The sequence below is a fragment of the Vigna unguiculata genome, chromosome 1, assembly GCF_004118075.2.
Source record: "Vigna unguiculata cultivar IT97K-499-35 chromosome 1, ASM411807v1, whole genome shotgun sequence".
NCBI lineage: Eukaryota > Viridiplantae > Streptophyta > Magnoliopsida > Fabales > Fabaceae > Vigna > Vigna unguiculata.
The window spans coordinates 36,983,572-37,258,875 of record NC_040279.1 but is presented as its reverse complement, the minus strand read 5'-3'; the positions used below and the strand labels follow the sequence as shown (position 1 = coordinate 37,258,875).

Below are 275,304 nucleotides of genomic sequence, written 5' to 3'. Positions count from 1 at the left end.
GGAAATATTATCATGCTTATAAAATATATAAATAATCTTATTATGGTAATATTATATATATATATATATATATATATTTGTTTTATATATATATATATATATATATATATATATATATATATATATAATTTTTGTGGGTGTTGTTTATATTTTATTTGATGAATTTATATTAGGATTAAAAATGTTTTTTTCTTGGTTTTATTAAAAATTAAATCAATAATTTTTTAATTATTTTTATTAATAATTAAATTCAAATAAATTTTGTAAATAGTTTAAATTTAAGAAAAATAAGACACTTAATACTTTAAAATATTATAAGTCTTTAATCATTACTTTGTGAATCATTAGAATAGATGTTATTATTTTAATTCAATTTTTTATGATATTTATTTTGGATAATATTTTATATATTATCTAAAATAAATATGTAAAATATATAGATATTTATAAAGAGAAAATTTGAGACTTTAATATATAACAAAAATATTATGAATAAATTTTTAAAAATATAATAAAAATAAATTAAAAAATTCAAGTGAGTGTTTTTTTTTTTTAAATAATAATATAAATATAGATAAAAATAATAGTTAAAGATAAGTTATTAGTGATAATGATAATCAAACTCACGATAATGATCAATAATTTTAATAATTTAATAAATTTTAATTAAAAAGTCTTATTCTTAAGATTTTTTAAGTCTTCCAAATTTTTGAATCGTTTATATAGAAGAGAAAAAGAGGAAAAAAAAATATTTTGTAGAGAATTTTACTGCCTTCTCACTTTATTTATTGTTAGATCGAATCGTTTATGTAAAAGAGAAAAAGAGAGAAAATAAAAATATTTTGTAGGACATTTTACTGTCTAATTTATAAACGACCATTTTCACTTTATTTATTTTTGGATCGAGTTGAAATTTTGTTGTAGAGAATTTCACTGTCTAATTTATAAACGACCATTTTCACTTTATTTATTGTTGGATCAAGTTGAAATTTTGACAATTTGTTGCTTTTTATTTTTTTCATTTGTCAATTTGAGATTTAAGATTAAAGATATCAATTCGCATAATAATTATTTTTCTTGGATTCTTTTAATATTTAAAAGTATTATTATTTTGATTAATTGATTTGATTTAACATTGTCAATTTGAGATTTAAGATTAAAGATATCAATTCGCATAATAACTATTTTTTTGGATTTTTTTAATATTTAAAAGTATTATTTATTTTAATGTATTGATTTGATTTAAATATTTCTGTGTGTTTTGATTTGATTATTCTATACCTTTATTTGATCGTGTACATGTGAGTTTGTACTTATCACATTGACATGTTTATTCTTAAAAGTTACAAATCGGATTAATCCCACTTGTTTTGCACCAATCAGCCTCTGATGTGCAGAAAACGGACCCATTAGTCCGCAATATGAAAATAGGTTTAAGTTAACCCTTTCCGCAGCATGACAGACCGACCCATTTTCATTTTATTTTTCTATCCATTTTGAAATTTTTTTCTGGACAACTTCTTTCCGCACCTCACAATGTATTCCACCTGCACCTCCATGGGGACAGGGAAACGATAACTCTACCCTTAATGAAAAAGTAAATAAAAATCTAAATTTTATTCTTTCCCGCTTCATATTCATCTTCTCCATAAGTGGCGCATACCTTTTAAGGATCCCATTTTTCACACATTTAGTAACATACCTCAATTGAGGAAAATTAAATATTAAAAAGCTTGTGATAAAATCATGAATGCACTCAGATTTAATCTGCCAACTGTTTTTCTCAATTTACTACTCTTTCATGCCATTAGCATGAGAGGACGAGAACATAGTCAAAATGTGCATTGCGGTAGTGGTGCAAACGTTGTTCACGGCGGTGTGGTTTCACTAGTTTCTTTGGCATGTTATATTCATGAAAGAAAATGAGTTTTTGAAAACTTCACAAACTTTTTTATAAATAGATTAAAGTAGATTAATATTTTATTTTTAATGAAAATGAAATAATAAAAATATTATTATTTTTATCTTATTTAATAGTTTGTCAAATTTTGTTAAATTTTGTTTATTAATGTATTATTTTTCATTCCTAAATACAAAATTTATATTAGATTTTATATTATACAATCTGAAAAATGCAATTAAGAACTAAAACATAAATGAAAAACTACTTGAAAATGCAATGGATGGACACAGTTACTATAAATCATCATGAAAGAGCACCACTCTTTACTAATCACTTCTACAAACTTCAAAAAGAACATATTTATTTTCTTAACAAATTGTGTCATGGACCCGTTCAATTTGACCTTCATACTTACTTAACGCGTTGAATGAGTGTAATTAACGTGAGTTAATGAGTTGAGATATTTGTTTCGGTCTAACTTTTTTTAAGTCATATCAGTTGTTGAACTTGACTCATTTTCTCATCTTAGTTTCTTTTATGTTAAAAATATTGGTGTTTTCTTTTTAAAATTATTATTGTCAATTTTATTTTATTGTTATTACTTATAAATACTTACAAGAGTTTATAAGGATTATTTTCACTACATATTTTAATATTTTTTAGTATTATTATTGTTTCTATCAAAGTTTATATTAATCTAATTTCATTACTTTGTTATCTTCTTGCTTGATATATGACATATTAAAAAACTATATATATATATATATATATGCTATAAGAATAAAATAAAATTACAAGAAAATATACTTGATAACAGTATATAGTAAATAAATAAATATTATGTCATTCTCTCAAGTTATCGACGTGAAAACTGTGTGCATCAACTTGCGGGTAGAAAAATTTAGTGCTTTGTATTTTCTTTATTTATTAATAGAAGCAAGAACAAGTGAGAATTAATTATGATCCAATTCCGACTACTTTGACTTATAAACAGTGTCAAAATTACATCAAAACAAATTCACCAAAAAACTGAACTTCACACATATTGATACTTTACCAATGACTAATGAATCATGCAGCTTAAATGATTGCCACGCAACTTGGTAATGTCTGGTATTCGTAAGATATACACGACACAGAGATTGTGTTTTATATGCTTTTGTTGCAAGATTTGATGATGAGAGGATGGCGTAGAAGATAAAGCACCGACAACAGGTGCGGTCACGATACAGTATAAACATTCTTATCATATCATCACTATCGACAAATCAAACCCATTCTTTTCACACATTTTACTCTTTTGAGAGCTCTTCAACCTTGTATCTTCTCAAAGTATCAAACCTCAATTTCCCAACTCAAAATCATGTCTATTTCATTGCATTTGCGTTCTTTCTTCTCCATTATTCTCTTCTTTTCATCCAGTGTTAACGTTCTAGCTATCACCCAACAAGCAAAAGACTTGGTCCCATGCACAATGTGCGCCGAGTGCGAGAACCCATGTCAACCCCTGCCACCTCCACCGCCACCGCCACCAGTGGTAGAGTGCCCTCCACCACCTCCACCGGCACCTCCGCTTCCACCGGCGATTGTTGAATGTCCACCACCACCAAAGACAGCATGTCCAGATAATTGTGAAATACCAGAAGGACCACCCGCAGTTTACTTTCCACCAGGAACACCATATCAATACTATGTTCCAGGTAATGTCCAGAATAGCGGTGGAAAGATGAAGCCATATCAGGGGATACTCTTCTCCAATTATCTGACTTCTTATTCTCTCTATTTCACCAACTTCATTTATGTGGCTAGTTCTTGTCTTCCTTATTACTTCGTTAATGCTTAGTTTACTGTGGTTGAGCAATTCATTGTCTCCCTTATCAGTTTTTTTACTGGGTTAACTCTGGTACACTCAGATTTGTATTACAAAAATTAATGCTAATAGAGAAAAAATGATCAACTCATGGTGGTAGGTGTGCGCAGAAGAAACCACTTTTAAGCAGAAGAAAAGAATGAAAACAAACAAAATAAAATCTCAGCACTGGCTCAGTTCCGCTATTCTCATTCAGTGTTGCCAAGATAATAAGGTGATTGATAATCGGTAATATGTGCTTGCAAACACATCAACATATCAAAATCTAATTGTTCCCAATAAGAATTAAACACATTTTAGATATTCATTTCAATATAATTTTTGCGTAAAATACTTGATTGTTGATACTTAAAAATACTATATAAATATATTTTATTTGAATTTCAGTATCATGTATGGTTAAAATTCTGGAGTTAAAAGAGTATTAATTTTAAAAAGTGTACTTATAACAAATTTTAAAAAAATAGTGTCAATACAATATTTTATGAAATTTAGAGATATAACATCCCCTGGCCCACCCCATTGTTATGTCAGGTCTGCAGTCCAATCCACCTCAACCCCTCACCTCAAGTGTCCCCCACTTTGTAAGACAGGCAGGTTGTTGTTATCGAATTTCCAACCTGACCTTTAACACCTTAGCAAACCAAAAGATGCTATCAGTTGCACTTCTAGTTTGTCAGACCTTATATATCCCGTTTACATCCCTATATATATCAAACTATATCTCGAAGTGAGTATTAGTGTATTTATCCTGTGCGCCTGTATTTTTTTTTTCTTTTTCTAAAACTGAAAACTTATATTTATATTTTTTTAACATTGTTTTAAGCATATTCACATGGCACCACTTAATTGGATTAATATTTTATTTTTAAATAATTTAGTATAGTTTGAAAAGAGGAGAAAAAAGTTTAGTGAAGAGTTTGTCAAAATTTGTTAACAAAAATTTCGTCAAAATATCAAAATTCTATTTATAATATCAAAATCCTATTTATAATGTGGGAGATTTTTTTAATTTTTGAAAAACAAATTATTCTAAAAACTAAATTAAAACATTAAAATTAATATAACATTTTAAATCTTATTTTTATTTTTAGACTCAAGAAACTACATTGATTTAAATGACTTTGGCATAACTATAAAAAATAAAAAAAAAATAACATACCATTCACATCCTGACTTTTTTTTAGTAAAATTTGGAGATAAAACAAATGTAAAATAAGTGTTAAATTAAAAAAAAATATTGGACTACTTTTTTAATAAAAAGTTTGAATTATGCTAACCTCTTTTGGTGTCATACTCGTTTTTTAATATTTTTAATCCAATTTAACAATATTGTGCATTTGTCTCTTATAACATCCTCCAGCCCATCCCAGTGCCATGTCAGGTGTGCATTTGTCTCTTATAACATCCTTTGGCCCATCCCAGTGCCATGTCAGGTATGCAGTCCAATACATCCTTTAACACCCTGGCAAACCAGAAGATGCTACCAGTTGCCTGCCTTGTGGGTAGTAACTTTTTTGTACTCTACCTGTTGAATAAACATTTGTCCCGTACTCTCGTATCCATATCAGTTGGGTATTTGTTTTGCGAGTGTCCGTATAATTTTTTAATATCCACATGTATCCGCGAATATTTATAAAAAATAAAAAAATATATTTAATAACATATTTTAATCGTAAATTCAAATAAAATATAATACATAACATTTATAAATTTTAAACAAAGTCCAAATAACCGATTTAAATAGTGTTAAATGACCTGCCCCACAAATCACTTGGCTCGCGGGCTGGCCTGGTTTTTTTTTAATTCTTATGATAAAACTTTCAATGTTTAAAAATTGAAAACCTTTAAGAAATTCACAAAATTAAGTAAAAACTTTGGGAAATTGGATGATAAATTGATAATTCAACATTTTCATCATATTCATATTTATACTATAAGATATACAATGTATTCTTTACATTTTAGCACATTAAAAAATATATAATATTTGAGAAAAGTATAGAGGTTTTGTGAGGAAGGGGAATAGAAGAAGATGACGGTAAATTTGACTTTTTACCTTGTTTATGTGGGTGCAATAAAAAAATATGGAGGTGTAGAAAGAAATTCCTTATACCAGACAAAAGACGAGCCAACTAGTCCTGACCCACTCGTTTGTTATTTTTTTTAAAATTAAAAAATAATTTAAAAGATTAAGTTTTTTTATATTATATTTAAGAGCATGTAAATATATAATAATATTGTCATTTGAATCATTAATATTTACAAATTAAGTTTATTAATAGTTATAATAGAATTATTTAACATGTAAATATAATAATTATTTTAATTTATTTCAATTAAAAATATTAAATAATCAGTTCAAAGTTTAAAAAATATTTATATAATTAAATAAGTTTTTAATATTTATGTAAATTTGTGTAAATAAACAAATTTTGAAAACTAATAAAATTTTAAATAATAAAAAAAAGGCAATCAAACAATTCTCCAACCCATCCTATAATAGGGTGGTACAACTTTTGGTTATTTTTTTTGTGGTGGATTAGTTCGGTTTGACCCATGTTTGACCAATTAAGTCAAAATGGGTTGAATTAATTTGTTTAGTCATCAAAATTATTTAAGAGACAAAAGTTCAGACATAATGATGAATTATTTATTATATCATGAATGATTTGGTAATTTTTTGTGATAAATAAAAGTTCAAAGAAGAAAATTTCGTCTTATAAATATTAGGAGTATAAAGTAAGTGTCAAGCACATAAATTTCATCTTGAACTTAATTGACCAAATCATCTTGAAAGTATATATATGTCCTAAATCCTATCCAAATTAAGGATATGTTTGAACCAATTTTTCATGTATATTTAGAAAAAAAATCACTTTTTGTATAAGCTAAAATCACCTTACACGCATAATAAAAAAAATATAGAAGGATTATAAGAAGGAGTTTCTATGAATTAATTAGCAGTAATTTATGAAAAAAAAAATCAATTTTAATTGTAAAAATAAGCATTAATCTTCTCAATTTTCATTTTTAAAAATGTTTATGAAAATACTTGTTGAAACTTACTCTAACTAGAAAATAAAGTTATATAAGACCTTTTAGTTAACTTTTGTAGTATAGTGGTGTTTTGCTATTAATTAGCAAGACCATTTAAACACCATAGTCAACGTCAATTTCAACTCATTTAATCACCGCAACTGCTGGAACCGCAACTGTTGAAAGTAAATGTAACAAATACAACAGAAAACACAATTTTCTTTAATCTTCAATAAAAAAAACATATATTTTAAAAAATAATATAATCTTTATGGATGGTTTATAATTTTATGAAACGTTAATTTTGTTTTTATCTCTAGTAAATGTTAAAATATATGTATTTTGTTAATCAATAGTGACAGTAACATTTTGAAAATCATTTTAACAAATTTATACATTTATAATATTATATTTCAAAAATTTAGGAAATCAAAATGAATTAATTACTTTATTGGTCTATATAATTATGTTAAAAATGTCTTGCAATAAAGATAAAATAAACTATAATTGAAATTTTTGTCCGTAAAGAATAATAATAATTATTATTATTATTGTAAATTAATGCTTAGTACTTTAGGAAGTACAACTAAATTACACAATATTCTCAAATATGCATACAACGACTTTTACATGTATTAATTTATAAAACTAGTAAGCCTTTTACAGACAATAGTTATAACCATCGAATTCAATAATAAGTAGAAATAAATTTTGTTGATTGATAAGGACAGAGTTTATGTTATGTGTCCATTAACAACTAATATGAAAAGGTGTATTTTTTTACATTGTTCTTTTAGGCAGTTTTCCTTGTGATCAAACAAACAAAAAAAATGTACATAATATATTTTCATCTTATACTAATAAAATTAAATATAATTAATAATCCGTGTAAATATATATTCATCTTAGATCAATATTAAAATATAATCATACACTATTTAATCTTAAGTCCAATACTAAATTTTAACTTAATCATCCCATTATAAAAAAGTTATTTGACTGCATGCTACCGGTAGTTTAATACCGAACTAACATTTCTGGTCAAATAGTTAGGACAAAGTAGAATTACAAGAATAATTCACATATTACTACACTAATAAAGGTTAGAGTATTATTGGACCTTTAGTAAGCTTTCTAAAAGGAAAAAAACTCATTCAAGGTACTATAAATAAGATAGGTAAGTAAAACATTTAATGATTTTAGAAAAATGATAATCAGTGCCCTTAATTAGTGTCTAATAATATTGATTAAGAAATAATTAATGTATATTGATATCATTATTTTTACATTAAAAGTTGAAATAATTAAGTATGTTAATTAAAATAGTATAAATGCATATAATAGATTATTTAAAGACAAAAATACCTTTTTAATTTTTAGAAAATATATAAAATAAGTGCTTTGAAATTTTTAAAATCTAAACTCAAATTGATACTTTAGTTATTTATTTTTTTGTAATTTTAGATGTTTCATACAATTTTTCATTTTTTTATGATTTTTTTAAACTTTCTTATGATTAATTATATTTAATTTTTAACAACATTAAAATATAATTATTTTATTATTTTTTAACTTTTATTGGTGAGCATTAAATAAAATATTAAACACATATTTGCAACACTTATATTTTTGTCTTTTAATCAAAATAAAATTGCATTAATGGTTATTAAGTGAAATTTTATTTAATATCACACTTAATTATATATTTTTATATGATTCAGTATATATTAATTATTTCTAATCAGTACTATTAGACACTCGTTAACAAGACCATACTTTTAAACCATTTACATATGTTATGGATGAGACCGAATATATTTATTTGTGCGTCACAACCTTTCGGATATGTCCAACTGGATAGTGTTACATATGGGGAGTTGTATGGTTAAGAGTGTATTTCGCATTAGATGTATTTTTTTTTTCTTAAAAATTTAAATGTTTAAATTACAACAGAAAACAAATTAAAAATATTAAAATAATAAAAATTGTAACCTAGTGAACAAGAGTAGCATTATGCAAAGGAAGGTGTGATAAGAGAAGACGATTGATAACGTTGCTAGAAAAACCTTCATAAGGTGGTGGTGGGGTAACACCACGGGAATAGCTTTCATAAAGTGCTGTTACAAAACCAGTTTCCATGAAAGAAGAACTTTGGAGAAGAAAATCAAGTTTTCAAAAAGAGAACGATGCAGAAACTCAACTTGTAATTCTAACTAATAATCTTTTATAACTGATATAGAAAGTAATAAGGTAGTAAAATTTAATTTAATTTTATAATATCTATTTATGAGGTGAATTTGTATTTTTAAAACACTCATTTATTCTGAGATATATAATAGTTAAAAATTTGATTTATTTATTTTTATAATTTAATTTTATCTTTAATAAATGAGATTAAAAAAATATTATATAAGTTGAAGAACTAAGAAATGTATAGGTGGTAAATCGTGTTTTTGCATTGTCGTTTACTCACAATCAGTACTACTAGTATAAAAAATAAAAAACAAAAAATTAGAGAGAGACATTTATTGGAAAGTGGTTAATTTGGTTTACAGATACGATGTAATTAATAAAGGCAGAATAAGTTACATGCAGTTACCCCATATGAAACGCAACTGGGTGCAAATTAATTGATACTTCCACATGCATGCCGACCGCATTTATACACTTATACCTACATTATGCGCAAACCATTAATTCATTTTGAGGTGCCTTCTCACTTTTCTTCCCAACCTCTATTTAATTCAAAACTCAACGTATTTTAATTAGCAGAGAAGGATTTTTAAAACAATTTTACAATATATTTTAAATCGTTTATTCCAAATGCAAAATTGACACTAAAAAAAGCTCATGAAAAAATGGGAGAAAATATGGAAATGTCGTCTCCTCAACCACCAGCCGAAAGACGGAGGAACATATTAACGATAACCCTTCATAAGTCAACTTTAAGCTACCCCACACTCTATCTCTGTTTTACTCTTTCTCAAAATCAATGCATCATATCTTCATTCCAGAATCTGCAAACCAACGCGTTTAACAACATTAAATAAAAAATACCCATCATCATGTCATAAATATGCAATATTATTTACTATTCTTAATACCTATCATCACATTAAGGATTATACATCTTGATATGATCAATAAAATTATGAATTTGAATTTTCTGTGTTGTTCGTGTGTTATTCAAAATAAATGGATGGATATATTATTTTTCTGTTTATTTAATTAATTGCCTTTGTTCAGCTTTCCGAAAGAAAGAAAGAAAAAGAACATGGGATGCATACTGAAATTATATCTTCCCTAGGCAGACAGCTGCAAGTAGGTATACTTGATTTAATATTCACTACTACGCAAACGACTACTCTTTCTCTATACTTATTCATGGAATCTATTGTCACATTGATACACACAATATTTTTAGAACACTAGGTTGGAACCATCATAAGTATGCATTAACTTCAAGTATATAGCTAGGAACTAATAATAATAATAACAATCATCATTATTAAATGTTACGTGACGTAAACATTATACTAGATAGCTTTTCTTACGAACTACTGAAATTAGTAGAATGAAGAAGTGCATATAGTTTTGTGCAAGATCATGGATTTGTGATCCTAGTAGTGAAAAGAATAAACATATCGATCTAATAAGAATATAAAATAAGTGTCCATTAAGAATAATTAATATGTTTTAAATTTTACAAAAATATAATTAAATATAATATTAAATAAATTTTGACTTAATCATCATAAATAAAATTCTAATTTATTTAAAGGACAAAAATATCTATAAATGATATACAACTTTAATTAATAATTTATTTGATTGATGTACACCTGTAAGAAATTTAAAAAAAATAATAAAATAACTATTTTAATATTGTCAAACATTAAAATATAATTAGACCTAAAAAAATAATTTGAAAGAGTAACAAAAGATACTGTGAAGAAAGGAAGAATTTTCACATGAAAGTGTAATATTTTCATCAAAGTTTAAAAAAGACTATAAATTTCAAAGATTAAAGACGGTACCTTTTAAACATTTTAAGTTTCAATCGATACTCTTCAAATATTATAGAGATATATATTTTTTCATACATTCTAATAAAGACTTTAGAAATCTCAAAATGTTTAGTTTGTGTCGAGATATTATTTAACCATTCTAAAATATACTTTTGTTTTTATAAAATCTTTTATATAAATTTATATTATTTGAATCAATCAAATTAATTATTTTCGTTTTCAAATGTAAAAATAATAAAATAATAAATTATTAATTATAGCTTAATCATTGTGCTAAACACGTATTAAAATTCTCTTATAAATAAATCGGAACATCTAATGGATATTTTTCTTTGTCATGGTACTATTTTAGGGCGAACAGCCACAAAAAATAAAAAGCAGCGATGTATTACATCACTTTTAGATTTTAAAAACTGCAAAATAATTGAAGGGTAAATGTTGGTTTACTTATCCATGTTACATGATTTATTTCTTATTGAAGTACACATTTTTCTTCCCTCCTTTTATTCTATATTTGTAGCGAATATATAAAGAGAAGCAACATGTGGCGAAGTTCATTGCTTCCCCTTTCTTACTTAACTGCTACTTCTTTCTCTTCTGGTTTTGAGTTAGAGGAAGAGGATAAGAATATGGAAGGTATCTCAGGGGGGTTGAAGAAGTACTGGAGGAGAAGCATAAGGGGATACCAGAGATTGCATGGGTTGGAAGGGCGTGAGAGAGAAACGGTTCAGCTTGGAGAGAAGCGAAGAAGAAGGAGATGGCGCATAAAGATCAATCCCAAGATGAAAATCCGCAAAATCTCTTCCCCGAAGAAGTTGGTGCTGTGGGTCAGAGACGCCTACATGAGGATGATGCTGGGTCTCGCGAGCTCCACCGCTGCCTCTGCCGTCGGCTACGGCGGCGGCGGCTCCACCTCCGCCAACGGTGTCTTCGATAGGGGCCCACCGCCGAAGGAGTACGACCAGAAGATGATCGTTCATATGTACAAGACATTGATTATGGCACAGGGACAGTTGCTGCCCCGAGATCCAACACCCAACCGTCTCACCACAATGGTTACCACCATCTTATGATTTCTTTTTAATTACAACAACAACATGTTTTATCTTTATTTCGTTTTTAAGGATTTGTATGGAAATACTATAATTGGAAAAACAAAATCTACTTTTACAGTTCCTTTTTTTTCATAAAATATGTTAACGAAAAAAAGAAAAAAACCTATATTTTTATAATTGAGATAAATATATATCAAAATTAAAAAAAAAAAAAAAAAATATATATATATATATATATATATATATATATATATATATATATATATATTCTCTTAAAAGCTTAGCTGGATTCCAATCCTTGTTTTGTTTTTCCTGGGTTTTTGGTTGTAATATTTTAATAAAATTGCACCAATTACCCAGGTTGTTCCTTCTTTCCCGATTAGATCTGGCTTGGTTGCTTTGAATAATTACAGCAAAATGGACATTACAATTGAGTATCTGATTGAATAATCGGGTGTAGTCGAATTATGATCGAAGAATGATTCTTTGTCCAAAAAAAACTTTTTACATTTATCTGAGATTATCTTTCACTATTTTTTATTTTGATTTTTTTTTATAAATACAAAAGTTTACTTTTATTAGAACTGGGAAGTGATAAATCATTTGAAAAGAAAAAAAAATGGCGACATCAAATAAGGTTGATACCCATGTCTGTGCATGAAACGTGACAATATAATCTTATTACATTTTTTTATCATAACTAAAATTTCTTTCTCTGTATTAATTACACTAAAAAGTAGGGGTGGGCAAAGTTAAGCGTATTGTACTAAACTATGAATTAACTATACTAAATTAAACTAAAATAATTGAATCAATTATAACAAAATCTAAACTGAACTATTATACAGTTCAGTTTAAGAAAACTGAATTTCTACGGATTAAGTTCAGTTAACTGTGGGATAATTGAAACTGCTGTCCAACTTGCTCTGTTGTTACAAAATACATTTCATTTACATAGATGTGTGCTTCTGTAAAGTTCCATTGTACACAATTTTCTCGATGTATGATTTGTCGGTGGAAGTTGAATAGAAGTGTAGCGTCTGTCAGGTGATAAATCAAAGATCAAATATTTAGTTTTTAAACTTTATTAATTATTCAGGTTAGGATTAGCTCAAGGCTGAAATTATAACAGAATGCATTTTGTAGTATTTATCTTATACTGTCATGACTAACCTCTAACCAACACGGTTTATCTTATACTATTTTGACATCAAAGAAGTTTTTATTAAAGTATTTCTTTTAAAAAAGTAATAAATTCTCTTAACCATCTCTTCTACAGTATGCTAATTTAATTATATTTGTTTTAGGAGACTTAACTTGTATTTTATATTTAACATAACAAATATTTGTTTAAATTAATTTATTAAAGTAATATGTGTAAGGTTTAAAATGAATAATTTTTAGTTGAATAAACCACAAGATAAAATTTGTCTAATTATGCAAAATAAATAAAAAATCAAATATTATTTCAAAAATTTAACAAAATAATGAAAAACACATTGAAATGGTTAAAAAATAGTACAGTTCATAGAACAGTTCAGTTTATAACGGTTCAATTCAGTTCAGTACAATTCAATTCAATTTAGTTTGTTAGAAAAAAAATAGTTCAGTTCAGTTCATTTGAATTGTTTCTCAGTTCAGTGCAGTTCAGGTGAACTATTTTGTAGTTCAGTGCAGTTCAATACAATTTGATCAGCCCTACTAAAAAGTATGCTTCGAAAAAAATATTTTATTTTAAAATTTAAAAGCACTAGATAAAGAGGAAAGTAATTATTGAAAAACTCACCATTATAAAAGAGGAGAGAGTAATATAGTATAACATGTTGATAAGTGTAAAAGAACAATTTACGCTTCTAAATTCATTTACACAGTAAATTAGTGTAAAAGAACAATGTTTCAAGACATCAGTATTTTTTTCTTTTTATATAGATGATATTGATTCATCCAAGGAAATAAAACTAAACTAACTTTTATAAGAATCAGTCCAGTTTGGTTATTGTGTTAAACATTTTAAAAACACAACAAATATAACTATATAAAATTAATTACATATTTTATAATTCAGTTATCATTATTTAAAAAAAAAAATTAACACTTCATTTTGTGTGCGTAGATTTTACTATCAATTTTTAATAATATTTTCATATTTTATAGAATCTTAAAGTATAACGTTTTATATCATATTTTTAATAAAACAATGTCATTTTCTTATTATTATTATGTAGAATGGTATACTATAATAAAAAATGTTTGAAAACAGAATGTACAAATGTCTAAACATAAAAGTTAATGTCAAACTGTGTGTAAAAATGCCGATTGAAAGAAAAAATATAAATTAATAAAAGAGTGTTGCGTGGCAAAATCTAGAACTAAGCAAAAGTTAAGAAAGAAACTATTTTGTCAAAAGTGATGACAAAAGTAAATAAATAAAATAGGAGATTAATAGATATCCAATATGAATTTATTTTCAGTAATAAAAAATTATATTATTACATGCATGATTGTACTATACTTACGTAATACGTAAGGCATTTTTTTTTATTTACTCAAAAAATTACAATATAATTTAGTTAATCGTAATTTCATGAAAGGTAGAGCATTTTTCATGTTTTAATATGGTTGATTTAGACTATAAATTTTATTTACTCAAAAAATTAAAATATAAATTAGTTAATAGTTAGTAATTTTATGAAATGTGGAGTGTTTTTTATGTTTTAATATGGTTGATTTAGACTATAAATTTACAAATCAGATACCAGTCAAATTTGAAATATAATTTTTCGTGTAATATTATAAATCAGTGAGTTGATATGCTGTTGTTGCTATAAATCAAAATCAAAATTTTCCGATTACTTTGCTATAATAGGATACTGAGCCCATTTAGAGAAGAAAGTTCAAGGAGAGATATACATTGGCCCTTTAACAGGTCCAATTAAGCTTATTAAAATTCTACGGCCCATGACAATTCCAAAGGAAACCCAGATCCAATGTTGAGAAATCGAACAAAATATAGTAAGAGATGGGTTTGATTTATTACCTCCGTAATTGGATGGTATACTTTAGTAAATAAAAGGAGAGATAGGCTATTTAAATGATTAAAAATAAAAAAAAGGTATATTAAAAAATAAAGTCTGTTTTTGGATCTATTATTTTACCCAATAAAAAAAATTGAATGAAAAAAATGGTTTTTGTTCTTAAATTTATTGTATTTAGTTATGTGTTTGAATTTTGGCATAAGCGTGGAAAAGACGGGTTTGAAAATAGTATAGGCGGGGAGTGGGGAGAATATAAAAAGACAAGGAGAAGAAATGTTATTTGCATACCCAGTTTTACCCATTAAAGAAGGTGTTGTAAATGAGAATGATAAGAGTGTTGTTTGTGGAAGGGTTGGAGTAGTGAAGTGCAGTGCATTTGAGTGGTGGAAAAGTGGAAAGTGGAAACCGCAATCGCCAAGCTGGAAAGAAAAGACACATTTTCCGCACCACTCCCTCTCCCTCCCTTATCGCCTCCTTTCTCTTCCACATTACCATTACCACTCACACTCACACATGGCCTCAACAACACAACCAGAGGAAGATTAGAAAGCGCCACCGTGCGCACGTTACCACTGCTTCACATGGATTATTCTTCTCCCCCGATTCGCTTCCCTCGCACGCCATCCCTACACTCATCCACACTCTAAGCACAACCTGAACCCTAGCGGAGGAGGGGGCAAAAACCAAAAAAACCAAAAGAAAAAAGAAAAACATGTTTGGGATTACGAGATTCTCGGGGTTTTTCTCCGCCGCAATGTTCGTCATTCTTCTTATCATTCTCTCGCCCTCTTTCCAATCCGAAGCAATTCGATCCTCCCACCGATTTTCCTTCCGGAAAGCCCTTCCCTTCCGTAATGCACACGAATGCGCCGGGGTTTCCGCCCAAACAAAAGTGTGCGACCCTTCTTTAGTCCACGTCGCCATAACTCTCGACGTCGAATATCTCCGCGGTTCAATCGCCGCCGTGCACTCCATCCTCCGCCACGCCCTCTGTCCGGAGAACGTCTTCTTTCATTTCCTCGTCTCCGACACGAATCTTCAAACCCTAGTGGAGTCCACCTTCCCGCACTTGAAGTTCAACGTCTATTACTTCGATCCCAACACCGTCTCCCACTTGATCTCTTCCTCCGTGCGCCAAGCGCTGGAGCAGCCACTCAATTACGCCAGGAACTACCTCGCGGACCTTCTCGAGAGTTGCGTTGAGCGAGTTATCTACCTGGATTCCGATCTGGTGGTGGTGGACGATGTGGCCAAGCTTTGGAGCGCGAGTCTGGGCTCACGCGCCATCGGCGCGCCGGAGTACTGCCACGCGAACTTCACGAAGTACTTCACGGCGGGGTTCTGGTCGGAGCCGAGTTTGGCGGGGACGTTCGCGCAGCGGAGGGCGTGTTACTTCAACACGGGGGTGATGGTGATGGATCTGGTGAAGTGGAGGAAGGAGGGGTACACGAGAAAAATCGAGAGGTGGATGGAGATTCAGAAGAGTGATCGGATCTACGAGCTGGGCTCGTTGCCGCCGTTTTTACTGGTGTTTGCGGGACATGTGGCGCCCATTGAGCACCGATGGAACCAGCACGGTTTGGGCGGGGATAACGTGAAGGGTAGTTGTCGTGGGTTGCACCCTGGTCCGGTGAGCTTGTTGCATTGGTCCGGTAGTGGAAAACCCTGGCTCCGGTTACATTCCAAACGTCCTTGTCCTCTCGACTCTCTGTGGGCTCCCTTTGACTTGTACGCACCCTCTCCATTTTAACTAAATTGTTACTGCCTGGTACATACATATTACACTCAATTTCTTGCTCCTCTGCCATCATTTGTCTAGTTAGATGTTATTATTATTCCTGTATTTCTTCTGTAGATGCATTTTCTGGCATTTGTATTCTATTATTTTTCTGTCATTCCTCACTTGAAAATAAAAGTAAATGAAAGAAAGAAAAGGTAGATCTTTCGATTCCTTCTTGTGTATAAAGTGTTGTACTGTTAATTTGTTAGTAATTGGTGACAATTTGGTCCCAAGTGTGAACTGAAAATTGTTGTGAGGATTATTTATTCATGAATCTATACCAATGGAGTTGAGTATATAGAGCTGGTATCCATAAGAATTTTTATTCTGTATTGTATTCAGTATTTGACCGTCAGAATTTGAACAAGATGGTCTCGCAAAGAAAATACATTCAAGAGTAAAAACAAGAAAAGCTTTGAATCCATTAATAGTTATGATATATATGAGCTTGAATTAGTCTTATTAGGCTACAAATATGTCATAGATATCATCGTATTATATTATTTTTAAGATCTTCTAATATTTTTTTATCTTTTTATTCAACTTTAATATAAATATAACCCTTTTAAGAAAAATAATTTTGTATTCTTATCATTTAACATCTTATTCAAGATTCACCTTCATAAATTTAAGATATTTTCATATGATATCATCATATTCTACGACTCTTACATTTGATACGTTTAATCTTGAAGTAATATATAGGTAGATTATTGAACTAAAGAAGTATAAAATTAAGGTATATCTTAAATAAAAATATTAACTGTTTTTATTTTGTAAATGTTATTTATTAGTACTACTGTTCTTGCTGGGGTCTCCCAGGATGTTGAATGAGTAGTTGGTTGTGGACATTCAATTTATTGTGGGTCTAAATGACCTCTCCTGGATTCGATAATCTAAGGTTAGAGTGGTTTGCATTTTATCCTGTTAAATTTTTTGTGTTGGGGGAGAGGGAGTGTTTGCTGCTGCTGGTGCTTAGGTGCTAAAATAGAAGTTGATGGCTAAATGTGGCATCCAATATGGCCGGCAGCGGTGCTAAATTAGGCGGTCGAACAAACCAAGGAGAGGCTCTCTGTATTTGGATTGTGTTGGCAGCTAGTATAAGGGAACATGCTTCGGTGGCAGTGGCGGAACATTTTTAGCTATCTTTCAACTTTTGCGTTCTTTTCCCATTGCGTGTCACTCTCGCTTTGTCCTTTGCACCGCATGCATAGCTGGCAATTCTCTGTCTTCTGTGTTCTTTTCCACCATTGGATTTATGCTTCCCACATTTTTCTAACCTACAACTAATGAAACAAAAACTGGGTCCTACTCCTATTCCTCAATCCAGACATTGTTCGATGCTTTCATTTATTAATAAAAAATATATATATAAGTTTGTATTGTGATAGCTAGGAATGGAACAAATTAAGTTACATTGTTACATCTTCTGCTACTATTGGATGAGGGGTCCAGGTGTCATTGTTGCTGTTAAGTGTTTCCGCACTGTCACTGAGATGTTTTGGGGTCCAATTAATCTTAATGTCCACATGTGCCCCCTTTTTTCTAACAGTTTTTTGTTGTTGTGAAAACTGGAAAAGGGGCCATTTCCCAAAGTACTTGCAGTCGCTAAAGTTTTTAGGAATTTAGCATTTAGAAATTATCTGTTGCAAATTTTTCTTGCCGTAAGTCTTAAGCTTTAGAAGTTAAACTTTTGAAGGTTTTTATTGGTCCGTTTTATGATAAATTAAAAAATTTTAGCTACGTGGGTTGTCTTTCAGCATTGCTAGCTGTTGCTATATAATAATTGGGTATTAAATTAAAGTGGGGGAATAAAGTCTCTAGTTTTGCGTTGAGGTTAGGATAATGTACTATTCTACTAATAAAGGGTTAGGACATGTCTATTGATGGAGCTAAAGCTACAGGCGAAAGGCGAAAGATCAGTTTTCTTTTTAGTTGACATTATTATATTCACAAATTGCAAACACTAGTTTTTGGTTTCATATCTACGTGTTTTGGCGGATATGAGATATGGAGATAAACATAGGAGGGAGCACTAGATGAGGCCAAACACAGGACACTTAATCGCACTGACCAGTGTGGTTGTAATAGTTTATTCTGTTGACATGGGGTTAAGCCACAGTGGTTCTCAACAAATTTTCAGAGGGTAAAGCTAGATCCATTCAGATGAATTTTATTAGTGCAGATATTTTTATTTATTTATTTTAGAAGGGTTGAAGGTAAACGAAAGTAGCTTGTTGCGGGGGAAACTGGAAGAGGTCTTTCACCGAGTGAAGACGTAGAATTTTGATGTATTTGAGTAAGTAAATGGATGTAAACTTTATTTTAAACTCAATTTTATAAATTGAGTTAGACTTTAAAGTTCTTGGAAGAGGTCTTGTTTTCCTTGGTCATTGTTGAGCAGTCATATCGTAGTGCGATATTCGTATGGCTAAATGACAACGCAGTTTGTCACTGAAGATGAACATTTTGTTTTCGGCCAATGACAAACAGGTCTTTTGTCCTAATTAGGTGTCAAAAAGGCTACATCAATCATGGCACACTAAGCACGAAATGAAATTTTTTACTTATACAAATTCTCATTTGGTAAGCTGTCGGTGTAACGTCTTTCTTATCAGAGCGAGCTTTGGGTAAATTTCCCAACTCGTCCAATTTCTTTTAAGATTTATCAAAATGAATATTTAAAAAAAAAATTACTAATGTGACACGACCTTGTAACTTACACATAATTTAGTTTACTTTTTTATTTACAATGAAATCGTGTTGGGATGATAGATTTTAGTTCTGCGACATGATTTTACTTACAAGTGAAATCATGCAAACACATACTCACTTCACAGGGTGGAAATAAAAATTAAACAGTGAAATTGTGTTGTACAAGTATAATTTGTTCACATTTATAATTTTTAAATATTTTTTTTGTTAAATTTCAAAATAACACTAATTTAGTAAATTTACAGAGTTTTTTTATCAAAATTATAGTTTTTTCAAACCATATATTATTCTCCCTCAAATTTCTTGATTAAAATTTTCATTTTAAAGGGAATTTTTATCTTCTTTTAAGACAGGATTGCACCTTAAATGATAAATATGGTTAAATGTTTAAATTTTATTATATTTATTTATATTTTATCACAATCGTAGAATTTGTTTGGCAAAACATGTCTGGAATTTGACAGTGTTAATATGTAAATACTAATATTCAGTGGTACTATAAATTATGTAATCATGCTACTAATTTATGTAACGACTGCATTGTCGCTTTCTCAAGAGTATTTAAAATAACTTATCTTTAAAAAATATAATTAATTACAATAGAATTATACATATAAAATGTATCACGACAATTAAAAAAAATCAAATAACATGTCTAATTATGTGATTTTACAACTTAAACTAACAAGTTTCGATAATTAGCTAAATTTTAAACTATCATCTCTTTCGCAAGCATTGTATGTTGCAACTTAAAAGACATTTTATCTTTGACACTCATTAATTCGTAAAAACATGTGATTGCATTAATTACAGTAGGAAATTGTATTTATCTTGATTATTTGACACACAACAATAAAATCAAATTTATAAGTACAGTTATTGAAATAATGTGAACATACATTTAGATGAAGAGGAGAGAGACCATCTCAATCATTTGAGATGTTGAACAGTAAAATTTAAGGCTACAACATATGAAGTTAGTAACTTCATTTCTCATCTGACCTACAGAATATTGAGGGTAGGACACACATAATCAGAAACTAAAACTCAAATGAAATCTACTACATAAATCTACCTCTCAGGTAAACTTCATCGTCTGCTAAAACTCAAGGAAATTTGAAGTTCATATAATCTTCTGTAACCCCTGAAGGAGGGTTTATGTATACCCAGAGCAAAGAAATAATGATGGAGAGTAATCCAGACCAAACATAAATGATGGTAGGAATCTTTCCTCTTCTTCCCATGAGGCCCTTTGCAAAAGGATAAAGATGGCACAACACCCATAAACTGAAAAACACCCCTCCTACTAGTCTGCTCCATTGTGGAAAGGGACTGTACATGGTTCTAGCTACCCCTACAGCAATAGCAATGGCGTTCACCATCATAATAGTAATGGGAGGGATCATTAGAAAGCTCCACTTCACCTCATAGAGGTCAGCAAACTCATCATCTTCATTTTCTGGAGTGGCTGATTTTGAAGTTAAAGTGAATGATATCTCCACTCCTGCTATCACCTTCAATAACCCTTGTAAAACAGCAGCAACGTGAGCACTTGTTCCACCAATTAGCCAGAATTGTTCATTTCTCCACCAATCATGTAGAGTGATTCCTGACCATTTGATTTCCAGCAGTGCAAGCAAACACAGTGTAATTGTGATCCCCAGCAAGAATACTAGAAAAGTTACACTGAGAGATTGGACTATAAATTGACCAGAAAATAGAGACATTGCAGGTAGAAAGCAATACAGTATCAAAAACATTGAGGTGAAAGGGTACATTCCTACATTTAAATATGCCACCCTCTGCAGGAACTTCATTCTAGGACTTGCTAATAATGCATTGTTAGCTGAAAAGAAGATTTCAACGGAACCTGTAGCCCATCGAAGCACTTGATGGAGCCTGTCTGTTAAATTGATGGGAGCTGATCCTCTAAAAGCATCCCTTTTGGTTACACAGTACACTGATCTCCACCCTCTATTGTGCATTCTGTAACCAGTTACCACATCTTCTGTGACTGAACCATATATCCACCCCACTCGTTTGCCCCATTCAGTTTTATCTTCATAGAAACAAGATATGACAGTTATTGCCTCAGCAACAGTGGCCGCATCCAATGGTTCACGAGGCACAGCAAGAGAACCTACTGGCCTTCCATGTGTTCCCTTTCCTTGCAAATCTTGAAGCAGTCTTCCCTGGTATTCCGCCACAGGAATGGATGCAGCTAGAGAAGTAGAATTACCAAATCTTTTGGGAAGAAGCAAGGACTCTATGTCTGCATCATCATCATTGTGATCACAATTTATTGGCACAGAAACTTCATCCTCTTCCTTTTTTGAGACCTTTGGCCTTCTCAGAAACAGCTTAATTTTCTTCTTGCCAAACCACCCACGATGTTCTGTGGCTCTAGGAGGACTAAATCCATACAGAGCCGTTCTTCTGAATATGCAGCCTGTTCCCACGTACATGGGGCCTTGTAAACCATCAAGAGCTCTCATGCTCACATCAAAGAACACAGTGTTGTGATTTGCATATCTGTCACTGGGGTCAATGCCCTCAAACCTTTGAGGAAACTGAACGTAGCATATCCTATCACCACCCCTATCAAGCATAAAGCACATACCTTCTCTTAAAGCCAAGGAGTTGTAGATGTAATGATCACAATCAAGATTCAGAATGAATGGCCCATTGGACATGATGGCACTGGTGCGAACAAGGGCATTCATTGCCCCTGCTTTCTTGTTGTGGTCATATGCTGGCCTCTTTTCGCGAGACACGTAAACAAGCAAGGGCAACCTAATATCAACATCTGTTGTATCAATCAAGTTATCTCCCTCAGCTCCTGCACCAAACTCCGGTTCTGCGTTTGGTGGAGCTAACATTGCCTACACAAATACCAGAAAAAATTCAGTATCCAGGTTTAATTATGTTTTTGTCCACAAAAATGTCAAGATTGTAATAAGCTCTCGACTAAAATTTAGTCTCTGGACTAAGTTCTGGTGCATAAAAATGTTAACAAAATTTGTCAAGAGTTTTACTATAAATATCTACAGAAATTTTATTCGTTTGATTGTGTGTAACTAAAAACTTGTATAATGATTTTAATAAACACATGAGCTAAAAATATGAATTTTGGATGTCTAAAAACCTGAATTATGCCAGCATGGTCCCCCCTTGAATGGTCTTGTTCAGCTGATGCCCAAGTTCCTGGCCAATGAGAACCATCGGACATCCACGTAGCTTTAGGAACCTTAACGGGTTCGGAGGCATTGGCATCTGTTTCCATCTGTTTCTTCTTGACTCGTAGCTCCTCATGAGCATTGTAAGCATTGGATCTTCTCCTAATGGACTCTGGCAAGGAGTTTATCCTCACTTTGAACTCATCATATTCCCTCTTCACCCTTTTCCTCTCTCTCACAAAGTCCAACCGGACCTTATTCTTGAGAAAATCACGTTTCTGCCCAAAATAAGCTTCAGGATTTCGGGGTTCTATATTGTGCTTCCGACAGAAAGGAACCCAAATTCTAGCAAAACTAGCAGTCTCAGCAAGAGCTTCAAATGTCAACAAAGCTCCACCATCATCAGACAAGTAACAGGCAACCTTCTCCACTGGATAATCAACTGCAAGGATGGAGAGAATGGTGTTGGCAGTGACAAGAGGAGGCTCCTTTTCAGGGTCTGCCGTGGAAACAAACACATCAATTCCTGGTAGATCAGATCTTCCTTTTGGATTGCGCAGGTTTGGAGACTCAAACTGTTCTTTCAGAACAGATAGATCAGTGACTCTGTTCACAGGACAGAGCTTAGGAAGCTGATCAAGAATCCATGAAAATGCAAACCATAGCTCGCAAGTTATAGACATTGCCCACAGCCAAATCGCTTCATGGTTTGGGTGTCTTATCCTCCATGTAAGAAATAAACCCAAAGCAACAAGACGCAGAAGAATAAGCATCCTGAAGTCATTAGAAACTAATTAATTCATCAACCAGAATAGGCAAGTACAGAAATAGTTATAAGTTGCCATAATTTAAAAACTGAAAGTGTCCTATAGATAGTAGATATACAAAACAATGACTTTTCCCTTTTATTGTTAATGCAGGAAAGAACAACCAAAACATAATATGCTATGGTTAGCATATAAATAAACTAGGTCTCTTGAACATGTTTTCAGAGTCTGATTCCAGAGCCCACGTGTATGTGAAATAATCAAGACATTAAGTAGCATGTTGCGAAGAAAGAATGCAGAAAAGAAAGTGTGAAAAAAGATTTAGAATTGAAGTGACTGACCTATAAGGACTGAGAATAGCAGCTGAAACTCCAACCTTGCGGGTCAAGGGTCTTCTCGCTTTCTTTCCAAAATCCGGAGGGGGTTCAAACCCGTTAGCACCGTAACCATCTTTAGGCCACACAGCGTTTCCATAGCCATATGTCCCCTTCGTTTCAAACAGCCATCGTGTGTGGTCTAATTCCGGAGGATGATTCTGCGCTTTGAAGGACTTCACAAGAGAAAACCTCTTGTCCAACTTGACCTCCGCCATGGAAGGCAGTGGCAGAGGCTGATCCTCACCCTCAGACCCCACTCCCTCTTCATCATCTTCATCATCACTCGCGTACTTATAAGGCAATTTGCACCCAGGACACTTTCCTCCGCCATTGTTCCCTCCACACTCTAAGTAACACTCCCTGCAGATCTTGAACCCGCACTCGCATGGATCACACAAGCTTCCTTTCATTGGTTCTTCGTTGCAGCCCTTCATTCCGCAAACCGAAGTGGATTTCCGCAGCGCTTCGACTTCCACGGAGGAATGGCTGCGCGTCACGGAGTTGTAGCCTCCGGTGAAGATCGTTCCGGAGATGAAACTCGTGCTTCCTTTTCCGTCTTCCGAGGTTGTCAGGGGCTTGCGGTCCGGCGTCGGGGGAATGTGAACAGTGTACGTCACGTACTCGGAGTTCATTTCTTCGATGCCACCGCTTTTGGAAGCGCCGGTGCCGGAAAGTCTCCTACCTCCGCCGGAAGCTCGGAGAGGAGAAGTGGGGTTGTTGGTGGAGACTGAGGCGCGAGGAACGGGACTGGTTAGTCCCATGCTTCTGCGCCTACCTCCGGACGACACCGTTATGGTGACCGGAGAGGAAGAAGGGGACGACGCCGTTTTGACCATGTTGCTAAAATGAGAAGGCGTGAGGGGTTAAAGAAAGAAAAGTGAGAGAAGGGAAATTCTCAATGGCCTCATCAACATAAGCGTGTTAAGATTGTGAAATTTGAAATTGGAGGAAGAAGCAGGTGTAGTAGAAGTAGCGAACAAAGGTGCAACGGTCGATTTGAGACACTTAAATGCAACGGTCGATAAATCGTGACCGCTGAATTATTTCATGCTGGAGTTGATAGATCTGGACCACTTATTTACTTAATTTTTGAAGTTACTTTCGTTTTATAGTTTCCAACAGAGATCTGTTCCGTTTGAGGGTTCTCGTTAGATGGAGCCAGAAATTTTTAAAATTTTATTACAACGTTTTTATCAAATAAAAGAATACCATTGTAATTAAAATACTTGAAACGCGTTACATTTTTTTTTATACTTTAGTGAGTAAATATTATAATTGTTTTTTGTATTTTATTAATTCTACAGATGGCTATTTAAACAATTTCAAATTTTATTTAACTTTTAATATATTTCTCGTTTCCACGTATTCTCGTGTCTATTTTGACAAAGATTTTTCTTTCACTTTCTTACATCTGCCTCAATACGGTTAAACACAACTAATTCGATTTTCGTAAAATAAATATTTAAAACACTACAGCATGCGAAGAAACTATTTAAAATAGAATGATCAAGTTAGTATAACAATTTTTTAGTTTTATAATATCATATCATTTAATACAAAAATGACATTATATTATTTATCCAACAATAATACAAAAATATATGTATACTTTCTCATACATTAAAGTTATATATAATATAATTTTGTACTTGCACCAAATAAACTAACTATTTGTGATTATCATGTTATATGGACGTCCACAAGAGTTTAAACCTTATTTTCACTTCATTTTTAATTTCTATATTATATTTCTGATTTTTAGGTTCGTAATTCATATTATTACCCTATAGAGATCATGTTATTGTGCTAGTGTCATAGTATAACTATAAAGGATAAAGGATGATACATAATCATTTTTTTTAAATACGTATTTAATGTCAATAATTTTCCTTATATTATAAAAGTTTTCTTTATCCTTTTTCTTATTATATCATGACTTATAATATCAATTTTTTTTACACTAAGTGTCATTTGAATGTTATTTAGTATTTGAGGTGTTGATCTTTACTCTTTTTGTTGTTTTTTAAAAGAATGAAATAGCAAAATATAGTAAAAAACTGATAGCATATTCGGATTAATCAAATAGTGACATGAAAAGAAAAATTGTTTCGACAAGGCATTTCAACCTTTTTAGTTCCCACCAATATTTACACTTTTATCACTAGACGATTAAAGAAAATAAAAAATAAATAAATAATTTGATGTGCCCGCCTACTTGCAATAAAATAAAGTACTATAAAATTTATATTTAGGAAATTCTAATTAATAAATTATAGAAAAGCTCAATAATACAGTAATAATAATATGCTAAGTTAAACACACTTGAATGAATTACATTTACGTTCTAAGTATTTTAATAAAGATAATTTTGCTAAAAAAACTATTTTCCACAATAATAAATGTAAAGCATAAAAGAAAATTAATATTAGCTTAAACCCAAGTTACTATCTCCCGATTGCATTTGATTTCTAGTTGAAATATTTGAATTTCACAGACATTTAGTACAAAAATTATTCGAATTTAGCTAACATTTCATAAAATCTGAGTTTCGACTTTTAACCCATAAAATATTCAACTCCTACAAATAAAAATAATATTTACTCATAAGGCCTTATCACTATACAATTTTGAATTTTTCTCCCTCGCGGAGTATAAAACACTGACAGAAAGTAAGCATTAAGCTTGTAAAGAGATGAACAGAAAAAGAAAAAGAAAAGTTAACTTACATGTTTGATGACTTTTAGACGTATACAAGTTGTTGGTCTGACGTACCTTCCAGCACGATTGTGTCTTTCTAGAACTACTTTCCTTTTTTTCTAAAGAAAATTGGCCGTTGGGAGATGAATTACTATCTATGTTTACACGATGCTATGCTCTACAATGTCATACCAACTTGCCTCTCAATAAGGAGCCAAAATTGTAAGCTCAAGCACTTTAAGAACAAATTCTCATACCTGAAGCGCATTTTCATAGTTATCTTTAAACAGAATGCAATTTGATTCACATCGAACGGAAGAATTAACATGCTGCTGGCCGCTAAAGTGGTCTGTTATATTACTAGAAGAGGATCTCTTTGAGTATCAAGAGAACTAGCATGATAAAGCACATTATAACAAGTGATGTTGCACACATAATCATCCCTCCTTTTTTCTGTGTTCTCTCTGCCTGCAATACATAGGTATTATGTTTGAAATGACGATAACAGGCTAAACAGCAGCAAAAAAGATTCCGAAAGAAAGGTTGAGTAAAGTCTACTCAAGTGACCAATAGCATGAGAGAAAACAGAACCTTCTGCAACTGCTTAAGGCCCTCTTCAACGGACGTCGAAACACTCTGAATGTTGTAGTCAATTCTATCCACAATTGTTCCCTGCATGAATACCAGCTTCATGAGTCACCTTTTATTCTATAAATCCATTTTATACAGTGGTGGAGCATTCACCTGGTCTATCACTAGGACAGAGAGATCCTTCATGATTTGAGCAAGTTCATGGACTGATTTAACAACCTACAGCAAATTTTACTTAGTTAGACAAGGTACACATAGTGATTAGTCTTCAAGCAACACACCGAATGCATTCAAATTACCTGTTCAATCTCTCTCTCCCTTTCCACTGAGAACTGCTCACTTTTCTTTAGCTTTGTCATCTGCTCTTCACTAAAACCCTGGAGTTAATCAAATAACCAATATCATTATCTCTTACTTTGGAAGGATAGAAAGTTGTTTGGAGAGACAAATTTCATCAAAAGTAAAACGAGCCTCATGGATCACACAATTCCTTTCAGATGAAACATCATTTCACATTCAAATAAATGGTAAATATATATGTTCATAAATTCAAGAAATGATGAAGTCCTTCTCCACACACCTACACCCCTTTTCACAACTAACAGGTTGAAAGCTAAAAGGCATGGAACAAAATACTAGCCAACCAAATCTTGTGTTGTACACATATCCATGGACATCGCATAAACACATTGAATATTATTGGTTTCATCTTTACAGGTTTTAATTCTATTTTTAAAATATTTTTTTGCCAATATAAATTGGACACTGCAATAATTGGATAAATTTAGCATATTATTATGCTTACAATGAATGATGCTCATTTTTAAAATGAGTTCTCTCACGATCAAGGAGTTTTAATATGTGCTAATTTTAGATTAAATTTAATACCTTATATTATAGCCATGTTGTGTCTTACGATTTTTAAAATATGAGGCATATTCATGTCAATGGCATATAGTATTCATGTTACATGTCTTATTCATAATTCATGCTTTCTAAATTGAAAGAAGATAAGAGATCACTGCATATGGGCATAAATCTTGCAGTTTTATCAATATAATTTTGCATCAATAATTGCGAGGAAAGAAAATAAATCACCAATAATCACTTGGTAAGTAAAAATAAATGCATCCTACAGTGTTAGAATATATGAAATATATCAATAATAATTTTTTAATCTTAAGAGTAAGTATCTTACAGTTAATTTAATATTTCCTTATCATCGTAATGATGGGTTTTATATCTCCTTTACTATCTCACATTTTCTTTTTTATTAACTAGGGGTTCAGGATTTGGTACAAATACAAGTGGTTCATCCTTTGTAACATAACCATTACACTAATACACACTGCAAATAGTTTTTATTTTCTCCTTCTCCCTCAGTACCTACATCTCTTACAATTGCTTACTGACAGCATAAAGTAACTTAAAAAATATGGCCCTGCAAGATAAATTAGTTGCCAAAAGGAACACACATACCACATCACTGAACTCATCATCATGTGATCCAAATTGACTCCCGTTAAAGTTCATCTCCAAGTCAACCCCGTCAAAACCCTGCATGATTTACACACAAATATAGACATTAGTGAAGCAGCATAAACACTAATACAAAAAATAACACTGCAGTCCCACTGATGCAGACACAGCAGAATCAGGATAGTGTGACCATAAGTTCAAGCATTTGAATGTCAATAGAGCTAACAATAGTTGGAAAAAAAAAACGATAAGTCTAGAAAAGTAGATTGATGAGTTATCAAACAGAATTAGACCAACCAAAATGGTGGCATATAAAGATTTTTGGGGTAAAATAAGCTACACGTAAAAAGTTGCAACCTCTTTTTGCTGTTGCAGACGTTTCAAATATGTTGACTGCTTTCGCCGAAGATCCATTGATAGGTTCTGAAGGTCTATAGCAAGGGAACGCTGCCAAAAGTAGATACAAAAGAACCAGTTATACTAATCTCAAGATAAAAGCAAAACTGACATCTTATAAATTGCCTATAAATTTTGTAGCAACCAAGAACGAAGTAAATTTTTGTCTATTTACAAACCACTTCTCACCAAAGAACCATTTTCAAAATAAATAGTGTCAAATCATTGTGATGAAACTAATAGTATATTTGGATTAGGGATTAAGAGGGAAAGAGAAGGAAGGGAAGCGTTTGATTAGCCATTCTCTTGCGGGGGTAACCTAAAAGGAGGGAAGGAAATGAAGATTTTTCACAAACCCTTCCTTACTTTTCTGTGGTGAAAAAGTATATTAAGTCAAAGGAAAATTTTACACGAACACTCTTAAGCTTTCCTACACCTATGAAACACCTACTAAGCAAAAATATTTTTAATTTTGTGGTTGATTCTTCACAAATTATTTTATACTAAAATAAAAACAGTATATCATTGGTGTTGGATGGATGTTCACTAAAAGATGGGGTGTTTGTCTATCATCACCCTAATACTTTTATTTTAAGTATCCCCTGTTTCCTTTACCTGGTGAATTGATAACATTCAAACATGATTAGGGTGTCACCCTACATTTTCCCTTCTTTTAACTCTCTTACACACCCAACAACAAAATTCAATGAGGATAGGACGTAACTTCACATACAGTACTACATCAAAAGCAAGGAGAAACAAGAAAAATATCCGAATAGGCTTTCAAACGATGGGGGAGAGTAAGGCAAAATAAGGCCTCATGATCATAGTCAAATAGAAGATAAACTCTATGCAATAGCTTATATATCTTTGGGAAAGTCACCAGAGTCCTGAACTGACTGAGACCAAGCAGAGCTTGGGTTATCTACTTATCCACTAACTAACTCTCTTTATTGCACCCAAAACAAATAATTGCGCAAGAACCTATATCGACCTTAAGAACAGTAAGTCAATAACGGGCAACCCCAGTAAAGAAAAAGCTAAAGAGAGAACAAATTAGTTTGCACGGCATATGATAGACCATAGTACATAATACTTTTACTGCAAAATTACCTTACCTGTACATTTTTTCTAACATTAGAATCCTCAGAAGATCCGCTAGCAGCAGAAAGTCTCTTCAGCCTCACTTCAGACTTTCTAAGAAGAGATGTAATTTCCTGGGTTAGAGTCTCAATAAGACGCTGATCCTCTTTGCCATCCCCAAAGGAAGGCAACAAAGCCTTCGAATGAGCTTTAGTTAACTCAGAAATTTTAACCCGAGCACGTTGTATAGCCGTAGCTATTTCTTCAGAATCATCCACCCAAGACGGTGGCAACCCCACAGTAACCGCATCCCTAACATTTTAAAGGTGTTATTAACTATCAAGTCCAACTACTTTCAACACCTAGTTTAAGGCACTTACCCATAGGGTATCGCTATTATGCATGTGAATATGTGAAATTAAAACACGGAAAGACTCTTGCAGAAACGAAATGGAGTGTGAATTGGTGAAAAAGTAAAACCTAGAGGTGGACGGATCCTCGGTGCTTAAAGGAGCATAGGATGATCGATTGGAAGGAAGAAGTGAAACCATTTCAATGACGGGACCGGTGGAAGAAGCGGATGCGGCAGCAGAGGAGGAGAGAGGAGCACGCACGCTCTTCACGGCGTCTCTGTGCTTCCTAAACTCCACAGTTCGATTTCTCGTCGCCATTGAATCAAATTTCAAGTAACCACTCTCTCTGTCTCTCTGCTTTCCCTGGAAAACCACCAGCAACAAAAATCGTACCAGTTTTCTTGGATTAGGAATCAAAAACAAGGGCCATATCTGTAAATTACTCTAATCCGTACATACCTTACTCCAGAAGAAATGAGCTTCCGAGCTTTATTGTTCGACCATGTTTGACATCGGAAGAATGTAATTTTTTTTTTTTAAATGTTTTTTTGTATGAAAATGTCCGCGTGAGTTTATGGACGAAAGAAATGTTTGTTATGGCGTGAGAAGGGAAAATTTCGGGATTATATTATATTTTGATAAATTTTTTTATAAATTTTGACCAAATTATTTTGAAGTTATATTAGATTTTTCTTTTTTCTTAAGTAACATCATTTTTTTTTCATTTAATAAGATGCTCGCTTTCTTTCATGCTCTCAAGTCGATATCGTCAAAAGTTTTGTAAAAAAAAAAATCAATAAAAAGAAAACATTTTTGTCTATACTTTCTTAAACCTTCCTTTTCCCTTTTCTTTCCTAATATGGGAAGATTAACTATTTCTCTACCCGTTAAAATGTTTTGCTTTTCCTCTGTATATTCAAACATTTCAAATAATTACATTTTGAGATATGGGTTTACCTTTTCTTCTTCTTTCGAACCAAAATTTCTTAAGAAGCATTGCCTTTAATCTTCAACAGATAATCGTACATTGTCTAGGAATAAAATCTGTAAATAATTTTTCTTATACAAATCAGAATCATAAGAAAAAATTGTTAGTACTGAATAAAATAGTCGTATTCAGATTGTTTTAATCTTCAGCTAGATTTTTGTGGTGATTTATTACCTCCCAACAAAATTCTAACAATTTTATATCTTCAATTATTTTTCTTCTAATGTTAGTAACAATAGAAATCAAAGCTTAACTTTTCTTGTATAGAGAATACAAAATAGATTGAGAAAAGCAATGGAATCTAGAGGGTATAATTTAACCTGCATCCAAAAGATGGAGAGGCTACATATTTACATTTATGTTACAAGTATAAATTATTACAGGTAAGGATTGGAATTTATATACTTTTATCCGTAAAAAACATAGTTTAGGGATGAATAGTCATATTTATTATTAATTATACTAAGTGTGTAATTTTATAATGGTGTGCGTATTTATTTAATGCAATTTTTAAGAAATCTTTTACTTTTTAAAATATTTTTTATGTAAAAGTAAAAATATATTTATTCATTACTTAAATTTAAGGAAGTAAGATCGATGGTGACCAATCAGTTGATGTATATTATTGATGTCATGTAAAATCATAAAATTATAAAATCATATATTATAAAATTATAATTTATAAAAATTTTAAATAGTAAGTTAAATGTAGCTACAATGTAACAAGATGACATAACAAGATAATAATTATGTTAACCACTTGATAACTATGTCATTTCGTTAATAGACAAATTTAATACTAGGGACTCAATTGAAAAAAATGAAAGAAATATAATTTACACTTGTATTTCGGTTTATCTGCTTACTTACATAGCAGTGATAGTATGATATATTTGGACTTTCAGTATGTTGACAACTTTTATGCTGATAGGATGAAGTGATCAAAAAACTTTTTTTATTTCTTTGCATAATATCATTACAATCACCTAGATCTTTTTGACATTTTAAATACTCTCATTTATGTTATATCAAGTGGGGTTAGTGTTCTTGAGATCATCTCAGGTTGAGTAACCAATATCATACATGCCAACAAAAACATTTAGGTCAAAGTCAGTAAAAGTCAACTATAATCAACATATGTTAAGACATAAAACATAATAGCATAACATTAAGTAAATTAGTCACACCAATAAATTAAAAGTCCACACACCTAATATAGATTAGGACAATGATACTATAATTACCATTTTTTTAATCTCATCATTTATTTTTTGATGTGACTTAGTGTGAGTTATTGATTAATATATCATTACTTTTTCTTTTAAAGGAATCAATGACCCACATTAAGTCATGTTAGGAATAAAAGATGAAAGTCAATAAATAAAAATTAAAGTATAATTTTTCTATAAATTAATATAGACCGTACAAAATAATTAATGACGTATTCATTATTATTATAGCATTTATTATCATCTTTTTAGGCACATCCTCCGAGACTTAGACATATTTGACCATGAAAATATCTCAAAAGAGTATGAAAATAATAACTTATTGTGAAGTCTCTGGTGTGATCTTGATCTTGGTTTTATATAAACAACTTTAACTATGACTTATATCTGAACTCTCATTTATACTTAAGTTATGAAAGAATATTTATGAAAATATGGGAAAGTAATAGAAATATATTTTTGTTATTCTTACTTCCTTATCACAAATATTCCTACAAATGTGATGTGATATGTGAAAATACAATATATCATTCCATACAAACATTCTTCCTCATCCATTGATGCCTATTATTACTATTATTATTGATACTCTCACAATAAATTTGAATGGGTTTCGGCCTATCAGGGAGGCTGCATTAATATGTGGTGGTGGTGCAGAGGGTGATGGAGGGCGTTTGGGTAAATTTGAAATAACCAGAATTCGTGTAGGTTAAGGATCCCAATCCCAACGCAACAACCACGCACAATCCGAAGCCGAAAGTCCCTAGTATTTTCCTCGTCCTATTTCCCTTGACAGTAACATTATATATAAATATAAATATACTACACACCACTCCCATCCTACACCGGCACCCACAAGAAAACACAACAACGATTCCTCAGATAACTTTACCGTGTAGCGGAAATACCCTTTTATTTTTTCCTCCGTGCCTGTACTTACTACTTAGCGCAAGTCAATGGAAGACGAGAATTTCAGTTTTGGCCGCTCTACTGCCTCCAGAAGCTATCAATCCAGGCTCAAGTCACACTTCGGTGATTTCTTATTTCAAACCTCGTTTTGTTCAATCCAGTCTCGTGGATACTGTTTTTGTTGGGTTTGGTTTTTGTGGGGCGTCTTGTTCTGGCTAAATGTTTAACCTTTTTGTTTGTTCGTTGAAACAGAGCTTTTCATCGATTTTGATGAGGTCAATGGGGATGAGGATTTTAGGTCGGCTTATCCATGCCCTTTTTGCGCAGATGATTTTGATCTTCTTGAGCTATGTTGCCATATTGACTTGGACCATCCAGCAGAAGCCAAGTCTGCGGTATTTTGTTTATCTTTTTCACCTTAATTTATTCCCCTTTTCGGTATTTTTTTTTAGCTTTACATAAGAACTTTTTCCATACGCTTTACCTTGTTGTTGATGCTTCTTTATTGCTGCCTGGCTATGATTAATATACTTAGTTGGTATGTTTTTATAGAGATATATCACAGTTCATTGTTAGCCTCATAGTTTTGAAACTATCTCATTCAGATTGGTTGGTTTGGTGCTTTGCAACAAAGTTCCTTCGTAGTTATTAACTTTGTAATTGATTTATTGAACAACAAATTCACAAAGAACTAAAGAAGCTAGTATTGGTAGTTTCATTTGAAATATGTTAATTGTATCCAACAAATTACATATATTTTTATTGACAAATTTGCCTTGTGATTATCATCGGCCATGTTTATGATGCTTATGATTTAGGTCAATAGCTTCCTTGTCATCATTGCGGACAACATACATGAAATTTTCCTTTTTCAAATTGAGACAGCTTTTCAAATTGACCTTTGCATTTCTGCATTCTATTGCCTCTGAAAATATCCATTATTACTTCTAGTTCAATAGCATGTTTTGGAGCTAACCATTGATGTGATTTTGTAAAGTGAAACCTTTTTATGATGTTCTTATTGGCTTTTTATATATCTTGCATCTATGCAGAAGCCCTTAAAGATGTGGTTCCTGGCAAGATCTTAGCTTGTAGAACCTGAAGTGGTTACTCCACATGAATTCAATTTAGATCTTTTCCACATCTAGAATGAGCTCCCATGTAAAGTTGATAATGTTACTTTATTGTCGGTTGATTTAAGAATGACTAGGCAAACACACAAACACACACCCCGGTTGAACTTTAGGGAGATTGCAAGTAACCACTGTGAACTTTTAAATCAATCAATTGTGCAACTCCTCTTCACCCTCAAACTATGATAAGTAATCCAGATTGTCAAACAATTCCTAGTAATCATTAGATCACTAACGTGATTTTCATTGAATGATAGTTTCTTTAATTGTCAAACTCTTCCTCTTTAATATAAAAACGTTTAAGTGATTTATAATGTTTTCATTTCAAGTGGCTATGAGGGATCTTACAAACGTGTTAGACAGACTATGCATGATTGTCACGTAATTTACAAAACTTGTAAGAAAGGAGTATAAAATTATCTGTTGTAGTATTTATCCAAATTTTAGGTTCAGTTGGCGGATTTAGAAGTTTATACTGGCTACTTGCAATAGCCTTAAAATTCAGATGTGTGTATATACTATTTTCTTAGACAATTGATGTATTTCTCAATTTCCTTGCAATATCTATGTTTGTGCTTTTTGAATTGCACTCAGCTATCTCTATCCTGTTTGCTCATGCAGATTTGTCCCGTGTGTACCGTGTGGATTGGGTCAAATGTCGTTGATCATATAGCAGCACAACATGGAAACTTGTTTAAGATATCCTTTCTGATCTGATTGATAGGAATGGTTTTATTTATTGATAAATAGTTTTAGTTTGTTACCCTTTTGTCTCCTTGTTACCAAAGTCTCTGTCCTTTATTCAACCATGTACTTCCTTTACTGGAGATTACAGCCAGCTGAAATCAAAATGGTACAAAGATGAATCCTACCCAGATCTTTCCTTTTCAAGAAAGGGTAAACCAGATTTTTCTGCTGGGTTATCTAACGGGATGTCTACCTCCAACACATCAAGTGATCCATGGCTATCTTTTCTATATGGTGCATCTGCTGTTGATGAATGCGAAAATGTGCTGCCAGATTCTTCAAGTGAAATAAGCGTTGAAGAAGTGCACTCAAATGATAAAGTGTTAGAAAGGTATGATGAAGTATCACTCTATCAACTATTTGTCATTTCGCATTTTTCATCTACTGTCAAACATCAACTACAAAATCACAAATTTATTTTTGATCCATCATTATAGAATTTGTAAATGAAAAAAAGGTCAGTTTTGAGACAAAAAAAAATGGTAAAATCTTATTTTTAGATGGTCAACAGTGCCAAAAAACTTGATCCGTTGAAGCAATAATCTTTCGCAGAACACCTTTCACTTTGTGAAGCAATAATCTATAAATATTCAAAACAGGCACACCACCTGAACTCATTGGAAGCATACCCTACAACAGTTGGATATGGTTGTTCTTTTCAAGTAACTTTTAGATTAATGCAATTAAAGCTGTAGGGAGCAATTTAAGTGTTCTTTGTTGGGACCACATCGTTCTACATCTAGTATAGGTAGGTACATTGAGGCAAATGATGATTCGAACCAAAAACTCAGCTGCATATGCAAGTTCCCAAAAAAACGCTGTTTTTCTTGTTTCTTTCTACACTTCGTTGATGTTAGGGCCTCAGGGAAATGGTTATTTTTGTTACTTGTACCTTTTATTAAGACATTCACTATCTTCTTGTTGACTTGCTCTTGTTTGACGTTGTACCTATTTATTAGATATTTAGTTTTGCATAACAACTTTCATCTTTCTCTTAAATGTGTACCTAATATTTTAATTATTGCAGGGATGTTCAGCCATATTTATCTGACAAAGACCAAATAGAGATAGCACAGCGCAGTAAATTTGTACAGGGACTTTTGGTGTCTACTATCCTTGATTCTGACTTCTGATTGACACAGTTAAGGACATCAGTTGCTAGTTTCAATTCAATGGGTAAAAAAAATGAAATATATAGTAGTTTCAATCTTGAAAATTATTCTTAGTTATAGGACCAATGTTTTTTCTGTGGTATGGCACTGAGATAGGCCTAGTATAGAGAAGCTATATGTAGGAATTAAATGTCATGTATATTCGAGACAATGCCATTATTGGTTTATAACAATTGCGTACGAACTTGTATTCTCAGAATTTGTGTTTCGTTGTAATAACAGATTTAGTAGCTTTATGCCTTATTCTTGCTATTTGCCATAACTAAATTATGTGATAAAAGCGTGCCAATAATGATGAGTTGTTTGAATATGCAATTTGCTTAATCTGTTGACAAGGCCTTGCGAGTTGTATAGCAATAGCGCCTATTATACTCCGATAATGCTTAACTCTAGTTTGATTATTTTTGTGGAAAATTAGAAAGATAAAAATAATATTATACCGTCTTCCTGTATTTTTCTAGTTTGAAAAACGGGAAAATTTATTAGAGTACTCTTTTCCAATTCCATCACCCAAAAAAGAATTATATACAACAAATTGTAAAAATAACATTTCCACAAATATAAAATGACGGGTCCATGTATGTAGAATGAAGTAGCGAGTAACGTTACAAGGACCAGTGTTCAAAAAGGGCTTCGAACTAAAATATGAGACCTTAGTCAAAACTAGAACTGTCATTATGCTACCTCTGATAAACTGGAATAACAGTTGTGATGATAAACTTTCACAGAAGGGATTATGTTAGGGATCATATGCCAGAACATGTGAGAAATGTCAGTAAAGGGCACAAAAGGATTTGGGTTGATAAACCTTGTTTTGTGGCAAGGAGGGCAGGAACTAGGAAGGACAAGGAAAGAGTAAGCAAGGCAAAGATAAACAGAAGAGAAAGGTAGTGATGAGGTGATAATCATTGAATGAGTTCAGCAGCAGGAGCTGCAGACCCTCAAAGCTCTGAAGTTGTGGAAAGTTTTTGAAACACTTTCCTCTCACATAACCTGAGCATTGCTAGGTATAAATGCATTTTGTGCAGTCATTAACTAAATATGATGAATATACAAATTAATTTAGCGTTCCAAAATGCTAATTCTATTATCAAAATGATTAGTAGCACTAGTTTGCTTAGAATCCTCCCAAAAAAAATCTAATCAGCTCTACTTCTTAAAGAATATGGACCAAAATCAATAGCAAGTGAAAAATGAAGGGAGGCGTAGGATACACCTATGTGCGAAGTTTCCTAATCAACCATTTTTTTCTAAGCTTAGCATCCAATGCAAGAAATGTTTTAGCTTTTCTTTCATCCTCCAAGAAATCACAAGCATCCAAAACCAGGTCATCATCCATATCAGGCAATGCTTGCACTGCTTCTATGACGTTCTCTATTGATATTGAGGTATCATTATTTTTTGCAGACACTGTTGAAACTACAGCAGCCATCTCATGGAGTGCAGCAGCCATGCCTTGTTCATCATTCCTTGATCTTTTAGGACTGGTAGAATTAGAACATATCTCTAATTGGCGCTTCTGTTTCTGACCTATATAAGGTAACTCATTGACACCACTAAATTGTTCTTCGTTAGAATTGGGTGTAACTGAAGACTGAACAGTGTTAGATGTTGAAGAGCACTCAATCTTAAAATCATTTGCATTTTGATGCTTATCTGGAGGCAAAGGATATTCTTTTTCATCAAAACTTGGATCATATATGACACGCAAATCTTTATAGTATGGCAAAGGTCGAGTCATATATTGTCGTGCATCCGGATGAACCTGCATAGACACGTCAAAAGTTTTAAAACCTTGTAAAATAAGATGATTAATATATCATAAGTATTGAAATTTCCTAAGGCATGCTAGGTAAAAATGAGAATGGGAAGGCTGATATATATGAAATGCAAGCATTGCATGGCTTTAAGTACATGGAATAAAGGAAAATGAAGTGAGGAGCGTTTGTTTTTACTTTGAATCTAGAAAAATAAAATGAACGTAGCAGCCCTCAGTTTAGCAAAGAGTTTCTACCCTTCTTGATAGTTCATCTCAAGACAGTCCACATTCTAGAATGAACAAATTTATTCAGCTTGTATTAGCTCACAAGTTTTGCCAATGAGGATAGTATATTAATGTAAAAAAATTTACGATCTAAATCATCTCTTGAAAGTTTGCATGAAAGAAATAAACACCTATTAAGAAATGTGGGACCAAAGTCTAATTTAACCTCCATCAAATTATATAACTTGGTCATATCTTTAGTGGAAGGATCTCTAACATCTACTTTCACATAATTTAAGGGTTGTAAAGCCACCTTAATTGCAATCATCCTAGCCTGCTTTAACATGTCAGGTTTGTGACCCGTATCTCAAAAAGGGCTACCTACAAAGGGGCCGACCAAAATGGCTGAGTAAAGCATCACAAAGTGCAGCCACTAAGGCGTTGGTCTCAATGAATTGAAATCTCACATTAATTAAAGACATGACCAACTTAGCTTAGACAACTCTTTCTTGGTTTTATGGGATTGAGTTTGGTATTGAAACCAAATGTTAAGAGTAATCAAGAGATTTCCCTATTTTCTCTTTTCCTTATTCCTGGCTATTATATACGGAGCAGTGAAGAAGGACAAATTTCGGCAGGAGGAAAAATAAATATTTTTATTGATCTATTGTTCATATATCATAACAAATTATCACAAAATGAAAATTAAAACCTTCCTACACCTATCTGCTTTACACCTTTACCACCAGAAACACCCTTGAGCTTCGCATAATTTATGAAATATGCAGATTTTTCCCTTTTAACTTGCAAAGGAAGAGTGGGAGTCTATTACTAAATTCATTATAGGAGACCAAGGGAAAAAAAATGAGTAGATACAACTATTTTCAGGAAAATAAATTACTTCCAACAATAAAAAACAAGACTTCACTCAAAACCATTTTTAGAAGCATTCACCCCAAACTCTTTAAATCATCGTAAAAGGGAACTCGGGTGAAGACAGACAACTCTCATTGGTAATATAACAAATTATACTTCTAAGTGTGTGTCCAAAGAGGTTCGATTTCCCAGCAGACTCAAGTGATACGCACCTTAATATAATCTTGCCAGACACAATCATCGGCAATAACCATCTGGCGTGTTTCATCCCAGGCAAAGCCATCCAGCCGAAGGAGGCTTTTAATTAAATTATATTGCCTTCTCAGAGTTTTGTACCTATTCTTAAGAATCTCCAAACTATACTCAAAACCAAATTTTTCATTGAATGATAAGATTATCTCCATCCATGCTTGTTTGCTGAAAACCCCATCAAATTGATTCCCTTTTTGCACATGAGCAAGCATCAAGTTAATGAAGTAACGATCCATTGGTAGCTGCCAATAAGTCCGGGTCCGGGTACGAGAAGAGGTTGTTGTTTCCTTCGACACTCTTTGTTCACAATCATCAGTTGCTTTATCCAAGGTAGAGATTCCAAGGTCTTCATCAGCTCTGACATCAAGAAGCAGTTCATCAGCATCCTCACCTATATCCTCTGATACATGAGGAACAATTGCTCCCTTTTGTCCTGAATTAGATAACTCTTCTGGTGCTGCATCGTCTGGAAATTCACATTCATTAGATGTTGAAACATAAATTGGACCTCCTAAGCATCAAGCATGACATATACAAATTAGTGCCTAACAAGGGCTACCTTTTGCTTCCATATGTCCATAAATAGTGCACAAGTCTTTGAAATTGGGTATACTTTTTTTTACTCTACGAGTTAGCGCATTCACATCTACCTGCATTATAATTAGGCAGAAAATAAACTATTGAACTCCTTCAGTAGAGTTGAAAAGATTTAAAATAATTTGATACTTTGAAAAAATCATCCCAAACCTGATCATCAACAATGACCATATTTCGCTTTTCGTCCCAGCTAAACCCTGGTTGGCCAAGAAGGTTCTTAATACTCCTGTACAGATTCCTTAACGTTTTGTGGCGGTTCTTAAGAACATCTTTTTCGTACTGAAAATTGAACTTGGCATTGAACATTGAAGACATATGCTTCCACGCCTTCTTGCTAAACATATGATCCTCAACTTCACGGCCTTGACTAACCTGCTCTAACATGAGATCGATGAAATAACCATCCATCTCGGGTGTCCAAATTGTTCTTAGGCGTTCAGTGTCGTTTCCCAGAGTCATTTCTACAATGTAACACGAGATTACTAGTATCACTAACAAGGTTGATGAGTAGTTCAGACAGAACCATAACCAGTGCACATACATTGTTCAAGACATGCATAATTGTAATCTTCAAGAGATATAAGCACAGTTGATAATCAAGTAATAATAATAATTTATTATTTATTGTTTGAAAACAGAAGACTAATGGAAGTTTAAAAGTATAAAAGTGCAAGAGACCTAAGACTCTGGTAAAAAACATGCTATGATGAATCTGAAGAAGAAGAAGAGAACAGCATCTATCACAATTCTCCCAAGACAACAAGAACACAGATCGTGCCAATTTTGTATCTATGAAGAGTGTTGAGATTAACAATTAACTATGGGATAACAAAAGGAACACCTTGTGCAGAGTTTGAACTTTGCTTTGGCAGGGATAGTGATTTCCCGGACAAGGTTGCATCTGCTCGGGGGATACGATTGTACCTTGACCTTATTAGGGTTATCATTTAATCTAAATATAATATTACTTCAAAAATATAATATTTTTTATTTATATACGTAGAGTGTCCATTTTTTTTCTTATGATGACAAAATGATTGAAGTAAAAAAAATATTATTAAAGTATAAAGAATGTTTCTTACAAATAATATAGAATTAAATTTTTGATATGATTAACAGATAAAATAGTGAGAAATTATGTACACAACCAAAAAATAATAATCTTTGTTTAAAGGTTATAAATATTACAATGTGCAGATAAATTTGTATACCTGTTTTAAAAAAAAAATTATACTTCAATCATGTTTTAGAAAATGTTCGATAATAAATAATCTTAATTACAACTATCATGATTATAAAATATTTACAATCTTTTCTTAATATATCAATTTTATAAAATATTAACACCTTATGTCACATTTTTAAATTGTAGTTAGTATTTTTATAAAATTCATTTGTGTATTAAAATTTAGACTTTAATTTGATTGTTTACGAAACTACATCATTTTCTTCATATGAATTTACTACTATTTTATAATAGGCATACCTATGATAAACATATATATGTTTTAAAAAAATTCTTATTAAGATCATTCTGATGAATAATATACTTTTAAATATAATGTTAAATCATTTCATATTTACTAATATTAAAATTCGCATAGCAGACAACAGTATAGTTAGAAAATAAATGTTAAAATAATGTCTTTAATTTATTTAAAATTATTAAAGTTGTAGGAGAAGATAATATTAAAAAATAATTTTGAAATAATATTGAGTCTTTAAAATAATATCATTTACACTCTCTAAGGAATATATATATATATATATATATATATATATATATATATATATATATATATATATATATAAATGTTAAATATCTATGTTTCCATTTTTTCTTTATAATAAAAAATAATTATTAGAATAAAAATTCTAAAATTTATATTAAAATTATAAACAAATGTATTCAGCACAAAGAATAACTATAAAAATAAATCAGTTTTCATAACTTTTTTTCAACAATAAAAATAGTAAAATAAATAAGGGGGTTATGTATCATTTTTTATATGTTGCTTGAATTAAATAATGATTGATGTACAACTTATATGAAATTTTTTAAGTAAATTAAAAATATTGTAAAAGATTAACAAGTTTTTAAAATGTCTTTAAACCTGTTTGAAACTCTTAAATTTTGATAGCAACATGATGGGGTTAGAAATTTAAATATTTATATTTTAAATTTAATTTTGTTGAATTGGTTGTAAATATAAAATAAAAATATTTAAAAATTCAAATCTACTTAATCAGTTGCAAATATAAAATAACTAAATAAGTATTTATTGATATCTTACACGGTTAGAAATCTATTCTAACAGTAAGATTAACTGAATTTATTATGATGTCATATAAGGTCTTATTCTATTATCATTTTTTCTAAAGTTATACATGTAAATTTAGATATTTGATAATAATTTAAAAAAATCAGAAAGTGTTTAGTACTAGTATGGTGTTTAGATTAAAAAGATATTTAATCTATAAGATTTGAAGTTGTTCACAAAAACCTCTAATAGTATCAACTTAACATAATGTCCAGGTAATCATGGTGGTTGTTGAATTAAATTTCATGCATTTTAGTGAGAATCCTTCTATTATTTTTAACTTGCTTAAGTGATCTAACTTTGTTTAAGTCAGAATTATTTTTCTTTTTTAATAAAATAAAAAAAAATGTAAAATCATAACTAAAAAGATCAAACAAAATACTTATTAAAAATTGGATAAAATAACAATAACTGAAATAATGTGTTTAAATAAATATGAAAAAATATGTTAATATTTATATGCATAACAATATATAATTAATTAATTTCATTAGCACGTAGACATAATATATTAGATTTAATCATTAAATAAGGTCATATAATTGATTATTCTAAAGTAAAGGATACTTTCTTACATTTAATATAATCAACTAAATGTGCAACGAATATTCATTATATTATAGTGCTTAATACAAAGAGGGATTACATACCCAAATCACATCATCACATCAGTGTTTATATTATGAATAAAGCCACTAACTTCCGCTTTAAGCAAAATTCCCAAATTTTCCATCAAATCAATTCTAATTCTTTATTTTTTATATCTAACTAAAGAAAGATAGGTTGACTTAATGACATGTGCCTGATATAACACGTTAGTTTGACCCTAAAAATCAAGTTTTTTTAATATCAGACATCAAATATTAAATAAAACTACACTGTTAATAAAAAGTCCACCAATATGTTTTTCAAAATCTTCACATTAATCATTTTAAGAGATTCTACAACTTTAATTCAATTTCTTACCAGTCATGATAATGACATCCACCAATGAATGTGATTAATCTCTTGATCAATGGATTTGAAAAAATATATGACAGAACTATTTTTTTTAACAAAAATATTAATAAGTTACACACTAAATGTATTTTAAAAATTGTAATTATATGACAATATTTTTAATATATATATATATATATATATATATATATTAACAAATGTTAATTAAAATATATTTTAAAAGATACCCATCATGAACATATATTTTGTTATTTCTACTATACTTAAAAAAATACATATCACTGTGTATACATACACGTAGGTATAATGTATGTGATCCTATCTAACGCCCCATTATTTTTTTTTAATTTCAGTAAAAGTATGGGTGCTTAGTAGTATTTAATATTATTTCTTACTAGAAACAATATTAAATATTTATTAATATGATTTTTAATCTTAGAATAGCGCCCCATTTATTCATTGTAGATGAAGAAAAATGAAAAAAAAATATAAAGTATAGTGGAGAGTCGAAAAAGAAAAAATAATAAAGCAGATATACAGTCAAAGAAAAGTTAAAACACAATTAATAATATTATTATGAAATAAACGGAGGAGAATATTACTGTAAATCATAAATTGTTTTTTATATTTTATTTATAAATGAATAAATATTCTAATAAGAGGAGAGAATTTCTGGTAAGTAGTTAAACTTTCCTTTCTTCGTAGAATTAATCAGGTTATTTGATTAACTATAACCACAATAAATAAACTTTGGAATACTATAGAGGACCCACTAAAGTGAATGTGAGTGAGAGAGAGATGTATTTGTTGTTTGGTTTGGTATTGTGGTAGAGGAAGGATTTACACGCACCATATACAACGAGCCGTTTTTGACTCGTGTTCTTGGATCTGATCCAAACCCTAATCTAATCCCAAAACTTTAGTATCGAATAATCAAACGAAAGACTGTGTCTTTCTCCTGTGCCCTAACTCTCAGGCCATGCGACTACCCTGTTCCTCCGCCACCGCCCTCTCCAGAGAGGATTCCTTTTTTATTTTCGCCACTTTCTCCCTCGATTTCGCCGCCCATGTCTGCCGACGCCCACGCCGCTAATCATATCAATCCCAAGGGCCTCCTCTGCAATGCCGCCGCCGGTGCTTCGGCTGGTATACCTCAATTATATTCTTCTTATCGCGGTTTCTTTCTCCAATTTTCCATTTTTCTGAATTCGATTTCTAATTGTTTCATTTCGTGTGCGTAATTTGGTGCAGGGGTTATTGCTGCTACATTTGTGTGTCCTTTAGATGTCATCAAAACTAGGTTTCAGGTTCATGGTGTCCCGCAACTCACCAATGGAAGTGTTAGAGGTATATCCGCAAGCCTTTCTCCTGCCCCTTTTTTATCTATTCGATTTTTTTTTTAACTCTGGTATATAAATGAGATAACGAGGAAGGTTTGACTGTCCTGTATACAGCCTGTCATTCAAAAAGAGTTGTTGCTATTGTTTTTAGATTTCAGTTTGTTAATAGTATTATATGAAGGATGAATCGACTGTGGGAAAATTTTCCCATTGGTTGAACTACTGAAACTTAATATTGCGACTTTAGCTTATGAGTGTTGCTTGCCCGCAGGCAGCATAATAGTTGCTAGCTTGGAGCAAATTTTTAGGAAGGAGGGGTTACGTGGAATGTATCGAGGGCTTGCGCCCACTGTGCTGGCTTTACTTCCAAATTGGGCGGTGAGTCGTTTCTCCATGTCTGTATTATTTTTTATTTATGGAGTAAACAACAAATAGAATCTTGACAGATTCATTACCTTTCATGTCCAAAATTTGTAATTCTAAATTATAGCCATCGATTTGGTAACTGAAAATACTATAGTAATTAATGCCTACCCTGCTCCTGTGGAAGGTTGACATGAACGAAGGATCATGTTTTATCTCTGAAAAACCTGGGGTATGAAGTCATTCATGAGAAACATTAATACTTACTGAATTGAGTTTTAAAATTGGCATTTCATGGTTGCTGTTAGATTTGATTTTGATTTGACATAATTTTTTTTTACATTGGAGTGGAGTACAACATCATTGTGCCCTTGACCTCATATCAATCAACCTCCATTTTTATGGCTTGTTCAGGGTGATGACTTACAGGGCTTCATACTGCTATGCAAATGAGAGCTAGTGTGTCAAAATTATAATTTTATTGGGAAAGGAATTGAATATACAATCATAGAAGACAAAAAAAAACTTATAATGAGGAAAACCAAAGTGAAGGTGAACAGATCATATCAAAACAATAAAACATCTTCCGCTTTCATTCAAAGAAACTCCTTCGAATGCTTCATTATCATAATACCATGTGGACGCAAGTATTCATATTGCATTGTTTTTAAAATAAATAAAGTTCACAAAGGCACTCAGATAAATTATAGAATGACCCATACATGTAGAACACAGAGATGGGGACTGAATAGTGAACTTTAATTCTCAAATAAAGGTGAAACTAATTGACCAGGTACCTAGTGATTCTTGACAGCTGACACAAAATGGCCCTGAGAATTGCTATAAACCACCCTAATATGACTACTGTCAAAGCAAAGTTAGTTAGTTTTTTAATGATTCATTTTAGTGTTCTGGTAGAAATTTTTAGTATGTTCACAACTTTTTAGTTGCAGAAAACTGATGGTGTTCTAATTGTATCTATTTATGAACCTGCAGGTTTATTTTAGTACATATGAGCATCTTAAGAGCCTTCTCCAAGCTGATGGTTAGTCCATTAGTTATTATTTTCTGTCTATCCAAATAAGGGATTGTTGGAAGCATTATTCTTTTTGTCATAATTAATCCACTTATTAACCTTTATTTTTATGTTGTCAACTTTCTAGTCAACCCGCTTCCCCATTATTTAGATTCTGAATTATAATAGCTATGTTAATGTATGCAGATGAAAGCCATCATCTTTCAATTGGATCTAATATGATAGCTGCTTCTGGTGCTGGAGCTGCAACTACCATGTTCACAAATCCCCTCTGGGTTGTCAAGACTAGACTCCAAGTGTGTTTCTTCATTTCAACCTAAATTTAGTCATTTCACATAAAATTGGCGTAATGCAGAGTGATACATGTAATTAGAAATTTGTTGGAGAGTACAAAGCTCATTTGATTGTCTTATTTGTCGTTGTTATCATGGAATTTGATATTTCAGTTTTTTTCTTTTTTTCCATTATTCCGGACTTTTATGGTAATTAACAGAGAGGGAAATAAATTAGGCATTGCTTTCCTTTCTGGATGACCTATGTGCAAGGTGAGATCATGGTTCATGACACAACCCCTACCTCATGGATTGGGAACATATTGAACTCAGAAAACAGCTACTTACAATGTTTTTTCTGTGGGGAAATAGTGCTATCCTTTTAGGAGAAAGGGTTTATGAATATTACTAAAAGCATTGCATTGCCATTCCTCATTAGTACGATGAACATAAACTTCGTCTTACACAAAACCATTGAGCCAATAGAACTACTTATTATCAATTAATTTTGTGTATTCTGTACTATAAGTTTGCGGTTCTTTTTATGCAGACCCAAGGAATGAGATCTGGTGTTGTGCCATATAGGGGCACACTATCTGCATTAAGGAGAATTGCACATGAGGAGGGCATTCGGGGCCTGTACAGGTTGGTGTTGTTTAACACAAATGTAGCATGATGGTCAACGCATTTGGAAAAATAATGAATAATGTAACGACTTTTTTTTTCCTTCAACAGTGGACTTGTACCTGCTCTGGCTGGTATCAGTCATGTTGCCATTCAATTTCCTACATACGAGACGATAAAATTTTATCTGGCAAATAAAGGTGATTTCATGTCTACAGCTTTCTGTGAACTCTCGAAACTTTCGGCAGTTAATTAATGTTTAACTAATTTGTATCAGATAACACAGCAATGGATAAACTTGGTGCACGTGATGTTGCAATTGCATCATCCGTTTCCAAAATTTTTGCATCCACATTGACTTATCCTCACGAGGTATGTTTCTGAATGATTGAGGTAGTTTAGTTCAGGTTATTTGTCCCCATAGGGTACTCGTACCGTACGTACCTTTGGTCTTGTGAGATGAGTCAGCTCGCCCACCGTCTATGGAAAAATGATTTAGAATCTATTATGGGTGTTTAATAAATCTTCCAAGAATAATATTATGTTGGACTATTTCTTGAATAGTTTAAGCTCACACTTCTTTTGTTGCCAAATTTGAAAGTACAAGCCCTAGTTGAATTGGGATGGAATTTTTTGTTTTGCTTTTGCATTTCTGTTCTTTGGGCAGATAAACATTAGAAAGTTTTGTATTTTGTTTGCAGGTCGTACGTTCCAGACTGCAAGAACAAGGGCATCATTCAGAGAAACGGTACTCTGGTGTGATAGATTGTATTAGAAAGGTTTTTCAACAAGAAGGTGTATCGGGTTTTTACCGAGGTTGTGCCACCAACCTTCTAAGGACAACGCCAGCTGCTGTAATCACATTCACCAGCTTTGAAATGATACACCGATTTCTTGTTTCTCTTTTTCCCTCTGATCCACGACCTCAGATTTTGTGACAATTGATCTATAGGAGGTCATCTGTCTTCTGTAGCAGTTAGATTACGAAGCATAAGCTTAGTCCAGCTGAGTAACCTATCTCTTGGCGATGCAGATATCATTCTTTGTGACTTAGTTGTTTATGTATGATAGAGCCCCCATATTTTCCAATCACGATTGAGCCCGGTTTCCCTTTTCAAACTTGTGCAAAGTCTTTGTAGGGAGACTGAGAAAGAATTATAATTTTGAGTGATGACGACGATAAAGATGATAAAGTGGAACTTATTTTATTTTTAAACAGTTGAATAATATCCTATAGCACGATCTTTTGCCTCATTTCTGGTGGATCTGGATTTTCTTTACTTAATGAGAATCATGCAATCAGCGAATCAAAATTGCTGGATGGAAGACATGAGAAATACATTTAAGATCCATTGGGTATTTATTTAACAATTTCGTTTCCTTTACTGGTCCAGTTCATGATTAATATAATTTTTTATTATTAGTGATAAACCTACTAGGTGATAGCATATACTGTTCAATAATCATAATTCCATAAATTATGAGCCAATTGATGTGAGAACAACTTAATATCTTAATTATTTATGCAAAATAGTGTAAAGACATTTTAGTAAAAAAAATATGCAGTTATTTTTTATTTTAAACAAGTTAAACAAAAATTGTCTGACAGACCTTATATCGGACAAATATATTATTTTTTACTCACTTTAAAAATAATAAATATATAATAATTTTAAATGAAGGATTGAAAGTAAAATATGTATTCTTATTTTTCAATGAAACTAATTTTAATTTTAAATACAATAACTTAATATATAAATTATATTTTATGTACATGTTTTAATAAATATTTTTTGATATTCTTAGTATAATATGACCTAATTTCATTGAAGTTACAAATGTTTTAATAGGATCTGACTAATTTGATGGAGTTTTGATATAATAGATCCAGCAAAGTCCATTTTGCATATCCAAACATGCAATAAATGGTTAAGCTTGGTTGAATGCAGATTGCCGTATTAATTAATAACAGCGTATGAATGTGATTAGAAAAATTAGTTAAGTTAGTTCACAATTAAAATATTAGTAGGAAGTGAAAATCCTGAGTTAATGAATGGCTAATACGTTAGCTGATTAAAATAATGTTTGGTAAAACTGACTAGTACATTAAATTATCTTTAAGTGTAAAATGATATAAGGAAACACAAAAAGAAATAATTGTAAAAAATTTAAGATTTTTTAAGCTTAAATAGTATTTTAAAAATGAAATTGAAACGCTGCAAATTATAAAATAATTTCTTTGATATGATAAAATTAACTCTTTTCATCAAATCAAACGAGTCTGTTTTGTAAGTAAATAAGTTTACCTACAACTTTCTCTCACATGCTCTATGGGATAACTTTCGGTTGAATATTGAAATTTATTTTTATGCGTTTATTATTATTATTATTATTATTAAATAACTACATTTAAACTTATATGGATAGACACCTTTATTACTCACCTTTTTATAAGAACTTACATGCTTAGGCCTAAGCTTATAATAATTTATATTTAATTAACATACAAAAAAGAAGGCTATATAATGATAATATAAAATAGTTTTATTATTGATTCTAATCTTTTGTGTATCGTAAATTTATTAAGTTTATAGTGACTATAGTAAAATACTTAATTATTAGGAAAGTAATATAAATGAAAGAAAGGGAATAGAAATTGAAATAATAGTTTAGTTTGTTGGCATACTAGATAAGATAGGAAAAAGAAAAAAAAATCATTAATGATGAATCATCCAAAATAAAGAAAGAATATAATAACTTTATATTTATATGTGATCTAATTAGGGAAAACATATTGATAAACCCTCTTCTTCTTTTTCTCTTACCAAGTTGAAAAGAAAATATTCAACCAATTTCTTTTAGGTGTACTAACTTTTTTTTTTGGAAAAAAGAATAAAGAAAATGCAAAACAGAAAAAAAAAGTTGATAAAAAATGGTAAGGGAAAAAATCGAATATTAAGTTGTTGGGAGAAAGAGAATGTTACATGAGGAATAGGAAAAAAAATTAAAAAAAAAAATTGTAAGATTTTTAATTTGCATTATGTCTCAAGAATTTTTGTGATTAATTGATTAAATTCAATATACATAATCAACCATTGAAGTTCAACAATTCACTTAGTTAGATATTACAATTATAAGTTAAGTAAATTTTACACTTCATGAACTTAAAATCCTTTGATAGGAGGATTGTTTTTATAACAACATTTAATACAAAATGAATAAGGAATAAACAATTGAATTGCATTCTTCAAATAAAAATATTCATATCCAATGCTTTTAAAACAATAAATATAATATACCAAAGTTTCAATAGTAGATATATAACTAAAATGACAACTTAAGTTTTTTTAGCAACTAGTAACACACGTGTTAAAAGTTTTATATTAAGTAAAAGTTAAAAAAAAATGACTACTATATAAGTTAAAAGATTCATAAACCTAGTTTCTTAAAATTTTCAGTTAAAAGTAATATCTTGATAGTCTATATAAACTTTAGGTATAATTAGCACCCCAACTTATTTAACTATATTTCTCTTCAGAAAAATAATTTTATTCTCTTAAAAGAAAAGGAATAGCCATATGGTAGGAAGTGAAATTAGGGTTTGAGTGAAATAATGTTATTAAAGAAAGAATATGCAGATTGATTGTGAGAGGTTTTAGGCAAAGCTAAGTTGTCAAAATCAAAGGACCAAACAAAAACACGTCTCCATCACATTCCTAATTCCTTGCGAAGCATGCTATCTTTTCCACTCTTTAAAAGGGGGAACATGTGTTTAACTTTTCATCACATAACAAATACCTTTTCGGATTTACCCTTTGTTTATCACAATAATTTCAATTAACTTATGCAAATTCAGGTAATCATGATCCATAATTAGACAACTCAGTGCTCAATATAAACCACGTTACTATAACTTAGCATCAAGATTCAACACTAAGCATGCATTAGCCTCCACTCCTTCGGATCCAAACTTTGTTATCAAATAACTTTTTATATGATTATAATTTTCAGTAATATTCCAACCAAATTGCTATTACAATAATCAATTATTACACGATGTTAAAAGTTTCACTTCGACTAGAGATAAAACAAATTCATAATATATAAATGAGTGTAATCCTCACCTTACAAGTCGGTTTTGTGAGATTGAGTTAGGTTTAAAGTCCACTTCTAATAAGATATCAGAGTTAAGTTAGAGCTTATCCTAGCGAACCTTTTTAGACATTCTGTTCCATCTGATATCGGACCGCTAACGAATCACCTATGAGAGTACCTCGACATTATATATATATATATATATATATATATATATAAAAGATAGTAATTTGTGAAAAATAATATTTTTATTTACTTTTTTTTTTATTTTCTTACAGTCGTAGTATAAACCTATCATATTTTGTTATGTGTAATTTTAAGTCACATCAAACCTGCCGAAATCTCACGTAAATATAAAAAAGTCATTGGAGTTATTAAAAATAAATGTCTTTAAATTGGCGATGGAAGATGGGTCAACCATTTAAAAAAAATCTCAGTAAATGAAATTCTACACTTCTTCTTCTGAACAAAATAAATACTATATATATATATATATATATATATCCTTAACAACTAAATCCTAAAATCTTGATCAAAGTGATGGCCACAATCTGTAACAACAATCATCACTCTAAACTCATGAAATAACTTATTGAAAACTTTCAATACTTTCTAATAATAATTGCTCAGTATTTTTCAATTCCTAAACATATCTCCTCTTTTTTAATTTCTCAATCATGAAAGGATGTGAAGCATCTGGCCTTATAAATACGAGAGAAAAAGAGACACTAAAAAGTCACATTTAATATATTTTTCACAAAAAACAGTAAATATTTACACTGCATAAATATATAATTAAATTTATACAAGCATGGTAACCTAGGGAAAAAGAAATTGATATAAGTTATGAAATGGGGACCTTCTTCTGTGAACCATAATGTATTTGAATTTTGACCATTATTATTCCATTAATTAAAAATTAAATGTGCAACGAACCCTTTTCATTCCCCTCGCAGAGTTTTAACTCACCTACTCTACCTGCACATTTTGGTAACGCATCAACACCTTTCACTACCAAATCAAAGAATAATGAAAGTAATGGTTAGCCTTAGCTTTCGTTTATAAAATATCATTATATGCCAAATTTTCTTCACTTTTTTTCTCTACACTACTTTCAGTTATGATCACTTCGATGAATGCCATAACTTCAAAAGCAAAAAAATGAGTCTCTTCATCTTTTTTTACCTTCTGGGATTTTTTCACCAAACTCCAAGTTATCCTCCAAAAAGCCACTATTATATTTTGGGGTCACATAGATGTTAGGATTAAGGAGGGATATCCCTGGAGAGATATAACACCAATGAGACCTGAGCCAAATCATATAAGGCACTGAAACCACTCTCAACCCAAAACCTTAAGACAATAAGTTTATGGATCTTTATTCTTATATAGTGTTCTACTTTCTCAGTTCTGATCAATGTGGAACTTAGACTCACGTTTCGATTCCTAACAATTGGTACACACGAGTACTCATTTTCTGCCCTTTTCTGTACGGTCGTTATTTTTAACGGGACACGCTTTACCTGGAACCCTTACCTTTCCTAGTGTAGTAGGCATACACATTGTATGCTGAACCACGTTAAATCTGTCTATTTATCTCTCTTTTATTCTTTTCTTTATTGCCTTGTTCCTAACAATAAATTGAAGGCAAAAATTTAGTTACTCTTCCGACATTTTATAGGTATTGTCTGCTTTGGGGGCAGCCTGAAGTTATTCTTAACGGGACACGCTTTACCTGGAACCCTTACCTTTCCTAGTGTAGTAGGCATACACATTGTATGCTGAACCACGTTAAATCTGTCTATTTATCTCTCTTTTATTCTTTTCTTTATTACCTTGTTCCTAACAATAAATTGAAGGCAAAAATTTAGTTACTCTTCCGACATTTTATAGGTATTGTCTGCTTTGGGGGCAGCCTGAAGTTTGGTCACAGTTTTATTCTTAAAAAGTATCTTGAAGGGTGAAAGGAAATAAAAATATTTAAATTACGTTTGACCTCGATTTATAAGGGATGTGAGACTATCAAATATTTAAATTATGTTTGATCTCGATTTATAAAGGATGTGAGACTATCAAATGTACGAGAATAATTACATCGGAAGAAAATAAAGAATTAATATGTACATGTGAGTAAACTCATTTAATTGGATTTTTATTAGTGATAATAAGAACAAAATTTGAATTTGAATTTGAATCTGAATTCATAGACTTTTTTTTATTGAAAAAAAATTATAATTTATCGAATTCTCCTTGGAATTATCGTGACATTCAAGCAGAGTTTTCTTTCAATTTGAAAATTTTTAAATAAATACAAAACGCCAACCGGATTGTAATAATGTTGACACATTTGTCCGATCTTTCGAACGTTTTAATTTTTAAACAAATATCCTAGTCACTGTCATCATCAATTAGCAACTATTTTTGACATACACGTTTGTTTTCATTTTACAGTAAACAAATTCAAATGTTTACTGATTTCTAAAGAAAAAAGATTAATTTAGATATGCGTACATTAAAAGTGCATCAAAATTTGAGTTGGGAGAAAATATAATTAGTAAAAAAAATTTGTATTTGTTTTGAAAAAATGAAGATGCATGTGCATCCAATGTATGATGTGGTTGGCCATCTTGAGAAATTCATATGATATTTTGCAGCGGAATGTGATGTGAAGTTCAGAAAGAGAATTCATATGATATAGTGGGCTCACTTAACATGTGAAAGTCATAAAGAAAAAGGCAATAACATGCAAACTTTACCCTTTCAATAATAACTGCACTTGACAACTTTTCTTATGTTTATTAGTGTTTCAAAATTATAATACAAAACTAAACACCTTTAATTAGGAAACAAGAGTGATCATTATTCAACCATTCTGCAGGTCCCATATGTGTATGTTATTCTCTAATTCTGCTTTCAATTCCCAAAAGAAAGAAAAAGAGGTAAAGTTTCACATTCATTTAATGTTGCTTATTATAAACATAATTTCATACTCTTTTAAATGGATAAAGAAAATTAACATAATTTTTTAAAATTTTTATTTACGTTAACAATTTATTTTAAGAAAAAGTGTAATTTAACTAAATTATTTATGATCAGTATACATGCGCTTATAATGTCAATGGAATGGGCAATAAATATACAGTAATTTGGGCAGTTTAGTCCGGGTTGACTCGGTAGCATGTTGCCAATTGGAGTTTGCCACGTGGAGAAATAGGATGGCTTACTTGAGTTAATTTGCCGTCCGATCATTTTTGTTGAATGACCGGTGACTGTAGGTAAAGTGGGTCCCTTTTAAGACGCGCTCGTGGGCCTTCCCAAACCTAATGCTATGGTTCCGAACCAGGGATTTGAATTTTTCGAACGTTAAGTATGCTTCTCACTTCTTCTTTTTAATTCACAACTATGCCCTTCTCTTTATTTTATTTCTTGGGTAGCCAGTCATCTCATTCTCATTCCTCTCAAATATTTTGCTTTCGGTGATATTTCAAAGAATTGTATTATCCTTGCACTCAAACGAAGGGGAAAGCAGAACTTGTGACTGTGTTAACACTCTAAGTTTACCCTCACCACATACTAGAGAGGTGAAAAAAAATCAATAATGAATAATATATCTTACTATAAATTTGCTTTTTCATTAAAAATATTTATAAATCTTTTATCTTAGATGAATGATTAGATGGTTACTAATATTTATTTGATTTCTATTAGTTCATAATCCAATTTTCTTTATTTTATCTATTATACTCTAATTGTTTTCTCATGAGTAATGTGTAAAAAGATGCGGATTCTTTTTTCCCACTCAAATATACATTAATTATATGACATTTACAATATTTTCTTCTCCACCCGACATTTGTGAGAAAACACGAAGGAAAGAAAGAAAGAAATGTTAGCTAAAACTTTGTATTTATTTATATATATCCTTACTTTACTCCTATAATAGACATAATATCATCTATTAATACATTCGACTTATTCACAAGCCATAACTTATGTAAGAGAGACATGATATGGATACAGATAATTCAACTTTTATAGTCTAAAAAGTGTGAGACATATGAATATAATATGTACATTTGATCATCGTATCGTGAAATATTTAAATTACTAATCAATATTTGTACAGTATGGCTTACTGCCGGACCATCGGTCAGGTGAACCCTCATTTATGAAGACAACCGATAGGACGCACAACTCATCGGTCGGGCGGCCACACCAAAACCTGGATCAATAATTAGGTTTAAAACGCAATTGGGCCATTATTAAGAAACCCTAATCACATGCCCAAACCAAAACTATAAATAGAAGCCCAAGGTAGGTTGGTAAGCACCTTCAATTCGCATTTTATTATAACATTTACTGCTACCTACCGATCAGTCTTAAACTCACTTAAGCATCGCAGCCTTTTAGACAGGTACCCCGATCACCCGACCAACCGAACGGGAGTAGAGCCGAGCTACGGAGGGAAATGTAACTATGGGCGGATCCGAGAAGAGCTTGACTGGACGACCGAGCAGCAAGAGAAAGAACTGTATAAGCTCGTTAAGGAGGACGTCAGACAAGAGGAGAAAAAAGGTAATTTAAGTGTTGATTGTAGGTGCTTGGTCTCTACATCCAAACAATATCTATGTGCTCAAAATTATCTATAAAATTAAAAAATTAATCAAATATAATAGTGTAAGCATATTATTGTTAGGTCTATAGAGGAGATCGAGTCCAGTCACATAAAACATTGACATCACTCTCAACCCAAAACCTTAAGACAATAAAAAAAAATTCATCTATCTAATATTCAAAAAATAGAAATAAAAATATATAATCATTATAGAGACTTATGCAATAAATTTATATATTTGTAAGTTTTAAAAAATCATTATATTTATTTTTATTAATATTATATTAAAATAAGGTCAAAATTATTTTATAGAAAAAAGAAATTAAATTAGTCTCTTCACTCATACATATTGTACAACTCATCGTACTAGAGTGTTGATGTATGATACGTTTCAGATACAACTCATAGGTCATAAGCATAGCCAATGTGATTGATTTATATATTTAGATTAGAGAAAAAACTGAAATATTATGCAAATAATCATAATCTTATTTATGTAAAATTAACATAAAAATAATTGTAAAATAAATAGTTACTATATAAATAATAAGCAGTAATAATTACAATAATATTAATAAACAATAAAACAATTTTTTTATATATATAATGTTAATAATAATAACTTTTTAATTTAATAATTAATAAAAATTAATTTGTAACTACAGAGACATTTTGATCATTTAATAAATATACCATTTAACAAATTTTTACTAAATTTATTACATCTATCTCATTTTATTTTTCTTCACCTTCCATCTTTTGTTTTCTTTTTTTCTTCTTCTTTTATTTTCTATTCTCTCGTTCCTACTACCTTAAATCATTCTAAAAATGAAAGAAAGAAAATGAATTAACCGAAGACTTAAAAAATTATAGAAAAAATAGACAAAATAATTAGTAAGTTGGAAATATAGCTAAAATAATGTTCATTTCATGAACAAAAGTCAAGTGACTGAATATTTAGATAAAAATAAATAAAAAATTATAAACAACTAATGAAATATTTTTCTTAATAGTACTTAATTAAAAGTATCTGAATTTACATGACACTTAATGCTTAATTAAAATTAATTTCTATAAAACAATTAAAGTATTTTGTGTTAAAATATATTTTTAATAAATTTTTAAAAAATTAAAATAACAACAATAATAAGAATTATATATATATATATATATATATATATATATATATATATATATATATATATATATATATATATATATATATATATATATACACACACACACCCACACTTTGATTAGAATTTAAACAACAAAGAATTGATGCATTTCAAAATAAAAAAAATGGGCTACATAACAAATATACAATAAAAAACTATCTATCTAATCATTTTAGTATAAGAAAGAATTTTATATTTTAATAGTTAACCTATAATTATTAAAATGTATTATAAATATTTATTTTTTTATTAATAAATATTCTTGAAATTACTCAACCCCGTATATTAACTTAATAACAATTAAATTTATTGAGTGGTTAAATAAAAAATAAAAAAATAATTTAATTCATCCCGATCTAAAAACTGATACCTATGTAGTTTTTACTAATACTTTGATTATATATATAGATGAAAAGGGCACAGAGAATTGATGTATAGTTGTTACATTGTGTTTCACTATTTCCATTTTAATTTGAAGTCTGCGAAGATAATTGTTCCCCAACAACCATTGCACTAACAGAAAGAGAAATTCTACCAAATTATATTCATTTACAAGTTACTAATACATTCATATTATAATATATTATGTCAAACTTATCAATCTTTGCTTTCAAACTTTTTTACTTCTAAACTTAACTGCACCAAACACACTTCACTCACTTACTATTACGAATCTTTTCGCTAACTTGTTCTTTAATTAATCTCTCAGAACAAAATCCTCATATATATTTGAACAAATTATTTTTACAAAAAATAACAAAAAGATAAATAAATTAAACTTATATATAAATATAAAACACTTTCTCTTTTATAAATCTTTATGGGGAAATTTATTTAAAGCTATTTTAATCTTTATTATTACTAGAAAAGCAATGTTTATAATTTCATATTTCAATCACTGGGGATTACTGATGAATAACATACATTATGAAATGCACAATTCTAAAAGGAATTACTATGAAGAACAATTTATACATACAAAATACAAATCCTTTTGCAGAATTTATATTTGTTGGACAGCCTAATAATTAGTAAATATTTTTAATTCTAAAGATGAACAACTTTCGGCTAATAGTTTTTATTTTTTAACTAAAAATAACTTTTTCAATGTTTTAAGTTTTATAAAACACATCCTTGACCCAACAAACAAACCCAACCACTCCCATCCTCTAACACGGTTTTTTAGCAGCTACATATTTTTTGAACCCTAAAGGAGCGTTTTTATTCCTTTAAGTTAGGCAATAGATGGCATTTCACTTTTCTTTTCTCCATTATTCTATTTCTGCTTTACTTCATTACTCATTCCTGCATTATGTAGAACCATAGAATAAGAAAAAAATGATTAGTTTTAATTTTTAACAACTTAATCTTTGATAATTTTATCTTTTGATTTGAATTGACATTTTTAAATATTTTCTATTTTTTTTCGGTATATTTAATAAACTTCACGTTATTTAAAAATTAAGATCAAATATAATTTAAATATATCTTTTTTTCTTCTTATTTTTAATACGTTTTTTAAAATTAAAATCGTAACAAAACAAAAATAGATAATATCTCAAAAATAAAGTAATTATTCCTGACAATTCTCATAATTCCCTTAACTCTTAAATTATACACCTCGATTTGTTTAAGAATAAAAAGGTTACATCTGACAACCAATACAACAAGATTGGGTCATGCCCCAAACCCATTCTTTATGCCTGCAACAACGTTTATGTCTTTCCTTTTGTACGTAATCCTGAAGCTCGAAACTTGGAATCAAAGACAACAAAATAATTAGGGATGGCAAGTATTCATGAGACCAAGTCGGTTTTTGATAAAGTTGGTGGTGAGAATGAGGACAAGTTCATGAGTCTCAATGAAACAGGAAAAAGAAAAAAAAAAAAAAAAAGCTTATGATAATAATGACCCTAAATCAAAGTATCATTATTAACAGCAAATGGTTGGTCTGGGCACTTGATAATATTACCAAAATTAAAGCATCATGTAAATCATTGACATTTTTCATGTAACCAAAGTTAAGTATTACTTTAATTGGTTAAACAACATCACCAAGATTGCATTGGGTTTACTTTTGAGAAATTATCATTGGTCTCTTTCCCTTGGTATTTGTTTCTTCACTGCAACAGTACAGAAGCATCAGAAAATAAATGAGGGAGTGATTAATCTGGAAGTTGAAGCAAATGTGTGCAGAGAAGATCTAGCTGCCACATTCTTTTTCCGTTGGATCCTAAAATCCAACCATAATATCCCTTTTAGGCACACTAGTATCCAACATAAATCACCACCGATCTACACTCAACACATCTTTTCAAGACAAACAAAATCTAAACCATTCACTTTTTCTTTATAAATTTTATTTTTTATACGGAAAAGTTACAATTTTAAGATCCTAAATTTGCTAAACTTAAGTTTTGGACACTAATATAAATTATAACTATTTTTTTTACTTTTTTGACATAACTTAATATGAATTATTGATTAATTTTTTTTTAAACAATCAATAGTTTACATTAAATTATGTAAGAGAATAAAAAATAATAGTGAAAAATTAAGAATGAAAATATAATTTTCTAATGTAAAATAGTTACTATATTCTTTTGACCATTATGAAATACTTAAAAAGTCTACCAATTAACTACACAATTGTCTATTCCGGGTGTACATCAAGGCTTAACTAATGTAAGGTTATTTTCACTTATTAAGTGGTCTTAAATTCGAATCGTGGATATATAACTGTCTTTAATTATTTAAAGAAAAAAATTGTCATCTGTAAAAGACGTTTTGTTTCTAATCAAGAGTACAACTAAAATAAGGAATTAAAATCGGAATAACTATAATCACTAACTATAAATGCACAGTTAAAACAAGATTCTTGCAAAACTCAAAATAAATATTAGAATTGGAACTATTATCACTAAACGTCAACGAGCGGTTTAGAAAAAGCTTTAAATTACCATATTTAGGATGCCAGTTTAATAATTTCTTAAGTTTAAAATTTCATTTTGATATTTTAAGCCATGATATTAAGTCGACGTTTAGTTAATTTTTTAAGTTAAACATTAAAAAAAAATGTATTTTTGTTATAAAAAAAAGGAGGAGTGAGAAGTTCACGCGCTTAGAAGCGAAGTGAGGGTTGGGAAAAAACAGAAATGTTAATTTTAGTGATATAAAGTTTGAAAGAGTGAGGTATGGGAGTAGGTTCGGAGTTGAGGTGCGGGGTAATGAGAAAGGGAAGAGGAAAGAGTAGAGAGTATAAAGGGCATTTGAATACAGAAATGGTGATGCTATACTTTGTATCTGCAAGAGGCAGAAGAAAAAGAAAAGAGAAGAAAAGCGAAAGGTAAATATAATGGAACTAACATGGAAACATATGTCAACAACACTCAATGAAATAGCATCATCAACAAGCACCATATCAGAGACAAAACGATCACACGCTTTTAAATCCTTGTTCTTTTCTTTCGTTCTTTCTTCCTTCTTCTTGTTTCTCACATCACATTCTTTTTCTTTTTCTTTTTTCTGTTCTGTTCTTTTCTTTCTCTCTTCAATTCCAATCCAGCTTTCTCCTCCTCCTCCACCCGATGGATCGGATTGTGCAATGTAGATGACCTTCTTGGTCAGTGGCCGGGGACATCAACATCATTGTTAACAACACTCTCTCGTGTTCATGTTATGGCGGCAGAGGAGGCGTTGTTCTTTTCTGTGGCATCAGTGGTGGAGGACGTGCTTCAGCAGCACGGTCCTCGCCTCAAAGATCTTGATTTGGAATCCAGGAAAGCAGAAGAAGCTGGTACTTTCCCGTTATTTTTTCTGGGCTTCCTTCAAAATTCAGTTTTGGATTTGCTTATAACTCTGATATTAATAGTAACGAGTGAAAGTTAATCTTTTAATGTGAAAGTTTGTTTTTTTTGTATGATGATTTACTTTCAAATTGTTTGAAAGAAAAAGTATCTGAATTTTGTTTCAAATTATCAATCACCAAATACCCTGAAACGGAAAGTTCTTTACCGTGCAGCATCAAGAAGATATGAGGCAGCGGGGTGGTTGAGAAAAATGGTTGGAGTAGTTGCGGCTAAAGATTTACCAGCAGAGCCCTCTGAGGAAGAGTTTAGACTTGGTTTGAGAAGTGGGATTATTCTCTGTAACGTTATTAATAAAGTTCAATCCGGAGCTGTTCCCAAGGTGGGTTAGATCATTGTTTAGTTTGATTTTCTAATGTTCCGGTAAGTGTTTGTTTACATTGTATTCTTATTTTAAGGTTGTGGAGAGTCCTGTTGATTCTGCATCGATCCCTGATGGGGCACCATTAACGGCATATCAGTATTTTGAGAACGTGAGGAATTTCCTGGTGGCTGTCCAAGAAATTGGACTTCCTACCTTTGAGGCATCTGATCTGGAACAAGTATGTGAATACAAGTTATCGATTCTATCATGGTTAATTCAATTGTTAATGACACAAGTTTTTTTGTTCTGTATTGAATTATTTGTTATCTTAGGGAGGAAAATCGTCTAGGATTGTCAATAGCGTGTTGGCCCTGAAGTCCTATTGTGAATGGAAAATGAGCGGGGCAAATGGCGTGTGGAAATTTGGTGGAAATCTCAAACCCACTGTGTCTGCCAAATCTTTTGTTAGGAAAAACTCAGACCCATTTACTAATTCCTTGTCAAGAACTTCATCGATCAATGATAAACATCTCACAGTTCTTAGTTCTGACGTAGACTCTGACAAAATGGTAGGTACACTTGGTTTTTGGTAGTAACTGCTCTGGATTTGTCTAGTTGAACCGAAAGAATAACCAACCGATTTTTTTTTTTTTTTTTTTTTTATATTTCTGTAATTGCAGTCTGGTTCCCATTCTTTGAGTTCGCTTGTTCGTGCGATTCTATCGGATAAGAAGCCAGAAGAAGTTCCATCGGTAAGATAGCAAGTAGCTCTACATGTTTCACAGCTAAATTTCATCACAACTTTACTAGCTAAGTTGTGTCTTATTGAAAATAAGTCCATATTAAGATAAAATGCTTTATAGAAAATTATAACATTCTTGTGAAACAATATCACATTCACATTACTGTTACTTACTACACATCTGCTGCTTCAGTTTGTTTTAGTCATTCATAATACTAAGAGCAAGAGTGCCTTTAAAGCTAGTTTTTAATATTTTTCTTGTCCATGGAACAGTTGGTTGAATCTGTTTTGAGTAAGGTTGTAGAGGAGTTTGAACAACGCATTGCAACCCAAGGTGAAAAGGTATGATAATTTTACCTACTGGTTCTTACTTAATTTGACTTTGTTGACAAGCTGTTCTTGATTTTCTTCACTATCTTGTAACTTCCCAGGCAAAAGTAACTTCGATTGATCCTGTTTCTCAGAGCAATGGGTCTGTTGTGGCAGATAAAAAGGTAACATGGCTAGTGTTTGACATATTCCAGGACCTTCATGATACTTGAAAATGCTATAATTCTTATAACCACATATTTTTCGATTAGGGGGAGAAGAAGATTCATGTGGTAACGAAAAAAGAAGATGGCATTCATAAAAGTCAAGTTAATGCTATGGTATCAAAAAAAGAGGATCGCAATCATAAAAATCTATTTGCTGATGAGGAATCGCAAAGGCAACTTCTGAAGCAAAAAATGCTCTTTGATCAGCAGCAAAGAGAAATTCAAGTAGAGAATCAGTGATGATACTTATCATGTTTAATCTTTGCAATTTCTTAATACAGTAGTTAATATCTCATTTATTGTGTTATTGTAGGAGCTAAGACATACTCTTCACACCACAAAATCTGGTATGCAGTTCATGCAAATGAAATTTCGTGAGGAGTTCTCCAATCTTGGTAAGGATAGTGATTAATTCATTTTAAGCTTCTACTATTTTTCTCCTACTTCCTTTGTTTGCCTTGTGATTGGTGGATGAAACACGACATCTTATTTAACTTATTTGTTTTCCTTTCTAGGGATGCACGTTCATGGCTTAGCTCACGCTGCTTCTGGATATCACAGAGTTCTTGAAGAAAATCGCAAGCTATACAATCAAGTCCAGGATCTTAAGGGTATAAAGATTACTGCTTTCTTGTTGCTTTTAGTCTTCGTTTTTATGACTTTGTGATTTTTTAACCCCGGAATTGAATTAATACGAGTAAATCTGTTTCATCAGGGAGTATTAGGGTTTACTGTCGAGTAAGACCATTCTTTCCTGGGCAATCAAATCATTTGAGCGCAGTGGAAAATATAGATGATGGAACTCTCACAGTTAATATTCCTTCAAAAAATGGGAAGGGACGCAGGTCCTTCAACTTCAACAAAATCTTTGGACCATCTGCAACCCAAGGTTGGTTTTTTCTTTTTGCTTTCAATTATCTACAAGATTTCTATTGTTTAGTATGATCATAAATTTCTCTTTTGTTTCAGCTGAGGTCTTCTTAGACATGCAGCCACTCGTTAGATCTGTTCTTGATGGCTATAATGTTTGCATATTTGCATATGGTCAAACAGGATCAGGAAAAACTTACACTATGGTAGGATCCACATCCATTTGGAATTTTCTCTAGAAAGAAAAAAAAAATTAATGATCTTTTACTGATTTATGCTTTTAACCTGTAGACTGGACCAAAAGAAATCACAGAGAAAAGCCAAGGTGTAAATTACAGAGCTCTAAGCGATTTGTTTCTTATAGCGGATCAAAGAAAGGACACTTTCCAATACGACGTTTCTGTTCAAATGATTGAGATTTACAATGAACAAGTCAGGGATCTTTTGGTCACTGATGGAACAAACAAAAGATATCCTTTACCAGTATATTTGATTCTCTTTCGTTTTGTACACAATTATGAAGTGCTATCTGTTTTGTTTTTGTATGATCTCAGAAATTACAGTACATTGCGTTGATTGCTGCTCTTAACAAATGAAAACAAGTTTTAAATGATATGCAGTATCAACTATTGATACCATTCTAGAACATACATGCCATTGATTTCTTTGCTGCCCTTAACTGTTAATACATTGGAGATTCGAAGTAGTTCTCAGAAAGGACTCAGCGTTCCAGATGCAAGCCTTGTCCCTGTATCATCAACTATTGATGTGATTGAACTAATGAACCTTGGTCAAAGGAACCGTGCAGTTGGAGCAACAGCTCTTAATGACCGCAGTAGCCGATCTCATAGGTATGGTGTATCCTACTCACCTTTTTGTCATGTTATGTCTTGGACACAGCTAACAATTGTATTATTTCAAATATCAACGTGGCAGTTGCTTGACTGTTCATGTTCAAGGAAGAGATTTGACAACTGGAGCTATCCTTCGTGGATGCATGCATTTGGTTGACTTAGCAGGAAGTGAGAGGGTGGATAAATCCGAGGCCACAGGAGATAGACTGAAAGAGGCACAGCATATTAACAAATCTCTTTCAGCTCTGGGTGATGTCATTGCTTCCCTCGCTCAGAAAAACTCACATGTACCTTACAGAAACAGTAAACTCACACAACTACTCCAAGATTCACTTGGTAAGGTTTAAGAAGTTGGTTTGCCAGCCATATATTTTTTTTCTGTTCCTTAGAAACACAATTCGTTTGAATTCTGTCTGATAGTGTTGGTTGGATTGTTTCAGGAGGACAGGCAAAGACACTAATGTTTGTTCACATAAGTCCAGAGAGTGATGCTATTGGAGAAACAATTAGTACCTTAAAATTTGCTGAAAGAGTTGCCACAGTTGAACTTGGTGCTGCTAGAGTAAACAAAGATAGTTCAGATGTTAAAGAGCTCAAAGAACAGGTTGATGGTCAAATCTAAATTTTGTAGTTCTCTTCGTAACAATCGTTTTCAGTCCAATCAAATCTAAAAAACTACTGAATTACGTTTCAGATTGCAAGCCTTAAGGCAGCACTAGCAAGAAAGGAAGGAGAATCAGAACATTCTTTATGCAGCAGCTCCGAAAAATACAGGACAAAGGGTATTGAGCTTTCACCTTACCAAGTTCCTGACACTGGGGATCAGCTTGGATGCCGGCGACCAATGGTGGAGGTTGGCAATATAGAGGTATGCATAATTTTACTGATTATCATGGCATTGGAAAACTAACATGACTTCATAGCATTGACTAGATCATGCAAAATTTTATTGGTTACTGTTCCATGTTAAACTGAGATGGAATTTGATTACTTCATGCTGCAGGTTCAAAGTAATACTACAGTGAGGCACAAAACTCAGAGCTTTGACTTTGATGAGATATCAGCAAATTCACCACCGTGGCCTCCGGTGAACAATAGTCTTGGACAAAACTATGGGAGGATGACAAAGAATCTGGTTCTGGAGAATGGGTTGATAAGGTCATGGTCAACAACAAGCAAGATGTAAACAAAACTGAGAACCTCTTGGGGTGTTGGCAAACAAGCAATGGGAACTTATCTGAGGCCTTTTATCAGAAATATCTTAAAGATTCTCCCAAAATGTACTCAGAACAATCTTACAACATGTTCATAGGAGGCAACCAGTTTAACATTGCGGGTTCAGATGACACGGATGAGCTTGATGCTGCCACCAGTGATTCCTCGGAACCTGACTTGCTTTGGCAATTTAATCATTCCAAACTTAGCAGCATGACCAGTGGAATTGGATCAAAGACTACAAGATCTATCTCTAAGTCAGCGAAAAGCCCCGAGTTGAGGTAATGCAAAAGTGATATGGTAGTATAACATAGCCTATTTCAGATTATTTTTATTTGTACTGTTTGGTGATAATAGTATATTTTGAATTTTGCAGTAAGAATGGTGTTCATTCTTCTCCTTTGGGTCCTTCACCGTCATTGAAACAGTCAAATGGCGTCCCACATCGAACAGGAAGGCAACCGGCTCCAGTTGACGTGAAACGTAGAAGTGGGAGTAGAAAATAAACAATGTGTTATTCAGAAGGTATAAAGAGTGATTGTTCATATTTTTTATTTTTTTAATATTTTTTCAATTTTTTAGATGGACAGAGAGAGCTATTTTTATATTATTTTTTTTGGGTTTGTATTTTGTAATCATCAACCTTACACGGATAATGGAGCAATAATGCCAGTTGCTTTGTTTGTATGATGACATTCTTTTGTTTTATTTTACAACATTTCAGGGAATGTAACACTGCAATGAATTTTTATCTGTACAAATCAGTTTCCTCATGTTTTATATATCCCTCCCCCAGTTTTGTTCTAAATCATTTTTGGAGGAAATAAATATAACTACTTTATTTCTATGCATAAAACATTAGTTGATTAGGTTAGTTTTATATGGTATATTTACCTTATAATACTGACCTAAAATACGTGTTTTTAAGTAAAATTATTAAATTAGAATAAGAAAAGTTTGTTAAAAACTTAAATACTCCGCAGATGAAAGCATATTATGAGTTTCAGCATTGTTTCTGGCCGAGATTAGTAAAAGGAATACTGTCATCTTTGTTGGAGTGCAGAAAGAAAATTCTCATACTGGTGAAACCCAAAACCTTTGTCCAGCCCACAAAAATTGGTCTGAGGCCCAATGTTGAATTATTGACTTTTGTCACTGTTGAAGAGCCCAATGTGGAATTATGCTGGGTCTAAAATATGAAAAATGATAAAAATGTAATAGCACACATCCAACGTTGTAAGAACTTGAAATCCACAACAATCTTTTCGACAAGTGCTTATGAATAACATAAGTATCGTTCATGTATCAATTGATTCTATAATTAAAGAAAAATAAGAATTAACTATTTTTTATGCAAGCTACGTGTCCCTTTACCTTGAAAATTTCATTAATATGGAGTGAACTATTTTCATAACCCTCTCAAACGTGTGTGCAAATAAATTATATAAACACTTCTAAACAATCTAGGAAAAAACCTTAAATAAAAACATAGCCACAAAAAAAAAGTTATTACCACTTTTTCGTTTTCTTTTTCTGTTTTTTAATTTATTGGTGAATGAATCTAGGAGAGAAAAATAAATAAATAATTGAATTTATGTGGCTGGGCAAGAACAATTTGTGCTTTGGTACAACCTTGGAACATTCATTGATTATTGGTCGAGTAACTGGTGGACGAGGAAGACCGAAAGGAAATCTCTGGAAGTTTCTGGGTGCAGAGCACGACATGGATCTTTCACTTCCAAACCTTTCTGACAACATAAAAAACTACGAGAACCTCCACCACCTCCCACATCGTTTAACTAAAATAACAACATTCACCTTTGGGTTATAATTGTTCCAAGCAAAAATGTCAAACGACGCCGTTTGCTTCTATTCGGTGCTTGGGATTGGCAAACATTCGAGCGATGGTGAAATTCGATGCGCTTATCGGAAGATGGCTCTGGTATTGTCTTGTTTAAACTTAAACATTGTACCATGTTTATGTTATTGTCAGTAACATTATTGTCATTTGTTTTTGAATTTAACATGGTTCTGAATCGAGTGCATTTGTGTTGAACTTTTTGGTTAAAAGAAGTGGCATCCTGATAGATGGAGCAAGGACCCAAAGTTTGCACCGGAGGCAAAAAAACGGTTTCAGCACGTTCAAGAGGCTTATTCAGGTGCTTTACTTCACGACAACAAATCCAACGTATATGTCACTTCTATTATGATAAAACCGCAACTGAATGTGTCTGTTTTCCTTTGTAAATATAGTTTTGTCCAACACAGGGAAGAGAAGGATATATGATGCTGGTTTGTTTGGTCTAATTGGAGAGGATGATGATGAGGTGGGTTTTATGTTATGAATTATGAATTATTAATTAATTAGAATATGAGATTTGATGGCTGAATTTCGTATGTCAAAATTACAGGGATTTGTTGATTTCATGCAAGAAATGATCTTGATGATGCAGAATGAAAGACCCAAGGTATGCAAATGGTGAAGCAGAAGTATATTGAGATTGATTTTATTGAAACTAATTTTAAATAATTAAAAACTTGCTTCAGTGTACTTAAATTAATTTAAATCGTATATTTAGATTCAGTTTAATAATTTTAAGTATCTAAAATTTTAGATAACTTTGTTTTCATGTCTCCTAAATTGAAAAAAAAAAAAAATTAGTTCTTCAAACCATTCTAGGTTGAGAAAAGTGACCCTACTTGCATTTTATAACTTCAAAACAAGACTTGGATATTAAGTATATGGCATTCTACATTGAACCCTTGGTTAGTATCTTGGCACTGAGAGGAGTTTTTATTTATTGATTTTCTTCTTAAAACATAATAGTTCTAATTGATTTTGGATCTTAATTGTTTTTCAGGATGAGAAAGGAACAACGGAGGATCTACAAGGACTGTTAAGGGATATGATGATGAAAGAAAATGAAGGGATAGGGGAGTCTGGGTTTAGCTGTAATTCATCTCCATGTCCTACAAAGAGGACGCGTATTTCATGATTTCCTTGTTACATTCAATTAATTATAACTTATTTTTATCACATTCTATCATTCTACCCTTTACAGAGTTGATAATTATTAACATTGTTAAATTTTCTGCTATCAAAATTAAGCTGACAAGTGTATAAGCCAAATGCTTCTCACTCTTAAATCAATCAATTTTACTAGCAAAGTTCTTGATGGTGTTGAAAAAAATACTAATGCAAAAGACATGGTACCAGGGAGGGCCCTCCATTTCAAATAAAAGAAAAGCAATCATCATTAAATAATTGTTGGAAGTAACGACTTTTTAATTATTCATTGACTTAAAAGCGTACGAGAATCTCTTTGTTTTAGAAAATCCTTACAAGTTCTTGCAAAGAAAAACATGATAGTACCTACATATCTGTGAATATAATGCAAATGAAGAAAGTAACGTATCGCTTATAGATTTGATGACAATGGTGACCATGTTTTGCACGCGAATTCTTGGTTTAGGTTTAGTGGTGGCTCCATTAATTAGATGGTACGTAAGAAAGGTGAAGTGATGTAACCATCTGATTCAGGTTTCCCAGCTCCAGGGTGGAGTGGGACAATGCACGGCCATTGGTGGAATTGGTGGCCACTCGCGATCCATCAGATTTAGTCAAGTATAGCTGTCTACCAATGGAGAAAAGGAAAAGCAGAAGAATCAAGACCACTGACCTAACGTTGGATAGAGGACACAAATCTTTCAACCTTGTTAATCAAAATCTACCTCCTAATATTCCTGTCCGCGTGTTATTTTAAGATTGGCTGTGATAAGAAAACACAGTGTCATGGAATTCAAGGTTAATAAATTCCATCACCGTGCATGCTTCTGCCATACCAAGCAAGTCAACAGAAGCAATCATATAATGTGAATTAAAGAGAAAACTGTCAGCTTTGCTTTATCAAAACCAATACACAGTGTACCACAGAGCCAATTCACGATAGACAAAGAATCAAGGTAGCACTCCTTTGTTTTAAATGATACGTCCAAAGCAAAAAGCGTCTTTGCCTGTACACCACCATCAAAAATTTTCTTACATGAATGAAGAAATTGAGGCTGTACATGAATGTACTATCTGGACTTGACACCAAGAAATGGAAGGTTGACTGAAATGTTGAAGAGAAGGAACATATTTGCATCAAGAATTTTGGTTTATTGGAAAATTGGACGAAGTTGAAGAGGCTTTAGATGCATTGGGTGACTATAGTTCTTGGTCTAAAGAGCCTGAGATATTACTACTAGAGTGTGGATATAGGGAAGGAAAGCAAGAAAAGGAGAACTTGGAATACGAGCTCTGGAGATCGGGACATGGCTCAGGAATCACCTCCTCGGAGAAACCAATCACATTAGAACAGAACCATGAAGGGGATAGCTCATAACTGAGAGAAAAAGTCACGTTTGAAAGACAGATTGTTGAGAATGGTGATTCAAATATTCCTGAAAAATTCCCCGCAACATCAATATTTGCACCCATCACATTCTTGAAAGTAATGCTATCAACAACTGGAAGTGCACTTGTGTCATACTTGTCGTCTGGATGGAAACCGGAGTATCCTGTCATGCTTATTCCCAAATGAATATTTTCCAATTCTGCATCAGAAATGAGGATGCCTTTCATATAGCCACCTCTGCCCCTAGTTGTTTTCAGTTCAATGCCTATAGGCGAGTTAAGTATATGAAGCTTTTCTGCAATAACATCTGATATTCCCCCTGACATCTCACTCCCAAAAGCCAAGCCAGCACCTGACGATGATTGTAGGTAAACATTGCTGATTTGAACACTCGAGGTTGGTTTTCCATAGGCAATTCCATACTGATCCCAACCACTCTTCAACACAATTGCATCATGACCAGAGCTAATGTTACTGTTCTCGATGCAAACATCCTTAGAAGAATCTGAAAGTTGCAAGAACTAATGAGCCATGAAGAAAAGCAATGCAAGATACTACCACCAGTACGTGACTAAAGTGCATGTCGAAAATATCAAAATGATGAAAAACACCTTTGAGAATTGAACAAACAAAAAGCAAGGGTATTATTAACGGGACCAATAAACCAATTAACAGTAACCAAGGCTTTCTTCAGCTATAATTACAGATCAAACTGGTTGCGAAATAAAGGTGTGTAGCTTGTGTGCTATGAGACAACTAAAAGTAATTGATATACCTGGAACTATGCCACTTGTGTAAGGGGATTCGGCAGGTGCACGAGAAGTAATGTTCTGAATTTGAACGTTACTGCGTTGTCGAAAGAAGATTAAAAATGGGGAAAAACAGTTTCCTTCTAGAAATTAGTGAGTAAACCCAAAAATGAGATTGTGGTACCTGCAATATACCGGATGGATGCCCCAAGCTGGAGAGTCTACAAAAGTCAAATTGGAAATTATGACATCAACAGAATCAACAAATTCTATAAGATTTGGTCGACTGTAGTTTAAGGAATGAGAACTGAACAGCTCCCACCAGACAGAACCTTGCCCGTCTATTGTTCCATTATCACCTGTTGCATTTGTTAAATATACCAATTCAAGTGAGAAAGAAATACTCTGCATATACCAAATACTAGAAAGATAAAATGGTAATGAAAGAAGCTTCTTACCAGTAACCACCACATCGCTTAAATTCTGTCCGTATATTAAACTGCGATATCTCCCAATTCCTCTACCATAAGAAGGGAGCGAATCCACAACATCCCAATGAGAACAATCCTGAAGTGATAAAAGATATAAAAAAAAAAAAGTATAAATAAAATTTTTCAAGAGATATTTTCCAATATAATAGTAATAGTAATTTTTTTCATTGAGCTCGAAGATAAAATAGAACTGAACCTGAGATGCAATGATGGTAGCACCTCTCTCAAGGAACAGAGTGAGGTGACTGGTGAGGTTAAAACTCCCAGTAAGCCATGTACCAGATGGAACATATAGTTGGGCACCCCCTTTGTCAGCAAATGACTTGAGATAAAATATTGCGTTTTGGAACGCAACGGTGTTCAGTGTTATTCCATCTCCAACAGCCCCAAACTCTAAGATCGACACACTGTGAGGCCTCGCATTCAACGCATTCTGTTTACATGGTCCACCGTTGTCTTCTCCGTTGCTTTCCACAGCAGCACATATTGCCACAAGGAAAAGCACTGCCACCTAAAAAGAAGATAGAAAAGGAGAAGAACTAAAGTGCAATTCCAACTTTGCAATAACAAAGTGCTTCTTCTCAAACGCTAACAATCCATTCAGTTCGATACAATGTTTAGAAGCATAACCGTCACTATAGAGATATCCAAATGCTTCCCCAGAAAAGCATTTGAAATTCTATTTCCGAATCGGAAAATTTTATACGAAAATAATAGCTTACCTTACCATACTACTGAACTTCAAAGATCTCTACTTTACATTCATTTTCACAGACAAGAAAGCAATATCTCAACTAACCTACCTTAGCGGAGTCACCAATCTCCATTCTCTCAAACTGTCGTAATTCTAAATTGGATCCTAAGTCCTGACAAGATATTGACGTAAATTTATGACTGCTGTTTGAACTTGGAAGCGTACTGTAAAAGCCAGACTCAGGAACTAAAATAAAAACATGCTGTGATTGTTGAAGCCTGTGAAACAAACTATTCTACAGGATATCTGAGATTGAAAACAAATTAAAAAAACGGTTCATAACAACACTAATGGAAAAAACCTTAGTTTAAAATATGTTATCGCATTACAAGACAACGTACTTACTAGCTCCTTCATGTGTGCTTGAGCAGCAGCAAGTTGAAACTGCAATGAGGCCACGAAGTTCTGAATCCAGTGCAAGAACAGTTGCATGGAGCAAAGAGAGGGAGCGACTTAGATGAAGAACATAGAATACAGAACAATAGAAAGAGAGGACCCGTATTTCGTATATAATGCTAGAGAAGTACTTTGTACTCAAAAAATAAAATAAAAATAATAATATTAAAGAAAAGGGTGGTGGTAAGAGAAAGAGACAGCTAAAAAGGGAATACCAGAATGACAGCTTGTACATTTCTATTACCTTGTACATTAACAAATTTATACGCATCCAACAAGAAACAAACTAATACGAAGCTAATAATATTTCAGAGATTCTTAAATAAATCTCGACAATATTTATATTTTAATTTATTAATTGATTACATTAATTTGCGCTTAAGTCACGTGTTGAGCAACCCACCTATCTCATCTGTGCAAACTTATATTCTACCAATAAAATTATTATTTGTTTTAATTTAATATTAAAACAGACTAATTATTTGTTTTTACCCACCTTAGTAACAAATTAATTCTTACCATACAAATGTTGCATCCATTTAAAAATGTAATAAATGTGCACTGTTAGGGGTTGTTTAGTATGAACACACGTATATTAAGAATGTACTGCGATCAGGTGTAACTTTTTTTACTTACCAAAGTTAACAAAATTACCTTTATGCCAGAGAGACATAAATTAAACATTTACTGCAAATTTGCGTGGAATCGTCTTTCTATGAATAAGTTCATATTAAATCTCTATTGACATCTCAATTGTATTTAAACTCTAAAGTTTATCGATGATTTTTTGTCACGTAAATATTTATTAAAATATATAAATAAATAAATATTTGTTGTCACATAAAAATGTATTAAAAAAAGAAAATAAATAAATATAAAGATGATCATACTGAATTCACAATAAAAATTATGCTTCACATGATGTATATAAATACAAATTACATATGTCATGAGATTTAACACGTGGAAATTGAAATAAACAAATTTGATGTTTAATGTTTTTTATTTATTTTTTAATATATGTACTATATACGTTGATCCGTATGGTTGAATAAACAAATGAACGAGTGACTGAGTTGAGCAAAAAATTTGATTAGTCATCAATAAAATAAGTTAAATATACGATTAACTTAAACAAGTTTAAAGATAATGAAATTGTGGGTCCTACCTAATAAAAATAATAAAGAAAATTATAAATACAAGTTAAACGTATAATAATATATTTATTATATATTTATTATAGCATTTTTGACTAATTAAGTTTTAACTGATTTTAACATCGGACCACTTTAACATATACATACCCACATATTACCTGACTGAACACATAAAAAAATTTTATTAGAGTAAACGCACTAACAAATTATTTAAGTGCACATTCGACCTTACACAAAAACAAAACAATATGTAAAATGTATATTGTATATTGTATATATTGTTTAAATAGGTTTTAGTTTAATAAACATTGATTGTGATTTAACTTTATCTATTATTAAAGGTATTTAAATTGAATCAGTAAAATATAACCAAAAGTTATTTAAAACCTAAAATTTGACTAAAAGTGAATTTTTAATATTTTGAAAATTAATTCCAAATTAAAAATAGAACCATAATGAATAAAATCGTGTTATAAACTTAGAATCAATTGGCAACTAATAATATAAATATATCTCTTAAAAAATATTTTAAAACTTAACTATATTTTACTTATAACATATTATCATTCATTAAAACAAAATGTGGATTTTGTATTATAGTTTTTAACTATAAAACTATGTAATTTATGTATAAATATAAAACATTAAATTATTAATATAATAATTATATAAAAAATAATTTACATGTTCCTTTATTTAAGTTTTTTCTTATAAATGTTTAATATTTTTATAAAAAAATGTTTTATGATTTTTATAACATATTTAATAATTTTATAATGACAAAAGTTGAAAAAAAAACGAACAAAATTAAATTTTGTATTGAAATTAAAATATACCAAAATTGAAATTTGTGTTTAATTCGAATAACAATTTAATATTGAAAATACCTTTATTAAACGACAAAATGTGCACTTAATTTATGCCAGATTCACTCTTTTAATTTTAAATTTTATACACTTCTATTTTATTAAATCATTAACATATTTATTGATATTTTTACTTGTTTTTTTTTCTCTCTCGCATTATTATCCACCCACTGGTATCTGACATGGAAAAAAATTATTAAAAAATAAATATATTTATTTTTCGTTAATATTCTTAATGAATTAGTTACTTTATATTTTGTCAAATTTTCTAACATATCGGAAGAATAGTCTTATTTCGAAACATGAGCAAATAGTTCGGAAGATTTTATATCATTAACAAAATAACATTTAAACTTTCGAAACATGAGCAAATATTTGGGATTAACAAAATAACATTTAAACTTGTGTAAGAAGCGATGTATTTATCTAAATCTTATAGATATCTTATAAGTGCTATCCAAATACTTAATGTGAGATAAAGAACAAAGAAAAAAAAAAATAAATCTCTCTAACTCCAAACCATTCAACAAAATTATCCACAAGTTTGCAATTGAAAAACCCATTTGATTAACTCCAACAAGTTTGGAAATTGGTGAAGATGTATTTAATTTTGCTCTACTCAAATGTTTGTATGAATGTAAAGCAAAGGATTAGGTTCACGTGATAATTAAAACTGGTTGAGGAGTTCGTAGTTGGAAGCAGATCACGAAATGTGCGGTGGCTATGTCGCAGCCTCGCACGACTCAAAAGGGTCATTTTCAACTTGCAAGACATTTTATTAAATATGTTTTAAAACGGCTCAGACACTTTTAGATGCATACCAAAGTTTATCTACAAAATATATATATATATATATATATATATATATTATAATAATATTTTGATTTACTTTTTTTATTTACTTTTTTAATTATTAATTTTTTTATAATAATATAATATGATGATGAAAAGAATGATTGAAGTGGTGTATTAAAAATGAATAAAAAAATAAATTAAAATATTATTATTCTATTTTTTTAATCTAATTTCTTCCATTATTTAAAATGCGTTACGATTTAGTTTTTTTTCCTTAATCCGATATTATAAATGTTAACTAATTTTACTGTAGTATTTTTTATTTTTAATTTGTTCTTAATCTTTTTTAATTTAAATAAATATTAGCATGTGTTGAAAAAGGGTCCAATTTTTTTAATTCAAACAATTTCATCCCTTCCTAAAATTGATTTAGGTTCTTTTATATAGATGTTACAATGGTATCATTATTAAAATATATAATTTTAACAAGATTAAGTTTATTTAAATTTGAATTTTATATTAGATTTTATTCAAATTTTTGTGTTAATTTTTTAATAAATGTATTTATTTTAAATTATTTAAAAAATTTACATTTAAATATATAAAGTTGTTTTTATATAAACTTTAACCTTTGTATATAAATTAGCCATATATTTAAATATGAAACAAAATTTAAATAAATTTTAATGTAAAATATAAATTTAAATAAATTTAACTTGATTAAAATATCAATTTTAATAAACATATCATTGTAAAACCTATTATAAAGTTAAATTTAATCTTAATTTAAAAATATGTAATATAATTTCAATTAAAAAAATAAAATGAAATTGAGACAAAATAACAAATTGATATTAAATTGAGATTTTTTACATGGCACATATCCCAAAGATAACACGTGGCACTAATTAGGGGTGATAATTAGGGTCTGGTTCATCGGGTCAGCCCGCAAGTCCGCATAAAATAAAAAAAAATTGCACTTGTGTATATTAATTACTTATTTTATAGACTTTTGCATTAACGTTTCAAATTCTTGTATAACTGGAAAAGACAAGTATTATGTAATTTTTAATGTGTTAAAATTTAAAGAATACATTGTGTATGTCATAGTATGAATATGATGAAAATGTTGAATTATCAATTTATCATCTAATTCTCCAAAGTCTTTACTTAATTTTGTGAATTTCTTAAAGTTTTCTAATTTTTAAACATTGAAAGTTTTATCATAAAAATTATAAAAAAAAAACGGGCCGGTCCGCGAGCCCGCGGGCCAAATGGTATGCAGGACAGGCAAGCCCGTGTTGTGCGGGCCAAGCCTAAGTGGGCCATGCCGACCCGCATTGTCATCACTAGCACTAATAGTATTATGTTACACTATTATGGTAGGACTTCAACACTTGACTAATATAGATTGACACACATATACATCGGTTAACATTGTTAATATTGTGTTAACAAGAATCGATTTCTAAAATATTTTAAAACACGAATGACTAAATTAAAACTGAAAAAATTCTAATGATCTAATCGATAATTTTATGAAAAAGAATGTTTAAACCTATAAATGTTTCATGTTTTAAAAAGTATAATATATTTAGGTTAAAATACTCTGTTGGTCATCGTTTTTGTCGCAAAATCCCAATTTGGTCCTCGTATTTTTATTAGTCTCAATTAGGTCCTCATTTTTGTAAATTAGTATCAATTAGATCCTTTCCGTTAGTAGAGAACTAACACCGTTAAGTAGGTGTCACGTGTCAGCTCCTCGTTTTTTCGAATTTTTGTAATTTTTTAATTTTTTTTCAAAAATATTTATGTCACGTGTCACATCTGTAGTGTGCCACGTGTCAATCTAATATGGTGACACATGTCAAATTATTGTTTGAATCTCAATTTGGTCCTCATATTTGTTAATTTAATTTGATTTGAGTCCCAATTTTTTTTAAAAAATTTCAATTTCAGACACTCCAAATTTAGACCAAATTTTACTTTTATATAATGTTATGATTATTTTTATTAAAATTGATATTTTTATTAAATATTTTAATAATATTAATTGTATTTAATATTAAAATTTTAAATATATTTATTTTAATTTGTTATAAAATTATTTTAGAATTTTACATTTGAATTTATAAAATTGTTATTTTTAAGCCAACTCTAAAATATTGTTGATATTGAATATTATACAAATATTTCGAATATAAATTTATTAATCTATATATTTATAATTTTAAAATAAAATTTAAATAAATTTTAATGTAAAATATAAATATAAATAAATTAAATATTGTTAAAAATATGTAATAGAAATATCACTTGTAATAAAAGTATCATCATTACATTTATAAAAAAATTAAATTTGTTCTAAATTTGGAGCACATGAAATTAAATTTTTTTTAAAAAATTTGGCACTGAAATCAAATCAAATTAACAAATATGCGGACCAAATTGAGATTTATACAATAATTTGACATGTGTCACCATATTAGATTGACACGTGACACACTACAAACCTGACACGTGGCATAAATATTTAAAAAAAATTAAAAAATTTAAAAAATTTAAAAAATTCGAAAAAAGAGGAGCTGACACGTGGCACCTATTTAACGGTGTTAGTTCTCTACTAACGGAAAGACCTAATTGATACTAATTTATAAAAATGAGGACCTAATTGAGACTAATAAAAATACGAAAATCAAATTGAGATTTTACTACGAAAACAAAGACTAATAGAGTATTTTAACCATATATTTATTATGATTATTGTACTGCGTTTTTTTTTTTCTATATCAGCATCAGAAAAGAGAGAAACTATAAAATATTTTAATGGAAATAATGAAAAAAAAAATGGGAAATGAGCAAAGAAGTTTTTATGATAGATTTATTGTTCTCTTTTTCTTAAAAGTTATAAAACAAGTGCATGATTAGCCTAACCAAGTCAGCCAACTGCACTCCCACATACATACATGTGCGTCTTTTTAAATCTGTCAGTACAATGTATATCATGCCAGGATATTTTCACTTGAAAAAAAAAACTTAAAAATAGCTTTTAATTTATGTATAAAATATTATTTTTTTACTTTACGTCTTTTGTAAATGTTTATGGAGATATTGTTTAAATAGATTCAAATGCATAATTGCTTTCTATTTTTTTCTTTTCATTTTTATAAATGCTTTTTTTTCTCCCGTTCTTTTAGGACTGACCATTTAAGCATTTAAAAACATTGCCGATTAATAAAAACAAAGACATTTCGGAAAGATAAGAGTGGTTTCACAGTGAGAGTGAAGCAGAGGGTATATAAATTACTATTAGATGAATTCAACCCCGAAATGGGCCATTCCCAATTTTGATGGACTTGCATCGAGAGAAAATCACATCATTGTATAGAACTCTTCACAATTTAGGAAAACGTTTGGGTATCAGTCTGGAAACCTGGGAATTATATAAAACATTATCCGATAATATTCTTTATTTGAAATTTAAATTTAAAAAAAAAAAGGGTAAAATCCTCGAAGGTGAAATGCATATTAATATTGTAGTTCCTACTTTCAATTTATATAACATCTAATAATATCTAGTCATAGTTATATATCATAATATTTAATATAAATAATATATAATCAAATAACTTGTACAGTAGGAGTTGATATGTTTATAAGAGTCGATTGATGTTAAGAGATATTTGCACAACGTCGATCGGTTCGAGTCAACAACACCTTCCGTTGGATACAACGATCACTGTGAAAATTGTGAGATTATGTGTCAACAAGCAACATTGCGTCAACCGATCTATCAGCCTTTAAAATTGAGTTGTGAGACTATAAATATGAAGATTTATATATCAACATCAACAACATAGTCTATATAAAAATAAGACTGTTACATATTTTTTTTTTTACGTCTTGGATCCAAATTAAATATTACTTTATTAAGAAAGTTAAAAGTGAATATATACGTTTAGGGAAGAAAAAAAAGTGAAACATATTTTAGATTTATCTAAAAATGAACAAATACTGATTTTAGTTTCAATAAATTTTTTTTTTCATTCCCATCAAATACCAAATTATAATTCTTAGTATGTGGTAAACTTTTCATCCTTTTCTAAACTTTATTTTAAGATATATTTAACATATTTCACAACACTAATGGACTTTATCTGAAAAAAAAAAATTGATTAAGAACAAATACATATTGATTTTTTTATGGTTACATACATATCTCAGAAATGTGAGTCAAAAGTTATGGGAGGAATTAGTGTTTTAGTGAAGCATTTATGATTAATTAAAAGCTGTTTTGGATGATATGGGCGCAGCAGCCGTCGGTTTTCATAAACAAAAGAATGCAATTCGGAATTTGGACCGGATGCGCTGGATTCAACACCAATTTGTCAACACTCCAAGCAAAAGTTAACACACATCCACACAGTGGACCAAGTTCAAAGAAAGTTAAGAAAGTTGAATGATGCAGAATTGAGAAATCCTGTATTTGCGGTTCAATATTTTTTGCGAATGGGTGAATCCAACTTCAAATTTATTTACACGTACACAGAAAAGTGAAACCCAGTAGGCCCAGCACCGTCCAATGAATTCTGACTTCCTTGCACAAAAAATCCTAACCTCTAAACAGAAAGCAAGTCGTATTAACTTTTTGCAAATATTACCACAAATGAGAAAGAAAAAAGATACAATAAGGTGACAGCCAATCCGAAAATGATGTGGCACGTGTGTAAAGCGAAAAGTAAAATGAGAGAAGCATGGAAAAAAGGGCACGGCACGCCCGAGTCGGAGTAGGGGGGTTTGCCATGCTTGTCCGTGAGAGGGGTTAAGGTTAATGAATTCAATCAGTGCCTCATTTCATGTCATGCTTTTTTAACTTACTCACAAACAAACTCACTCCTTCTTTCTTTCCTTTGTCTTCTTCGCCTCTTCGCCGCTTCGCCTCTTCGCCTAACCGAATGGCCACCGCTTCCACCACCTGATCCACTTCTCCTTTTCATCTTATTTTGGTAACAATCACTTCCATCTCTCTCCATCATTCGATCCATTCTCCTGATTTCTCTATACTGTTTCCTCAACACTCCAACCCTTCTTTAATTCACTGGTTTAGCTCTCGTGCCAGATTTATTTTGACCGTTATTTTTTATAGATTAAATACGCCGTTATTTTTTTTTTCGCTAGATTTTATCACGATTTCACTGATTGTTGGATTTCACTAATATATATTGAAACGTGTTGGAGATTTTTTTTTTTATTTTCTTTTATTGTTAGTATTTGGTTCGGTTCTCAGCTCGTGTTTTAGGTTTTATTCATCCGTGTAATTCATGCTGTTCACTTGTTGATGTTGATTTTGAAGTTTGAATACTGGTTTGTGATATTTTAGAATACAATAGAATGATATTTTTTAATCCTGTTGTTACAGATCCGTTCATACGGGGATAGATGATGGAGTCCTGTGATTGTATAGATACGCAGTATCCGCCGGATGAACTTCTTGTCAAGTATCAGTATATCTCGGATGTTCTTATTGCTCTTGCGTATTTTTCGATTCCGGTGGAGCTCATCTACTTTGTGCAGAAGTCGGCTTTCTTTCCGTATAGATGGGTGCTTATGCAGTTTGGTGCTTTTATTGTCCTCTGTGGAGCAACTCATTTCATAAACCTGTGGACGTTCTCTCCGCACTCCAAAGCTGTTGCTGTGGTCATGACGATTGCCAAAGTGTCTTGTGCTATCGTGTCTTGCGCGACGGCTCTGATGCTTGTGCACATCATTCCTGATCTGTTGAGTGTCAAGACGCGTGAACTGTTCCTCAAGAACAAGGCTGAGGAGCTTGACAGGGAGATGGGACTTATTCTTACTCAGGAGGTGACCGGAAGGCATGTTAGAATGTTGACTCATGAAATTAGGAGCACACTTGACAGACACACAATTTTAAAGACTACTCTTGTGGAGCTGGGGAGGACTTTGGGCTTGGAGGAATGTGCATTATGGATGCCTTCCAGAAATGGTCTGAATCTGCAGCTGTCCCATACTTTAACCTACCATGTTCAAGTTGGCTCTACAGTGCAAACGAACAATCCTATTGTCAATGAAGTTTTCAACAGCCCTCGAGCTATGCGGATACCGCCCACCTGTCCACTTGCCCGGATCAGACCTCTTGTGGGAAGATATGTGCCGCCTGAAGTTGTTGCTGTTCGGGTGCCTCTTCTAAATTTGTCCAATTTTCAAATTAATGATTGGCCCGATATATCAGCGAAGAGCTATGCAATCATGGTTCTCATCCTCCCTACTGACAGTGTTAGAAAATGGCGAGACCATGAGTTGGAACTTGTTGATGTGGTTGCGGATCAGGTATTGTATTCATTTGAGATTTCTTTTATCACACTGGTTTTCATTTCTTGTCTTGTCGGTTTTGCTTTTGATTGTATGTTCCCCATACCTTACTTCCATTACTGTGTTTTCCTTCACTCCTTGTTTGTTTGCTTAGACAGTCATATCCATTGTCATTGGCACTTGGAAAGTTCTGTTCTTACTGTTATATGGAACTTGTTCTGGAGTGTGGAATATTCAAGAGAATGGGAAAATGGTTATTATAGTAATGAAAAAGATAGTGAATTTTTGGTAAACTCAACCATAAAAGTTAGCAAAGGTGGAAGCATGGTCGAATGATGTAATTATAGTTATAAAAATATTTTTTTGCTGTATTTTTTTGCTCTTCACTTGGTGATTAAGACAATTAGAATGTCTGTGATATGTGTATTTATTACTTCTCTATTTAATTCAACCTCCACCATGTAGTCAATACACAGATCTCATCATGTCTCTGGTATTAGGGATAGGATAGACTTGATACTATATTAAAACTGAGAATGGACAGGCTCAAGAAAAAACTAACTCGGGGGGAGCATGATCCAAGTCATCATAAAGGGTTCTTTGTCTATATACCTAGTTGATGTGGGATAGTAACAAACCTCTTTTGGATATCCAGTAAAGGTGAAAACAGACATTTAATCCTGTCTAGTGTCATATATTGGCAGAAGAGATTGAGCTAATCTGATGAATATCTTTTTAGCTTAAATATAATCAGTAGTTCGTTGTGTGGGATATTCCTCATTCCCTGCTTCTATGTATGCCTCCTAGTATGAATAACTCTATATTAATTACAAGCGAAACGTTTCATCTAGTTGTATGCTTTCTTGGAATATTGTTTTCTTACTAAATTAAATGACTATGTTTGTATCATGTTTGAAGTTTGGTTTTTTGGAAATTGCCGTTTCAAAATTTTGCCCACACTTTCTGGTGTCATGGTGGGATTTTTTTTTTTCTTTATGTCTCCTGTCAAATGGAGCAACATGGCTGTATTGTTAGGACTTTCAAAACATTTAAGGTCAGTGTCTATTCCTCTACTTGTTGAATTCATTTTTAGTTTCCAAACAGGTAGCAGTTGCCCTTTCTCATGCTGCTATTTTGGAGGAGTCTATGCGAGCCCGTGATCAACTCATGGAGCAGAATGTTGCTTTAGATTTGGCCCGTCGTGAGGCAGAGATGGCAATCCATGCTCGCAATGATTTTCTTGCCGTCATGAATCATGAAATGAGGACACCAATGCATGCAATCATAGCATTGTCGTCACTTCTCTTGGAGACTGAACTGACTCCGGAGCAGAGGGTTATGATAGAGACAGTGTTGAAGAGTAGTAATGTTTTGGCAACACTCATTAATGATGTTCTAGATCTTTCTCGACTTGAAGATGGTAGCCTCGAATTGGAAATGGGCAAATTCAACCTTCATGGTGTTTTGGGAGAGGTAGTTGCTATAAGTTTTTATGCTTCATTGTTCTGAAATAGCAGTAACATAATTCTCTTGTCTTTTACTGTGTAGTGAATTTTTGTATTGTCTTGTTTTTAATCTTAAATGCAGATTGTTGAACTGATAAAGCCAATAGCATCTGTGAAAAAATTACCCATTACTTTAATTTTGGCTCCTGATCTGCCTACGCATGCCATTGGTGATGAAAAGCGGTTAACACAAACACTTCTGAATGTGGTGGGTAATGCTGTGAAATTCACTAAGGAGGGTTATGTTTCTATAAGAGCATCTGTAGCAAAACCAGAATCTTTACAAGATTGGCGACCTCCAGAGTTCTATCCAACATCAAGTGATGGTCATTTCTACATTCGAGTCCAGGTTATGATTATGCCATTCAATATCTCAGCCTTAATTTTCTTAAATTTTTAGATATAACTTTTAGTAAAATCCCACGTGCTTTACATTCATATAGTGATGTGATTGTATTCTTAGGTTATCTAAATGATTGAGACATCCAGATCATCCATACGGATATACCGAGATACAAAGCCTTGGAATTAATCCAAAGATATTTTTGTTGTCATTGTCGTCAATTTAGCAACTGTTAGAAGTTAATTTAAATTTGCTTTTTCTTTGTTGTTATTATTATTAACACAAGCATCATCGTATCCTTTGTTTAGGTTAAGGACTCTGGATGTGGGATTCCCCCACAAGATATTCCTCATCTCTTTACCAAGTTTGCTCAGTCTCGGAGTGGACCAGCCCGACCTAGCAGTGGTGCAGGTCTTGGACTTGCAATTTGTAAAAGGTAGGGGGAAACATCAAGTAGTACTTTGAATTGTCAACATGCTAAATGGATGTTATTACTGTAAGCGTAAATAATCGTTGTCTTTCGTCTATTAAGTCTGACTCCATAAAATTGATTCAGATTTGTAAACCTCATGGGAGGTCACATATGGATTGAGAGCGAGGGCCCTGGCAAAGGAAGCACAGCTACATTTATTGTCAAACTTGGGATTTGTGGCAGTCCAGATCCATCAGATCATCAAACTACAAACAGAAGCCAAGCATACAGTGGAAGTGGTGGCCTCGCCAGATTTAAAGCTTTCATCAAAGATGAAGACGACAGTGGTTTTTCTACTCGGCGCAATCAAAGAAGTTTCTAATATCCAAGACAGCAAAATTGCATACCTTCCAATCGTAGTCGACAAGATGGAGTAAGCCTACTCATTATGCATGTACTAAATTGGGTAATTTACAGTTTGCAGCTGTAGATTAGGATTACTATGTCAGGCATATTTCTAACAAACAGTTTTCATCCGAACTCCTGCCGTATTTTAACTAGAATACAATACATGGAACAAAGTTCAGATATTGCGTTAGTGGCATTTATCTATAAAAGTGAAAGTATCGATATCAGTTCTTCATCTCTCACCATGTTACTTGGTTCGTTAGATTTTCTGTCTATAGTTTGTGTTGAACTTTAACTATATTGTGAAAAAGAGTATTATATAAGTGGACATACCAAGAAGCTTTGGTTTCGAATTTGTAGATTGGAGTTTAATGTTTGAAAGGAAAATGGCCGGTTCCACTTTACTATGGCAAGCTTTTCTTATTTCTATATCAAAGCATAAGCACCGCTCGGGTACTCTGAAGATTCTCACTGCAGAAACGCATTAAGTTGGCCATATAGTTGGATGAAAGCTAAAACGATGAATAATATCTTTATGCATAGGGAATCAATTTTACGCACAATCACAATAACCAACCCTAAATTAGGACCAAGTACTTTAGATTTCTTTATTCATACACTTCAATGTCATGTCAATTATTGCATATCTTTCACCATGACCACACTAATTTATACGTGGAACAATGATTCTTTAATTTCTTTTATGTATTTAATTAACTGATAAAGTTGATTGATTAAAAAAAAGAATAAATTTAAAGTTACGAATTCCAATTCTTATTTTCATATTATTCAGAATTTTTTTCTCACCTACTTATTCTTTTTCTTTCTTTCATTAAACACCTTTGTTTCCTCTATTTATCTGCTATTCTCATTTTTTATTTATTTATATCCACCATAATTTTTTTTTCTTTTCATTTTACCAAACGAAAATTAAGTGTATGCCTTGAATTAAAGTGTTTCAATAATACGATTTTACCATTGATACTTGATGTGCTTTCAGCACCACCCTAATATTATACCCTTTATATTTTAATGTTTAAGGTTAATATACATATATATATAAGAAATATTTCATGTAAGGAAAACTTTACTATCTTCTTTTTTATATCTCTTAATGTTTTATGTCTTAAAATTATTTCAAATAATTGATCCTTTCAAATTTGAAGTCTAATTAATACAAATATTTATTTATCATCTCCTATAGGTGATATATAAATGAAAGGTCAGTATATTAAATAAGCAAGCCATTTTGGTTTAACTTAGATATACTAATATTTTAATCTTATTAAACAATTTTTAATTAGTGTATGTTAATCTTAAAGTAGAAAGGTGTGTTGTTTAACATTAAATAAAAGTAAAATAAAAAAAAGTATTTAAATTATGAAATTTTAAAACAACTGCTTTGAATATATATATATATATATATATATATATATATATATATATATATATTATAATTTTTGAAATATCTAAAAAAATGAGATAATTCTGAAAATAATTTACATTGACAAATATGGGAAGTCCTTTTGTAAGATGCAGTTTAAAATATCTCAAATGAACATTCTTTTGACAAAATTATATTAAAATACAGCATTCTATGAAGTTTATAAACAAAATACTTCACAGGAAATTGGCCTATCCATGCATGATGTTTTCCAAAATTACAAAATATCTCATTCTTTCCTATCCTTGCATTTTACATAGCACTAATCTCATCAATCAGTCTCGCATTTACGATTACCATAAACGTTACAACAATATATATTAACGTAATTCTGTAAAATCTAACTGATCTAAAAGATTCACTAGATAGTTTAAGTTCTTGAATATTGCAGGAGTCTACATCTTGGGCGTATAGGATATCGAAAAACATTAAGATGATACGGATATTGATGGCATATAGGACTACACAGAGCAGAAGAAATACGAACGTTTCACTAGTTTAAAAAACACAAACTAAAAATGTTTGAAGTTACGTATTAAAAAAACTAATTTCTCTAGTCACTAAGTGGACAAGACGGGAGACGGAGCTAATTTACATGTAGCCAACTTGCTTTTGTAGTTGAATTGTTTAAGCGGCGAATAAAACAAATTCAATCGGGACTAGACGATTCAAAGAACATTAAAGCCATAGCCATAAAAGAATTAACAAAAGTATTTCCGAAACAGTAACGATATCCGTACAAAAAAGCCAAAACACAAGCGAGAAAGAGCAATGTTATAATTTCATATACTTAAATAAAAACTAAAGAAGGTCTAAACCAACACAGAAATTCAACAATACTTGTCAAAACTACTTTAGAACAATAACTGAGAACGGCAGCCCCAAAAATTCTACGAGCCAATATCAGAATATGTGGCTCACTTCTTGGATTTCTTTTGTGCTCTGCAATGAAAGATGTTCAATCAGACAACACATAAAACCCGAAGGGTGTAAACATAGGACAAGCATAAATTAGACTACTCACTGGGCAGGCTGTGATGCTGTAGCAGCAGGAGCACTGGGTGCAGCTGATGCCTTTTCTCCTGGACCCTACATTTTTTCAAGAGGAAGAGCCAATGGTCAAATTCTATAATTCCAATTTCAGCAAAAATAATTTTGAATGCCCTAAATCCCCAAGTGCTCCAATTACTACTTTCACAAGTAATATCCACTCAACACAGTATGAAACTCACTTGGGCCAATCGCTCCTCCCTCCGGGCAATTTTCCTTTCCCTGCTGGCCTTGTTCTTGGCACGTTTGGCCTCAAACTGATCAGACAAGGTCTTCTCTCTTGCCTTCTCAGCTTTGGACTTGTGTATGCTCTCCATCAAGACCCTCTTGTTCTTGAAAACATTACCCTTAACCTTCATGTACATGTCATGGTACATGTGCTTGTCAATCTTCTTTGATTCCCTGTACTTGCGAAGCAAGCGTCTGAGCACACGCATTCTCCTCATCCAAAGGATTTTAGTGGGAAGCCTTGCCTCCCTTGTACCCTTACGCTTACCTGGTATTATTCAGGAAACAGTATAAGTAATCCCAATATTTCCTAGATGTTTCACCCGTAAAAAATTCATATAAACTTGGTATTTTGCAAAACAATTACACTGATAAACCCAATTATAAAGAGTTTTATCCATAGAAAATGACAGAAGGCCAAAATTATGCCATACAAACGTACAATTGTGGCTTATGGTGCCACCATTGCGGGACTCCTTCACATATGACACATGACAGTAACGTAAAAAACCCACCACACTATTCTGCCATGCCACCATTTAACAACATATTTTGCCAAAATGGAAAACAACCCACTAAAATATTTACAATTGCATCATATATACCAATGAAGTCTGGGACACTAAAGTCCGATTACATAAATAACTAAATTAAAGCCTTATCCAATAAGTAAATACTATGCAGGCGACAAGCACCTAATTATGTATATTTTTTTTGATCGAAAGAAAAGTAGGTTGACCTATTTCTGTACAAGTTGCAATATTTGTTTACTAGTTATACTGCAGAACTTATTTCAGGAAAAAGCTTATTGAAATATCATAAGCTACTTAAAAAACCCCAAACCATTCCTTAAAGTGGTTACTTTATAATATTAATTTACATAAACTGTAAAGAAGTGACCAATGGAGAAGATAAAAAAAAACAAATTATCTAACAACGATTAGATCCCCAATCCATGAAAGCGAATGATTTCACATAAGGGCAATTAGGGCTGTGACTAAAATTACCATATCCAGAGTGACGTCCTTTTCTCTTGGCCTCCTTCATCCGACGGGCGCGTGAGCGAGAGTGAATCTTGGTGGGTTTCCTGATGATAAACCCATCCTTAACCAGCTTCCTTATGTTTTGGCCTGAAAATCAAAAACCACCCAAGTGTTTAAAAAAAAGATACACAGAACCTCAAATAAGGCATTTGGCTCCCCCAAAAGCTATGCAATGATTAGAAAAAACAACACATTCAACGGTAACACTAGTTAAATAGGATTTGCAATCTACGAATTAAATAGCTCGAGTTAACATCCGCATATTCACGGAAGCGTTCAAAAACTCAGAACAGTTCAGATCCTATGGCACCTAAAACGAAAGTATTAATAATGACAAAAAAGCGGGAGAGAAAGAGTTCGTACGAGAATTGGCCATGGAGATTTCGTTGACTTCATTGGGGTCAAGCCAAACCTTTCCTCTGCCGCACTTGAGAACGCTTGCGGCGAGGCGCTTCTGCAGTTTCAGCGAAACCATCTTGTGATGAGAAAACACCTTACAACCCTAGGGTTTCGATGAAGTGCCCATGCAATAATAATATACTTGTTAGGTTGGGTTTGTGTGTCATGGACTACTTCTCACGGCCCGTTTCACTATGTCAGTCTCAATGGCCCAATATAAACAGCCCATTTTGTAGAGTTTATACAAAAAAATTATATTCGGTTGGTTTTTTGTTCGTTTTAAATTAAATAAAAATAAAAATAATATTTTTAAGTTTAACTTATAATAATAAAGTGATTTAAATATTTTTTTAGTTGTTTGGAATCATCATTTCATTAACACGTTATTGTTTAGTCTTCAAGTATTGTGAAATACTATTTTTAACCTTAGAAAACATTTATAACATAATGTGATAAATGATGTACTCAATAATTTTTGACATTCTGACTTAATTGAGTAATGTGATTTTTTTTTTTAACTTTATTGAAAGGCTTGAATATTAAACCTATACCATTCCTTTTTGTCTTTGAAGTAAAAAAAAAAAAAGTTCTATTATTTCTCATAGTATTCTTTTTAATTATTGGATTAGACTACATTAGTAACATTGATAATGTGGTAAAATTGATCACATTAGTTTAATTGACTAACATGACTTTTTAAGAGATTTTGGTTCGATTGGAGTTAGATAAAGTTCCTGTTCCTTTGAATGAAATTATAAAATACAAAAGTGGATTAAAAAAAGGTTGAGTGAGATATTTAAACAATGTGAATGAGAATTTAAATATATGATAAAGGGAATATTTCAAATATTATTTAACTTCATATACTAAAAGCAACATTTGGCAAAATCAAATTACTGAACAAACGAAATATAAAAGTGGAAGACCAAAAGAAAAAAATACTCTAACTTTGGAGGACTAAAAGTATGTTTAGGCTTTCATCAAAATTTTTAAAAGAAGCATGTCACTTAATTACATTTATGTAACAAATATTGAATAAATCACTCTTCACATCTAATGTTCTAATGTCCAACTTGAAAAATATCATTTCACACAATTGAAAGATTAAAAATTATAAATAAATTAATTTAAAGATGAAAGAAATAATGTTCGAGTTTATTACAAAAATATTTATATCAAAAATTTATTAAAGGTGGAAATTATACCACAAATCTTCTTAATGCACGAGTACAGCGATTAATTGTTTTGACTCTCGTTCTTTATTTTTATTTTCTAGCATGAATTACTGATTAATATGCCACTATCTCTTATTTAAAAGAAATTAATGACTAGAATCGTATTACAATTTTCCTTCCATCTAATATAAACATATGATTCTTTATCAAGTTTAACTAGTATTCATGATAAAGTTAGCTTCATATACACACTTCACAAAATGTTGTACGGGAACCTCTGGACTCTTTCTCACCAAATTATCAGTACCATCATCTTGTACAACAACTTCATAACATAATTCAATACTCATAATATACAAAACATGGTAAGCTACCTCCTTGGTTACCATTTATCTCACAACATATATCAATATTCTACATCATTAAAATGTCAAACATTCTACTGACTTTTATTCATGTGGTTATCATTTACTAAAATAAAATAAAATGAATATTTTTAAATACGGAAAGAAATTAATGTTTATTTTAAAATTAGAAAAAAATATATAAGTGTCATTAACATTATTTCAAGTACAATTTTTCTACACATTTACTGTTCTAAATTTTATGTATCATACATGTTAATAATCACCACTGTTCAAATATAGTCTTTATAGAGTATTATTAATTTCGCATTCAATCAATTTTTTACATACATTTTTTTTTTATAAATACAAAAAGTTAATTTTTTTATCATCGCAGTACCTATAAAAGTGCAACTAATGTAAGAAAAAAAAAACACATTTTCCCGATTAAAATAACGGGTGCTAGCTAGAAAAAGTAGGGTAAGAGAAGCATGAGACGAGAGAGTTAGTTATTCACGGATCTGTGTAGTGCACATTAGGCATGATTAAGTAGTTTTGTTTGAATAGTGGAGAAGTTTTAGTCATGAAGCTATCTATAACTGCGGACTGGTAATAATCATGGTCCATAAGCAAACACGTGCAACGCTGGGTTGAATTCACGGATTCTTCACCTCAGAAGATGACAACTAACATGTTTCTCCTTTATTTATAACATCCAACTCCATCCCATGGCCTAGTGTCGCACTTTCAGCAACCAAAGCAAACATTAAGAAACATATCCATGGAGGCCAAAAGCAGCGTCATCACAAACAAGCAAGCAAGGAAGAAACTCCTTCCAACCACTGCCTTATGTATTGGCGGCGAAGGAGGGATTGCGGGTCTTTTAGTATTCGGTGGAGCTCTGGCCATTGCAGGTTTCATGGCAGTTGCTTCTTTCGCCAACAACAAGCAAAAGGCAAAGGCCACCCGTGATCAACAAACTAAACCCCAACAACAATTGCTGTTGGACGAACACGAATGTAAGAATGAAGACGATCATGACACCACCCAGAGTCTCACCTCTCTCGTTAACAACTCATCAATCGAAAATGGAGATGCCACATGGTATATATATGCTACGTCAACACGCACTTGTTTATATATGTCTCTCTCTTTTTGCCTTGTTTAATTCCAACGCTTCGTGTTAACTACTGTCTGTATGTTACTGCTTGCAGCTATTGGACATCCGATACGAGCATCGACCAAGTAATTAATCCTTAATTCCTTTGTGTTTGTATGCGATCTTTCAATTGTCACAAAAACTTGGACATTTTTTTTCAGGAGGAGAAAAGTGAGCTTAAACCCAGGAGTGGTGATGAGGAGAGCCCAACGGAAATTGTGTTGTCTGACTCTTCGCCCCCACAAAGTGCGGCTTCGTCCAACGGAAGTGTTGTTGCGGATGAATGTATGGTATCATTGTTTAACAGACCCGGTGGCCAAGAACCAGAGCCGGATGAAAAGGATGAAGTACCTGAAGACGATCTAACATCCTCAGAAACAGAAACTGAAACTGAGGAGGAGGAGGAGGAGGAGGATGAGATGATGTCCGATGAAGTTTCAGAGTCTGGCTCAGAGGATACCTCAAAAGAAACAGGGACCACTTCCCTGGACTACAAGGAGGAACAAGTTTGGCCCTCAGAGCTGGTACAACGTGCAAAGCAAAAGTTGAAGGGAGAGAAGAACCATGTCTGCTCCCGCACTGATGTGGATAGCTCCGACTACGAGGAGGAGGTGACAATGGCACACCAAGCAAATTTGAACCAAAATCTGAACTTATTTATGGATCCGAATAATCAAGCGTTAACCTGGATTTTTCCCTTGCTGTTGCTAGCGCTGCTGATGCTCTTGGTTCTACTCACCTATCACCCACACGACTCATTTTATGTACTAGATGATGAGAGTCATTCGGTAGTCAGGCGAATTTAGAGGATCAAAAAATGTTAGACATTTTCCCCTTCAATCATCTTAAAATTTAATTTTAATGAGTGCCACCAATATAGGTTTCCTAAAATTTAACATTTTTTATAAATGCAAAAGGTAACATTATATAGTATCTTCTTAATGAGTTTGGAAAACTACATTGTTATGAATTAAGATATATATGGAGAAAAGATTGCTATAACATGATTTTTAATACAACTTTTATTGTTTACTTAGGATTTGTTTTAATTCATTAATCATAAATCTTTCTTGCTATAAAGGTTTAAAAAATTGCAATATAATTAATTATCTCTGCAAAAAGAACACCATTAATATGCCAAATCTAATCTCTATTCAAAATTTAAGAAAATTAATAAGTCTCACTTTAAATTTACTTAGCTTTAATCATAATTTCATAGTTCCTGATGAATTTCTACTAAAGACAGTGTACCAAAAAGGGTACTACTAACATTTTATTGGAAATATATCTAAGCCAACATTTAATATATTAAAATTAATATCTATTTAAGATTTATGAAACCTTGTAACTCTCATTTTAAGTTTACTTAGCTTAAATCGTAATGTTATGAATTCTTACGCATTCCAACTGACGACAAAGTGCACTAAAAAAGATTATTAATAATTTTAGTGGAGAACCCATATACCAATCAATTAAAACACTAAAAACTCAAATTATTTATATAAATTACAAAGGTGATTTTTTTAAAAGAAATCAGAATGCGTTTACTGATCTTGCTTATCACAAATACCGAATATTAGCCAGTTTTTCCCCAAATTAAGTAGGATTGGAAGTCTTCCGGCCAGGAAAGTGACATTTTGTAACAGACACACTAGCAATGTCCTTGGGTAAATGCTTAGTTTCTGCACAAGTAATTTACATTGTATATTCCTTTATCCTATCACTCTTTTCTATATACAGTGCCTCGAGTTTCGAGTTTTTGACTCAATAGGCTGCTGCCGGATTATTGGGTTAGTAAGTTCGAATAAATATATGGGAACTATAAACAAAATTTAGCTACATAAATGCCTACGTTGCTGTGGACAAAACTTAATTCCCTGGTCTGGGTCTGTAATCGTTGGACAAACTGTAGTAGACGCCGAGAGGCAATGCAATCGAATCAACTAGCATTCCAGAACGCCACGTTCTTCCACTAAGCTCGGCCAGCTGCAACCGGTAGACCATCCCAAAACACCCAATATCAGATCTACTTTAGAGCAAGCACTGACCTGAAAAACAACTTATTTGTGTAAGATGACAAAGTGCACATTTGATGAACAAAGATAATCTAGATTAATTATCAATCACAAATGACTGTTTTCAGATATTATACTGTACCAAATTTTCTAAATTTCCTTCAACGTGAAATACCATAACAGCCATTCCCCTTCCTCCATCAATCTCAGCCTGCTCATTTGATAAATAAAAAGTGTTATAGACATGCCAAAAGTTGAACCATACTAATATAATGTCGAGACGTCTTATTTGAGTACTGCATAATTGCTTGGATTTTGGTTTAACCACTCACCACACAAGAACATATGGATATGCCAGCAGTGGACAACACTGTAGTGACCTCAGCCATCATGCCTGAAATAATTGTTCAACAGGTTACAATCGAGATGGCAATATAACGTTTGTTTAATGTGTCAGAGAGATGAGTCATCAACCAGAGCATTTAATGAAACACTACTAAATATTCATTTCTCCATTGTACCATCCCCATCTCTAAGCCAAATTCTCACCCAATGCGTTTCACCACCTAGATATCAATCTTCGCTTAAATTATTAGATCCGAAAAATATAGTTACCACAATGTTCATAGGCCACAAGGTGTAAAGCCTCCATTTTACTGGCACGGATAATCAGTAAAAAATATCCCGATTCTTGCATAACATATTCTTATCAACAGTATTCGTTTGCATTTTTCACATTCAAGCAATAGCAGATTTAATAATTATTCAGAAGAGTAAGCTTACCTCTTCGGTCTATACATACTACAGATAACCACTGGATGGAGTGCCCTTCCATATTGTGCCAAGAAGCAATTTTCTGGGCTTGCCAACTTTCTAAACCTGGCAGGACCTCCTTATATCTTGGAATGTTAACTTGAATCATCTTTGCAACAAGGTTTCCCTGCAGTAACGTCTCCCCTTTTCCGTTGAAACTTTCACGCTGCACATGCTTATTATGTTTCCCGTTGACCTTGGGGACCCAAACACTTCCATTCTTACCCTGGAGGACAGTCTCAATTTTTGTTGACGTTGATATTTCCTCTCCATTCACAAACGTTTTACCCCATGGATATTTGGAACCACTGGAACCTTTTGATCGTTCTTCTGATTCACTATCCCCTCAGAGTCAGTAACGAAGTCATTGACTGCTTCCGTAGTGATATCAGAAGCAGAGCGTGCAGCTTGCTCCCTTAGAAACTACACAAAGATATAAAATGTTTATTTAAAACACAAATTGTCAAGGTTAAGCCTTCATACGAAATCTTACCTTCATTATTTTGTGTCTCGCACTCCGTGTTTTAGCATGTTGCAACCACTGTTTATGCCTCTGAAAGGCAGATTTGCTGGAAAGTGCCTGCGAGCACAGTTAATATTTTGAGCTCTAATGAAGTGAAAAACAAATATATACGATAATTGTGACTAACCATTTATGTATGTATAAACAAAATATTTTCCTTAAATAACAGTGTAAAAAGTGTGTAAACAATTTGTCTTTGTCATGGAAGAAACATACAAATTAAATTGAAGGGGAAACATAATGCAACAAGACTACAAGTCGTAATTGCTTCCTCAATGACTTGAGAATCATAAGGAAACATAATATTTTTAACAACTTCTAAGAATAATTGTATCATAATATATTCAATAGATAGTCTAAGATATTACAAATATATTATGATATACCGAGATATTCTATATACTAGCAAGGTATTCTAACAAATAAAATTAGAGTAAACATGCACTTTTCGATGCAAAAACTAACAGACAGCACACACTTAGAGCATAGAGAGAGAATCATATAATGCAATAAAAATAACAGCATATCTTCCTAATTCTAACATTGCAAAGTAAATTTATATTTGCACATATACTTAAAACAAAATTAGTTTCCAATTACATCAATCTATCAAACAAAAAAAAAAAAAAACACTTAGGATGAGTTGAGCAATACTGACATTATATGTGATTATCTCCACAACTTCTGCATTTGCAAGTACATGTGTGGGAGAAACAAGATTTCCATTGACCTGCATTTACACCAAATGCGCCTCTAATAATTCAACAACACATTTACATATCTTCCATGACTAACATGATTTAAGAATGCAGATGTGGAGAGTTATACCTTCGCGGCTACCATCTTGTTTCCTATTTCAGTGTGTATCATATAAGCATAATCAATGACACTAGCACCCTGAGGAAGATTCTTAATCTGCAAATAGTGCGACAAAATATTATGAAGAAACAGCAGCTAATATTTAGATACAAGTTTCTAGTTGTCTTGTTGATTTTTTGGGGGGGAGGGGTGTGGGGGGAATTAGTCATATAATACATGATATAGTCCATCCTTACCTCTCCCCTTGGTGTGAACACAAAGACACGACTACCCAGCAGATCTCTTGTAATAGTGTCCACAAATTCCCTAGAACTCATGTTACCAACAAACTCTTCTTGCCACTCTCTAATTGCATTCAGCCAGCCAATCTGTAGAAACGGAAATACCTCATTCATGAGATCAGCATCAAGATTTTATTTTTGTTGCATTTTACAAAGCCAAAGTTTACCATTAGGCTAACAAACTAATGGAATCAAAATTGGGTAATGGCTACACCAAAATCTCTCTTTAAAATTTAAAAGATTATTTCTATCATAATCTCAGGGCCAGATAACATACTCTGAGAGCAATGTTAGCGTTGTTAAGACAAACTGTCTTCCCTCTTGAGCTTTTACCACTTGGTGTAGCACTTCCAACCAAGCCAGTGACAAATTCTCTCCCACTATAATGGGCAGCAATGCCTCTCTCAGCTATCAAATCCATTTCTTCTGTTCTAATCTGTAAAAAGTAAGACACTAATAAGAAACTTTTATTGTGAACTTCTAGCCGATCCAGACGAAGTTCTAATCTGGACCCATATTTATAAAAATTAGTTAGTGAAAATGGAACATGCGAAAGTAAAATTTACAAAATGCAGAAAACAAAACCTGGACTTCTAGCCTAAACATGCTTTCGTACAAAAATGGAATCACAGTCGTATGGAGACTTTGGTAGCCATTTGGTTTGGGGGTTGCAATATAATCCTTCACCTAGAACAAATCAAATATTTCTCACCGGTCACAAAGCAATGAAAATATATTTCTCTAAAAACTAACACTTTCTATTCTCAAATCGAATAAAAAATATCATACGTACAGATCTAGGAATAGGGGTCCAGATTCCATGGATCAACCCCAGAACATGATAGCAAATCTGCAGAAAACATGAGAGAAAAGCCTTTTTATATATCGAAAAAGGGAAGTGTAGGGAAGTGTAGCAGTCATATTTGAGACCATGATAAGTAGTTACCTGTTGTGGATTGCATAAAGGCCCAACCCCAATGCATGGCTTTGGTTTAATAACAATACGAAGCTGGTTACAATAAAAAGTTGGTTTTCAACAAACAAACTTGAAAAGTTTATCCAAATCTCTAGAACATTAAGTAATCCAGGTCATAAAAGAAAGCAAACCTGTGCAATTTGGTTAATCTCACTGATTGAACTTTTTGATTTGAGAACAGCCTTATAGATACTGCAAACGACAAACAATATTTGTAAATGAATATTCAGAAAAGTACATCAAATTATAAACAAAAGATGCATAATGATTCAGAAGAATAGAATAGAAAAACTATGACATTTAAAGTGTACATCATGTCAGATACGTCAACCAACATAAACAGTTGAATAAACAAGGAAGCATAGACATTCAGATCTGTGGTTTAACCTGTAAGGCTCTTTACAGACAGCACGGACTTCTGTTTTAACAGTTAGAAGGTCTAAGAATTGATCATCTTGGATTTTCTTCATTAATATTTTGTTTGCCTATCACAGAAAGAACAAATAAGCTTAATCAATGGACTATAGTGATAGAATCACCTGGAAAAAAGGTCAATAAATGGAAATATAAAAAGATAGCAAGCAGTTATAATTTGTTAACTTGTCTCTTCAAACACCAATTTAAGATAGAGTAGCATTACCTCCAGAAGTTCTTTCTCATGTTCTTTGTATAGCTCTGCTACTCTTCTCTTCACCTTAGCATAGTCTTCCGCATTTGTGTACATAAATGACAGATTTTCTAGTTCTGACTGTATCATCAAACAAGAATAGCTATGAATCATAATATATCAGAATTTCCCTCATGGGAAGAAATATTGGTTTATTATAATTAACTTAAAAGAACTTTGATCCTCAGTTCTACTATAAATATGCAGACTCATGGCATTACAGGAACAAAAAAATCATGAATGCTAGTTCTCAGAGATTAGGTAATCATAGGATACCTTAATTTGATACATCCCAAGCAACTTCGCTAAAGGAGCAAATACCTGCAATGTCTCCATTGCAATGCTAGCCTGTGCACAATGTATTCAAGTTAGAAACAATTTAGAATCTAGGATTTCTATGCATATAACAAGATTAAATAAATAACAATATTACTATAACCTGTTGAAATGTAATGTTATTTTATTATTATTTCTTTTGTATGTACCCAGCTTTAAGGTTAGGGTTCAAGGTAAGTGCCTTGCCTCTTTTTTCTAACCATACATGTATACATCAATAAAAGGTAAAACAATGTAAGTTAAATACACTATACTTTCTTAGGTAGAAGTGGATCCAGGTAAAGGCCTAACTGCAACTACTGACTTGTGGGGAGAACTTGACATAACCGCCACCCCCAGGCCTGAGTATTAGTATTATTATAATATCCTATTAGTATTATTATAATATCCTATGATGAGAACCAGTCAAAACCAAACAATGGTGATATTGCTATAACATGTAAGCTTTGGGCATTTTTAGTACCATTCACATTATGTCATGTTTTTAGGAAAATCAATGACAATTATGGAATGAAGTAAAGGCCAATCAATGACATATTTTTACTCTTAAACACTACATGGCCATAACAGTTTCCTCCCAACAGAACACAAAAAGTCTTTCAAATCAGTGTCCCTAACCTGTTTATGTGGAGGCATATGCGATAGCGTACGCATGTTATGCAACCTGTCTGCTAATTTGACAATTATAACACGAACCTGAAATGACACATATATTAGTTGCCAAACCACTTTCAATATGCAACACATTTGGAACAGACAAGAATATATTAGGTCACCTCCTCTGTCATAGCTAGAAACATTTGCCGAAGATCTTCTGCTTTCACATCTTGAACGGAATCATTTTCATTCTTATACTTCAACTTTCCAAGTTTTGATACCTAGTTAGAATTTAGAATGTTATGTGCATTTAATTTACTTGGTAAGTTTATGAATGTAGCACTAAAGCTATAGGAGACTTTCGATTTCCACCAACGTTTTTCAATCAAGATTCAAAAATAATAAGTACCTTGGTCTCTCCTTCCACAATGTGGCGAACGGTAGCACCAAACTCCTCCTCTATCCTCTCAAAAGTAACGACATTTGTATCCTCAACTGTATCATGAAGTAATCCAGCAGCAATTGACTCCCAATCAAGTTCCTGGACAAACGGTTGGATCCATAAAAAAACATTGATTTGGTTTGGTACACACATTTAGCATGTCAATTTTGCAAGAGAGTAAACATTTCTTCATAACTCACAAGTTCTCCAAGAATACGTGCAACCTCGACTGGGTGAATGATGAAGGGTTCACCGCTTCGTCTTTTCTGACCATCGTGAGCTTTAAATGCCAACTGTAACAACCAGGAATAAAAAGAAACAAAACAAAAAAAATAAATTAAGTAAATCCTACTGTGTTGAAGAAATTATTTTGCCAGAAAGAACATGCCAGGCTAGCTTCTCCAACTAATCAACTTACCATAAAAGCATTGTGGACTAACTCCAGTTCTTTTGAAGACAGGTACGAAATAGCAGGTTTAAGATCCTGAGGCAATCATGTGACAGGTAATACGACTCAGCCACTATCAAAGAGGATATCCCCATTCACAGAACTATAAACAACAACAGAAATGATTATGAAAAATTCAGGACTATACCTCCCACAAACTTTTTGGGGAAAACTCAGTGGCAGTGTCCGAAGAGAAGGCTGAAGAACAACATAATTGTCCTCTTCTAGGAGCAATTTGGGACATGTTTGACCTAGACAATCCTTCAAAAAGTACAATACCAAGTGGTTCATCGGAACATGAACCACCTACACTAAAAGCTTCACATCCCTGCCAATTATGCAAGATTAACAGATAACCTAGTTAGTAATTTAAACATCTCTTCTAACCATACTGACTCACAGAATGCAACAGAGGTCAACAAAAAGGAAAATTATCAATCAATCATTCTCATACCAAGAACCAGCATCCCTAATTCAATTAAAAAATTGAAAGCACTCAAACATGGAAGGGCCAAGGGAAACATAAAAACTTACAAAATTATACCGGTTCCTTCGTCCATTACGTCCGTTGGACAAGTCCGAACACTGGTGAGGAGGATGAGCAGTGCTCGCAAGAAACCCACTGAGAACCCTCGGAGCTTTCCACGCGCAAGAAAGAAGACTACAGTCGAATTTTCCGCTTCCGTCCCCTCTCCACAGCTTGCAGGCATTCACGCATTCTAAAGAAACTGCAGCACCACACCGTCACTCAGAAAACGACACTCGCAAACTCTTCCACTCAACAGAAACAAGAGCTTACGAACCAAACGCTAATAGGCACATTCAGTAGAATTAAAGAATCCAAAGCCCGGGAATTGGCACAGGGAATAAAGAATCTAGAGCGCATCAACAGAGTGGAAAAAAATTGGGAGGAGGATGTTTTAACGCAGGTTCAGTAGACGTACCTGACATGGAGGATGCAGAGGCCATGTTTTATTGAAAGAGAGCAATCTCATTGAATCTTGAATCCCGAAAGTGTGTGGAATCGGAAGCAACTGGCGAAAGATTGGGTCATTGAGGTTTGGATTGAGAGGGAATTGGAATTGGAGAGTGAGAGTGGTTGTGTTGTGAAAATAAGGAATGAAAGAATGGAAGAGATGAAACAAGTGCGAGCGATAACAAACACAGCTTCCAGGGGATATCGAGTTTAGCACAGGCCACACAAATACCGTTTCGTAAAGATATTTTTCTCTGACTCTCTTTTACATTTAATACTCTATTCTATTAAAAGGGAATAAATCAATACTTACTTAAGTTCGTTGAGTTTAACCACAAAATTTATTGATATTAAAAACAAAAAAACAATAACTATGATTACTGGTATCAATCACACAACCTTCTTATTCAGTTAATTAGGTAAAATAATAATAAAATACATAGAGATATTAATTACAGAGAAAATATTAATAAGTATTTAATAGCATTAATGGCAATGGTTTATTTTACATGCACATAACTTCTAACGTTTAATATTTGAATGGTTTAAATTAATGGAATTTTATTAAACTTTTACTCAACCTATCCACACATGGTTGATTTTTGAAGTACAAAATATTGTCTGAGAGTATAATAATTGATGGTCCTAAGATCGGTCGGAGTCAGATTCCTGCCGTATAGAAAGCTAAGTCAGGCCTCGAGAAATAAAATTATTTATATCGAAATAAATATGTAGCATTAATATAATATAATTAACTCTAGGTCTCGGTATCTTTAAAAAGAAAATTCTAGACCACGAGATAAAGGCATTCACAATTTTTTTTTATAGTTGTTATTTCTTATTCCTTTACTTATTTAATTTTATTAATCACCAATTAAAATATATGTGTAAGTTTGTTCAATTTTTTATAATAAAAATTATTATTAATGTTACTATTATAATTATAAAATTAAATATATATTTTTTTTATTTTATTGTAAATCGTTTTTATTGATTTATTGTGTAGTTTTTCAATTAAAAGATAGTTAAATTCAAAAAAATCAAATAAAAACGCTCAAATTTAAAGTGTAAAATCTTATAAGGTGGTATTTTAGAAATGATAGTGGTTTAAAAATAGTGAGATTCGATTATTTTAATATTAAAAGGTTTTAATGTAAATAGAATTATTATAAAACAGTTTTATTATTTTAAAACACTTTATCTCTATAAATCATTTTCTATAGTTCTCTGACTTATTCCTAAAAGTTATGTTTTTCTAGTCATTTGATTGAAAACTCGAGACGGTATGATTTATCCTCTCGACGAGCACTTCAAGTTGAACTGGACTTACCAATTTCTTCGTTCACCCTCTTTTTGATCTATTTTTATTTTTTGTTGCATGTGAACCCACTTTCGCGCTTGCATGTGTTGTTTTAATCATCATTATGAGTCGTTGCAGATCAGTGATCATAGCGGTATGTCTGATCGTTCTTGTTATGTTCTTGTTATGTTCTTGTTGAGTTAGAGGCGTTTGACGTTTATATAGCTGTTTAAGCAGGATAATAGGTCAGACATGTAAGGGAAGCTACTTACACGCACTTATTTTAATTATAGACATGTTTGAATTACTCATTACAGTGTGTTCTACTGTGATTTGCTGGCTGACATGATTGGGTCGTGTGATGAATTTTACTTGTTGAACCGAGGTTAAATTCTCAAATTTACATGGTTTGAGTTATATGATGAAATTCTGAAATATTGTATGGTGGTACTAAGAATTTGCGGTTGTATCTGAGTTGTGGTATGGTATGAGATATATGAAATTATGGTATTGCAATTAAGATCAGTTAATATGTATGTTTGCGATAAACTTGACTTTGATTTGTGTTTTGCATCTGTAAAGGTTCTTGGGATGACTTGACTGACTAGAGAATGCATAATTATGCAGAAATTAAATTTTGCAGAATTATGCAAATTCGTTGAGCGAGCATTACTTGCTGGATGAATTTTTGGTGAAGGAATCACTGTCTTAAAAGTCGTAGGACCGACATTACTCGATGGACAAATTATTGGAAGAAGTTTCTCCTAGAGTTCTAGTGATACACTAGCTAGACGAACAATCTGTCTCTGATCGGAAAGGTACTTTTCGTCCAGTGAGAAGACGTGCTCGCTAAGTGAGTGGATCAGAACTTGAACAAATGCTGATTGATTTATTTTATAAGCTATGTAACTTCCGTATTTTTAGTTTCAATTTAGTCCTAATTTTTTAGTCACAATTTAACATTTTTTTTGACGAAAACATAAATCAAATAAACATTTTTATTTTTTTATTATATTTTATTTTATATTTTATTATTTATTAAGATTAAATGTTATGTTTTATAAAAAAAAATTAAAAGGCAAACAATTTAATTTCCATCAATTTCTAAAATATTCTACCTATAATTTAAAAATAAAAAAATAAAAATAAAAATTTTAAAAACATATACATAATTTAAAAAAAATTAAAAATTTCCCTTAGATAATTCGCTAAGTATTTTAAATGTACAATAAAACTATAAGTATTTGCACATAATATGTGTCATCAATGGGTGATAATACTTATTATTGGAGGATTTGTCACAAAGATTTATTTCTTTATATCTTGTTCGTAAAAAAATGTATCAATTGAGAGATGTTATTTTTTCTCAAACTTTCAATATTATTATTTTTTTCTAATGACCAGCACTACCTCATCTTTAGTTTTTATTCAAAGCAGATAATCTTTCACTAAATGTGGTTTATTTTGTTAACTTTATTCAACTTTTTATTATACAACCTATAAAGAATGGATTGTGTGGGTCAAATATATCTTCGCATGTTTGCTCTTTGCAAGGATAAAAACGATGCAAATATTATTACACGTTTTGAATTTTGAGTTATTAAATTTACTCTCTTCTTCAATATATATACAACATTATCGCATATCAAGAGTGAATGTTCAAGAACGTAAAGTACAAATCAAAATAGTCGCAATGACAAAGACAATGATCGAAGATTTGTTGACTGACTATAAATCTTACTTTCATATACAATACAACTTACTAATATTTTATTCCTATTGAAATAAGTACAATTAACTCTTGTTGAGTAGAAATATCTAACACTAACTCCTTTACTAGATAAAATATATGATGTATATTGAAAATATATAGTACGTACATCCATTTTTCATATGGAGGAAATAACTATACATATAAAATAATTTTAACGATTATAGTAGGATACGATGCATGAATTGATTTAGCTATTAGAAAACTGAATTGAATTTTAAAACTGATTCTATAGGAGTCAAGTAAATTATATAATGATTAAATGAACTAAACTAAAATAGATTACAATTTAAGTGAATTAAATTGTTTTGAATTCTTTTTGATTTGCTTAAACTCTTTAAATTATTTGAATTGTTACCCATAAACATGTTAATTTAAATATACTTTCCAATCTTATAAGGTACAATCCAATTTAGTTTAATCAATTGTATTTATAAACAATTTAGTTTTTAGATATTAACCTAGTATAATAATTTAATCAAATGAAAAAAATCTGTAAACACCTTGGCAAAATAAGGTTTAAGGACAGAAAATCCCTTCCACTTATGTGAAACCCAATACTTAAAATTGATGGTTCTTTCTTCTGACACCTCCAAGTATTTCTTCTGTACCTCCAAAATTTTTTTAAATTTTCAAAAAGCCCTTTGACCATTTAAAAAAACTCATAGACATCACACCCCAAAAATTACTTCCGGATGTCGACTTCCGGAAGTCAAAATATATGATTTCCGCAAAATATATCTCCGAAAGTCGATTTCCGGAAGTCAAAAATCGTTACCGGAAGTCAAAAATCATTACCGGAAGTCGACTTCGAAAATAAAAAACATTACCGGAAGTCGACTTCCAAAAATCAAAAACATTATCAGAAGTCAACTTCCGGAAATCAAAAAATTAATTTTATTTTAAAATATATATTTAATTTTTTTAAATTTATGTTTTCTACCTTTTATTTTATTTTTTTAAAACAAGTATAAAAATATTAAAAATTGTAAAATATATAAATTTAAAAAAGTTATTATAGAAAATAAAAAATAAGTAAAAAAAACGCTAAATAAAAAATGAAAAATAATTAAAATTAAAATAATAAAACTGGAAATTTTAAAAAATGAAAATTGAAAAAAAAAATATATATATATATATATATATATATATTGTTTTAATTTAATTTAAATTATTTTTATTTTTATTTATTTTATTAATATTATTATAATTATTTTATTTATATATTTCTTGTGTATAATATTTTATATTTTATTTGAATTTTTAATTTTATTTAAAATTTAAATATTTAATTTTAATCAAATTTTTATTTTTTTTCAATTATATATCTTTTTATATTTTTAAATTTAAATTTATTTTTATATAATTTATTAAAACTTTAATAAAAATAAAAAAGAATTAAAAAAATTATATTTAAAATAATATATATAATGAAATTTAAAATTTTTAAAAAATGAATATATATTTTAATTTAAAGTTTTATTATTTTAAAATTAATTTAAATATTAAATAAAATTAAATGAAGCAGAATAAATTTTTTATTTTTTTGTTTTTTTATTTAAAGTTTAATATTATTTTAATTTTACTTATATTTATATTTATATTTATTTTTAGTATATTAAATAAAAATAAAATTATATATATAGATATTAATATTTTTTTAAAATATATATTAAGAAATATGAAAATATAAAAAAAAATTAAAATTAAAAAACAATTAAAAGTTAGAAAACATAAATTTTAAAAAGAATTAAAAATATTTAAAATAAAATTAATTTATTGACTTACGGAAGTCGACTTCCGTAATATTTTTTGACTTCCGGTTATAAATTTTTACTTCCGGAAGTCGACTTTCGGTGATATATTTTGACTTCTGAAAGTCGACTTCTGGTGATACATTTTGACTTTCGGAAGTCAACTTCTAGTGATATATTTTGACTTCCAGAAGTCGACATAATTTTGGGGGTATGATGTTCGTGGGTTTCCTTAAATGGCAAAGGGTTTTTTAGAAATTTAAAGAAATTTTGGAGGTGTAGAAGAAATTTTGGAGGTGCAGGAAGAAAGACCCAAAACTCATTCACCTAGTCTTAACACTTACGAGAAGCCCAATGTTTAAATCTCATTTACCTAGTGTTAAGGCAGCTTATTCTTTCTGAACCTCCAAACATTTTAACTTAGCACCCCCATAGAGTTGTGAAATAATCCATTTTTTCTTCTCACCCGTTCTTCTTGATCGAATAGTGCACCCCTCTCCCTCACTCATTACCTTATTCTTTTTCCAGGATCTCTCTCTCTCATTCTTCACCTTCTTCTTTCTATTAAAAATATACTTTAGATTATATAATTCAAAATATATTTTTATTTTTGTATTTTATAATATACAATCCTAAATAAAAAATCTATATTTTAAATTGCAAATTTGAGAATATTTCTGAATTGTACATTATGGAACTTAATGAAAATCTTAAACTAAAGAGTAAAATTGGAATTTTCAAGTGTATGAGATGCCTGATTAAATTATGGAGGTGCAGGAAGAATCAGCCTACTGTCAAGAGTAAAGATAAAGAACCACATTTGACTCTGGGAGCAGCCCATCATTTAGGCCCAATATTTGTCATACTTATGAGTGAGTGACGGCTGACACGGGTAGTTAGTATAATTTATTTTAGAAAAAAAAAAAGTAGTATTTTTAAGAAGATTCTTGAAATAATTCTTTATTGAAAGGTAATTATTTACCAAGAGTAATTCTTTGGCGAGCTTGTGCGAACACATGAATATTTATCTTTTATTTCTGGTTTGGACATAAATATTGAATTGTATTTACACTTTACAAAACTGGAGTTTAATCTTATTTTGTAAACAAAGTTGAGAAAAATATATTTTTTTATTCGTAAAATATTGTGGAAGAACCTTAAGTTCTGATGCTTGATTTATGGATCCAGTGTTTGCAATCCAATTTCTGAAACCTGAAATTTAACCATGATTTTCTTACGAATCAAATTTCATCTCTCTTGAATGACGAAAGAGAACAAACAATTGTAGTTTCAGTGTATGAAAACATGTGAGGAAAAGTGAGAGCAATTAATTTGAATACGGAGATTGAAATGGAAAGTATAACAAAGTCAATTTGACAATAATTAGTTTATATGAATAATTTTACTATTTGATCACGTGAAATGTTGCATTTGATTATTAAATTAATATATATTGTTATTTAATAATACTAATAAAATAATTTATACATTGTTTCTTTATATTTTTGTTGATATAATACAAAACGAAAAAGTAAAAAAATAAAATAAAGATGTTTGGTCAATAAGTAAACTGAATAAAAAGATTAATGGCTTTGTCTATTATTAATATGTTGTTATTATTTGTTTATTTTTAACTTGTTTAAAAACTAATTATATATGTATGTAAAATAGAAAAAAGGAAATGCGATCTTTTAAACTTGGCTTATGCATTTAAATTCGTAGTAGAAGTTTGTACTTGTCAAGTTAAATAAATCAAATTGGACAATTTTATTCGAATCAAAACAATTTCACAAACAACAATTCTAATACAACCCAAAATCATAGTCCAAACAATAAAGTCACAATTCAATTCCATCATCGTACTCAAACGATTTATCAATACAGTTTCAACATACCAAATTCTAAATTTCACAATTCATGTTCACACAACAACATTACTAAATGAACACAAACAAAGGCACTTCAATTATACTATACCAATCACAATTTTAGAGTCAATTCACCATATTAAACTACAACTGAATAATACAAGTGGTGCTTTACACAAGTTCAACACACTCTCACGAGCTCCATATACTTTACCTCGTCTACTTGCACATCAAAAACTTTGATTAATGATTAGAACATACCTTAACAATTGTAATCAAAAAAATTCATCTTGAACGCTTAAATGATACATGTAAGCTCAGAAGACCCCCACATGCACACATTTTTTAAAAAATAAAAAAAAGGACAAAAGATGAATTTACTCTGTTCAGGATTCTGATTAGGTAGGATTGTAGACCTTAACACCAAGAGTCTTATGACATACTTTGATCTTCAAAAAAATAAATAAATGAATGAAGAAGTCAGAGATCAAAATGTTAGGTTTTTAAGGAGGGGGTATCACTAGGGAAAACAAACACCAATGAGATTTGAATCCAACCACATAAGGCATTGACATCACTCTCAACTAGGGATGGCAAAATGGGCCGGGTCCGCCAACCCGCCCAAAAAGGGCGGACCGGGTTGGAATTTCCAACCCGTCAACTCACTGTAACCTGGCCCGCCTAGCCCGTCAGTTTAGCGGGCCAAAACGGGCCAGCTCGCCAACCCTTTTATTTTTTATTTTTTTGTTTAAAATTAAAAATAATTAAAAAATAATATTTTTTATATTATATAGATAAATTTTATATATATATATATAATAAATTTATAAACAAAATTTTAATAAAAAGTTAAAAAAATAAAAAAAATAAAAAAAAGTAAAAAAAAAAGAGATGGCCCAGTCCGAAGACAGGACGGGTTGCAGTTTTTGACCTGTTTATTGATGGCGGGCCAGCCCGGTCCGGCCCGTTTTTGACGGGTCACAGGCAGGTCGGGCCAAAATGGGCCAGCTCGGCCCGTTTTTGCCACCCCTACTCTCAACCCAAAATCTTAAGACAATGAGTTTATGAGTTTTTATCCTTATATAGTGCTCCATTTTATCATTTTTAGCCAATGTAAGACTTAAACTCACACTTGAATTCTTAACACTAAAGGAAGACAAGAAAAGTTTAAAAAATACTGATTTGAACTCTTGTATAAATAAAATAATCGAGTATCATTAATAAAATAACCACTGGTCTTAAACTATTTTAAAAAATTTCTTCTTTATTTTAAAAACATGTATAAGTTATATTTATACTAAATACAAAATTATTTTTTGAAAAAAATATTTTTATTAGTAAACTATTGTTAAAATAATTTAATAGGTGAAACTTCAATATTCTTTTGTGAAATAAAATTTATCCAATATTTACTTTTCCGGTGATACTATATTAAGAACATCAACAAGATAAATGGCTTTAGTTTGTGACAGTGTATGCATTACATTGATTAAATATTCTTAGGCTATTTCCTAAACTAAATTTGATGACTTTAGATATTTTTCGCTACACTCTTAAAATGACAAGACTAAACCTAATGTGACATTTTCACTTTGGTATCCATCATTCCCGTTTTGCTACTGTCAACTCAATTAACTCACACATCCACCTTCATATGAAAATTACACATGTTCATGTGCTACTAAAGCAATACACCATGTTAATTTTAACCATAAAAGGTTATGAAACTTTCATACAAAATGACCAATATACTATTCAATTTTTGTGATCATGTGCAGGGTTGTCGTATTTGGTTTAGGGTTTAGTGTCATGTCTTATGTCTTACCTTGTGCATGAGATCAACTTGGTGTAGGCAAATATGACTTTACTAATTTTTTAGGCATAGGAGGTCACGAGTGAGATTTCCGCATATGTTTTTTTTTTTTTTCAAGACATGGACTTTCTGAACATTTTTTTTTCAAAAACTACAATTTTAGGAAAATAAAGAAAGGTCTAATCAAAGGCCACTTGTTCAAAAGATATATAATAATACAATATTGAATGGATAAGGTTTGTAACATAGGTGACCCAAATTAATTAGATGTGGATGGATCATTTTGTTTCTTTTATATTTTATCTCATGATAAGAAAGAAAGCAAGGGAATGAAAAAAAAAAGGGTGAAGAGAATTAGATTAAAAAATAAAATTATTTATATGCAACGAATTGTGGTGAAAAAGGAATAAATTATTATAGAATAACATTTTACTCTTAATTGTGATAACATTTTAATTTTAAGATTTATCCTGGTATTTTAAACATTAATTTCCTTACTTGGAATGATACATGTATTCGGTCATGTAACATTTATCTTTTTATAACCGTTTATTAATACAACTAAAATCTTTACATAATATAATTTAACCTTCAAAGGTCTATATATAATTTATTATAATTTATACTTTATGAATTATATAATTATAATTCATTATTTAGTGACAATTAATACATTTAAAAGAATGATAGTTTTATATTTTTAAGATACTTGAACGTCAAGAAAAAAAAAAAAAGTTCTTTTGATAGTCCTGTGTGTTCGTTTAAAAAAAAATATGATAGTTTTATATTTTTAAGATACTTGAACGTAAATTAGACATGTCACAGTGAGCCAACGGGTTGTCTCACCACAAGTCGCAATGAAAATTAGTGAACTTAACCCGACTCATTTTATGGTGAGTCAGAAATTTTGTAACCCGGTTCAACCTACCACGGGTTGGTGGGTTAAGTGGGTTGACTCATCAACCTACCTAAAAAAATTATTTATTTATTTATTTTTTAGTATTCAAAATATTTAAATAAATTTTTAAGTAACCAATCATAGTAAAATCAAGAACTAATGTTTTGGATCATGCTCACCATTAATATACGAAGAATTATTTCCAAGAAACTATTCATATAGTCTAGAAAGTATGACTAATATTACAAATTTTCTATCATGCTATTCAACTAAATATAAATAAAAAAACTATACATTTTTTTCATGCTAATTTAGAAAAAATTGTTTATAAGATGCTTACATGAGTAATTTATTATAAAGATTATAGTTAAAGATTAAAGTATTAACATATATTACTTGACAATCAAATTAATTAAACATTCAAACTATTTAAAAATATGAAATTGTGAACAAATATAATAGGAATAGTAAAAAAATAAAAAAAATTTTAAAAATTGTTGGTGGGTTAAGTGGTCCAACCCACCTTCAACCCGGTTCGAACTCGTTTAATCCGTGGATTAAGTGAGTCGGGTTGAGTTTAACCCATTTTTAAAAAAGTTGAATTTTTCTCAACCCAACCCGACTCGAACCTGTGGTGAGCTAGATTGACTCACGAGTTGAAACCTATTTTGACATCTCTAAAATCAATACGTTGGATTAGTGACTTGACTGACCGATTTTATCACTCTTGATATTAACTAAGATTATTTATATCGTTGTCTTAATTAATTTAAATTTCACAAAAAGAAGCTATCATTATTGAAGGTTGAAATAATTTTTTCAATGCGATTCATCATTTATTTCTATATAAGATATGATAAAAAATAGAATCCAAAATTTGCCTCGGCCACGTATTAATTTAAAGTGTTTCTCCAACTAAAATAGTGTAATCTAAGTTCCTTTAGGAAAAAAGGTGTAATTTAAAATAAAAAATGTCCGGTAGTCAAATCCCAGAGCATAAGTGTGTTGTTTATCTTAAAAACTGTAGTAGGTGGTTGAATTATGGCACACAGAATGATATGATAGAAAAGAATGATGGGCATATACTAAATGGATAAGATCATGGTGCATATACCAGAAACTAGCAGAAGATCATGGTGCATATACCAGACACACCCACATCAAACTCAATAGTAACAGTGCTGAGTTCAATATAATAATTGAATAGAGAAGACCCAACCAGGTGAATTTTTTGGTGGGAGCCACTTACCGAATCAGTGATTCCTTAGACAATTATTAATCAGACAATTAAAGGCACAAGCACAAGGTTTTATTATTTTATAAAAGTTTAGGATAAGACGTGGTGGTCGCTTGTTTTATTTTTTATTTTTTAAATATTTTATTAGAGATAAGATAATTTTATATAATATAAATAAGTATTAATTTTATTTTATAAGGTGATTAAACCCATTATTTGTTTAACATTCATAATAATATTGATGTTTTGTTAAATCTATTATTTCATGTACTATTAAGCTTCGAATCATTCAATTAATTTAGATTATATAAATGAATATAAATTTTATTTTATGAATTGATATTAAATTTGAAATTTAATTTTTATTTTTAAGAAAAAATAATATAATAAAAAACATAAAATAAATAAATATTTATTAATGTGTATTGGAGTAGGTTGATGATCCAAAAATATGTCTCTATTTAAAGAGTATACAAAATATATAGAAAATATATTCAAGACAAAATATGCAATTTCAATTACGAGTACTTATGAAAAATACCTTCTTTAACAAAGTAAAAGTCTCACTGTAATAAACATAACAAAGCTAATGAAATTAATTAATTTTTATTAAAAGTATTTCCTAGTGATACTTAAAACGATGAATATATGCTTGCCTGACTATTTATGTATTATTATTTATATTTTTTAATAAATTAAAATTTATCCATTATTATATAATGATACATACTTATAAAAAGTCAGAAAATATCCATTAAAATGAAAATATAATTAAAATTAAATATAAATTAACACTAACTTTATTTTAAAATGATTTTTTTTATAATGTTGACTTAAAGTTGTTTCAAAATCTATTCTCATATCTATTCTTGAACTACTTATTTTTCTTTCTATCACACTAGCATCTTCACTAAAATGTTTTAGTATTTTAGCTTGTCAAAAAATATGACCCAATATATTTTAATGTAATATTATATTATAATCAGTCTGTATAAGACCGAGACAATAATTATTTTCTAATATAGTATACATTATCTTTAGATTTTAGTTTTAATATCACTTGTTTAAGAAAAATTGAGAAATACTTTTTGTTGAAAAAGTGAAGATATATTTTTAAAATTATAAAAATAACTTAAAACAAGGCAGACACCATCAAACATCTATGCACTTGTTGTAGTTCTTTTCTTAAAAAATCTGTACATTTTAAATTGCAAAAATAATTTCTCTTTTATTTTCATAATAGCTCTTAATTTGAGTTTTAAATTTATAGTAATTTTTAACTTGAAAAAGTTAGATGATTTATCGGGTAATTATGTTAAGCTTGACCTAACATCTTTCTAGAATAAAAGTGAGACCAAGAAGAAGCGTCAGAAATAGTGGTTGCTAATCTAACCATACAAAATACTAAATTTATTACACAAAAGCTATAAATACATTTAACATGGAGGAAAATGGTGAATGATGGACACGTATACCTTTCTTGTTGCTTTTCTCTTCACTATAAAAACGAACTCAACTCTAATCATCCACAACACAACTCTCACTAATTTCTTCTTTAACTCTCCTGCTTTTTTCTAACTGCAACTGAAAACTCCAAATCCACTTAACTAACATCTCTTCATAACAAGAGTCTTCCACATGGCTGCTCAACCAAAACCAAAACTTGGTCGGCTTCCAAGCATCAGAGATCGAGTTGAAGACACTCTCTCTGCTCATCGTAACGAACTCATTTCTCTTCTCTCCAGGTTCTTACTTTGTCAAACCTACTTTTTTTTAGTTAATTAAAATGTTATTTTTTTCTCTGTGTTTGCTGCACCTGTTTTAGTATATGTCTCATTTCTATGAATGCTTGTCTTTGCATGTTGTTTTTTTAAGGTATGTGGCTCAGGGGAAAGGGATTCTGCAACCTCATAACTTAATTGATGAACTTGACAACATCCCTGGGGACGATCAAGCAAAGGTGGATCTTAAAAATGGTCCCTTCGGTGAAATTATCAGGGCTGCTCAGGTAATTTACTTTATCATTACTTTGATTTAGATTAAATATGATTTAATAAATGTTATGATTTTCTAAGTAGTTTTTGAGGTTTCATAAAATTTCATACAAGTCCCACTCAGGGAAGTTTCTCGACTTTAACCTGTGACATACACGTGGTCTGATAATAAATACTTTTTTTAGAAAATTATTGAATAATTCATTACTTGGGAGATGACCAATTTAACCTTATTCGAAAACTTTTTTAAATAAATTGAAATGAATACAAAGTATTTGGGACCTTGATCTATATCCTAACTGATAAGGACTTAATACTACACAGTTTATTGTCATTGTCACAGTCACGAGCACTGTTGTTGGCACTGTCAACGACTGAAACAGTAATATTCGGGAAAGTTATTTCGCAATCACGTTGGAAGATTTAAGATATGGAATTAAAATGTGTAGCATTATTTTTGTGACAGGAAGCCATAGTTTTGCCTCCTTTTGTGGCAATAGGAGTTCGTCCAAGACCTGGTGTCTGGGAATATGTCCGTGTTAATGTCTCTGAACTCAGCGTGGAGCAATTAAGCATTGCTGAATATCTGAGCTTTAAGGAAGAACTTGTGGATGGAAAGTAAGAAATACTGCCTAGTTTTCATTGAAGAAATAAACTCTGACCCTGGACTGTTTCTGAAATTGGTGACTGTTTCTGTTTATTGTTCTTTAGGAATACTGACAATTTTGTACTGGAACTTGATTTCGAGCCATTTAATGCCTCATTCCCTCGTCCATCCCGTTCATCATCCATTGGCAATGGTGTCCAATTTCTCAATCGCCACCTTTCATCCATTATGTTCCGCAACAAAGATTCCTTGGACCCCTTGCTTGATTTCCTCCGAGCTCACAAGTATAAGGGCCATGTAAGCATGCCGTGTTATGTTATGAACTTCAATAGTGTGATTATGTTACGCGACATCAGCTATAGTCTCAGCAATGAAACTTAAACTGACTTATGAATTCTCAATGTCTTATTTATGTTCTTTGTTTTAGTAAGAGGAATCCGTAATTGTGAAAATTTTCTCTCCCTTGTTGTTCATGTCACAGGCTCTGATGTTAAATGACAGAATACAGAACATTTCCAAACTCCAGACTGCTCTGGCCAAGACTGAGGATTATCTTTCTAAGATTCCACGTGAAACACCCTATTCAGATTTTGAATATGAGTAAGCTTATGGGGTTTATGTGTTCATTGTGCAACAGAGTGCTGCGAGAATTTCGTGGGACATTTTTTGCTTAATTTTTTTTTTTCCTTTGATTTGTTCTGAATGTAGGTTACAAGGAATGGGTTTTGAGAGAGGTTGGGGTGATAATGCTGAAAGGGTATTGGAAACGATGCATCTGCTACTGGATATCCTTCAAGCTCCTGATCCTTCTACTCTCGAGACTTTCCTTGGCAGAGTGCCAATGGTATTCAATGTTGTTATATTGTCTCCTCATGGCTTCTTCGGACAAGCCAATGTCTTGGGTTTGCCTGACACCGGTGGCCAGGTATCTATCTCATTTCTCATATACTGAAAACAATAGTTGTTTCGGTGCCTCCTCTTTTTGTTTCCCTCAGTTGTTTCCATTCTTTTATCTTACATTGAAGGTTTTATATGCAGGTTGTTTATATCCTAGATCAAGTGCGTGCCCTTGAGAATGAGATGCTCCTTCGGATTAAGAAACAAGGACTAGATTTCACTCCCAGAATTCTGATTGTAAGTGTCACTCTTTGGGTCTGGCTTTTCATATTGATAAGGCTTTTGTATTTGATCGTTTTTTGAGTTCAAATCAAGTTAAATTCTCTGCTGTTATGCAGGTTACCAGGCTAATACCCGATGCAAAGGGGACAACTTGCAACCAACGACTAGAAAGAGTGAGTGGTACCGAGCACACTCATATTTTGCGAGTTCCATTCAGATCGGAGTCAGGAACTCTCCGTAAATGGATTTCAAGGTTTGATGTGTGGCCTTATCTAGAGACTTATTCAGAGGTAATTGAATTGTTCACTTTCCCATGAATCATTGTCAGGATTTAAACAATTTCTTAGCTTAATTTAGATTTGTTATCATTTCCATTTAATATTGATGGCTGAGTATGTAAACAGGACGTGGCCAGTGAAATTGCTGCTGAGTTACAAGGTTATCCCGACTTCATCATTGGAAACTACAGTGATGGAAATCTTGTTGCATCTTTATTGGCTTATAAAATGGGAGTTACACAGGTTCTTGTCCCTCTTCTTTCTTATCTCTTAATTTGCCTTTCGAAATGTGACATCTCATGTTATCTACTGCCGACAGTCCACCTTAAATTGATTTGGATGTTACCATGTGTAGTGCACCATCGCCCATGCACTTGAGAAGACAAAATATCCGGATTCAGATATATACTGGAAGAAATTTGATGAAAAATATCACTTTTCATGCCAGTTCACTGCTGATTTAATAGCCATGAATAACGCTGATTTTATCATCACCAGTACCTACCAAGAGATTGCAGGAACGTAAGTATAATATACCTAGTTATATGTTTTGGTTTTCGATATCCTGATTCCACTCACTTCATTTTCTTTAACTCATACTCACAGGAAAAACACAGTTGGACAGTATGAGAGCCACACTGGTTTTACTCTTCCTGGGCTCTATAGGGTTGTCCATGGCATTGATGTTTTGATCCCAAGTTCAATATTGTTTCTCCTGGAGCAGATATGTCAATGTATTTCCCCTACTCCGAAACGCAGAACAGGCTTACATCCCTGCACGGTTCCATTGAACAGCTACTGTATGATCCAACACAGACTGATGAGCACATGTGAGTTTGCAAAACTTTTACATCATTCTGTATCTCCATGGAGGATCAATACAACGTTGTATTTTGTCTCAATGTGACAGTGGAACACTGAAGGACAAGTCAAAGCCCATAATTTTCTCCATGGCAAGGCTAGACAGAGTGAAGAACATGACAGGATTGGTTGAGTTATTTGCTAAGAGCAGCAAATTGAGGGAACTGGTGAACCTTGTTGTAGTGGCTGGTTACATCGATGTAAAGAAGTCCAGCGACAGAGAAGAAATTGCAGAAATTGAGAAGATGCACGGTCTCATCAAAGAGTACAACTTAAATGGTGATTTCCGTTGGATTGCTGCCCAAACAAACAGGGCACGTAACGGGGAGCTTTATCGCTACATAGCAGACACACAAGGTGCTTTCGTTCAGGTATTATAATTATCACTGATATCTCTTTCCCATTTGATTTCATTTCTCAGGCTTTCTCTGTAAATTGTAACCATCACTCCATTGCTTCAGCCTGCGTTCTATGAAGCTTTTGGGCTTACAGTTGTGGAATCCATGACCTGTGGACTCCCCACATTTGCTACTTCCAACGGTGGTCCTGCTGAGATCATCGAGCATGGTATATCAGGATTTCACATCGATCCTTATCACCCTGATCAAGCTTCAGAGCTATTGATTGAATTCTTCCAGACCTGCAAGAAAGACCCAAGCCATTGGAAGAAAATCTCTGATGGTGGTCTGAAAAGAATTTATGAAAGGTGAGTAATCTTGTTAAATAAAACACTGTTACTTTTCTTGTGAGAAATGCTAACTTGAGCTAAAATTGAACAGCTACACTTGGAAGATTTATTCCGAAAGACTCTTGACCTTGGCGGGAGTTTACAGTTTCTGGAAATACGTTTCCAAATTGGAGAGGCGTGAAACTCGACGATATCTTGAGATGTTCTATATCCTTAAGTTCCGTGATTTGGTGAGTCACTTGACATGACATGACATTAATTTGTTCATACATGAGATGTTCTGTATCTTATTTGTAGCATTAATTTTATCTTTTTTGCAGGCAAAATCTGTTCCCCTAGCAAAAGATGATGCATAAGATGAAGCGAGTTAACTGTATACTTGAGGGCAGGCATAATAATAATAAAAAATAAAAGTTTGGTTGCGCTGCTCTGAAATCTGGTGATGTGATGCGACCTAGAGGAGTTTGATCTATTTTAAGTTAGATTATGTGAGAGGTAGTGAGCACTGGTTGATGAATTTGAATGTTTCTTTTTTTGCTTTGATTAGTAGTTAGCAGTGATCAAGGCCTTGATTGTGATCTCACTGATGAGCAAGAATAAAGCATTGTTTATCTTAGAACTAGTAATGAGACCGTGTAAGCCCTTTTGGGTGTGTAAGATTACATGCTAAATGGCCTTCAATTTTGAAGTTTTAAATAATACTTTTTTATTTTTACCATGAACTATTGTTTGGAAATACTATAACATTATTTCATAACGTATCTATTACAGGGAATTCAGTGTACACATATCATTTTGTTCAAATTTACACACATGTTATACTAAAAGCATTCAGATCCTTAACACTCTTATTATCTTTAATATCCATTATTATATAAATTTAGAACAAGGAGAGTCACTTAAATTTAAAACTTGTTCTTATAATAAAAAAGTACTTTATTTTGAAACAATTCCAGATGGAGGAATATGTTTCCATCTTAGGTATCATCCTCCCACTTCTCACTTCCCACCACTCATTACTTGTTACTTCTTACACTTCACATGTCCATCCTTACCAGCTTTTTCAGACCCTTTCATCCACATTTCTCTATATGGCTTTCAACGGTCAAAGCTCGTTATGTGTAACCCAGTAGAATATTCAAATCAAAATTATTACTCACTTATTTTCCTTATTATATTTATTTATATCCTCTGCCACTCTTTATTAACAATTCATTACTTCCAACTTTCAAGGATTAATCATCCCAACAAACCCTCATTATTATACATTCTCACACATTCCCACCCTCAACTTACTTTATACTTTTTTCAGTTATTCAATCTTCACCAACTATATATATATAAACGTAAAACTTCTTCCATTAAAATCAACACTTAACAAACTGGATTTAACACTTAAACAGGTTAGTAAGTACTGACATTTAATTAAAACAAAAGGTGCAAACACAAGTTGGAGACACTGTTCCCTAGAGTTGGCCAAAAGAGTGTGCAAGATAAGCAAGCGATCCCACAAGAGGTGCGTTGATATAAGTAGCAGGCTCTGATTGCTCGTAATCTGACCGTTCATCAGGGAACCGATCATTCAGATCCGGTCCTCCAACAACGGCACCCACTAGAGTATTGGGATTGGGTGATTCTGAATTCATCACACTGAACCCTGCCGAGCATTGGATCTTGCCAGGGTGAACACCAATGGACGGCAGCGATGAGCCCCTGTGGTGTATCCTTCGCGGATACCGTGGACCATACCCACCATGTACGACATCTTCAAGGGGTTCTCTCCTAACAAGTAATCCACCTTGAAAACAACAACAATAAATGAAGATCAATATTTTCATGAAACAGAATGTATCAGCACGCACCCTTCTGATGGGTCTAGTTTTTCTGTACCTGTTTCTTGGCTATAACACGTAGTCTCTTTGGAGTCACCGTGGCTCCACCGCAGTTCACAACCACATGGGCTTTGGTTAAATACTTAGCGTAAGTTAAGAGTATGAAGGAGGTGGAAGTCACATACTGCATGTTGCTATCACCCATCTTGAACAGAAGTCCACCTGTGTTAACAATGGTGATACAATAAGAAAAAGAAGAGAAAAAGGAAAAAGAAAAGAAGAACCTTACCTGGGGTGAATCGAGAAGAGGAGGAACCAGGGATAACAGAACAGATAAAATTGTCTGCATGTCCCTTGTAGTCATGCAGGGATTGCACCTTCCGAACAAGAAATTCCTAAAACAAAGAACACAAACATGAGTTTGAAACCATTATTGTCGTTCGTTACCAACCCTACAAAAAGAAAAGGTATGAATTTTGGACCTTAGAAAGCAGTATCCTTGCTCCAACATGCTTGTTATCCCATCCAAAGGTATTATCAGAATCTGCAGCCCCAAGGGTCTGTCCATTGACTTGAATGTAGTTTAGGTACATTGGGTTCTTAGTAGCCTTGTGAAGCCAAGCAGCTCCCCACAACAGTTCATCCTAACGCATTTCGCAGGCATCATTCAGGAACTGTTCTTACTTTACACAAAAATGTAATACAAATTTGTTTTTCCAAGGCATCACCTGATAACCAGAGTAGGAGCAATAAAAGGGGCACACAACGGACTTCAAGCCATTGCTGTAGGATCCCCTGTATTTATCAGCAAACTGGAAAACCTATATTCATAAACAAGCACAACATCACATTTTATCAGCATTACTTTAGAGAACTACGTTACAATCAAAGCGTGGTTTTCGTGTGAAATGAATCACATACACGAATAGCCCTCCTAACCAAAGTTTTGGAATAGGCTGGGTCAGTTTTCTTGAAAGCCAGAGAAGCAGCTGCAAGAGCCGCAGCAGTTTCTGCAGCCACATCTGAACCAGGGTTGTTTTTGTCTACTTTGAAAACACTTCTTGGGGTGTCCATGTCCTCAGGCCTCTCCCAACAAGCGTGGTCCTTCTCAGCATCTCCCACCTGAAAAAAAAAAAAACACACCCATTAACCATACTTCCCTTGCTTTCTCCGTATTCATAAGCATTTTGGCGTAACATGGCAAAAGTTGACAGATAAAAGAGAATATTATGAAGAGAAGAGTAACCTGGACATAAATGGTGTCTGGATGAGCAGTAGCTTTAAGAAGATAATCTGTGCCCCAACGAATGGCCTCTCTGGCATTCTGCAACTCACCTTTCATCACCCCACCAAACTCGATAACACTCCAAGAAAGCATGGTGGTGGTGAAGGCCATGGGAAAACCAAACTTCACATTGTCCCCAGCATCGTAGTACCCTCCAACCAAATCAACCTGCATTGCACATTTAACCCGAAATAAGCAAGGTTCACAAGCCAAAGAAGAAAAAAAATTGGGACTGAGATAGTATCAGACATTCATGGCGGAGCCATCAGATAGAGCAGAGTCCCTCCTCCAAGACATCCTCTGGTTAGAAGGGAGCTTCCCTGACCTCTGACCCTCAAAAAAGATGATGGATTTTGTGAGAGCATCTCTGTAGTTGTGTGTGGCAGAGTGAGGTTGGTGGTGGGAATGGGGAGCGAGGGAGTGAGAAAGGGTGGAAAAGGTAGAAAGAAGGAAAAGAAGAGAAGAAAAGAGAGAAAAAGTCATGTTGAACCAACCAACAACAAACTGCTGCAAGTATCTCTTGCTCCTCTTCTATCTATTTATAAAAGGCAAAAGCTTCCTCTGCAACGTCCCTGTTTGCTTGGTTACAATACAACAATAATTAGGTCCACATCCTATCCTACAAAACCACCATTTTTTATTACTTCTAAACTCAAAACCTAAGCTAGCTAACTAGCACTGCCACTACACCACAATACAAGTTCATTATCAAAGGCCTATTTTAAGAAACTGATGTTAAATGAAAATAGAAACTAGTGGAAACATTCATCGGGCATAGTTATTTCACAAAAAAATAATCATATATCTTCAATTTTCTCCTGAACCAGTGGCTATTTTTCTTTAGAACTTGTAACTAAAGTATGAGTCTCGGTCAATTTGTGTAACCAGATAGTCAAGTCATACATATACATCAATTATACTAAACATACTGACACTGTTTGGTTCCATATGTTTAACCACTTGATTTTTGTCCATGCAGAGCTACAGATACTAACCTTTCCATATTCTGTCAATGGATGAGAAAATTTTATAGAAGGCTAAATAGAATCCAATTGAAACTATTTTTATTAAGTTATATTTAATAAAAAATATTAATATAATATTCGTAAAAATAATAAATTTAGATTTAGACCGAAGAGATAATATTATTTTATTTTGAAAAAAATAATTAACGAAAAATATATATACAATAATAAAATATATTAAAAAATATTTTTTAATAAAAAATATCAAAATATTATTTACATAAATAATAAATTTAGTTTGGAATCGGAGAGTAATTAATTTTGTAAAAATATTTATATTTAATTAGTTTGAATATTATAAAAAATATATTAAAAGAATATTTTAATTATTAAAAAAAATTGATAAAATATTAAAAAAAACATAAGTGAAGACTAAATTGAATCAAGAAAACATATAAGAACTAAATTAAAATCAAAACAATGATATTTGATAATGATACTGACACGTGACATTACCCTATCACGTGATATAAATAATGTCACGTGTCATACAAAAACCTGACACATGGCAAAAAAATTAAAAAAATAAAAAAGATCAGATATTGACATGTGATAGTTTTAATAATTTTTTTATGAAAGAAAATTAATTGAGACACTTTTTTAGAAGAAAAGTTGAAATGCAATTAACATTTTTTAAAAAAAACATACACCAAATTAACACATTTTTAAAAAAGTGGATATCATTCGAGTATTTAAACATTTACAAAAAAAAAGTAGTTGTCATTGTAAGATATATTTTGTACAAAATATTATTACCTTTTGTTTTTTACTAGCCTCCACACAGGCCTGTGTGTACGCATTTTTTATATATGAATGATAGTATATTAATATGTGATAATAGTGTAATGTTATTAAGTTAATATATAAAATAAATTTATATTTATTAAAAACAAAGTAAAATGAATAGAGAAATTAATTGTTGATGAATAAAAAAAAAGAAAAAAATAAACAATTTTATAGAAATTAAGTAAAAATAGCCATTAATTTAAAAAAAAATTTAATAAATAATTATATTATAAAAGGTAAAATTGATATTATAAAATGTGAACACAAAAGAGAGAATTCTCTTTATATATTGTTATAGATACAAAGAAAGAGGTTATAAAAACTTATGTTCTTTATAGTTTTTAAAAATGAAAAATTAATTATGTTTAAGAAAATAAAAGGAATCAAATTATGCAGTTTATTTTATATTTGATTTACCACTTGATTTTATTTTTGTTGTCTATTGTTCTTCAGAGCAGGAAAACAAAGGTATTTGAATTTTTGTGTGAAGAAATGCAATAAAAACAAGAGCACGGTGCTCGAACTAGAAAAACTGTCGGAGAAAGGTGATGAACAGAGCATGGAGAAGAAGTATCCCTTGAAGTTCTCCAAGAACCATTTTCACGAAGGCCCATACATAACAGACATGGAACTTATATCTATAACGATAAGCATGATCCCTCACACATATATAATTCCAATCCTTACCATTCTCATTCTGCATTATATGTTTTCTATAGTTCATACAATTTCACTCATGCATGCATGAAATGCTACAAGTTATGGTATCTCATAAGATAAATTTAATTTAAGATAAAAAATAATAAACACAGTTAACTTTACATCCAACACTTAAATTATGCTACATAACAATTTAAATGCAAACACTCTAGAATGTGTCTCCATCTTGTAATGAATAACATTTTAAATGCCTTCAAATAGTGATGTAAGTAATTATGTAGACCACGAGCAAAAGGTGTGGGAGTGATCAATGTAGGGGACAAACAGTTTCTTATATGTAAGAAAATCTCTTTTTTAGAACAATGGTTGTTTTGTTTTTTCATTCCCAAACAAATGAAGACAGGAAAACGAAGAAGACACAAAAGAAATCACAAATCTTTATTCAGGAGAGGTACTTAGGTTTTTCCATAACCACAAAAGAAAGATCTATCACAACACACAAATATTTCATGAACACCATAAGTGAAAACAAAAAAACACTGTTTTTTTCTTTTGTCTTCAAATTATAGCTATAAATAATGTGACTAACACCATTTCGAAATAACTCTACACCATTTATATCCCGTGATGTCTAATTAGTTGCTGGACAATATTAAATGAACCGGTTATTCTGTTCATTTGGACTTTACATTGTGGGCTGGGCTTGCCATCTCATAGCTGATACAGGCTTTTAGCCCAATAATTTCTCTTTCTTCTCTTCGGTTCTTCACCTTTGTTATGCGAAACGTTTCGATCAGATGAAATTAATTATTCTACAATATTGAAGCTGAATATTTAATATTTATCGGGAGAATTAATTTAGAATTAAATTCAAAATCTAATAATTCATTTGCAACTTTAATTTCAAGACAAATAATTAAAAAACGTTACACAATGTTTGTTTGTTTATTTATTTATTTATAAATTTTCGGTCATTCGCTAAAGGTGGGTCAATCATCTTGTTGTTCTCATCTAATTCAAAAATACAATAGACATTCACTTAAGTATGTATTCATTTAAATTTGTATGTTGCATAAATCCGCATTTGCAAAAAGAAAATTTTCGGATAAATAATTTTGTGATTTTATTTTTAGAAAAAAAACTCATAAAGTTATTTGACAATTATTTTCAATTCATTCACGTGTCATTGTCGATTGACCATTTTGTAAAATGCGACAAAAGGTAAAGAGAACCCTTAACTTGATTTACAACTGATGATAAATAAATGAATCTTTCAATTCACTCACATTGACATCAAGGTTGATAACATTTTATAATTAGTTGAAGATAACATTGTTTTGGTCTACTTCAACTTCATCAAGACCAATTACTTATATTTTATATTTTATTACATTTTGTTATATATAGAGAGGGTATATGAATAAAATAAAATAACAAGTTCTTCCTGTAACATATTTCTTATATCTATCATATATATTATATTTCTCACATTTTTCACAATCCCTCAAAAATCTCAATAGCCATAATATTTCATATTATAATTATATGATCTGTAGTATTTTATATTATAGTATGATTCCAAAAATTTATAAGTCTGCATCCAGTGGCGGAACTTGGACAAAATATTTAGGAATGCCAAATTAGATTTGTTATATATAATTTTTTTAGTTAGAAAAAAAGTTTTTCATTTTTTCTCTTCATTTCTTCTTCTTAAAACAAACACACATAATAGTAGAATTCAAAAAAATATGACTATTATTCGCTATTATATCATGCTATTATATCATGATACCAAACATGAATATCATTTTAGATAAGCTCTTCGTACCTCATCAATTTGATTTGGTGGTATTGTCAAATTTGACGATGCTTTTCCTGGATTACGTTCTAATAATTTTTAAATTCATTATATATAACTCTAGAACTTTAGAGATTTGTTTTTCTTTGTCTTGAATTCTTGGTTCTCATGAAAAGTTAAACGTATATGCACTTTTTTCATCTTTATCACAAACCTTCTTCTTTAAAAAAAATCAATTTTTTTACTCTTTATCATAATCTTTCTAATATAAATTTATCACATCTCACCTATTTAGAAAAATAAAATTTATATTCACAAATCACAATTATCACAATGCAAAACATAACAAAACTCATACCACTTTAATTAAATAAGTATAAATTCAAAACTTAAAAAAAAAATTACCATAGTAAGCGAAACACAAAATCCCTAAATTTCATAATTAAGGGTTATAATAATTTGAGAAAAAGTATAATTAGGATTCATACCAATTTCATAAAAGAATCCCTAAAATCATAATTAGGTTTATACTAATTTGAGATAAACTTAATTTGGAAGAAACATCTAAAAGAATCATAAATCTAAGATACATAAATCATAATAAGATACTAACATTGTGAGAGATCATGCAGAATGTATACTTCAATCTCAATCTATGTGTTTCCAACTTTTGTTTTCCAATCTATCTCTTTGTATTTATTTCTCTTCACACACTTTCATGATAATCTCTTTTATAAATCAATATCTCCATTAAATTTTTTATTTATCTTTTATTATAATTTCCATAATATAAATTTAATATAAATAATATATAAATATAATTTTAAAAAATATATATATATATATATATATATATATAATAAATTCCAAAAAAAAAATTGGAGGAGCCATGACTCCCCTATATCATTCAATGATTCCGTCACTCTGCATCCCAGTTAAATTTGTATCACTCTGCATCCCAGTTAAATTTGTATCAAACTTTGAAAATCAAAATAAGAGAATTTACCGTACTTGATTTTGAGTTTAGCTCTACAAGGAACCACTTTAGTTAACCATCGCTCATATTTAATTGTATTGACTAATTAGCGTGCTTTGGAAGTTTTTAGATATTTCTCTCTACCGCGACAAAAAAAAGTATTAAATATTTCCGAAATTTTACCACCATGCATACATAATTATATGAGTAATTCTCATATATCCCATCCATAAATAACGTAATAAAAAAATACTTTTTTTTCTAGTCGGAGTACACCTATAAATAATAGGAGAAACAAAAATGAAAACATTTTTATAGTTCCGTACTTTAAGATCTACGTATGAATACCCAATAAAAAAAAACTATTATTTAACATGCAACTTTTAGTAAAAATTAAAAACTTTCATGTGCAAATTTTTTTACCAAAATTACAAACCAATATGTTTAATTTATCTGACAAAAATTACAAAAAATACTACATAAATTTGACTTGATTTGACACAAGATTACAAATTTTGTCCGTATAATTTGTTTGGCAAAAATTTCTTATTCAATTTTATAACAAAATCGTAAATCCTATAATGACACATACGTACCTAACCCCATTGTTATTCATTTTTTATATTCTTCCTTCGCAGTTCTCGATCTCAAATTTTGATGAGTAGTCATTTTGAGAACTAACAAAAGAAAGTACATAATCGACGATAATGAGAACATTTATTTCTTTCTACTTTGTTGCTAATTGGCACCAGAAATAACAAAAAGACCAAACAACTCGTTTTTTTATCGAATAAGAGCACGCACGTATTCAACTCAAGCCAGAGAAGAATGGAATGCCATAGGAGTTCAACCATTCATTGCCTTGAATGAAATTTGCAACGGTGAACTGGCTTGCCTCGGTGGAGTTGGTGATGACCCTATAACCAGGCCACGTAACTCTGCGACTTGTATTTGCACCAGGACCTCTATTGTTGTACTCTCCATAATACAAAGTATCCAATGCAAAGTTCCCATCCCATTCCAACCACCCTGCAGGGTCTATCAGATCCTCCATCAAAGAATTCAGATAAACCGTCCTCGAATACTTCTTCCAGGGACGACCCAGGTAATTCCTGAACTCAGATTTCACAGGGATCAAATCAGCAGCTGCTGCAACCTTGCAGTTGATGATGGAAATACCCGTGTTTTGGTTCGGGTCTTCTCTGCCTTGTGCGGTGAACAGGTTCCTCTGGTTTGGATTAGGCTTGCGCGCGTACAAGTTGCAGTTCTGGAGCACCGCCGCAGCGTTACCAAAGATGAAGTCCACGGTTCCATAAACGTCGCATTCGCGGTAGAATTGACGCAGAGAGTGGACGTAGAGCGTGTCTTGGTAGGCCACAAAGCTGCACTGGTAGAAGGCCGAGAAGTCTGCACCGCTTCTTAGAGCCACCGCTTGGTGTTTGCTGGGCCCGGCCGAGTTCTCAAAGGTTATACCTTTTGCTATGAATCCGTCTCCAACCACAGCTGAACCACACAAACATCAATTCCATGCATAACAGTTAGCTTCACTCATTATGTTTTCCGAAAGGATAAAGCAAAAAGCTGAGGTAAGTGTTTATAGTTAGAGTTGTCGGCAGCTGTCATGAAATATAAACGAAATATATGTAGGCCAAGTTGTCCTGTCATGAAGGACACGTTATTTTTGGTTTTTCAATATATAAGACAAAGTTCTTATGCAATATATCTCTTACTCCTTTTTTTTGTGCTGTCCATCCTGTAAATCCATCCATTTCTTATGCCAAATTATTCACATTCTAATTCTTCTTCCTAGAATGTTACTGTCAACAAAACAGTTGTTACTGTCATGAGTGTTGCAAGAGTATCATATTGTTAATATGAGCTTTAATATATGAATTTAATTGTTAGACTTGAAACAAGTAGTTAACTAATTCTAATCTAATTTGTTTCCCAGAAATGAAAAAAATAGGAAATGACAAAGCGCAGGTTCCGATAGTAGCAATTTTGTTCAGTATATTTGTCAGAGAACCGACACTGGCCCGTGATTGTGATATTCGAATATAAGTTACTATATAGAGGATCTGAAAATGTAGATAAGGGTCTAAGTGCTTCCCACTTTATCCTGAAAAGTCTTGCCGGAAGTGGATGTGCCGTGACCTGATCCAGATTACGCGTTCGAATGTCTGTTTTACCTTTACTATTACTATTAATAGCTCTAATAATTCAAGCAATGATATTTTTGTCGTCTGGAAATTTTTTAATTATGACTTTTCTCTCTATCTTTTTTCTTCTATTGGTTGCTATATATTATTATTATCATTATTGTCTTCAAATGAATGAACATTAATTAAGACAAATAACTTGTTGGACTTTTTGTTATAAGGAAATTAGGAAAGGTTTGAGTAAAACGCACCGACAGTGGCAGATTGGAAAGTAGTCCAGCCATCAACAACGTTCCTGCTTGCCTTCACAACAGTCTTTCCAATTCCATCTCCGACCCACATCAGATTCGTCTTCCTCCTTATTACCTCCACGTTCTCGAAGTATGCCCCAGCTTTTATGTGTATCACAAATCTACACATTTCCAAAATTTACCACTTCATAAAACGTCAAACAATTCAAAACTTTATCAATATGGTTTTGGATGTTATTGTACAAATTTAATATTAATATTACACAAAACTATTTATTTTACGTTTTTTAACTTTTATTCTGAAAATGCATTCAATGCATCATTTAATATCCTATCGCTATTATATAACAGATAATCTATCATACATTAAAGATTTGGTGAATCTTTCTTTTCATTATATATAAAACATGGTGGGGGAGTTTGTTTGATATTACTAACTTTTTTTCAATTAAAAAAAGAAAAACATATTAGTGATGAATGAGGTGATAACGTGAAGGATAAGGTGGTAGTACTAGCTAGTACTTGCCTGGTTGCGCTGGAGTTTGGAGCTGCAGCCACTGCTTCAGATATAGTGGTGAAGTTGCCAGTGCCATCTTTGGCCACAACAAGGTTGAACTTCGTTTCATTCACCGGAGCTTGAAGCAACTTCCGGTCTTTAGGGGAAACCCACGACGGGAACCCGTCTTTCATCTTTCCATATTCGGGAAAAATCTCGTTCTTAGACTGTTTCTTCTTTTCCGGCACTTTCTTCAGCATGGCCAAGGAGTTGCTCACGAGATGCGAAATCTCCAGCAGCCCCTCTTCAATCTTCTCCCTCACGTGCCCTTTGCTGTAAGCAAAGCCATCCAGACACGTGTAGAGGTTGGTCATGGCGCCGCTTAAGAGAGTCTGCGAGTCGTGGTAACGCTTCGACCCTATTGTGGTTTGGGAGAGATCCGCCACGGTGGTTTTGAGCTCCTCCACGGTTTCGTCGAAGAGGTCGAGGCAGTCGTCGAGAGCTCGCTGTTCCAGTTTGTTGAGACCCGGGAGCTTCTTTCGGAGACCGCTGCAGTTGGAGGAGGACAATGTGACCTCGTATATGGTGTGGTTCACGACAGAACATATCATTTCTGGTACGGTTTTTGAGGTGAGATCCGGGAAAGAGGTAAGGGTTGAGACACAGAGGTCCGGGTAGAGTGTTCCCTCGCATGTGGAGTTTGCTACATGGAAATGGAGCTGGGTTTGTTCCAGAGCTCTGGTTGCTTCTGCGGTGATGCTGAACTGGGTTACTGTAAAAAGGAGTAGAAGATGAACCGCGGAGAGAATGCAGGGTATGTGAGGTAGCATTTTTGATATGGTAGAGAGAAAGAAGAAGAAGAAAGAGAGGAAGTGATAGCAGTGGATCTCTGGTGTGTGAAATGGGGTGGTAGAAATTCTGTGGATAAATAGGGTCGGTGGTTGCTGCCATTAATGAATTAGTGGGGGCTTCTCTTTAGATCTCACTCACTGTTTCTAATTTAATTTGTCTTTTAAGTTCATGCAAATTACTTTCTCTTTTTCAAATTTACTTTTGTTCTTTCCTGTTTCTTCATCTAAATTTAATCAATATGTTCGATACTAAAAAAAAAAAAAAAACTCTCCATCACGTCATTTTCTATTGATTATTTAATAATAGATACAGAAAGAAACAGCACAGTAAATTTATAATAATTTTTTTTATATGTTATTATTTAGTTAATATAAAAAATATATATCATTCAACTTGGATGATAACATAGCCCATGTTGAATGATGCTCGTGGTTAGTATAATAATTGATAGAGAAAAGGTTTTAAAACACATGAATAGGCTTTTCGCTCTCACTGTCTTCTTTTCTGAGAGTGCTTTCTTTTTTTTGTATCACTCTTGTCGTGGCAATGCTATTTGTGTCACATATCCCTTTTGCTTTCGCCCATGTGAAGTTCTTTTATTTTTCTTTTAGGTGATTTGATTTATATAGTTTTAAATTTAGGTCAATAAATCCAACCTTTAAGATATAAAAATGGAGTATAAAAAGATAAGAGGAGAAACATGGTTCTCAAGTTTTACATACTATATAAGCTTAATTCTACTTTTTTTTTTTTAATTTTTTGAAAAATTTAATTTGATCTGTAATTCTTATTTCGTCAAATTAAACAGTTTAGTTTTTTTTTTTTTTAAATCCAACTTGTAGTAAGTGATGAAATTGAAAACGTCAACGGTAGAGTAAAAATGGCTGCATGACATGTGTATAACATGAATTTCCAATATGGAATTTTATTTTAAAATTAATAGGGTAAAACATGAAAATTTTAGAACTAAAAGGAGGAGGGGGTTCTGCAATAAAAAAATTATTAGAACAAAAAGGACTACACTTGTCATAACTACTAATTAAACTAAATTAACTACTAATTAAAAGTAAACAAACTTACTAATCAAAACTAAAGATTAAACACCACACATAGTTTTAAACAATCAAAACAAAGATATTAATTGTTTAAAATTAATATTTTTAATAATTAAAAAGCATATTGCTCACTCTAACAAAATTTTTCAATTATTTCAATTTCCAATTTCGTCGTCCACACAAAGTTACAATATATAAGATACATATTAATTTTCTTTTATAATAACATATATGTGTTTTTGTAGGATTTTAATTCAATGCTTTTACAATGTTTTTCAATTAATACAATATACTCTATGAGAATTTGTTTATAGTGGGTTAATAAACTTACAAGATTTTCAATCTATTTGAAAGTGTTCGAATGTTTATGCATCCATTATTAAAATGAACGTAACAAACAATCTACTTATATTATGAATCAAAGTTATAATGATATTTAAATAACATAGCTATTCTTTTATATTAATTTGTTTGGATGCTTTGAAACATTAAATTTTTGCCTTTAAACTTGTTTGTCTGTTTTTTCTTTCTTATCTTCGTAAATTAATCTTGACATTTATATCATCTTTAAACAAAAATTGAATTTTAGTTATTGATTTATAAAAAGTTTAAGAATTATCCTTTTGACCAGAGATTTAAATTAATTTAATCATAAATAGACGAGAGCTACATTTGCTACAACCACACACAAAACGTGCTTCCTAACTTATGTTTATGTTTCAACCGTTTTGGTACAACTAATTACCAACCTTGCATGGCACAACGACAGCACAATTATCCTCAGCTAACTGTAACAAGAAACTTTTTAAATGTGATTTAATAGGGGGGATAAATTTAATAATATCCGTTTCGACTTAATAATGATGAATTAATCTTAAAATTAAGCTTGTAATAATGTATATAATATAACCTTTCAATTTCTTAAAATACTTATATTTAGGCATTATTTTGAATTATTAATTATTAGAAAAATTAAAATTAAAATTTATTTATCATTAAATAAATTTATTAAAAATTATAGTCTATCATCTTTTTATTTAAGTATTTATTTATTTTCAGATTTCATAGTTTTTAATAAATTTAAAATAATTTATAAATATATTTTGTAAAATATATAACACTTAATTTAAAATAAGTTTCCTTCATTCCCTTCATTTTGGAGAGTAAATTTTCAGTATTGGTTATTTTATTTATATAAAAAAAATCTTCACATTAGGCTTTTTTTAATCTATATTTTGTATTTTAATTTTCAAAGAAGATAAAAAATATCAGAAAATAAATATGATTCTTCTTCTATCAAACGTCATAAAAGAATTAATGAATGAAAAGATAAAGAGAGAAAAAAATGAAAAAATAATATAAAATCAAAATTATAATCATCACAAAAACATAAATATAGTATTTTTTTTCATAAGAGTAAATTACGCAAAAAACTATAAAAATCTCATTTTCTACCTTTTTTCTTTCTTTCTTCCTTTTTTTTTTTCATTCTTCCTTTTTTTTTTTTTCATTTTCACCTTAATTCAAACAAAATCTTAAGAAAACAAATTAGCGTGTCTTGCCAACGAAGAAAATAGATTAAATTTTCAATTAAAAAAAATTATATATATATATATATATAATAAATTTGAGTATTTTTAAAATTTTAACTAATATTTTTCTTGAATAAATTGAAAACTGTTTTTATATTCTATTGTCAGAACTTAAAATTTGAATACTAATGTTTTCTAAATTATTTTTATCATATTTCCCTAAATAATTATTAATTATTAGAGTTATGAATTGTATCAAATTATACTTGTTGAATTTAGAACACATTATAATTTTTTATTATCATTGTGACGTTTAACATGTTACAAGGAGTTTGAATTTATTGTACGCTAGATACAAATTAGGCTTAATTTCGAAAATGACGCAGATTTATTCGCTATTACGAAAATGGATAATTTTTTAAAATGTTATAAAATAGGATAAGTCGTGTGAGGGAGGGTTAGCGATTTTTAAACCAGAAGACATACTATATTAAACGACTTTATAAACGCATTTTTAGTTTTATCGTTATTTGAATTCAGTGGTATGAGTAAAATGTTATATATATAACGTGTATATTACAAAAGCTCCCACAATTTGAGTGATATTTTTTCCTCTTTTTCGGATGCCGTTTTTTAACATCGGATTGCTCACGAATTTTGGTTCATTTATACTTTCATTCACCTTGTATAAATAGAGCATTATATTCCTTTCTTAAACATACATCTCCATTCTCTCATTCATTCTCATTCGTTGTATCTTTTTTTCTTTTTATATTTTTCTTTCATCTTAAATTTATTTATTTATTATTTTTTAAGAATTATTTTACTAGTTCTGAGATTCAAAAATTTTTTGAGAACTTGTCTAATACACCGCATATAAGTCTTTAAAGACAGTAAATCTATACTCTAGAGAAGTCTTTTTTATTCGTGATTTTATAATTTTTTTTTAACTTTTTTTCAAAGGTCTAGCCTCCGCAACTTATTCTACTTCTGTATAATACATTTAAGAATTGCCCATTTTCGTAATATCAAATCAAATCTGCACCCTTTTCATAAATAAGCCGAAGAATTATCGTATCTTTATTACAATATTAACTAGTTGAAGAAATAATTAGTGTAGCTTTTTGTCATAATAGTTGGTAAACACATCCTCAGCATATGAATCGTGCGAGATGAGTGAGAGAAGAAATTCGTATTGTGACGAAAACATTATAAAAGAATGTTCCAATGATCTTACGTGAAAAAAGCTAAGACAATATATACACTTATTATTTATAATAAATCCAGTATTAAACCAAAATTTTTAAATGTAAGAAATTAGATATTAAATATTTTTTATGCATTTATTGGTAGTGTATACTCTGATGTGCACAATATCAAGTATAATACACTGTGAAACTAGGAGATCATTGTCGAATAAAAAAAAAATTGAAATGAAAAGGGAAATGGATTTTCAGGTGCTTTTTTTATACTACGTGTTTCATGCTTTCTTTATGAAGTAATCATCTTTAACAATACAAATATGATTGGCGAAATTAAATTTCGAAATTTCACTTCAGATTATTTGATTATGCTTGTGTTTTTGTCTCAACAGTCAAAACTGTAAGTGTTTACCTCCTATTAAGTTTTCCACATTAAAAATTCGGGTGCCCATGATCTAATTTATGATGCTACAATTATTGTGAGATCTTGGATCTTCCTCTGAAGTTCTTCTATATTCAGAGATTTGTTTATGCTGTGCTAACTTGTCTTGTCCCTCTACGAAGGACAAGGTAAGGAACCACACACTTTGCATCCATTGAATACATTGTTTGAGAGTTTAATGTAAGGATATTTATATGAGTTGGGCTATTCTTTGTATCCCGGTCCAAACTATATGCTTTTTTTGGCTGACAAAAAACATTGAAAACCGAAGTGCCTAAAAACTTAACATATCACATAACAATTAATTTCTTAAACGAGTGAGTCAAAATTATATATAATGTGTTTTGAGAGTCAGATTTTTGGGCTACCCTCTGCATTATAAACTGAGTGTTCTCATCTATTTAGTACCATGATTTATATTTCGCATCTATTTGACATTAATGTTTTAAGAAAACACCGGCTTAGAAAATTTTGAGCGTGTTACAGGCTGGATATTTGTATATTATTCGGCCAAATCCTTTTGTTAAGTTAAGTTTATTGGAAATTTATTATTAGAAGCCCTTAAAGTCCATGCCAGGTAGGGTATGAAACAACTAGGGCTTTTGACAATTCTATTTCGTAGTCATTTGTTCAGATCTAATTAACTTACGACTAAGATTCTTAACATTTTTGTCCTTATTAGACGGTCAAAGCACAGCATAAGGAACAAACGCGTCATTGTCCCAGGTGCAAACTAAAACACTAATTAATAAAAGAAGAAGTTGAAAATTAATTATATTAACACTAAAAACCCAGTTTATCTTGGCAGTGTTCACGAAAGTTAGTTAATGCATGAATAATAATATACGTGCACATGAAGATTATGTAAATTGAGTTGACAGGTAGATCAGTGAACCCTGCGCTGTAACCTCATTTTTTCTTATTTTGATTTTAAGGTAAACTTTGATTCTCTTCAACGCCTTCGCTGTAATACTATATTTACAAAAGGAGCTTTTGTTCCAACTTGTGAAGTGAAGAGATGTTTAATCTCAAGTTGTTGGGTACTTGAGCCAGATCAGATCTTCACACAAAGTCAAGTTTATTTTTTAAGCCATTAACACGAAAATAAAGGGTCAAGCTAGAATTTGTGTCTTAAACAATGCAAAAGTTGTAATAAGTTCAACTCTTATATTGTTCAGCAACTAATACTTCCCCAGATACGCTTTTAAGCTTGAGTCGTTCATCACTTGGATAGGATTCACATATAAACATCCGTGTCTTTATCTCCTCTTCTAGATTTGAAATTTCTTTCTTTCTTTTTGCCACACTCACACTTAATAAGTTTATTTAATCCGAACTACAGTAATTAAGTTAGCAGGAAAATATGAGAGATTTTTCTGTTGGTAGATGAGAGTCATATAACAAATATTAAAATCAATAAATAGTGTAAATGTGGTTAAGCAATTAATAGCTCACCCCTGAGCAAATAAAAGTCACCGATCCCAAGAAATTTGAAGTAAATTTGGATGTATGGCCTCACCCGATTGAAATTTTAAGATTATTCAATGTTTAAAAAAAAAATTCAATTATCGAAAAGAATTGCAAATATTCTTAATTAATATTTATGTGATAAGACAATTCATTTCAATTCTTAGGACTTCCATGTCATGATTCAGAAACCGGACTTGTGGAGAATCATATGATACCCCATGATATAGGCTTTAAATTTAGCAACTTGCATTTCCAAAATGGTGGACCTTATGGAAATGTTAGATTTATGAAATTTAATTAGATCTTAGTCTGCAATAAAAGCAAAAGTTCTTTTTCAATGGAAGGAACAATGCAGCATGGACTTTCTCTAATTTGCAATGGCAAATTAAGTCTGAAATGACAGCTGCACGTGTAGAGTGTTTTGAGAGGAATACGCAATTTTAAAAGCTTTATTCCTTTCAAATAAAGATTTAAGCTAGGAGTAATAGTGTAACATAACTATAACGCATTTTAAGCTTTAGATATGTTTTTTACATGATCATCAAGAAGAACATCTCACTACATTTTCCAATTCCACCATCTCACATTATTCTAACAAATCAATGTTTTCAAACTCAATCTCCCCCTTAACAATTGTCATCAAAAATCAAACTTGTGACCTTAACTCTCGTACCAATTGTTAGGATCAAATGCTTACCATTAGACAAAAAACTATACTCATTAGTCAGAATACAACTATTTTTACTTAAGAGTGTAACAGCTCAAGTGTCACGATTCAATTATGACCTGACTCACTTGGCCTCTGTCACGAGACAATTGATGCCACCTGCAACAATAAGCGCTTACTACTTGACGAAAAGCTATAACTATTAGTAAGGGTACATCTCTTTTTACCGAATAATGTAACAACCCAAGCGTCACAATTCAATTGTGACTCAGCCTACTTGGCCTCTACCATGGGATAATTGATATCATTTGTAATAATCTCCTCCTCTGCAATTGTTCTACCACGAATCTCACTTGTATTGTGACTTGATCCATCTGACTTCCGCGGACAATTGTGCGACCTGCAACAATTTCTATATTGTTTTGAGTTATCTTAAGTAAAATTTGGATGAAGGAACTCTATCCCAATTGTAATTAATTCATGTGCTCAACTATATAATTACATCAATAGTTTAAAATGAAATTGTTTAACTTTATTTTTATTTGAACTTAGTTATACAAATCCACAATTTTAATGTCTTGAAAGAATTAGATTTAGCTGTTGATGGAAGATACTCGGAAAAAAGGAAAGGGGGTAATTAGAATGTAAAATATCTTTATTTAGGGTTTTCCATGGCTGAAAGGCTTAAATCCGTCAAAACTTGCAAGAATTTGGTCCAAGTTGTGAATGCAAGCAATCTTGCAAGTTGGTTGTAGAGTAAACAATGGGTAACTCAGATTTTAGTTTTCCAAATCTTTTTCCATGTCATAACAATGATTTTTGAATTTTTTGTTTAATGTAATATAAATTTATTTATGTGATATTTGATGAATTATTATGGGTGTGTTTGGTTTTCTGTTTGTAGATATTCCAGCACAAGTTCTACATATTTCTTTACCTAATTATTAAATTAACCTTTCATTTTTACTTATTTATTTTTATAACATCACTTTCTATTGTGATTAATGTTTAGTACCAGATAGACAAACATATTGTTTTTACTTTATATACAAGTTAATTCAATTTAATTATCTTTTACTAAATATATAAAATAAAATAAGTCTAACATAATAAAGTGTTTTTAAATGACTCAACCTACTTAACTCGTTCATCATTATATATAAGTAAGTTGAACCAAACTACCAAAATTCTTACTCATAAAAAAATAAGTCAGATTAAATTAACTTGTTTTTATATTAACCAATATAAGTCTTTACATCCTTAATTAAAAATTACTTTAAATTCTCATTATAAACTATTATTATTACTACTATTATAATTTCACTTAATTGATATATCACAAAATATTTAAAATTTATTTAACGTTAATATAACACTTAAAAAAACTAACGTGTAATATTTTTTAATCATATATCGTATTTTGATTTAAATAAGAGATATAAAACGAGACACTAATCTCAATTTATTTAGAATAATCATATAAAATAATACATAAGCCTTTTCTACGACACAACTTTGAATATTTTGTATACTTTTGGTACAAAACTGTGAATAATACATAAACCTAATATTAGGGTCTTCAACGTTGCACCTCGAGACAAAACCTAAAGGTTGGGGTTGACATAATATAACAAATAGAAACTAATGATCAACATCCTATGCATAATAAAAAAAATCATAGAGCTAATCTTTTGAGAGTGTAAATTATCGATTATTAAAAAGTCAGATTAATGTCTAAAATACTAATTACTAATATCAGACGTTGATCACGAGCTATACATACGTTAGCGGTCCTCTGAAGATTATTATGAATTGAATACATCGTTAATAGTAATATTGAAAAAAATAAATATTTTAATGATAATGTTATTTTCTTAAATTTTTTGTAAAGATATAATTTAAGAAAATGTTAATTAGCTCTTAATTTTGAAAACAATAATAATTTTGAACTAAAATTAAATAATAATATTATTATTATTATTATTTATCACAAAATTTTATTGTTATTACTTTGTCGTTGCTAATTAACATCCAACCTTCGGTATTTATTTTTGTCATATACACTGTCCACGAGACGATACAATGATCTCATATCTTGGTCAAATAAGCGATGTTTGTACGTGACTTGTTTTTCGTGTTTACGTGTCATATGACTGCTCGGAACCAACCTCAAAGTTGACAAAATAAAATAATATTCGATGCTATCAGATAAGCAAGCGACCAAAACTCTCACTGTAGCTTAATTTGATTTTAGTATTTAAAAGGAATATTATATCAATAAATTTTTAATTTTAATTTCGTATAATATTACTATTATTTTTAAGTTCTTTTATTTGTCGAACACAAGTTCTTTTATTTTTAATTTTTTTAATTTTAGGATATGTATACGAATAAAACCACCATTTATTGCATACATGCACGATTATAGCTAGTTCAATGAATTTCTACTCAACGACTTGGAAAATATTTTCATTATCGCGAGTTGGTAGCAGTTCATTGAGTTCATGGTAGCCATCATTCTAATTTCAGATTCCGATTTACGACCAACAATTTTATAATATCAAGTTGGTCTTCGTCTTGGCCTATATATAATGGCTCCCAACAACGTAAATTTCATTCCCATACATTCTTATAGCTGCAAGCTCCTCAAGTTTCCTTCTTTCAATAACCCAATGGCTTTTAAGAACCTGTCCTTTCTTACGCTCTGTGTTTCTCTTGTGTTATCCTCCTTGTCACCGATTTCCATAGCTTCTAATAATAAACGTGATGTTGTTCCCCCAGAAACTTTGTGCAAATCCACCGTACATCCTTCCTACTGCAAAACCCTGCTTGCTAATCAAAACGGCACAATCTTTGACTATGGTCGAATTTCTGTCCGAAAGTCCTTGTCCCAGTCCCGCAAATTCTTAAACCTAGTAAACTCATTCCTCCAAGACAGATCCTCTTTGTCTCTTCCCACAACTCGCGCCCTTGAAGACTGTCAATTCCTCGCTGAACAAAACTTCGAATACTTATCAAACGCACTCGACAATGTCGATAAAGCTAGCGATGATCTTCCCACCACTGAAGCTGAAGACCAGCAAACCATGCTTAGTGCCACTTTGACAAACCAAGAAACGTGTTTAGAAAGCTTACAGAGCACAGCTTCCGATGAAAGAGTGAAGAGTGAACTTCTCTCATCACTCTCTGATGACACGAAGCTTCACAGTGTTTCCCTTGACCTGTTCATCAAGGGTTGGGTGCCTGAGAAGAAAATCTCAACATCGTGGCAACCCAATGGGAGACACTTGGAGTTCCACAACGGTCGTTTACCATTGAGGATGTCTAACCGTGTACGTGCCATCTATGATTCTGCTAGAGGTCACGGCAGAAAACTGCTTCAAGATAGCAGCGAGAGTGTACTGGTCAGCGATATTGTGGTTGTTAGTCAGGACGGAAACGGGACCTTCACTACCATCAACGATGCTATAGCAGCTGCGCCAAATAACACAGCTGCTTCTGCTGGTTACTTTTTAATTTTAGTCACTGCAGGTGTGTACCAGGAGTATGTCTCCATACCCAAAAACAAGAAGTACTTGATGATGATCGGAGATGGGATCAATCAAACGATTATCACCGGTGATCACAACGTTGTCGATAACTTCACAACATTCAACTCAGCAACATTTGGTATGTCTTCCTAGCGTTGTCGTTTTAACTTTTGTATTGAATTTTTGAAAAGAAAAATATTTAACATGAAATTTGGTGCGACTTGTAGCTGTGGTAGCACAAGGGTTTGTAGCTGTTAACATGACATTCCGAAACACTGCTGGGCCAAGCAAGAACCAAGCGGTTGCAGTGAGAAACGGAGCTGATTTGTCAACTTTTTACAGCTGCAGCTTCGAGGGGTATCAAGACACCTTGTACACGCATTCCCTTAGACAGTTTTACCGTGAATGTGACATCTACGGTACCGTTGACTTCATATTCGGAAATGCTGCGGTTGTTTTCCAAACATGTAACATGTATCCACGGCTTCCCTTGAGTGGTCAATTCAACGCCATCACTGCACAAGGCAGAACAGACCCAAATCAAAACACAGGCACTTCTATTCAGAACGCAACTATAAAAGCTGCTGCTGATTTGGCTCCCGCAGTTGGTAGCGTGCAAACATATCTTGGGAGGCCATGGAAAGAGTACTCAAGAACAGTTTATATGCAGAGTTTCATGGATAGTTTGATAAATCCTGCTGGGTGGCATCTATGGAGTGGGGATTTTGCCCTAACCACCTTATACTATGCAGAGTACAATAACACAGGACCTGGTTCAAGCACCCAAAACCGTGTAACGTGGTCTGGTTATCATGTTATCAATGCTACTGATGCGGCTAACTTTACTGTGTCTAACTTCTTGGGCGGGGATAGTTGGCTTCCTCAAACTGGCGTTCCATACAGTAGTGGATTGATATAATCAAACATTCAAGTTGCGAGCTAGTTACGTGTAATAAGAGCAAAGTTGCTTAACAGTTTTTGTAATCCGATGCAAAATTGTTTCTCTGTTGTATTTATAAATAACTAAAATGTACTCCAATGTAAGGTTGTGATTGATTCCTTGTTATTTACGAAAATTAATAAACATATTTTTACTGACGGATATATATTAATTATTGTCTTGAAAAAATCACTTTAATAGTTGTAATTAGATGTTAAGTTGATTTTTGTGAATTTCATTGTAGTTTCATTAGATGTATATTGTTATTAATGATTTATTTAACTATTATTTAAAAAGTATATACTTGTGTTATAAGTTTTACTTTGATTAATGATAAAGTCAATTTAAAATACATATATAAATAAGTGCAAGTCTTATTTTTAAATTAATTTTGTAGGTTATAAAATTGAATTAGACTTAAAAATTCATTCCTTAATCAATTTTAACAAAGAAGTGTATTTTAACAAGTGTAATTTTTTGTTTTCATAATTTCAAAATTTTACTATTTATATCAGGTTAACACGCAGTAAAAAGAATTTTCAACTAAGTACTTATTTAACTTTTAATTTGCTGATCTAATAAGGCTTAAAAATGTCCCAAAAAATATACAATGTTTTCAATATCACTAATAGAGTAAAAATAAAACAAAAAGCTTAAATTGAATATTTTTAAAATAGAGAGTAAAAAAAATTATTAGTAATACTTAACTAAGTATTGTATGTAGAAACTATTGGGAACCACGATAATTCTGTATTATTTTATAAATTTTGATGCTGATAAAAAAAAATTATAAATTTTGATGTTAGAGAAATGTACTGTCAGTTTTAAGAACGTATATTTTGATTAAGCGTCTTTGAACCTTGTTTCACCATTCTTAGATAAGTATTATGACGCTGCTTAGAGTGATAATATGAACGATATCTTAATCACTTAAAAAGAAAAGTTGATATCTTAAGTGATTATTGATTTTTGTGAAGAAAATTCCATAATCTGAAAGATATATATTTGAAGGACTGTGAAATATTAATAAGTTCAGAGTAGATATTTTGGGTTGGTTTTTGTTGGAAAAATCTCAAAAAAGAAAACAAAATCGAAAGCAAAATCAAGATCAAATGTTCTCTAAAAAAATAATATGTAAAATAATAAAATGCATAAAATAAGGAAGGAAAAAACTAATAAACACTAAAATTTATAATATGGAAAAATCTCAGTAGCACACAACTTTGTCTAATAAGAACTTCCACTAATAATAATTAATAGGTACACCACAATTTTTCTTAGAGAATCTAAAGATCAATAGAGAACTATTTTTTTGAGCAATAAGGTGAATAACAAACCCAATGGGTACTCTAAATAAATAATAGGGTGAACCCCAATATATAAGAAGAGGGAGGAATAAAACATTTTCTCAAATGTAGCTTTTCTGTATAGATTTGCATATGATAAACTGGTTGATTTTTTCTTCTTTTTCATTCTCTCTGATGACTTCTTTCTTTTCTCATCAGAGTGTACTCATAACTTTTGTCTCTTTATTTCTCACTCATTTTGCTTTCATAACAAACTTGATGTAAGGATTGCATATTTAAATTACAATAATGGGTCACAAACTAATAAAATAAAATATCTATTTTATTTTTCTTAGTTAGATGAGTGTGGATCCAATAAATTGTTGACCTACCTAACAGTTTTATACCAACTATTTTGGACGTAACTTTATACTTATATTTTTTTTAATTATTTAAAAAAAAATCTATATATTGATTGGAATTGTCTAAATATATCCTTATTAAATATATTCTTAGTTTACTTTCCTTTTGGCCTATGAGACAAACATTTAAGTAAATCTCATAATAAACAATGGTTTTAGATTATTATGTTAGATAAGTTAAATCAACGCTAAACTCAAATAGATATTAAAATAAAATTAGCATATGAATTAGCTAAATTATTTTAAATATTCTAAACTCAGTATTAATTTAATGTGGATGTTATTGACTCTTAATCAAAAGCTTATATGTAGAACATATTGTTCATAAATTTAAAATCTTTAACTTTTTTTTATGTATATGTGACGGGGTTTAATCGATTTTTGATCGATGATATCGTTGTCGATAAATTCACACGAGTTACTAACACTATGTTTACGGCGCTTATTTACTGTTTAAACACATGGACATGCCAATGGGGTTTGTGTTTGCTTTTAGGTGATTATAGATTATTTCAGGGAACAGATTTGCAGGATAAGTAACTATTTGCATCTTCGCATATATATATATATATATATATATATATATATATATATATATATATTTTCCTCTGTATCTTTTCACATTCATTTATTTACTTTTCCTTATATCATCTCCCAAAAGCAAAATAATTAGGTCCAGGGGTTGGTTTGGTGGACACAGGTCAGAAAATAAACAAAAAAAAAAAAACGATAATACAAAGAGATGTTGATTATCACGTTATATATTAAGCATACATGGCTCTGTCGCATGCGGAAATTATCTGACCACATACATTCCTGAGAATCTCTCAAATATTATTCTATTTGCAACATTCTACGAGATCACCAAAAACATTGACTTTCCGTGGGATATTTCGGCGCAACACAATGTTGTCTGATATTCATCAAACAATCCACTTTAGTTTAGTTATTCTTATGTTTTGCGTTCCCGTGTCTTGTGATTGCTGGGAACCAACCCCACCATTCACAACCTTAAAATCATATCCAATTCCTTATGTGATAAGTCCGTTACCAAACAAATCTTCCTACCAATTTAAAGAAATACACATAACATTCTTATGAATGTTTGCATACATGCATGATGCTTCAAACCTAATGAATGTTCGTCCTAAATTCTTAATCAAAACATTTCTGATATACATACAGTTTGATTTAGAGCTGTTGACTATGTTAGTGGTCGCCACATCAACACAAAGTAGGTAACGAAAATTCCTTAAAGTTGACTTCCTTTATGCCATGCATTCATCACCACATTAACCCTCATAATTTTAATCACACAAATTCGTCACCCAGCCCTATATAAGAACCCAACTATCTGTGCATTCATCACATCTTCAAGCTACAAACAACTCTTATTTGTTATTCTTCCATCCAAATACACCAATGGCTATGGCTTTTAACAGCTTTTACGCTCTCACACTCTTCGTTTCCCTTCTGCTATCCTTCTTCACCTCGATTTCCATAGCTGATAATAGCCATGCAGTTGTTCCACCAGAAACCCTATGCCACTCGACCTTGGACCCTTCTTACTGCAAATTTGTTCTTGCTAATCAAAATGGCAGCATATATGAGTATTGCCAAATTTCTGTTCGAAAATCCCTGTCCCAGTCTCGTAAGTTCTTGAACACGATGTACTCATATCTTCAAAATCCCTCCTCTCTCTCCCAACCCACAATCCTCGCTCTTGAAGATTGCCAAATACTTTCTGAACTAAACTTTGAATACTTATCGACGACACTTGACACTGTTGATAAAGCTAAGGATGTTCTTCCCACCTCTCAAACAGACGATGTTCACACATTGCTTAGTGCTGTTTTGACAAATCAGCAAACTTGTTTAGACGGTCTTCAAACCTCGGCTTCAGATCCAAGAGTGAAGAATGGTCTTTTTTCCCAACTCTTGGATGATATGAAGCTTAACAGTGTCTCACTTTATTTGTTCACCAAGGCTTGGGTTCCTGAGAACAGAATATGGCAACCCCATGGAGCCATCCAGAATGATGGTATGTCGAACAAAGTTCGCGCCATTTATGATTCTGCGAAAGGTCAGGGGAGAAAACTACTACAAACATCGGATGACAGTGAAAGCGTTTTGGTGAGTGACATTGTGGTGGTTAGTAAAGATGGAACTGGAAACTTTACCACCATAAACGATGCCATAGCTGCAGCACCAAATAACACAGCTGTTACCGATGGCTACTTCATTATTGTTATCAGTGAGGGTATATATCAAGAGTATGTATCCATAGCCAAAAACAAGAAGTTCTTGATGTTAATTGGAAATGGAATCAATCGGACAATTATAACTGGCGATCACAACGTTGTGGATGGCTCTACAACATTCAACTCAGCCACATTTGGTAAGCATAATAACATCCTAAATAAACATGTTAACATTTCATCGAAATCACCCTCTAACATGTTAATTAACTTGTTGGTGACTTTTTTCAGCTGTGGTAGGACAAGGATTCGTAGCTGTGAACATAACATTCCGCAACACTGCTGGGCCAAGCAAGCACCAAGCAGTTGCAGTAAGAAATGGAGCAGATATGTCCACCTTCTATAGCTGTAGTTTCGAAGGGTACCAAGACACTTTATACACTCATTCTCTGAGACAGTTTTATCGAGAATGTGACATATATGGCACAGTTGACTTCATATTTGGAAATGCAGCTGTTGTTTTGCAAAACTGCAACATGTATCCTCGCCTTCCATTGAGTGGACAATTCAATGCCATCACTGCACAAGGTCGAACTGATCCAAACCAAAACACAGGCATTTCCATACAAAATGCCACCATAAAAGCTGCACAGGATTTGGCTCCAAAGGTTGGAACTGTGGAAACATACCTTGGAAGGCCATGGAAGGAGTACTCAAGAACTGTTTATATACGGTCTTTCATGGATAGTTTGATAGCTCCTGCTGGTTGGCATGAATGGAATGGGAGTTTCGCACTCAGCACATTGTACTACGCAGAATATGATAACATGGGTCCTGGTTCAAACACTGCAAACCGAGTTAATTGGTCTGGGTTTCATGTTATTGATGCCACTGATGCAGCCAATTTTACTGTCTCTAGCTTCTTGGATGGGGATGATTGGGTGCCTCGAACCAGCATTCCGTACCAGACATCTTTGTAATTGTAATTGCAAACTTTACTTGGATTCATATACTTGTCATAGACCATGTTGAATGTTCTGTTCCATTTCGATTTAGCCACATTAATGTGGTAATGAATGAATCAATGAATCATCTAATCTTTCACTTTGATTTGGATTGTCTTGTTTTTCTTGTCTATATCAACTTATTTTATTTGTTTGATATTTTCACTTCATATCTTATTCATCAAATTGTTGCCCTTATTAAAAGTTATTATTATTAAAAAAAATAAACATAAGAAATAACTAAAATGATCCATTAAATATGTAGGTTTTATTTATCGAGTTACTTAAATCATAAAGGGTACTAAATTAAGCTCACTGCAAAAAGTAGTTTATATAATGTATTTCAATGTATAAATCAACATTATATAAATCATTTACCGCAATGTTTAACAGTGTTTAGACTTTTTTATAAATATATGTTTCAAAATTAAGTTTTTCAGAAATAATATTTTTGTCAAAAGACAAATACTAAATGGTTGACATGACATCGTAAAAGGAAAAGAAAAAAGGATGAAAAGAAGGACCCCATTTTTGTGTGGTGCAAATTGAAGAACAATTGCTTCTTGTGCATAAAAAATCACACTTAAAGTTTATCTTTTGGAATGATTAATTTGTATTATACTTTTGATTCACCAGTCCAAGATATTAAAAAAAATGTCAGATTGCTGCAAAAGGAAAGTAAGGGGTGCAGAAAGCAACTTCTGAATTGAAACCATTGTAGACCGTGTTTCGACTATTGGGCCTTCCGAATTGGGTTTATTGAGATTAGTGTTTGTTCACGACTTCGTCTTGCTCGGTTCGTCCCATTTTTAGATTTTACGGCCTAATATTCTTGTTTATATATGGGTTAAATATGTTTTTGGTCCCTCACGTTTAAGTAAATTTTGAAATTAATTCCTCTTCAAAACTTGATACCAATTTAGTCCTTCATCTTTAAAAATGTGTGAATTTAGTCCTTTTTATCAAATTTTTTAAGTTTATTTGACATTTTAAATGTATTTTAAGATAATATTTAAGTTAACATTGAAGCAAAAATGTGTCAAATGTTGTAAACAATTCAAATATTATCATGAAATGCGCTTAAAACGTCAGATAAACTTAACAAAATTTGGTAAGAATGACTAAATTCATACATTTCTAAAGATGAAGGACTAAATTGATATCAAGTTTCGAAAAATGACTAATTCCAAAATTCACCGAAACTTGAGGGAGCAAAAACATATTTAACCCTTTATATATTGACACAACAAGTGTCCATAAAGAATTTGGATGTCAATGTTGATAGATATGAGTGTGTGAAGCTATGAATTTTTAATAGCTTTATATATTTTTATATAGCTATAAATAGTTTTCTTATATTTTTCTATCATAAAATTTGAAGGAAAGAGAAAGGTCGGAGCTTATTCAAAATAGAAAAAAAGTCTGAAATTCATATAATTTTCGTAATAAAACGTAGATTTTGTAAGCCTTTTTTTTCAGTGTTAAGAAGTTGTGGGCTGGTCCCTTCGTAGGCCCAAGGACAGCCCTTCAGTAGGACCCTATACCCTTCCAACTCTCTCATTCTTCACCCTTCTGTTTTCCAGAGCTGCCCTCTTCCCCAAACCCTCTATCCTTCAGCAAGGCTCTGCTAGGGCACAGTCCTCTTCCATCCTGAGGTAGCAAAGATCGACCCTATACTTCCTGGTAAGTCGAACTCTTGAGCATTTGGTCTACTTTCTTCCCCTTTTCCCGCTGTTTGAGCATGTTGGTCAGTTAGGGTTCCGTTTATTTACCCCGTTCTGTGTTGATTTCCATGTTTCAGCTCACTGCTCTAGCCCTTGGAGCTGAAATACTTCTTAGTTGTGGGTCTATTTCGTTTTAGCATCTAAGCAAGGTAAGGGAAGCTAGGTTCTTTTCGCGTTTTTGAAATATGTGGTTTGTTTTCGTTTATGTTTTATGCTTAAATGATTGGAAAATGTTAGTTTTGGTATATTTCTGAGTTAGGGGTTCAAATATTCATGAAACTGTGATGTCTGACGTCTTTTTTCGTATTCTGATGCGTCGCACAGTCGCTGGGCGAGTTCCTTGACTCGTTGGGCGACTGGGTATTTTTCTGATATGCGCAGTTTTAGTAAAATTGAATTTTCTGACTCATTAACCGTTGGATTGAGCTCAAATTTTGACATTTGGTTCACAACATGCTATTTTATGGTTTGACCGGTTGGATCGTCAATTAGATATCTATAGCTTGAGAAATGTGTCACGCATTACTGCAATGATTTTGGTTTTATGATAATAAATTTTCTTTGGAATTTTGGTGTAAGAGTTATGGTTGTGGGTTATGCTTGATTGTATGGAATTGCAGGTACTTAAATTTTGGCACACGTTTATTTGGGATGAATACTATTTTGTGATATATGTATGTCTTGGTATGCATTTATAAAGTATGAGATGAATGATAGCATGAGTAATGTATGAAGTTGTGTTTGGATGGTTGATAATGAGCATGAGAAATAAATGTTGTGGTTGCAAGTGGTGGTTATGTGATATGAGCCATGAGGTTGGTGTGAAATAGGCGTAATTCCATGAGTCTCGTGGGGAGACTTTATGGTGGCGTGTAGTGTATATATTAAGATAAGGATTCAAGTAAGGATTGCATCCCGAAACTCTAAAGGGTCAGTGAGTCTCAAGTAGAGCAAACTGACCCAAGTGGTGAGAGTAGCGGGAGGCCCTAGTCTTTGGCAGGATAATGGCCTTAGACGTTTAAAGGCTAACCTTGTGTGTGGTAGGGTGAAACCCATTGGCAATGGCTCTGCAGAGCAGTAGAGGCCACCACAAGTGCAAGCGTCCAGTGAATCCGATCTTAATATATGTATCCGGATAATTGAGTCATAGTGTCCTGCTTGTTTGCTATAACATGACGTCCTGTGCCTGTTGTGTTGCATGTTAAGGAATGATTATGCACTTATTCTTTTACACTATGATAAGTTTCATGTTACACTAGCTTACCCTTGCACTTTGTATTGTTTCTGCTATGTTTTCTCTTTTGCGATGATCACCTTATTGGTGGGAGCAGATGGAAGGGATGTTCGGGATGGATCTGGGGGCAACAGCGGTGCAGTCTAGATTTTTACCTTGGAGCCCTTAGGATTAGTTTCATGGCCATGAGGCCTTTTGTATTAACTGCCTTGAGGACAACCTTTTTGCAAGACTGTTAAACTTTTAAATTGTGTTTTCTTATGGCATGGTTGTATGCCTAAGTTTCCTTTTAAGAAATTCCGGATGACTGTAACAGTTACCTTTCTACGTTTATGTTCATCTGAGTGCTTCTCATTATTATAATTGTGTGATGCTTTATTTAGTAGTGTAATCTATTAAAATGGGACGTCATACTTTTATGGTATCAGAGCCTTCGTTCCTAAGTGTCTGTGGGCTATGTGTTTGCTTAGCTTTCGTTGTGTCTTTCTTGTCACGTTTAGATAAGTTTCCAGTCTAACCCAGTTTCTAATGGTGCTTTCTATGTGTCCAGTGATATGGCACCCCCGCGTATCGCTCCTACTCCACCCCCTCAGGGCGACGGACAAGATCTGGCCAGGGCGATCGAGGCCATGGCTGCGGCTTTGACTCAGCAAAGCAATGCCATGATGCAACAGCATGAGGCGGCGATGCAGCGCCAGGAAGCCTCTCTCGAGCAGCAGAACTTCATGATGCAGCAGATGGAAGCTGCTAGGCAGGCTGCAGAGGATGCTCAGAGGCAGCACGTGGATGCTCTCCGTCAGTTAGGGGAGAATGATGCTGGTGCTCAGATGTATGGTCCTCATCCCCAACCTCCACCCCCTGAATGGAGTTTGGAAGACTTTTTGAAGCACCAACCTGCCAAGTTTGATGGCAAGAAGAGTCCCGATCAGGCGGACCAATGGATGAAAGATATGGAGCGCATCTTTGATGCCAAGAGGTGCCCCGATGAGAGCAGACTGGCTTTCACTGTCTACATGCTCACTGGAGAGGCTGAGCATTGGTGGGCTAGCATGAAGCTGGTGATGGAAGAGAAGCATGAGGATATCACATGGGAAGCCTTCAAGAGGAGGTTTCTTTCAGAGTACTTCCCTGATAGTAGAGATGGCAAATAAATCCGTGCCCGTGGGTATCACCCGAACCCGTCCCCGTTTTGACGGGGAATCCCCGCTTTGACTGGGTATGGGTATGGGTATGGATAATACCCGAAATTTTCAACTGGGGATGGGGATGGGGATGGAGATATATATATACCCGCCCAAATACCCGTCCCCGCTTAAATTACTAAACTATTTATAATTTATTAAATAATCTAAAAAATATATATAAATAAATAATATATTTACACATAAAATATAATATAATATAATATAATATAATATAATATAATATAGTATATATACATATAAATAAAATATACTTTTATATATATATATATATATATATATATATATTTACACATATACATGTAATATAATATAATATAATATAATATAATATAATATAATATATATATAATATATATACATAATAATATAATATAATATATATAATATATACGTATAAAACAAATTAATCATTTAACTAGTGAGATCTTTTATAAACAAATTTATAACATGACAAATTTATAAAAATTTAAAAGAAATATATATATATATATATATATATATATATATATATATATATATATATATATATATATATATATAAAAGCATAAAATATCTACGCATATACATATAATATATATACATAATAATATAATATATATTATTATATTTATATTATTATATAATATAATATAATATATACTTAAAATAAATATATATCTATAAAATATATATATATATATCTATAACTATATATAAAGGGGATTCCCTCTTTTGTGTCCACATTTCATAATTCCAATTTTACCCTTTACAATTTAATTATTTATTAAATTTTTAAAAATTAACGGTTACTTTTACAAGTTTTTATAAAATTATTTATTTATCTCCTTTTTCTTTTTTCTCATACTATTCATCAACAGTTATTTTTTTCATATTTTCTCCATACATTTCACTTTAATTTTTATAAATATACTTTTATTTTGTTCATTAACTTAATAACATTACAATATCATTAATTGTAAATATAATTCGAAAAATGCGTACACGCAGGCGCGATAGCGCCTGTGTTTACACTAGTATATATATATAAACATAAGATATCCACACATATAATATATATACATAGTAATAATAATATAATATATAATATAATATAATATATATAAATAATTATATATATATATAAACATAAGATATCCATACATATAATATATATATACATAGTAATATAATATATAATATAATATAATATATATATATATATATATATATATATATATATATATAACATATTTCTCATTCTCTTTGTTTTTTGTTATACACTTTGTTTACTCTCTCAATTGTCTGGTTTGTTTTTCAAGATTTAATTTTGAAGGTAATTTTTCTTCTTCTTATTACATAATTTTTACTCTTTGTACATGGTTATGTTCAAATAGGTGTTCCTCAATTTCATTCTATGAAATAATTTTTAGGTTACACATTTGATTATCTTTATTTATTTATTTATTTTCATGAAAATGTTTGACTCTTATTTTGTAGCTCTTCTTTTTGTTACTTTGGTTATACACTTTTTTACTCTCTTTTAATTGTTTGGCTTGTTCTTTAAGGTTTAAGCAGATCTTCAAGGTACTTTTCCTTTTATCATAATCTTAATTATACATTTTTTTCCGTTATGTTATGTTCAAATGGATATTCTCAAATTTGGGTCACACATTTAATTATCTTTACTCCTTTATGATAATTTTATTTATTATTTATTTTTTGTTTCATGATAATGTTTAATTATTTACTATAGAGGCTTTGATGTGTACAAGAAGTTGGATATGGAACTCAAACCATCTAGGTAAGTTACTCAAATTTATTAATATTTTTTGTTAGTATTTTTTGTGAATTCTCATCTAATATTCTACATTTGGTGTTTGTAGGTGTTAAAAAATTAAAAGGAAAAGATGTTCTCATGAGTGAAAATGAATCTGATGAAGAAGGTACATTATATTCTAGTAATTAAAATTTTCAATTTCAATTATTATATCATATCTAATTTTTCATTTTTTTTCTATGTGTAGGTGGATCGAATGCAAATGAAACCACTGATCATTTGTAAAATTAATAAATATTTTGGTTATTATAAAATTTTAGTAATGTGTAATTTTTTAGCTTTTATATAATTATTTGAATTTTATTTAGTTGTTATTTGATACTTTAATTTGAGATTTATACTATTATAATATTTTTCTTAATATTTGACATCATGAAAATCAAAAAGAGTATGTTATTTTAATATTGAATATTTTGATAGTATCATGATTCCGTTGGTGTGATTTTTAAATTTTTTTATAAAAAATATTTAATTGATATATGGAACAATAAAAAAATGGGTATGGGTATGGGTATAAGAAAATACCCATTACCCGGTGGGGATGGGGATGGGTCAAAAGTTGTATACCCGTTGGGTTTGGGGATGGGGATGGGGATGAATTTTTATTATGGGGATGGGGATGGGATCATGATACTCGTACCCGCCCCGCCCCGTTGCCATCCCTACCTGATAGCGTGAGGTACGCTAAGGAGGTAGAGTTCCTCCAGCTGACGCAGGGGAACAAGTCAGTAGCTGAGTACGCCGAGAGGTTCAAGCATCTGGGGCGTTTTTACACCATGCCGCTCGATGAGGAGTGGCGTTGCAGGAAGTTTGAGAATGGTCTCAGAGGAGACATCCGCTGATGGTAGCTCCACTGTCCATCAAGGACTTTGCGGCCTTGGTGGAAAAGGCCAGGGTCATGGAGCGAATGAAGGTAGAGGTGGAAGCTCAGCAGCAGCCACAGCAGAGAGTTAGTGGACCATCTGGGTCCAGGCCGAGTTGAAGAGAAGAGGAAGCCTTATGCTAGGCCTCATCCACAGCCACAGGGGTCTAGAGGTTTTCTTCCCCGCCCAGCAGGATCCAGTGCCATCATTGCGGAGGACCGCATGGAAGAATTTCTGCCCGCAGCTATCAGGTTTCCGCAGGTGCAACCATTGTGGCAGAGAGGGCCACTTTGGTAGGGATTGTCCCACTCTGAGGAGGACAGTAGCACGACCTTCACCACACACTCCGAGTCAGAGTTCAGGCCAGACTCAGCAGAGAGGAGGAGGCAGCAGGCCTCAGGCTACAGGCAGGGTTTTGCGATGACCGGGTCAGAGGCAGCAGGTTCAGGTAACCTTGTTATTGGTTGTTGTGTGATATCTGGCAAGTCTTGTTGTGTGCTTTTTGATTCTGGAGCGACACACTCTTTTGTGTCAGAGTCTTGTGTGCGGGAGTTGGGTCTGCCGGTGTGTGAGCTACAGTTTGATCTCGTGGTATCTACTCCGGCATCTGGGTTGGTTAGGACTTCTTCGTGTGTGCTAGATGTCCAGTTGAGGTAGAGGGACGCGTATACAAAGTCAATCTTATATGCCTCCCTCTGCAAGGGCTAGATGTGATCTTGGGAATGGATTGGCTCTCTGCCAATCCATGTTCTCATAGACTGTCGGAGAAGAAGCTGTTGTTCTCCAACTCAGAGGAGCCTGAGTTGTTGTCTTTCCATGGGGTTATGAAGGAAATTCAGAGCGGCCGCAGTGTTATATGGTCTTTGCCAGGATAGAAGTTGAGAAGGAGGAGAGGATCACCGTGATACCAGTGGTCAGGGACTTTGAGGATGTGTTCCCCAAGAGGTACCGGGTTTGCCCCCAGGAGAGAAGTTGAGTTCTCCATAGACTTGGTACCAGGAGCCGGTCCTGTATCGATAGCTCCTTACCGCATGGCCCCAGCAGAGTTGGTAGAGTTAAAGAAGCAGATAGAGGAATTGCTTGAGAAACAGTTTATACGGCCGAGTGCTTCGCCGTGGGGAGCGCCTGTTTTGCTTGTGAAGAAGAAGGACGGTGGCTCAAGGTTGTGTGTGGATTATAGGCAGCTGAACAAGCTGACTATCAAGAATAAGTACCCCTTGCCAGAATAGATGATTTGATGGATCAGCTACATGGGGCGTCGTGTTCTCCAAGATTGATCTCCGGTCAGGTTATCATCAGATTTTGGTGAAGGCAGAAGATGTTGAGAAGACTGCTTTCAGATCCAGATATGGGCACTACGAGTATGTTGTCATGCCATTCGGTGTGACTAATGCTCCAGCTTTGTTCATGGATTACATGAACCGGATCTTCCGTCCGTTTTAGATAAGTTTGTCGTGGTCTTCATAGACGACATTCTCATCTACTCCAGGACGCAGAGGAACATGCCGAGCATCTGAGGATAGTGCTTAGCATCTTGAGGGAGAAACAACTGTTTGCCAAGTTGTCAAAGTGCGACTTCTGGATGAGAGAGGTGCAGTTCTTGGGGCACGTGATATCAGCTCAGGGTATAGCTGTGGATCCAGCTAAGGTAGAGGCCGTGATACAGTGGGAGTGTCCCAAGTCAGTGACTGAGATTCGGAGCTTCGTGGGTTTAGCTGGCTACTACAGGAGATTTATAGAGGGGTTCTCCAAGATAGTGGCACCCTTGACACAGCTAACCAGGAAAGATCAACCGTTTGCATGGACTGATAGATGTGAAGAGAGCTTCAGGGAGCTTAAGCAGAGGCTGACGAGTGCTCCAGTGTTGGTAATCCCAGATGTGAGTAAACCCTTTGAGGTTTACTGTGATGCCTCTCATCAGGGCCTTGGGTGTGTCTTGATGCAAGAGAGGAAGGTGGTGGCTTATGCTTCAAGGCAGTTGAAGGTTCATGAGAAGAACTACCCCACTCATGACCTAGAGTTAGCAGCGGTGGTTTTTGCTTTGAAGATATGGAGGCACTACTTGTATGGTGCACAGTTCCGTGTGTTTAGTGACCACAAGAGTTTGAAGTATCTCTTCGATCAGAAAGAGTTAATATGAGGCAGAGGCGGTGGATAGAGTTTCTGAAGGACTACGACTTCGAGCTTCTCTATCATCCAGGGAAGGCGAATGTGGTGGCAGACGCATTGAGTAGGAAGACAGTGCATGTGGCACACTTGATGATAAAAGAGTTAGAGTTGCTTGAGAGCTTCAGAGACATGAAGCTACAGTTTGAGTTGGAGCCGGAATTCATTAGGTGTAGCACCTTGGTTATATCTAGTGACTTCTTGGGCTTAATCAGGGAGAGGCAAGCAAGGGATGTTAGTCTACAGAAGGTAAAAGAGTTACTGGGATCGGATCAGGCCAAGGAGTTTGCCTTGGGCAGTGATGGTGTGTTGAGGTTCAGAGGCAGGGTTTGTGTACCAGAGGATGTTGAGTTGAGGAAGTTGATCCTTGAGGAGGGACACAAGAGTCGTCTTAGTCTGCACCCTGGCATGACTAAGATGTACCAAGACCTCAAGGAGAACTTTTGGTGGCAGGGCATGAAAAAGGAAGTTGCACAGTTTGTATCGGCCTGTTTGACTTGTCAAAAGGCTAAGGTGGAGCATCAGAAACCCGGTGGAACGCTTCAACCCTAGATATTCCGGTGTGGAAGTGGGATAGCATAGCCATGGATTTTGTTACCCACTTGCCTCGCACCGTGAGAGGACATGATGCTATATGGGTAGTGGTGGATCGTTTGACGAAGAGTGCTCACTTTTTGGCAGTGAATCTCAGATGTCTATGACCAAGTTGGCCCAGCTTACATCCGAGAGATAGTGAGACTTCATGGAGTGCCTAGTAGCATAGTGTCTGACAGAGACCCCCGGTTCACTTCCAGGTTCTGGCAGGCACTGCAGGAGGCTATGGGTAGCAGGTTGAGGATGAGTTCTGCTTATCATCCTCAGACGGATGGCCAGTCAGAGAGGGTATTCAGTCCTTGGAGGACTTGTTGAGGACATGTATCTTGGACCACCTTGGCAGTTGGGATGAGTGTTACCGCTGGTGGAGTTCACCTACAACAACAGTTACCAAGCGAGTATAGGGATGGCGCCTTATGAGGCTTTGTATGGGAGGAGGTGTAGGACTCCCTTGTGTTGGTACCAGGACGGTGAGTCAGTTTTGGTTGGACCTGAGTTGTTGCAACAAACCACAGAGAAGGTGCAGTTAGTGAGAGACAGGTTGCAAGCATCTCAGAGTCGGCAGAAGGCATATGCAGACCGAAGAAGGAGACCCTTAGAGTTTGAGGCTGGGGAGCATGTGTTCTTGAGGGTGACCCGAACCACTGGTGTGGGGAGGGCTATCCGCTCAAGGAAGTTGTCACCTAAGTTTTGGGTCCGTATCAGATCTTGAGGAGGATAGGGCCCGTGGCTTATGAGGTTGCATTGCCACCCCAGTTGGCTAATCTACACCCAGTCTTTCATGTTTCACAGCTACGGAAGTATGTTTTGACCCATCACATGTGTTGGAGGCGGAGGATGTGCAAGTCAGGGAGAATCTCCAGGTAGTGGTACAGCCCGTGGCTATAGAGGATCGCCAAGTGAAGGAGCGCAAGGGAAGAGCCACTAGTCTTGTGAAGGTCATCTGGGACCGGAGGACAGGTGACGCAACTTGGGAGCTAGAGGAGGAGATGAGGAGTTCATACCCACATCTGTTCTGGTAAGTCTAATTTTTCGAGGACGAAAAATTTTTGTTGTTGGGGAGATATTGTAAGCCTTTTTTTCAGTGTTAAGAAGCTGTGGGCCTGGTCCCTTCGTAGGCCCAAGGGCAGCCCTTCAGTAGGACCCTATACCCTTCCAACTCTCTCATTCTTCACCCTTCTGTTTTCCAGAGCTGCCCTCTTCCCCAAACCCTCTATCCTTCAGCAAGGCTCTGCTAGGGCACAGTCCTCTTCCATCCTGAGGTAGCAAAGATCGACCCTATACTTCCTGGTAAGTCGAACTCTTGAGCATTTGGTCTACTTTCTTCCCCTTTTCCCGCTGTTTGAGCATGTTGGTCAGTTAGGGTTCCGTTTATTTACCCCGTTCTGTGCTGATTTCCATGTTTCAGCTCACTGCTCTAGCCCTTGGAGCTGAAATACTTCTTAGTTGCGGGTCTATTTCGTTTTAGCATCTAAGCAAGGTAAGGGAAGCTAGGTTCTTTTCGCGTTTTTGAAATATGTGGTTTGTTTTCGTTTATGTTTTATGCTTAAATGATTGGAAAATGTTAGTTTTGGCATATTTCTGAGTTAGGGGTTCAAATATTCATGAAACTGTGATGTCTGACGTCTTTTTTCGTATTCTGATGCGTCGCACAGTCGCTGGGCGAGTTCCTTGACTCGTTGGGCGACTGGGTATTTTTCTGATATGCGCAGTTTTAGTAAAATTGAATTTTCTGACTCATTAACCGTTGGATTGAGCTCAAATTTTGACATTTGGTTCACAACATGCTATTTTATGGTTTGACCGGTTGGATCGTCAATTAGATATTGTAGCTTGAGAAATGTGTCACGCATTACTGCAATGATTTTGGTTTTATGATAATAAATTTTCTTTGGAATTTTGGTGTAAGAGTTATGGTTGTGGGTTATGCTTGATTGTATGGAATTGCAGATACTTAAATTTTGGCACACGTTTATTTGGGATGAATACTATTTTGTGATATATGTATGTCTTGGTATGCATTTATAAAGTATGAGATGAATGATAGCATGAGTAATGTATGAAGTTGTGTTTGGATGGTTGATAATGAGCATGTGAAATAAATGTTGTGGTTGCAAGTGGTGGTTATGTGATATGAGCCATGAGGTTGGTGTGAAATAGGCGTAATTCCATGAGTCTCGTGGGGAGACTTTATGGTGGCGTGTAGTGTATATATTAAGATAAGGATTCAAGTAAAGATTGCATCCCGAAACTCTAAAGGGTCAGTGAGTCTCAAGTAGAGCAAACTGACCCAAGTGGTGAGAGTAGCGGGAGGCCCTAGTCTTTGGCAGGATAATGGCCTTAGACGTTTAAAGGCTAACCTTGTGTGTGGTAGGGTGAAACCCATTGGCAATGGCTCTGCAGAGCAGTAGAGGCCACCACAAGTGCAAGCGTCCAGTGAATCCGATCTTAATATATGTATCCGGATAATTGAGTCATAGTGTCCTGCTTGTTTGCTATAACATGACGTCCTGTGCCTGTTGTGTTGCATGTTAAGGAATGATTATGCACTTATTCTTTTACACTATGATAAGTTTCATGTTACACTAGCTTACCCTTGCACTTTGTATTGTTTCTGCTATGTTTTCTCTTTTGCGATGATCACCTTATTGGTGGGAGCAGATGGAAGGGATGTTCGGGATGGATCTGGGGGCAACAGCGGTGCAGTCTAGATTTTTACCTTGGAGCCCTTAGGATTAGTTTCATGGCCATGAGGCCTTTTGTATTAACTGCCTTGAGGACAACCTTTTTGCAAGACTGTTAAACTTTTAAATTGTGTTTTCTTATGGCATGGTTGTATGTCTAAGTTTCCTTTTAAGAAATTCCGGATGACTGTAACAGTTACCTTTCTACGTTTATGTTCATCTGAGTGCTTCTCATTATTATAATTGTGTGATGCTTTATTTAGTAGTGTAATCTATTAAAATGGGACGTCACAGATTTTCCACGTTTTAAAAAGACGACTATTCTATAAAAAGAAGACAAACTAAAATGAAACTTATAATTAAACTATCTAATGTTACATGTTTTATCATTCTACTTAAGTTACATTTTGTGTTTTTTAAATGTGTATCTTTTATACTCTTGATAATATATTACAAATTGTTATATAGTATGTTATTTTTTAATATAATATATATTTTTTTTAAAGTTAATTTTAATAATTGGTAGCTTCAGTGTAAATATAACGTGCTTCCTTTGACTTGGATTCGATTTTGATACAAACAACTTGCTCGAGTTTTTCAACTAGTGTACATAATAATCAATTTATAATGACTGATTTTGACTTTCGCAAATTCACAATTTTATAAAAGCACCAAACTTATCATAAATCAGAATAATTAGCATTTTGAGAATGTGCTGGAACTTCGCTGATACGGGTAGCGAGTTCTATCTAGATGAACATTTACACAACTTTTATTATTATTAAAAAATAAGAAGTATAAATACAAATTATTTTATATCATAATGAAATATAAGAGCATATTCAAGAGTAAATTATATAATTTTTAAAAATAATTAAATAAATAATAATCATGAGTTATAATTATTGATTGTTATGTGGATTGTTAGAAGTGTTAGTCCCAGAGGAAGTAAGAGAGGAGTTAAATTATTGAGATTCCGCGTTGCATTATTATTGATAAGGAAAAGGTTGGAGCAGGGGCAGGGTGTGTCTATTTTTTCAAAGGAGTTTTTTGTAGGATAATATATATATATAGTATAGTGAATCCTTAACGGTTCGACTTTGGAGTCTTCTTTTCTATTGATCCCAGCTTGCAAATTTGGCAGATATTGTTTACTCAGAAATTTCTGCAACGTGTGGGCCCTTCACCGCCATAAACATATATAAAAATGTCAAGAACAGAGTTTACGCGTTAACCATCAAGGTCAAAACTACACACTCTTCAGATCTAACTTCCTAACTTTCCAATCAACCAATCAAAATTTTGTGAATTGGTTTTAGGAAAATAATAATTTTTTTTTTACTTTCATATTTTATTTTTTGACATAATTTAATATAAATCATTGATTAAAATATTATTATTTTCTTTTTAAGAATTAATAACACACATTAGATCGAGAAAACAAAATATGAAAGTCAAGTCCTAAAATCATTTTCATTGATTTTATATCTCGTAAACGCAGGGCTTCCGACAAAAGTGTACTAGGAAAGCTACGTTGTAACTCTTAATATATTATCTCCATGTTTACTCAAACATTCAAACATGTATCGGTCCTCTTAATTTCTATACACATTTACTTAATCATGATTAGTGTTTGATGATTACTTATTCCAGTACATTAGTTTGCAGAATCAGCAGTTATGTTATGACTTTGTGTGTCTGTGTGTTGAATCAAATTCAAATTTGCCTTTTTCATGTTTCCATTATTCTTTTTTCCTGTCTGCCATCTTTTAATTTCAAACAGTTAGGCATCAATGGGTAGAACAACTCTTTTACCAAACGTTTTCTTTGGCCTTTCAGCCCTTAATTGTTTTTTGTTCCCAGTATCCGCTGGCTTCCACTTTTCAACACACAAAAAATACTGTGCTTTATTTTTCATGTCTTTTCAGTGTCACTCTAGATATAATTAATTACACATTTTTCATGTTATGGGATCTTCTTACTTTTTTTTTCTCCTGATAACGTCTTTTGTGATACATTTGCACACACACTATTCATGTAAAAGAAAAAAATTTACACTGATATAACTCAGTTGATTGAATACATTATGTTTTTATTTTCAATTTAAATGAAAATATATTATCCTCACTACATATATATATATATATATATATATATATATACCCATTTCTATGAATTCTAGAAGACAGCTGACGTTAAGAAGAATGTAAATATTTTTCTGTGAAATGAATCCTTTACTCCATTCTTCTTTTGATTGTTTAAGTGCTAATAGTTTGGCAAATGTCCACGTTGTTATTTTTTGTATTTTAATATTCATTCTCAAATGTGATTCTTTACAGAATTATATGCTTAGTGTGCGTTTATTTAATATCTATCCTTAAATGTGCGATATAACACTAGTATATTGTGAATCAATTAAAAATTATTTTAGGTGTGAAAGTGATTATTATTATTACAAAAGCTAATAATAGACTATTATTACTGCCTATTAAGTTATGAACATAAAAATATTTTCAGTGTATTTAAATTGATTTAGTTTAGTAAATATTCTTATCACAACACAATTTTCGCGGTTGGATCTAATAGTTATTTGGTTAACATATATTTTTAATATATTCTCCTTAGTGCGGTAAGATTTTGCATAAGATTTATGAGACATAGAACACAATAAATTATTTAACGAGAGATATAAAACACCCCATTTAATAAAAATATATTATAAAAAAGTGCTTTCCTTAATTATTTATGAATTACTCCATCATGCAGAAACCTTTATTCATCCCAGTGAATTGCATGTTACAAGTACCGTAACATTTATATTCATCTAAGTAGAACAGGACAAATGATTCGGTAGTGTCCCTAATTAATTAATTAATCACCACCTACTGCACATTTCATAAATACATAAATTTATTGAGAAAATCCTAGTGGCAAATCCCATAGTTACAATTTCCAAGATGCGTGTCCAGTGTAACTCGATTGACAAAGTCTTCCTTAGTTGACTTATGACTATTCCATTAATCTACTGCTACCAGTATTTAATTCTCTTTAATTCATAAGCCTGGTCAACCTTCACCTGCAGTAAAACATAAAAAAAAAAAAAAAAAACAATTAAACCCAGAATCCGAGGTCCCTGTCTCGTTAAAAAAGTTGGTCCTCTCCACCTATAAATTCATTGAGCCAAACCTAGTTTCCAAGTCACCAAAACAATATCTCACTACTACTATGGCTTCCAAGCTTTCTTATTCTCTCTCAATCTTTCTCTTTCTCTTACCTTTCTTTCACTCTGTAATAGTTTCCGCAGACACCGTTTCAAATCCTTCAACTCCTGTCTCCCCTGGAACCGCATGCCAATCCACCCCCGACCCATCTTACTGTAAATCCGTTCTCCCTCCCCAAAACGGCAACGTTTACGACTATGGCCGATTCTCCGTCAAAAAGTCACTATCGCAGGCTCGAAAGTTCTTGAGCCTCGTCGACAAATACCTCCAGCGTCGTTCTTCTCTTTCCGCCACCGCAATCCGTGCGCTGCAAGATTGCCGTACTCTCGGGGAACTCAACTTCGATTTCCTTTCGAGTTCCTTCCAAACCGTGAACAAGACAACGAGGTTTCTCCCCAGTTTTCAAGCCGACGACATCCAAACCTTACTCAGCGCCATTCTGACCAACCAGCAAACATGCCTGGACGGTCTCAAAGACACTGCATCCGCTTGGAGCGTCAGAAACGGTCTCACACTCCCTCTCTCCAACGACACCAAACTCTACAGTGTCTCGCTCGCTCTCTTCACCAAGGGTTGGGTTCCCAGATCCAAACTCAACACAATGCACCCTACCAAGAAACAACAAGGGTTCCGAAACGGGCGTTTGCCGCTTAAGATGTCCAGCACAACCCGTGCGATCTACGAGTCCGTGAGTAGGAGGAAGCTCCTTCAGGTCTCGGTGAGTCAGGGTGTTGTGGTGAGAGATATTGTGACGGTGAGCCAAGATGGAAGCGGGAACTTCACCACCATCAGTGATGCCATTGCTGCAGCTCCCAACAAATCTGTCTCCACCGATGGATACTTCCTTATCTACGTCACTGCTGGTGTGTATGACGAAATTGTGACCATCGATAAGAAGAAGACCTACTTGATGATGGTCGGCGATGGTATCAACAAGACAATTATCACCGGCAATCGTAGCGTCGTTGATGGCTGGACAACCTTCAGCTCCGCAACATTAGGTAATAATAATAATAATAAATCTTCAATTACTTACTCTGATGTGAGAAATTAGATATTATAAGAAAATTCATTTTAATATGCTTCTAATAATTATCCAAAGAGAATAATTTTCCAAATATCTGATAAATTTTTCACCAATGATGCAGCTGTGGTAGGGCAAGGATTCGTGGGTGTGAATATGACCATCCGCAACACCGCCGGAGCCGTGAAGCACCAAGCTGTGGCCGTTCGAAACGGAGCAGATTTGTCCACGTTTTACAGCTGCAGCTTCGAGGGGTATCAAGACACACTATACGTCCATTCACTGAGACAATTCTACAGCGAATGCGACATCTACGGCACCGTAGATTTCATATTCGGAAACGCTAAGGTTGTGTTCCAGAGTTGCAACATGTATCCTCGTCTCCCCATGCAGGGTCAATTCAACGCCATCACCGCACAAGGAAGAACAGATCCAAACCAAGACACTGGAATTTCTATCCACAACTGTAGCATTAGAGCAGCTGACGATTTGGCTTCTAGCAGCGGTGTTTCAACATATTTGGGAAGGCCGTGGAAGGAATATTCTAGAACTGTTTATATGCAAACTTTTATGGATGATTTGATCAACGGTGCAGGGTGGCGTGCATGGGACGGTGATTTTGCATTAAGCACTTTGTATTACGCAGAGTACAGCAACACTGGGCCAGGGTCTAATACCAGCAATAGAGTGACGTGGTCTGGTTATCACGTGATTAATGCCACTGATGCAGCTAATTTTACAGTGTCGAATTTTTTGCTTGGTGATGATTGGTTACCCCAGACAGGAGTGTCTTACACCGATAACCTCATATAGAACATCTACTGACTCACACATTCACTTTGTTCTTTTTCTTTTGCTATTTTTTGTATCCTTAAAAAAATAAGCTGGCCACTGCCTCTACTCTAATCTACTAATACCCTTGCAAAATGTTCAAATTTCAAAAGCTTATTGTTTCATTGAAAGTTACTGTGATTTAGAATTATAAACCAAATATTGTATTCATTTCTGTCCCATTCTCATTTATTTAGTACTTAATCAGATTGTGACTCTTTCCTGCACCCATCAACCGCTGATTTTGACTTCTGCGATGCTTACCAAAAGAAGAACGCACTTTATGCATCACATTTGTTTAATAAAGATTAATATAAAATTTCCTTTTAAAATAGATAAAGATCGGTGAACATTTCAGGCAAAAGCACCATATGAATGATACGAATTTTAGAAAAATTACATAAAATGACAAGTGATGCCAATTTGTAATTACTTCATTTATAAAGAATTTATGTTAATTTGACTTTAGTATATTGTAATTTTTTTTATTTTAATTGAAGTGATAAGAATTTGGTGCAACTTTTATATATTGCAATATAAATTAAAATTGTGTCAGTTTTGTATAATATCAATATGTTATAACTTTTTTTAATTTTAATTATATTTTTTAATATAATTACAAATTGAAATTGTAACAGTTTGATACAACTTCATTTATTATAGTCAATTGATATAACTTCTTCGTAATAAAGTCATATATCAAATTGGTAAGATTTTTTTTATTTTTATAACTGTACATTTCAATAATTTTGAAAGCAAAAATTACATCATTTTAATGCTTGACACATTTCTGGCTAATGTTCAGAACAAAAAATATATATATATATATATATGGTATGAAGAGAGAAAACACAAATAATAAATATTGATGGAATATTTAAATTTTGAAATAATGGTTATTATATATCACTGTCACTGATTACCTAAAAGAAACTTTTCGTACTACAAAGAAGAGGAAGATAGAAGATATCCTTCTTTTGTTGCCGTGTGGACGATTTCTTTTGACCAAATAACGCTGACTGATGCCTTACTTTTACATTTTCTTTAATTAAAAAAGTTATAGAAATTATGTCTTCGAAATAACTTAGTTGTATATACCTGTGTTGTGCAATGATATCACACACTAATATGTAGATTTTTCTTCTTTCTATTACAGACAATTTTTTAGGATCCGACATAACAAATTCACAAATAACACATTTCATCTCATTCTTTTAATAAACGTAAATATGTAAATAATTCCTCCTGGATAACAAGTTTGTGTGAATTTCAATATTCGCATAAAATTTTCATAAAAAAAGAGCCTGCATATATTTTATTTTAAAGTTAAAATTCACATGTAACTTTTCCTGCAAATTAAAAAACGCTGGTCACTTTTTTGTTCTAATTCGCATGTAACTTTTACTGCACTCTGCAATATTTAAAAAAATTAATAACTAAATTTTAAATTTATCAAAACATTTATATAAATTCGTCGATTAAATTTTTTTGTTACCTTCAAAATTATTTCATATTAAAATTGATATCTTCAAAATTTTGTCAATTATATAAATATATTCAATATTCAATACTTTAATAAATATATCAATTTAGTCAAGACGATAATTATTAAACTTAAATTAATTGTATTTACAGTATTTATTTATAGTCTAGTTTTTGTAGGTATGGGATTATGAGACAATGTCAAAAACAATTAATAAATTAAAACGGTAAATTAAAAACAAAAGTAATTATTATAATCATGAACGTCGTTAGTCACGGATAAATATTAATGATGCTAAAAAATTAAGGATTAAAACCATTGATTTTAAAAGAATAGGACCAAACAAATTGTATCAAAATTTTAACCAAGGATATCAATGGCTCTTTGATCATAACTTAAGCAACTTCATATATATATATATATATATATATATATATATATATATATATATATATATATATATATATATATATATATATATAAGAAAAAATTTAATTTGTTGATTTTTAGTCTCATGACGATATTGAAAAAATACCACCTTTAAAATTTAATAACAATTTTTTTACAATATCACTGTGAACCCTTCCATTACTGTTAAAGTCACGTGATTGTTGGCTTATGGTGAATTAAATTTTTGGGGTGAAGTAATAGAGTATATTGGTATTTTTTTTCCAATAATATTAAATTATTATTATTATTTATTAGTATTATTAATTGTATTTTATAACGCGAAAAAGTAATATCTCATGGTAATACTATTGTGCAAGAATGAGAAAATAGAAAATAATATCATATTATTACAATAAAACAATTTGTCACATTGTTATGGGTTAATAATCCTTTTATATTTTATACTATTGTATAATTGTTATGTTTTTCTCTTAAGACGATCGAAATAAAAGTTAAATCTTCTAAAGTAAAAAATGATAGAAAGATGGGTTATATAATATAAAATAAGAGGATCGTAACACAACTCTTATTTAATCGATTGTCAATCAAGATCTTTCACAAAATTGAATGAAGAATTGACCATATCATTACTTAGTTTATATAATTTCTAAAGCACTACTTTGTATTTGTCCGAGCTTTCAATTTCTTTACAATTTTATAATTTTATGATTTGATGATTCTACATACGATTCTATAATTATACAATTCTATAATATTATAATTCTACGATTTGACGATTCTACGATTCCATAATTTTTAAATTTTATAGTTTTGTAGATTTATAATTTTATTGATTTATAGTTATAAAATTATAAAATTATAAAATTATAAAATTATAAAATTATAAAATTATAAAATTATAAAATTATAAAATTATAAAATTATAAAATTATAAAATTATAAAATTATAAAATTATAAAATTATAAAATTATAAAATTATAAAATTATAAAATTATAAAATTATAAAATTATAAAATTATAAAATTATAAAATTATAAAATTATAAAATTATAAAATTATAAAATTATAAAATTATAAAATTATAAAATTACAAAATTACAAAATTACAAAATTACAAAATTACAAAATTATAAAATTATAAAATTATAAAATTACAAAATTATAAAATTACATGATGGTGACAGTGCAAGATAACTGCCCTATCAAAACATTAACATAAACATATAATTGTAGGGACTCAATTAAAAAGTTATCAAATATAGAGGGTTCAATAGATCACAAAAATTTATTAAGGTTTGAAAATTTTCAAATTTATTCAGGATTCAAAACATAATTAACACTGTAAAAAATGAATTGTGATGCTTTACAAACATAAATTAGAAAAATTTCAAAATAGCATAAGAAACACACTCTTACATAATCTAATAAATTATATTGTTAACTATTAATGAAGTTTTAATCTATTTATCTTTATCTTTACTCAATGAGGATAAGGGAAAAGTGCCACCTTTTAAATTGAATGACAATTTTTTTACCATATCATTGATAACTCTTCCATTAATGTTAAAGTCGTGTGATTGTTATAATATTCTAATTTGCTTAAGATGAATTAATATAGTATATGGATATTTTTCCAATAGCATCATTTATTATTATTATTACTATTACTATTTATTTACTATTTATTAATATTATTAATTGTAATTTTTATTGTAAAAGGAATAAGAAAAGAGGAAATGATATCATATTATTACGATAAATCAATTTCTCACATTGTTATGGATCGATAACCTTTTATTTTATACTGTTGTACAAGTGTTATGTTCTTCTCTTAAGATATTTAATTAAAATATAGATCAAAAATTTCAAGCAAAAATTAATAGATAGATGATTATATAATATAAAATAAAAGGGTTTTACCCTTGTCTAATTAATTGTCAATTAAAATATTCCACAAAAATTGAATGAAGGATTGGATTGGACCTATCATTACATAGTTTATATAATTTCTAAAGCACTACTTTGCATTTGTCCGAGTCCTCCGTTCCTGACTTAGTAGAAAAAAAGAGAAAAGGAAGATAAAAAACTCGGACAATAGTGTGCAGTAGGACTATAATCATATAATGATGGGGGGATTGAGATTGACTTGGACACGATGAAGAAAAGAGTTAAACAACAAAATGATATATGGATGAATCCACAACGACGAAGGATTTTATAATCTATCTGGATTAGCGAGGAGCTTGGTGACAATGATGGCAATGTTGCATAGCTTACGAAAGACGGTGCTCTCAACAAAGAGAATATCGTCGTCTCCGGGGATGGAGACGTCACACGTGTCGATGGTAGCCAAGGCAGCTTTGAGCCAACGTTGTGCGTCATCTTGCAAACCAGTCAACAAGGAGGCAATGGTGTCCTCTAGTTGGCTCGCTGCATCCAAGATGTTCGCCTTACAATCAGCCAAACCTTGTTGGACATCAGGGTCTAGGCTGGCGTCATCGATGAGAACTTTAGTATCAGTAAGGATGCCAGAAGCATTTTTTGCAGCAACCCTGAGGGAAATGATTGCCAAGTCCGTGAGGTCAGCAATAGGACTAGTCAATGGGTCCGATGAGAGGACTTCAATGCAGAGGTCTCTGGTTGAGGACTTTGCGCATACCTTATTGATTAGAGTATTTCCTCTTGGTAGTGTTTCCTTGCCGTGAATTAGATCTCCACTCAGTAAGTTAAGTGCAACTACCTGGTGTGCCATTATGGCTACGCATAGAACCAACACCGAGAAGAACTTTGCAAAAAGTTCCATTTTTATATTTGGAAACTAAATTGAAAGCTTTTTTTTTTCTTCTTCTCGGGTTCGGGTTCGTTGTTCTATGTCGTCGCAAACCAGGACGAGGAATCACTAGTAGGGATGGCAACGGGGCGGGACAGGACGGGTTTCGCTATCCCATACCCATCTCCGCATAAAAAATTCATTCTCATCCTCATACCTAAACCCAACGGATATCAAACTTTTTTCCTATCCCCATCCCACCGGGTAACGGGTATAATCTCGTACCCATACCCGTATCCGTGTTCTAACTACTTCAATATTAATTTTTATAAAAGAAAAAAATTATGGTAAAGAAAACATAATATTATGAAATATTCAATATCAGGAGGATTTTCTTCGATGCCAAATACCTTAAAATAAATTATAATTGTTTACATTTTATATTAGAATACCAAATAAAATTTCATGTGAACCAAAACATTTGTTAAATTTGCAAACTACAACATTGATGAACTTAGTTGATAAAATTAAAAAATATTTCAAAAAAATATAAAAGGAAAACAAATATTTAAATTAAAATATATTTTAAATGTTTGTTTACTTCAATTTTTTAAATTATAATGAATATCTTTTTTATACACTAATAAAAGTTATAATATATCACTTGATCAAAATGACACAAAGAATAAATAATAAACATAATAATAAAAGGAAAACAAATATTCAAATTAAAATATATTTTAAATGTTTGTTTACTTCAATTTTTTAAATTATAATGAATCTCTTTTTTATACACTAATAAAAGTTATAATACATCACTTGATCAAAATGACACAAAGAACAAATAATAAACATAATAATAAAATTTTGACATAGATTTTGTATCTTTTGAACTTCAATATATGTTGGATAGTGACAAAAAAATATTCATAGCAATTACATTAAATTTTTATATTGTAGTAAATAAAAGTTATTTATACAATTAAAGTGAAAAAATTACAGTATGATTAATAGTGAGTTATAAAATAACAAATAATTAGATAGAATATATCGAAATATTATTCTACATGATGAAAATAAACAATAAATAAAAATATTAAAAGACTAACAAATGTGTGTTTTAGAAATAATTTGAGAGACTATCGAAAGAAATCGCACAAAGGAAATCAAATGTATAATTAAGGTATGATAAAATGAAAAATACCTTACAGAACTAATTATTAAATTATGTTTGAAGTGGTTAAAATTAAATAGAAATATCATTAGTGACCAAAAAATTTGTCATTAAATTACATATAAATTAGTAATTAAATTGGTCACTAAATCAAGTACAGATTCGATCATTGAATCGGTCACTAATTTAGTCATTGATTCAGACAATAAATCAACTACTACCACCAATGACGAAAAATAGTGTCTGATATGGGTTACTGACTAAATCAGTCACCATTTCATGTTTTTCTTGTAGTGAATTATCATATACTATTCCTAAATATCATTATATATATATATATATATATATATATATAAAATTTTAACCACTTCAAACAGAATTTAAAGTGAAAAAATTACATTATGATTAATAATGAGTTATAAAATAAAAAATAATTAGATAGAATATATCGAAATATTATTCTACATGATGAAAATAAAAAAAATAAATAAAAATATTAAAAAACTAACAAATGTGTGTTTTAGAAATAATTTGAGAGACTATCGAAAAAAATCACACAAAGGAAATCAAATGTATAACTAAGGTATGATAAGACGAAAAATATCTTAGAGAATTAAGAAAACTTTTCAAATATTAACATATATAATTAATGGTTGAAAAATAACAAAAATTATTTTAATGAAACAAAAGAGTTCTTCAAATTAAACAAAAATTAATAATAATAATAAGTAAAGAATTTTTTTTATATTATCTTAAATTGAGAGTATAAACATTCTCATGTGAAAGAAAAATTTATAATAAATAAAAATATTAAAAAATAATATAAATATTCAAATGTGAGGCATAATTTTTTTTAATTAACATACATCATTTTAACATAATTACATAAAGGTTATGATAAGATAAAAAATATATTGGAGATGAGAATGAGTTTCATGACAAATGAAATAATTAAAAGAAATAAAAAATAGAAAAAAAAATATATATATATATAGGGTTACTTGATTAATTGTGAATATTTTAATAATTTAAACGATAATGGAGATATGGCGGGACGAGTATTATGGCGGGTATATGTACATTCCCATACCCATCCCCAACTGAAAAAGTCGGGGATTCCCCATACCCATATCCATACCCAGTCAATGCGGGGATTCCCCGTCAAAACGGGAACGGGTTCGGGCAATACCCACGGGGACGGGTTTATTTGTCATCTCTAATCACTAGGTCTTATGGGAGGGATTTATAGTTGGAGAGTAACACTCTTGTCCATTGAATTTTCACACCTAATTAAGGATTGTTGTTTTGATTGCTTAATTTTAGCACAATATCATACATAATTAGTGTTTTTAAGGTATTCTGTTCCTTGTTTTTCTCTTTTTTGAATTTTATCAACTTTTAAAATTGCATTTTATACCACATTTCATGAATGGTTGGTTAGATTCAAATTTCTTCTCAGTGTTAGTTATAAATGAGAGTAATACTTTGTTAGCTCCTAAAGTTTCGATTTTCTTCAAATTCTACTCGTACTTTCTGGTCAACAAATTTAGAATTAGATTATTTGCTTCAGAACAAATTATTCAAAATATATATAATATTATATTTATTTCTATTATAATGAAATTTAAATTCTCTTATTATTTAGAGTTAGATTAATCATTTTTATCTTAATTTTATATTGAAACTCTAATAACTCTGTAATTAAAAAATACAACTAAAATATATTTTACTTAATTCTCTTCAAAGATATTAAATGCTTGATTATATTTTCTTCTTACTTCTTGGCATTTTTCTCCTCTAACATAGGTAAAGTATTTCATCTTACTTTATAAAAGTATAAATTTTAAAATAAAAAAAGTACAAGATTATAAAATTATATAATCCTAAATTATAAAATTATAAAATCAAAAAATTATAGAATTATAAAATTATAAAATTAAGAAAACATTGAACTTAGATATATAAAACAATACAATTATAAAATTGTACAACTATAAAAACTATAAAACTATACAATTGTAAAACTATACAACTGTAAATCTATAAAACTATAAAACTGTGAAATTATAAAATTATAAAATTATAAAATCTTATAATTACAAAATCATAAATTTATAAAATCTTAATATCATAAAATAATAATGTCATAAAATCATAAAATTACAAAATCTTTAAATTATAATATTATACTTGGGAAGTTGGATAATAAATTGATAATTTAATATTTTCATCGTATTCATATTCATACTATGACATACACAATGTATTCTTTAAACTTTAGCACATTACAAAATACATAATACTTGTCTTTTTCAGTTATACAAGAATTTGAAACGTTAATGTAAGAGTCCATAAAAAAGTAATTAACACACAAGTGCACTTTTTTTTTATGCGGATTTACGGACCGGCCCGCGCGGACTACAGGCTTATGCTGGCCAGGCTACTGCGAACCTGCAAGCTCACTACCCTGGCCCGCCCCGCAATTTTTTCGCGAACTTGCGGACGAACCCGATGGACCAGACCCATATTACCATCCTATGATAAATTGACTATAATCAATGGTGATTTTGTTTGAAAGCACTAATACAGATATAAAAATATAAATCAATTGATTATTCTTTCTTACATATATTTCATTGTTTTGTATAATGATGTATACGTATACCTCCTAAGAAAAAATAAAATCAGATCCATCATATATTTCATAGTAATAATGTAGTGTTTGCAAAAAGATAAATTATAAAATGAAAAAAAAAACAATTTTACAAAGAACATTATTATAGTACAATGTAAGAAAAAAATTAAAACTCTTAAATTAATAATAAAAATGTAAGAGAAAATGAAAACTCTATAAAAAAAAAGACGAAAAACTTATTGAACTTTCAACGGTCAAAAAATCAGTAATATGAATATAGAAGCATAATAGTTCAGTGGATGATTCGGCTAAGGGGATTAGTTTTTCAAGAGAGTGATTAGGAAGATGTATATAATGCAACATCAAAATGAGGAGGTAGAACAAGGTGGAATTTGGATTTGGATTATAAATTTAGGATCCCAACTAGATTATTTTATACATAAATTATAAAATATTAATTTTGATTTAAGAGAGATAGCGTGATAGTGCCCAATACACCGGTAACTCCCATTATATGAAATGGGTTTAATATCCAATTATAAAATCCTTGAAAAAAGAGAATGAATCAAAACATGTAGGTGCTACACCAAAATTTCGACCAAAGAACCAATCAGATTGACCCAAAAACGCATAGTTTCTCCGTCAAAAATAACTTCTCAAGTTGGGGAACGCATAAGATATTTATCTAAACATGTAGGTCCTTGAACAAATCCTACATTAGCCCAAGACGTTGGTCTCTAACTAGAAAAGTAAATGTTTGAACTTAAGAAGCATCTGATTCAATGGGCCCATAAAACTCACTAGGATAAGCGGTATTATTAAACCAGACAAAGCAACAAGCAATAAAACCAAAAACAGATAAAACACCTAAACTATAAGATAAGTAAGCTTCTCCAGACCATACAAGTGCACGTCGAGCCCATGCAAAGGGTTTGGTTAAGATATGCCAGATTTGTTGGGATTTTTAGGACTTTTGATAATATGAGAGATATAAGATATATATGTGATATGTTATACGGAGGAACATGTTTTTGTATTTTATTGATATACCCTATATATAGAGCAAAATATAACAAATATCAAGTATAAAATATTTAGAATATCTTACCCCTAATCTAAAATAATAACTAATTTCTAAAACTGAAACATATCTCTAAAACTGAAATATTTTCTAAAAATTAATTTAAATAAAAAAATATATTAAGTAATATTCTCAACAAGATTCCACCAAGAATACAAATGGAACCCAACCATACATGCCCTCCAATAATATCTTCTAAATCGTCCACACTAACAATCCACCCTTCATCCCCAAAAGGAGATTTTAATAAACATCCAAATATTTGTTTCACGATTTATTGTTTTAGTTGTCTCTATACTCATGTATTCTTAATAACTTATTGAGAAAGAATATTATGACCAGAAACAAAACCTTAATCTTTTTTATTAACTAATGTCCATCAAATTTAATTTAATTTTTATTTTTTAAATAATAAAGATATATAAATAAAAGGATAAAAAAATTTCTTAAACTTAATATAAATAATATAATAATATATAAATTTAATTTTAAAATATATAAAATTAAAATTAAATTAAAAAATAGTGGGAGAGCCGTAACTCTTTTATGTGATTATGATGTTCCGCCACTCGATACAATCTTAGCACTAGTAAATGATATTAGGTATATATAGTTGAAAAAAAAATACTTTTTTTTAATTACACTAAATTTTGCAAGTACATCATGTAAGTAAATAACCATAGGCCAATTCCCATCTCAAAAACATTCGACTACCACAAGAAATTAATTTACAATTTTTTTTTTTTATATTTTACAGGTTTTCTTGTTTCTATTATTCATCAAAAGTATCCATGGTAAATCTGTCTAATAAGAACAAAATAGCCATTTTAAAGTGCAAGAATTTTCTAGATTTTAGTATTTACCAAATGATGCCACCACCATTATTATTTTAAGTTGGATTTAAAACTTCTAGCATTTATATCATATGTCGACTCTCAAGTGCTAGGTTTTATACGCAACTTTCTGGTAATATCCCCTGAATTGATTGTGGGGTATATTTCATATTAATTATTTAAAAAACAACTTTTAATTTTTTTTAATATATTAATTTTAGAAAAAACTTAATTTCTTTATTTCTTCTCCATAAGTTCTTATAGACAAATCCATAAAAAAAACACATCATATATTTGTTATTCTATTAAGAGCTAAAACTTTTATCTTTATTCGAAAATTGCATATGGTTCATCTCATCCTTCTGGTATTTAGTACGAACGTCTTTCGTTATTATGACCAACTACTAAAGGAAAAACCATCCACAATTACGTAAGTAGTAGCTTTGCATTATAATGAAATTCTTCACAAAGTTGAAAACATAAGAACAAACAAGGAAATTACATAATCCATATATCTTAATAATACTAACCTAAAATTCAAAAGTAACTAAATGAAGGATCCACACAGGTGTAACGAGCCTGCATGCGCGACATATCATCGCGATGGTTGTGAAACTTCCGAAACACAACAACCTTTATTTTCTGACATAACAAAAGACAGAAAGTAAAAACCGATATATGGATGGGTTGACAGAGAGGCGAAGGTTTTTAAGTTTTGGTTTTATTAGGGAGTTGCTGGATAACGGTAATGGCGACGTTGCAGAGCTTGCGGAAGACGGCGCTCTCAACGGAGAGGACGTCGTCGTCGCCGGGGATGGAGGCGTCGCAGGTGTCGATGGCAGCCAAGGCAGCCTTGAGCCAGAGCTGAGCGTCACCTGCAGCGTCTGCCATCAAGGCAGCAATGGTGTCCTCCAGCTGGCTCTCGGCGTCCAGGATGTTCTCCTTGCAATCAGCCAAACCCTGTTGAACATCAGGGTCAAGTTGGTCGTCGTCGATGAGGATTTTGGTGTCGGCGAGGATGCCGGAAGCGTTTCTGGCGGCAAACCTAAGGGAAAGGATTGCCAAGTCTTTGAGGTTTGAGCTACTTGGTGGGTCGGAAGAGAGGACCTCAACGCAGAGGTCTCTGGTTGGGGACGCTGCGCACACCTTGTCGATCACAGCCTTTGCGTCTGTTGTATCCTTCCCGCCATTAGCAGCTGCTTGGTGTGCCATTGCAGCCACGCAAAGAGCCATCACCCAGAGGAGTTTTGCAGAGGGATCCATTTTTTATTCACAAATCACAGTCGAAGCTTTTATTTTTCTTCTTATTGGTTTGGTGGTTTTTTATGCTTTTTACACCAAGACGAGTTATCGATGGATCTTCGGACAGGGATTTATAGTGGAAGACTACCACTCCTGTCCATTCATTTTTTTCATACCTAATTAACCATTTTTCATTTTCGATGCTAATTTTAGCGCAACATCACTGGTTTCGCAAAGTATTAACAGCCAACCCTACGTGTTTTTGTGCTTCTCATTCATTCTGAGTTTCTGCTTTTACTCTCTTTTTGGCTTCAACTAACTTCTCAAACTGTATCTTATACCGCTTCTTACGCATGCAAATTAGGAGGAACAAATTCCTCCTACTTCCAAAGTTTCTAATTGTTTAATATAATTTTAAAAAATAACATTACCATATATTTGAATTAAAACTTCTATTAATTAAGACATTTTATCCTTTTATTGCTAATAGTGGATATTAAAGAGAAACCATTGTAATAATAAACTAAAAGGTCTAAACACGTAGAAAAGAACTAGTGATTCCTCGAATACTTTTGTTTGTGCATGAGTTGAAATATTCCGAATATCAAAATATGTATTTGGAATACTAATATATAGTTCTATACTTTAATCAATCCAGTTTTGCAATAAAAGAATAATTATATTCAGAAAATTATCTTTTTTGATAAATTTTTTGTTGACAAATTTCACAAAATTTGTATGAATAGAATTAAAATAGATTAACATTTTTATTTATTTTTTACTAAAATAAAATAATAAAGTAGTGTTTTTTTACCTAAATTGATAGTTTTTAAAGTTTGTAAAAAAAAATTGTTAACCTATAACATTATATTCTAAAACATAAATTTCTGTTAGGAACTAAATTTCAGGACATATATTTATTGTTTTTTAGGTGTTTGGCATGAGAGGTACATTTATTGCTTTTTACGGGTGTTATGGACTAAAAAAAGTGATAATTTTAACGATCGAATAAGTACTTTTGGTAATAGCCTAAAATATGGGCAGGGAGTGGGCTGTCACTGGGTCATTTTTATCATATACAGTGTGATCTCCTCCTATTCACGTTAGTTTTTAGAGATAAATTTGTTTTACCCTTTAAAAGGTTAGGGATTATTTATTCAGATTTAGCGCTCCACTATTTTTTTCATATTTTCATTTTCTTTTGTGATATAGTTTAAGGTGTTGCACATGATTGATATCGTTTGTGAACACTTGGGGTGACAAATAACATGATGCTTTTGTACTACTGATTTTAATTTTAGAAAAATTATAATTTGAATCCTATTTTTTAACTCTTTTTTTATTTTCTGACGTGTTTTAGTATGGGTCATTAATTCTTTCAAAGAAAAAAATAGTGGTAAATTAATTAATGACTCACACTAAATCACATCAAGAAGAAAGTAAATGATGAGAGTCAAAAAAATATAAGTCATAATATCATTGTCCTTAATTTCAAGGGTTAAATATATTTTTGGTCATTCAATCTTAGTAGTGAAAATTGAAATTAGTCAATTTTAGAAACTTTGAACCAATTTAGCTCATCAACTTTGTAAATATGTGGATTTAGTCCAGTATTAAAATTTATTTATACCATTTAACACATGTTCGCTTTAATGTTATCTGAGAACATGTTTGAAACGTCAAATAAACTTAAAAACATTTTGTTTAAAAAACTAAATACACGCATATTTTAAGATGAAAAACTAAATTAGTTCAAAATTTCTAAAAGAGACTAATTATAATTATCATTAAAAATTGAAAATAAAAACATATTCAACCCCCATAGCCAAATTAGTTTTTATTGCTTTTTTAAGGCTTTTAACTTATTTTGAATGTTTTATTTTCTTGTTATTTGTGCAAACCAGTGTACTGGCCTGACAAGAGTTTGGTGGTGAATCACACAAAATAAATTGTTTAAAATTTTTGAGTATATTAATTTAAGAATATAAATAAAATTTAACATAAATATCCAAAACTAATTAAAGTTAAGATTTATAGAAGAAAAATAATAAAAAGTAGATGTTATTTAAAAAAAAATAGAAAAGCACCAAATGATAACTAAGGCAGGGTTATGAAAAAAATTGACCTAAATAAGGGGGAAGAACCAATCTTAGCTAGTTGTTGGATAAAAATACTTTGAAATAAATGTACCTCAACTCAATTTTTATGTCAGATTGATCAAAATGAATTGTGATCCAACAAATTTCTAAGAGAATCGATATTATGGAACATGTCATGTTACAGTAAATTCATTGTAAGCAAATTTTCCTTTATTCTATAATTGAAATCCAATGGTATACAAATTAATTAACTTATGAAAAAAGCCTAAAAGTTGAAGAAGAATCAACAAATATTTCTTCATGGTTGGAAAACTTGTATGCCTGGAAACAATGTAGAACAGTAGAAGCTAGTTCATAAATTCCCTACAATTAGGGGCTTTACAGAGACAGGGAACCTTCAGTTCATCTGGCTCATCTACATCGAACAAATAATTATACCTGTTGCAACATTTAAAGACCAAAAATCATGTTAAACTAAATAACATCTTCATTCCTAAAAGTAAGACATGATTATATTATTATATATGATGTTTGTCACGTTCAGTTCAATATGTTTTATGCACAAACGTTAAAATTATACAAACACAACAAACCGTACGTTAGTTCTTCACCAGCTGAAACATTGGTCTTCGCAATAAGCACAATCCGATTCTCCTCATCACTCAAGCACATAATCCTTGCAAAGCAGTTTGGCATGCACTGTAACAGAACAGGTTGATTCATAAACTTTTTTCATCAACAAATAATTCATCATTGAACACCAACATTTCCCACATTTTTTTAGTGCCATAGAGCAACTAAAGTACATGAAATCAGTTCGAGCTTCAGCGCAAAACCAGAGTCCAGAGACAAGATTCGTTAGAATGACTTACAGAATGGTTTATTATACGTGCAATATTGCCCTTATCCGTTGCGTCAATCATCACTTCATCACTAATCTTGAACAACTGCATAGTTTATATCATTTGGCATTTAGATCGCAGTAAAATGAATCCCAACGTTAACACTAAACATCTGTAGTAAAAATTTGAAGAACATGAACTAGAGGTACAAATGGAACAGAACACCAAAGTTCAAGTCACAATTCCCCGTGTTCCCAACTAAAAAGTTTAGCTTTGGCAGTTTGACTATCTTGGAAAGGGAGAGAGAATCAATTCGCATACATAAAAAATGGAGCTGCGTAACCTTCAAGATTTAAGACCCAAGTAGAATTAATGAGAATAAAAAGGGCTATTTATCTGAAATCAAATCTTGATAAATCTCATTATTTACAGGATTTCTGTATAAAAATCCTTTAAAAAGTTGGAATTAAAAACAATTAATTTATCATTTTTCACTGTGAAGCAGACAGCAAGCCAAAGCACACAAATTTGAAATTTGAGTTACCAATCAAATGAAATCTCATTATTTTATCAGGATAAGGCAGCACACAGAAAGTGTCTGGGTGTAATGTGCAATACTGACATAAAAAAACAAGATACTCACGTAACAATCTTTGCCTTCTGAACGATACTTTGCTTCCCTTAGGTCTGCAATACTACGTCGTACCTGCTCACCACGATATTCAACAACCTGCAGACACGCATAAAAAACAAGTCCATATTGTGCTTCAAGGAAACTAGGGTAATACTTATCCTAAATTAATATAGTTACCATTTCTCCTTCTTGTAAATCTCTACGAGCAAAGAGGCCCCATCCATGAATTCCTGATTTTCCTAAGCAAACTCTTTGGCTTTCTGTCTTCTGCAAAACCCCAAAACATTAAAGGTTGAATATAACAAGGCAAGATTACCAGACAAAATGCTAATTTCAAAATAAAAGTTAAGTTTTAATTTGACCAAATGGAGAGACTAACTAACCCGTAAATGATGAAGACGTTCCTTAAGAGAAGAAAATTCAAGAGCTTGAGCAACCTGTCACAGAACAACATTACAACTTAGGAAAAATAATCTACCAAACGGGAAAAAATCCAGTCACGACTCAAAAAGATTGGTTATCCATTTCAAAAGCTAGAGGTCGGACACCAAAAGAATATTACCTTGATACCATTCAATTGAGTTATTTCACTTAAAGAGTGAAGCTTTGGCCCCCCAAGCAAGTGAATTGTAGCCGCAGCATTCTTCTGGCAATACGAGAGGAAATAAGTTGAATGAGACCAAACTAGACAGATTAGATAATGTAAGTAGGGATAACTAGGCTTTTTCACTTTTTAGGTATAATTTAAAAAAAAAAACTTTAACGGATAGATTTCAAAAATATTACAGGGTAAATATATATATATATATATATATATATATATATATATATATATATATATATATATATATATAAGGTTGAATTTTAAAATGCGGCTTTACTTTTAAAAAAAATCATATTATAAAAAAGATGTTTATTATTTAAAAAAATAAGGTCATTATAAAATCTCAGTTTTTTTATTAAAATTTGTGTTCTTAAATACGATTTCCTTTAATTAGAAATTGCGTTTTAAAATTCAGCTTACTAATTATATCCTTAAATTGTTTTAGTTCATAAAGTTATTAAATGTAAAAATCCCAAATAACCCCTTTACACTAAATCCAGATTTTAGTATTTTAGTTCTGGATGCAGCTGAAATACCGGAAGGGACTATGACCATAAAACAAAAGACTATAAAATTTCATATAATTTTACGGCCACAATAGAATGTTCTAAATCACCTTATTGGAAGACCTTTCGTATACACGAATGCGGGCAGCAGACAGTGGATCAATCTCATGAATTTCAGAGTTTGAAGGTTCAAGAAGTTCTACATTCTTTGTTGAAGCCAGACGTGATCCCCTGAAGCACCTCGGGTGATTTTGAAGCGAAATTGTCGGTGAGAATACCTCCATGGGTGTATGTACAACCAGTCCTGAATCTGGGTTTGGGACCCTAAAATAATATTTACTTATATATGAACATTCTCATAAAAAAAAAAATCACATGGAAAATAAGTCATTGTTATTTGGTGGCCAAAGCTCAAACCTGTGAATTGCACAGTATGTTAGCATCTTCGTTGTTGTAGTCCCATTCTTTTCTGTCGAATGCAACTGTAAATTTAAACAATATCAATATTTCCCCAGCAGTGGTAATGGTAATCGTCATACAATTAAATGCTAACTTGCCTGGAACTTTATTTATTATGGAAAGCTTGATGAAGCAAGTTAAGAAGAAAAAAATAAAAGCGAGTTTAGAACTTTGGTTTGTTCATATTCAAAAGCACTATTAAACTTACTTCCATGATATATCCCATTCTTGACGCGCACGTCACATGAAAATGTGTAGCACATTTGCAACAACTTATACAGGAACCGTGCCTTTGTTTACAGATCACGCAAGTCTGCCATCAAAAATAGACACGAAACATGAAACAATGAATCTAATCTAGAAGTATAGCACGACCAAACCCAACAAGAAAAGGGGGAAACAAAATGTTAAATAACAACCTATCCACTATGTTACCGATAAATATGAGTAAAATCATAGGGAGAAGTGTTTGTATTTGCATTGAATTGAAGGTGGAAGATTAGAAGATGTATGTTCAGGTTATTTATGTATTGTTAGCGTGTAATTTATGTTGAGTAGGAAGTGTTTGTAAAAGTAATATTTTATTATACGATTTCCATGGATATCAAAAGAAGCACAAAGTTTTGAAGGTACTGCTAGAAAGAATGTTGTAGGCTTGTAGCTGAAACCACTTGAGAAAGAACATAGACACTTCAGTCCAATGCCATACCTTCGAAAAGGAATTACGAGGAATCTTGAGGATTCCAGTGGCCGGTTCCATTGCCTCATGATTTTGGAAAAGAACTTCAGGCTGAAACCAAGCGCATGTGACATGAACCCACAACATCTCAACATCAGTTGGCTTCAGAGCCCCACCTGCAAATCATTTTCCCCGTATTGTAAAAGTAGATTAGCAATCGATCGTGGCCAAAAATAATGAGGGTAAAACAATTATTCAAATGGTAAGTGGACAGTTCTAGGACTTTAGATGTAATCATATCTGCATGAAGCTTATAGGAAGATTCTCCTTTTTATCAGATTTTCCCAAAGAGAATTCTCCTAAAATTTGTAAAAAGCTGGCAAAATTAATAGCACTCATAAATTGGTGTAGAGATTAAATATCAAAGAAAATCAAGTCATTCTTGGTATACGTGAAAACTAGTCCACTTCTTGGTGAAAAACTAGTGTATTCGATCCATCAGTTGCTACTGTCGCAGTGAAGTAATAGGATCAGCATATACAACAATGTCAAACAACAAAAAATACTCGGTGCAAATAACCTACCTTTTACTGGGCAGAGGCAACACTCTCTCTCAACATCAGGAGTTTCACAAACTCTACAAACCCAGGAAGTAAAGTCCTGAACATTATTTGCCCCGTAGCATTCTTGGTGAACAGCCATTTGGCACCTGCACAATAAACAAATGCACATAACATGATTGACGGTTCATCAAGTAAGTTAGAAATGAAACTTTTTCATATCCATCATAACATGAACAATGATGAAAACACCTGTTACAGATGATAATTTTGTTATATTCCCAATCTTCGACCCATCTGCAAATGGCACATCTTTCTGTTGTCCATTTTGCATAAACTGGCTCGTACTTCTCTGAAAAAAATAAGGTAAAAGGAAGATTAATTTCTCCCTTTCCAAGATATATTCAATAAGACATATGACTTCCACGTGTCATAACACCTGATCGCATAAGAGAAATTGAGGCTTCAATATGTAATGGTTTATATGAAATAGAAATTCACCTTGTAAAAGGGAGAGAATTTGCTGCTGATCTAACTGCGGGGGAATTCCCCTTGGGGTCTTGTGGTCAGTGATCTGAAGTAAATATTATTATTAGTTAAAATATAAGAAACACATTATATGGAAAAATGAAGGCACGATATACACACATTACACCCCAATATAGCTGCGTAATTGAAAATTGGGAGATGTTTGAAATAGAAAGATGTAGACACTAGACAGCACTGAAGTCATCCGAGTAATATTTTTCATAAATGTGAATACCAAAGAAAAAAACACATAATTCACCATAGAGTATTATCATGCATCTAGTATGACAAGAACTGGCACAAACCCATTTTATTAGCGGTTGCATTGTGCTTTCTACTTTCACGCTATGTTTCCATTTTTTGGCTTTGCAACCTGCATGTCTTTCCCATTCAGTGAGTGTATACTTCCTTGAACTACACAAGCCGCAATTGCACATAACCCTGGAAGAAAATTTAATAAAAAGAAGCTATGTTAATTTCCACTTGAATGACATAATATGTTTAATCACCACAAGTTGTTCACTTGTTCACAGATCGGACATAGGTTTGCTTACATATGTAATATAAAAATAAGTGTTGGAGACTTACAAATGAAGCTTTGGAATATAGATTCCTTCCAGGTCATTGCATACCACAGCAATATTTTCAGGTAATACAAGTTCTTGGCTATTCTCCATTGATCTATGTCGAAAAATGTCACATAAGATTCAAAGAATAAAATCAAAATCAAAATATCCGATATCCTTAAAAGAATGAGTAGAGAGGAAGGAATAAATAATTTCTACGTACATCTTTTCTGACTTCTGTGCATGAGATGTTGATAATTTACAATTGAATTTTCCCTTGCAATCGGGGCAATAATAATCCATATTTTCCAGATCCTGCATTAAGAAACTAATCAGTCTTATACTTTTCTTTTTTTATCAATTGAAATAAAACAAGCAGGAGAAAAATGAAAACTGTCGACACATGATACCTTGAAAAGTTTACTGGAAATTTTGTCACACTCAGCATGCACCCAAACATTACAACCATCACAACATACCTGTCAGAAAATAGCCCCGCAGGCCACCAGATCTCAATTTTATTTATTTTTTTTGTTGAAATAAATAAATAAAATCTAATAGATACATTAAGAAAGTAGACAATCTCACCCAATTTCCACCATCTGAATGGTGCCAAATCTTTTTGCAAATCCCACAATATTGTTTCGATTTAATTAACTGTTATAACAGAATCCAATAAAGGTAATCAAATGTCAGCAACAAATTTATCCTGTCAAGAAATGAAAGATATCTAAGCAGAGTCGTCGCAGAACCTTTGCACAGGGCTTGCAATAGTGCTGAGGAGCACTACTTGAATCCTTAATCTTCTTTATGGTTTTGCATGGCAACAACAAACCACAACCAACACAAGATAGTGTACCCTACATAATTTATTCACCGGAAAAAAAAAATCTAGAATTAACCACACTGTAAGATTTAAAAGATTAATTGACAAAAAATTATCCATACTCACGTACAGATATGGAAAGTAATGAAAGGCTTAAAAAAGTTTTCGGAAAAATAAGGAAGGGAAAAAATAGTTTACCTACCAGCCAACTGATCCCGAGTTTACACAAATAAATTTAACTATATGGTTCAGTTTACAAAACCATGATAATGCATACGATTTAGCTATAGGGCAATAGGTGATGGATGACTCAACAAATAGAAAAAGGTTTTACTGAAAACTACAATGAGATAACCTTAAATGTTACACTTTCCACTTTTTTTTATTCCGTAAACAGGAAGGAATGTATGCGAAATATGCTTTCGCACAGATAGTGTGACATAACACTACAACATTATGCGTACGTCATCATATCAAAGGCATGTTTCTGAAGTCTACGTGAGAGATTTGAACAAACTAAAACTCAGTCAGCCACGCCTATAGAAACTCAGTCAGCCATGGCTATGCTATATCCTATGGAAAGACATCAAGAAAACATTGTAAGAAAACATTTTAAGAAAACTGCATGATTGAAAATTCATAATACCATCAGTCCACTTTGATTTTGCATTTTGGGTCACTGAAAAAAATACTCACTCATAGTATGGCATGTTGATTTGAACTCTTGAAGTAGGGAGTGACTACATTAGAGGCTATAGCGTAAATATCATTAAGCACTCATTAGTCCTTTCAACTAAGACGAATATCAGCTAATGCAGTGCAGCCTTTGTAATCTATATTGCAAGTTCACGACATCACTAGACCTCTTTCTTAAGCTAAATGAAGCTTATAGATGCTCTCGTCATCAGTCTAAGCATGATCATACGCAATACAAAGTGAAAGATATAAAATTACCTGGTCTTTATAGGAATCCGCAGCCACCAAATTCTGCTCAGCTTCCAAGTGTAAGTCCAAAATGCCATCTTCAGCCAACATTGCCTCTTCCATTGCCTTGTGAAAGTCACTTGCTTTATTTTTGTACAGTTTGATCTGCTCCTGGAATCTGAACAAAGGCAATTTTAGTAAGTAAATACAAAACATTCTTGCGGAAATAACTGCAGCAGATACGCACCTGTCCATGAATTCCCAGAAGGGGAATATCATCCCCTGCTTCACCCAGGCATAGTCCTGCCCATCATAATTCTCTTAGAAATATTTAAACATTAAAAAAACAACCTAAAGCTCAAGTCTATGAACAAGTACTACACAAGTAAAAATTTAGTGCATATTTGATTCCTTTCTCATTTTTAAGTTGCAATAACAACCTAAAACAATTCCACATAACTCAACAATAAATTTCTCAACCAACACTATGCATTTTAAAATCCAAACATCGGAACAACTCCAATATAATATTTTTTTTTTCATCTTGTCCAATATCTCCTTGAATTGTCTAAGCAACCTGTTTAGTTTCCTTTTTAAAAAAAAAAAACAGTCATTTTCTAAATAGAAATCAAACCTTACCCTTCGATTCCCTTTTTTGGAGTAACCAAAAAACATAACACAAAGTGCAGAAGGGACACAGCAGTTTATGACGGATTTGGGAGCTCGAAAGAAAGGATCAATGACTACAGCAGGCCAAGCAGGATGGGTCTTCCCACACTTTGCCCAAACTATATCACCCAAACAAAAATCCTCCAATCTGCAAGCATCCCTCTTTCTTTTGCCACTTCCATTCACACGTTCAACCTCGGTACTTAGTCCAGGCACATCATCGCTCTTTTCTTTAACAAACAAAGAACGACCTCCACTAACAGTCTTTTTAACAGTCTTTACCGAGTACTCAGAATCTCTTAGCTCAGCAGAACATGGTGGAAAACAAGGAGAATCTCGCTCACTACTCATGGCAGCAACGTCTTGTAAAGCGTTACTCCAGTTTTCAGACCCTAATCGTTCGTAAAGAACAGAATCATTGAACCTGCGAGGAAGTTTCTTGGCGCGACCTCTGAAAGACTGGGGTTGAATGGCACGAACCCCTTCTTCTGATTGCGGTAGCAGGTTTTGAATTGTGCCATTGGAGTCCATTTCATTTGAATTGGACGGCGCCTCACTGGATCCAGAGACTCCTTCAGCAGAAAAAAAAACATTTGTTCTCCTTTTCTTCTGAATCGCCAAATTCCCTCGTTTCTCTGACTTGAACCATTTCCGCTCTGGAATTTCAGTTTTCATGCTCCGCTTGATGATCATCTTAAGAACACACAAAAAATATATTCATGTATTTGAATAAGAAGAAATTTAGATGCAGAGATAATGGCTGGTAGTGGTTTTGTGACATTTGAAGCAAGTAGAGAGGGCAAAATTTTGCAAAATTAAGAAAAAGCGCGAATTCTCAATTTTCTTGATTGTCTGATGGCGCCAAAATTTGAGGGTTACAATGCTATAGTTTTTTCAGTTATATATAACAGATTCAGCTGCCGTCAATAACCAGAAATTAACTATTTTTAAAAATGTTAACAATGGTAAAATCAGATTTATTAAAATATAATTAGTATTCTAAAAACGCACATAGTGGAAAACATTTAGTGTACTTTTCTTACACTCAATTCATTAAAGAAAAAACTAAAAATATAATACTCATTACAAATCTAAACATTTCAAATAATTGTGCATAATTGTGCAATAGTAAACAAATTAAAATAAATATACATGAACAACACTCAAAACAAGTTGTTAGATATTATGTACTTTCCTCTATTTTTTTCATGCTGCTTTGTACTACAGGTGTGAAAAAACTGAGAACATACTATTTTCTTTTTAAATTACATCCTAAAATTTAAATATATTTAGAATTATCAACTCAAATATTCATTATTATTCTTTAGTTACATTCAAAATATTAAGTGATGGACTTTTCTCTTCATTTCTCCTTTTTTTTTTCACACGCTTACTCATTTTCTAAGTTATTAACTTTTTTCTTCAATTCTCTCAATATTTTTATTGTACACTTACTTTACCATATTTCAGTTGGCAATAAAAATTATAACCTAAGTGAAATTGATTCGTGAAATCTCTCAAAATATATTTTGAACACAAACACAAGATCTCCCCAAAAAATATAAAAGATACATTAAATATTTAACTCATTAACTATTTGTTATTTGTCTTGTTGTCTCCTTTGTAGTTTTATTCTCTAGCATCTCTTTTGACAAAATAAATTAAGAACATAATCTAAGATACTTATAAAATCATAAAAAATGTTTTTTTACCTTCAAAGTTAAATAATTTATTTGTGAAATCTCTAAAAATATTTTTTTAACACAAACACAAAATCTCTCAAAAAATTATATAAAATATACATTAAATATTTAACTCATTAACTACTTGTTATTTGTTTTGCTGTATCCGTTGTAGTTTTATTTTTTGGTATCTCTCTTAACAAAATAGATTAAGAATATACTCCAAGATACTGCTAGATACTCTAAAGTATAAAAAAAAATGTTTTTTGACCTTCAAAGTTAAACAAGTTTATACTTAATAATTTAATTATTTTAATTCATTTTAAATCCACATTCAAAATTCTAACTTTTTTTTTCTTTTATCATCCTTCTTCTACTTTTATTACTCCATACAAAAAATAATAATATCCTCAAAGTAAATTCATAGAACATGTTTTCTTAATGTAAACCCTAAAATCCAAAATCAAAAGAACTAAAAAATCTTTCATCTAATCACTAATTGTCCATCTCGTACATCACATGCCATCAGATAGATAAAATTGAGAAAAAAAAAATGATTTCAAATTTAACAAAGTAAAGTGATTAAGATTAGGATCTTACCTCAGGTTATCAATATTATCATTGAGGATGAGCAAAAATCATGAACCATAATCTCATCTTGAACATACGAACTCAACTCACCAAGAGAAATGTGCTCCTACATGTAATAATCATTAGGCACTCAAAATATGTTTGAGAATATATAGTGAGAGGTAGTCGTTGAAAAGTAGGGTTCTCTACAAAAGTTACACGTTATATAACATTAAAAATAAAATATATTAACGAATAATAAATATAAACATTTAAAAATAATTAAATAATAAACATTGCTAATCATGCATTAAAAATATCAACAAATAATAAAAGTGTGGATTTAAAATGATTAATCAATTTTAAAAAATATTTTCAAAAGGCATGATGGTTTAGACTGAAAGTATAAAACTTGAAAAATGTTGAGAAAGATATTAGAAAAACAAAACAAGACAATACAAAAGTGTGATTATATAATTAATTAAATCACTTTCACAATTATGATAAACGATGATAGAGCATATCCTTTTATTATAATAATAATAATTCATTTATACTTATTCACATGAGTTTAACAGTTTTATTACAATCATTCGATTGAAACATGTTATTTTATTATCATTTATTAGTTACTATTAATCTTAGATAAATATTTTGAGAGTATAATATATATATATATATAATAAAGAAGTTGTATTATAGTTTGTATTTTTTAAATATTATTTTTAAAAAAGTTACTTTGGTTTTCATAAGTAATTTTTGTTATGGGTGATAAAACGGGTCAGTCTGACATGTTTTGGTCCCACTCGCTCTTGATCTACAAAAAATGGGTTGGACCGGACTGGTTCGCCATTAGCAAATGGGTTGGATACTGCAACCTATCTCGTCTTAAGGTGGACTGACGGATCGACAGGTTGATCAGCTACTTTTTTTTTTAATTTTTAATTTTATTAATTTATTTTAACTTTTAAAATTTTTATTTATTATATATATAATATTTATTTATATAATATAATTTTTTTAATTTTAAACACAACAAGTTAAAAAAAAAAATAGGTTGATGGACCAGGGTGAACTGGCCCGCCAAACTAGTGGACTAGACAAACTGGATTACAACGGATTGACAGGTTAAAAATTCTAATTATGTTCATCCTTTTCTTGACTAACGAACCTGACCTGCTTTGACATGTCTAATTGTGATCCATAACTTATAAACAAATAAAATACAGAGTCGAGTCTTAAAGGAAAGTTAAAGAAGGTATATTTTGATGGAAGAAAAAAAAACATTACAAACATGAAAATTTCACTGGTAAATTAATATTTTAGACTGGCGTGTGATGACGGAAAATTCATCAATGATTTAAAAGTAATTCTTATACAAATTTTGCAGTTAAAATTTATTTATTATCCAAAATTCATGATGACTATATTACACATGGGCCAGAATATTGTTAGTTTACATATTGACCAAAATTTCTTTGATAACTGTACATATAGTCAAATTCAATAGTTTATTCATATGTGCATGCCACAAATTCAATAATTTATCTATGATATTAAATTTGTCTATAGTTATCCTCTGTTCAAATTTTGCACACAACTTCCTCTTAATATTTTGTTATAATGTAAGATATTCTTTACTATTGAGGTTTTTAATGTTATCAATGACAATATTGGAGTAAAAATAAAACATTCTTGTATTATTTTTCTAAAAAAAATATAAAATATAAAAGGACTTCATATTACTATTTTGTATTTAATTTATCTACCACCCATTAAATGTTGGTAATTGTTTATATGATCCTACAAGGTGAATGAATTACATTATAAGATGTTAAAATTGATAAAAGTTGTAATGTGTTCACCTATACCTTTTATATAGTAAACATGTTACATGAAATTTTAAAGTGGATTAATGATGCAACAGGTGATTGATGCATGATGATGGTGTTTAAAAAATATATTAAATATGTATTCTAAGCTCTCTCTTTTTAACCTCTGATAATGATTTGTTGAAAGTGTGAGATGAAACATTTAAAATTTGATAAAGAAAATAGGTTTGATTAAACAACATTAAAAAATATTAACTTAAAGTGTGTTTTTTTTCATCTAAACGAGAAAAAATGCAATGAGAAAACATGAAGAATTATACTTGTTTAAGTCGACTTTTCTCACTTAAGAAAAAAGAGATGTCAATCATAGATGACAAAACTGTAAATATATCTTTTAGAGATTTCCTTAATAGCATCTCAATAGAAGATATGATTTATTTACATGCTCAGTTTCTAATGAATAAAGATTGCTCTTGTATAAATAGTTACTATCATATCTTTATAGTATATGCTTGTTTATTTTTATATATTTATTTATTATCTTCGTCTCTTTAATTTTTAATATATTTTTTTCATTTAGAAAAATATTTAACTCTGTAAAAATCTTAAATCAATAAGAAAAAATATTCAACAATGATACAACGCTAAGTTAAGTATTTAAGATTCGATACTTAAATTAAAAATTCGTTTTACATGAACATGATATGCTTACAGATATTTGTAACAATGCACTACAAAATTATAGAAAGGTTGAATATGTTATTTTATAGGATATGTTTCCCTATTTCTTAGGTACATAACGAATACTAAAATAGATATTAAGTTACTACCTAAGACGGTATAGGGGAAGGTACAAGTATTTTTTAAAACGAGAGTATCAAATGTATTTTTTAGAAGAAAAGTTTTCAAGAAAGTAATAGAGGGAACTTAGCAATATGGGCGGGGAATAGCATTGTCTTTAATGTTTTGGCAATCAAAGGGGGCTTCTCTCTGCAACTCCAATAATCTCTCCTGTACCCCCAAAATTTAATTTATTTTTATATTTGCCTATGGTAAAAATAACAGTTACTCCATCTTTCACCGCTCTATACTCCCAAAATCATACACCCCCAAAACGCACCCCCAACCCCAATAATATTGTGCATGTGTATTTATATTTTAATTGATTTAATTATTTTTAGCAGTAGATTAGAAGATACATAATTCACAGTTTTTCCACACGCGTGAAATGGAAGGTTTAACTTTTTTTCAGGAAACGGAATGTTTCCCACAATTTTTTTTTAAGGAAACGGATTGTGTAATCCGTTTCCCATTATATTTTGTTTTTTTTTAAGGAAACGGATTGTGGAATCCGTTTCCCAATTTTTTTTTTAAGGAAACGAATTGTGTAATCCGTTTCCCATATTTTTTTTTTTTTAAGGAAACAGATTGTGGAATCCGTTTTCCAAAATTTAAATAATTTTTTTTTTACCACACTCTCTGGCCTTCACTGTTTCAGGATCTCAAACCAACTTGATTTTGTCTTTTGACATAATTTGACATGGCATTTCACGTTAAATAAAAAATGTTAGAGAATAGCATAACTTGACAAAATCATATGATCTTTTCACTCTTACGTTAAGCGTAATTTTTGTTCTCCTTTTTATAGTCTAGATTTAAGTGATAAAGATTGAGGACTGAAATGTGAATAAAAGGGAAAAAAAAAGAAGCAACTACCTATTATCATATGTGCCGCTTACATTTTCATTCCTTTTCTTTCATAGGTATCTCATGATACAAACTTAGCAACTACCTATTATCATATGAAATTTTTATCTCATGTTTTGCCGCAACGCTTAAACGCCTTGTCCCTGCTTCTCCGACCACTTGTTAATATTTTTTGTTATCCAAGGTTGTAATTTCATATTATAAGGTAACAGTCCCATGTGTAGATGACCAAATAAATTTTTTTTTTTAAGGAAACGGATTGTGTAATCCGTTTCCCATAAAAAACATTTTTTTTAATTTTATTTTAGGTGAAACGGATTGTGGAAGCCGTTTCCCAGAGTGCTGAAATGGAACCTGGAATTCGTTTTGGGATGTGTTGTTTGGTTTTTCAACGAATGTGAAATCAGTTTTGGGCGATTCTTTTTTATTTTTTAATTTTTATTTTATTTTATTATAGATATGGTTAGGACACAAAAGTAAGGTTTAAAAGTAATAGGGTGAGGTGTAATTTTATAATGAATGAGAAAAGCAAAATGTATGGGAAACGGAATACAGATTCCGTTTCATAACACTGTGAAACGGATTCTGTAATCCGTTTCGCAAAAAAAATTGCAAATTTTTTTACGAAACGGATTATAGAATCCGTTTCACAGTGTTATGAAACGGATTCTGTAATATTTTTTTTGCGAAACAGATTACAGAATCCATTTCATAACACTGTGAAACGGATTCTGTAATCCGTTTCGTAAAAAATTAAAACTCAGGGGCCACGGACCACAAAGAATGAGAGCAAAATTTTAAATGAAAACCTGTACTGGGATGGAGAACAAACGAAACGGGAGTAGAAGAAATAAGGTTTTGGGGGTGAAATTTACTGTGTCCCACCCACTTTCACCCACTCTCTCACCCGTAGTAAATAAGGATATAACAGTCATTTTTGGAGGTACAGAAGAACTATTGGAGGTGCAGGGAGAAGCCCCGATCAAAGCCCAATATTCATTCAGATAAGCCCATTCCCTGTTTTGAGAATGTTGTCAACTTAGTCCATGATTACTACTATCAACACATCTTCAAAATCGTTGAATAAGTTTATTTTCAATTAAAATTATTTAAAATATATAATTAATAGATTTTATTTTGTAATGAAAATTTATAATAATGTCAAATATTTTAAAATTTTAAACAACAAAATTTTAAAATTTTAAACCCATTCCCTGTTTTGAGAATGTTGTCAACTTAGTCCATGATTACTATCAACACATTTTCAAAATCGTTGAATAATTTTATTTTCAATTAAAATTATTTAAAATATATAATTAATAGATTTTATTTTGTAATGAAACTTTATAATAATGTCAAATATTTTAAAATTTTAAACAAATAATAAAAAATTACTGAAACGTATATGCTACTGGCATTTTTCTGGTTGATATTGAATTTGTAATTTTTTACTGCACACAATATAATAGTCTTGTCTGGGCGCACATTTTATGAGTCCAATCTAACAAAGTCACATCTATTGACAATCTTATTTTATCTTAAAAGGAAAATAAAATGAAATAAATGTACATAAATTTAACCATATCTATTATGAATATAATGCTGAAGAAAAAACTAGAATATATATTACATAATATAATAAAAAATAATCATACGTTGATAAAATATTCATAGTGTTCAAAGTATTCACTTATAATTAGCATAATGTCTCATTCCATTCCCTTCGTCCCCTCTACTTAAAATATTGGAATTGTAATTTCTCTTCTCACTATTACTGTTATTTTGAAAGGATTATTATTATTAGTATTATTATTAAAACGTACTAACCCAAAAATACAGAATTATGATGCATGTACAGAAGAATTGCTTTGAAAGTTTCTTTATTGGATTCTCATTGACTTTTGAACAGAGAAACAATAAGAACACGTTTCCGAATATATATTTTAATGTTATTTGTGTCGTTTTAAATTATTAAAAAACATTATTTTAAAGGTTTCATAACCTATCTAATAATTCTCCATATTTAATAATAAATTGTAAACAAATAAAAAAAAACATGTTAAAAAATAAAGATAACCTAACAACTTTTAAATTTAAGCATATGCGCTCGTTATTTTTGTTCTTGTAAAGTTAAAGTGAAACAATTTATATTTACAAAATAGTTTCTATCAAAATTTAACATAAACTACTTACTTAACTCACAAAAGGTAAAATAATCGAAAATTACGATGTGCATTACTAGCCAAATTCAACTGAGATTGAGATTTGGGATTTCAGTGATTTTAGATTCAGAGACTAAAACCAAATGCAGGAATTAGATTATCATAAACCCTAGCATTGACTCGCTTAAGCGTTACAAAACCTCTTCAATGAGCATCTGAATCCGTCATCTTCGGTTGCAGGATTCAACCCTCTTTCCACATCTGCCACCTCTATCACTACATCCAACGCCTTTCTCGGACACGCAATAGGGGACCCAAAGACGAAGAACAACCCTCGTCCGCTTCGGAAACCGGAACCGAACCGGGTTCAGCGTCAGAGCAAACCTTGGCCGGTTGGGCCGGGGTTCGGCACAGAGGACACGTGGAGTGAGAGGCAAACCATGCGTCGATGCAGTGGGTGTGGAAACCATGCTTACAGTTGGGGAGCGTGCGGACTTTATCACCGTCGGCGAACTCCGACAGGCACACGGCGCAGTCCTGGAGAGAGCGGTGGACGGCGGCGGAGAAGAAAAAAGTGGGAAGGGACTTGATGACGGAAGGATCGAGACGGGGCTCGGCGGAGGCAGTGGTCGGAAGGGAATGGGACAAGAAATCGCGGCGGCGACGGCGGCAGAAGCGGACGTAGGCGTTGAAGAGAATGATGAGGATTATGAGAAGGAAGAGGAGAATGGCAGTGCCCACCATAACCTTGCCGTTATGTGCGTACTTGGTTTCAATGTCTGGCACCATAGTCATGATTGAGAAGAAGAGTGAAGCTCTGATGTCTGAAACTCTGTGTGGAAAAGGAGGGATTTTTATTTTATATTTGGATGAGATCGATATCTGCGACTGCGTATATATAATATGTGCAACCACTATTCATTGGTCACTTATTTATTTATTTATTAATACTTTTAAACTTTATATTTTTACCAACACCTTCATCCAATTTTTGTTTTATCTCAATTTCAGCCGCAATGTTTATCTATAATTTTGATTTATATAGGACTAAAGATTCTTCAAAATTCTTCTTTTTTTATTCTATCTTCTCACACGGACTCCGAAAAGTATCTAAACTCTTCAAAAGACGGAAAGATAAAAGAGACAAGACAATAGTAGACACGATGAACAATAATGCGAAAAAAAAAGAAAAGTATATGTAAATATAAAAAGAAGCGAAGATAAAAAGATTTTTACCTCGTTTCAATATTTCCATGTGATCTTCGTTAACTGTTTCTTTAGAGACATGGTCACACGTTAGGATTTTCATGACGGTGCATGTCCCAACCCAACTCTTCAACAGTCCTTCCCAGAGATAATTAATTCTACCACCACCCATTAGTAAAGTATAAATCTTTCTGCATCAAGACCCGTGACTTACCCCTACAGGTTCAAATTTTGGATTATTTGTTTATTTTAAATTTTGCGGTCTCTTTTGAACTTATGAAAATGTTGGGATACTTGAAATTATAATTGTTATTGTTTTACTCTCTGGTTTTTCTGGCTAAGGTTATGTCGCGCAGTAGCAGTTGTTCTGAAAAAGTGAAACAATTCACCTAACAATATGCAATGCAAGCAATAGGTCGTAAATAGAATCATTACTTATCTCATACGCATAGTCTCAACCAATTGGTACGCATTTCAATGGTCGAGTTCAGCATACGTGCTCCCTTCCCAGTGGCTCCTTCCTCCACCTGATATTCGTGGAGATTTTCCTCTTTCAGCAACATGACAACTACACAAAAATATAGAATCAAAATCGTAACTTGAGTCTTAGGTCGGCTTCGTTGAACATTATGGTCGAATATTTTTTTATTTTTGTGAACATTAATATTAAAGTTAGCATTAGTATTATTATTTATCCATTCAAGATGTTTTTGGCCTCCTGGATGCAAGGCATTCGCTGTCTCTTTATGAGTTGCTTTATAACCTTTTACTTTTGATTTGAAGAGTTATTATATGCTGCAAAGATAAGGAACCAATTTTTGTGTCACTAAGCATGTCAAGATCGATCAAGTGGCATGTCACTTCTCAGGTACATCACAGTCCATGCTAAACTTGAGAAATAAAAGTAGAATTTGACGTTGCTGAATGTCTTATTAGGAAAAAGGGATGTGCAAAATTATGTGGAGTGTGCTTATTTGGCTGATGTGCCACTACTAACAATCCACTCCAAACAGAGTATTACTCCCACTTGGAGCTTTAACAAAAAAAAGTAACACATTTACACTTCTCACTCTCTTCATCACGTTTGATTGGTTCTTTTCCGGCAAAAAAATTACATGCCACCGGACTGTGAGCAAATGTGAAAACATAGAAAGCGTTTATATATTATATTTTTATGGTCATTCGGATAGGATTTTGAACCTTTGTTCATGCGCTTTGGCTGTTAAAAGATAAGAAAAATGAAAAAACAAATCCAAGGTGTGGGAAAAGAGGAAAAAGGGATTAAAGAAAGCACAAGTTGTTGCTTGGCGCATTTGCTGGAAAACCACAAATGAATGGGCACTTCAGTGAACATTCCAAATCTTTTCAGTCGATTTGATTGCTTTCAAACCACATGTAGTTAACTAAGGATAAATAACCAAGTACTAGTAGTGTTAATCCAACTATTCTTTTCAAATCCAACAACAATGCAGCACCAAAATAATATTTTGAAAGCATTAATTTGTTCTAATCCTAGTCAAATACACTGTGTGCCTCTTGCTGCATACTGACAAAAAACGCCCTCGTTCTTCTATTGCATGTAACACACTGTCCAATATTAACAAGTGGGTTTAGCTTTAAATAAAACTCCTGTCCTTTTCTTTTTCGCGGCTAGATTATTTTAGAAGCAATAATATGTCAGACGCACAATTAGATACTAAATATGCAGAATAAAATTTCAGGTCTTAGCCATATTCTAAAACACCAATTCCTTCTTCTAAAGTATAGCTCTTTTTATATATTTCTCTTTCTCTTCTTTCCGCCTTCTAGAGTACAAGAATCGAATTTGGTACAGGTAAAATTCAGTGCAATAAGTGAATGCTTGTAAGTGAAGACTCAATACTTAAGAATTTCACACAGAAACGTGGTTCCAAAGTATAAAGCCAAATTCTGCAAATTTATCTGCCAGTTGTAGATACTCTTCGACATAAAAACAATATAATATAGACAAAATGATGATCCAATCCACTGGGTGGATTGGATCAGAATCTATGGGAATGTAACAGTGGAGCAGGTTATATTGTCACTATATAGAAATCATAAAAGAAAAAAACATCACTGCCACTTATCAAGCTTGCTACAAAGTTCCTTATGATTCAGTGCACCGTTTGGCTGGAAAGTCACAATTTTCGGAAAAAAATGAAAACTTTGAACCATTTTTTATAATTTACTGATTATGATTGAGATTATTGAGATTCCACACAGAAACCAGAAGGTGTATGCGTTAGAATTTGGATGAGAAAGTGCAGAAAAGGCAGAATGTAAAGTAAAAAGCAACGGAGCAAATGTGAAGTGAGAGTGTGACAGTCTTTTTGGATTCTGATTCTCCAAGATAATGAAAGATGGTGCACTAATGTGTTTGTAACACGACTCCTTCTGTTCATGCAGTGAGATCCCCCACCCCACACCATGATTGTGCAGGTGGCGAATTCGGAACCGAAATATCTTCTAACTGAAAAAAGGCATTTCAATTATTCCATTCCCACTATAGTTTTTCTATAAACTATTATAATGCTCCAAATTAGCAGATGCTGTATTTGATATTTGTGGAAACCACAACGCATCTTTGAAACTAATTTCTTAAAATAGATCATATCTGTCAACAGATATCTTTTCCAGATATCGATAAATCTAAAATGGAATCTCTAACTACACACTAAGATCATAGGATTACATGTCAATCACTCTTGTTACATTGGTGATTGATTCACCTTTGTCTCCTACACTGTTGAAAATCTTAGCAATAAAAAACAGTAGTTAAAAATATCATTTTTAGATACTGCTATAAAACTAATGATATCACTACTGAGAATTTTCGTCTCTTTTACAGGGTTGCATTGTGTCAATTTTGGGCCTCCCTATCCAAAGGAAAATAATCTTTTGACAATTAAATTTTGACAATGAAATTAGCTTCAGTTCTCCCTCTTCTCTTACTAAGAATCTTCTTTGGGAGCAGCAATCAATAGAAAGCAGAGAAAAGAAAACCGTTTTATGTACATATCTACAAGCAGCTAAACCGAAGATCAAAGCACTCAGAAATTCTTAACACAAGAATATACAGTGAGATTAAACAGATATCTCGGATTATATTGAGATGGCTACGAGAGCAGAGTAAACTAACAGATTAATTACAGTCAATGAAAGGGAAGCAATAAAGGATACAAATATTAAACACAATCAAGCAGTTAAATAATGTTGTCATTGTGTCACAAATGTAATTTGTTCAATGGAACTCACCATAGTAACAAATAGAGCTCAGCAAACTGAATGAAGCAACTCCTCACAATATCATCCTCAACAAACTAGATAGTTATAAAAGAAGCTAAGGGAACAAGAAAATAAACCTATAATGACATGAATAAGAGAGGATCAAAATCTTTCTGCCAATCTAGCAGTAACTGCTCTTAGTTTGGAATACACCTTTCCAGCTGGTGATCCGAGAATCAGGCTACAAAGAGAATCCCTGGCAATCTTTATGTTGGCAAAAGATCCCAATATGTGAATTTTGGTGTCAGCAATGACGATTCTTGTCTTTGACGCGTTCTCAATTGCAAACTTTGTTTTACCACCTTTGCCAGATAACCTTCCAATTGCACGAGACAAGTGATCGCCTCTAAGTGTTTTAACATCCTTGATCTCAAAGGACTCAACGTAGAGCTCATCAAGACGCAGAAGAGCGATGGCATCTATGACATCAAAACCCAGCATGAAAGCATGGACAAAATCAGCACATTTTTGCAGGTTACTAATATCAGGTGTGTCTGTCCTTGTCTTCAGCTCGACTCTACGAGCCTTCAAATTCATTCGGACATCAATTTTCATCTGTTCAAAAATGGGAGTATAAATATCCATCCAAGCTTTCTTGAGAGGGGTATAACGATGAGGTGGAACATTCACTTTGCGGAACTGAATCTCTCCATCGGAGATCTCATGAGGCTTCAACGGCTCAAACTTTGGCTTGGCTGGCAAAAGTTTGGCTTCAGATGGGACAGTCTCAATTTCCATGGTAGAAGCTGTCTGATTCGACACCATTCTGCAACTGTTCAAAAAAACAACCCAGAATAGGTTGGTTTAAAACATACAAAAAGGAAAACAATTTAAATAACCTAGAATATTTCTCCCGTTCTAGTTATGAGCAAAATAATTATCAATCACAAATAGTTTGAAATAGCTGCGATTTTACGAGTATAAAATAGCATATGGAGACAACTTCAGACAGCTATGATGAGCAGAGCATTCCGAAATGGCACAAAAGTCCAGAGTTTGCAAGAAAATATAACCAATCAGGTGCTCCAAACCTCCCTATTAACTGGTTGGATTATTCTCCTTTATACCAGAGGACACTTATTCTTAACTAAGGAGACACACGATAACATGGTTCACTTCCACTTCCTTTTCAGATCCTTCACAAATTTAAGAGAAACATAGAATAACTAAAACCTATTCCTCCACATCATTTGTCTAATTCAGAGATTCCAACTAAAGCATGGATTTGTGCGGATTAGTTTTGGTTTTCCATGTTCACAATCAGAACAATTCGACAATGAGATCAAATTAGGTCAATAAGGTGTAACTAGCGATATACAATACGCAACGTGAAAGAAAGCTAAAGCATACTTGAAAAGAGGGAGAGTAGTCGAAGAGGACGGAGAAGCGGACAGTGGTGGAAACGACCTGCACTGACGGCGGCGGCAGTGGTGGAGACGACCTGTGGCGGCAGTGGTGGAGACGACCTGTGGCGGCAGGGGTGGAAAGTGTGATGCAGCAGCTTCAATCTCTCAGGATTTGCAGCAAAACGTTTAGGCTTTGTTTGTTTTTTCAGAGAAGGATTAGTCGAGAGGAAGAGATCAAAATAATTAGAAAAGTGAAATTAATGTTGTTTTTTTATTTATTTAAGAATAAGGAGAATGATTTTACAATTGATCAGAAAATGAAGTTAGTGAAAATTTATAATCGAATTAAGTGATATATTAAAAATAATTTAATAAATAAAAAAATAGATTATCAAATTATTTCTAATATTAAAAATAATATAAAATGTTATATAAATAATTTAGAATAATTTATTTAATTTTTAATGATAGTATGAAATAATAAAAAATATATTATAAAAAAATAAATAATAAATTTATTTGATATAAAATTAAATTTGACATTTATTAATTTAATGTTTATATGAAAAATAATTTATTAATTTCTTTTATATTTTCTTTTATTTTTTTAGTACTTTAAAGTATAAATTTTATTTGTTTGTTTGATATGTAAGTATTTTTAGTTTGTTAATAATATAAGAAACGATTTTTAATAAATTTATTTTCTTTTCTTTAAATTTTATATAATTATATATTATTTATATATTTTTAATTTTTAGATGTTTATTAATAACAATTTTTTTATTTATAATAAATTAAAACTAAATTTACATAAACCTAACAAAATTTGATTAAAATGACTAAATTTGATTATTTCAAAACATGAAGAACTAAATTGGTCCAAAGTTTTAAAATAGACTAATTTCAAAATTCACCAGAAAGTCAATGAACCAACAATATATTTAACTTTAAAATAAACAATTGCATTCTCACTCAATAATATTTTTTTTTTCTACTGAAGAGTTTTCATGGAAGAGAACCAGTATCTAGGGGTGGCAATGCGGGCCGGCCCGACCCACATAAGGCCCGTCCCGCCCCACACACTTTATACGAGCTGCAAACACTGACTCGCCCGTATATTCCTTGGCTCGCGAGCCCGCGAACCTACGGGCTGACCCGTTTTTTTTTTTATGATAAAACTTTCAATGTTTAAAATTTGGGAAACTTTACAAATTTCACAAAATTAAGTAAAAAGACTATGGGGAATTAGATGATAAATAGATAATTCAACATTTTCATCATATTCATACTATGACATACATAATGTATTCTTTAAATTCTAGCACATTAAAAAATACATAATACTTGTCTTTTCTAGTTATACAAGAATTTGAAACATTAATATAAGAGTTCATAAAAGAAATAATTAATATACACAATTGCAAGTTTTTTTATTTCTTTTAATTTTATGTCGCAGACCATCCCGCGCAAGCTGCGAGTTTATGCGGACTGGACCACTACGGATCTGCGGACTCACTACCTTGACCTATCCCGTATTTTTTTCGCGGGCTCGCAGACTGACCATCAGACTAGACCTAATTGCCACCCCTACCATGTTAAACTATCACTTATTTAGTAAATGATAATTGAATTTTAAAAAGTATTTTCATATATTAATTTACAAGAATTACACTCACAAATTAATATGAAATTTACTTTTAAATTACACTTACCGGGATCAGTGAGGATTTGAGGCATGATTTCTTGACTTTGAGAGAAGCGACAATTTTGGAATCAGATTGGAAAGGTAAGAGTTGGATCGTCTTGGATTACATCATTACACGAAAAATCATTTCTAACTTGTTTTCGAGAAGGAAAAGAAAAATTCTCCTCTCACTCTCCCCTCACACATAAATTCCCTGCAACACCAAATAAACCAAAATATCAAACTTTGAAGTAAAAAAATTGAGAAAGAGAGAGTGAAGAGAAAGAAATGGAGAAAATAGAGCACAGAATGGTGAGTACCAATGGCATAAATATGCACGTGGCATCAATTGGGTCAGGCCCAGTGGTTCTGTTCCTCCACGGCTTCCCTGAACTATGGTACTCCTGGCGCCACCAGCTTCTGTCGCTCTCCGCCGTGGGCTACCGAGCAATCGCCCCCGACCTCCGCGGCTACGGCGACACCGATGCCCCGCCCTCCGCTTCCTCTTACTCCGCCCTCCACATCGTGGCCGACCTCGTTGGGCTTCTCGATGCTCTGGGCATCGACCAAGTGTTTTTGGTGGGCCATGACTGGGGGGCTTCCATGGCCTGGTATTTCTGCTTATTGAGGCCCGATCGTGTGAAAGCCCTAGTCAACATGAGTGTCGTGTTCCGCCCCCGGAACCCTAAACGAAAGCCCATTCAGAGCTTAAGGGCCATGATGGGCGATGATTACTATATCTGCAGGTTTCAGGTCAAATGAATTCACCTTCAACTCCTCATTGTCTTCACAAATTTCAAAAATACGAGTGAAGTTAGTTAATGTGTAGAACATTGATATTTTGTTGTGCTGCAGAAACCTGGGGAGGTTGAAGAGGAATTTGCTCGTGCTGGTGCTGCGAGGATAATAAAGAATTTTCTTGTTTCTCGTGATCCACGTCCACCTAGTGTACCTAAAGAGATAGGATTTGGTGGTTCACCTGACCTTCATGTTGCTCTGCCATCGTGGCTGTCTGAAGAAGATGTCAATTATTATGCCAGCAAATTTGAACAGAAAGGCTTCACTGGTGGGCTCAACTACTATCGTGCTATGGACCTGTGAGTTTCTTCTAGTTCCTTGTAGGAGAAAATATCCCATAATTACAGCAGTTCAAGCTCCTGTTTTGTACATGTGACTGGAAATAATTATTTTAGTATACGTGACTTCAAATGATCTTGAACTGATTGAGAATATATTGTTCCCAATTATTAATATCTAGAACACATCCACATGGGGTGTATAGAATGGAAGAAAAAAGGAACATAAAAAAATGAGTGAGAGAGAGAATGTTGAGCTCTCACCCCAGCAATAAACATGATCAATGTGTCGATGGTTTAAATTCAATTATTGGGACACTTCTATGTTCGTCTAATTTGACCATGTATTTGTCTGTGCTCTAGAATCTAGATGTTTATTCCTAGTTGTGGGAGGTGGTCACGTACATGTTTCACGCTTCCGACATTTAATCGTAGACCTAGGGGTGTGAGATCCCACGTCAGATGTCGAAAGTGTTACAATGGAAAAAAAAGAGACATAAGAAGAAAATGACATAGAAGAGTAGGTGAGTGTACTTTAATGTTTATTTTCAGTCTGCAACAGCAATTTAGCTTAAATGAAAGAAAGGGGCGTGTTTAGGAATAGCTTTCGTACGTTACTTCAGATGCAGCAACTGAACCTGGTTTGTAGTACTGTATGTATGCATGCACAGATAAAATGAGTTCAGAAAATAATTAATTCGTTGAAGGATGCGTATGTAATCTGGTAAATTTCGTTTTTTCTGCAGAACCTGGGAGCTCACAGCAGCATGGACTGGAGTACAGATTAAGGTACCGGTCAAGTTTATTGTGGGAGACCTTGACATTACATATAACACTCCAGGCGTGAAGGAGTATATACATAATGGTGGCTTTAAGAGAGACGTACCGTTTTTGCAAGAATTGATTGTGATGGAAGGAGTAGCTCACTTTATAAATGAGGAAAGGCCAGAAGAGATCAGCGCGCATATATACGACTTCATCAAGAAATTTTAATCCTTTGAGAAGTATATTATGTGAAAGTCACCGATATTTCCTAAAAAATCGTGATTTGGATGCACCGTTTCACTAGCTTATATGAATCTCGTGTATGCATAATTTCTGGCGTAAGGCCAAGGATTTGTTTGTCTTAATTTGGCACATATATTAAACAAAATACTTAGTCCCAAAAGTTCACCGCTTCCATGATGCCTTGCGGTTCAATCAAATACCAGCCACCAAATGGTACATTTCTTCCAATCTCTCTTGCTGTCAGCATTTGTTATTATGGTAGCTGTGTTTGTTTTACAATAATCCCACGTTTCCAATACATGTTCAAGGGATGACTCTCTGAAAGGATTGGCGTCGAATATAACTCAACGCCAATTCAAACCCACCCCCCACCCCCTAGTGACTGACAATTGCAGTAACAATGTCCATAAACTGGGGTTGAAATAGCAGAATAGTTCAAGAAAAATATTTCAGATCGATGAACTATCAAAAGCTAAGTTATCTTTCAGATCCCTGGCCTTTTGCTTATGAATCTGTTTGAAATGTTGCTGAGGGACGTTCTAATGTCTTGAAGCAGAGAACAAAATTGCTTTCTATCGAAAAATAAATAATAAACTCCTTACTGTGTATTTAAATGCTTTGTAACGAAAAACTAAAAACTCTTTACAATTCGTAATTCACAAAACGATCTTATTTAGTATATACTAAGCTGACCAAAGTACATTCTAATAATAAAGTTCCAATAATAAGTATACTATATTTCTCTTTTAATTTGATACATATCTACATTATTTGTTCTCAAGCAACAATGTGACAAAATATAACGTATAAAATGAAACCCCGATACTTAGGTTGGGTTTGATTTGAAAGTTTTCAATGTACGTGTCAAGAAAAATGTTTCTCCATTGACTGGTATCAACTGATATTTGAACTCTTTCACTGGCAAAACAAACCCACATTCACTCAACTGAGATTATATTACTGAAATGGTTTTTGACACTCCTAAAATCGTGCTAGAGAATTGGTGAGACCAAACTGCAACACCTTTCTACATACATTAAAAAACTAAATCCTCCTTAGGAGGAGTCAAATATGGGCATCATAAAATAAAGATCAGTCGAGTTCCTGCCATAAACACACCTTAAGTAGGCCAATAGTTACTCATTAATCCTCTCAAAAGTAGTCTGCTAGAACAAAATTGTTCGGGGAAGGAGCTTCAATATTTTTTCCCTTGGAAGGAATAGTAAAAACTAAAATTAACAATTGTTCAAAAAGCACGAGAAAACAGTACATAATGATCACAAGGTAAGAGGAAAATTCCTTCATGTTTGAGTTACAAAACTCAAACTCTAAAGCCTCTGCTATTCCTTCTCCCTCTGGCCCGCTCAAATTTCCGACCCTTTGAACGGACATAGGGCTTGGTATGGCTATGGGGCACACCAGGAGCCGGTCCAAAGTGCTTCACAGCCTCCCGAGCATTCTTAGGACCTCTAAGAAGAACCTGAAACATCATTCAAAAACAAAGGTAAGCTTCTGACGCCTCCATAACCCTTCCCCCTACTGCAAGGAAAAGGCAGACTTTGCATTATTATTTTCTTCTTCCTCCAATAATGAGCATGAAAGAGCAAGAATACTGGACCCCCAAACAGAAACATTTATTCACACTAACTAGTAAACTTCACGTCACTATACAAAAATTGCTAATTTGTTTAACAGCCAAAACTAAAGGCCAATATAAGTTTTACTAAAAGACAAAATATAGTGACATGAAGTTCACTAATTAGAGTCATTGCTATGTTTTGGTCCCATTGACAAAGCTCCCAAACTACATAACACCTCACAAATTATAAGGCTCGGTAGAGCCTTAAAACCTATTCAGATGAACTTCATACCAATCTAGTTGCTATTCCATACCCAAGCCACAAATTGAATCTCATACCTTGATTAAAGAACCGAAATGCCAAACTACTTGTGCTGACAACTTTATGTAGGTTTAGTTACTCATTTGCCTCTTATAGTTATACATACTACACATTTTGGTCCCTATATATAAAAATAATTAATTTTAATCCCTAAACATAATTTTCATTTTAATCCTTTCTAGTTTCTATACATACCATTTTAATCTCTTTTAGTCCCTACTGTCTGAACTCGTGAGAACTAGATCGATAACTAAACCAGTAAGCAAGTTTTCGTAGAAAAATACACGGGAAGAGAAATAATAACAATCATACCGTGTTTTGGCCGAGTGGAGCTCTAAGAGCCAGTTGATCAAAGGTGAGGCATTCCCCGCCAGCTTTCTCAATCCTAGCTCTGGCAGTTTCAGTGAACCTCAGTGCTGCTACCTTCAGAGCAGGCACTTCGTACACACGAATATCATCAGTGACGGCCCCAACCACCACAGCAATCTTATCCTCCTGTTGAGATAAATACCAAGACATTAACGCATATTTGCTTATGACCTCAAATGACAAAAATTAACGATTAAAATGGAACAGATTACGAGAATAGATAGGTTTGAACCTTTCCCTTGGTGTAACGGATCAATCTAGAGAGGGATAGCGGAGGCTTGTTGACCTTGCTCATGAAAAGACGCTTGAGAATGACGGCATTGAAATTACTCCCAGTCCTCCGAACAAGAAAACGGTACAACTAAAAACATAGCGAACATTTCAAATCCAAAACCCTTGTTCGTTCATTCAAAGTCAAGCAGGAGAAATAAAGTACCTTGACGAGGAGCTTGAGGTAAATGTCATCGGATTTTGGGGCGGTTCGCTTGGTCTTTTTGGACTTACCTCCTGCCTTCAAATCGATTCCCTGCAATTCAGTTCAAAACAAAGTCAGAGAAACTCTCGGGTAATGGATCGTGACAGCGTTGAGGGAAATGTACCATCGCGAATGTAGCTTCTCGCCGCCCGCGCTGTTGCTGATGCCGTCACCAAGGAGAAAATTGTGCTAGGGTTTTGGACAGGGTGTGATGAACTTATTTATCTCTTTTTTCGCACAGTTAAAAGCCCGACTCAGTTCGGGCCACGCTCGCGACCCGTTTAAAAAAAACAACACTCCTCCTTTTCTTAACAAGTAATTAAGTCTTTCGATTTATTTAAGTTTATTTTGATCTTTTATTATTGTGAGGTTTAATTTAGTTATATAATTTAAAAAAAATATTTTTTTTAATGATTTAATTTTTTTCATTTATTTTTATACCAAATTAGTAATTAAGTTTAATTACAATTTATATCGACATATTAATATAATTTTTGAGTATTTATACATTAAATCACTTTTTTCACCTAAATGTACAAAATTTGAGTATTTAGATAGGGTATAAAAAATCAAATAATTTGAATATCTCATTGGATTGATTTGATCTATAAATTATAAAAAAATATTTTAACATGTATATATAAATTATAATTAAGCTTAATTATTAATTTGGTCTCAAATTTTGATTATTAAAAAATGACTAAATTAAATAATAAATTATCAAATTGAACATTTTTAAAAGATTAAATTGAAAAAAATAAAATAAAATGACTAACATAAATCAAATAACAACATAGATGATTAAATTACGGATTGATTCTTTATCTTAACAATTATCAATTTGTTTGTGTTTTTTCAAAGCACTTTTCAATAAATAAATATTTGTATGTATTTGTCTAATATGTATATTTTAAAAATAAGTGATTTTATTAAGAATAATAATATTTTGATTCACTTTTCTTGATCTCTTTAACTCACTATTCATTACTCTTCAATTATTTATTTTAACTTTTTTTAGTAGTATGGTACCATGATTTAAGAATTATCGGAGTGGTGAGTCAAAATATTATTATCCTTTTTATTAATTTAACACACATAATAACTTAAATCGATAATAATTTATAGGTTTAATTACTCGGATGATACCCACCTTGTTACAGGCGTGTCAATCTAGTACCCGCTTTTAAGAAAGTGTCAATTGCATTCTAACTTTTGAAAAAGTGCTTCAATTAGGTCCTTTTTAGACGGAGTTGAGTAACATCGTTATTTTTTTTAATTTAATTTTATTTATTTTTGAATTTTTTGAAAAAAAAAATAAAAATGCCACGTGTTAGGTCCCTGCGTGTGACACGTGGCATTGTTAGTGTCACGTGGCATTGCAATGCCACGTGTCAGTGTCACTATCAGATGTCATTGTGTTGATTTCGATTTAGTTTCTATATATGTCATTTTGTTTCAATTTGGTACCCACTTATGTATATCTTATTCAATTTTGTCCTAATTTTTTTAATAAGTAAAATATTTTTGTAATTCATTTTTGTAAGATTAAAACTAAATAAGTATAAATATTATTTGTATAAAATGTTTTACTAATATTTTTTATTAAAATGATTTTTTAACATATTACTTGATTAATTATTTTTTTTTATTAAGTACTCATGTTTTATTACTTATTATTTTCTTAACCCAAAATAGAACAATATTCTCTCTTATTAATTTTAAACAAAAATTTCTATTTGTCTGGATGTTATACTAATTGTTTTTATTAAAAAATGACTTTTACCACTAAATTTTAATATAAATATAAAATACTTAATTTTTGTAAAATTTTTATACTTAATTACTTTTAATTTTATAAAAAAATGGATTTTAATTATTAAAAAAATTGGGACAAAATTGAATCAGATATACATAAGTGGGTACCAAATTGAAACAAAAAGACATATATGAGGACTAAATCGAAATCAACACAATGACATATGATAATGACACTGTAATGCCACGTGGCACTGACAATGCCATGTGTCACACACATAGACCTGACACGTGACATTTTTGATTTTTTTCAATAAATTTTAAAAAAAAAACATAGATTGACACGTGACACGTTGATTAACGACGTTAGTCAATTCCGTCTGAAGGGACCTAATTGAAGCACATTTTCAAAAGTTGGGATGCAATTAATACTTTTTTAAAAACGGGTACCAGATTGAGACACTTGTACCAAAGTGGGTACCATCCGAATAATTAAACCTAATTTATAACGTCTTATTAATTTATATTTATTGTATTTATATATTATAATTAGCTACAATGTCATTAAATATTTTTAAATAATTTATAATGTCTTATAAACTTTTATAAAAGAAAAAATGATTATTGAAAACAATATAGACAAAGAAATGAAGTAATTTAACCACATTTGTATATGTATGTAGATGTAGTGTAAACATTCTTATATATTTATTATTTTCTTTTATTTTCTTTTGCAAATCATTGGTTCTTTGTCTATTTAAACATCCAAATCAGTACTATACTTAAAAAAAAAAACTTCAATTTTAACATGAAATGGAATTTAGTCAATTACAATTTACTTATACCCATCGATTAGTATACTTTGTAATCAGAAGCGTAATTTTAAATTTTTTCCTTGCCTTTCACCCATTTCTTGCAAGAGTAAAGAAGACATTCCGCCATGCAACGTGTCTTTAACCGTATTACTTAGTCGTAGACGGCATTTGAAAAAAAAGGATGCTGTATTTGGAAATTAAATTGTTTTACAATTAAAAAAATAACTTATACTATTAAATATAATATAAACATATCTAATAAGCTGTCAACCCATTTAAGTCATCGCGCGTCGTGACACGCTGTATTCAATCATCCCTCATTCATACATTCATTGTGTTGAGGAATGTCAGGTGCGTCTCAACTCAATGATGATGTGGATATACATCCAAATCAAACATAGAGATGGAAAAGTAAAAAGGAAAAAAAAAAGTGATGTGATAAATGGTATAATTTGAAAATAATGCTATTTTGATGATTAATCTGAGGTTTCTTCGTAACACAAAATTGGTATTTTGCATTTGTAGACGGAAGATGTTTACATTGTTCTTCAAAATTAAAACAGTTAAAAACGTGTCCTAATATAGATAACTGTCATTTAAAAAACATACGATAGAAGCAGAATCATATAATTAGGTTAACAGTGGTTGCTTTGCACCCACCACACATGCATAAAGCTAATTTTTTAATATTTAATTATTTAATAATCATTTACAATTTCATATGAGAAGTATGAATGAATGAATGAAATAAAAGACTTTTCATTTTTCAGTACAATTACTGAAATACCCCAAAAGATTACGGAATACCCAAAACTCAAGACTTCCGACGACTCTTATGGAGTGTCCGAAAATTTTCTGAATCCCTAAATTTTCTCCTCCTGCCACGAGCACACAGACGACGATGCTTTCCTCCAAACCACCGCGCCGGAAAATTGTTCCGGCGAACGGAGATGAGTCCGCTGACAAACTGGACCAGCTTCTCCTGTCCTCCGCTATCTGCAACAACGAGGACATAGGCCCGTTCATCCGCAAGGCCTTCGCCTCCGGCAAGCCGGAGACGCTCCACCATCACCTCCGTCACTTTGCGCGCTCGAAGGAGTCCGAGATTGAGGAAGTGTGCAAGGCTCACTACCAGGACTTCATCCTCGCCGTCGACGATCTACGATCCCTCCTCTCAGACGTCGATTCGCTGAAGTCCTCCCTCTCCGACTCCAACTCGCGGCTCCAGTCCGTTGCGCGCCCGCTCTTGTCGTCGCTCGATGCCTTCGTCGAGACGCGGAACGTCTCGAAGAACGTGAACCTCGCCATCGACTCCATCCGCACTTGCGTCAAGCTGATGGAGGTTTGCACGCGCGCCAATCGCCACCTTGCGGACGACAACTTCTACATGGCGTTGAAGTGCGTGGACGCGATCGAGCGGGAGTATTTGGATAAAACGGAGTCGTCTACGCTGAAGCGGATGCTGGAGAAGAAGATTCCAGAGATTCGGTCGTACATCGAGAGGAAAGTGAACAAGGAGTTCGGGGACTGGTTGGTGGAGATCCGAGTCGTGAGTCGCAATTTAGGTCAATTGGCGATAGGTCAAGCCTCGTCAGCGAGGCAGAGAGAAGAGGATCTAAGAATTAAGCAGCGCCAAGCGGAGGAACAGAGTAGACTCAGCGTGAGGGACTGTATTTACGCTTTGGAGGAAGAGGAAGAAGACGAAATTATCGCTGGCGGGATCGGCGAAGACGGCGGTGGAGTCGCCGGGTTTGATTTGACTTCGTTGTACAGGGCATACCATATTCATCAGACTTTAGGGTTAGAGGATCGGTTTAAGCGGTATTATTTCGAGAACCGGAAGCTTCAGTTGACTTCGGATTTTCAGGTCTCGTCGATGACTCCTTTTCTGGAGTCGCATCAAACGTTCTTTGCGCAGATTGCAGGGTTCTTTGTGGTTGAGGATCGCGTGTTCAGAACCGGAGGTGGGTTGATTTCGAAATTGGAGGTTGAAAATCTATGGGAGATTGCTGTTAGCAAGATGTGTTCAGTGTTGGAGGATCAGTTCTCCAGAATGCAAACTGCTAATCATCTTTTACTTATTAAGGATTATGTGAGTCTGTTAGGAGTAACCCTGCGGAGATATGGGTACCCCATTGATGCGTTGCTTGATGTTTTAAGCAAACACAGGGATAAGTACCACGAACTCCTTTTGTCTGATTGTAGGAAGCAGATTGCGGAGGCGGTTGCCGCTGATAAATTTGAGCAGATGTTGATGAAAAAAGAGTACGAGTATTCCATGAATGTGCTTTCTTTCCAGATACAGACTACGGATATAATACCAGCATTTCCCTATGTTGCCCCCTTTTCGACCACTGTGCCAGATTGTTGTCGGATTGTACGGTCATTCATTGAGGATTCTGTGAGTTTCATGTCTTATGGCGGGCAACTTGAGTTCTATGAAGTTGTTAAGAAATATTTAGACAGGCTTTTGAACGAGGTTTTGGATGAAGCTTTGGTGAAGCTTATCAATACCTCGATTAGTGGTGTCTCCCAGGCAATGCAAATGGCAGCGAATATGGCTGTCTTGGAGCGTGCTTGTGATTTTTTCTTCCGCCATGCTGCACAGCTTTCGGGTGTTCCCTTGAGAATGGTGGAGAGAAGCAGAAGGCAGTTTCCCCTTAGAAAAGCTCGTGATGCTGCAGAAGAGATGCTCTCTGGGCTACTCAAAGCCAAGGTTGATGGATTTATGACCTTGATCGAGAATGTAAATTGGATGTGTGATGAGGCACCTCAGAGTGGAAATGAATACGTAAATGAGGTTATAATTTATTTGGAAATTTTGGTTTCAACTGCTCAACAGATATTGCCATCTCAGGTCCTTAAGAGAGTATTGCAACAAGTTTTTGCTCACATATCAGACAAGATAGTTGGAACTTTAGTCAGTGATTCTGTTAAAAGGTTTAATGTCAATGCTATTAATGGAATTGAAGTAGATATTCGGCTCTTAGAATCATTTGCTGATAATCAGGCCTCTCTTTTCTCTGATGGGGATGTTGATGTTTTGAAAGCATCGCTTACAAGTTCAAAGCAACTGATTAATTTGCTACTGAGTAATCATCCGGAGAACTTCTTGAATCCAGTGATAAGGGAGAGGAGCTACAACACTTTGGACCACAAGAAAGTGGTGATTGTTTCAGAAAAGTTGAGGGATCCTTCAGATCGGCTCTTTGGAACCTTCGGTAGTCGTGGGGCCAGGCAGAATCCGAAAAGGAAATCGTTGGATACGTTGATAAAAAGACTTAAGGACGTTAGCTGATTAAGCTTATAGCTGTATGTGAGGTACTTTTTCTTGTTGTTGTCTCTAGTCCATTTTGACTATGAATTATTTAATAGTGAGTTGTTGATAAATTTATTTGGTTTAAGGTCAGGCTATCATTGTCTTGTCTTCCAAATGCATTTTAAGATTTTCCCAAATATCTGTTTGAAATGTATAATTGTTATGTTCTTTTTTTTTTTTTTGGATTTCATTAAAATACTTCCATTTCATTTTATTGTATCTGTTATGAACTGTATCCCTCATGTCTGCTAAACGGTCTTTAATGTTGTAACATGATGCTTTATTTTCCTGAGTAGCTGCTGGTTTCTTTCAACTTTCATTGATTTAGGTCTAGATGAATGAACTCCTGTTAAATTAGCTCATTTATTGAAATGTCATAATCATTGCCTTGGCATTTGCCTCTCTGTTCATCGGCCTTAGCCTTGTATTGTACTACAGTGTTGTTAAATAACCATAGTAGGGCCACCATAACACTATAACATGGCATTTCTCTACCCATCCGCCAGTGGCAATTTGTGAAGGGAGTCTTATTATGGTGGCGCCATAGACCACAATGGCTTGCTTAGCCTCTATTGCTTCTTCAACTTTTGCTAATGTTAGAAAAATTGAGATTATTGAAGTGGCATTGATCCTCACATAGCTTTCTAAAGCACGATTGATAGCCTTGGCCCTTAGGTTTTGAAGTTGAAACGAGGATACCTTCCCAATCCTGTTGTCATGATTGTAGGTTTTATTAATGATCGTATATGGGTCTATAAAAGACACCAATTTTGGAAAGAAACCTTTAAACCCAACGCATAAGTTAGATGTTATATCTAAATCCTTAAGCAATTGAATTAAAGAAGCTCTTGACCTGTTGAAAAAGTAAGTCCCAAGCTAATTAATACAATTTAATTGAGGTTGTGGAGTGATGCAAACAGAATTTGTTTGCATATTGTCTTTAATTAATCTATTGCATATAGTAATCCAGTATTGAATATTAGCTGCACAACACACAATTGAATATACTGGACACAAATTGCTGGCTGAGCCATATTAAAGTATGCTGTTCACTGAATTGCATTGTGCCCTTAAACACACAATGAATGAATCATGACACTTTTCGTAAAGATGGCAGCACCTTGACTTGACACCCTTGTAGACAAATTTGAAATATACACTAAGTGCACACTAGTAGGCAGCTGTTTTTACGTTTTCTCTGCTATCTTGTCTTTGTATCTCTGTTGTGTTCAAGGTTATATTTGAAGAGTGCCACTTCTACTGTATTTTCATTATCTGTTCAACGGCCATCTTATTGTAATGCTGAGCTCTTTATAACATTAAAAAGGACAGATTTGATATAAATGTCCATAGTTAAGATTAAATTAGATATATAAAATCCAATGACTATTAGATTAAATTGGCTAAAATTATAAATTGTGTCAGAAGTAGACCCTGTTGAATAAATATTAAAACATGACTTGAAATAGTCAAGGAATGGTTGTGCGTACTTTTCTATGGTTGACATTTCAAAATTATAGAATAGTCCTTAAAGGATTGATCTGTCTCCTGAATAGTCGTTAAAGTAAAATAATTCTTCAAGTCTTAGAAATTAGAATGAGAAATCCTTCAAATTAGTTCATCACCCTAGTAAAATATATTGGGATAATACTTTAAGTTATTTTATATTTAATAGTAGGGAGCTAATTATATAATGTACTTTCTTAAGGATTATTTAGGAAAAAAGGTAATATTTGAGAGACCATGTTGATTATTTATTCAAAATTGTATATCCAATGGCTGAGGCATTTCCTTATTGAGGGAGACATTTCGCTGTCTTCATGCCAATATAATTAATTCATTTTAAGTATCATAGTTTCTCCATGTGATTTGGTTGAATTGGAAAGTTTCTTTTTGGTTGCAATTCTTTGTCTAGAGCCACTCTAGAAAAAAAGTTTTATCTATAATCTAGGAATCCTTTTTCCCCCTTTTTAAACGAGAAGAGGAATTAAAATTGTCGTTAAATGTTTGTTTGGTTATTAAAGTTGGAGGAGGTATTATTCATATATTCTGATGTAGTTATGCTTTTTGCATGAAGAGAGAGAGGTTCGTAATTTCAATTTCATGTTCATGTTTTGTTTGGTGTCTTCAAACATAATTAATGTTCAAAAGAAGTAAAAGGAGGATATTACCTGTTCGAGAATATGGGTCATTTGTATGATTGATGGCCATTTCTTCTTAGGTCGCATTTTGTTACGGGTCATGTTTCGCCTTTGGGCACCTCATCTCAAACAGAAACAGGTATACAAGGAAGAAAAACAAAAGAATATTCCCCATCTTGAAAAACTTGACAAATTACGACACGATTAGTCAAAACCTCTTGTACCACCGAAGTAGCATTTCTAATTTTAAACAAACATTGGGTTAGACCCTCCAGTCTGCTTCAAATTTGCGATTGAATACTGTGTGCACATTAGGAAATCAAGCACTCGAAACTTGTATTCACACCTTACTAGCTATGTATAATAGTGAAATTAAATCAAAACTTACTGGTAAGGGTTATCCGTAATTATATTTTACTGTATTTTTTGGGAATATAGATTATAAAATTTCTAATATTCATTCAATTTGTGAGTTCCAGATGTAAAACATTGCTTGTGAAACATTATGACTGTTGATATCGAAAGAAATAATTAGCTAGGGCTGATTCAATTAGTCTCCAAAATTTATTTATACATTAATAATCTATTTTTTATAATTTAAGCAAATTCTCTCCACTAAATTTATTATTTTTACAAAAGTTATCCGTACAAGTGACTCCACAATTGTACATTTAATCATCTTTTCTTTGTATTGGTATTAGAAGTTTGTATTGGTCTTATTGTTAAACTTGGTCATTAACTTCCAAGCCACTCTTGAATGGCATCTAAGATTCCGAGTTTTCATAATAAAAATACAGAAGCTAGAATTGGACGAAGAAAATATTTAGTCACTATAGACTAAAATAACGTTTGTGTCGATGTAAGTTTAAATAATACATTCGGACTATGTTTTCAGTACGTCTTTAAAGCGCACTTGAGAAAAGTATAAAAGACTTTCTCACTTATTAAATATCATATCTCCTATATTAATGATATTTTACATCGTGTTATATATATCACAAACTAGCATATTAGTGATTAAGTGAGATTTACACATTCATATTCATTGAGAATCTGAAACATAATACGAGCAAAGAAGATAAGAAAACATTTTTGAAATAGAATAAATTAGATAAGTGTAGAGCATTTGTGTTTTTTGAATAGTTAAACTATGCTTTGTTAACATAGAAATGATTAAAAAATATCATAGAAAATATCTATTATAAGTTAGAACTAACTTAAAAAATATGTATCTGTAAACCCATACTAATAAATGAATTCCTTTTAAAATTGAATAAGAAATGTCCATAACTCAATTTCATTCAACCACCAAAAAGAACAAGTTAACCGTCCCATATGTCAAATCTTACCCATGTTTCATAACACATTCACGACGTGGATTGAATTTACAAAAGACAAAGAAAGTTTAACTCACTTTTTCTTATTTACTTTTAACCCATTTTTTAATTATCAGTAGATCATTTATTTTGATTCTTTGAAGTAATATGATATAATAATGATGATCGAAGTAATGAATTAAAAGTGGGTCAAAAAAGTGAGTTAAATATCATTCTTCATTTACAAAAAGGTATTTCGAAATCTAGTTTTAAATCTCCATACTTATTTTAACACAGCATTCAACATCACAGCTTCTAGTGTATTTATTGTATTTCTCTCACTAGTGTTTTAATAATTACAATTTAATTAACAAAAAATAAGTTATAAATATCAGATCAAAATATCTCTTTAAGCTGCAATTGAGTTCAATCTTCGCCCTCTTCGTGAGGCATATTCTATTCCGTTTTAGCAGAATGCCGCTACCCGAGTTTTTATTTTTATTTTTATTTTATTTGGTGAAATCACGTGCTTCGCGAGTTGCAGGCGTTAATAGAGTATTAACCTTACTATACAGAGTAGGACAAAAACTTGATATAAAATAGCTACATTATTAAGTTGGTGATTGGTTTATTAATTTGGTTTAGTATCTGTTCCTCCCAGTCTTAGCACGACACTTCAATCCCCATTTTCCTACAATTTTCCTACAAAAATGAACACTAGGTGTTGGATGATATTTCTCTGCATACTGACTTATGCGTATGTTTCCGTTTCAGAGAAATTATCAGCGTACGACGTTCTTGAGAAATATGGCCTTCCAGTGGGTCTTCTTCCGAAAGGTGTGACAGAGTACGAGCTAAACGAAAAAAACGGCCAGTTCGCAGCGTATCTGGATCAAACATGCTATTTCAGTATACAATCGTATGACCTAAAGTACAAGTCCACCATCAAGGGCGTGATCTCGAAGGGGAAGTTGTCGAAGCTGAAGGGTGTTAGCGTGAAAATTGAGGTGTTGTGGATCCCAATCACTGAGGTCACTCGCGACGGCGATGACCTCAAATTCTCTGCCGGCGTTGCTTCCGCCGGTTTTAGCGCCGAAAGCTTTTCCGAGAGCCCTCAGTGTGGATGTGGATTCGATTGTGAGAATTTCAGCCAAAACGGTGACGTTTCTTCTTCTCTTTAGATTTAATTGATAGGTCTCTTCCTCGCAGAATTGGGATCTGTTGTTGTGTTTCTTCTGTTCTTAATTATTATCGATGATCTTGTTTTTCCTTTGCATAAATAATGATTATCTGTGATGTTTTGCGGGACACGCTAGAAAAGTTTGTGTGAGACAAGTAGCCCTGGGTTTTAGAAAGCAACCTAGATAAATGGATATTCTAGAATCATTCTAACTTTTTCTGTGAATTTTTTGCTCCTATAAATTGTTTAATTGAATGTGTTTTGTATTTTTTTAATATTATATATGTTTATTTTTTATGATGATTTTTTTTTAATAAAGTAGAAACCAATTTATAGAAAGATAAAAATAGAATAATATAGCATTTCTGATTACATTTTACATATTTTTGTCCACTCTCTTTATTTATTGACTCCTTCCAGTTGCAGATGGATATATGAGAAAAGGGGTCCCATTTTTTCCATTTAGAAATATTTCTTAATCATGACACTTCACGTAAGAACAACTTCCACTTTGTTTGACGTGGAAAGAAAAACAGAGAAGACAAAATAGATATTAAAAAAATGTAGAATTTTGTACTTTTTTAATTTATAAATTAAGTAATTGAAAATAGATATTTTTAAGAGATTGTTTGGTTTGAAGAAAATTAAAAGAAAAAATAATAATGAACAATTAAAAGGAAATTCTTTTACTAATTTAGACGTGAGGAAGAATAATCGCGGTCACTTAATTAATTAAAATAAACATATAATCAATTATCGCATGCGGATAATTGATTGAATAGTTATTACAAGGTCTAATTCTTTTTAATGAAGTTTTTATTTCATTATAGTTCACATTATATTCAATTACATGTTTTTTTTTCATAATTTTTCTCTAATTTTGTTTGTCGTTTTGATGGTTCTTTAACCTCTCTCTTGGAGTCCATGATGATATTTATCATGTTCTTTTTTTCGACTTTTTTCATGTCGTTTTTTCTGTACACGACGTCTTTCATTTCGTACATTCCCTTTCATTTTACCATTTTTTTTCTTTTAATATATCTCTATGTTTTCTTGTATACTTATATTTCTAGCAGCATGTTCATACAAAATAAACGTGTCTAAAATATATATTTTTCTTAAAAAAATCACTTATTTAAAAGCAATATATGATTACTTATTTTTAGGATAAGCATATCAAAAAAACAAGAATATGAACACATCTAGCAGATATAATTGATTGAGTGCTTCATTACCCTCGAGCCATATATATAGTCAATTGTTCTGTCACCAAATCAATTATTGCATTGATTTTTAAGTGTGTATACTAAATTATATTTCTTTTGTCGACTAAATATTTCTATTGAAACATTTAACCGGTCACTTTAACTTGTTTTCTCTTCATATTAATCTCTTATGCATTTATTTGACAATATTTCACTTGTCGACTAAATCTTTCTATTAAAATATTTAACCGGTCACTTTAACTTGTTTTCTCTTTATATTAATCTCTTATGCAATTATTTGATAATAAATGTGTGTGTGGTTATTTCCTATTATTTATTTACAAGATAAATATGATGCAGTATAAGAAGCTAGTACGTGTTACATCGAATGTTAATACTTTGGATGTCAAAACATTCGAAGAACCAAGGCCTCCCTCCTTCGTTTCGAGATTTGCTTCGAACTTGTGACCAGTAAATAATAAATTATAGTAGTTTTGTATAAAAATTATATTTAATTTAAATATATTATTTTAATCTCTTAAAAATAGAAGTAAGAAAAAAAAAAGTCAATTGAATTTATTTTTTATCATTTCAACCTCTTTTGGTCCGACTATCAAAAATAAATCCCATTAATTTTCTTTAAATTATATATATATATATATATATATATATTAAAAACATATTTAATTATATTAATATTTTTTAAACTTTTAAATAATTAACTAATATTTTAAATTAAATAAATAAAAATAGTTATTTTATTTACATGTTAAATTATTCTTTATAACTAATAATTAAAAATTAATTTATAAGTATTATTAATTTAAGTTATAATAATATTACATATTTATACTTTTTTAAAAAATATAATATAAAAAGTTAATATTTAAAAATTTTATTTTAATTTTTAACCTAAAAAAAATGTCAATAGATCGGTCCGTCTCCTCCTATCTTTAATCCGTTGGGATGAAATTTCAAACCTGACCTACTATGCTATATCTATATAAAAATGATTAGTAGGTCACTTAATTTCTTTCTTTGTGGTATGTTTCACGGTCTATGATCAAGCTATTAAAACACAAATGAATCTCATTCAAAATCCCTGCCAACTCTTTTGTGCAAACCTGACATGGTCCATTAGGTGTTCAAATTAAAAATCATTTCGGACATATTCCCAACTTTTAGGTCATTAAAAAATATGTGGTCTCAGTACTGAGTCATTGAAACCTACTTCTATTCAATGGTTGTCAACTACTTCGTCACGGATTTCCATTTCTCCAAGTTAGATGGATTTGTAATACGTGATTAGAAGTGAGTTTTTAATTTAATTCAATTCCACAAAATCGGTCTGTAAGGTAAGGTTTATATCTTATTTATATATTATGAAATTGTCTTATTTTTAGTTAACATAAGACTTTCAACACACTCTCTCACGTCGAGGTATGTGTGTGAGACTAAAAATTAATAGGTGATCCGTTAGCGGTCCGATAGGGATAAAACAAAATGCTCAAAAAATATCGTCAGGATATGTTTTTTTTTTTAAAACAATGACTCTGATATTATGTTAGAAGTGAACTGATTTTAAATCTAATTTAATCCCACAAAACTGACTTGTAAGGTGATGTTTGTACCTCACACACATATATATATATATATATATATATATATATATATATATATTATGAAATTTACTTCTCAATACTTCCAACATACACCAATAACCAAAATTAGATTGCACAAGATATTTTTATTGATACCCAAAGAATATCGGAATGTACATAACAATAAAATAAAGTAAGAATTTTTTTGTTTAGGTATTTTGGTGATATATATGTTAGTTTGATACATTTTTGGTTTGATGTATTTCGATGTTGTTGGTTATTTCATTGTCCATTTGGAGTTAAAAGCAAAGTAGGGGAACAAGTGCAGCTTTATCCACATGCAACCAATGCATGCATGAGAAAGAAAATGGAATTCCATTAAACTATTGTATATGGGTTTTGTTTCTTGCTTCGCTGATTCAGGTAAAGAAAACTACATCACCCTGTCACTCACACTGTCCTACGCATATGCTGTCACTGCCAAACTCTTCGCAATTCAAAACTTAGCACTGTTTGTTTCCATTCGTTTCTGCTATCGTCCAAACCACAATCTGCAACAAATCGAAAACGACCCAATCCTTCAACTCTCACACTTACTTGCCATACACGCTTCCTCTACCTTATAAAACCACAATTGCTTAATCATATCACAAAAAACATGTTTTATATTGTACATAAATGAAACAAAACAAAACAATACCATGTTTGTGATGCTTGTTACATTGTATTGTGATATCTGTTCCACAAAAGCCGTTTTCAATTTGTTCACTCACACGTATATAAAAATTAGTCCATGTCCGATTTAATCTTTTGAAGTTGTTCTGTGTAGAGTTAAATATGTGAATTTAGTCTCTTAAAAATTGTCTCTTAAATTTCAGTTAAATTTAAAATTAGTCCATTTCTAAAAATTTTAACTAATTTAATTCTTTATTTTAAAAAATACGTGAATTTAGTCTTTTTAACCAAATTTTATTAAGTTTATTTGACGTTTTAAACGCATTTCATAATAGTATTTGAATTGTTTAAATTGTTTGACATATTTTCGCTTCAATGTTAACTTAAATATTATCACAAAATGTATTTAAAATATCAAATAAACTTAACAAAACTTGGTAAAAATGATTAAATCTACGTATTTTTACAAATGAATAATTAAATTGGTATAACATTTTGAAAATGAACTAATTTTAAAATTCACTTAACGAACAAAAAGATATTTAATCATATTTTGTATTACTCCTTCCTCAAGTATAAAATACTTTAACATGTTTCTGCATTTTTTTTTACTATCTTATGTAAAGGTTTAAAATTTCTGTCTTTAAAGCTTTGTGTATCAGTACAACATCAGAGTATATTATAAAAACTAAATCGATTATTTACAAGAGTTACTGAAGTTAAATTACTCGTGGTAGTTGCAGCCAGCCATTGAGAATGATTTTGAAGATTAAACATGAAAGCAAACCTTAAATCATATAGCTTGATAACTCTAATAAAAACAATCCTTTCCAGAAATTGTTCAGTTATTTTGCTTTATTTTGAAGGGTGAAAACGAAGAAAGTTTTCCCCTTTATAGAAAAACTATTGATCAGTTTCATCAATCGGGAACACCGCGTTTGCTTTGTTATAACTTTAATTGAATGCAAAAGTAATACTTTTAGTAAAACGTTGAATAAGGTAAAATGGAATAAGGTAATGTAATGGAGTAAATAAAGTATCCTTAATCGGATTCTGTTGTACGAGATTGCAAGCTGGAAATTCATCACACTGGAACAAAGATTTAAAATTGCAAAACTTGAATATAACCAATAGATCATAATACATCACTAATCAGATGCAATGGAAGATAAACAAGGTGTTCTGTTCATGAAGACAGAACAGAGAATATCAGCATCATTAATATTTCAGTCCAAGATTAATTAACCGATCAAAGTTCCCTTAAAATACTGATTAATCTGGTTAAATCATTAACCTCAATTTTTTAAATTAACTGATTGAGATGCGTTGTTGAATTTTTTGGCCAAAAGCGCAGCGCGCAATTCAGCGACATCAACCTCGTTAATGTTCTCGGGTTTGTAATAGCCAGAGACAGGATCTGGAACCCAGGAAACCTTGTAGGGAGACACTCCTTTGTCTTCCCCTGACGTTGTCGCAATTTTGGAGCTCATGGAAGCAACTCCTCCCTTCGTTGCGTTCTGCGATGCCACCGCGTACCCACGTCTGTTTCAAAACCATTCATTAATTTACTGCCCAAACCCAACAATTCAACGATAAAATAGCACTGGTGGAAGCAAAAATGAACTTAAAGAGTGAGAAAAATGAGGTTATACCTGGTGAGAGAGTTGGAGAATCCATGGAGGAAGAAAGAAGAGAAGGTTTTGGCGTTGGTGAAAGAAGGAGCCATTGGTGATCGAAATGGAGTGGACTCTGTTATCAGCAATGACTTTGTAGTTTGAGTTGTGAAGAAGAAGAAGCGGTGGTGGGTCTTTATATAAGCGCAGAGACAAGAAATTTCAATCACGAAATGTGAAAATAATAATTCATATTCGCATAATCAATTTTAAGGAAAGGGCCCACATCGAATACACATTTCGAAATAAGCTGGTCGTTAGAGAAAGGCTTTCCAGAGATATGACAAATGGAGGAATCGGTGCTAATATTCTAAACTTTATTTTCTTAATCCTCTAATGACTTTTTTTTTCTTACTTTCTACTGGTAATATACATGTTATTGATTTATTTTTAGCAATAATGTTAATGAACCTGGAAACAACTTTAACCAATATAAAATATGTTTTCTTATCTTGAATTTTAATTTTCAATTTTGATAATTTCATCGCTGAAGTATTTGCGAAACACGCTTTTCCAAAAGAAAGATGATAGTTTAAAAAAAAATTTGACAAATTTTTGACAAATTACCTTTTTAAGTAAAAAAGTATTACAATTATTACTTTATTTTGATTAAAAAATAAAAATTTAATATATATTTTTATTTATAGAAATTTTGTCAAAAGTTTGTTAAAAAGATTTGTCAAAAATAATTTTCCTTTCCGAGATTAGAAAATTAGTGCCAGATTGTAAGACAAGCTGCGTCTTCTTGAATTAGCAAATATTAAATATTAGAAACTTATTGATATTTTTAAAATCAGGTGTTTATTAACTATATACGGCATAAATCTTTTAACCTCAATCAAAATAATGATTCCCCACCATCAAAAATAAGTTTATTGTTATTGGTAAAAAGAAAAATATAACAATAGTCAACTCATAAATAACTCTCACATGTCTAAAAGGATAAATGATTTCAATAACATCAACTAACAAATAAATTGTATTAATGTTGACTAAAAAGCATTCACTTGCATTAGTCAAGAAAAATAACTGACATTGATGAGAAATTTTGGTTAATAACATCCAAAAGAAATAGTTAAATCCATGTTGTTAGAGAAATACCTATTAACGGCCCTATACAAATAATCTTAACTTCCGCGTTCATTGAAAAATAAATTGAATATCGGAATTTTATTCAAAACTATAATTAAATCGAATAAAAATAATAACATAATAACTAAATTAAATATAAAATATTAAATTCAACATGTTATTGAATTGATATTTAAACATTTTTTAAAATATTAAAAATACTAAAAAAAATTATAAAATGCATCACTGTTTGTTACAATTAGTTATTTAAATGATTTAACAATATCTATAAATTGAATGAAATTAATGAAAAATATTAATATATTTTTAAAAAATAATTTTACGAATGATAAAATTAAACAAAAAAAAATCAAATATATATTTTAATCTTTAATTAAACACCTTACATTTGTATTGTATGTTAGTATTTCATTGCCTTTTTAACACAATTACATGTTAGTATTTCATTATCTTTTTAACACAATTACATGTTAGTATTTTGTTTGTGCATTTGTTTAAACACGTCTTAAAATATCATTTGTACAGCATTGGGAAAGAATAAACATTTCTGTAATTTTTTTTATACCAAAATTGTAATCGAAGACAATAAGTGATATATAGTTTTTCTCTTAAATTCAAACTACGAATACCTAAATTTTTTTACACCACAAGACATGGTGATATTTTTCAACAATTAAAGAAGTGAACATAATTCCAACATTTAGCACAGGAATAGTAAAAATCAGGTTGAGATGAGTTTTTATTTTAAATTATTTATTATTTTTTAATACTTTTGAACTTGAAGATTCTTATATTTCTATTCCGTATTATGTAACATTATTTAAATTATATATATATATATATATAGATAATGTATGAAATAGAAATTTATTAAAATTTATAAAATAAATTTTATTTATCTATACTAGCATACCATATCTCTGTGTATGCATTTTTTAGATATGAATGATAGTATGTTATTAAGTGATAATAGTGTAATGTTATTAAGTTAATATATAAAATAAATTTATATTTATTAAAAATAAAGTGAAATAAATAGATAAATTAATTGTTAATGAATAAAAAAAAAGATAATCAGTTTTATAGAAAATAGGTAATAATAATCGTTAATTTTAAAAATTTTAATAAATAATTATATTATAAATGGTAGAATTGATATTATAAAATATGTGAATATAAAAGAGAATCTCTTTATATATTAATATAGATTAACATGAACATTAGAAATTAAAATATATTTTTTCGAGAAATAAAATAGAAATCGAAATATTTTATATAGACTAAAAATAATTATTTAAAATCTTATAAAAAAATATAAAGACTAAATCAAAACTAGTTAATTTTACATATAAATTAAAAACACGTTGAAATCAAAAAAATTAAATAACAAAGAACTGTAAATTTTGAAGTAAGAATGTTGTTTTGATAACGTTCATAAAAGGAAAAAGAAAAAAAGTTCAACGTCATCTTTCAGAGATGACTAAGGATTTAACCAAATAAAAGTCTCCTTATTTCCTTATTTATAAGCATACAATTATGTTTGTAGAAACGAAATAATTAGATAAAACGGTAACGTAATTTACTCTTGAAGTAAGTTATCTATTTTGACATCACATAAAGAGATAAAATCTAATAAAAAAAATAGCAATCTATTATTAATTAACGACAAAATGAAACTAAAATCTTTCATCCTTTATTGAAAAAATATAAAATCTAATAAGATTACAAAATATTTCAATTGTGATCAGCTCCTATTAGTGGTGATTCTGAGAATTTCTAAAACTAAAACTAACAAAAACACTTGATCAAACTAAAAATTAACATAGAAGAAACAAAAAACATAAAAAATGTTGAGATTACGAAGATGGTTTGTTGAACTTTTTGGGCAAAAGCTTAGCACGCAATTCAGCAGGATCAACCTCATTGATGTGAAGAGGTTTGTAGAAGCCAGTAAGAGGATCTGGGAACCACCAATCGTTCTTCTCATTCAACACTTTCTCTTCCTCTGACTTTGGTTCCATTTTGCTGTTACTAATGGAACCTGCAACTTTTGATGCAGCAGCGTAACCACGTCTGTTTCGTACCATCAAAAATCAAATTATTATATGTTGTTCCAACAAAAACTGTAATTTTTCCGAAACCTGATAAAAAACAAATCAAAATAATATGAAACACAAATTGAGTAGTACCTAATGGTGCGACAGTTTGAAATTTCTTTCATGACGAAAGAAGAGAAAAGTTTAACAGTGGTGAAAGATGGAGCCATAGATTAGATGCTGTTGAAAAATTCTTCAATGTGAAACTATGGCAACGGAGGAACAAAGAACACTGAACAATTCTTTATAAGCTCTCTCTCTCGAGTTTCTATGGTGAAGTGAAGAGAGGAGTCATTATTATATAGGGCACAAAATTGGATCTTCTATTTTTTCATAACAATCAAATTCAATCTATTAACTAATTTTTATGAATTGATTCGATTGATTTGTAGAAATATTATATCTAAATAAATATTTTCATCTATCTTTATTTATTTTTGAGGAAAATCCAATCAATTTTATATCTATTGACAAATTTTGTTAAAATTAATATTTTAAATTAAAAAAAATGTATTTTTTATTAAAATAAAATTTACAGAAAGACTGAATTGTGAAGAAGTTAATACCATAATCAATTAAATATTAATGGGACAGATCTTGAAAAATAGAGATCCATAAAATGTAAAAGTATTTTATTTGTTATTTGTGAATGTATCGATTAATATTCATTTGTGATAGACAATGTCTGGTATAGATATAGGAATGTTTCAAAAAGATATTTGGACGGAGAATCAATTATAATTCTAATTTTATAAATTTGATTATTAATATTAAAACTTTTATATATACTAATGAAAATACAGTTGTTGTCAAATCTATATATTCGAATTTTTAATCTTTATAAAAATTTAAATTGAGATTACTAGAATTTATTTTCGAAATATATAATTAATTTAAAAATAGTTACTAAATATAAAATTAAATATAAAATTAGAAAAATAAAATCCATTATATATTATATATGTATATAAGAAAACAAACTACTTTGGAAAATCCCAATCTTCTCCTATAATAATAATAATTATTATATTACAAATTATTATTAATATTATTATTATTATTAGATATTGTTATAGTAATATTATTATTGTTATTTTTTATTATTATTATGAGATATTATTATAATGATATTATTATTATTATTATTATTATCATTGTTATTATTATCATTAGACACAAATCTTACTTTTGTTTATTAGGAGAGTATATATCAACTACTTGCAATTTTTTATTTATTGTGTTGTTTATTTATTTATTCATCTAAATATTATTTGAATTTAAAAATTAATTACTAAAATTAGTAAAATGATAAAACTGAAAAGTAATTTTTTTTATATAAATAATTATTTAAATTTAAAAAATAATAATTAAGAGGATAAGATAATAATTAAGGGTAAAACTGAAAAAATAAAATGTAAACACAAAAGAAAAAATCTTCTTTATATCTTTTTATATATAACTATCGAAAATACAGACGCCACAACGTATTTTTTAATTTTCATACAAATTTGAGTTAAAATTAATAAAATATATATTATTAGTTTTAAAATAGTTTTTAAATATAAAATTAGAAAAATAAAAGACGTGGATAAAATAGTTTTTAAAATAACTGTTAAATATGAAAACAGTTTTTAAAATAAGATAAATTATTTATCAAATAATTATTTTTTAAAATAATAATTAAGAATAAAACTGAGATAAGAAAACATATATAAAAAAGATATTTTTTCGTAAATTATTATAGATATATATATATATATATATATATATATATATATATATATATATTTAAAATGTGATATGATACTTATTTATAGACATGAAATATCGAGGTAATCATATTTGTTTGGGTGTTATGAGAACACAATATATTAGAAGATTTGGGATATGTTTCCTTTTCTACAATAACAGTGTTTTACACTCAAACTTAGCTACTATATTTACTCAAACTGAATCTCTAGTGTACAATTAACAGACTTATCTACAAAGATAGTGTTCGTTTTTTTTGTTAACAATACATAAAGAATATATATAGTTCATGTAATTATTGTTATATCTATATTTATATATAAAATACTTTTTTTGTGTTATTTTTTTTGTATTATTATTTAAATGAAGAAACTTTTAAATTAAAATAATAACTTTATCTTTAAAATAACTTATTTTAAATTTAATCATTTTTTATTTTGATCAAAATAGAATATTTTTCTAAAAAAATAACGCATAAAATAAATAACAACTATTTATAATAAAATTATATAAATTATTTATATTTAACCTTATAATTATAATGATTATTTTATTATCATAAAGAAAAGTGAAAACAGATAGATTCACATATGTTTTTCCACTAATGAACTGTTCTCAGTTTTTTTCTAATTATTATCATTAATAATAGTTAATTCAATGTTAAGAATTAATTGATTATTTAATAAATTAAGAAATTGATAAAATAGTGAACACTTTTTATGATAACAAAAAATAATATATAATTATAAAAGTAAATTTAAATATGTTTTGTATTATTTTTTATATAATTTCATTAGTAGTAAAATCAACACTCCTCTTAATGGTGAAACACATGTAATTAAGGGATTAACTTTTTTGTTTTTCAAATAATAAACATGCGTTTGTTATTCATGAGTCAAGGATAATTTTTTTTTCTTCAAAAGTGAGAGTCATTGTTAATTTCTTTTAAATACGTCTCATTCTTTAAAATAAGAAAAAGATAAAGAAAGACTTTGCAACGAGAGATTTTCACAATGAAAGTTAACTAGTATAATATTAAGAAACTAATAATATTATTAAAGTGCATACCTGCACACTTGAAAATACACAACTATTAATAACAAAGATCTTTTACAAAATTTATTAATTTTTTTTTCATCCATTGAAATACTCTCACATATGTATTATGTGTATTATCAAAAGTTTTTGAACATTAAAAAATATTTTTTCTAATAACAATGGTACGTTGTTTTGACTTTTTAAAAGTATAAGCAGAGAAGGAAACTCAAAGGAAAGTATAATGAATGATATTTTTAGAAGAGAAGGTACTTCAACAGAAACAACTTAAAGCAAAAATGAAAAATTAAAATTATATGGACATGACATGAGAGAACAAAGATGGAATCAATTAGAATATTGTGATGACTGCATGAATAGAAAAATTATGACGTAGTTATGATGAGTCATCAATTATTTATGAGTTGAATCTAGCTGTGTTTTTTACCCAACTCAAACTTGTTCACTGTTGAGAGCAAAAGCAAGGCATGAATAATTTGGCACAATTAATAGTCAAAAGGCATCTGAGTCCCAATATGAGGAACCTTCTTCAATTCGATGCGGTGTGTTTTGTAGGTCAACCAATCAGAATTCAACATTTCAGTGTGCTTCATGTTCCTTCTCTCATATGTCTCACCAAATGGGAAAGACTATAATCCAAACTCAATTTATCTACATTAGTTTTTCATTGTATATTCAATTTATTATAAAATAAATAATTATTCTTTTATATTAAAAAACAAAAATTATTCATATTTTCAATTTTAAAATTTTAAAATCCATACCGTTATATAAAAAATATATTACTTGATAATATTTTTATGATTTATTTTAATTAAATATTTCTATACTTTAATAAAATAAATAATTGAAATAATATTTTATTTTAAGTTAATTTTTTATTAAAAATAAAATTATATATATATATATATATTAATGTAATAAAAATGCGAATCCATACTAATGCTTACAATGATAGCACATGTTTTGATAGATGCAATATAAAAATCTAAAAGGGCCAGTGGTGAAAAAAAAGGCCACACCTACAATTTTCGGGCCATTTCTTCGTACACCCTCTAAATTTGAATTTCCCTATTTCACCCTTATACATTTATAAGTTATAATAACATTAAAAAGCTAACCTTCACCCCTCTCTCGTTCTTCGTTCTTTCATCCTACGCCAAAAGTAGGTATCTTCACTCACTATTGGAACCCTCGCCGTTGTGCACCGATTCTCCGACGAATCCAGCTGATTCTTCCAGCTCACCATCGTTCACTTCGCAGAGGCCGGCTTCGCCACCTGTGCAACCGTCCACCAGGGCCACCGCTTCTCCGACGGAGGCTTGTCACTCACATCCCCGACATTAACCCGTCATTGACTGCATCTTCTTCTTCGACAGCTTCTGTTTTCGCTTAGACATTAAACCAAAACCCAAAGCAGCTGCAACCATGAAGATGATGGAGGGAGGTAAACCGAGAAATCAGAAGTCCAAGAAGAAGCAAAACTTACAACGGCAGAAGAGAGGCCCTCGTTTGCCTTCTTCTTTGCAAAAGCAGATTGACCGTTTAAACCCTACCAGTCCCTTAGACAGCGCCGACTCCGATGACGACAACGACCTTTACGAATATGAGGAAGAGAGGGCCGAAGAGGAGTCTAGAAAAAATAAGCGTTACGACCCTGTTTCCGTTAAAGATGACCTTTCTGAAGAAATTGAGGTTTTTCTTTTCTTCATCTTTTTAAACAATAATGTCATATAAACTATTGATATTATTCGTGTGGTTAACTTGCTTAAATGTTTGTCATATAAACAATAATTTTCATTCATGTCTTTACTGGTATTTTTAGGATGAGAATGTGCAATCTGATGATGAAAGTGGGGACAGTGATTACATTGGGACAAAGAGGGATGAAAATGTTCAAAGTGATGATTCTGGAGAAGAAGATGATGGGAGGCATGCAAGGATGCTACAAGCAATTACTGGTATGCCTAGTGAGGCTTTTGAAGGTGAGATTAGATCCTTTTTCCACTTTTTGTACTTTACATAAAGGATTTAGATTTATTTCTATATTAGGTTCACATTATTATATTTGACTAACTTTTTTATAGATGATTTTGAATGTATAAATCTTGATTGTCAATTTAAATAATTAGTAATGATGTTCAATATATGTATACATGTATGTAAGTATGTATGTATATGTGTGTTTCTGTGTCCAGCATTTTGGAGAATATAAGTGTTGCCGTGTCTATGTAGTGTCTGTGCTAGATATACTCTAATTTTTGACAGTACGTGGGACGAATACTGAACCAATTTTTTTACATGAATGTTACATAGAGAGAATCCTGCTGTTTTTTTTTTTTTTCTATCTTTCTGTTGTAACAATATGTTTTACACCTTGATAATCACAATGCAGAGAATAAGAAGAAAAAGAAGACGATGAATGACTTTGTTATCCCAGAGCTATATCCAGAGTCTGAATATAATCCTAGTCGTGAGGTTGTGGAAGGTAATGCACGCATTACCATAGAGGACCTACTGAATCCTCTTAGTGAAAAGCCCACTTATGCAAAACTTCGGAAGAGAGAGCTTCAAATTATGAAGAACGCCAGAACTGTCCATGCACCACTTTCAAAGGCAGTTCAAGCAAAGGTTGAGAGGACAGCAGCCTATGAAATATCAAAGAAAGATGTCAGCAAGTGGCAGCATATTATTCAGAGAAATAGAGAGGCTCCAACTATTTTCTTTGATGAAAATGTGAATCTAGGATTTTCAACTGTAGGAGCAATAGCTTCTGAATTTGAACCCAGAACTGAATTTGAGAAGAAAATGGCTGCACTAGTTTATGATAATGAACTTACCGATGCTTATAAAAATGATGGTTCTAAGCTTCTTGAAATGAACAAGGTATGAATTCTGTTAACATAGTTAATAATTGAATTTGATATTACTGGTAGTAGCTGATCATGGAATTCGGAATCTGATTGAACTTTCCCTTTTCTGATTTCATTTTTATTTTCCTTTTCTGTTGTATGATATCAATGTTGAAATGTCTTGCTAGTCATTGGTGAAGGTGACTTGGTTGTGGTTGGCATACATGAAAGCATTTTATTTTAAAACAGCCAAACTCAAATTTGTTTATTAAACTAAAGTGCTTGTATATACATTTTTTATTCTTCAAAATAGATTTTTTTTCATCCCAAAGTATTTTCCATCTGCCTACTAAGATTAAAATGTTAGCTCAAACTAGCAAACTAGCTGGCATGATCGAGGGGGAACTTCAATGGCAATTTTTTCGTGACTGAACTGATTTATTTGTGTGGGTGGAGGTGTCAAGGGGATTTGTTTCAGTGATGTGCTTAAATAAGGTTGGATACGTTGGAGGTGCATGATAGATTTTGGAAAAAGCAGCAACTTCTTGTTCAGTCCCACAAGTATTATGACTCTCCCTACACCGTAGACTTGGATCGGGCTTGTTCATAAAAGTCAACAATAAGTTCTCATTTTTTAATCAATCTCACCACATTCAGTATTCCTATTTTTTCACCTTCTTACTGTACCATGTTGAAAAATCTAATAACTTGGATGAAATAGAATAACAACTCATTTTGTAACATTCCAAACATGCATGCATCACTTCTACCTAAAAATAATAATGGGTTCCTGCATGCACACTCATAAGCTGAAATAACACTTATGATTCTGGTAGCTACATGGAGGTAGACAAAATCCTATGTCCCAGCTAGAGTGATGTTATCCCAATTTTAGTTTTAACTTCTAAGTTCCATTCAATGTGTCCATGTGTGCCTGTTGGAGTATAAGAATAAACTGAGCATTCAATTACAGCTTTGAAAGTCTGTTTACTGAATGTTCTTCTTAACCCTTGTTTCTAATGCATATGTCAAGAAATTATTGATATACTGCTCCTTTTCAATTGTTTTATGTGGTTAACTATGTCTGATAGGTATCTATTGAAGATGAGAAGGAAAGACGAAATCGGATTGCTAAAATGCGGAGCCTTCTTTTTCGTCATGAATTGAAGGCAAAGCATATTAAAAAGATCAAGTCTAGAACATTTCATCGTTTGTTGAAGAAAGATAGGTTAAAGGCAGAAGCTTCTCAGATACAAATGGACCCCGAAGCTGCTAAAGAATACGCCATGAAACGAGAGCGAGAAAGGGCCGAGGTATATCATCATTTCTAAAGAAATAATAGCTCAAGATATTTTTCTTAACAAATGCAGCCTACCAAGATATAATGTATCTTCATGATTAAAACAGGAAAATTGTTTCTATCAATCCCTTTCTCACTTAAAATTTCAACTTGGTACAGGAACGCATGACTCTAAAACACAAAAACCAGAATCGGTGGGCTAAGCGAATTATACAACGTGGCTTAAATAGCCAAGATGAAGGAACACGTGCGGCTATAGCTGAACAACATCAAAGACATGCTGAATTGACTAGAAAAATGCACTCTATGAAGGATAGCAGCAGTAGCAGTGAAGATACCAGTGATGAGGATGAAAATGAAAACTCTGCTGGTTCTGATCAGGAGAGGGCTTACAAACTTTTGGGAAAAGCTAGGGATAAAACTATGAAAGTGTTGGAGGAAGAGGATGAAGTTCCCAAATCAGGATTGCTTTCGTTGCCTTTTATGGTAGCACCCATTCCTGCTCTCTTCCCTTTCTTTTTCTCTTAAGGAAATATCTGTGTAAATGTTATTCTTGTTCTTAATACTGTGAATAAATACTCAATTATTTTAACGTGAATTATCTTGTTGAATGAATTGTGTTATCTTTGCTATGTTAATTCTGTTTTTATATATACTCTAGTATTCAATATAGAGATTGAAAATTGTAGTTTTTCTTATTGATTTGTGGTCTTCCTTTGATCTGATCTGATGTAGAGGCGCGGATTGGAGAAAAGAAGAGAGGCAGCTGTTGAAGAAGCTAACCTTGCTTTCCAAGAATATGAAGATTCCTTGAAAAAACTGGAGAATTCTGGTGGCTTAGAAGATCCAAAAGCTGCTTCTTCCAGTGGCAGAAGAGTATTTGGACCAGCCAAAGCTCAAACATCACATACCAGTGTTAAGGTAAAATCAGATAACAGCTATGGTGGCAGTGATAGTGAGGATGACTTGGGATTCGGCAAAAGTGGCAACTTGGAGAATATGGGAAGTCACCATTTGCATAACAAGGATTCGGTTGTAATTCAAGAAGACACTGATACTCACAAGGAGTCTTTGGTGAAGGTGATGGTAATCTTATTTTGTCTTTTTTCTTATATTGATGTCTTTCTCAATGGATGTGATACATTTAATGCATTTTTTGTTCACAGACCATTGATGATATTATTGAAAATCCTGGTCCAAAAACTACATACGAAGTTTCCATATTTGTGTCAGATCAGTGGAAAAAGGTTCAAGTGCTCTTAATATATATATATATATATATATGTATATATATGTATATATTTTAATTTGTTTCTTTTGTTAAAGAAATATATTTTCCATTTATGAAGTGGCTGTTCTGTTGCACTTACGTATTTGTGATAAGCAGGCAAAGAACAAAAATGAAAACACTACTATCAAGAAGTCTCCAAACCTTACAGGGCCAGTTAGGCAAAATAAAAAAGTATAAGCTCTTTCTATTTTGTTAAGAGTATAAAGCGTGTCCTTGGTTTAGCCTTTAATTTGATCCTTTTTATATCTTAGGATGCTGAAAAGGAAATTGGAGAGGATAGTGATACCGATAGTGAAGGACAGATGGTGGATGGAATTCTGTCTTCTGTTTCTAAAGTGCCTTATGAACTTCCTTCTCAAGAGGAGCTCATTCGGCAAGCGTTTGCAGGGGATGATGTAGAAGGTGATTTTGAAAAGGACAAGCAGGAGATCCTCGAGGAAGAAAATCCTGAGCCAGAAAAGCCTCTGTTACTTCCTGGCTGGGGCCAGTGGACACATATACAGGAAAAGAAAGGTTTACCATCTTGGATGCTGAAAAAACATGAAGATGCCCAGAAAAAAAGGGCAGAGGCCCTCAAAAAGAGGAAGGATGCTCAGCTAAAAAACGTGATTATATCTGAGAAGATAGATAAGAAGGTTAGTGTCATTATATACAAGGTTTTGAACTTTCCGTATTCTTTTCAATGCATTCAACAATTCATATTCATATTAGAATTTTGTGGAGTTATTTGGATTGTCATATAATATTTCTCATTTTGACTTGTATCAACAGTAATGTTATTAATAGGTATTATCATTATTATAAGTTGTAGTAAAATTTTCATTCCTACCTCTTTAATGAAGACTCCTTTTTTTATTATTTGGTATTATCTTGCTTAAAATTTTCATTTAGTATATATTTATGCTCAAATTCTAGTTCCGTACCTATGATTTTGTGGGTCAATTAATTTGTGTTGGTTTTAACTCTGTACTTCCTTTTGGATATGGCAGGCTGAAAAACTGCATACTAAATCACTGCCTTTCCCGTTTACTTCCAAAGAGGTGTTTGAACAGAGCATGCGTGTGCCCATCGGACCTGAATTTAATCCGGCAACTGCAATTGGTCCTCTTAACCGACCCGAAGTAAGTACTTCATTAATATTCTTGACGTTTTCCTGTGTCGAAAAGAATCACGCTGTGTAGCTTTTGTTTAAAGTAATTGAAAATAGTATGTAGATGATGGTCTGGCGTACCCTTGGTGAGGGAAAGACCTTTGTTTATCTGATACTGTTTGATTCTATTTAGGAAAAATACTCTAAGATGAATGTATCTTTTGTAGCCGTTTTGTAAGTATATTATTGTTCCATATGCAGGTGGTGAAGAAAACAGGCGTTATAATAAAACCAGTGGAGTTTGAAGACATGAATCCTCATGAAAAATCAGAACAACGGAGTGGTGATAAGCGAAAGTTTAAGAAAACTAGTGACAAACCCGTGAAAAAGGCGAAAGTGGGAGGAAAAAAATAATGGACACTAGTTTTGGTTCTGATCCATCTATTTAAATATTCTCACTTTTGTCTTTCTTTCGGAGAAAGACGATAAACATTTTTGCAGGCTAAAAGAAAAAGGTTAAGATAAAAAGAAATAGAAAGGGAGGAGAATTTAGTAGCTCCGGAGGCTTATGGGATGCTAGAAAGGGTAAAAAAAATAGAAGAATTAGAAGAGTTAATGTTGTATTTTTGTGGGGGTGTTTCCCCTTAAATATTATCATTGTCCGGTTTAATTATTTATTATTTTCACATCAACGTAAATGTTATTTATTTTGTGCCCGATATACAGCAAGTAGGTGTTCTCGTAAGGTTGTGGAAAAGAATATGATATTTATCTTTGACACGTTTGTTTCCCAAGAAACCCTTCAAATTTCATTATTGTAGTCTTACCTTTTCTGTTACATCCTCCTTTCTGAGTTATCTGGCTTTTCTCTGAAGATGCACTCTAGCACAGCATTTCACTTTTATATGATTTATACATTTATAGCACATTTTATATTATCATTTAAAATTTATGTAATAGAAGATATCTAATAACAGTGTATTGGAAAATGTATTATTATTTTTCATGAAAGGCACACCATTTTTCTTGTTTACTCGGTCTTTTAACGTATTCTAATTAAAGTGAGTATATTTTAAGTACTTCAAAAACGAGCATTTAATAATTAGTTTTTTCTATGCTATGAAATAAAGGAAAGTATTATCATTTTTGCAAGTATGAATAATACTAATGACGATAGTAATGTTTTAAAGCTTTTTTAAAATTTAATTTGTATTATTAATAATGTATAACTTTTTTCAAGAAATGTTAAATAGAAAATACTCTAAAAATTTCGTTGTGTTCATTGAATGTCACAGTGAAGAGATTTTGTATACAAAAGTTGTACAATTGTAATGCATATAAAACTCTTAGCTAAACATTGTACAAATGTTACACGAAAGTTCAAAGCTTTCATGTCGACAATATTTATATTCAACTTAAATTAGATTTTTCCCTGCTGATAAAAAAGATTATTTTCCTAAAATATACCTGCTGTATCGTCTACAAAGATAACTGGTTTTACTAATTAAAGTGTTAAACATCATTTATTATTCGTCTATGAAATTAAAAAAATAAAAAATAAATTCTTATGACATCATATATATACATATTCTTATAGTCACTCCAAATGTTTAAACAAAAGATGTTTAAAGTCAATGAATTATACTCATTTGAAACAATTGCTATTGTTTGTCAGTTACAGTGGTGGTAAATCAGTTGAACAGTGGTGTCACTGTTTTGGTAAATCTATTCCATGAAATTTTAAACAACTCAAACAGTTCAATAATCACACAGAATGATGTTCCGAAACCATGAATGCGAATTGCTCAGTCGTATTCAGGGAGTCATGTGGTGGCAGGTGACCTTTGGTTGAGTGAATTCAACCTCCCCCATTTATTAATAGGACGAGTTTTCGTTGTTCACACCAAGTTCTTATATGTTGACTATTGCTTTGTTTCATTATTCTCCAACAACCATAGTTTTAAACCGTAAATGGGCTGCTGGATCATACTTACGCTGCTTAAGTGGTTGGTGGTGGATCGCTTTTATTGTCTTTCCACTTTTATTTTCTTTGTAGATGTGAGCACTGTGCATTGACTCGCTATGTCTAGTACATATGGAGTTAAGTCACACTGAGATATCTGTCATACTCTGTAGCCCAATCAAGTTTGGGGAGCACACATTTATAGGATAAGGTGTCTAATTCACACATGTGTAGACAATTTTGGCCTGGCACTAGGACTCATTTATGAACTTCTAACTTTATAACCATTTGAGATCATCCATTTATGATGAAGCTTACTGATGTCCAAATACAACCAGCTAATGTGTTTTATTATTAATAATTTCTATCAGCTCAGCGAAGCTATATTAAACTTAGTTCATAACTGCACACTCCTTCAAAGATATACAAGCATACCATGAATTGTCAAGAGGATAATGCCACGAAGTTCAAATCCTTGTAGCAATAGAAGTATCCTTTGAGGCTAATTAGGGTGAGATGAATCTTACATGCTTGCCTATAACTCTTCAAAACCGTCTTCGTCACCTTCATTCTCTATCCTTTGAAATTCTCTTCTCCATGATTCCATCTACCATAATATCAGTGCCTTGTTATGCTTTATTCACACTACTGCACAATACCATGTAAATCTGAATACAAAGTGTCTCACCTGATCATCAGAATGTAACAACTGTTCTGCAGCAAACAGTATACTATTATTGTGTCCCGATGCAAAATCTTTACCATAACTCTCTGCAATCCCTTCATAGTTGATCACTTCCACCCGAAATCCCTTGCTCATGAATAGTTTATCCACCCTTTGCCTTATATTGGACCGTGCATGAGACTTATAAAATATTTCTTTTTGCTTTCTTTTGCATGGTGAAGAAAATTATTTTAATAGATTAATTAAATTATTAATGCACTAACCTTTATTTCCGTGTCTGTCTCAGCTAAGCAGGAAGGAAGCTCTCCCCAAAAAAGTGATCCCTTCATGGCCAAACTGCTAATCATTGACAAAACCTCTTCAAAATTTGCCAGTGTCATCACTGGAAATCCCTGAGCAAAAATAAACCTACGTGACTAAACTCTCAAGCAAAAACTCCCTCTTACCCCAACACTAACTTTGCTTTTGATTTCGAGAGTTTACTAATCGCAAGAAAAATGAAGGATTAATTACCTGCAGGACCCATATGCTTGGTCTACTACCACTGTAGCCCTTAAATTGCATAGCCTGCTCCATGTCAGATGATTCCAGTGGAATATGACACAATGTGCAACCTTTGGGCATCTTAGCCCCAGCATCTGAAGCTTTAAAAAAAGACAATTAGATATTTTCATCTCAGTGAACGCACAATACAAAATAAAAGAACAACTCTTGCATCCTTATCTACAGGCTTTTGTGACGCACAACTCTTTCAACCAAGCAACTGGTTTTTTTGAACTCTTAATCAGAATGATGAAGTCCATATAAAACAGTTTCCAATAGGATTTGATTCTCTCCTAAGCTTTTCCCTTAATGAAAGAGAAATAGACAAATACTTCATTTCACATATTGAGGTACTATGTGTCTAGCTTTCTCTACGTATGCTGTAACCATTTGAAAATACTTACCTGACTAAGAGAATCCAAATCCTGACCATCTAGCTTGCATGTGTACTTACCAGGTTTTAGACTCACACTATTGTCCCTATAATAAACTTTGCTCCATGATACTTATATTTGACAATGATAACGCTTAAAGGATTATCATCCACTAAATCAACAAATGTCACCTTTAAGCTTCTCAGCTGCAAATTGAAATACAATTTCAGGAGATATGTCAAATATTATGGTCGAAGTGGGCCACTGAAGTCTGTATGGTCGTGTATCCATGACATCAAAAAGACTAGCTACATTTAAGGAAAATCCATATCAAATTATGCAATATCATCCAAATAATTACCGAAGTACTTAGTGAAAAATAGTAATTTAAGAGGATATAGGATTATTCTGAGAAACATACACACTAAGCAATTACCTGTTTTATTCCATCAATAAGACTAACTGTATGAAGCAGCTTATCATCAATGAACTTGGCTACAAGACAGTAGGGATGCACGTCCTGAATCACATCCTCGGGAGTATTATCAGGGACAAAACAACCAGCATATGGGTATAGAAAGAGAGGCTCTGCACTTGGGAACAAGTGATACTATGAAACGTGTTGATCTTGTACACCACGTGAGACGACAAAATGAAGCATCTAAATAACAACGCTTTATTATTTGCTTCGCAAGATGTGATATATGCAAACACACACATAAATAGAGAGAGAAAATTATGATACATACACACCTTCCTAAATCAAACACTCCATCAATGCCTACTATTGTTCTGTCTCCTTTTTTCTCGACAGATCATATCATCACCTATCATAACTACATTTCTCGTTTCTTTTTTCCTCCCTCGATGTTAAAAAGCATTTGATGTCCACCAATCCTTTCCCAACAGTGAACTCAAACAACCTACGATGAATGGTGGCAATAAAATGCTAGCTTAGCACGTTGAACCTACAGTTACCATTTATTGGACCATTTTATATAAAAGACAAATGCTTTCGTACTTTCAAGCAAGAAAACTCAACCATACTCATGCATTATTATCATTCATTAAGACCCTTGAAATGCTCGATGAAATGTCTAAATGAGATAGAACTTCCTAGAGAGAACGTAATAGATTGAAAAGGAGAGATGGGCTAATTTGCCTGGTCGAAGAGATTCGCTGTAACGAAGAGAAGCAGAAGCAGTGGCAGAAAGAAGTAATGGGTCATTGTCTCGGCTGAGTTTTGCAATAGAAACACAAAGTTTCCTCTTCGAGGTGCATACGGGTGAGGGAAGTTTATTAATACAAGTTACAGGAAAAGCTTCAGCAAAACCCATCAAGCATTTCAAAAAGGATAAGGATTTAAGACTTTAAAAACGCATGCTTTCAATATGTTGGGTCATTTGATTCGCAAGTTAGATGTGGATAATAATAAAAATATGTTTTATTTATGTTATTGAGTTTATGCAATTAACTTTTAGTTAGTTTCATATTAAACTCATTTTTGTAAATAAAAACCAAACAAAAGCATGTAAAATAATTATGATTTAAATTAAGTTATTGGGTTAATGTAGAACATCATATTGAAAATCAAATCGAACTTCAAACATCGTGACAACATTAAACATGATTTTGTAATGCTATTAAATTAGCATGTACCACAAACTTCAGGACGCAATGTACTCACTGGTAAAAGTTTTTTTTTAATCGATTTGATCAAATTTTGAGCTAATGTAAAATTTTAGCTCATTGATGTTAAATTCAAATCTTAAACATGAATTCATATTACATATTTGAATATTTGAAAGTAAATGGATGATTAAGAGTGGTGGTTTTACTCCATTCAAATAAATTTATCTAAAGAATGTTTACATATATTCAAGGTTGAATTACTAATTTCCTTTTTATAATAATTTTATAATTTATTTTAATTCTTATAATTTTTTTATTGAATTGAATTTCAATGTTTATAAAATAATTAACAGAAAAAATTAAATTAACTATTTAACAATAATTAAAAATCAATTAAGCAAACAAAAATATAAAAACTTAAATAAAGTACTAATTAAGTCTAGAGTTACTAATATTCCTTGGTCTCATCTCTCATTTCAAGTTAAATTTGTACAGGAGACTAAGACAATAGATATGTATTTGAATTTTGATAACTAAATAGAACTTAAATAACAATATTTTATAGTTTATTTTACAATAACGATGACAAGGCGGGTAGTTTATTCACGCTCTAGTCCATTTCACATTTTGTTTGCAAAACCAAGTCGAGTTGGCTCGTCCTTTATAAGAAATGTGAGTTAATTTATTACGTAATGTTTTATTTATTGTTTGCACATAAGCTCTAGACCCGCATAAGAAATTATTTGTTTTTTAATTTTTTTCTTTTATAAGATACTAAGAGGTAAAAATTTAATTCTTTATTTTTATTTAATTAAATTAATAGAAACAATGACTTTTATAAGTCTATCTTTTGAAATAAGTAATATTAATAATTTTATAATTTCTAATTTTTTAGTGTAAGCCTATTGAAAATGAAGGTGACTTTCTGAAACAAGGAACAAAAAGTAAATGAAAGAGCTATTTTTAAATGAACTAGATGTGAATGAACAGGCTACTTTTTAAATGAATTGGAAGAGGAATGCGAGTCTTTTATAAGAAAAACACACATGTTATGATCATGTTTTTGAATATTAGAAATTTAACTCAATGTATCGACTACATGAACCAAATACAGACTAATTTATCATTGATCCACGAGAGATGTAGTGTGAATTATGCAAGGTGGGTCTAGACACACACAAAAACTAAAATACTCAAATTATCTCACATTTTTCTTACAAATTTGTGACCAACCCACATTTCGTGTCCCACGTTATCATCCTAATTTTTCAAGATGCAAATGTAATATTTAATTAATAATTGTTTCCTTAATATAAAGTAATTTTAACATATTTGTATAGAGTATACAAGTTAATTTAATTATTTTGAAGAACTATTAATGTATTGAATTAATCTATATTATTAATTACTTTTAAAATGAATCACCTTGTTTATTAGTACAAAATACATATGCTCTTAATACTAAATGAGATAACATAAAATTATATGAAAATCTTTCAATTTATCTAACCATTATAATAATCTTGCATTTGTTATTATGCTAAACTAGCACAACCAATAATATGATATATGTAACTTTTTATTTTTTTTAAATCTATGTATAAATTAATTTTATTTAATTTTACTTTCTTAAAACTTTTTATGATAGTCTATATTAAAGTAAAAGTTATTCTGTTGGTAGAACCAAATCAAATTTCATCCATGCTAATAGTAAAGAGAATATCTAGTTTTTTGTGTAAATATATTTTTATCCATTTAACTAATTTTAAAAACTACTCAATAAAATAAACATAATTTCTCCATATCAACAGCAATATACATTGAATTTAACTTTTAAAAAATATAGTATATAAGATACAAAGTGTATATTATTTTTTACTATTATTTATAATAAGGATATTTCAAAATATATTAAAAAATTAGAATATTTCAAATTCAGAACTATCTTTATGTTAGTTTTTGACATTAAAGAAAATAATAATAATAAAGATAAGCTATTCATTCAAATTATGACTTCATACATTAAGCAAAAAATAGCAATACGTATATTTTAGTTAAATAAATAAACAAATAAAGTTAACAATGATATTAGGTTTTAATTTACTAAAAAGAACACAATATAAAATTCAAATGTACAAAGTGGACTATGATTCTGCTAGTACTGTTAGTTTGACTTTTGTGAGAAGTATTTAATGAAATGAAAACGATAATTCATATACTTGCCTCACAGGCCTAAACTCTTTAAATCAGAAAAGTTATATTATTGAATTCATTAAGTGATTCCAACTAATTTGAACATATTTTTTTTTTCCAGAAATTCTTTTATTTTATGTTAGTAACTATCTTTATATGTAAATTAAAGGCAACCACCCTATGTGTTTTCGTTTCTTGTATGGAAGATTTCAGTGACTGTGACGTGCTACACATAAATAGGGCCTGCGATATTTAATAATCATAATTATTTTTCTAGGTATTTAACTTTTTGCCAAAAAAAAAATGTAATCTTTGTAATTTGTAGTATAGTTGGCTAAATATTTTAATAAATTTAAAAAAAATAATTGATATTCAATATACAAAGGTGAAAGTTTTTTTTTTGTTAAAAATAGTTTTAAAATGTTTAAAATATAACAATACCTGTTTAATAAAATTTCTCCTTTTAGAAACATTAAAAAATTGAAAATATAATGGTTTATTTGAAAATTAAAATTAATTTATATTTAAACTATTTTGTAAAAATCACCTTATATAAATTATTGAAGTATGTATCTCTCTCTTTTTCTGTATAAGTTAATTTTACCTTATATAAAAAATCTTTTTCAAATTTTGTCTCAAACTATTTTCGAAAAATTTGGTGACATGATTAATTGTTCTTAAATAGGCTAGATGTATTACGCAAAGCCAAATTTCTTACTCGTTCCATTCTTCTTACTTTCTTTAGTGTTATTAATAATATAAAAAAAAATCTTTTTGCAAAATTATTTCCACACTTGTTTTCAAGTTTTTTTATTTTTTATTTAATTTCAATTTGTATCTCTTTCTATATCAAATTATACAAGATTCAATCTTACCCAAACACATTTTAATAAATGTCTTTTTGCTATAAAAGTTTTGTATTTCATTTTCTGTTAATGTTTAAGCACAATATTGAATTCAACGATTGAGAAAAATATTTCTTTGGGCTAATTTAGTTCGTGACTAAGGTTTGATTATTTTTATTTTAAAATCGGTGTTGTTGCTTCAACTATTTATAGTGATTTCTAAAAGTACACAGGTAAGAGAAATGATGTTTGGTGAAGTCATTGTATATGTATTAATGTGTAGATATTGAGTAAATTTAAGTACCTATATTTATGTTGACTCAGAATTTTTGTATACTAGATTTGAAGCTCGTCTTAAATCGTTTTTGACAAACTTTGTTGATCAGTAAAATTTTAGTTTATTAAATTAAATAGTGTTCAAACTTAGTTGAATAATATTTTGAACTTTTTATATGATTAAATTGGATTATAATGGTTTATGTGAAAGTTGTGTAAGAAATAGTGACCGGAACTTTAGGTCTGAGGTGGCATGGGACCACTCAATTTTGTTTTCAAATATATAAACTAATATATAATTGATTTACATTTTCAAATTTGTATTCACCTATAAATACTTTTTTTCACTCCTACAATTTTTTTTTTAATATTCACTATTAGAAATAGGTAAATTTGAATGATTTAAACTTCACAATAAAATAATTTATGTAATTTATGAATAGTGTACAACATGTGATTGAGATCACCTCAATCAACATGAAATAACATCATCTTAATCAGAATATTTCGATCATAATGACTTTGTTATTCAAGATGAAATTGTATACGTAGAGATATCTCTTTTGTGCACACTATATTTCTAGTTGAAAACATAAATAAAGATCAATCATAATTGATAAGGAGACTAGAGCATTAGATAAACTAGAAAAGTCCTAAATTGTTTAAGAAATGTAATTTGTCTAGATGATCTAAGTCCAACTTGAGAAAAATCCATGAGACTAGTATAAATAGCACTGTTCACGAGGTAACTATTTTGTATTCACTGTAACATTTATTATTTATTTACTCACATACTTGAGCATGACACCCTTACTTAGACATTGAAGACACGTTTACTTCATACATCTTAAAGTGCTTAGGTGTTTGGAGGAAAACACATCTCAGAGAGTAAGAAAGATGTTCAAAAGTGTTTCTTGCGTGACCTTTTTAGGGTATATCTTGTAAGAACAAATAGGTTGTTGACGAAGGTTGAAAATGTTTTGGAATTATTGTATATAAATTTATTTTTTCCAAATATCAAAAAATGTAAGGTTCATATTTATTTATATATTATCATCTTATTTTTACTTCACGTGTAATCTTTCTCACATGACACATATACATATACATTTTGAGCGTAAAACTATATATTGATGATAATCCAATAACAATTTAATAACGAATTACACAATAAATTTAACAAACAATAAATCTCGTTAGGATAGACATCAAATAATTATGATATAATATTAAAAAGGACTTTAAATTTAATTCAACTCTATAAAATTTACTAAGAAATTTATAGCAACTTGTACACTTTAAAATAATCTTATTTATAGTAAAAGTGAAATTTCTAATAATAATTTTTGCTTAAACAATAATATCTAGGTCAAAATATTGATTATATATATAAACCCTGATCACATAAAACAAAATTTGTCTCTAGTTATATTGATCGTCAAAGAAATCAACTAGCTAACAACTACTAAGAAACTTAGCATGTAAGGTTAGTAGGTGAATGTTTGGTGATCTGCAATTCCGGACGAGATTAATGCTATTCACAAGTCTCTTCTTTTTCTTTTTTATTTATTTATTTTTTTACTTTCGAATGTAGAATTTCATATTCTTCATTTATTGTTAAATTCAAACTGATAAGAAATATAATCAAAAGATGAGAGAGAAGGAATTTAATATCATACAAGTGAAATTATTGGACGAAAATAATGGTAAATATTGATTTTCAGTTCATCACTTCATGAATTTATTTTCATACAAATACCACTATTTAATCCTTTGAAATAATTCAAAAAAATATACAACTCACTCATTCAAACTTATAACTACTTGTTGGTCCTGTGCCATCACGCCTCTTTTTTAGTAATTTCAAAATAAATATTAATTTTAAAAATTATTAAAACATGATTGATTACATGTGATTTTTAAGATATAATTTTATTCAATATGTATTTTAAAAATTAAAAGTAGTGGATAAAACGTACAGTTGTACAGGAAAAAAAAATCTATGCCCAAATTTATAAAATTATTTTAATTATTATAAAAAGACAGAATAATGTGATAGTTTTGTATATCATTTTCTTTTTCGTTTTTCAAAATTAACTCCACAGTTCGAATTAATAATGCATTATTATTGTAATAGAATAATAGTATTATAATTATAAATACAAGTGTTATCGATACATTACCATGATGTGTGCATATTATTATAATATCATTGGAAGTTTCTTATCATATAAAGACATTATAGTCAGAAAAAGAGTTGATATTTTAATCGTTTATTACAAAATAAATTCTAATAACAAATCACAACAAATATGTATATATAACAATTTTTTTCATTTGTTAAAAATGTAAATATAATTAGGAATTTGTCCAAAACATGGCTGTGATGATATAATCTTGAGAAATATATATATATATATATATATATATATATATATATATATATATATATATATATATATAAAAAGTTGTAGATTGAGATTAAATGAGACCTAAAGAAGATATTGAAATGTGATGTGCTACCACTTTACCATCATCACATTCATGACTATATCATCCATTAATTAACCAATGGAACAAGATTTCGTGCCACTTCATAAACTCTACGTGTCTCTCTAAATGAGGTTAATATCTAAATCTCAATTAACAGCTATGATTGATGCTATATGTCCTAATTTACCTAATATTAATCAAAATTATGGAATCCAATAATATTAAGCAACTGTCATATGTCATAATTCAAATTAAACAATTTCAGAAATATCATCATTACCGATCATTACTCCGATCGTTCTACACAAAACGACAAATATATCATAACATACTCTTATTTCAATATTGATTAAAAAATTAAAACAAATTTAACTATTTTTTATTTTGAATTAATAAAAATGTATATAACAAACAACATTCAAGATCTGTGCTCAAATTAGTCGGTCTTGGCAAAGAATTTTGATGCGTGAAAGACTCTAATTGTATGTACAGAAGCGACAAATATCAAGAAATTCAATAAACATAATTCAATTTCAATTCTATCAACCGCCGTAAACACATTAATATTGTAGGTGACGAGATTATAATACTATCAAATTAATATATAAAATAAATTTATATTTATTAAAAATAAAATAAAATAAAACAAATAACATTTTAGAGTAGAGAAATCACTCAAATAATTAAAAGAAAATATAAAAATAATTTCAAAATAAATAAGTTTAAAAAATGTGAAAAAATGAGCATATGCTTACTTTTTTTATATATTTTCCAAAAAGTTAGATACATAAAAATGGAGAGGAAATCACATGTAGTTTTGCAAGAAATAAAAATAGATGATAATTTAAAAAATTATACTAATACTTAACAAATGATAAATTATATTGAATTTAACATTTTTTAATACATTCTTATTTAGTAATATTTACTACAAATCTACAAGTTTTACTAAGTATTAATTCTCATTCAATCTTATCATTTACAACTTTTTTATGAATTTTAATCAAATGTAAATATTTCGTTAAAAATATGACATTATTCTCTTAATTGTCAAATTGCTTAGAAATGTTTGATAGAATAACATTTTGATTAGCTTGAAATGGTATATATATTTGGTAGAAGTGTCCAAATAGGTTTTCAGACGTGTTAATACGTTAATATGTTAATTTGGTTTATTGTTTATTATGAGTTCGTGGGATTGGGTTCAAAACAAATTAGAAAATTTAAATGTAAGATAAAATGTCAGATAGAAAATTAGAAAATGCTAGTTAACCAGGTCAAAATCAGATTAAAGATGGGTTAATATGTAACTCATCATCAACAATTTTCTTTTTTTTTTTATAAATTTTATAATTATAATAATTTATCACTGAGTTGATAATTTAATATTTCTAAATACTATGATCTTTAGATGTTTAATTTATTTATTTTATTGAGTTATATACGTTGGCTCTTTAAATTTCAACTAATATATTTCTAATAATAATGAAATATGTAAATCCTTTGCACCTTTATAAATAAGTTAATTGAATCAATATTGTACTTAGTAGATATATAAAATAAAAAATAAATGAGATATCTTTAACTAAATCAAACCATTTAATTCCTGAATTATGGTAAATCAAGTTAGATTACAAAATTTTTAACTGAAAAAATAATCAGATTGAACTAATTTATTTTTAATTTTATGAAAAAATTAATCCATGTAAAATAAATTGACTCACTTCAAGCTTTTGATGGACTTGAAAAGTATGTAGACTTTGAAAGCATGTGACAGAGTCCATATCTATCCAAAATTACATCAACTTAATTAAAATTAAAAATAGATAATTACTCTTTAATAACTTTTGTTTCTTGCAACTAGTGACATATTTTTCTCATTAATTAGAATTTTTATTTAATTGCTAGTACAACAACAACAAACAAAACAGTTGAATTATAAATATATATTTTTTTTAAATTAATAAAAATGTCTATTTTTACATTAATTAAAAAGTAATTGATATCATTTAATTTTATCAATCTCTTAAAAAAACTTAAAAACATAATACTAATTAAATGAGAAATATTTTAAAACAATATCATTAAATATAAATAAAATGAATTAAATTTATTTATATTCAAGTTCACTTTATTTTATTCTTTTACTTAAGTAAAAAAAAAAAAAAAACCAGCACAATTTATGTATGAAGAAAGGTTGATGGAGAAAGAGTCTCCACTCATAATTGGAAGAAATTAAAATTTGGAAAGTTGATTGAGTTGAATGCTAACCTACCTCATTATTGCTTTTAGTGAAAGAAAAACAACACTATTGACTTCTCTTCAACATATAATTCTTTACTTTTTTAAACAAGCAATAAATTCTTTAACCAATCCTAGTCATTTAATAAAATAAATGTCACAACAATAAAAGATTTGCACAAGTTAAATGTTTTACCAGATAAAGCATACTATTAATGCATGTAAACTTTAATATGTTTGGACAAGTAAGTGTTTGGCAATACTAGTATTTGTTCATGAAAAATGGCACAAGAATGTTAGATAACATTTTCTAAACATTTTCCATTTATTAAACTTCATTAAAAATCATAAAGTATCATGAATCTTACTATGTCTTATTTAATATATATATATATATATATATATATATATATATATATAAATTGATTTTGTAATTTTAATAAATGTTAACTGATAAATAACAATGTGTTAAAAAACATTCTTATAGAATTTAACATTAACTCTTTGTGGTATGTTATTTTAAGATTATTATCTCTTATTAAATCAGGTCCCTGAATTTGTTTTGGTAAACTTCTATAACTATTTTCGAAATATAAAATAAATAAATAAAAATAAATTTTAAATATAGGTTAAAATTTTGATTTTGAAAGGTGTTATAATATGATTTTTTTTTCTTACAAAATTTATGTATAAAATCAATTTAAGTTAGAAAGAAGTTTATTTATTTTTTAAATAATAAAAATATTAAAAACATTGCATGACGATGGAGAACTTACTATAAGTAATATCTACACCATATGTTGCTCAAAAAGCATAGTTTTTATTTTAATTTAAAACAAAATTAAGTGAAAATATATAAAAACACAGAGTTGTTTAGTTTTTCTTTTGGTGGTGTTAGAAGAAATTTATGAATCAGTTTCTTGAATTGTTTTAATAAATGAAATTGAAAAATATTAAACATTTATTTTTAATTTAGAAGGAAAAAACTTTTTTTGTTTCTTATATGTATAAACAAATTTTAACTATTTTTACTTTATCTTATTATACTTTTCTTAAAAAACTTTAATTATATTCATTAGTGAACTTGAATGCACAATTATAATTTCTTTACGAAATTAATAATCAAAGTATTAAAACATTAATAAAATATAATGTATATAATTGATTTTCTGTACTTTTTTATATGTAAACAGAAGGAAAGGGGTATGTTTTATAACAAGCTTCAAATGTCAGTATCAAGTATAGTCAAAGTTAAGAAATAATTAATTTAATTCTAAAGAAAATTAAAGATATCAATATTCCCGATTGTAATTAGTTGTTAAAAACTTATTTAATATAGCATTATGTTACACGTGTAAAAATGATCGATAAATTAGGTCAACAATTCATTATTAAAAAAAAAAACTATAAAAAAGTACAATATTAAAAGTTATTGTTCAAACTTATTAATTGAAAAATAAAATAAAAATGAACGTTTTTATATATATAAAAAACTTCGTTATAGTCTCTTTCCAAAGAGACGAGACTCTAAGCTTTATTCTTCTTCTTTCTCTCTTTTCTTCTCTTTCTCTGTGCTATCCCACTTTTCTTTTTTCTGCTATTTCTCTGCATTAATCACAACTGAGTTACACACTGAGTCAGAAGTGCAGTTTACAGATCCATCAACACTTGTTCCAAGGAAGGTGTTACTCTCTGTCTCTTCCATGGATTTAGACTTCGAATATCAAGAAGTAACTCTTCCCTTTCTCTCTTTGTCTCTTCATTTCTATATGTTTTCTTCTTCTTCCTCTTCTTATCTAACACGCAGATTGTACAATTTGTAACTTCAGGAATACAGAAGAAACTCAAGGGGAGTGCAACTCTTCACCTGTAAATGGTTACCTTCGTCTTCTCCCATGGGTTTGGTTTTCCTCTGCCATGGTTAGTAATTCTAATTCACTACTTTTCTCTTCTCTCTCTCTTAGTAGTAGGTGTGGTTTAATTTACTTAGCTTTCATTAATTATTTCTTGCAGGCTATGGCATGGAGTGCAGTAGCTTCATGAGAGGTAATTAATGATCTTCTTCGATCTCTTTTTTTGTTCCCTTCAGAATATTTTTTTTCAAAGTTATTTTTGTTTTTATCCGCTTCAAATTACGTAACACCTAATAATATTTATCATAAATAGGTTTTATGTTATTTCCATTGGTACAGAAATTGAATGTAAAACATTTTATTATTATCACCGACCTAATTCCTTATTGTGAAGCCATTTGTGGTGGTTGAACCTCTTTCCATGAAAAAAGGAAAGATATGTTAGAAAAGAGAAGGGTGTGATGTTAGAGGAATTGGTTGGTGTGGGTAGCAATATTTGATGAAGTGTAGAATAAGAATGGGATTGCGTGTTGTCACGTAAGGGTAGCGCGTTGGAGTGAATGAAAGCGATAGTTTATGGTCTTGGTGGATGCCCCCTTAGATATAGTAATACCGTGATCCAACTATAATTCACACCCCTATCAAAAAAGATAAATTTTTCTGATATTTTTTTAAATTTCAAATTTTTTTTATTATTATTTTCATTCAAATTTAATCCACCAACCCCATGCTCAGGATAATTGTAGTTTTTTTTTATTTAAATTGCGTAATCGTCTTGTATTTAAATAAAGTATTAATTTCTCATATGATTACCAAATTCTATCCGATTTCATCTTTAGTGATAGATTATTAAACATTTAAAAATAAAATTTGTTGGTTTTCTATTGAAAAAGTAGTTTATAAATTATAAATGTTCGGTAAACTAACTGATATTCTAGGTACTGAGTATAAAATGACATAAAAAATATAACTATATAAATTTTATTATATATATACGGGATATTATATTTTATATAATATATATTATTATGCAAATATAGTTTTAGATTTTTTTTAAACAATTGCTTTTTTAACAAACTTTTTAGTGGTTTTATTTATTTTTAAATGTTGTATATACTTTTTCTTATTTCAAAAATTCATTTTATTTAAATAAGTTAATGTTATAAATAATAATAAAATTTAGTTGTTATTTACTTTTAAAAAGTATTTAAATTTATTTCTTAATTTGACAGTGTTACGATGCATTCGATTTTTACAATTTTTAGTGCGTGTAACATAACATTAGTTAGTTACCTAAATTTATGATGTTGAGTTTTTTTTTAAACTATATAAAAAATTAAAATAATCCAACACTTATTAAATATAATGCAATAGTTAATCATTTTTTTTATAAAATTGAAATAAGTAATAATATATAAAAAATAAGAACACGTAATAATATATAAAAAATAAGAATAATAATAAAATGTATTAAAATGTAAGTTTAAAAGTTTATTTTGACAATGTCAATGAGTTAACTACTAATTTGTCTGATTATCTTATAAAGTAGCTTAATAAGCACAACAATGTTTAATAAGATACTTACAACTAGCTTTTTACATTATTTAATTTTCTTTTATCAATATCGATTATATTTTAATACATTTCTTTATTATCTTTAAAATATTTTAATAAATAATCTCAGGTGTTTCTAATTTGATGTTAGAAAGCGGTTACAATTTTAGGATTGAATGTTTGTTTTAATAACTACACTATTTTTAAATTTTTTATATTAATTTTTAAGTTTTTATTTAGTTCAAATTAAAAAAAATACAAAAAAAATATTTATTTATTTTTAGACCAACTAGTTCAAATTTAATTAGATACTTAAAATGATTACTGAATATTGTTCATCATATATGTAATTTAACCAATAAAAGAATTTGGTTAAACAGAATTTTGAAAATATTTAATAGAAGTATTTCTTTTTTTCATCAGATATAATTGTCGTATAAGCGCAGAAAATATTGAATGCATTTTCATCTGAGCGGTATCATTTAATCTTAATGATATCCATACCGCACAAACATAGGTATCATACATAGTTCATAATATTTTTTTCTTAGAACTTTTTTTTTTCTGATTTTTACTACTGTATTATTATTATTATTATTAATTAATTAATTAATTAATTAAAATAAATAAATAAGCAAAAGAGTGAGAGGGTGATTAAATCCCATGGCAGGTTGGTAGTATTAATTAGACATGGTGTGGGGAGACAGACGAATATGGTCACACCATTTGCTACCAATTATATCCGTACAATCTACGGAAATTTAATAATTCTGAACAACTATCTAAATTTAAACATTTGAGAAAAAACAATTGACAAATTGAAACATAAATGAAGTTTCAATTTAAACTTAATTTGATTATTTTACCAGATCATTGAATTTGATAATATTTTTCATCATGATCTAAACAATATTTAAAAGCTGAAAATACGAAAGTAGATTGTGATGGCTGATTGGTTCCACTGATAAAACATTTATATTTATACTGATGCTTAAATAATTAACAATGTTGGAGAATCAACAGCAACAGCATCAAAAGACAGAAATAAAAATGAAGAGTAGAGTTACTTACATTGTTGGTTTGGTTGCATGATGGTTGTAGAATGTGGTGTAAGACTAGCGTGTGCCAAATATGCTGTGTACGGTATCGATTACGAAGGGCATGGACGTTCTGAAGGTGCTCGTTGTTACATAAAGAAGTTCGATAACATCGTCAATGATTGTTATGATTTTTTCAAGTCTGTCAGCGGTAAGATTCAAACAATTTAAGCTTCCAACTCACTGAAAATTGAGAATTTTGGTTCAGCTTTATGATTTATTGTGTATTTCAGAGCTCGAAGAGTATAAGGGTAAGGCCAGGTTCTTGTATGGGGAGTCGATGGGAGGTGCAGTGAGCCTACTTTTGCACAGAAAGGACCCTTCATTCTGGGACGGTGCAGTTCTTGTTGCGCCCATGTGTAAGGTATGAAACTATGACAGTATATGAAATGAAACATGAAAATAAATCTTAATAATGGTATAAAAATAATTTGGATAACGTTGTGAACTCCATTTTTCCTACATATGTAAATCGAACAGTGTTGATCCAAATGTTGAAACAATAAACCAGATATCAGAGAAAGTGAAGCCACACCAGGTGGTGATCAATATATTGACTAAAGTGGAAGATATAATCCCAAAGTGGAAGATAGTTCCCACAAAGGATGTCATCAATGCAGCATTCAAAGACCCTGCTAAAAGACAAAGGGTAAGGTTCAACCTTTGTACATGTTAACTTAAGATCTTGCTTATTCAGTGGTGGAAAGTTAACTAATGTGTATCTTCTTTTCCTCTGAGGTTCATTACAGATAAGGAAAAACAAGTTGATATACCAGGACAAGCCCAGGCTAAAAACAGCACTGGAAATGTTAAGAACCAGCATGAGCCTAGAAGACAGCTTATATAAGGTTATGTTTCAATCTCACTTGTTTTTGTTACAACTTCTTCAATATACGTATTATGCCTGATTTTTTTTTTATTGATTGGGTTTGTTTTTGAGCAGGTGACTCTGCCATTTTTTGTATTGCATGGAGAAGCAGATACAGTGACCGACCCAGAAATAAGCAGGGAATTATATGAGAGGGCAAGTAGCGAAGATAAGACCATAAAGTTGTACCCAGGAATGTGGCATGGCTTAACATCAGGGGAGACGGATGAGAACATCGAAAAGGTTTTTGAAGACATTATAATGTGGCTTGATAAGCACACGGGCAATCCAACTCATGATTCTACACAACAAATTGAGACTTATAACTATGACATTGAGAGATTGACCACAGTTGCATCATCACCAAAGATTCTAAAGCAAGAAAACGGGCGAAGAAGCTATCTCTGTGGCTTGAAAGGAAACCGTATCAAAAGTAAAGCTATCTGTGTGTCAAATCTGTAATTAGCCTCGTTTCATGAAAAAAATTCACAGGAGATGTAAGAAAAAAGACTATGTTAACTTACGTTTGTACTTTTTATCTAACTATGCTCAAGATCAGGAGAAGAATCAAGTGTGAGTACTTTTGATAATTACAACTGTCTTCTTAACCAAATTTTTATTTTCATTTTTTTTTAATTTCACCTTTCGAAATAAAATATTAATTGTGGTCATTCAAAAAACACTTTCATCTTTTTCATTTCAATAATATAATCTGTTATGAGATTTTCATAATATCTTGTTTTGCACTGTTATTACTCTATCAAAGAGATAACATTAGACAACCTATCCATTGTGCTTTCATCTCTCTTTCTATTATGATAAATGGACTCTTATTATTTGTTTGGATGGTGATGGAATGGTGCCAATAAAATTGGGGAGTTAAAGAGAAAGAAAAATATATGTTCTTACCGGGTTTGGATCTTGTATATGTAAGACACATGACAAGATACTTGAAGTAGCTTTATAAAGCAAGTTGATCTTGAGAAGGAAAGATCAACATGCAAAAAAACCCTCCTATGTTATGACAATGTGAGATTGACCACATTGCATCATCACCAAAGATTGTAAAGCTATCTCTGTGGCTTGAAAGGAAACCGTTTGTTATACCACTCAGCAATTTAGATTGCAGTCCTAACAAGGTAGGAGTTAGGGACTGTGACCATTTGGCATATTTTCCCCATGTTTGCCTAATTCATGAGAGTCTAACTTGTTTCCAAAAATTAAAGCGATTTGAGACTACTGTTATGACTATTTTTCCCACGGTTTGTTTTCAAAAGTAAAGTGATCTGGGTCAAATACCAATAAGAAAAAAATTCACAGGACATACCAATAAGAGAGATTATAACGCATGATCTGTTTAACATGTGGGACATCTTCAAGATGTTGGATGAAAATGAAACTATGGTAGATCGTGAGACATAATTTCCATTTCATAATTAATTTTAGTCTTCATAAACTTGTCCTGTTTTTTCAGTATCGAAGATGTCCGATTGCGTATTACATTGTGAGTGTATCCATCCAACAAGGGGGGAGCATGGGTTTCAATTTTAGAAATACAATAAGGACATCAATGGTACATACTAAGAAATGGTTGAGGATAAAGGACCAAGCGGAAATTTATGTTTGGCTGACAAGCTACTAACTACTGTGACTAATGGACTACAAAGAGATGCGAAACCTCCCTAAACTGTTTTCTGGCTAATGCTATAAAAAAAAAAATGTAAACTACAATGAAGAATTAAGAATTAGGTAGAGGTTGCTACTTCCTTTTGGTCCCCAAAAATGCGTTGTCGGAAGTCAGAAACCATTAGAGGGAGTCCCTTGCGCAGGTCTACCTTGGGTTCCCAGCCCAGTAGCTCCTTGGCCCTACTGATATCAGGCTTTCTCATGTGTGGGTCATCCTCTGTGTTCGGCTTGTACTCTATCTTAGCCTGTGGATCTATTGTTTCTTGTACCACCTGCATCACCATCACCAAATATACAACATTTTATCACAAAACAACCCTTTCCTCTCTGTTGGCCTTTACCACAATTCACTTCCCTAATCTTACGTGGGTGGGTTAGTTGAGACATTTATTCCCGGTTTTACTTCTTAAGACAGCAAGAAAAGAGACATGAACTGGTGTCCCTTGCTAAGAATGACGCCTAAATGTTTTCCTATAAGTAAGCTTTGTTTCATCATATGTTTTGTCAGCAGCTTAAAGTGCGTTAGTAAGAGCAAGAATCTCTCTACTTTACCTTAGCAAGTTCAAGCATGGTAAATTCACCAGGATTTCCAAGATTGAAAGGTCCCACATGTTCTCCTTCCATAAGGCGCATCAGCCCCTCCACCTGCGACATCATAAACACCGTGTTAATCCAACAAAATTAAAGCATATGGACTCTAGAGTTAATAGTCCAATAGTACTTACCAGGCACCAGTACTGGTACTGATCTACAACTTAATTTATGATCATATTTACTATTTAAAATGAAAGAATCACTAATCAATATTAACAATTCTAAATGAAGTCCTAATGCCTTCCATTCAAATTACACATTTTAACTTACCACGCATTACGCAACTATTCTTTGCATTTAGTATTCTTGATCGCCATTATTACAACCTTCATGGATACACATTTCATCACTATTACGTCTATAGTCACTACTGATGTCACAGCCAGAATTACCATGAACCGTTGTTATCACTGATATCTCGTTATTATAATTGTCACCACCCTTGCCTTCTCACCATGACTGTCTTAAATTAGTTTTGAAATTACGATTCGCAACCACAATTCTAGTTCACGCGTGAGTAGATCCCGGAAGAAAAGATTCATTGCATGATCCCAAGAATTTTTTGTTGTGTATAATTATATATGACTTGTTAACATGATTAGGATGAGAGAGAAAAAGAAGTATATATATGAGTTACCAGATCAGAAACGTATTGGAAACTTCTAGTTTGCTTCCCATCCCCATAAACGGTCAAAGCCTCCTTTCTTAGTGCCTGCATTAAAGCCAGCAATTACCGATATTATTTTACTAAGAACTCCATGCATTTTTTTTTTCTGTAACACCAAGTACTTTATGTGACGCATCAAAACTTCAAAACAAACCAATTGGCTTACCTGAGCGACGAAGTTACTAACAACGCGACCATCGTCTAAGCACATTCTGGGCCCGTAGGTGTTGAAAATCCTAGCTATTCTCACCTGAAAAAAAAAACAAAAAACATAGTTTAAAAATTATTTTTAAATTGCTGAAACAGTGAAATTCATTGGCTAAGAAAGGCAAACACGTGGATGATAATTAATTAATGGTTAAATATGTTTTTGGTCCCTCAAGTTTCAGAGAAATTTGGAATTAGTCTCTCATCAAAACTTTTGACCAATTTAGTCTTTCATCTTTCAAAATGCGTGAATTTAGTCCTTTTAACCAAATTTTGTTAAGTTTATCTGACGTTTCGAGCGCATTTCATGATAGTATTTAAGTTAACATTGAAGCAAAAATGTGTCAAACAGTATAAATAATTTAAATACTATCACAAAATGCGCTTGAAATGTCAGATAAACTTAACAAAATTTGGTTAAAAGGACTAAATTCACGCATTTTGGAAGATGAAGGACTAAATTGATCAAAAATTTTGATGAAGGATTAAACCCAAATTTCGCTCAAACTTGAAGAACCAAAAACATATTTAACCCATTAATTAAATTGAAATATAGAAACAAGTTAGAGCTAGATGTGAACGTTGAACGATAATGACCTCGACTCCAGCTCCTCTGTGGTAATCCATGGTTAACGTTTCAGCCGTACGCTTTCCCTCGTCGTAGCAGCTTCGAACACCTATCACAAACATTTACAACCGTGTCAGACAACCACCAAGAAACCACCACTCTCTTTAATGGCCTTCCGGTAAAATTTGGAGGGTGAGAGTACAGATAAAATTATTTGAAATAAATTTTGTAATTAGAATAATTAAAAAATAGAGTAAAAATATCATGAAGCTGATTACTATTTCTTATTCTATTTATTTCTTATTTTGATTGTTTTTATTTTAATTTTATTGATTTTTGTTCATTTTACTAAGAAAAATGAACCTGGATTTTGTTAAACCTTAAATTTCTAAATCTCCTTTACATATACTTTTATTTATTTATATGTATTTCTATTCTAATAAAAATAAAAATATTTTAATTAAATATTATCAAATAAAAAGGTAAATAATTAATCCTATTAGAAGTAGTGGGTGGGTATGTGATGTTTCAAACGAGTCGGACAAATTCAACTAAAAATAAACAGATTTTTTCTTTCAGGTATGAATAACACATGAATAAACGACAAGTCTACGAATCTATTAAACTTTTTTGAAAAAAAAAATATTTTTTATACAACTATACAATCTTTTATATTATTAAACTACAATTTAACAAAATATAAACGTAGAAGTATTAAAATTATTTAAATATTAAAAGTATCATAACATTTAAATTGTTTATTTCAGTACTTAACACTAACAACAAAATTTAAATTAATTTATACAACTAGTATTTTGTGTTAATATTAAAAAATTAAATTTAAATAACAGTTAATGAATTAGTTAATGAAACTACGTACAAAAATTGTAAAATTCATATACTAATCTAGTCAAACTAAAAAAAGGCTCATGTATTTATTTGCATACCCATCCTAGTTAAAGTTAGACTGCGGTTGTAATAATTTTATCCGTGATATCGACTAGTACAAAATTAAAAATTTCAGTTCCAGTCAAAAAAGACTACCGAACTATGAAAAGTTAACTAAAATTATCCCTGGTTTCTTCTTTAGGTTGGTTCCGTGATCGGTATTATCTCTTTCCTTTTTGTTTTACCACACCAAACATTCGTCCTGACCCTTCTAAGTTGTAGCTTTGCAGGTTAGCCGTTAAAGCACTCTCCTCACCGATAACGTCAAGTACCAACCAACCATTCCTCACCGGCCTTCCACCATCTCCGGTAAGGATTTTAGTTCTTACCATCGTTGCAACAGATCACCAGAGACCAACGAAGATCTGAACCCTGAAATCATGGATATCCCACGAGAATTTTCACAGGGTGTGGAAAACGTGGTCCTCTTAAGATGTCCCACGTGTCCCAGTTTGGGTTTGACTCACAATTTCGCCACCCACCTCGAAAAAGTACCAAGTTTGAAAAGGAAAACACACAGACAACGCTGTGCTGTCGCAACGCCACGGTTGCCACGTGACATTCAATCACTCTAATTTAAACAAACCAGTAACAATCGGTGGTGCAGAGCATGTGTGAGTGAGAGTCTAACACGCTAACGTACATCCCAAATTTCAAAAAGTAAAAGAGAGAGAGAGAGAACTGACCAATGGGATTGACGTTTCCCCAATAAGTCTCCTTCTGAGGATGCTGCAGAGGATCTCCGTAAACCTCGCTGGTACTGGTTAACAAGAACCTCGCGCCAACCCTTTTCGCCAGCCCCAGCATGTTCAACGTGCCCACCACGTTGGTCTTGTGAACAAAACTACCCCAATTAAGGATTCCATTTTCCAAATTCCACATGGACCATAGTGATATTATTATTTAAATCTGTTTATTTCGGTAACTGAATCAGGAGCAAATTCAGAGTAGTAGAGAAAGAACTTTGGAGATTTTGATGGGAGAGGAAATTAAGCAGTTGTCAAACGTAATTAAGTAGTAATTAAGACGAATAGAATGCAATTAAGAGAGTAAAAGAGAAGGATATGATAGTCTTGACGGGATTGAACTTGTAATGGACAGGGGAGGCAGGGCAAGCGAGATGGTAGATCTGGTCTACTTCCAAGAGGAGAGGCTCAACGACGTCGTGTCGGATGAGTTCGAAATTCGGATTCCCAAAGTGGTGCATCACGTTTTCTTTCCTTCCAGTGAAGAAATTGTCAACCACAATCACGCTGTCTCCTCGGCTGATCAACCGATCCACCAAGTGGGACCCGACGAAGCCGGCCCCGCCCGTCACCACCACCCGGCGCGCCTTGCGTTTAATCCCTAGGGGAATCTTCCCCGTGGAATGCACCGCCACGTCATAGGCTCGGGTGTTGGCAGTGAGCCAGTGCGTTAAGTCGTCGCCGCGGCCGGAGAAAGAAACGGGGAGAGGGTCGTGGGCCCGGAGGGGAGGAGAAGAGGCGGAGGGGAAGAGGAGGAAGAAGACGGAGGCGAGGAGAACGCCGAGGAAGAGGAAATGGAGGCGCTGCTCGCGGAAGATGTAGCGGATGGAGGACCATGGCTTTTGCGGCTTGGCGGAATAGGCGTCGTTCAGAGGTTGGGCCTCGTGCCCTCGGAAAACCAAGCCCGAAGCCATTTTGGGTGCTTCAATTCACAGTATTAGTTGTTGCTGCAGTAGTTGTTGTTGTTGTAATATTGGTTGTGGTTGAATGTGTGGCTGTGAATTTGATGTGAAGAGACGAGAATGAATGCGGAGAAGGCGGGGAGTGAAGGTGCTGGTGCTGGTGCTGCGTGCCTCACCTTTTCAGATCCAAAGCTCACTGCTTATATAGCTCTACGAAGTTTCTATGCTCTACTTCAACTCCCATCTATTCTCTGTAAAATGCAACTACACACACATTTTCAATTTTTTAAATCTCAATTTCATAATAGAAAATTATCCCTTTCTTAAAATGATTATAATATTAATTAATTGTTCTGCTCAGTTATTAAATTATATAAACGTATATTATATGACATAATGCACTGCCTATTATTTATTATTTATAAAAGAAAAATTATACTTTTTACTCTTTGAATTATTTGCATGTGCTAAATATGAAGGGTAAACCGTCTTCTCAACTTCTAGGAATTTGCAGAGTTTGTGTACATTTTTGTTTTTAAGTGTGTGATACCATTTTGGAAAATACATGTTAACCTCTTATTCTTTTGTAAAAACTCATATAAAGATGACAAAGTTGAAATGCTGAAAAATTGAAAGTAAAATATATATTTAAATTGTTTTTTGTTTTTAACTAATTATTATTGTTCCTTTTTGAGTGAAAAGACTTGGAGAAGCATAAACCACTGGAAAAAGTGAAGTTATGTGGGTACTTTTTATCTAACTATGCTAAAGATGAGGAGCAGAAGTGTGAAGCTCAGCCACTAAAATTTCTTATGTACGTGAATGTTTGGTAAATACGGTTGATTCTTCAACTGTAAACACTCATGTGTGAGTACTTGTGATTATTGCAACTGTCTTCTAATAATTAATTAATTAATTAACCAATTTTTTTTTTAATTTCACCTTTCGAAATGAAATATTAATTATGGTCATTCGAAAAAACACTTTCATCTTTACATTTCAATAATATTGAGAAATGTTTTTTTGTCTATAACCATCTGAAGAGTAATGACAAATAATCCCATAAATAAGAGGATATAACGGTTATGTGATTTAAATATTTATAATAGATAAACTCTCCAACTTTAATAATAGTGCGTTAAAGCCTCATGTAAGTACAACATAAATAAAAAATAATGAAATAATATTATTTCATTTGTTTGAATTGAAATAAGAGTTTAAGTGATAAAATGTCCAACTCTAATAGTGCATTAATGAGATAATATTATTTTATTTGGTTAAATTGAAATAAATAAGAGTTTAAGTGTTACAAATTTAGTTTGATAGAGATAAAAAAAAGAAAAAGGAAAGTTACGGACTGTTATTGATAAATTTACCTTTTTCATCAATTGATTTTTTTTATTGAAATACATAAAATCCAAAAATTTATTGGTCTCATAAATAATGTTCATGCATTAATTGATTATGTTTAAAAGCCAGTAAAATGTTTATTATTTTTTTCTACAATGTCACTGTCACGTTAGGCAGACCAAAGAACATTACGTACTTTTCTTCCATATTTTTTTATCAGATTTACAAGTATAGTATTACATATCGTGTTGTATCGACTAAACTTACATGTACTAATTAACTTTATTTTTCATTTTATTCTACCTTTTATCTCTTATACTAAATCACTTTTTATGTAAGGTACACCATTTTTCTTTATATTCCAATCTATCTTTATTTTCAAATTAATCAACCTTATTCTTTTCATCACTTATTTGTAATTTTGTACACATTCAAATCTTATACCTCAATAACAAAATATTTTATTATCTAATTCATCATTAAAATTAATCTTATACCTTTTAGGAATATGATTCTTTATATGAGGTATAAAGAATATTTATTTTCAAAATTATTACAAAATTTAATTCGTTTTGTTTTACCAGTGTGAAAAAACAAAGGATGGAGTGGGACATAAGCTATGCATGTAATTAAGATGAATATGAATCCTCTGCCGAACTCATTAAATATTATGGCTGGACTTGGAAAAAAAAATCATAATTTTTTACGTGATATATTGGTTATCACATTGTCTTATAAGGTTTCTCTCGTGCACTACGTTATCACATGAAAAATAAAATGTAATTTTGAACTAGATTGCCTATCATAAAAGTTGTAATTAAAAAAAAATGTTATATGGTAAAACTTATAGAAACTAAATTAAAATGTCACAAAATTATTTATATAATATATAAATACTTTAAAAATATGAACATATAGTTTTTGTTGAAGTACATTTTTTTAGTTCTATTGACAATTATGCAATTTCTGTTTAAAACGTTTTAAAGACTATTTTAACTAGGGAAGGAATAGGTTAGGGGAGTTTGAAAGAATTTCAAAATTAAATTAGATTCGAGTGGACCAGATTATATATATATATATATATATATATATATATATATATATATTATTTTCAAGGTTAGACATAAAATAATAATTAGTAAAATACAAAAATAAATAATTTAAAAATCAGTAAACATTAATTATGTTATTATTTAATTATAAAGTGTGTTCCAATTCCAACCTGACAGCCATTGTTATAAATGACCACCGACCACCAAGTTCGTCTAACAGTTCCGTCACAGTTTTGTCTTAAAAAGGCACAATTGTTAAAAATGACCATCGATCACCAAGTTTGTCTAACAATTCCGTCACAATTTTATCCTTAAAAGGCACATCAGAGAGATAAAAATACTTAAATCTCGCTTGATTCGACTCTTAAGCGATATGAGACTTTATTGAATGTAAACAAAGTGATTAAGTCGCTATAAAATTTCCAAATGCAGCACTAATTTCTGTAGGTTAATATTTTGAAAATGTTTCAAATAATTAATTTAATCTATTTTTTATTGTTTGGATTGAATTTATTTTGTTAAACTCAACTCAAATCACTGGTGCATTTAATAAAAGCTAAGAGAAAGCTCGTATTTTTTTTTTCAATTAATTTATAAACTTCAGAGTATTTGGGATACTCTAATAAATTTACAAGCAAAATACAGTGTGTTAAATACTCAAATAAATTCTACTATTTATATATGGAATCCCTTTTTGATTTTTGGAAATAGACCAACATGGATAACATGTTATGATGTCTCTCTCTTCAATAAAATTTTTAGTGTACACAAAAGTAGTTAGCACTTTCATTTTAGTCGAGGAACACACACAAGGTCCATTCATCGTCAAACACTTAACTATCCACACTTTAAGAGACAGCTCATGCAAAGGTTTATTTATATATATATATATATATATATATATATATATATATATATATATATATATATATATATTAAAATAATGTATATGCTAGAAGTCTTAGATCGACTAAAAATAAAGACAATTCTCGATAAATGAGTAAGGTGCAAATCTCACCTTACAAACCAGTTTTATGAGGTTGAATTAGGATTAAAACTCACTTTTAATAATATCGAAAACATATCTGTATTTTTTTTTCATAAAAAATTAACCCAATGCAATTTTTCTTTATAGTATGTGATGGATCAACGCCCTTATGTTAATGAACTACACAGTACACAATAACAATAACTTGTTTCTTTTAACTCAAAATATATGAGTTTTTTTTTTTAATAACATCTTTAATATCAAATTAATTATGATACAAATTATATTTTTTAAACCTAAATAGCTTGTTTCGGTTATGTAATTAAGTTTCCCTTTTCATTGACCAGTCCGTTGATGCGGGGAGGTGTTAATACTACTTTTGTTAAATAATAGATGATGTGGATCAGGAAGAAACGAGAAGCGAGAATAGAATGGGCCCAACAACATGGGCCGAATATTTAGTAAATTTATTCTTTTAATTTAATGTGATTTTATTATTTTAATATCTCAACTCAAATCCAAAATGGGAGATCAATTAACACGATAAATAGCTCTTGATAGATTTGTTTAATTTAATATTAATTTTCATATATTAAAATTTAGTAATTAAATAAAATAACAAGCTTGTTTTGATGATGCTATAATAGACTGGTAAAATTAAATTGTTTTTTTACAAAATAAATTGTGAAAATAAAAAATATATTCTCAATCAATTAGAGACCATCACAATATAATTTTAAAAAAAAATATTATTAAAATAATAAATTCCAACCATACTGTATAAACTGTTTCAAAATCATAAATCTCAATCACCATCAGATTTCACATTGTATCAGCTTTTAAAAGCCAAATTCGTCAATGACATTAATCTCAGGCTTCCCGAAGTAGCGTGTTTAAGGATGGAGGCATATGATTTTCAAATACCAGACACTAACACTCCTTATTTCTCTTCATATTTATCTTCATATCACGTTCCCATCCCTACGTTTCTTTATCTCTTTACACTGTTACTTGTTATATATGTTAAGTTTCCAAATACTATTTCCTTAATAATGCATAAACTACATGACCAAATGAATCAGCAACATAAAAAAGACAGTGCTCAGAATCTGTAAAGAGAACACATCATATTTACAAAGACGAAGCAACATCATAGGAAAAACAACATATCCAAAGCTTATAAATAGAACCATTTTTATATATTCATATGTAATTGATAGTATCTATATATATAGTTCACGGTTTATTTATATAACCTTAATATAATACATATATACTGTCAACAATCTCAGAACTTATTCAATTCTATGGATCGTTGATGCTTCCCAGACCTGTGGTGGCAAGTTTATTGACAAGAGCAAGAGCGTTGCTGGTGATGTAAGACACATTCTGAACACGGTTTTGCAGCACTTTAACATGCTTCTCATTTTCTCCTTCAAACCCTTCGAGGCAAGTTTCTTCATCAGTGAGTGCTGCACTGATCCACGTGTTGAGGTCTCCCATTTGGGTGCTGAACGTGGTTTTGCTCAGCCTCCTAAGCACACCCAGTGATCTGTGAAGCTCGTCAAGGGCATAGGAAAAAGATTCAGCACAATCTGAAAGCGCAATTTTGTTTCTTCCCTTCATGTGTCCATGCTTCTTCAATTCTGCAAGATACGCTTTAACATTCTTAACCTCGCCAATCGACACCGACACTCCCGCACGTGCCCACTTGCTAGGGCTTCTTCCTGCAGTGTTGGAGAATTGTGACAGAGAATGAACACAAAGGCTTTGGTACCTTGTCACACTGCAAGCCTCTGTAACGTTGTCCTTCCCTTTTGCAGCTACCATTTGGCTTAGGAGTGAAAGAAACAATACAAACAGAAACATAGGATGTGGTAAAGTAATCATTTTGGAAAGGCCAATTAATTGAAGAAGTTGAAGGAAAAAATAAATGATGATAACAGAAGGTTTTGTGAAGAATTCAGAGAAGTGTGAGATTTAGCTTTGAAGGTGGAGTGTTTAAAAGCAGCATGTTATGTTTCACTTTATGGACTTTTTGTAGAGGGAACTGTTGCATAGGCATGAGGCTAGTGAGTGCAATTAAGAAAAGGGATACGGGTGGTGAAATGAAATATATGGGAAAAGTTAGGAACATGTGAACAGAAAGTGAGTTTCGCTGTTGTCATGATAACCATAACCCAGTTTTGTTACTGTTTGTCTCTGTGTTGATCAATCTTAATAGTTGTGTGGAAAAAACAAAGTTTTGTCAAACATTAATTCATGCATGTTTGTTGAACAAAAATGATGGGAAACTCAGAATGCAATGCAGAAGGTCAAGGCTACCACAGTATGATGACTACATATCTAACTCCATAACATGTGGTGTGCATGTATATATGATTACTACATTACGTGGTTAGGGTGCCAAACTCCATATCTAACTCCCATTAACAAACCAATTTTAACGAATACGTCAGCTACAACAGTTGAATCATTTAACATGTATGGAAGAACAACTTTTTCTGATAAATTTTAAACACTGTTCATTCCGTTAGCGCAGAGAGTAATGTTAAAACGTGGGGAAACAGGAACCAGGCATTTCAAGCAAAACATTGTGTATAAACTTGAAAATATGTTGTCAACCCTATAACAAGTGCATCGGTTCAATTAACTGAATCGTGTAGAGAACAGCAGAAGGTGGATGAAGGCTTTCGATTCGGTCATTCAAAGTTAGTATGTTGAGAAAAATGTTTGAAAGTTTCATCTGTTACTGTAGATAGAAAGATTTCATAGGTTAATCAAGTATAAAAATAGATATATGATTTCTAATTTAAAAAAGAACCACATTGACTCAATTTAAAAAAAAAATCAATTAAATAAAATATATAAAAATAGATCTATGATTAAATTATTAATTTAGTGAATTTTAATAAAATTTAAACGCATTAATTTAATTTAAAAAATAGAAAAGAGAGAGGAGAAAGAGAGAGAAGGTGGTAGTTTGGTAATTTAGGGTTGGTAGAGGGCGAAGAGGGTTTGAAGTTGTAAGAAGCAGTGAGATCAGAGAGCGAGAGAGAGAGAGAGAGAGAATGGCGTCAGGATGGGGAATTACAGGGAACAAAGGTCGGTGCTACGATTTCTGGATGGATTTCAGCGAATGCATGTCTCGCTGCCGAGAGCCCAAGGACTGTGGTCTTCTCCGAGAAGATTACCTTGAGTGCCTCCACCATTCCAAAGAGGTATTTTTCCTAACCCTTCCCTCTTTTTCATTTCCCTTTGGTTTTTCGCATCAAAGCATTTTCTTTTATCTTCTCGTTTACCAACCCTGTTGATTTCCGTTTCATTAGATCGCCTTTTGTAGTTTCCTCCTGTGTTTGGGATCTTGTATTGTTGTTGCTGATTCAATTAAATTATCTTCCACGGAAGAGACGGATGAAGAACTGTTTAACCTAGAATTGAATTTGCTACTACCCCGCTTGCATTTCTGATTCTATCACACCCGGAAAGTGAAGATGTGTGTAGCGTTTAAGAATTGTCACTATTATGATGAAAAAGGAACTGGGTTTTCATATAATTTATTTTAATAATTGAATAAGCTCTCTTTAATTGTAAGGTAAAATGTATTTGATTAAATTGGGCCCTGTTATTGGGAAAACCTTTTAATAGCTCGTGTAGTTGTGGAATATAATTTTCCTCGGCGACGTTGATACAAAAAACAGAGTAAAAAGAATTCTTTTAGCTCTTCGCTCGTAATTGATCTAAAACTATTCGGATCTTTTGTTGTTGTCTTTTATTTTTGTGTATGTTATCTAGTAGCAGCTTAATTGATCAACTAATTGAGCAATGTGAGAATGAGATTGATATTGCGATAGGACTTACAAATTACAATCCATGGTAAAACATTGAATTTCTTCATGCACTCCCAGTTTTAATCCATTCATTCTCTCCATGTGTCCAGTTTTTGCCTTTTCGAAATTAGGCCTTTGATAATCAAGTATGGGTACTGGGAGAGATATTTCTGTATTCTTTGCCTCTGGCTCCAATTCAAATTTTCTATGTTGTGTTATTAACATATTCATGTTGTATTTTTATTTGATGTTAATATGAAATTTTTTGGTTGGCCTTGAAAGTTTCTAACATATGGTTTTGTATAAATCTGGTAAAGTTATTTGCCTTTCCACTGCAGTAATCACATGTTAAATTCTATCTTAGTCTTGGAGTTCCCAATGAATTGAAAACAACACTGGGTTTTTGCTGATTAATTTAGATTCTCTGGTTTCGTTTGTGTTTCAATCTGTCGACAACTATGTTCTTCTTTTGGTGTGCGTACCAAAAGTAGTTGTTGCATAACTGACTTTGGTCATAGATTATGAACTTCAAATACAACTGGACTTTAAATATTTGATTTGGCACTAAGCCTTTTAAGTTCTAAACTTTGTTTCTCCTCTTGCTTTGTCAACACATTTTTTATATCTCTTTTGTAGCTCATACGGTGGTTTTACCTAATTAACAATGGATAATGGGATATCAGTTGTTTGCAAAGTTACCGAACTGAGTTGCCTTAAATTATTCGTAGACCCTTGTATATAGTCAACATACAACTCAGAATGTAAATTCAAATTTCTGATGTTGTTATAGTATAATGCTGTTTAATTATAACTTAATAAGTTTTTGTGAAGAATTACACCGATTAGTCACCCTTATGTCATTATACTCACAATACATTGTGGCACGTCTTTAATGAAAATGTTGGCTAAAGAAATCAATCAGAGTGGATAAAGTTGTGTGTTCCTCGTTGTTGATATCTGGATAAAGACTTTACCCAATGTTGTGAAGCTTGTCATTTAGTATGGTTTAATCTAGTATTCAGATAGTTTATACATTCTTGTACCCTCTGTTGAGCTCTTCATTACTTGTAGCCTCTTTGTGTTATTAGTGCTTAAGGCTGTAGGGTTTTATATCCTCATAGACTCTAGGCTGAGCATCTAAGAAGGTCCTCAGCAGAGCTCTTCATTACTTGTAGTCTCTGTGTTATCAACAGTCAAGATTGAGGAATTTCTTACCCTCAGGCTTTCGGCTGATCACCCAAGAAGGCCCTCCTCGGTTGAACTGTTTAATCATTCATGATCTCTACAGTCATCGGTACCATTATAGCTCATCCCCTAGGAGTCCTGTGTAAGTTGACCGTTATAATCACATCCCAACAACATATCTGTGTAATCCAAAACAAGGGGAACCTTGAGAACTCGCATTAGGCCAGAAATATAGAAAAGTTCCTTCCTACGGATCTTAGATTGGTAATTCACAAACTTGGCCACTACAAGCTACGTAGGTCGGGTAAATGTTGAACACATTGGATATTCAATGGTCTAGATATTTCTCTATAATTATCGAGGAAACCTAAACTGGAACAATACTTTTGGGATAAATTTAATTTGCTGTAAAAAAATTCAGAATTGGACAACAGTAATACTTTTTCCAAGTTTGCTTTCTAACGCAGCCATGGGACACAGACAAAACAAAAGATGCATCACATGCAAAAAGTTCAAAATTTCTTATTCTATGAACCATGGGATAACCTTGTGTAACACACAACACTATTTCCTTGACACCCTTTCAGCCTTTGTCCTCTCTTCTTTCATTCCCTGGTCTGCCTAAAAATTGCTTATGCTCTGCATCGACCACCAAATAGGAAATAGAACAAAAAGTGATATTTGTAACTTAAGTTTCTGAATCTTTTTCTGTCTATATTGCCCCTCAGTGCATCAAAAGCACGCCATATATATTTTATCTTTTTATACGATAGGATAACTAGGGAAATGATTACTTTGGGAGCAGTGAAGACAATGCTTCTGATAAGAATCAGAATATGGTGTGAAAGTTGTATAACCTGTTTGGGAAACTAAGGGTAATATGGATGTTGAAAATTACTGGAGTAAACTTTAAGCATAAAAAATTCCTGATTACATAGCCCTCGTACGTATGTTTTCTCAATGAAACGTACTTTTCTACATTGATATGCCCTGGTATTTTAGTTCAAAACTTGAAAGCAGCTGAGAATGTCATATTATTAAAAAGAATTTACAATTTTTACTTTGCCCCAAGCACTGATGGGAATTAACTTCTCCAGATACAGTGTTGTTTTACACTCCGTGTAAACCTTGTAATACGGTTGGATTTGATAGACAAATAAATTACTGACGTTGATTTTGTTATTTCATGCAGTTTCAACGACGAAACAGGATTTACAAGGAGGAGCAGCGCAAAATAAGGGCTGCTGCCAAGAAAGACAAGGATGATGGGGTTGCTAAGGAACATCATTAGTACCCGTTGTCAAGATTTTCAACTTAAGCTTCTGAACAATTATTTTGTTAAAACTTTTGTAATTTGCTTGGATCGGTATTCCTGCATGTTCTGTCAGCCCATATTTTTACTTGAGTTTGCAGACTTCATTTTTCCTGTGCAATAATCCAAAGGTCCACTTGGAACTGCAATTTAGACTATAAGTTTGCTGAGTTTGGTAAATGTCTTTTGAAATGCAAACATCCACGAAATGAAAATATCTACCGCATAAAACTTTATTTGGGTTTGCGTCATAATCTTTTGCTTTTTTGTCAACTTGCCCACTTTAATTTTGCTGTGTAAAATTGTATCTTGGATTTATTTCTGTAAAGCAGGCATACCAACTGAGAAAATAATATATACATGGGAATGGCAGAGACTTTTTTAACACTTTCTCATTTTTTCCCCTAGAAGTTTGGTATTATTTAAATATTCTTTTTTTTTTAGTTTCACTTTTTATTCAATGGATCATTCTATAAAGGAGAAGTACAATTTATTGAAAATTGTGATATTTAACATGTTATAATAACAGTAATGGCATTTGAGAAAAAGTTATTTACACTTACCGTTTAAACAGGAAAAATATTTTGCTAAAATTATAATTTTCTCTAAAATTAGCTTTAGTTAAACTATGCAAATGTATTGTTTATATATGTAGTTGTTTTCCTAAAATAATAAAAAGTTATAATTATCACTCAAATATTTTTCTTTACAAAATATTTGAATAATAATTAAGTTTTAAACATTTTAAGTAATATATCTTTACAAAAGTCTTTCTTTCTATCTTCAGCAAACTAAAAACAATATTTCCTTTGTAGAAAAATTTCTATGGAATTAACACATTTGTAATTGAAATTCACTTTGATTTTTTTCCTTCTACTATTATTATCTTCTTTATTTCTGTTTTTTATTTTTATTTTATATTGAATCCCAACAAAGCACACGATAAAACCTTTTTGGGTGTTCTTTCTGATGTTTAATCACTATGACATCTCTTGATTAAATAGTTTAGAGTTTAGAGATGATAAATAAACTTGTTTTTCGATATTGCTCGAATCCGTTCCCGTTTTGACGATTAATTATCATATTGACTGAGTATGAAAATGTACATATCCCTGTCATAATATTCATACTCGTCTCCATTTAAATTATTAAAACATTATCGCAATTAATTAAGTAACCATATATATATATATATATATATATATATATATATACACTTTCTATTTTTTATTTTTTCTAATTATTTAGTTTGTCATGAAACACATTTGTATCTCTAATATATTTTTCATTTTATCATGTTTGTTACTTAAAAGAAATTATATCTCACATTTGAATATTTCTATTTTTTTTAATATGCTTATTTATTGTATATTTTTCTTTCACATGAAAATGGTTAATACTCTCAATTTAAGTGTTTAATAGAATAAACCTTTCATTTACTAAACAATATAAAAAAAATTCTTTACTTATTATTATTTGAATAATTCATTTGTTTCACTAAAACAATTTTATTATTTCTCAACCATTGAGTATATATGTTGATATTTGAAAAGTTTTCTTAGATCTCAAAAGTATTTTTCAGCTTATCATACCTTAATTATAACATTTATTTTTCTCTGTGCGATTTCTTTCAATAATCTCTCGAATTATTTATAAGATACACATTTGTTAATTTTTTAATATTTTTATTTGTTGTTTATTTTAATTATGAAAAATATTATTTCGATCTACTTTATCTAATTATTTTTTATTTTCCAACTCATTATAATAAAACTATTTATATTAAAACATTTTAATATTAAAATAATCAGATTTTATTATTTTTAAAGTAGTATTATTTATAAAATATCATTTTTACGTCTTTACATTTTTACATTGCATATGATACAACTATCACATCTACCATTGTGTAAATATTATAATTGTTTGAAATCCAATTGTAAGTATAAGTCTCATATTAAATAAAAATGAAAAAGTTGAATATTATATAAAGACGAAGACTCATGTTTTATATCACCCGAGTAATCATTTCTTGAAAAATCTATCAATAATCTTAGATTATAATTCACCGATCTACTAATCATATAGATAATTAACTAATGAAAACTAACCCATCAAGTCACAAAAATCAATTTGATGAAATAATAGATAATTAGAAAATATGTATGTTAGGTTTGAGAAAAAAAAAACTTTAAGTAAATTTTTTAAGAAAGTAATGATAATAGAGTGATAAAATATGCAATTAAGTGGGGGCGTGCAGAAATATTTTTTTTTAGAAAATTTGAACCCAATTTAATAAACTATTTAAACAAGTAACAGTGTGAAATATCAGTGAAACAAAGTTAATGATTCATTTTCACAAATGATAAATTTTTTAAGTTGTATGGATTGATATCTAAGTGCTACTTTCTTCAACATAACTCCACATGGATAACTTCTTTCACGAACTAAAAAACTAAAAGAAACATCTATCTTTATAGAGGAATCATAATGTTGTAGCTTTTGTAGTGAAAGTGTAATATCTGGTAAAGATTATATATATATATATATATATATATATATATATATATATATATATATAATAATAATAATAATAATAATAATAATAATAATAATTTGAAATAGATTTTAGCATTAAATCCATATAGGTTTAGAGATCTAACATAATTAGAAGAGGAAGGAAAAAAACTTATAAATCTTTGCATTAAATCTATAAAGGTTTAGAGATTTAATATAATCAGAAGAAGAAGAAGGAAGAGCTTAAAATTTAATTAATTAGATTTTAATTTTAAATAAAAGAATATATAAAACTGTTTTTAAAAGAACACGTGGTTCAAATTCAACCTGTTTTAGATATAGTTCAATTTTTATAAACTGATTGGTTTAGAAAATAATTCAGTCTTTTGCAATTAAGTAAATAAAATTTTAAATCAATTTTTCTAGAAATTTTAAGTAAAAATGGTCTAAATTCGGTGAGTCATTTAAATTAGAAAACTTATAAAGGTTTTAAACACAAAATATTTAAAAAATATTAATATAAAAAAGTGGTAAATAAATATCCAAGAGAATCATACACGTGCGACCACAAGCGTGCCGGGCTTGCGGGCTTGTAGTATAAGACGACACAACTTTTCTCATCCCATTTCCCTCTCGTGTCTCGGACACTAAAATCAAAAACCCTAACCTCTCTCAACCTTTCACGGCAACGCCACCGATTCCAATCCCCACTCATCGAAGGTGAGTCCTTCTCTTTCAATTGCACTCCCACTGCTTCTTTACTCTCACTTCTTTCTGTGCAAACTCGAATTTCGATTTCGGTGATCCCCTCGCCGGTTTTTTGTAATGTTTTTGTTCTTTTCAGAATTTTAAATTTCTCGCTCAATTACCTTAACTCTGGTGTCTGGTTTCACTGGGTTTTGTATTGGACACCAGGGCATGCTGAATAACATAAATGTTTATTTAATTTTGACGTGCTTTTGGTCATTTTTCGATTTTGTACGGCAGAAAAAATGAGTAGACGCTCGAGCAGAACTGTATACGTTGGAAATCTACCTGGTGATATCCGTGAAAGAGAAGTTGAAGATTTGTTTCTGAAGGTGGGTTGATAATTTTTGCTAGGTCTGTAGTTTGATCTGAAACGTTTTGTTCGCTATAGGCTGAGGGAGATGGCTTAGACATCAACAAATAAGGGCTGTGTATGGAAGTGTTGGGGGAATTTACCAAGATTAACGTTCTTATGTGTTTGGGCTTGAAAGTCATCAGCTTGCTAGGATCTATTCCTTCTTTTGGTTTCTTCTGCTATTTGAGGATTTTAAGGCGGGGAGTGAATATCATTTTAAGCCCTGAGATTGTATGCTTTGATTTCGATAGCCGTCATTTTGGTCCTTGATGTTGTGTGTCTAGTGCCATTAGCTACTCTCGTGTTGCCAGGTTTCCATTTTCAATTCCCCGTAAAGGCTAATACAATTTACTCCAGACGGATCCGTGCCCATATTTTCTTGTGGGCAAGCAAACAGGCTGTTTGTAAAGTGAGATTCACTTTTGTCTTTGATTTTAATAACAAATGTAGTGGAAAATAACTAAGGTGAATATTTTTGCCAAGTCAGAATGGCTTACCGTGAGGGTATTGTGAAGTTAAGGGACTGAAGTGATCATTGTTTACAATTAAATGGGTCAAAGCTATGTTATAATAATGGATTCTAATTGAAAAAAATACTGTAATGCAATTTTTCATCGTCCCCTTTAGGACATTGTATGTCGGATATGCTCCTGATGTTACTGTTAATGATTTTCTGTTGTATACATTCTATAATTAATGTTCTTTGGGAATGTTTCTTGGTCTTTTTAATAATTGCGGGCTTTCTTGTTGTTTATGCACAATTTTTTACTTTGTAGTATGGACACATAACTCACATAGATCTAAAGGTTCCACCAAGACCCCTGGCTACGCATTTGTAGAGGTGAGTTTGGAGGCACAAAGTTTCTTATAAATATCTTTTTTCCCCCTTTACGCATTATCCTGACTTATGCCTGGTTATTGCAGTTTGAAGATGCTCAAGACGCTGAGGATGCAATACGTGGACGTGATGGCTATGATTTTGATGGGCACCGGTTACGGGTTGGTTATATTTCACAATATGATAACTATAACTAATTAGAACTGGTGAGAAACAAGATGACTATGCATACCTCACCAACACTGTGTAACTTGTATCCTTATAGGTGGAGCCTGCCCATGGTGGACGTGGTCATTCATCCTCAAGAGATCGGCACAGCAGTCACAGCAATGGACGGGCTGGACGTGGGGTGTCCAGGCGCTCTGAATATCGTGGTGTGTATATATTTGGAATATGTATTACTTTTCATAATTCTCAAATTTGGCCTTTTCAATCCTTCCATCATGAGCAGTTTGTGAAGGGAAGCCCTGCCTGTGGCACTCCATGGGGTGCAATGGGTATATGGTTGCATTCTTGGGCATCTGCCATTCGCCATTGATAACATTGTTTATCAGATTTATTAGGACTCTTGTTACGTTTCTAAGTTTTCCGCCCAACCTTGTGCAGTTCTAGTCACAGGATTGCCCTCTTCAGCATCCTGGCAGGATCTTAAGGTGAGCTGTTTAACAGAGTTATTGTTGTTCAATTATGTTCTATTGGATTTTGTTCAGGGTGTTTATGGATATTGTCTCAAAACAATGTTTTTTATAAATGCAGGATCACATGCGCAAGGCAGGAGATGTTTGCTTTTCCCAGGTCTTTCATGATGGAAGGGGTATGTGACACTTCGATGAAGTTTCTGGTTCATAGTTGTGCTAGATGGTTTGGATGTATTGGTATTTAAACAATTTTTATACTTATATTTTATTTTTTTATGCATCCGTATTCCTTCCTTTTGTCTTGGTTCTATTTATGAGAGTTTGCATTTGAACCTGTACGAGGAGTCTAAGGGATTATGCTCTTTTGTTATTTTGGGGTTTATATTGTATGCTTTGGACTTTGATGTCTTAATTATTGTTTTTTTTTTCAGGTACTACTGGTATTGTGGATTACACAAATTATGATGATATGAAATATGCTGTGAGTTATTTATTTACTATGGTTTTATTTATTTATAAGTACATGATATGAAATATGAGATGAGCTTTCAATATTGTCATCCCTAATTGATGATATTTTCTTTCACTACAGATCAAGAAGCTTGATGATTCTGAGTTTCGAAATGCATTTTCCAAGGGTTATGTTCGAGTATGGCATGAATTTGACATTTTGTAAGTTATATTTTTTTTAGTGCATGCTACTTCTGCTGATTTTTTTTTTTTACCTCCATATATATATATAGGTGAGGGAATATGATTCAAGGCGGGACTCGTCTAGAAGTCCTAGCCGTGGCCCATCTCATTCTAGAGGAAGAAGCTATAGCCGCAGCCGCAGCCGCAGCCGTAGTTACAGTCGAGACCGGAGCCAAAGGTCTATACAATATGTATTTTAAATAAAAAATATTCCTTATTTTAATTCATTGTTAACCTGTTGATAAACTTGTTCTGTGCAGCAAATCTCCTAAGGGTAAATCTTCACAGCGTTCACCTGCTAAATCTCCATCAAGATCTCCTGCCCGTTCTCGTTCAAGATCAAAGTCTCGTTCGTTGTCAGGGTATGAAATGTTTTGAAAGTGCAGTTTCTTGTCAAATACTAATTGTCTGGCTACTTATATTTCCAAGTATTATTTTATTCATAAATTATTTGGTATCACGATGTAATGACAGTATGGGTGGCCGACTTGATGACCATATTGATGTGTTTAGAGTTTCGTAGCCTGTTCACCAGTGTGCAGAGATGAAAAGACCAGAAGAGGCATTTTAATGACTGCACACTGCTAACTTAGGGATTTCTTTTTTTGAATTTTTGATAATGATTGGAATAGGAATAAATAGAGATCAATTGTTGAATTTATTAAATTAAGTTCAGGCCCACCATGTGGCAAATTTCTTTGATTAATAAAATTAATTTCATTTTTATTTGTCCTTGTGAAGTCAGTTGTTTTGTTTTACAGTCTGTTGTTTGTCTTCTTAGGAATAAAAAACTGGAACTAGTTTCTTTTAACAGCTTTCATTAATATTGAAAGTCATAGAGAATCTTCTTGTAAATAAATTATTTATTGTTTCTCTATGAAATTCAGATTTAATATTTTTTTTTCGTGACACAAAACTGTTGTCCCCTTCACATTCCCGCCCTTAGTCAATTTTCCCCTATCTTGCTTTGTTCGTGCGGAACTTGGTGAAACTTGCCTCAATGTCAGAGTGTTCTCAGTTTCCTTTTTGTTTTTGTAAAGATTCCTTTGTTTTGTTAACTCTTAGATATGGAAACATGCAGCATACTGGAAATTGGAAATTAGGATCTTGGTGGGATTTGGTTCAATTGTCTGCAACTCATTTTGTTGTGGAGGTATGATATTTTTTAGAATGGGCGACTTTGGATACCTTCACAGTTCATCTATTCTAATACTTTTAGCATGTAAATGTCCATGGGTGCTAGATTGGGGACCAAGGAGATCATGGATTGCCATATAGAGCTGGATTGTTTATAAAGGCAATTGGGATTTGAAAATCACCTCCAATGAGCAATAGGGACAATTTCATTACAATTGTGGGCTTCAAGATTTGCCAAGCCAATAGGATGCACCATCTGGATTCTCTGGATTTTGTGGTGCAGTAGGGAAGATTTCTTTTCTCATGATAATTGGTGCCTTAATATGTCGCCCTGAAATGGTCTATTTTTATTCATTTTTCATCATTCTATGCGATATACTTTACCTTTTTCTAGTCTTCTGTGTTGGTCTTTTTATATTTTGTGATGCTTGGTTTTACCTTTTTGTAATATGTTAACTGACATGGAAGAGGCATCAAGGCCGTTGGATCAATTTGATAAGGGAACTTGCGGATTTTAAATTCTGTTGTTTGTGGAACTTTTGCAGATCACGGTCCAGGTCCAGATCTCCATTGCCCTCTGTGAGTGTAACTTAACTTCGTCTCAAGATTATTATTCTGTTATGATTTGCATAATAGAGCGGTTTGTCTGGTTTTTTACTTTTAAGCATGTATAATGGTGAACTTTTATGGCTTCGAAGATTTTTTTTTTATTACTGCAGGGGTGGGTATTATATAGGGCCTTAGGAAGCATGTTTTAACGTTTATTAGTAGGTTTTGTTTTGAAATACAATTTTAGTACACTGGGTAATCTTTCCCCCCTCCAATTATTTGTATTGTGTGGCAGCGTAATAAAAGTCCCAAAAGGCGCAGTGCTAGCAGGAGTCCGAGTAGGAGCAGAAGCAGGAGTAAAAGTTTGTCTCGGTCTGTATCTTGGAACTCTGATAATCTCTGCATGATTTTGTCTATGGGCTCTTTAACTTGGTCAGTTTAAATTTTATTTCTCCGGATCTAATTGAGCTTGGTCTTGCAGGTGAGCTCTGATTGTTGCAATCGATGAAGTTATGGACGTGGTGAGTGCTACCACCAAGTTTTCTAGTAAAATTGACATTAGCCATGAAAAACACTTATTTGATTTTATGTTTGATATTGGACTTGAGACTTCTACCTATTGGCGACCTAGTTTTAAATACTGAGGATTTGACAGACCTTAGATTTCTGTAATAGACCTGTTACATTGTTATTATTTGGTTTGAGTAACTTAGACGATGACTTATATTGCAAGAACTCTGCATAATTTATATGTTTGATTGTTTTCTTGTATACAATTGGAGAAAGGGCCTGAAAACTTTTCTAATCAGGGTTTGAATCTTAAGGTTGTCTTTGGTTAGATACTTGGGGAGTTACCTGTTTGTCAAACTGTCGAATCTAACGAGGATTTATAAAATATAATATTACTTAGTTAAGTTTATCAGAAGTTTATTGTAATAAAACGATTATTTTGCGATAGTTTAAATAATTTTAAAAGTTTTCTTTGAATTTCCTGAAATTCTTGCGAGATGTCTGCTTATACGTCATTTCTTATTTACATATCCGGTAATGCCAAGATGAGAATAAAGTGCTTATGAAAAATATAATTTTATCCCCAGGAGAGGTGTGCTTTTCACGTGTAGAATTGTTTTTGTTTAGGAACAGTAATACAAGTTATTGTCGAGAACGGCTTGTGCATTCTTCTATTTTCTAAAATTTGTTAATGGAGTAGATTTAAATTTATAAGGAAAATCATTATTTAACGAATTTGCATGAATATAGTTTTTGGCATAATATAGTAAAGTATAATATTCTAAGAAGAATACGATTCCTAGATATAAAATCATACAGTGAAAGAAAGTCTTAAGTCTCTTATTCTGTTGTGTGTGCCTTCTGTGGTCGTGGTGTATCTGAAAATAAAAGTAGTGTATATGTTTTGCAAATGAAAGATGAAGGTGATTATGATGCAAAATAGTTTAAATGTTGTAGATTTTTTTGATGATTGATAAATGTGTTTTCGCGAATGATTGATTTAAAAGGTTGAGTTAGATGAGATTTAAGGTTAGTGCATAAAGTAAAAAAGGTTGTGATTTATTGTGGTAGAGGCATAGGCGTATAGGGACAAGTTGATTGTCAAGTCAAATGAAAAGGAGTGAGTGAGTGAGTGAGTGAGTGAGTGAGATAAGTGGTGGTTGGTCTGTCCTCCTTCTGTGGCTCTCCTTTATCTTTATATCATATCATGTCTTCTCTCTTCTCTTCTCTCTTCTCTTCTCTTCACTCACTCAATCATGGACCCTCAATTCACTTCTATGTGTCACTTTGAGTCATTGCGAGTTCGACTTGAGATATGTTTTCTCACTTAATTTGCGACCTAAATGGATTTAAGTATGTTAAACATGTCGACAAGAATCTTTTATTATTTTTTTATAATAAATTTATAATAATGTTTAAATATTTCGAATGGT

The 275,304-nt window shown here is 31.6% G+C and overlaps 38 protein-coding genes and 1 long non-coding RNA gene across 51 annotated transcripts; 20 read left to right on the top strand and 19 right to left on the bottom strand.

The window, feature by feature from the left end:
- The first annotated feature begins 11,328 nt into the window (after positions 1–11,328).
- Positions 11,329–12,015, top strand: LOC114195915. The gene has a single exon (XM_028086364.1). It carries the CDS (start codon positions 11,383–11,385, stop codon positions 11,911–11,913), a length of 531 nt encoding a protein of 176 aa, XP_027942165.1. The 5' UTR covers positions 11,329–11,382; the 3' UTR covers positions 11,914–12,015.
- A 3,178-nt stretch (positions 12,016–15,193) lies between these two features.
- LOC114194351 (probable galacturonosyltransferase-like 7) lies at positions 15,194–17,010 on the top strand. The gene has a single exon (XM_028084519.1). It carries the CDS (start codon positions 15,643–15,645, stop codon positions 16,678–16,680), a length of 1,038 nt encoding a protein of 345 aa, XP_027940320.1. The 5' UTR covers positions 15,194–15,642; the 3' UTR covers positions 16,681–17,010.
- Positions 17,011–20,280: 3,270 nt separating this feature from the next.
- LOC114186302 (cellulose synthase-like protein D5) lies at positions 20,281–24,928 on the bottom strand. The gene is made up of 3 exons (XM_028074359.1): positions 23,710–24,928; positions 22,571–23,375; positions 20,281–22,307 (listed from the first exon to the last, which is right to left on the bottom strand). Exons 1-3 carry the CDS (start codon positions 24,579–24,581, stop codon positions 20,532–20,534), a joined length of 3,453 nt encoding a protein of 1,150 aa, XP_027930160.1. The 5' UTR covers positions 24,582–24,928; the 3' UTR covers positions 20,281–20,531.
- Positions 24,929–26,275: 1,347 nt separating this feature from the next.
- On the bottom strand, positions 26,276–30,945 carry LOC114174913 (syntaxin-43-like). Of its 2 annotated transcripts, XR_003602770.1 has the most exons (10): positions 30,804–30,945; positions 30,472–30,707; positions 30,027–30,303; positions 28,870–28,959; positions 28,513–28,590; positions 27,333–27,410; positions 27,187–27,252; positions 27,034–27,114; positions 26,700–26,910; positions 26,276–26,620 (listed from the first exon to the last, which is right to left on the bottom strand). XR_003602770.1 is itself a non-coding variant. In XM_028059648.1 (9 exons), the coding sequence occupies exons 2-9, from the start codon at positions 30,660–30,662 to the stop codon at positions 26,803–26,805; spliced, it is 969 nt and encodes a 322-aa protein (XP_027915449.1). In that variant the 5' UTR covers positions 30,663–30,707; positions 30,804–30,945; the 3' UTR covers positions 26,276–26,802. The 2 variants fall into 2 exon arrangements, 1 of the variants encoding a protein (XP_027915449.1); XM_028059648.1 differs by having other exon boundaries at positions 26,276–26,910.
- A 2,385-nt stretch (positions 30,946–33,330) lies between these two features.
- On the top strand, positions 33,331–36,765 carry LOC114194600 (protein DEHYDRATION-INDUCED 19 homolog 3-like). The gene is made up of 5 exons (XM_028084940.1): positions 33,331–33,593; positions 33,723–33,865; positions 35,225–35,302; positions 35,437–35,681; positions 36,378–36,765. The coding sequence occupies exons 1-5, from the start codon at positions 33,518–33,520 to the stop codon at positions 36,481–36,483; spliced, it is 648 nt and encodes a 215-aa protein (XP_027940741.1). The 5' UTR covers positions 33,331–33,517; the 3' UTR covers positions 36,484–36,765.
- Positions 36,766–37,083: 318 nt separating this feature from the next.
- Positions 37,084–41,156, bottom strand: LOC114176686 (L10-interacting MYB domain-containing protein). 2 transcript variants are annotated; one of them, XM_028061801.1, is made up of 5 exons: positions 40,910–41,125; positions 40,382–40,692; positions 40,194–40,284; positions 39,595–40,100; positions 37,084–38,287 (listed from the first exon to the last, which is right to left on the bottom strand). In XM_028061801.1, the coding sequence occupies exons 1-5, from the start codon at positions 40,929–40,931 to the stop codon at positions 37,739–37,741; spliced, it is 1,479 nt and encodes a 492-aa protein (XP_027917602.1). In that variant the 5' UTR covers positions 40,932–41,125; the 3' UTR covers positions 37,084–37,738. The 2 variants fall into 2 exon arrangements, with proteins under 2 accessions (XP_027917602.1, XP_027917610.1); XM_028061809.1 differs by having other exon boundaries at positions 37,086–38,287; positions 41,073–41,156.
- Positions 41,157–44,308: 3,152 nt separating this feature from the next.
- Positions 44,309–48,401, top strand: LOC114187492 (nicotinamide adenine dinucleotide transporter 1, chloroplastic). Its single transcript, XM_028075789.1, has 9 exons — positions 44,309–44,658; positions 44,764–44,859; positions 45,124–45,230; positions 46,212–46,260; positions 46,438–46,547; positions 47,074–47,168; positions 47,259–47,347; positions 47,425–47,519; positions 47,849–48,401. Exons 1-9 carry the CDS (start codon positions 44,580–44,582, stop codon positions 48,083–48,085), a joined length of 957 nt encoding a protein of 318 aa, XP_027931590.1. The 5' UTR covers positions 44,309–44,579; the 3' UTR covers positions 48,086–48,401.
- An 11,880-nt stretch (positions 48,402–60,281) lies between these two features.
- Positions 60,282–66,183, top strand: LOC114192339 (kinesin-like protein KIN-14I). Its single transcript, XM_028082036.1, is given in 21 exon segments — positions 60,282–60,381; positions 60,601–60,831; positions 61,057–61,223; positions 61,300–61,443; positions 61,538–61,774; positions 61,886–61,957; positions 62,221–62,289; positions 62,379–62,441; positions 62,529–62,708; positions 62,797–62,878; positions 62,999–63,094; positions 63,199–63,372; positions 63,453–63,559; positions 63,645–63,823; positions 64,043–64,204; positions 64,290–64,543; positions 64,648–64,811; positions 64,902–65,075; positions 65,211–65,319; positions 65,322–65,703; positions 65,799–66,183. Coding segments are annotated over 20 exon segments (3,063 nt in total). The 5' UTR covers positions 60,282–60,381; positions 60,601–60,713; the 3' UTR covers positions 65,929–66,183.
- Positions 66,184–67,077: 894 nt separating this feature from the next.
- On the top strand, positions 67,078–68,494 carry LOC114165083 (dnaJ homolog subfamily B member 7-like). Its single transcript, XM_028049739.1, has 5 exons — positions 67,078–67,364; positions 67,494–67,581; positions 67,676–67,749; positions 67,834–67,890; positions 68,284–68,494. Exons 1-5 carry the CDS (start codon positions 67,269–67,271, stop codon positions 68,416–68,418), a joined length of 450 nt encoding a protein of 149 aa, XP_027905540.1. The 5' UTR covers positions 67,078–67,268; the 3' UTR covers positions 68,419–68,494.
- Positions 68,495–69,296: 802 nt separating this feature from the next.
- LOC114162678 (probable polygalacturonase) lies at positions 69,297–72,270 on the bottom strand. The gene is made up of 6 exons (XM_028046635.1): positions 72,159–72,270; positions 71,256–71,570; positions 71,027–71,135; positions 70,753–70,927; positions 70,595–70,665; positions 69,297–70,324 (listed from the first exon to the last, which is right to left on the bottom strand). Exons 1-6 carry the CDS (start codon positions 72,243–72,245, stop codon positions 69,630–69,632), a joined length of 1,452 nt encoding a protein of 483 aa, XP_027902436.1. The 5' UTR covers positions 72,246–72,270; the 3' UTR covers positions 69,297–69,629.
- Positions 72,271–79,725: 7,455 nt separating this feature from the next.
- LOC114182011 (ethylene response sensor 1) lies at positions 79,726–84,267 on the top strand. Of its 3 annotated transcripts, none has more exons than XM_028068752.1 (6): positions 79,726–80,033; positions 80,447–81,375; positions 82,462–82,830; positions 82,945–83,211; positions 83,514–83,641; positions 83,762–84,267. In XM_028068752.1, exons 2-6 carry the CDS (start codon positions 80,467–80,469, stop codon positions 83,997–83,999), a joined length of 1,911 nt encoding a protein of 636 aa, XP_027924553.1. In that variant the 5' UTR covers positions 79,726–80,033; positions 80,447–80,466; the 3' UTR covers positions 84,000–84,267. The 3 variants fall into 3 exon arrangements, with proteins under 3 accessions (XP_027924553.1, XP_027924560.1, XP_027924567.1); XM_028068759.1 differs by lacking the exon at positions 79,726–80,033 and adding an exon at positions 80,040–80,128; XM_028068766.1 differs by lacking the exon at positions 79,726–80,033 and adding an exon at positions 80,187–80,341.
- A 1,869-nt stretch (positions 84,268–86,136) lies between these two features.
- LOC114162856 (60S ribosomal protein L19-1) lies at positions 86,137–88,332 on the bottom strand. The gene is made up of 5 exons (XM_028046841.1): positions 88,154–88,332; positions 87,755–87,877; positions 86,702–87,015; positions 86,494–86,558; positions 86,137–86,411 (listed from the first exon to the last, which is right to left on the bottom strand). The coding sequence occupies exons 1-5, from the start codon at positions 88,263–88,265 to the stop codon at positions 86,387–86,389; spliced, it is 639 nt and encodes a 212-aa protein (XP_027902642.1). The 5' UTR covers positions 88,266–88,332; the 3' UTR covers positions 86,137–86,386.
- A 2,054-nt stretch (positions 88,333–90,386) lies between these two features.
- On the top strand, positions 90,387–91,727 carry LOC114165208. The gene is made up of 3 exons (XM_028049870.1): positions 90,387–90,812; positions 90,923–90,953; positions 91,029–91,727. The coding sequence occupies exons 1-3, from the start codon at positions 90,490–90,492 to the stop codon at positions 91,671–91,673; spliced, it is 999 nt and encodes a 332-aa protein (XP_027905671.1). The 5' UTR covers positions 90,387–90,489; the 3' UTR covers positions 91,674–91,727.
- Positions 91,728–92,527: 800 nt separating this feature from the next.
- LOC114194855 (putative GTP diphosphokinase RSH1, chloroplastic) lies at positions 92,528–100,002 on the bottom strand. The gene is given in 25 exon segments (XM_028085265.1): positions 92,528–92,915; positions 93,025–93,093; positions 93,215–93,276; positions 93,666–94,041; positions 94,044–94,118; positions 94,189–94,275; positions 94,877–94,948; positions 95,047–95,133; positions 95,274–95,405; positions 95,596–95,754; positions 95,904–96,005; positions 96,112–96,168; positions 96,265–96,327; positions 96,426–96,486; positions 96,682–96,779; positions 96,935–97,042; positions 97,238–97,309; positions 97,916–97,993; positions 98,074–98,175; positions 98,304–98,435; positions 98,537–98,629; positions 98,755–98,820; positions 98,933–99,112; positions 99,319–99,512; positions 99,729–100,002. Coding segments are annotated over 25 exon segments (2,655 nt in total). The 5' UTR covers positions 99,754–100,002; the 3' UTR covers positions 92,528–92,810.
- Positions 100,003–111,871: 11,869 nt separating this feature from the next.
- Positions 111,872–116,670, top strand: LOC114185026 (sucrose synthase 2-like). Its single transcript, XM_028072515.1, is given in 16 exon segments — positions 111,872–112,146; positions 112,277–112,409; positions 112,862–113,013; positions 113,107–113,299; positions 113,484–113,602; positions 113,711–113,927; positions 114,041–114,136; positions 114,238–114,411; positions 114,526–114,642; positions 114,755–114,921; positions 115,006–115,082; positions 115,085–115,229; positions 115,310–115,631; positions 115,722–115,966; positions 116,040–116,178; positions 116,269–116,670. Coding segments are annotated over 16 exon segments (2,439 nt in total). The 5' UTR covers positions 111,872–112,039; the 3' UTR covers positions 116,305–116,670.
- Positions 116,671–117,289: 619 nt separating this feature from the next.
- On the bottom strand, positions 117,290–119,583 carry LOC114177702 (endoglucanase 17-like). Its single transcript, XM_028063178.1, is given in 9 exon segments — positions 117,290–117,695; positions 117,698–117,746; positions 117,839–118,002; positions 118,070–118,175; positions 118,263–118,424; positions 118,509–118,601; positions 118,702–118,902; positions 119,027–119,233; positions 119,315–119,583. Coding segments are annotated over 9 exon segments (1,497 nt in total). The 5' UTR covers positions 119,549–119,583; the 3' UTR covers positions 117,290–117,414.
- Positions 119,584–124,903: 5,320 nt separating this feature from the next.
- Positions 124,904–128,313, bottom strand: LOC114191445 (pectinesterase-like). The gene is made up of 3 exons (XM_028080620.1): positions 127,247–128,313; positions 126,721–126,881; positions 124,904–125,813 (listed from the first exon to the last, which is right to left on the bottom strand). The coding sequence occupies exons 1-3, from the start codon at positions 128,044–128,046 to the stop codon at positions 125,119–125,121; spliced, it is 1,656 nt and encodes a 551-aa protein (XP_027936421.1). The 5' UTR covers positions 128,047–128,313; the 3' UTR covers positions 124,904–125,118.
- An 8,734-nt stretch (positions 128,314–137,047) lies between these two features.
- LOC114177914 (probable pectinesterase/pectinesterase inhibitor 20) lies at positions 137,048–139,072 on the top strand. Its single transcript, XM_028063517.1, has 2 exons — positions 137,048–138,105; positions 138,194–139,072. Exons 1-2 carry the CDS (start codon positions 137,109–137,111, stop codon positions 138,883–138,885), a joined length of 1,689 nt encoding a protein of 562 aa, XP_027919318.1. The 5' UTR covers positions 137,048–137,108; the 3' UTR covers positions 138,886–139,072.
- A 2,964-nt stretch (positions 139,073–142,036) lies between these two features.
- On the top strand, positions 142,037–143,792 carry LOC114191047 (pectinesterase-like). Its single transcript, XM_028080202.1, has 2 exons — positions 142,037–143,012; positions 143,104–143,792. Exons 1-2 carry the CDS (start codon positions 142,037–142,039, stop codon positions 143,790–143,792), a joined length of 1,665 nt encoding a protein of 554 aa, XP_027936003.1.
- A 1,599-nt stretch (positions 143,793–145,391) lies between these two features.
- Positions 145,392–146,995, top strand: LOC114169491. The gene is made up of 3 exons (XR_003600945.1): positions 145,392–145,499; positions 145,618–145,689; positions 146,872–146,995. It is a non-coding gene; the product is annotated as an uncharacterized LOC114169491 (long non-coding RNA).
- A 12,292-nt stretch (positions 146,996–159,287) lies between these two features.
- LOC114193774 (probable pectinesterase/pectinesterase inhibitor 41) lies at positions 159,288–161,361 on the top strand. Its single transcript, XM_028083709.1, has 2 exons — positions 159,288–160,325; positions 160,473–161,361. The coding sequence occupies exons 1-2, from the start codon at positions 159,329–159,331 to the stop codon at positions 161,159–161,161; spliced, it is 1,686 nt and encodes a 561-aa protein (XP_027939510.1). The 5' UTR covers positions 159,288–159,328; the 3' UTR covers positions 161,162–161,361.
- Positions 161,362–165,289: 3,928 nt separating this feature from the next.
- On the bottom strand, positions 165,290–165,877 carry LOC114191030 (pectinesterase inhibitor-like). Its single transcript, XM_028080178.1, has one exon. The coding sequence runs from the start codon at positions 165,875–165,877 to the stop codon at positions 165,290–165,292; it is 588 nt and encodes a 195-aa protein (XP_027935979.1).
- Positions 165,878–171,981: 6,104 nt separating this feature from the next.
- On the bottom strand, positions 171,982–172,904 carry LOC114164057. The gene has a single exon (XM_028048536.1). The coding sequence runs from the start codon at positions 172,828–172,830 to the stop codon at positions 172,276–172,278; it is 555 nt and encodes a 184-aa protein (XP_027904337.1). The 5' UTR covers positions 172,831–172,904; the 3' UTR covers positions 171,982–172,275.
- Positions 172,905–175,103: 2,199 nt separating this feature from the next.
- On the bottom strand, positions 175,104–183,562 carry LOC114178442 (histone-lysine N-methyltransferase ATX3-like). Of its 2 annotated transcripts, none has more exons than XM_028064355.1 (23): positions 182,676–183,562; positions 182,284–182,339; positions 182,067–182,214; positions 181,039–181,146; positions 180,875–180,943; positions 180,697–180,765; positions 180,510–180,601; positions 180,309–180,401; positions 180,026–180,161; positions 179,694–179,766; positions 179,445–179,544; positions 179,217–179,341; positions 178,663–178,808; positions 178,162–178,266; positions 177,912–177,976; positions 177,605–177,818; positions 176,947–177,030; positions 176,768–176,821; positions 176,562–176,651; positions 176,394–176,480; positions 175,781–175,855; positions 175,507–175,607; positions 175,104–175,346 (listed from the first exon to the last, which is right to left on the bottom strand). In XM_028064355.1, the coding sequence occupies exons 1-23, from the start codon at positions 183,396–183,398 to the stop codon at positions 175,256–175,258; spliced, it is 2,904 nt and encodes a 967-aa protein (XP_027920156.1). In that variant the 5' UTR covers positions 183,399–183,562; the 3' UTR covers positions 175,104–175,255. The 2 variants fall into 2 exon arrangements, with proteins under 2 accessions (XP_027920156.1, XP_027920165.1); XM_028064364.1 differs by having other exon boundaries at positions 176,947–177,027.
- A 7,142-nt stretch (positions 183,563–190,704) lies between these two features.
- LOC114179064 (RING-H2 finger protein ATL5-like) lies at positions 190,705–191,553 on the bottom strand. The gene has a single exon (XM_028065271.1). It carries the CDS (start codon positions 191,451–191,453, stop codon positions 190,935–190,937), a length of 519 nt encoding a protein of 172 aa, XP_027921072.1. The 5' UTR covers positions 191,454–191,553; the 3' UTR covers positions 190,705–190,934.
- Positions 191,554–195,062: 3,509 nt separating this feature from the next.
- Positions 195,063–198,405, bottom strand: LOC114185380 (RNA-binding protein pno1-like). Of its 3 annotated transcripts, XM_028073084.1 has the most exons (3): positions 198,229–198,405; positions 196,521–196,707; positions 195,063–195,942 (listed from the first exon to the last, which is right to left on the bottom strand). In XM_028073084.1, exon 3 carries the CDS (start codon positions 195,933–195,935, stop codon positions 195,273–195,275), a length of 663 nt encoding a protein of 220 aa, XP_027928885.1. In that variant the 5' UTR covers positions 195,936–195,942; positions 196,521–196,707; positions 198,229–198,405; the 3' UTR covers positions 195,063–195,272. The 3 variants fall into 3 exon arrangements, with proteins under 3 accessions (XP_027928885.1, XP_027928893.1, XP_027928878.1); XM_028073092.1 differs by lacking the exon at positions 198,229–198,405 and having other exon boundaries at positions 196,578–196,762; XM_028073077.1 differs by lacking the exon at positions 198,229–198,405 and having other exon boundaries at positions 196,521–196,760.
- Positions 198,338–200,512, top strand: LOC114185372 (epoxide hydrolase A). Its single transcript, XM_028073065.1, has 3 exons — positions 198,338–198,953; positions 199,056–199,297; positions 200,023–200,512. Exons 1-3 carry the CDS (start codon positions 198,489–198,491, stop codon positions 200,267–200,269), a joined length of 954 nt encoding a protein of 317 aa, XP_027928866.1. The 5' UTR covers positions 198,338–198,488; the 3' UTR covers positions 200,270–200,512.
- Positions 200,513–201,385: 873 nt separating this feature from the next.
- LOC114164647 (60S ribosomal protein L18-like) lies at positions 201,386–203,310 on the bottom strand. The gene is made up of 5 exons (XM_028049421.1): positions 203,154–203,310; positions 202,991–203,080; positions 202,787–202,915; positions 202,498–202,680; positions 201,386–201,764 (listed from the first exon to the last, which is right to left on the bottom strand). Exons 1-5 carry the CDS (start codon positions 203,154–203,156, stop codon positions 201,606–201,608), a joined length of 564 nt encoding a protein of 187 aa, XP_027905222.1. The 5' UTR covers positions 203,157–203,310; the 3' UTR covers positions 201,386–201,605.
- Positions 203,311–206,381: 3,071 nt separating this feature from the next.
- LOC114182265 (exocyst complex component SEC15B) lies at positions 206,382–211,333 on the top strand. The gene is made up of 2 exons (XM_028069097.1): positions 206,382–208,920; positions 211,140–211,333. The coding sequence occupies exon 1, from the start codon at positions 206,501–206,503 to the stop codon at positions 208,895–208,897; it is 2,397 nt and encodes a 798-aa protein (XP_027924898.1). The 5' UTR covers positions 206,382–206,500; the 3' UTR covers positions 208,898–208,920; positions 211,140–211,333.
- A 1,655-nt stretch (positions 211,334–212,988) lies between these two features.
- LOC114176131 lies at positions 212,989–213,780 on the top strand. The gene has a single exon (XM_028061069.1). The coding sequence runs from the start codon at positions 213,086–213,088 to the stop codon at positions 213,554–213,556; it is 471 nt and encodes a 156-aa protein (XP_027916870.1). The 5' UTR covers positions 212,989–213,085; the 3' UTR covers positions 213,557–213,780.
- A 4,336-nt stretch (positions 213,781–218,116) lies between these two features.
- Positions 218,117–218,838, bottom strand: LOC114180105 (indole-3-acetic acid-induced protein ARG2-like). The gene is made up of 2 exons (XM_028066504.1): positions 218,689–218,838; positions 218,117–218,578 (listed from the first exon to the last, which is right to left on the bottom strand). Exons 1-2 carry the CDS (start codon positions 218,760–218,762, stop codon positions 218,332–218,334), a joined length of 321 nt encoding a protein of 106 aa, XP_027922305.1. The 5' UTR covers positions 218,763–218,838; the 3' UTR covers positions 218,117–218,331.
- Positions 218,839–221,657: 2,819 nt separating this feature from the next.
- Positions 221,658–222,067, bottom strand: LOC114191024 (indole-3-acetic acid-induced protein ARG2-like). The gene is made up of 2 exons (XM_028080165.1): positions 221,991–222,067; positions 221,658–221,874 (listed from the first exon to the last, which is right to left on the bottom strand). The coding sequence occupies exons 1-2, from the start codon at positions 222,065–222,067 to the stop codon at positions 221,658–221,660; spliced, it is 294 nt and encodes a 97-aa protein (XP_027935966.1).
- A 3,761-nt stretch (positions 222,068–225,828) lies between these two features.
- Positions 225,829–232,047, top strand: LOC114184998 (uncharacterized protein C57A7.06). Of its 2 annotated transcripts, none has more exons than XM_028072469.1 (11): positions 225,829–226,397; positions 226,528–226,687; positions 227,098–227,588; positions 228,646–228,867; positions 229,014–229,340; positions 229,590–229,934; positions 230,021–230,101; positions 230,242–230,316; positions 230,397–230,780; positions 231,135–231,266; positions 231,497–232,047. In XM_028072469.1, exons 1-11 carry the CDS (start codon positions 226,131–226,133, stop codon positions 231,647–231,649), a joined length of 2,637 nt encoding a protein of 878 aa, XP_027928270.1. In that variant the 5' UTR covers positions 225,829–226,130; the 3' UTR covers positions 231,650–232,047. The 2 variants fall into 2 exon arrangements, with proteins under 2 accessions (XP_027928270.1, XP_027928259.1); XM_028072458.1 differs by having other exon boundaries at positions 229,590–229,940.
- A 1,421-nt stretch (positions 232,048–233,468) lies between these two features.
- Positions 233,469–236,184, bottom strand: LOC114180438. 5 transcript variants are annotated; one of them, XM_028066763.1, is made up of 7 exons: positions 235,963–236,184; positions 235,237–235,388; positions 234,992–235,006; positions 234,397–234,521; positions 234,147–234,275; positions 233,887–234,040; positions 233,469–233,805 (listed from the first exon to the last, which is right to left on the bottom strand). In XM_028066763.1, exons 1-5 carry the CDS (start codon positions 236,135–236,137, stop codon positions 234,263–234,265), a joined length of 480 nt encoding a protein of 159 aa, XP_027922564.1. In that variant the 5' UTR covers positions 236,138–236,184; the 3' UTR covers positions 233,469–233,805; positions 233,887–234,040; positions 234,147–234,262. The 5 variants fall into 5 exon arrangements, 2 of the variants coding, with proteins under 2 accessions (XP_027922564.1, XP_027922559.1); XM_028066758.1 differs by having other exon boundaries at positions 234,147–234,219; XR_003603694.1 differs by having other exon boundaries at positions 234,397–235,108; positions 235,237–235,461; positions 235,554–236,181.
- A 9,815-nt stretch (positions 236,185–245,999) lies between these two features.
- On the top strand, positions 246,000–250,468 carry LOC114191498 (caffeoylshikimate esterase-like). The gene is made up of 8 exons (XM_028080689.1): positions 246,000–246,210; positions 246,310–246,400; positions 246,494–246,526; positions 248,989–249,135; positions 249,218–249,348; positions 249,496–249,633; positions 249,734–249,832; positions 249,928–250,468. The coding sequence occupies exons 1-8, from the start codon at positions 246,184–246,186 to the stop codon at positions 250,312–250,314; spliced, it is 1,053 nt and encodes a 350-aa protein (XP_027936490.1). The 5' UTR covers positions 246,000–246,183; the 3' UTR covers positions 250,315–250,468.
- Positions 250,469–251,259: 791 nt separating this feature from the next.
- On the bottom strand, positions 251,260–256,182 carry LOC114191491 (UDP-glucuronic acid decarboxylase 2-like). Its single transcript, XM_028080678.1, has 7 exons — positions 255,589–256,182; positions 255,209–255,356; positions 253,604–253,683; positions 252,966–253,049; positions 252,770–252,844; positions 252,091–252,183; positions 251,260–251,810 (listed from the first exon to the last, which is right to left on the bottom strand). Exons 1-7 carry the CDS (start codon positions 256,180–256,182, stop codon positions 251,598–251,600), a joined length of 1,287 nt encoding a protein of 428 aa, XP_027936479.1. The 3' UTR covers positions 251,260–251,597.
- A 4,495-nt stretch (positions 256,183–260,677) lies between these two features.
- LOC114163234 (pectinesterase inhibitor 6-like) lies at positions 260,678–261,609 on the bottom strand. Its single transcript, XM_028047418.1, has one exon. It carries the CDS (start codon positions 261,448–261,450, stop codon positions 260,866–260,868), a length of 585 nt encoding a protein of 194 aa, XP_027903219.1. The 5' UTR covers positions 261,451–261,609; the 3' UTR covers positions 260,678–260,865.
- Positions 261,610–262,525: 916 nt separating this feature from the next.
- On the top strand, positions 262,526–266,137 carry LOC114180337 (NADH dehydrogenase [ubiquinone] iron-sulfur protein 5-B-like). Its single transcript, XM_028066636.1, has 2 exons — positions 262,526–262,781; positions 265,768–266,137. Exons 1-2 carry the CDS (start codon positions 262,632–262,634, stop codon positions 265,864–265,866), a joined length of 249 nt encoding a protein of 82 aa, XP_027922437.1. The 5' UTR covers positions 262,526–262,631; the 3' UTR covers positions 265,867–266,137.
- A 2,850-nt stretch (positions 266,138–268,987) lies between these two features.
- LOC114180327 (serine/arginine-rich-splicing factor SR34-like) lies at positions 268,988–274,132 on the top strand. The gene is given in 15 exon segments (XM_028066626.1): positions 268,988–269,124; positions 269,392–269,483; positions 270,283–270,322; positions 270,325–270,347; positions 270,431–270,505; positions 270,610–270,718; positions 270,951–270,997; positions 271,101–271,158; positions 271,414–271,463; positions 271,575–271,631; positions 271,726–271,853; positions 271,936–272,037; positions 273,358–273,391; positions 273,657–273,733; positions 273,843–274,132. Coding segments are annotated over 14 exon segments (891 nt in total). The 5' UTR covers positions 268,988–269,124; positions 269,392–269,396; the 3' UTR covers positions 273,847–274,132.
- Positions 274,133–275,304: the final 1,172 nt, after the last annotated feature.

Coding starts and splice junctions, on each gene's coding strand:
- LOC114179064 (XM_028065271.1), bottom strand. CDS start 191,453: ATGACTATGGTGCCAGACATTGAAACCAAGTACGCACATAACGGCAAG.
- LOC114163234 (XM_028047418.1), bottom strand. CDS start 261,450: ATGATTACTTTACCACATCCTATGTTTCTGTTTGTATTGTTTCTTTCA.
- LOC114182265 (XM_028069097.1), top strand. CDS start 206,501: ATGCTTTCCTCCAAACCACCGCGCCGGAAAATTGTTCCGGCGAACGGA.
- LOC114185380 (XM_028073084.1), bottom strand. CDS start 195,935: ATGGTGTCGAATCAGACAGCTTCTACCATGGAAATTGAGACTGTCCCA.
- LOC114191024 (XM_028080165.1), bottom strand. CDS start 222,067: ATGGCTCCATCTTTCACCACTGTTAAACTTTTCTCTTCTTTCGTCATG. Junction 221,875..221,990: donor TCAAACTGTCGCACCATTAG/GTACTACTCAAT, acceptor GGTACGAAACAG/ACGTGGTTACGCTGCTGCAT.
- LOC114162678 (XM_028046635.1), bottom strand. CDS start 72,245: ATGCAACTGTTCTTGCACTGGATTCAGAACTTCGTGGCCTCATTGCAG. Junction 71,571..72,158: donor AAGCACACATGAAGGAGCTA/GTAAGTACGTTG, acceptor TCTTCTTTTTAG/GTGGCAGTGCTTTTCCTTGT. Junction 71,136..71,255: donor CTACCATCATTGCATCTCAG/GTTCAGTTCTAT, acceptor TTATCACTTCAG/GATTGTTCTCATTGGGATGT.
- LOC114162856 (XM_028046841.1), bottom strand. CDS start 88,265: ATGGTTTCGCTGAAACTGCAGAAGCGCCTCGCCGCAAGCGTTCTCAAG. Junction 87,016..87,754: donor AGGACGTCACTCTGGATATG/GTAATTTTAGTC, acceptor GAATAATACCAG/GTAAGCGTAAGGGTACAAGG. Junction 86,559..86,701: donor GGGAGGAGCGATTGGCCCAA/GTGAGTTTCATA, acceptor GAAAAAATGTAG/GGTCCAGGAGAAAAGGCATC.
- LOC114176131 (XM_028061069.1), top strand. CDS start 213,086: ATGAACACTAGGTGTTGGATGATATTTCTCTGCATACTGACTTATGCG.
- LOC114165208 (XM_028049870.1), top strand. CDS start 90,490: ATGGAGGCCAAAAGCAGCGTCATCACAAACAAGCAAGCAAGGAAGAAA. Junction 90,813..90,922: donor GAAAATGGAGATGCCACATG/GTATATATATGC, acceptor TACTGCTTGCAG/CTATTGGACATCCGATACGA. Junction 90,954..91,028: donor CCGATACGAGCATCGACCAA/GTAATTAATCCT, acceptor ATTTTTTTTCAG/GAGGAGAAAAGTGAGCTTAA.
- LOC114164647 (XM_028049421.1), bottom strand. Junction 202,916..202,990: donor ACCTCAAGCTCCTCGTCAAG/GTACTTTATTTC, acceptor CTATGTTTTTAG/TTGTACCGTTTTCTTGTTCG. Junction 202,681..202,786: donor TCCGTTACACCAAGGGAAAG/GTTCAAACCTAT, acceptor TTATCTCAACAG/GAGGATAAGATTGCTGTGGT.
- LOC114174913 (XM_028059648.1), bottom strand. CDS start 30,662: ATGGCGACGAGAAATCGAACTGTGGAGTTTAGGAAGCACAGAGACGCC. Junction 30,304..30,471: donor GAGGATCCGTCCACCTCTAG/GTTTTACTTTTT, acceptor TTAAAATGTTAG/GGATGCGGTTACTGTGGGGT. Junction 28,591..28,869: donor GTCTGCAACAGCAAAAAGAG/GTTGCAACTTTT, acceptor TAAATCATGCAG/GGTTTTGACGGGGTTGACTT.
- LOC114191445 (XM_028080620.1), bottom strand. CDS start 128,046: ATGCTACCTCACATACCCTGCATTCTCTCCGCGGTTCATCTTCTACTC. Junction 126,882..127,246: donor CCAAACTCCAGCGCAACCAG/GCAAGTACTAGC, acceptor GGAAATGTGTAG/ATTTGTGATACACATAAAAG. Junction 125,814..126,720: donor TTTCCAATCTGCCACTGTCG/GTGCGTTTTACT, acceptor TGTGTGGTTCAG/CTGTGGTTGGAGACGGATTC.
- LOC114193774 (XM_028083709.1), top strand. CDS start 159,329: ATGGCTTCCAAGCTTTCTTATTCTCTCTCAATCTTTCTCTTTCTCTTA. Junction 160,326..160,472: donor CTTCAGCTCCGCAACATTAG/GTAATAATAATA, acceptor CCAATGATGCAG/CTGTGGTAGGGCAAGGATTC.
- LOC114178442 (XM_028064355.1), bottom strand. CDS start 183,398: ATGATCATCAAGCGGAGCATGAAAACTGAAATTCCAGAGCGGAAATGG. Junction 182,340..182,675: donor CCAAAAAAGGGAATCGAAGG/GTAAGGTTTGAT, acceptor TATGATGGGCAG/GACTATGCCTGGGTGAAGCA. Junction 182,215..182,283: donor TTCTGGGAATTCATGGACAG/GTGCGTATCTGC, acceptor GCCTTTGTTCAG/ATTCCAGGAGCAGATCAAAC.
- LOC114191498 (XM_028080689.1), top strand. CDS start 246,184: ATGGATTTAGACTTCGAATATCAAGAA. Junction 246,211..246,309: donor TAGACTTCGAATATCAAGAA/GTAACTCTTCCC, acceptor TTGTAACTTCAG/GAATACAGAAGAAACTCAAG. Junction 246,401..246,493: donor TTTGGTTTTCCTCTGCCATG/GTTAGTAATTCT, acceptor TATTTCTTGCAG/GCTATGGCATGGAGTGCAGT.
- LOC114165083 (XM_028049739.1), top strand. CDS start 67,269: ATGTCAAACGACGCCGTTTGCTTCTATTCGGTGCTTGGGATTGGCAAA. Junction 67,582..67,675: donor CGTTCAAGAGGCTTATTCAG/GTGCTTTACTTC, acceptor TTGTAAATATAG/TTTTGTCCAACACAGGGAAG. Junction 67,750..67,833: donor TTGGAGAGGATGATGATGAG/GTGGGTTTTATG, acceptor TCAAAATTACAG/GGATTTGTTGATTTCATGCA.
- LOC114164057 (XM_028048536.1), bottom strand. CDS start 172,830: ATGGATCCCTCTGCAAAACTCCTCTGGGTGATGGCTCTTTGCGTGGCT.
- LOC114191047 (XM_028080202.1), top strand. CDS start 142,037: ATGGCTATGGCTTTTAACAGCTTTTACGCTCTCACACTCTTCGTTTCC. Junction 143,013..143,103: donor ATTCAACTCAGCCACATTTG/GTAAGCATAATA, acceptor GACTTTTTTCAG/CTGTGGTAGGACAAGGATTC.
- LOC114176686 (XM_028061801.1), bottom strand. CDS start 40,931: ATGTTTTTTACCAGAGTCTTAG. Junction 40,101..40,193: donor TGGACATATGGAAGCAAAAG/GTAGCCCTTGTT, acceptor GTGAATTTCCAG/ACGATGCAGCACCAGAAGAG. Junction 38,288..39,594: donor TCTGGCAAGATTATATTAAG/GTGCGTATCACT, acceptor GTGTCTATGCAG/GTTCATCCGGATGCACGACA.
- LOC114194351 (XM_028084519.1), top strand. CDS start 15,643: ATGTTTGGGATTACGAGATTCTCGGGGTTTTTCTCCGCCGCAATGTTC.
- LOC114180337 (XM_028066636.1), top strand. CDS start 262,632: ATGGCGTCAGGATGGGGAATTACAGGGAACAAAGGTCGGTGCTACGAT. Junction 262,782..265,767: donor GCCTCCACCATTCCAAAGAG/GTATTTTTCCTA, acceptor TATTTCATGCAG/TTTCAACGACGAAACAGGAT.
- LOC114186302 (XM_028074359.1), bottom strand. CDS start 24,581: ATGGTCAAAACGGCGTCGTCCCCTTCTTCCTCTCCGGTCACCATAACG. Junction 23,376..23,709: donor GCTATTCTCAGTCCTTATAG/GTCAGTCACTTC, acceptor TAATGACTTCAG/GATGCTTATTCTTCTGCGTC. Junction 22,308..22,570: donor ACCATGCTGGCATAATTCAG/GTTTTTAGACAT, acceptor GTATTTGTGTAG/GCAATGTTAGCTCCACCAAA.
- LOC114194600 (XM_028084940.1), top strand. CDS start 33,518: ATGGAAGACGAGAATTTCAGTTTTGGCCGCTCTACTGCCTCCAGAAGC. Junction 33,594..33,722: donor CAGGCTCAAGTCACACTTCG/GTGATTTCTTAT, acceptor TCGTTGAAACAG/AGCTTTTCATCGATTTTGAT. Junction 33,866..35,224: donor CAGCAGAAGCCAAGTCTGCG/GTATTTTGTTTA, acceptor TTGCTCATGCAG/ATTTGTCCCGTGTGTACCGT.
- LOC114187492 (XM_028075789.1), top strand. CDS start 44,580: ATGTCTGCCGACGCCCACGCCGCTAATCATATCAATCCCAAGGGCCTC. Junction 46,261..46,437: donor GAGCCTTCTCCAAGCTGATG/GTTAGTCCATTA, acceptor TAATGTATGCAG/ATGAAAGCCATCATCTTTCA. Junction 46,548..47,073: donor TTGTCAAGACTAGACTCCAA/GTGTGTTTCTTC, acceptor CTTTTTATGCAG/ACCCAAGGAATGAGATCTGG.
- LOC114180105 (XM_028066504.1), bottom strand. CDS start 218,762: ATGGCTCCTTCTTTCACCAACGCCAAAACCTTCTCTTCTTTCTTCCTC. Junction 218,579..218,688: donor TTCTCCAACTCTCTCACCAG/GTATAACCTCAT, acceptor GTTTTGAAACAG/ACGTGGGTACGCGGTGGCAT.
- LOC114180438 (XM_028066758.1), bottom strand. CDS start 236,137: ATGGGTTTTGCTGAAGCTTTTCCTGTAACTTGTATTAATAAACTTCCC. Junction 235,389..235,962: donor CAGCGAATCTCTTCGACCAG/GCAAATTAGCCC, acceptor TCCCAAGTGCAG/AGCCTCTCTTTCTATACCCA. Junction 234,220..234,396: donor CAAGCATATGGGTCCTGCAG/GTAATTAATCCT, acceptor AATGATTAGCAG/TTTGGCCATGAAGGGATCAC.
- LOC114177914 (XM_028063517.1), top strand. CDS start 137,109: ATGGCTTTTAAGAACCTGTCCTTTCTTACGCTCTGTGTTTCTCTTGTG. Junction 138,106..138,193: donor ATTCAACTCAGCAACATTTG/GTATGTCTTCCT, acceptor TGCGACTTGTAG/CTGTGGTAGCACAAGGGTTT.
- LOC114185372 (XM_028073065.1), top strand. CDS start 198,489: ATGGAGAAAATAGAGCACAGAATGGTGAGTACCAATGGCATAAATATG. Junction 198,954..199,055: donor ACTATATCTGCAGGTTTCAG/GTCAAATGAATT, acceptor GTTGTGCTGCAG/AAACCTGGGGAGGTTGAAGA. Junction 199,298..200,022: donor TACTATCGTGCTATGGACCT/GTGAGTTTCTTC, acceptor TTTTTTCTGCAG/AACCTGGGAGCTCACAGCAG.
- LOC114191030 (XM_028080178.1), bottom strand. CDS start 165,877: ATGGAACTTTTTGCAAAGTTCTTCTCGGTGTTGGTTCTATGCGTAGCC.
- LOC114191491 (XM_028080678.1), bottom strand. CDS start 256,182: ATGGCTTCGGGCTTGGTTTTCCGAGGGCACGAGGCCCAACCTCTGAAC. Junction 253,050..253,603: donor ACAGAGGAGCTGGAGTCGAG/GTCATTATCGTT, acceptor TTTTTTTTTCAG/GTGAGAATAGCTAGGATTTT. Junction 252,845..252,965: donor TTAGTAACTTCGTCGCTCAG/GTAAGCCAATTG, acceptor GCTTTAATGCAG/GCACTAAGAAAGGAGGCTTT.
- LOC114184998 (XM_028072458.1), top strand. CDS start 226,131: ATGAAGATGATGGAGGGAGGTAAACCGAGAAATCAGAAGTCCAAGAAG. Junction 226,398..226,527: donor ACCTTTCTGAAGAAATTGAG/GTTTTTCTTTTC, acceptor TGGTATTTTTAG/GATGAGAATGTGCAATCTGA. Junction 229,341..229,589: donor TGCTTTCGTTGCCTTTTATG/GTAGCACCCATT, acceptor GATCTGATGTAG/AGGCGCGGATTGGAGAAAAG.
- LOC114195915 (XM_028086364.1), top strand. CDS start 11,383: ATGTGGCGAAGTTCATTGCTTCCCCTTTCTTACTTAACTGCTACTTCT.
- LOC114182011 (XM_028068752.1), top strand. CDS start 80,467: ATGATGGAGTCCTGTGATTGTATAGATACGCAGTATCCGCCGGATGAA. Junction 82,831..82,944: donor TTCATGGTGTTTTGGGAGAG/GTAGTTGCTATA, acceptor TCTTAAATGCAG/ATTGTTGAACTGATAAAGCC. Junction 83,642..83,761: donor GGACTTGCAATTTGTAAAAG/GTAGGGGGAAAC, acceptor AAATTGATTCAG/ATTTGTAAACCTCATGGGAG.